This window comes from Euprymna scolopes, chromosome 26 (genome assembly GCF_053919585.1).
Source record: "Euprymna scolopes isolate OS-2025 chromosome 26, ASM5391958v1, whole genome shotgun sequence".
In the NCBI taxonomy this organism is placed as follows: Eukaryota; Metazoa; Mollusca; class Cephalopoda; order Sepiida; family Sepiolidae; genus Euprymna; species Euprymna scolopes.
Genome location: NC_136507.1, coordinates 105,405,707 through 105,630,706, shown reverse-complemented (window position 1 = coordinate 105,630,706; position 225,000 = coordinate 105,405,707). Strand labels below are relative to the sequence as shown.

The 225,000-nt window shown below is 34.4% G+C and overlaps 1 protein-coding gene and 1 pseudogene across 1 annotated transcript; one reads left to right on the top strand and one right to left on the bottom strand.

The window, feature by feature from the left end:
- Positions 1-31,608: 31,608 nt before the first annotated feature.
- On the top strand, positions 31,609-31,825 carry LOC145248500 (U2 spliceosomal RNA; annotated as a pseudogene).
- A 3,307-nt stretch (positions 31,826-35,132) lies between these two features.
- On the bottom strand, positions 35,133-202,260 carry LOC145247850 (von Willebrand factor A domain-containing protein 7-like). The gene is made up of 4 exons (XM_080109472.1): positions 202,257-202,260; positions 104,941-105,170; positions 37,795-37,917; positions 35,133-35,156 (listed from the first exon to the last, which is right to left on the bottom strand). Exons 1-4 carry the CDS (start codon positions 202,258-202,260, stop codon positions 35,133-35,135), a joined length of 381 nt encoding a protein of 126 aa, XP_079965598.1.
- Positions 202,261-225,000: the final 22,740 nt, after the last annotated feature.

Genomic DNA, 225,000 nt, shown 5'->3' with positions numbered 1-225,000 from the left:
AACTTTTCTTATCTACTGTATGATTGGTATATATATATATATATATATATATATATATATATATATATATATATATATATATATATATATATATATATACTAGCAGGCCACCCGGTATTGCCCAGTCGTAAAATACACTTAAATATGATATTTCGTATTTATTATTATATTATATTGGACCCAATACATAGTAATGATTTAAAAAGTTTTTAAAAAATGACTCATGCACCACCACCGCGAATCGAAATTAAAACGTTTAGCTTACGATTTACTTCTTCCTTAGACGTTAATGCCTGAGCTATGAAGACATGTTTGCTGCAAGGCTAAAAATTAAAAGATGAACTAACAGCTACTATGTTATGCATGCATATTTGTAATGCCGTCGTTCGACCTTCACCTTCATTTTTTCTTTCTTGAGCACGGGGTACAATGGGGAAAGAGGTGGCTGGTTATTTTTAATGCATCGAAAACCAAGATTCTAGCTTTACATCATCATCGCTCTGATCCTCATCTGGTATCAATTGAAATGGATGACTCGTCTTGGGAAGACTTTATGTTTTGACAAGCTTCTGGGCTTGACCTTTACTCTTGATCTGAAATGGAACACATGCATCAAATCCGTTGCCAAGGTTGCGGGAAAAATGGTCGGATCTTTCTATAAATCCAGTAGATATCTCACTGCTGATGCAATTCTCTACGTATATAAAAGCCAAGTACGTCTAAGGTTGGAGTACTGTTGCCACATCTGGGTAGGACCTGCTAGAAAGGACATCCTGCCTTGACAGAGTTCAAAATAGACTTTGTTACCTAGTAGGGGATGCCCTTTTCTCTTTCTTGCAACCTCTTTCTCACAGAAGAGATGTTTTTTTTTTTGTTTTTGTTTTTTTTTTACACAGTGATCACCACTTATCAAGGCCCGGAAGCCACTCAGGGATAAGGGTTATTGCAAGTACATTACGTTAGTGTGGAGATTTGATGAAGTGTTTAATTAAGGGGGCGGTTCATTAGGAATTTGTTAACATTGGACTTGAAGACACCCAAGTTGTAGTCCGGAGGGAAGCAGGCAGACGGAACAGAGTTCCACAGGCGTGCAGTTCTAAGAAAGAAGCTTTGTTCATGGAATCCGCGTTTTGATTTAGGCACAGATATAGAGCGGGGGAAATTTTTCACAGTGGATTCGGCTAGACGGGTGTTTTTCGTGAAAGATTGGCGAGGGGGGGGACCAGAGATTGGAGTTCAGACGAGCACCTGCCATGGAAATAACGATAAAACAAGGAAAGGCTCGCAACGTCTCTTCTGTGGGAGAGAGGTTGCAGGGTAGAGAAAAGGGCATCCCCCACTAAGCCACAAAGTCTATTTTGTACTCTGTCAAGGCAGGATAGGCTGTTTTTAGCAGCTCCTGCCCAGATATGGCAACAGTATTCCATCATTGGACGTACTTGGCTTTTATATAGATAGAGAATTGCATCAGTAGTGAGATATCTTCTGGAGCGGTAGAAGGATCCCACCATCTTTCCAGCGACCTTGGCAACAGACTTGATGTACGTGTTCCATTTCAGATCAGGAGTAAAGGTCAAACCCAGAAGCTTGTCAAAACACGGGGCCTCACTCAGACGAGAGCCATCCATCACAATTGATGCCAGCTGGGGATCAGAGCGTTGATGATGTAAGGATAGGAGTTTGGTTTTGGATGCATTAAAGGTAACCAGCCACATCTTCCCCCACTGAACCACGCGCTCGAGATCAGAGGAGAGAGAATCAGAGAGAACTTTGTCATTTACAGCCTTTGATGTGTTGACGTAGATGGTCGTGTTATCAGCATAGATGTCAACGAATGATTTAAGTATGTGTTTAGGGAGGTCATTGATGTAGATCAGGAAGAGAGTTGGGCCCAGGATTGACCCCTGAGGGACTCCAGCATTTATATTGCAGGCTTCCGATTTTTGTTCATCGACCACTACTCTTATGAGCCTATCGGAGAGAAATGATTTAATGATTGAGAAAACATTTCCAGTTATACCGTAGCTGGAAATCTTGTGAAGTAGACCCTTATGCCATACCTTGTCGAAGGCCTTTGATTTGTCAAGAGCAATTGCCCTAGAAAGGAAGCCTTTGTCAAGAGATTCACTAATCCTGTGGGATATAACCGTCAGCACATCTGCGGTAGATCTTGCAGAGCGGAAATCATATTGTGTGTCACTAAGAAGGTTATTCCTGCTGAGGTGGTTGACTATTTCTCTATTTAATATGGATTCCAGCAACTTACTCATTACACACAGGAGACTTATTGGTCTGTACTGAGAGGGAGATGCCTTATCACCTGAATTCTTAAATACAGGGCAAACTGATGAGGTCTTCCAGGGAGTCGGAAAGCACTTCTCCTTAAGGCAGCGCTTAAATAGTTTCGTAAGTATGGGAGCAAGTTCTGGTTGAAGCTTTTTTAACACTATAATTGGGATGCCATCAAGGCCAGTTGCTTTACTGGAATCTAGGTTCTTTATTAGCTTGGCCACCTCATGCACAGATATTTCTATGTTACCTAGCTTGTTCTGTGTTATAGGAGGAAATATGGGGAGTTGATGGTCTTAGTCGCATAGTGTAGAATTAGCTGCAAAGTTCTTTGCAAATAGTGTGGCCTTGTCTGATGTAAACGAGATGACCTCTGGTCCATTGATAATGGTTGGGATAGAACACACACACTTCTGTTCAGGATCCTATTTGTTATTTGCCAAAACTGGTGGGATCCAAGCCGCTGATCAGCTACCTTGGATTTAACAGACTGGGCATATAGCTCTCTTGCATTTTTTATTACTCTTTTACAGTGGTTGCTGGCAGACCTGAAAGCAGCTTTAGTCTCAGTGCATCTATTACGTTGGTAGCTATGGAAAAAGTGATTTCTGTGCGCGATAGCAGCAGCACAATCTGGGGAGAACAATGGCTGGCTGTTAGGTTTTTGTTGGAATTTTTTAGATGGTATGAATTGGTCTATGCCTACAATTAACCATTCGGTCAGATCCGATACTATAGAGGACACTTCCTTTTTAAACATGGAGTGCAGAGGTAAATCAGATATGAATGTACGGAAGCTATCCCAGTCAGCCATAGAGTATCGGTATACAGTACAGTGGAGGGGTATGTCTGGGGGCTTCTTACATTTCGTTTTTATGTTAACTGATACGACGGAGTGGTCGGAGGATCCTAGCAGAGAATGAACGGAACATGAACATAGCTCAGGGGAAGTTGAGAGAAAAAGGTCTAAGAGACTTGCATATTGGACCGGGTGTATCGGGCACACGGGTGGGCTCACGAACAATCTGAGTGAGGTCATAAGCAATGGCAACATCATGACAAAACCTCCCCTTATCATCTGTCTTATTTGAATGGGTCAGCCATTCCACGTTATGGACGTTGAAGTCACCACAGATGTGGATGTTAGCCGAGGGATGTGAAGACAGTATGTGGTCTATTTTCTCAGATATGCTCTTAAAGATAGTAACTCCGCTGTTGTGGGGCCTATAGAGGGCAAATATAGATGCAGTGCAACCCTGAAGCACATATAGGGTAAATTCGGATCTTCTCTAGAGATATCCCTGCCACACGGGAAGCCATCCTTAATGTAGGCACATATTCCATGCCCATGGCGATCTTGGGTGTCAGATTTAGCTGTTAAATTAGAGTATCCGTTAATTATGAACTCATCTAGGGAAGTGGTCGGCCCTATTCCAGTTTCACTGTTGCGTGTCTGTCTCTGCTTTATCGTTATTTTCATGGCACGTGCTCGTCTGAGCTCCAGTCTATGCCCCCCCCTCACCAAACATTCATGAGAAACACTCATCTGGCAGAAAACACTATCAATAATTTCCCCCACTCTTTATCTGTGCCTAAACCTAAACGTAAATTCCATGAACAAAGTTTTTTTCTTAGAACTGCACGCCTGAGAAACTGTCTTTGATTTGCCTGCTTTCCAGCTGACTACAATATGGTTGTCTTCAAGTCCAACGTAAACAAGTTCTTTATGAGCCGTTCTACTAAAGTTAACAAATTTACTGAATTTCCATTACTAATGATTACTATATTGTTCAATTGACTACTTTACACTCTTTAACCCTTATCCTCGAGTGTCCTCTTGGCCTTGATAAGTGGTGATGCCTATGTAAAAAAAAAAAGTTTTTAAGGGGTCAAAAATGGGTCCAAATTGAAAAAAAATTGTTATACATTTTATACATTCATCTTAGTATATATTTAATTTATATTTTAATCAGTTCATATGTGCATCACGTTGGTACAGTGGTAACGTCACCAGCTTTGAATGTTACGGTTTTGCTTTCAGTTTTGATTCTAGCTGATGGTACCTAAATACTTTTTTTTTACTTTTGAAATAATAACTATAAAAATATATATGAAATCTGGACAAATTAAAATATCATATTTAAGCGTATTTTATGGCCGGGCAAAGCCGGGCACCCACCACCACCATCGCTAGTATGAAAATACTGCTGCACGTCGAAATTACGAGTTCCTTTCTTACACTACTACAACAATGATCATATATTATCATGATATTCGAAAACAAGGCTACATCAAAGGGAGGTTACTCTCATATTCTTGTCCAGGTTTGGCCTTTTTTAAAGACAAATTTCACGAATTTGGCCTTTTTTGTAGCAATTTAGCCTTAAAAAATTGCATTTGGCCTTTTTCAAAAGGTAACGTATGGACTAAATAAGTAATAAATAGATGATGTTAATTTTTTTTTTATAAAGATAAAAATAAAAAGAACGTAATTAAAAGTAAATCAAGGACCATAAGTAAAAACAAATGAGGAGGGATGCTCTTAGTAAAAGAATAAGAGTTATCCCCCTTGAGATGAAAATTAACTGATTTTTCCTTTTAGGTGATTAGTTAAGAATCGATCCATATGGCCAATTGTCGGACCAGAAAAAAAGTTTTTTTTGTTTTTTTTTAATAAATCGTTGCAAAGTATGCTACTATATTGTAGTGATGGGATGATTCCAATATTATTTCTGATTCTGATACAATTACTAAATTCCTAATTCCGATACAAGTATCGATTCTGATTCTGATTCTTTATACATTTCTAAATATTTAACTATGGAGCTGTTATTTTTTAACGATTACCCAAAAAACACACGTTAAATGTACAGATATTTTCACAAATGTAACAACACACTTGTAGGGGGATGATCTATTGATTTTATTTTTGCTGGTTGTTTAAAAATCAATAAATATTTATTATTTCGTCATTACTGTCAGCAGTGTAAGGTTTTGCTTTAAACAAAATCAAATAAAAAAAATTAAAAGAATCGTCTTTGGCATCAAAAAATAGCCACAAAATTTTCCGATTCTGATACCCCCAAAAGTTCTGATTTTTCTAATTCCCAATTCCAATTTTGATTACTCGTTTCGACACTACTATATTGCCAATAACAAATGAAAATTAGCTAATCAAAATCAAATATTGTTTTTTCAGTTTAAACGCTATTTAATTCCGACTTTTAAAATCTGATTGACTTAGATTTATGTATTAGATGTAAGTATATTTTTAGATGATTTTAGCTGCAACTCTTTGCTGAGCTTGCTATTTGAATCTACAACTTATTGTCCTTTTATGGGCTGACTGTTTATTGTTGTTTAATTTTAAATGGAACCCCGCAAGCCAACGATATCCTTACAAAAGATAGAGTGTCATACAGCTGGGCTACTTACTACTGCAATATAGTCAATAGCAGAATAACAATTTGAAACATGATGAAAAACACATAACAAATCTGAGAATGATGACATTCAAAGCGTTTACTTAAAAACGAGACGAGTATTAAACCATGGTAAAGAATTTCTACCAGAAGATGCAATTCATAGAAATTTGATGACAAATTAGTTTACAAACGTGGAAATAGTTTTTTAAATGTTGGATCCGCCCTGGACTGGAGTATAATACGAGGGTCATTTCAAAAGTAAAATGCTCCTATTTTTTTTTTCTACTAAAAAAGTTGATGAGCTACGAAGATGGGAGTGATACGATTAAAATGAACGCCTTTTTGTGCTCGAGAATTTATTTTTTCTACATAGTCACCACCATTCTCAATGCATTGTTGCCAGGAATTCAATGACGCATCTCTGCTTCTGACGTACGTCCTGTTAGAAATTAATTCCAATTTAAATTTTCAAATAACAACTACTTTAGCGCTCTTAAAACAACCTTTGTAAAAAAAAGAACAACCAAAGCCAAAATATTGTATATTAATCCTAGTAATTATATATATATATATATATATATATATATATATATATATATATTAGGAATTTAGTAATTGTATCAGAATCAGAAATAATATTGGAATCATTCCATCACTACAATATAGTAACATACTTTGCAACGATTTATTAAAAGAAAACAACTTTTTTCTGGTCCGACAATTGGCCATATGGATCGATTCTTAACTAATCACCTAAAAGGAAAAATCAGTTAAATATATATGTAAGTGAGAATGTGTGTGAGAACACTTTTCAACCTATATACGCAACAATTTTTTTATCCACAAACTTGAAATTTGGTATGTAGGGTATTCAGACATGTGGAAAAGTTTTAAGTCGGGTTTCATCTGGAAAAAAATGCTGCTGAGGCGTCAAAATTGAAAAATTGATACTTTGGAGTCGTCGGATTTTATCTGTTTGTCAACTGTTTCATGAGGTTTGAAAACACTTTTTAAAAAGTGTGGTAAGTTAGTCTAATGGTTATCGTACTTGTCTCACTGTCTTTAGGTTTTGGTTTTGAGCTTAGTTTGAGTATTTTTTAATTACAAGAAGATAACTATAGTTTTTTGGAATTCATTATTGAGATGAGTATTATTTATTAATTTATTTATTGCGGATTATTATTCTCATCTTTATTAGTTGTTGCTTCACGACGTTTCGGCCAACTATTCCTCTTGCCTTCGTCAGGTGGTAACCTCGACGGGAGAGGAACTGTGAATCTCCTTACTGCACCCTCAGCAATTACTGCCATTCATAGTTGTTGTCGTTTCACCACGTTTTTGGCCACATCTCTATCCACTGCGCCACGGACCCCGAAAGGCGATCAAGCTTGGATTTTTTGGTCTTATAAATCCACGTTTTTAGTTATTATCTGATCTTCTGTGGCGCAGTGGATAGAGATGTTGAATCTCTATGGTTCCAGCTGAGAATTGTCTGAAGATAGCGGTTTCAATCCTACCCAAAATCGGCCAGAGGCTTACTTGGCCAAAAACGTGGTGAGACGACAACAACTATGGAAGGTAGTAATTGCTGATCAGGAGATCCAGAGTTCCTATCCGTCGCGGTTACCACCTGACGAAGGCCAGAGGAATAGTTGGGTGAAACGTCGTGCAACAACAACTAAGAAAGATGAAACAACAACTAAGATGAGGATGATAGTTTGCAATAAAAATAAATTAATAAATAAACCTCATCTCAATAATGAATTCCAAATTAATAATATAAATTTGAGTTCTGTTTAAAAGGACCAACGTATAGAATGGTCCATCCAATATGCATGATACGAATCCCATAATCCAATGACCCAATTTGTCCAAACCTAATAACAGATTAACTTACAGATAATTAATGTAACTTGCGTTTTCCTTATTTTGCCCTTTAGTCCGCACATTTCATCAGCAATAGTTCTGACAAAGTGGAAATAATTGCTGCTTTCTGGGTCAAAATCTATTCCATCTAACAATTATCGTTGGCTAGTTTTTGACCTTGAAGTAGTATTTTTTTACACCTGATATGTAGTGGCTTTATACCTTGTCTGTGATGATATTTCCATTAAAAAAAAAAAAACAATAAGATAAAACCTATTAGACACAATAATTGGCATGAGTTTTCTTTCGTTTGAAATTAGAGTATCTATTTGTGACGGTTTATTTGCCCCCTCCCCCACGGCAAGAAGATGTGATACAAGAGTCAGAAAATGGGATTAAAGAGCTAGCACCCACAAGAAGGAAGCACTGTAGCTTGCAAAAAGTGCTTGGGAAGCCCCATCGGTATTCTCCACTAAGAGCGCCCCAGGTGATTAGCAATAAACTAACACCTTTTCAAAGAGAAAAGGCAAAGCCTGGGAAGATGGACCCCCCTAGAACCGCACAAGACTAGCAACCTGCCACAATTAACAGGGTAAAAGCTATTTCAGAAATGACCACGGCACTCACCAAAAGATTGGAAAAAAAAGCTAGATGGCACGTACATCCATATGTTACGAATAGTGTTGAATATAGCTTGGCAAGATCATCCCATGAAGCAGCAACTTTATGGCAACCTACCAGCCATATCTACTAGCATCAGGAAGCAACATCTACAATTTGCCGGTCACTGCCAGAGGATTAAGCAAGAGCTGGTGGGAAATGTATTGCTATGGACTCCACAACACGGGGACACGAGCATAAGACGACCTAGATCCACGTACATCCAGTAAATTGTTATATGATGCCAACTGTGATCCTGAAGATCTGAGGCAGCTGATGGAAAACAGGAACATCTGGAGGGAGAGAGTCGCATTGTTCCAGGCAAGGAGTCCGACCAGATAGAAATAGATAGAAATTACCTAATGCAGTATTTTTTTTTTATTTATAAACTAATGAATCACTCCTGATCGAGGCTAAAAACCACTTGAAGATAAGTATCAATGAAATGAATAGATTTTCAATTGAAAGGTGATGAATATTATGAGAGGATTAAAAATAATGAATCGAATGAATAAAACTAGATTATTTATAAAGACACTGTACAACAAATAATAACATTGGATTTGAAGATGACCATGTTGTAGCCTGCAGCTTAGCAATCCATTGATAACGTGCTTCACATTGGAGAAATCGTTGGAAATTCTATTTAATGAAAAGTACACAGAGGGAAAGCAGAATGTTCTTTACAGCAATGGTGGGAAGGCAAGTTGCTGCTGTGAAAGTTTTACAAAGAGGAACCGGAGATTGAAGCTCAGCCGAGCACTTTTCATGAAATATTCAATAGAGTAGAGACAAACTAGCAACATCTCTTCTGTGGAGAAGAGGTTGTAGAGAACAGAAGAGATCATTTCATACTGAATTGCAAAATCGATTTTGAATGCTGTCAAGGCAACAAAGAATATTCAGACACCAGCCACGGATGGGTCGGGGGTTCCTCATCCCCTAAGCCATTGTGTAGATGACTTGTTTCTTATTGACTACCGTATCATTTTGTTCCTGTGTACAGTTCTAGAAGGTCCACTCTCTCAGGTTTTGCTTTCTCACTCTTACTCTATTTTTTTTTTCTTTCTTCGTTTTGTTGTCATCTGGTTTGTGACATAGTTTATTGTCGTCTGGTTTGTGACATAGTTTATTGTCGTCTGGTTTGTGACATAGTTTATTGCCATCTGGTTTGTGACATAGTTTATTGTCATCTGGTTTGTGACATAGTTCATTGTCGTCTGGTTTGTGACATAGTTTATTGTCGTCTGGTTTGTGACATAGTTCATTGTCGTCTGGTTTGTGACATAGTTTATTGTCGTCTGGTTTGTGACATAGTTTATTGTCATCTGGTTTGTGACATAGTTTATTGTCATCTGGTTTGTGACATAGTTCATTGTCGTCTGGTTTGTGACATAGTTTATTGTCATCTGGTTTGTGACATAGTTTATTGTCGTCTGGTTTGTGACATAGTTCATTGTCGTCTGGTTTGTGACATAGTTTATTGTCATCTGGTTTGTGACATAGTTCATTGTCGTCTGGTTTGTGACATAGTTTATTGTCGTCTGGTTTGTGACATAGTTTATTGTCATCTGGTTTGTGACATAGTTTATTGTCATCTGGTTTGTGACATAGTTCATTGTCGTCTGGTTTGTGACATAGTTTATTGTCGTCTGGTTTGTGACATAGTTTATTGTCATCTGGTTTGTGACATAGTTTATTGTCATCTGGTTTGTGACATAGTTTATTGTCGTCTGGTTTGTGACATAGTTCATTGTCGTCTGGTTTGTGACATAGTTCATTGTCGTCTGGTTTGTGACATAGTTTATTGTCATCTGGTTTGTGACATAGTTTATTGTCATCTGGTTTGTGACATAGTTCATTGTCGTCTGGTTTGTGACATAGTTTATTGTCGTCTGGTTTGTGACATAGTTTATTGTCATCTGGTTTGTGACATAGTTTATTGTCATCTGGTTTGTGACATAGTTCATTGTCGTCTGGTTTGTGACATAGTTTATTGTCGTCTGGTTTGTGACATAGTTTATTGTCATCTGGTTTGTGACATAGTTTATTGTCATCTGGTTTGTGACATAGTTCATTGTCGTCTGGTTTGTGACATAGTTCATTGTCGTCTGGTTTGTGACATAGTTTATTGTCGTCTGGTTTGTGACATAGTTTATTGTCATCTGGTTTGTGACATAGTTTATTGTCATCTGGTTTGTGACATAGTTCATTGTCGTCTGGTTTGTGACATAGTTCATTGTCGTCTGGTTTGTGACATAGTTTATTGTCGTCTGGTTTGTGACATAGTTTATTGTCATCTGGTTTGTGACATAGTTTATTGTCATCTGGTTTGTGACATAGTTCATTGTCGTCTGGTTTGTGACATAGTTTATTGTCGTCTGGTTTGTGACATAGTTCATTGTCGTCTGGTTTGTGACATAGTTTATTGTCGTCTGGTTTGTGACATAGTTTATTGTCATCTGGTTTGTGACATAGTTTATTGTCATCTGGTTTGTGACATAGTTCATTGTCGTCTGGTTTGTGACATAGTTTATTGTCGTCTGGTTTGTGACATAGTTTATTGTCATCTGGTTTGTGACATAGTTTATTGTCATCTGGTTTGTGACATAGTTCATTGTCGTCTGGTTTGTGACATAGTTCATTGTCGTCTGGTTTGTGACATAGTTTATTGTCATCTGGTTTGTGACATAGTTTATTGTCATCTGGTTTGTGACATAGTTCATTGTCGTCTGGTTTGTGACATAGTTCATTGTCGTCTGGTTTGTGACATAGTTTATTGTCATCTGGTTTGTGACATAGTTTATTGTCATCTGGTTTGTGACATAGTTCATTGTCGTCTGGTTTGTGACATAGTTTATTGTCGTCTGGTTTGTGACATAGTTTATTGTCATCTGGTTTGTGACATAGTTTATTGTCATCTGGTTTGTGACATAGTTCATTGTCGTCTGGTTTGTAACATAGTTCATTGTCGTCTGGTTTGTGACATAGTTTATTGTCGTCTGGTTTGTGACATAGTTTATTGTCATCTGGTTTGTGACATAGTTTATTGTCATCTGGTTTGTGACATAGTTCATTGTCGTCTGGTTTGTGACATAGTTTATTGTCGTCTGGTTTGTGACATAGTTCATTGTCGTCTGGTTTGTGACATAGTTCATTGTCGTCTGGTTTGTGACATAGTTTATTGTCATCTGGTTTGTGACATAGTTTATTGTCATCTGGTTTGTGACATAGTTCATTGTCGTCTGGTTTGTGACATAGTTTATTGTCGTCTGGTTTGTGACATAGTTTATTGTCATCTGGTTTGTGACATAGTTTATTGTCATCTGGTTTGTGACATAGTTCATTGTCGTCTGGTTTGTGACATAGTTTATTGTCGTCTGGTTTGTGACATAGTTTATTGTAATCTGGTTTGTGACATAGTTTATTGTCATCTGGTTTGTGACATAGTTCATTGTCGTCTGGTTTGTGACATAGTTCATTGTCGTCTGGTTTGTGACATAGTTTATTGTCATCTGGTTTGTGACATAGTTTATTGTCATCTGGTTTGTGACATAGTTCATTGTCGTCTGGTTTGTGACATAGTTTATTGTCGTCTGGTTTGTGACATAGTTTATTGTCGTCTGGTTTGTGACATAGTTCATTGTCATCTGGTTTGTGACATAGTTCATTGTCGTCTGGTTTGTGACATAGTTCATTGTCGTCTGGTTTGTGACATAGTTTATTGTCGTCTGGTTTGTGACATAGTTTATTGTCATCTGGTTTGTGACATAGTTTATTGTCATCTGGTTTGTGACATAGTTCATTGTCGTCTGGTTTGTGACATAGTTCATTGTCGTCTGGTTTGTGACATAGTTTATTGTCGTCTGGTTTGTGACATAGTTTATTGTCATCTGGTTTGTGACATAGTTTATTGTCATCTGGTTTGTGACATAGTTCATTGTCGTCTGGTTTGTGACATAGTTCATTGTCATCTGGTTTGTGACATAGTTCATTGTCGTCTGGTTTGTGACATAGTTTATTGTCGTCTGGTTTGTGACATAGTTCATTGTCGTCTGGTTTGTGACATAGTTCATTGTCGTCTGGTTTGTGACATAGTTTATTGTCATCTGGTTTGTGACATAGTTCATTGTCATCTGGTTTGTGACATAGTTCATTGTCATCTGGTTTGTGACATAGTTCATTGTTGTCTGGTTTGTGACATAGTTTATTGTCATCTGGTTTGTGACATAGTTCATTGTCGTCTGGTTTGTGACATAGTTTATTGTCATCTGGTTTGTGACATAGTTCATGTTCGTCTGGTTTGTGACATAGTTCATTGTCGTCTGGTTTGTGACATAGTTTATTGTCGTCTGGTTTGTGACATAGTTTATTGTCATCTGGTTTGTGACATAGTTTATTGTCATCTGGTTTGTGACATAGTTCATTGTCGTCTGGTTTGTGACATAGTTCATTGTCGTCTGGTTTGTGACATAGTTTATTGTCGTCTGGTTTGTGACATAGTTTATTGTCATCTGGTTTGTGACATAGTTTATTGTCATCTGGTTTGTGACATAGTTCATTGTCGTCTGGTTTGTGACATAGTTCATTGTCATCTGGTTTGTGACATAGTTCATTGTCGTCTGGTTTGTGACATAGTTTATTGTCGTCTGGTTTGTGACATAGTTTATTGTCATCTGGTTTGTGACATAGTTTATTGTCATCTGGTTTGTGACATAGTTCATTGTCGTCTGGTTTGTGACATAGTTCATTGTCATCTGGTTTGTGACATAGTTCATTGTCGTCTGGTTTGTGACATAGTTCATTGTCGTCTGGTTTGTGACATAGTTTATTGTCGTCTGGTTTGTGACATAGTTTATTGTCATCTGGTTTGTGACATAGTTTATTGTCATCTGGTTTGTGACATAGTTTATTGTCGTCTGGTTTGTGACATAGTTCATTGTCATCTGGTTTGTGACATAGTTCATTGTCGTCTGGTTTGTGACATAGTTTATTGTCGTCTGGTTTGTGACATAGTTTATTGTCATCTGGTTTGTGACATAGTTTATTGTCATCTGGTTTGTGACATAGTTCATTGTCGTCTGGTTTGTGACATAGTTCATTGTCATCTGGTTTGTGACATAGTTCATTGTCGTCTGGTTTGTGACATAGTTTATTGTCGTCTGGTTTGTGACATAGTTTATTGTCATCTGGTTTGTGACATAGTTTATTGTCGTCTGGTTTGTGACATAGTTCATTGTCGTCTGGTTTGTGACATAGTTCATTGTCATCTGGTTTGTGACATAGTTCATTGTCGTCTGGTTTGTGACATAGTTTATTGTCGTCTGGTTTGTGACATAGTTTATTGTCATCTGGTTTGTGACATAGTTTATTGTCATCTGGTTTGTGACATAGTTCATTGTCGTCTGGTTTGTGACATAGTTCATTGTCATCTGGTTTGTGACATAGTTCATTGTCGTCTGGTTTGTGACATAGTTTATTGTCGTCTGGTTTGTGACATAGTTTATTGTCATCTGGTTTGTGACATAGTTTATTGTCATCTGGTTTGTGACATAGTTCATTGTCGTCTGGTTTGTGACATAGTTCATTGTCATCTGGTTTGTGACATAGTTACTTGTCGTCTGGTTTGTGACATAGTTTATTGTCGTCTGGTTTGTGACATAGTTTATTGTCATCTGGTTTGTGACATAGTTTATTGTCATCTGGTTTGTGACATAGTTCATTGTCGTCTGGTTTGTGACATAGTTCATTGTCATCTGGTTTGTGACATAGTTCATTGTCGTCTGGTTTGTGACATAGTTTATTGTCGTCTGGTTTGTGACATAGTTTATTGTCATCTGGTTTGTGACATAGTTTATTGTCATCTGGTTTGTGACATAGTTTATTGTCATCTGGTTTGTGACATAGTTCATTGTCGTCTGGTTTGTGACATAGTTCATTGTCATCTGGTTTGTGACATAGTTCATTGTCGTCTGGTTTGTGACATAGTTTATTGTCGTCTGGTTTGTGACATAGTTTATTGTCATCTGGTTTGTGACATAGTTTATTGTCATCTGGTTTGTGACATAGTTCATTGTCGTCTGGTTTGTGACATAGTTCATTGTCATCTGGTTTGTGACATAGTTCATTGTCGTCTGGTTTGTGACATAGTTTATTGTCGTCTGGTTTGTGACATAGTTTATTGTCATCTGGTTTGTGACATAGTTTATTGTCATCTGGTTTGTGACATAGTTCATTGTCGTCTGGTTTGTGACATAGTTCATTGTCATCTGGTTTGTGACATAGTTCATTGTCGTCTGGTTTGTGACATAGTTTATTGTCGTCTGGTTTGTGACATAGTTTATTGTCATCTGGTTTGTGACATAGTTCATTGTCGTCTGGTTTGTGACATAGTTCATTGTCGTCTGGTTTGTGACATAGTTTATTGTCATCTGGTTTGTGACATAGTTTATTGTCATCTGGTTTGTGACATAGTTCATTGTCGTCTGGTTTGTGACATAGTTCATTGTCATCTGGTTTGTGACATAGTTCATTGTCGTCTGGTTTGTGACATAGTTTATTGTCGTCTGGTTTGTGACATAGTTTATTGTCATCTGGTTTGTGACATAGTTTATTGTCATCTGGTTTGTGACATAGTTCATTGTCGTCTGGTTTGTGACATAGTTCATTGTCATCTGGTTTGTGACATAGTTCATTGTCGTCTGGTTTGTGACATAGTTTATTGTCGTCTGGTTTGTGACATAGTTTATTGTCATCTGGTTTGTGACATAGTTTATTGTCATCTGGTTTGTGACATAGTTCATTGTCGTCTGGTTTGTGACATAGTTCATTGTCGTCTGGTTTGTGACATAGTTTATTGTCGTCTGGTTTGTGACATAGTTTATTGTCATCTGGTTTGTGACATAGTTTATTGTCATCTGGTTTGTGACATAGTTCATTGTCGTCTGGTTTGTGACATAGTTCATTGTCGTCTGGTTTGTGACATAGTTCATTGTCATCTGGTTTGTGACATAGTTCATTGTCGTCTGGTTTGTGACATAGTTTATTGTCGTCTGGTTTGTGACATAGTTTATTGTCATCTGGTTTGTGACATAGTTTATTGTCATCTGGTTTGTGACATAGTTCATTGTCGTCTGGTTTGTGACATAGTTCATTGTCGTCTGGTTTGTGACATAGTTTATTGTCATCTGGTTTGTGACATAGTTTATTGTCATCTGGTTTGTGACATAGTTTATTGTCATCTGGTTTGTGACATAGTTTATTGTCATCTGGTTTGTGACATAGTTTATTGTCATCTGGTTTGTGACATAGTTCATTGTCATCTGGTTTGTGACATAGTTCATTGTCGTCTGGTTTGTGACATAGTTTATTGTCATCTTGTTTGTGACATAGTTTATTGTCATCTGGTTTGTGACATAGTTTATTGTCATCTGGTTTGTGACATAGTTCATTGTCATCTGGTTTGTGACATAGTTCATTGTCGTCTGGTTTGTGACATAGTTTATTGTCGTCTGGTTTGTGACATAGTTTATTGTCATCTGGTTTGTGACATAGTTTATTGTCATCTGGTTTGTGACATAGTTCATTGTCGTCTGGTTTGTGACATAGTTCATTGTCATCTGGTTTGTGACATAGTTCATTGTCGTCTGGTTTGTGACATAGTTTATTGTCGTCTGGTTTGTGACATAGTTTATTGTCATCTGGTTTGTGACATAGTTTATTGTCATCTGGTTTGTGACATAGTTCATTGTCGTCTGGTTTGTGACATAGTTCATTGTCATCTGGTTTGTGACATAGTTCATTGTCGTCTGGTTTGTGACATAGTTTATTGTCGTCTGGTTTGTGACATAGTTTATTGTCATCTGGTTTGTGACATAGTTTATTGTCATCTGGTTTGTGACATAGTTCATTGTCGTCTGGTTTGTGACATAGTTTATTGTCATCTGGTTTGTGACATAGTTCATTGTCGTCTGGTTTGTGACATAGTTTATTGTCGTCTGGTTTGTGACATAGTTTATTGTCATCTGGTTTGTGACATAGTTTATTGTCATCTGGTTTGTGACATAGTTCATTGTCGTCTGGTTTGTGACATAGTTCATTGTCGTCTGGTTTGTGACATAGTTTATTGTCATCTGGTTTGTGACATAGTTTATTGTCATCTGGTTTGTGACATAGTTTATTGTCATCTGGTTTGTGACATAGTTTATTGTCATCTGGTTTGTGACATAGTTTATTGTCATCTGGTTTGTGACATAGTTCATTGTCATCTGGTTTGTGACATAGTTCATTGTCGTCTGGTTTGTGACATAGTTTATTGTCATCTGGTTTGTGACATAGTTTATTGTCATCTGGTTTGTGACATAGTTTATTGTCGTCTGATTTGTGACATAGTTTATTGTCGTCTGATTTGTGACATAGTTTATTGTCATCTGGTTTGTGACATAGTTTATTGTCATCTGGTTTGTGACATAGTTTATTGTCATCTGATTTGTGACATAGTTTATTGTCGTCTGGTTTGTGACATAGTTCATTGTCGTCTGGTTTGTGACATAGTTTATTGTCATCTGGTTTGTGACATAGTTTATTGTCATCTGGTTTGTGACATAGTTCATTGTCGTCTGGTTTGTGACATAGTTTATTGTCATCTGATTTGTGACATAGTTTATTGTCGTCTGGTTTGTGACATAGTTCATTGTCGTCTGGTTTGTGACATAGTTTATTGTCATCTGGTTTGTGACATAGTTTATTGTCGTCTGGTTTGTGACATAGTTTATTGTCGTCTGGTTTGTGACATAGTTTATTGTCGTCTGGTTTGTGACATAGTTCATTGTCGTCTGGTTTGTGACATAGTTTATTGTCATCTGGTTTGTGACATAGTTTATTGTCATCTGGTTTGTGACATAGTTTATTGTCATCTGGTTTGTGACATAGTTCATTGTCGTCTGGTTTGTGACATAGTTTATTGTCGTCTGGTTTGTGACATAGTTTCAAATTCTTTCTTTATGACCATATTTACCAGCAATTTTAGAAAGTTCATTCTCCTAGGCTTTGCCTTCTCCTTTTGAGAAGATGTTTATTTTATTGTTAATCGCCCGGTTTGTGACATGATTTCAAATTATTTCTTTACGGCAATATTTACAAATTCTTTAACAACCAAAACAGCTGATGAATACATATTAAACAAAATATTGAGAGAAAATTTTCATTTGTCAGAAACTATGAAATTTATCAAAAAAGACAATAGAGTCTACACCATTGATATGATCACTTTTTCCAGGTTGATTGGGGAATGTCTCTTGTAGTGTGTAGTTCTAGGAAGTCCACCTTCCCATGCTTTGCCCTCTCCTTTTAAGTAGTGGTTAGTTTATTGCTAATCACATGGGGCGCCCTTACTGGGAAATGCCGACTGCTATGCAGGCCAGTGCTTTTCCTCTACAGCACTGGTTCTTTAATCCCACTTTCCGACTTTTGTGTCACATTATCCCATCATGAGTGGAAAATAAATTTATATTGACAAGCAGCAAAATCCCACCCCTTCACAGTAGAGATCCACAGATGCCAGAAATTCTTCTACTCTAATAGCTAGACTTTGGAATTCCCTTCCATGTCCCTGTTTCCCTGACTGTACTGACATGCAGAAGTTCAAGTGTAATGTGAACAGACATCTTGCTGCTCATCTCCCTATATAATATCCCTGCAATTATGTTCCAGATAATAGTACTCTACATCAAATTGGCACTGTGCCTTGGTTGGAGTGAAAATGCAATTACAAAATATTTATATTGAGTAACATCTTCACAGATTCTTTCAGTTTACGTGTTAAATCGTCTTTCTGTCTTTACTCAGGATTGGACAAATAACCTCAAGGTAAGCTGCACCTGTTAACCAACTCCTTAGTTGTTATGGATCCAATAAAAGGGTTTCGTTGAAAATCCTTATTTGTAATTTGAAGAAATAAATCAAGGTAAAATTATAATGTAATTTGAAGAAATAAATCAAGGTAAAATTATAATGCAATTATAATGTAATTTGAAGAAATAAATCAAGGTAAAATTATAATGCCTGAAAAAGGTACCAGTTGACCTCAGCTGCTTAGATGCACAATTTGTGCTGAGGGAAGTTTTGCCCTGACAATCTGAAGACGAGTCGGAAGTTCTTTGACATCTCAAAAGGCTACACAAGAGTTCACATAAAAAAGCTGCACCCTGGTGACTCTTCCCGCAAGATATAACTATATATTCCCACTTTGCAATTAAAAAGGGATTCAGCACAAAAGTCAATTATTAAATATACATATGGAACTGATAAGATGAAAGCAAACATCTTCCTAGAACCATAAAAAAAATTAGACAAAATATCTTCCTAGAACCATAAAAAAATAGACAAAACATCTTCCTAGAACCATAAAAAAAGGTTTAAAAAAAAAAAAAAGGGGGAGTCAATTACGGTTTATCAATTTGCTATGGTTACCAGATGATGAATTGTTTATCAACTGAAAAAATAGTTTTTGCTTCACAAATGGGTGCTTCTGCAGTATAAGAATACAATCGTTCAATTTTTGAATACATTGATGGGACGATTCCAATATTTCCTCAGACTCCGATGCAATTACCAATTCTGTTTTTAATTCCTGACTCCGATACAACTACCGATTCCGATCTTGATTCTTTTAAAATTTCTAAATATAGAGTTGGTTTTTGTGGGGAGTGGGGCGGATTACTGCAAGGGCACATATAATACGTGGATATATTTTCGCAAATGTTAAAATACATTATTGGAGTGACCTTTAGATTTTAGTTTTATTCGTAGTTAACATCAATAAATATTTCATCATTTCATCATTAATGGAAAATTAAGTTTTGAACAAAAATAAAGAAATAAGAACAATAAAAAGGATCGCGTTTGGTATTGGAAAATAGGCAGTAATTTTTCAGATACTGATTCCAATACTCCAAAATGTTTATATTTTTTTGCTTCCCGATTACGATTAATCGTCTTAACACTAGTACTTGACGCAGTATAATCTGTGATTACATTCTAAGAGCCATGATTAACAGAATTAATCACAGAGAAACTGGTTAAGGTTAGGGTTAAGGTTAGGGTTAAGGTTAGGATTAAGGTTAAGGTTAAGATTAGAATTAAGGTTAGGGTTATGGTTATGGTTAAGGTTAGAGTTAAGGTAAGGGTTAAGGTTAGAGTTAAGGTTAGGGTTAAGGTTAGGGTTAAGGTTAGGGTTAAGATTAGGATTAAGGTTATGGTTATGGTTAGGGTTAAGGTTATAGTTAAGTTTATGGTTAAGATTATGATTAAGGTTAGAGTTAAGGTTATGGTTCAGGTTATGGTTAAGGTTATGGTTAAGTTTCGGGTCAAGGTTATGGTTAAGGTTAGAGTTAAGGTTATGGTTAAGGTTATAGTTAAGGTTATGGTTAAGGTTAGGGTTAAGGTTATGGTTATGGTTAGAGTTAAGTTTATGGTTAAGGTTATAGTTAAGGTTATGGTTAAGGTTAGGGTTAATGAAAGTTGTGCCATTTTTGCTGTATTGGAAAAGGTTTTTTTTTTTTTCTTATGTTTTTTATTTCCTCTTTACCCTCATTTTAATTATTTATTTTAAAAAAATTAATAATTTCCCACAAGCAAAAATAAAAGCGTCATTATCTTTCTAACTAAATTTAAAAGATTAAATGAGTATTTTATAAAATTGTTGTAATCGTTGTAATCGTCCAACCGGTTTACAGAAAAAACACCCATAAGTGCTAAAATGCTGAACGTCTTAAGCTTAATACAAAAAAAAATTAGAAAGGAAAACATTTTAGTTTATTATTAAAAAAATCTAAATATTTATCGTGATTGGAATAAAAAAAAATCATGAAACAACCCAAAACGTTTTGTTTGCTAGCAGTTGTTTGTTATTCAAAAAAAAAAATTATTCATGACACTTACCTTACAATGAGTGTTTTTATTTGAATGTTAATTTTCTAAAAGTTTCATAAAAATTGTCCAATGGTTATTCAAGAATATTGTTTTCATTGGCAACTAATTTTTCATTGGAATTGTTTTCGTTTTACAATTATTTTTCATTGAATTAGCTTTGTACTTATTGAAATAATATATTTTTCACTGAAAAAAATTGGCCGGCATCTATGAAAAAAAAAAAATCACGATTGTTTGGCATCTTCCGGCGTTTTCTATATTCCAATGATAGCACGGTCCTTATAGTGCATAAGTACCAACAAATGCAAGTAAGTGAGTGTGCATTATTGGTCTAATGGATACAATTATGACCTATGAGATCAAGCAGTTAAGCAGGGTTCAAGTGTTATTGGATCTATTAACATTGTTTATGCATTAATAGTATTGCCAGATATGTTGTAAATGTCTAGTGCCTTCTATCTGAACCCCACCTGTGGACCATATAACAGACTTCAAATATATTAACTTTTGCAGAAAGGCAACTCAGAGAAAAGGGGATAGAATAAAACGGACATGTTGAATATTCACAAGTCATTTTAGACATTTTTTTTTGTGGTGTCCACCCTTTCAATTACTATAAAGATCTGTAGAATATGTCTCTCTGCATTAGCACACAAATTATACCTTAGCAGTCAGACTGACGTATATTCACACTCATTATGATGCATGAAAGTAGTTATACATCGGGTTAGGGTTAGGGTTAGGGTCTTATTTGTTGTATTTGTTTTTTATTCAATATATTTCGTTTCCACTAAATACCAAGGTATGTCTTTCTTCTGAACCCTTACTGATCCACAACACATTTTATAATTTTCTTGGTCTGGTTGTCGGGCAAGATACAATTGAAGAAGGTCGAAGGTTACATCGGCCAAAACATTGTGAGAATAACATCTAGAATAAGAAGAGTAATTTCAAATAATCCAAATAAATTCTTGTCTTACCATTTGGGTCCTTCAAGAAAATGGTTGGCTTGGTGCCGCTGACCGAAACAGTAATCGACTGTAGCTTCGGATCTACAGGTATTTTAAAAACGCTTGTTTTGCCGCTTGTGTAATCAATAGACATTACATTTACTTTCCGAGCTTGTACGGCGACCCTCACAAAATTTAACACCTAAAAAAAATAGAAAAAAAGAAACACACACACACAAATTAATAAGAAAAAAAAAACATTCACACAAATTAATAATAAAAAAAAATAAATTAAAAGCAGGCACAATATTTTTATTATCCAATTTGCAAAATAAACCATTTCTATTCTTGTATTATTTGGATTGAGTGGACTATTGTTCTCATCTTGTTTGTTTTTCCAACGTTTGGGCCGATGCAACCTCCGGCCATCTTCAGGTGCAGTCAAACAACCAAGAGGAGAACAATAGTTCAAATAATAATAAAAAAAAAAAAAATTTATCAAGCCTCATCTAAAAAATATACAAAACTCAAACCATTTCTAATTTTTTATCTTCTATTTATATTAGTGATGGGATGATTTCAATATTTTTGGGATTCCGATACAATCATTGATTCAGATAACTCATTATTTTGTTTTGTTTACCGTATGACAATGTCTCTTGTTTTTCTTACATTTTTATTATAAAACTTGCAAATGTTTTTCACTGAAAATATTTCTCTGAATCTGGCTCATCCCAAAAATATCTCGCTCCTTACAAAACACCTTGATAAAAAAAAAAAAAAACTCCAAAACACATTTCTAAAAACTAATGATCACCCCCCCCCCCTTAAACTGTTCTTTGCATTCACATAACTGGTGAACACTCGACGTGATATGGGCGCAAAGCCTTCTGATCTCATCATCATCAACAACCACCACCACCAAAATGGAATTTGTTCATGACACGCTAAAAACAAAACAAAACAAACTTGCGGTCTTTTTTTTTTTTATTTTTTTTTTTACATAGGCGTCACCACTTATCAAGGCCGATAGGCCACTCAAGGATAAGGGTTAAAGAGTGTAGAGTAGTCAAAAGGACAATATAGTAATCAATAGTAATGGGAGTTCTGTAAATTTGTTAACTTAAATGGAACGGCTCATCAGAAACTTGTTCACGTTGGACTTTAAGACAACCATATTATAGACAGCTGGAAAGCAGGAAAACGGAAGACAATTCCACAGGCGTGCAGTTCTAAGAAAGAAGCTTTGATCATGGAATCTATGTTTAGGTTTAGGCACAGATAAAGAGTTGGGGGAATTATTGATAGTGTTTTCAGCTAGACGAGTGTTTCTTGTGAAAGTTTGGCGAGGGGGGACCATAGATTGAAGCTCAGTTGAACACTTTCCATGAAAATAACGATAAAGCAGAGACAAACTCGCAACATCTCTTCTGTGAGATAGAGGTTGCAGCGAAGAGAAAAGGACATCTCCCACCAGGCCACGAAGTCTATTTTGAACCCTATCAAGGCAGGACAAGTCTTTTCTAGCAGCTCCTGCCCATATGTGGCAACAGTATTTCATCCTTGGACGTATCTGGCTCTTATATAGATAGAGAATTGCATCAGCAGTTAGATATCTACTGGATCGATAGAAGGATCCGACCATTTTTCCAGCGGCCTTGGCAACAGATTTGATAACCCAAAGGAACATCTCATTAGAAAAGAAACACACACACACACACACCCTTGTTATCCAATCAGCAAAATAACGGAAAAACTCACCAAAAGGCCAACACACACAAAAAAAATGCAATTTTCTGATATTTTTCAAAGAAAACCAACAAACAGGAGATGAGTCTCTCACATAAGTATTGAGAGCAAAGTGAACCAAATTTCCGACCTAAAATACTGTCCGAAAATTTTGTGTGTTCATATCATGTCGGGGTCACCAGTTGTGGGCATGTGATCTCTCCGCAATACAAGCCGTCGGAATAAGAGATAAAAAGATGTAGAGAAGAGAAATGGTAATAACTACTTTGAATGGGACACACCTATGCCACCTACTCATGCTTACTGAAACGGAAAGTACGAAGTTACACTCTATACCAAGAACCTGACGATAAATGAGCTGGTAAACAGCAAAACAACTCTACACTCCCCCCTGGTCTCCTACGAAGGGGGATTGGCTGAACTACTTCATCTTCATTGGAGCTCTCAGAAGAGGTGTCGGAACCATTGGCCTCAGCGTTAGGACGTACAGTCATACCATCAGGCTGGACTTCTTCATCTTCATCAGAGCTCTCAGAAGGGGTGCCGGAACTATCGGCATAAGCGTTGGAGTTCACAGTTGTATGATCGCGGAGAATAGGACGGATCCACAGATCATCGTTGGACGATTCACCATCACTGCTACTCGCCAACTGGTTCGTATTTAGGGCAGGCCAGATATCCTTCACATTGGTGTGGAGTACCATTGACTAGCACGGCCTGCTCACTGATGATGCCAGTGATTCGCCCTCTTTGAAAGCTGCTGGTGCATTGATTATTGGGAGGCTTCACCCAAACAGTGTCCCCTAACTCATACGTCCCTCGAGTTTCCTGCCGATCAGGCAGACGGGCGTCAATGCCCTTGATGCGCACTCGATAGCAATGGATCGCATTGGTGGGTGTGCTTGTAGCTGTCATCCTTTGGAGTTGCATTGTTTTCTTGCTGCAATCCTCTTCACGCTTCGATGGCACCACTCTGCTATGCCATTGCCACTTGATACATATGCACATCTGTGTCTGAGCTGGATCACCCACTCGTCTATGAAACGTCTGAACGCACCACTGCAGAAGGCTGTGTCATTTTCTGTGAGGATATTTCAGGCGGCCCCCTTTCATAAAATATGGACTCTAATTCACGGATTACACTGGAGGAATCCTGTCTTATTAATGGGCGCCAGATTGCAAACCTTGTCCGTCCACAATCGATCAGGGTGAGGAATGAGGAAGTGCTGTCTGCCGTAGTGGGTTATGTCCATACACAGTCGGCTCCAAGTCACGCTTACTCCCAGCTGACCTTTCTGCCATCTAACTGGGGCGATTGACTGACATGTTTGGCATTCCCTGACTACCGCTTTCACTGCACTTTTGGACACCGACGGATTGGACAACTGCATAGAATAACGTGTCCACTGAGGTGGTGTATCTTCCTGATTTCATCCGCCACCTCAATAGAGGTGGCACATAATGGTACTGGCTCGGCTTTCTTCTTCATAGTGTCATACCATCTCTGTGGCACCCGAGTGAGCCTATCAGCAAGGTTTCAATTTGAAGTGACCAGTACCGCATCCACAAACAGGTTGTACTCTGTTACCAGCTTTTTTACGGTCTCCAACCTCCAAAAATTTGCATGCCAAGGCCCGTTCAGGCAGCCCACCAAACAACACCGTCAATTTCGTCAGCTCAGCCAAATAAACGTCGACAGTTTCACACGGATGCAAGTTTCTTGTCTCAAATTGCACCCAAGCAGTGGCGAGGTCGATAGTGAATGCCTTGTATAATGCCGCCTTGATCCTTTCATAATCCTGTTTTTCCTCAGGACTAAGGTGTTGATATACTGCGAAAGCCCCGCCAGACAGATGTAGAGGAACCACATGTTCAATGTTCTTCACACTAGACAACAGGCAATGTAGTTCCACCTTCTTCACCCAGTCAAGTACCGGAGTCGAGCCGTCGAATTCCGGTATTAATTTAAGGTCTAATTTGTCCCCCATTACGCCGAAATAGCTTGACGTTAAATGGGCTGGTAAACAGCAAAACAAAATAAAATAAATACAATACGCAAAAGTCCAGCTAGAATTCGTCACTGACAATTTTCTATCTCAACTTCCAGCATATCCCTCCCCAATGCCTCTGTCAACAGACATTTTATCAGAAAACTGACTCCATTCCATTTGCATACATGTGCAGTGGAAGATGAGATCCCGTGAGATTCCACGAGACTACACTTTATAAATCCATGGCTTCCATCTTTAATTTCTCTTTCTCTCAGATCCCATCCGAAGGTAAGATGTATGACCGCATGACACACACATACGGGGGCGCTTTCCTCTTTGATTATTATATTCAACTCTACAGAAGCCTACACAGTGCATCATATACAGACAAGCTGCGTAGACTTTGGAAACTACCAAGAAAATTACCTAAAGGAGATATTCAACAAGGTTAATTAAAATAATTTTTCTCTTAAAAAAGAGCAACAAAGATTCCTTTGAAACATTCGTAACATTTAATTTCCATTCAACAGACTACAACAAATGACCTATAAGGAGTTGATGTGCCGTAAAAAAAAATAAATATTAAATTTTATCTCGTTAATCAAAGTGTACTTATGCCAAGTTTCATGAAAATATTAAGGTGTATGGCATAATCCCGTTGACACACCAGTTTATGTTAGATCACTGAAGTTAAGCAATGTTGAGTTTGATGAGTACCAGATGGTGACCATTTTAAAATACCAGGCGCTGTATGTAGGAAGATGTCGACATCTCCCTGTAAGAGCTGCAAAAACCTAACATTATCTTCCCCGACGGTAATATATATCCATGCATTTTGGGACCGCTTGTGAATTTCATACCCCCATGAAATTTCATGGGGAACAAGTTCGACCCACATAGTGTGGGTGCCACTGGTTAATCAAGGTCAAGCTTATGACAGTTATGTTATATGTGAGTAAATGCTAATTCGGTTTTTCTAAGGATCCAGAAGAATAACAGAGATATGATTGGTTGGATTTGTGGTATTTTGACAGCAAAGTTAGTTCTGATTATTTGCTATTTAGACTGAAGTTGCCCCCAAGTGTCATCTGCTTTGTTTTGCAACTGCTTGGTGTGATATGAACGCAGAAAAGGGCCAGGTGGAAGAAGAAATGATTCAGTCAAAAATGAACCCAAGCAATGGCACATCGAAATCAACGTCAACGAGGGAAATGGGGAAATTATTTTATGCCGCCATGACCATTTGATGTAGAAAAAGAAACACAAATCTGAATCGCAGAAAAAGAAGACACGTTAACAATTGCAGCCAGAGCAGAATGCCAGAAAAAATTCTGTATAAGAATAAAAAATGGTTTTATGTTGTTTTTGTTCAATATTATAAAATGATGAATCATTTAGAGTTAAAATTCAGTTAGTATTACACATGTAAAATTGAGAAAAACACAGTTGAAACGTGTCAACATTATGGTGAATAATAAGATGGCAACCGAACCTGACCTTATGTCGTGTGATTTCTCTTATTCATCATAAGGTTGACAAATTTCAAGCATGTATTTTTCAATTTTACATACATAATACTAAACGGATTTTAACTAAAAATGATTCCTCATTTATTGATAATTAAAAAACAACAACATAAAACCATTTTTAATGCTTGTATAGAATTTTTTTTTCGCATTCTTCTCTGGTTGCTTACTAAAACTATTTATTTGGAATATGAGATCAGATAAATAAAAAAAAAAAACAAGGATCACTTCCAACAAAAAATGATAAAAACAAATTAGCAACTAAAGGAGTCAAGATATGTTTCAACGAAAAAAATAATCTTTAAAGACTTTTTCACTAAAATGTCTCACACTTCCACAAAAGAAAATGGCCGTTGAAATACGAAGTTTTGATAAGGAGAAAGCAGCTGGTTTAAGACTTCTTTAAGCCATCAGCAGGGAGCAAGAGGAAGGGAGGAAGTAAACAGGTGTGGGCCATTCTTTGTTTTATTGTAAAGAGAATCCAATTACAAAGTCAGTGTCAGAAAAAAAGGACGAAATCTAATAATTAGACTTTGTCCTTACAAATAAAAAACAAAAAAAGATCCTTGTCCAAAATTCCTCCATATTAACAAAGAAAAATAAAGAAAAATCTGTATGACGTACGTACCTTTGATGGAGAGAAAATATCAATTATAACCCTTTAACAGGGTTATAAGGAAAACAGAACACCGGAATAAGGTAACAACATGTATTACAAAAACATACAAAAAGGTGACTAGTTCGTCTAACCGACAAACGACCTAGAGTGGTTCAGTTCACCGGATATCGACTTCCACCATACAGCTTAGTCTTCCGGTATTTATTGAGCGTGGAATAGTCTATGTGTAGGTAACACAGGTTAGTTCTGCCACAACAATATCGTGCACTAAAAACCACGTAAATTAATTAAGTAGTTTTATTTCCGGCACGGATTCGTACATCATACAGATTTTTCTTTATTTTTGTTTTTATATAAGCAGAATTTCTGAACACACACCAAATAAATAAACAAAAGTTTAAATGTGATGTGAATAAATATCTCGCTGGTCAACTCCTTACACAATATCTCTTGTTAGACACACTCCCAAATAGTAGTCCCTTACATTTCAAGTGACAATATGCCTCGTTTGGTGTGAAAAAGAATTTTTTTTAATTCTTAGAGAAGGATAAATTATTAAACAAAAGAGAGGAAGTAAGAACTAGTTGTAAGCACTATTTCAAACTAATTACCTTCAATGGAGAGAGAAGAGATTTGTTTTTACACAGGCATCACCACATTATCAAGGCCAAGAGGCCACTCGAGGATAAGGGTTAAAGAATGTACAGTAGAAATTGGACAATATAGTAATCATTAGTAATGAAAATTTGGTAAATTTGTTAACTTATATGGAACGGCTCATCAAGAACTTGTTTACGTTAGACTTGAACACAACCATATTGTAGTCAGCCAGAAAGCAGGAAAACGGAAGACAATTCCACAGGCGTGCAGTTCTAAGAAAGAAGCTTTGTTCATGGAATCTACGTTTAGGTTTAGGCACAGATAAAGAGTGGGGGGATTATTGATAGTGTTTTCAGCTAGACGAGTGTTTCTTGTGAAAGCTTGGCGAGGGGGGACCATAGACTGAAACTCAGTCGAATACTGAGATAATATTATTGTGGTTTAAAATATAAGAAAGGGGGAACACGCCAAATTTAAGTTGTGCGAATGTTGTGAAAGTGCTGTCGATTTCATTTCCTTTTTTTTTCTTCTTTTTATATTAAAAGCTACTTCGGCAAGGTCGATTTGCTGCCAAATACTCGACGCATACATCTCTCGGAGTTGTTCTTCTTAACGCAACTAATTCATTCATAGGCAAATTAATTCATACATATGCAAAGTAATTCATTCATATTATATTTTTAGATTACAATTATGATATCCTATGATGGGACCCCAATTATAAACAATAAAAAGTTTTATAATAAAAGAATTGGATTTTGGAATTACGTTGCACAAATTATCCTTAACATCAACAATAATAATTCCATTAAATCAGTAATAAATGTTATCAACTACGGTTAGAAGTTAAAACATAACAAATCATTTTGAAATTCGATGCTTATTTTTTTTTTGATAAATAAAAATAATTCTACATATAATGAAGCACATATTAGAGTGTGTGAGAAAATCTGCGGGAGCCGTAGCATAGCTGGCTAGCAAAAATATTAGCAGCCAGCCATCAAAACACGTATGCAAATTAGCAAGTGTGCGCGAGATTGTGTCACAAGAAAATTAAAAAATACACCAAATGATCAAAGTGCGATTGGAGCAAGATAGACGTATGAAAACTAAAGCGATAAAGCACCGACTAGGCTAGCTCGAGGTGGCAGGGAGAGAGACTTTTAAAAAGCACATGTGCGTGCGAAAAGACTTTGGAAATATAATGAAATGCGTTGTTTTGAAGAACCACTAATAAATGCATTTCATTTGCACTAAAAAAAAATGTGCTGAGTCGGATATATTTTTTTCATTTTCTATTTCCTTTGTTTGTTCCTGTGACGTTACATACGATGCTTTTTACTGTAAAAATATTAGATCTGTTATCCTTACACACATCTTCAGCGTGGTATCTAAATGAAATCTAAATATTATTAACCGTCTCCATTTGACACTTGGAGAGATCAGCCACCACCGGTATTCGTCGTTATGATTCCACAAAAATACAAATTAAAAAAATAACGAAATAAATAATACGTCTATACATCAATAAGGAAGGCCGGAGTAGAGTGGACCAAAAGATGTGATTGATATTGTTTTCATTTATTATTTTAGCATGTTTTCTCAGCTATGAGCAAAATAGCAGCTTGTGTGCAATTAATTGTATATACGATTTATTCATAATAAGTATTGCACTTCAGTATGACGTAACCCAAAAAGGATTGCGAGAAAACAGAAAAACAAAAAAAAACTAAGATCTACTTCTAAGTGAAAATAAACAAAATCATAAATTAATTTAGAAGTCATCTTAAATTTTATCACTAAGATATATGGGATTTTGACTGGTTCGAACGCTAAGTTTACCAAGACACATTTTAGATATGAACATTTTATATTCTTCATTTCTTGTAACTGCAGTGTAAAGCAGATATACATAACGGATGTTCTTCTATAAAATACTTTGTCCAGATAGGAATACTTTTTAAAAAATCTTTTCAAAAAGGAGGAAAAAAATGAGCAATATATGTATACCAGAAAATGAAAGGAATGGAAACAACAAATAGACAATAAATAATTGTTACCAAACGCAACAACATTTAATATTCTCCAGGTTCAACAATGTACAGGTCCAACAATGTAAAGGTTCAACAATGTACGAGGTCAACAATGAACAGGTTCAACAATGTACAAGTTCAACAATTTACAGGTTCAACAATACACAGGTTTAACAATGAACCGGTCAACAATGAACAGGTTCAACAACGTACAAGTTCAACAATGGCCAGGTTCAACAATACATAGGTTCAATAACGTACAGGTTAAACAACGTACAAGTTCAACAATGGCCAGGTTCAACAAAGTACAAGTTCAACAAAGTACAAGTTCAACAAAGTACAGGTTCAACAAAATTCAGGTTCAACAAAGTACAGGTTCAACAATCTACAGGTTCAACAAAGTACAGGTTCAACAATCTACAGGTTCAACAAAGTACAGGTTCAACAAAGTACAGGTGCAACAACGTACAAGTTCAACAATGTACGGGTTCAACAATGTACAGGTTCAACAAAGTACAGGTTCAACAAAGTACAGGTTCAACAATCTACAGGTTCAATTAAGTACAGGTTCAGCAAAGTACAGGTTCAACATTCTACAGGTTCAACAAAGTACAGGTTCAACAATCTACAGGTTCAACAACGTACAGGTTCAACAAAGTACAGGTTCAACAAAGTACAGGTTCAACAATCTACAGGTTCAACAAAGTACAGGTTCAACAACGTACAGGTTCAACAAAGTACAGGTTCAACAAAGTACAGGTTCAACAATCTACAGGTTCAACAAAGTACAGGTTCAACAATCTACAGGTTCAACAACGTACAGGTTCAACAAAGTACAGGTTCAACAAAGTACAGGTTCAACAATCTACAGGTTCAACAAAGTACAGGTTCAATAATCTACAGGTTCAACAACGTACAGGTTCAACAAAGTACAGGTTCAACAAAGTACAGGTTCAACAAAGTACAGGTTCAACAATCTACAGGTTCAACAAAGTCACAACTCTAATAAACTTGATTCCATAAAAAATAAGTGAAGTTTTCAAAAATTAAAAGAAAGGTGGATTCAGTGCATTCAGTCCACAAAAATTTTGCAAAACAGAAATTTGAATTCGAATTTATATTGAAGATGTTATTAAACTAAAACTTATATTTTTACTTATGTGTCCAGACTTTGTACACACCATGTAGAACATGACCCACAGAATTTAGTCAATTATTTCAACGGAAATTGTCTGCTTGTATGTCTGTACAGCTAAAAGTCAGAAACTACGCGAGACCCACTCGCAAAAATGCTATATTCTTTTTAAGTAATGCCTCGTATACAATCTAGGCATGTTTAAAATATACATATTTATCATTTTGGGGTTCAGTAGGAACAGAATAAGTCGGGGAGCGGGGTTCGATATTTCAAGCAATTTTTTACTGTTATTATGACTTTTTTGCTGTTGCCAGAGAAAGCGATAGAGGAGGTGCGTAAGAGAGAGAGAGAGAGAGAGAGAGAGAGAGAGAGCGAGAGAGAGAGAGAGAGAGAGAGAGAAATGGAATTAAGAAAGCGAGAGGAATAATATGAAGGGGGGGGGAGGAAGAGGGCAGAAGAGAGGGAGGTGGAGGAGATAGAACTAAAAAGAAGTTTTAAAAGAGGTCGAAATTTGGGCTGATTTCTAATGTTATTTTGTAGTAAGTCGTCAACTATTTTTTTTATAGTTGCAAAAAAAAAAAAGAGTGGAGTGACAGATAGGTAGAGAGAGAAAGGGAGGGAAAGAAAGGGTGAAAGTAATAGAGAGAGAGAGATGATTGAGAGGAAATGATAGAAAAAGAGAGAAAAGGTGAAAAAGATTAAGACAAAGAGAGATAGATAGATAGATAGATAGATAGATAGAGAGAGAGAGAGAGAGAGAGAGAGAGAGAGAGAGAGAGAGAGAGAGAGAGAGAGAGGGGGGAGACGTTTTAAAAGAAACAAGTTACACATAGACTTTCTTGGCCTTTTGGTCAAGATCAAAGTGTAGTATCTGTTCTTCAGATGCTGCACTTCCATTTCTTGTTCTCTTTCGGTGGAGGAGAAATCCTTCACGACTGAGACAATTTTTATTTTTGTATCTTTTCTCCACGTTAAAAAAACGACCCTGGTGTCTAACTCTGTCCCGTGGGGAGGCATAGTAAATAGGTACACATAGACTTTAACTCTTCTATATAAAAAAAAATGTCTATGATCCCGGACATGATCGGGTAAGCATAGTAGTATGTACTAAAAACAAAGTGAAAAAAAAAGCCTGAAAGTCTAAACAAATTATCTGTAACATTAAGGAGGGTCACTTGAACAAGAAATGCCTTAATCGTGTTAAATTGTCACTCAACTAAACGAAGCAGCAGTATCAGAATTTTTGTAGGAATTTTTGACACCCCTAACACGAAACTGCGAATACAATATAAAAATCTCGTAATTTCTCTGTTAAAAGTGGGTTATTTATTTTCTTTATGGATTATACTTCCAAAATAAACTATTACAGTTGTTTTAAAAGTAATAAAAATATTTTTATTTTTTTTTTTAAACAGTAATGAATTTTCCGAACTCAATATTTTTCAATTTTTAAACTCAATATTTTTAAATTTTTAAATTTTAAAAATCTATCAAAATTTTTCTATTGATTCTATTTTTACGATATTTTCAGGGTCAATGTGAAATTTTATTTTCTTTCCAATAAACCGAATATAATATTTTAGACAAACGTTTTTTTTAAATTCACGCCCCCCCATTTTCACGCCCCCCCATTTTCACGCCCCCCCCCATTTTGAAATGTCTATTAAAAAGTAAATAATGAATTTATGTTTAATAGGTTTATATATCACAAATTGAAGAGAAAAGGTCAATAAATAATATATTCAAATTTAAAACAAAAAAAAAAAAATCAGTTTTTTAGAAATTTACCTGTAAAGTCCGAAGTTTAAAACCTTATTTTATAAGAACACATTTTTTCTTTTTGTCTTTTTTTTTTTTTTTTAATGAAACCTTGGTCCTTGCTCCTTTAATTGAAAAAAAAATTAGGGCTTGAATTACATTTTTCGAGGAGTTATAAGCTTAGAAAGATAGGGGGTCGAATAATTTACGCCTCTCATTTTGAAATGTCTATTAAAAAGTAAATAATTAATTTATGTTTAATAGGTTTATATATCACAAATTGAAGAGAAAAGGTCAATAAATAATATATTCAAATTTAAAACAAAAAAAAAAATCAGTTTTTTAGAAATTTACCTGTAAAGTCCGAAGTTTAAAACCTTTTTAAAAAAAAAAAAACACATTGTTTTGTTTTGTTTTTTTTTTAAATAAAACCTTGGTCCTTACTCCTTTAATTGAAAAAAAAATTAGGGCTTGAATTACATTTTTCGAGGAGTTATAAGCTTGGAAAGATGGGGTGGAATTATTCACTATTTTCACGAAATTTCTGACACTGCTAACGAAGCATATGATTTAAAAAAAGAATTATCAAGAATGCTTGAAGGATGCTTTTCTTTATTAGCGTTAAATACAAGTGTTGGCAACATGAGCAGACATATATTATAACATCCTAATTCCAAATGCCAAATGACCTCTTGTTGTTATAGACACACACACACACACACACACACACACACACACACACACACACACACACACACACAGATATATATATATATATATATATATATATATATATATAATATAAAGACTTCTCATATCTATCTGCGTAAGTATACTTTGATATACATACACACGCACACACACATATATATATATATATATGTACACACACACACACATATATATAGTAATTAAATGTTAAGTAGAAAATCTGAAAAAGTGCTCAATACAATTGTAGAGCAAAAATATAAGGTCTGATGAATTTATCGGTTTGTTAATTCGATTCTGATAGTGGAAACATGTGTAATTAAGCAGATGAAAGCGGTAATATATATATATATATATATATATATATATATATATATATATATATATATATATATATATATATATATACTAGCAAAAGTACCCGTCGTTAACTGAGTTCAAAAACAGCCTACAGAAAATGGACTCTGATTTATGAAAGTATGGTAGGTTACGAAAAGGAAGGGTTGTAAAGAGACAGCTTCGAATTTGGGGATATCAAAACCAAAGAAAAATATGATGAAAGTAAAAATAAAATAGATAAACCCCATAATTTATTATACCATACCTGTTCTCACTGAAACACTTATCACAATATTCTGTGAATCTATATTAAAAAAACTTTGTGACATATTTCCATTCTATGGAGGTCAGGCGCGAACGAACACCCCATTATTTTATTATACCATATTTCTTCAAACTGAAACATAATTATCAAAGTATGCTTACGCAGATAGATACGAAAAGTCTTTATTAAAGTTTGTGCCTATTTCCATTCTATGAAGACCAGGTGCGAACGCAGACCCCACAATTTTATCATACCATCCCTATTTAAGTTAAAACATACTTATCAAAGTATTCTTATGTACATCTATATCAAAAACATTAGAAACGTTTTTTTTTGTTTTTTTTTTTTTACTTTTTAAATCTTTTATTTCCATACTTTGTGGACCAGGTGCGAACGCAGCCCCCACAATTTTAATGAATCATCATTATGCCAGATCAAACATACCCATTCCTGTGTCTCGATACATCTTCTATCATTATATGTGATCAGTTTTCTATAATAGTCAACCATATAGGAGCCTATTCGTGACCAGACACACACACAGATATTCGGCTTTATATTATAGATATATATAATTTAACAATTATTTTAATAACAATTATAGGAAATAATTGTGTCAGCCCCTTTAAGAAACTCGTTTCTTGCTGTTCAGTACTTTCAGTTGAAATAAAAGCCGGTCAATTTAGCTCATATGCGTAGATCATCATATAATAATTAGATTACTCTGACAGGCATTAAGAAACATTTAAAAGTAAATGTTTAAATTTCAACAGTATTTCTCGCGGTTAACGGTGGCCGAGTGGATTAGGTCTTTGCTAATGAAGTCAGAGGTGTATTCTGTTGCCGAGTTCGAATCTATCGACCGGTGTTAATCGTGACACCGTGCACTGATGATTCCCGAAAGGATGAAACACTAGTGTCTGTAGGTATTTAATAATTATTATAGTAAATAAATAAATAAATGAATATATATATATATATATATATATATATATATATATACATATACTTACGTGTATATATATATATATATATATATATATATATATATACTTGTATTCTTACAATTCTTAAAATATAGATTATTGAAGTATATATTATTTAAAAATTCTCCCAATTAATTAAGCTCAATGTAAACGAATTTTAATTTTCAGAGCATATATATCGTTAGTTAACATTTCCAAACCAGGAGATGTATTTAATTCACACTCATAAAGTTTTATTCACGTTTTTACGAGGTACTTCGTACGCGTGTTTCGTTGAATAGCGGAAGCCCACTAAACAACTACTCAAAGGCGGATGTATGTTCCTAAAAAGATGTTGGAAAGATTTTTATATGGAATGAAAACTGATTTGAAGAGGGGGAAACAATCAAAAGAACTGGAGATGTGTAATGACAGTATAAACATAAATAAACAAAAAAATACAGAGAGAGAGAGAGAGAGAGAGAGAGAGAGAGAGAGAGAGGAGATAGAGGGAGAAGGAGAGAAAAAGGGTGAGAGGTGAAAGGAATAAAAATAATACTAGCCCTCCCCCAATTTTTTAGTATCCCCACTCCCCTCCGTAAAGCTTATATATATATATATATATATATATATATATATATATATATATATATATATATATATATATATATATATATATATATATATATATATATATATATATATATATATATATATACACTAAATTATGATCATGGTCCAAGAAATCCAAGTCTCTCGTTCCCCTTTCAACAGTAAGTAGGAGGTTGTTGTCTTTCCAAAATAATAAAAAAAAATATCCGTTAAACGCTTTTAGGATCAAAGATGATATTTTTTCCTTAGAAAATGTATTTACCACCCTTCTTACAACCTAAAAACATATTTATGCTAATATGGCGGAAACACTTGATGATTTTCATATAGAATTCTGAACCCTCCACTACCACACACAACTTCTTGACCTTGACATAACCTTAAAAAAAGCTATTTCAGTGTTTTTTTGTTTTGTTTTGTTTTCTTTTTAAACTATAATATCTAAAACAAAATTTCCACTCACGGAATATCCTATCAACTATTAAATCCCTTCTAATAGATTCATAAATGTAGTTTAGAAGGTTAGAAATCAGAATCTCATGGTATCACCGCTGGGGTCCCTCAACGTTCCATCCTTGGCCCAATTCTCCTTCTAATTTTCATCAATGATCTTCCAAATCACATTCTTAGAACATTCTTATACATCTATGCAGACGACAATACCATCTATGGCAACACTTCAAAGGCCAGCCAGCAATGTCCAAAATCTTTCTGATTCTCTTTTTTCTAAGCTTGAGATGTGGTGCAATGGGGGAAAGGTGGCTGGTTAATTTTAATGCACACAAAATCAAGCTTCTCTCTTTCCATCAGCAACGTCCTGATCCCCTCCAGGCCTCAATTGATATGAATGGTTCGGCATGAGATAACACTTGGCTTTGACAAGCTTCTGGGACTTCACTCCTGATTTTGAATGGAACATGTACAGGGTGGAACAATACATTTGTTGAACTAAAAAACAACACTACACTTTTACTGAAAAAATCAATTCTGGTAACTTGCTTATGTAGTAGAGCTGACATCTATTCAATGTAGTTGCCTTCAGCCTCAATCACTGCTTTGATACAGGTCTGGAACTGGGAGCTTGTTTTTCGACAAGCACTGCGGGAGCTTGATGAATACTCAGCGAATACCTGGCGCATGGCAGCGATCAGGCTTTGGTGTTGTGGGAGGTCATGTTGGCGATGTTATCGATATATGACCAAATAAAGACGTCCAACGGGTTCAGGTCAGAAGAGGAGGGGAGCAGTGAGAGAAGGGTACAACGTTGTAGTACTCCTTTGTATTTTTTTTTTTTTCAAATAACAAAAATACATATGGGTATCGATCCTCTGTTTCGTAAAACATTTTTTCACTAATATTAACAATTAGTACAGATATCCCGAAAAATCGAGTCATAGGAAAGCCTTTAAAAAATATCTTAGTGACCCCAGAAGATTGAACCTTCTTTATGATCTACAGACACATCCTCAAACACACGGTTCGAATTCTTGTAATGCAGAGCCAACCCTCTTTTCCTTAGTAGAGAAAAAGAAGCATATTTTCAACACCCGAAGAAGGTCGCAGGTTGCAGCGACCGAAACGTTGTGCTGATAATACCCAAGATAAGATTAATAGTCCAATTAATCAACATAACACAAGCAAATCACAAACATTCGAAACAGAGACTTACTTTACTTTATTATATAGATAGATACCAAATAATTTAGATAGATAGATAGATAGATATTATGTTGGAAACAATAAATGAATGATTGCACTCCAATTCGAGCAAAGAATGTATCTTTTTTCAATAGGAGTCCATTTACTTTTAGTCGACATGGGCGTCACATTCGTTAGATTAGACGACTTTAGTCGAGTAAATTGACACGGTTGACATCACTATTATACATTTTGCCAACATTATAATCATTGACGACATCATGGTCCTAACCAATGTCATATCCACTGTTGCTGAAGACTCTTTAGTCAAAATATTTTGCAAACAAATACATAGATAAGCAAGAACATAAATCAGTCGTAAGATCGTATACCTCAGCCTGAATGAATTGATGGGCCTTACTTTTCATTGTCTATGAAGTGTTCTGTTGTGTATGAAGTTAAGCCATGGAAACATTGGTAATGCAAAAAAAAAAAACTATTTGATTAAGCTGCAATTTTGCATGTCATAAAAGTGCATCAGAAACATTCCACTAATTTAGAAGAATGGTAAGTTGAAATTCCATGAAAAAATCTTGTAGAATACACCAATAATGCAAGAGACTGCATAAAAAAATGAGGAAACTGTTGTATAAACACGTTACTTCAAAGACACACAAAGAAGAAGTGTTTGTCCATATGGTTGCATGAGAAAGACAGAACAACGCAACAAACCTGATTGACTTGGGATTTCTTTAAAAGGAAAACTTGTCCAGAACTTGTGGAAGCAATTTCTTCATAAGCTCGATAACCCTGATGTGTTACATCACCGCAATCTCCAGTCATCACAAAAACTACCTAAAAAAGAAAAAAGAAATGTATACATTAAAGAGGTATTTTTTTAACGTACTAATATATTACAGCTTATCAAGGCCCAAAGGCCACTCGAGGATAAGACATATTTCATATGGAGTAGTGTGAAATATTTAAGAGAAGAGCGTTTGTAATATACAGCATAATCACATTGACACACTGATTTTTATTAAATCACTGAAGTTAAGCAACGTTGGCTCCAGTCAGAACCAGATGGGTGACCATTTGAGAATACCAGGTATTGCATGTGAGGGAACAGTGATAAATTTTCTGAAAACAAAAAAACATAAAACAAACCTAAAAACCTGAAGATGGTTCTTGTGAGATCACCGAAGTTAAGCACTATTGATCCTAGTTATTACCAGACAGGTGACCAGTCATTGTATGCGCGAGGACAGTGACAGGTTTTCTGTAAAAAGCTCCAAACCTGAAAAATCTTTTTAGCAAGTCGGTAGTACTTGGTGAACAGTAGTCTGAGATGTCGGAAATTTTTCTGTCTCTATGTCTATCCTTGTGGCCATGTCACTAGTAAGGGTGCTGGAGGTAAACGTTTTGTCTGGGCTGATGTTATCCGCCTGATAGTCAGGGACCCGAACCTTGGATTAACCACTGAGGAGGCTGTCCTATCAGCAGGCGCAAAGTACTGGGACTGCTGTATTGCCATTTGGTGAATGGATTCTGGACCATGCAGTAGTCTCTGGTGGAGCCTCTCGATGCCATACTAGTGGGTAATTGTTACGGCTTTACCTTTTCATGTGCTACAAAAAAAAAAAAAAAAATTTCCTGTCTTTTTCTCTCTTACTTTCCCTCTCTATCCTGCTCTAACCAAGTATGCTGACCTGTTCCACAAATCGCAAAACCTCAACATGAAATAACAAATTCCTAATGAACCGCCCCCTTAAGTAAACACTTCATTAAATCTCCACACTAACGTACTGTACTTGCAATAACCCTTATCCCTGAGTGGCTTCCAGGCCTTGATAAGTGGTGACCACCGTGTAAAAAAAAAAAAAAAAAAAAAGTCCTTCAGAATAAACCTACTAACCATGATTACTTAATCAAGCAATTGACAAAAATTTTGTTCTCAAGCATGTGGCGAATCGCTTTGGGGTATGCACATAGACGGATGATTCGTAATGCCAATTCTTCACTATGTTATTCATTAGTCCTCACATTGCTTCAGCAATGTTTCTGGTAAAGGAGGAATAGTTGTTGGTTTCAGAGCTGGTTCTTATTTTGTCATCTGAAGATTTTCAATTCTCTCATAGTATTCATCATAATTCAACTGATTAATCCTTTGTGGTAATATTTTTAGCAAATTAACGAAGGTAAAACCACAAAATTTGGACGATTGCATCTATAACAATAGGTGAAAAGAATGAACCAATCAGAACTCAGAATTACTTCATAAAATATATTGAATCTCTTTGAAATTTTTAGTGATAACTTTCCACCTTGATACGATAAAACCAATAGATTCTGCTGATCATGACTGGATTTAAAGTTTCTCTGGCTGGATCTTTTGCTTCAAACAGCTATTTTTATTATTACGTTTTCTGAAGTTTTGAGATGAGGATTAGTTGTTCGTATTATTTGGATTCTTCGAACTACTGTTCTCATCTTGAGTATTATTTTCACAATGAAACATTGAGAAAATAACACTCAGCTCCTACATCTGTCCCATTGCTACAATGTTGCAGCCCTGTTCCTGTTTTACAAATATTTTGATGAAATGTGTTCTGATGAACTCTTTGCACTTGTGCCCCTCAACGTACATATCCCTGACAAATCTGCAACACTAGACTTTGGAAATCCCTTCCTGTTTTCTGCTTCCCTGACTGTACTGTTGTTGAATTTTTCAGAGATATCTTTCTGTCTTGATACGAGAAAATCAACACTGATCGTGATTGAATAATTTCGTGCTCGGTAAAAATGGCACCGGTAGAAATGGCACCGGTAGAAATGGCACCGGTAAAAATGGCACTGGTAAAAATGGTACCGGTAAAAATGGCACCGGTAAAATTGGCACCGGTAAAAATGGCACAAGTGAATAACTAGGTAAAAATGGCACCAAAAGGTGCTACTGAGGCTATGGGGTCCCAAATTCTAACCTCATTTTGGGTTTTGTAAAAGTTCCTATTTTCTTGCCGTCAACGAGGGCAGAGTTAGACACAAGGTCGATTTTTAATATCCAGCCCCCCCCCAAAAAAAAGGGGCAGCTTTCATCGGAACAAAAGATTACAATTACCTCAGTTTAGAAGCATTGTTTATCTAAAGGTTCTTATTTAATTGCACCCCGCTAGGGCAAAGTTAGACACAAGGTTGGTTTTAAATCTGGGGAATATCCAGCTCCCCAAAAAGGGGCATTTTCGATCGGAACAAAAAATTACAATTACCTCAGTTCAGAAGCATTGTTTATCTAAAGGTTCTTATTTAATTGCACCTCGCAAGGGCAAAGTTAGACACAATGTCGGTTTTTAATCTGGTGACTATCTAGCTCCCCAAAATGGGGTACTTAGGACTGATGAATCGCAACTTATCAAGGATAAAACACACCCGAGGATAAGGGTTAATGTGGAAGTTTTCAATTACACTAAACAAAATGCATCTTTTCTGGACAAGTTGTAGTTGTATTTTTGGGTTCTTTTTTCATAATGAATCGCTAGTTATCAAGAATAAAACACACACGGGGATAAGTTTTTTTTTCCCTAAAACAAAACAAAATAAAAATGATCCAGAAAAGATGCACTTTGTTTAGTGTAATTAAAAGCTCCCTGGTTGACACTTATCCTCGACTGGCAATTATCTTTGATAAAAGAAAAACTAATTTTGGTGCACTCTAAATTTATTTTATCATTGAATGTATTTTATCGTTGATAAGTTGGGCTTTGCCATTTTTTTCTTATTTATCCAAAACTGCTATTATTGAATAAATATTGAACTCTGGAATGTTTCTGTTGAACTCGAGAATCTGCACAGAATTTCTGTCGGAGGTTGCATCGACTGATACGTTAACAAAGTGTAGTATCACTTCTGATGCTACACTCCACCTATTATCTCCCCGTTCAATGAAGAATTAATAAATCCTTTCAGACTGAGACAATTTTAATTTTTGTTCTGATCCAGAGTTCCTCTTGTAGGAGAGCTGGATATTGCCTACATAAAAAAACGACCTTGTGTCTAACTTTGCCCTTTTGGGGAAGCAAGTAAATAGGAATACTCAAGATGAGAATAGTAGTCCAAAGCTGGAATGGGAACAGTAACACAAAATTCTCAAAGCTAAACTGTATCAATGCTGTTAATTATCAAAAATAGTTTTATTGCCTTATTAACAAATTCAACAGACACATAAACTAAAGTGAAAGATAACGCGTGTTGTCGCGTATACGTGCGAAAAGGTTTTATGACCAATTCATTTCACAGTTTCATGCTCACAGTTGAGTAAGAAACCGTTCTGGGGACATTTCTGGGGTCAATCGGTCACTGAGTATATTTCTGACATAAAATTATAAACTGATTCCAATATAAATAACAGTAAAATAGATACTTATACATATTTGACACCCCGAGAGTACAAACAACGTTGAAATAATAACTATTTAGAAAGACATTCTTAACATGGAGGTGGGGTGAACTATTTTGCACTTTCACCTAAAAATTTAATGAAATAAAAGTAACATTATTTTTTTAAGTTCATATTTCTTTCGGTATCAAACATCCATAAGTACAATACGTTCGTTTGTTTACAAAATAAAAAAAAGTTTATTTCCGCACCAAGGGGAGAGGTCATTGAATATTTAGGCTGTGAGCTATAAGACTCAACGCACAAGGAGTACTTAATTTTAAAGTATAAAAATGTATCGAACTATAATTTTAAAGTTTTAATATTTCTTTTTAATGAGTGATTCATAATTGAAAAAAAAATATGCTAAAAACATTTATAGATTGTTTTTAGTATTTTTTTTTTTTTTTTTTTTTTTACATTAAGGTTGTATAAAATGTATCAAAATATAATTTTAATTCATCAATGTAATAATTTAAAAAACATGAAATATTTATGAAGAAACTTCTTTATATTTGAGTTTCATAAAGGGGTCGATAACTCGTCTCCATTGCCGACATGTTGCAATGCAGGAGTTCCATAAAAAAGAAACAACACTAAGTGTACATAAATTACGAGGAACGAATAACATAATGTTGATTTCTGATTTCAATATCAGAAGCCGTCATCAAATGGACTGTTCCTCACTATAATTGTTTATGCCTAAGTTATTTTGTTTGTATTTTTGAAAAATATATAAACTGCTTATTTTTATTTTATTTTTACTTTTAGCATATCTTGCGTTTGGTAGCATTTATTTGTTGTATATTTTACTTTTTCATTTTGTTGTCTATAGTAATAAATGTTCGATAATTCTTATTTTTAAGGCATTTATTAGTATAGACATCGAATCGAATATATGGTAAAGAAACAAATAAATAGAAGTAACTAATTAAAATAAAAGGAACTTGTTTGTAAATAAGGGAGATTTTTTAAATTTATTTCTGCCCAGTGTTCAACTTATAATAGGGGAGAAGAGGTGAATGAATTACCACACAGATGAAAAAAGTTATTTCTGACACCTGTGACGTAATAGCACTTTGGGAAATCTCAAAAACGAGATTCGCATTTAGGATCTATTTAAATTTGACAAACTTCTCATTATTTTCTGTAACACCGGTGACGTCGCAGTACATGACCTAACTTTTGGAAAACTCAAAACGAGGGTAAAATTTGAGACCAGATAAGTCGTCTAGCACCCTTTTTAATTCGACAAATTTCGAACGTTTTCCCATTTTAATATACTGTGAGATATTCATGCATGTTCTCGCTTTGTCATTTTTCTCATTAATCCATTACGTGCCATTTTTACCGGTGCCATTTTTACCTATTTATTCACTTGTGCCATTTTTACCGGTGCCATTTTTACCGGTGCCATTTTTACCAGTGCCATTTTTACCGGTGCCATTTTTACCAGTGCCATTTTTACCGGTGCCATTTTTACCAGTGCCATTTTTACCGGTGCCATTTTTACCAGTGCCATTTTTACCAGTGCCATTTTTACCTAAATTCGAATAATTTACCCCAAACAGCTTATCTGATTGGATTTATGCTGCCATTTGTATATATACTAGCAAGACGCCCGGCATTGCCTGGCCGTAAAATATGCATAAATATCATATTTTAATTCATACAAAAACTGAGATATGTGCATGCGAGTATTACGTTTTTATTTCTAAACAGTTCATTTCTTGTAAGTAAAAAAAAAAAATACTCGGGTTGAGATTGAAACCAAAATCTAAAGACACTGAGTCAAGTAGGAAAGCCATTAGGCCGTTGATCTTTAAAAATGTTTTTTTTTTTTACACGGTAGTCATCACTTATCAAGGCCCGGAAGCCACTCAGGGATAAGGGTTATTGCAAGTACAGTACGTTAGTGTGGAGATTTAATGAAGTGTTTATTAAGGGGGTGGTTCATTAGGAATTTGTTAACATTGGACTTGAAGACATCCAGGTTGTAGTCAGGTGGGAAGCAGGCAGACGGAACAGAGTTCCACAGGCGTGCAGTTCTAAGAAAGAAGCTTTGTTCATGGAATCTACGTTTTGATTTAGGCACAGATAAAGAGTGGGGGAAATTTTTCACAGTGGATTCAGCTAGATGAGTGTTTTTCGTGAAAGATTGGCGAGGGGGGACCAGAGATTGGAGTTCAGACGAGCACCTGCCATGGAAAGAACGATAAAACAAGGATAGGCTCGCAACGTCTCTTCTGTGGGAGACAGGTTGCAGGGTAGAAAAAAGGGCATCCCCTACTAAGCCACAAAGTCTATTTTGTACTCTGTCAAGGCAGGATAGGCTGTTTTTAGCAGCTCCTGCCCAGATATGGCAGAAGTATTCCATCCTTGGACGTACTTGGCTTTTATATAGATAGAGAATTGCATCAGTAGTGAGATATCTTCTGGAGCGGTAGAAGGATCCCACCATCTTTCCAGCGACCTTGGCAACAGACTTGATGTACGTGTTCCATTTCAGGTCAGGAGTAAAGGTCAAGCCCAGAAGCTTGTCAAATCTGTCATGTGAACCATTCATACATGCGTATTCATCGAACAGTGAGCAAACAGACAAAAATCCGATGACCCACACGCACCAATTTTTCAATTTTGACCCCTTAGCAACCCTTTTTTCCAAATGATAAAAAGTTTTCCACATGTTCAAATATCCTATATACCAAATTTCAAGTCTGTAGGTCAAAACTTCGTTGTGTATATAGGTTGAGAAGTATCCTTACACACGCACATTCTTACTTTTATGTAAATATATTTCTACATTTTCCTATTACAAGAATGACTCTACACTGAAGAACTCTTATTCTTGATTTGTTATTTGGACTGGATAAGTGGAGAGTTATTAGTTTAAATTGTTTTTTTCTTATTTTTATTATTGTCTTTTTTTTTAAATCTCCTAAATGACAAATTTTATTTTAAAAAAGATGTTTAACTCCTATGTTAATTGTAGTCCGCCTGCTACTAAATAAATATAAATATTTAATGTTGCTTTTTTATTTTTTATTCCAATTTGTAGCAGCAAATATAAGTCATCTTAGCTTATCTTGCTTCATTCAAGTGGTTTTATATACACTATTAACTTCAAGTATCCAGCTATTTTTATTAGATCCACTAACAAAATGCCAAAGACTTGTGGCCTTAACAACTTGGCCACTTCAACTCTTTTGGAGGCAAATGACTAATTTCGATTCGGCGATAAACGTTGTTTACATCTGTTTTGTTATTTCTCTTTGGCCTGTCACTTAGCCCTTCAAACAATTTATTCACATTCAAAATAACTTTCAACATTTCTCGCAACCATACATAAACAAAAAAAAGATGTTTCTGTATTAATAAACACAACAGCTGTAGGTTTGTCTTGGAACAGCATCACCAATTCTCATTAGGTCTTGACATGACGATTCAAATGCATCCCATAATCTATAAAAAAAAGACTTTTACTTCCTCCCCCTTCCTCTCTTCTTCATCATCATCATCATCATCATCATCATCATCATCATCATCATCATCATCATCATCTATGATAACGTATATTGGACGGCTTTATTGGTTTGTCATGCTTAAGTTTTAAACATAATTTTTCCTTGGTCTGTCGTGCTTAAATTTTAAATAACATGGTCTGTCACGTTTAAGTTTTAAATATCGTTTTACTTGGTCTGTAACGCTTAAATTTAAAATATGATTTTCTTCGGTCTGTCATTATTTAGTTTAAATATATCTTCTTTTGTTTGTCATTCTTAAGTTTTAAATATCGCTCTCTTTGGTCTGTGATGCATAAGTTTAAATATAATTTTTATTGGTTATGCTTAAGTTTAAATATAATTTTTATTGGTTATGCTTAAATTTAAAATGTCATTTATATTGCTAAACAGATCGCTTGGGTGGATCTTCAGATTCGGGTTAGGGTTAGTCGCGTTTAGGATCATGTCGTATAAAGAGTTTGTTGGAAATAATGCTATTCTCAGTAGATTTATGAAGACAATCCATTTCAATATTGAGTGGTGGGGTATATATGGAATAATGATCGCCATATTTGCAGTCTTTTGTTTTATTATGTGACTTTATATGACTTTATATAGTCTGTTGTATTATTATGTGACTTTATATGACTTTATATAGTCTGTTGTTTTATTATGTGACTTTATATGACTTTATATAGTCTGTTGTATTATTATGTGACTTTATATGACTTTATATAGTCTGTTGTATTATTATGTGACTTTATATGACTTTATATAGTCTGTTGTTTTATTATGTGACTTTATATAACTTTATATAGTCTGTTGTATTATTATGTGACTTTATATGACTTTATATAGTCTGTTGTATTATTATGTGACTTTATATGACTTTATATAGTCTGTTGTTTTATTATGTGACTTTATATGACTTTATATAGTCTGTTGTATTATTATGTGACTTTATATGACTTTATATAGTCTGTTGTTTTATTATGTGACTTTATATGACTTTATATAGTCTGTTGTTTTATTATGTGACTTTATATGACTTTATATAGTCTGTTGTTTTATTATGTGACTTTATATGACTTTATATAGTCTGTTGTTTTATTATGTGACTTTATATAACTTTATATAGTCTGTTGTATTATTATGTGACTTTATATGACTTTATATAGTCTGTTGTATTATTATGTGACTTTATATGACTTTATATAGTCTGTTGTTTTATTATGTGACTTTATATGACTTTATATAGTCTGTTGTATTATTATGTGACTTTATATTACTTTATATAGTCTGTTGTATTATTATGTGACTTTATATGACTTTATATAGTCTGTTGTTTTATTATGTGACTTTATATAACTTTATATAGTCTGTTGTATTATTATGTGACTTTATATGATTTTATATAGTCTGTTGTTTTATTATGTGACTTTATATGACTTTATATAGTCTGTTGTATTATTATGTGACTTTATATGACTTTATATAGTCTGTTGTTTTATTATGTGACTTTATATGACTTTATATAGTCTGTTGTATTATTATGTGACTTTATATGACTTTATATAGTCTGTTGTATTATTATGTGACTTTATATGACTTTATATAGTCTGTTGTATTATTATGTGACTTTATATGACTTTATATAGTCTGTTGTTTTATTGTGTGACTTTATATGACTTTATATAGTCTGTTGTATTATTATGTGACTTTATATGATTTTATATAGTCTGTTGTTTTATTATGTGACTTTATATAACTTTATATAGTCTGTTGTTTTATTATGTGACTTTATATGATTTTATATAGTCTGTTGTTTTATTATGTGACTTTATATGACTTTATATAGTCTGTTGTATTATTATGTGACTTTATATGATTTTATATAGTCTTTTGTATCATTATGTGACTTTATATGACTTTATATAGTCTGTTGTATTATTATGTGACTTTATATGACTTTATATAGTCTGTTGTTTTATTATGTGACTTTATATGACTTTATATAGTCTGTTGTATTATTATGTGACTTTATATGACTTTATATAGTCTGTTGTATTATTATGTGACTTTATATGACTTTATATAGTCTGTTGTTTTATTATGTGACTTTATATAACTTTATATAGTCTGTTGTATTATTATGTGACTTTATATGACTTTATATAGTCTGTTGTTTTATTATGTGACTTTATATGACTTTATATAGTCTGTTGTTTTATTATGTGACTTTATATGACTTTATATAGTCTGTTGTATTATTATGTGACTTTATATGACTTTATATAGTCTGTTGTTTTATTATGTGACTTTATATGACTTTATATAGTCTGTTGTTTTATTATGTGACTTTATATAATTTTATATAGTCTGTTGTTTTATTATGTGACTTTATATGGAAAGCATTAAGGTTTAAAAACGAAGATGGGGAAAGAAGGGGATAATAAAAACCGTATATTCCATCTTTGAATGAAACCATTTTTAGATATTGTTATAATAGAACAACCTAGCACCCCTTTAGCAATTTAGCACTAGACATGTTGCTGAGAGAGATGACGACAGAAGGAATATAGAAAAAAAGAGAAAGTTTGACACACAAGCAGAAGAAATGACCCCCCACGCGAGTTATAGGTGGAATCCCATATCATACCTACCTACCTACCCCCTCCCTCCCTCTCTCTCTCTCTCTCTCTCTCTCTCTCTCTCTCCATATATATATATGTATATATATTTACTAGCAAAAGTACCCGTCGTTTACTGGGTTCAAAAACAGCCTACAGAAAATGGACTTTTATTTATGAAAGTATGATGGACGAGTTGTAAAGAGATAGCTTCGAATTTGGGGGTATCAAAACCAAAGCAAAATATGATGAAAGTAAAAATAAAAAACATAAACCCCATAATTTATTATACCATACCTGTTCACACTGAAACACTTATCATAATATTCTTTGAATCTATATTAAAAAAAAACCTTGTTAAACTTTGTGACATATTTCCATTCTATGGAGGTCAGGCGCGAACGAATACCCCATAATTTTATTATACCATATTTCTTCAAACTGAAACATAATTATCAAAGTATACTTACGCAGATAGATATGAAAAGTCTTTATTACAATTTGTGCCTATTTCCATTCCATGGACAGCAGGCGCGAACGCAGACCCCACAATTTTATTATACCATCCCTATTTAAGTTAAAACATACTTATCAAAGTATTATTATGTATATCTATATAAAAAAATCTTGTAAACGATTTTTTTAAATTTTTAAATCTTTTATTTCCACCCTTTGTGGACCACGCGCGAACGTAGACCCCACAATTTTAATGAACAACCGTTCTGCCAGACCAGACCAAACATACCCATTCCTGTGTCTCGAAACATCTTCTATCATTATATATAATCAGTTTTTTAAAATAATCAACCATATAGGAGCCTATTCGTGACCAGACACACACACACACACACAGATTCAGCTTTATATTATATATATATATATATATATATATATATATATATATATATATATATATATACTAGCAGTTCCCCCTGGCTTTGCTCGGGCCCTATGTACTGTTCATAACTTTATGTGCATATGTATATATCAAAAAGTGTGAATATGTACGCTAATGCCTTTCTATATGATAGGCTTCCCCTCTCTCTCTCTCTCTCGCTCTCTCTCTCTCTCTCTCTCTATATATATATATATATATATATAATTTGAGGTTATTGTTTTTCAGAGATTAAATAGCCAATGAAGTTTAACGAGGTTAATACAAGAGTGCTCAATACCGAAGTAGAGCAGGTTATACTCTTTATTTGTTTTTACATAAGCCGTAATATGTTGCTACACAGTCATGAGCATGTTTCAGTCAGCTAGCTACTAGTAACTAGAGTCTTCTTCAGACAATACAGCTTATACGAAAGCAAAGTTTGCAATGAAAATATCAGGTCTTCTTCGTTACAGGGAGTTAAAATCAGGGGGTTCCATTTTTTACAACATCTGATGGAACCTCCTGATTTTAACTCCCTGTGACGGAGAAGACCTGATATTTTCATCGCAAACTTTGCTTTCGTATAAGCTGTATCGTCTGAAGAGGTCTCTTGTTATTATTATTGAACAGTTGACAAACAGACAAAAATCCGATGACTCCCAGGTACCAATTTTTCAATTTTGACCCCATAACAACCTCTTTTCTGGATGAAAACCGATTACAGATATCTGAATACCCTATATACCAAATTTCAAGTCTGTAGATCAAAAACTCGTTAATATATAGGTTGAGAATTGTCCTCACAACCACATTCTCACTTTTATATACATATATATATATATATATATATATATAGATAGATAGATAGATAGATAGATAGATAGATCGAGAGAGAGATAGATAGATAGATAGATAGATGTTATTGCTTGATTAAATAGATATTTTTTCTTTGAAAATTTGGAAATTCAAACGAGAGACGGTTGGTTACATCTTGTGGCAATATGGCTTTTTGATTATTATTGTTTATTGTTTGAGCTTCCCTTTGATGAGAGTCCCCCCCCCACGTCTCTCACATACCCCCACCTCGGGTCCAGTATGTATGGTACCAAATCTTTAGTAATTTTTCATTAAATTGTTTTGTTTTGTTTTGTTTTTTTTCGACATCTTGCTATAATACATCTTTATGAATATTGTTCATTGTTAGTAAAAACAGCATCTAATGGGTGTTCTGCTTTCCTCATGGGAGACAAAACGATGTTAAAACTTCTTCTGGATTCGATAAGGAATCGTATAGCATGCTTCTTTCGTAGTTTTGTACCAAAATATTCTGCCATCTTGAAGTGACACGGCTTGTAAAGTATTAGTTTTTATTGTTTAAGAACCATCTTGAACAAAGCCCCTTTTTACTTGCAGAGTTAGAAACAAGGTTGGAATGTGGGGAGAATCCAGCTTCACAAACTTGGGTTCTTCATTGTTGTAGTGAAATTCAAAATTTGAAATACTGAATTTCAAGTGAAACCAATGGTATCTACTGGATTGTCATGAAAATATCCAAAAATTACGAAAAACGATGAGGTAGAAAATTAATTATTAAAGAAAATAGTTTTCAAAGAAATTACTAATTTTTGCTTACATGATAACGGAAGAGCGCACAGCAGGGGAAGTAATTCATTTTTGGAAGTGTCAAAAACTTAAGCCAATTCAAACTGTGGGTTATTTCGCTTGTATTTACGTCACCTATGACAAAACAAAGATGGCGAAATCATATATTTGTGGAAATCATGGAATACGTGTTTTTTGTAATATTCCAGAAATATTTAACTATTTGTAACATGACAATTAGGTAGATAACATTTGCTTATTGTTGAAATTGACAAAAAGAGTAAGTATAAGGTGGAACGATAAAATTGTCACCCTAGAAAAGACAACATGATTCCATTTTCGTTTGATGAAAATCAGTTTTCTTTTATGTTGCAGACCATCTACTAGTTTGCCAATTGTGTACCAATCCCGATAGGAGCCTTCTATCATGTCTGAAAGTGACACAATGTTCACGAAACAAGATCGAAAATGCATCGCTGTACAACTCATGCTCTCTACTGATCCAAGTTATGACAACAGGACCATTGCCAGCACCCTCAAAATACATCGCTGGATTGGCATGAATAACAGGGATAAGCAGAGGGTTATGAAAACAAAGTTTCCAGCCACGGTTATGCTCTTTGGTGTGGTTTCATCATGCTACCTCACATCTTCAAAGTTGGTTTGAAAGTATACCTGGATGTGCTGAAGAGTGTGGTGATCCCCTGGTGCAATCATGTGGTTGCTGGCAGACCCTGGGTGTGGCAGACCCTGGGTGTGGCAGTAGGACTCTGCACCAGCCCACAAGTCCAAAGAGATCCTGGTTTGGCTTCAGAAAGAGTGCTACGACTTTGTAACCTTATCTCACTGATCCTCCTCCTCCTCCTCCAACCTGAACCCACTGAACTACTTCATTTGGTCATACGTCAAGAACATCACCAACATGACCTCCCACTACACCAAAGCCAACCTAATCACCATCATTCGCTGAGTATTCACCAAACTCCTGCCAGCGCTTGTGGAAAAGGTATGCTTCCAGTTCCAGACCTGTATTGAGGCGGTGATTGAGGCTGAAGGTGGCTACATTGAACAGATATCAGCTCTGCTACGTAATCAAGTTACCTGAATTGATTTTTTCATTTTAAAATAAAGCTGTAGTGTTGTTTTCTTTAGGGCGAAACTTTTATCGTTCCACCCTGTATTTATTTATTTTTTTTAATAAACTCATTTTTTGGGTTTGTTGGATTTCGTTACAATAGCAAAGAAGAACCCAAATTTATCCACTCTGGATTGGGACAAAAATGAAAATTGCCTTAGTCTAGAAGGATTTTTGTCTCACTGACCTAGGATAGAACAAGTAAAAGGTTTAGTAGCATTATGTGTTTTGATCTCCATGAGGGATATAAAAGCGGTTCAGTACTGTTCTGTTTTAGGAATTTATTTTACTTTTTGAAGAAACTATGAGATGAAAATTAGACAAAAATGTCGTCAGCATATCGTGTTTAAAATTTGACTTGGTAATTTTAGCAAAACAATTGCTTTTCTAAAAATTCGACGAAAATATTCACTAACGTAGAACCAACATGGCTGCTCATGGATGTACCTTCAATTTGGTGAGATTGTTACGAAATGTAATAAAAAAAATATAGTCACATTTTTCTTTCCTTACATTTCTTCGAAGTTGGGTTGGTTGTAGCGTCCTTAATTCTCGTATAAAAAAAAATGAACAAATCTTTCAGTTAAAATAGAGTTATCGCCATCAGCCTAATGATGAATTTTAGAAGAGCGTTTTATGATAGATAGTTTGGACGATTAATCAGAATCAGAAAAATCGGAACTTTTGGGGGTAGCAGAATCTGCATCGGATTTTCCGATGCCAAAAACGATTCTTTTAATTGTCTTTTTTTTTTTTTTCTTTAAAACAAAATCTTCCACTGCTGGTATTAATGATAAAATAAGAAATATTTATTGATTTTAAACTAACAGTAAAACTAAACTGTATAGATCATCTTCTACAAGTGTTTTTACGCTTGAGAAAAAATGTTCATATTTAACGTGAGTTTTTAAGGTAATCGGGGAATAGTAACAAGTCTCAATAAAATATTTAGAAATTTATAAAGAATCAGAATCGGGATCGGTAATTGTATCGAAATAAAAAATTCAGTACAGAATCTGTAATTCTATTGGAATTGGGAAAAATACTGGAATCGCTCCATAGATAGATAGATAGATAGATAGATAGATAGATAGATAGATAGATAGAAATACTGCTCTGCTGTTATATTTATTAGAACGCATTGCACGCTAACCAACTTAGTGGAATTCATAACCTCCTGCTGAGACAGACATCCGTTTTTTAAATAGCCAACAAATCTATTCAGTCTCCAGGGAAAAGAACAACAATAAATACAACCACACAGCAAGCTTAGATTAAACACACGATATATTCTCAATTTTAAAAAATACTTTTTCTTTTCTACTGAAGGGACGATTCCAAAACTTTTTCAGATTCCAATACAATTACCGATTCTGTTCTAAATTCCTGATTTTGATACAATTACCGATTCCGATTCTGGTCCTTTTTAAATTTCTAAATATAGAGTTGTTTTTGCGGGGTGGAAAGCCGAACCACCGCAAAAATCCATGCGAGAAAAGAAGAATTAAAGAATCAACCAATGAGAGGCTTCCGACGTCATCATAAAAATATCGAACTTTGGATTCAATTCAGCTCGATGTCAAACCTCTGTCTTGAAACGACTGAATCGTGACTGCATTGATTCTTCGCCGTCATCTTTATTACTAAGAATTACTCAACATTCGAGATCGTAACTGCATTGATTCTTCGCCGATTTGATTTACTGCCGCCATCTTTATTCAACATAATATCTCAACACTTAACAACGGACACACATTTTCGCACTTGTAGGAGGGGGTGATCTATCGATTTCAGTTTTACTGGTAGTTTAAAATCAATAAATATTTATCATTCCATCATTGATAGGAGAAAAATGGAAAATACATTTTTAACAAAACCAAAAGAAATAAAAACAATGAACAGAATCGCTTCGGGCATTGGAAATAAGGCAGTAATTTTTTCTAATTCTGATATCAATTTCGATACCACCAAAATTTCCGATTTTTTTTTTTTTGTTCCAGATTCCGATTCTGATTCCGATTCTGATTCCGATTCGGATTAATCGCCCAACACTAATACTTATGCATTAATTAATTATTTAATGCTTTCTTTCATTTTTCTTCATTAATTCATTTTTTATTGTTCTTCACACTCGTTCACTCTTTCTTTGAATTTATTGTTTCTTGCATTTATTCTTTATTCATTTATTCGTTTCCTTCTTTTTTACATTAATTTTATTGTTTATAAAGTCTTTTTTTCTTTCATCATTTCCTTCATTTATTTTCTTTCCGTGCTTTTTTATTCATTACTTCATCGACTTTTTCTTTTATTCATTCTTCATATTTTATTCATTCTTACTTTTTTTTTTTTATTTTCTTTTTTCATTTATTTTTTCATTCATTGTTTCTGTACTTTTTCCATTAATCTATCTATCTATCTATCTATAAAGGTGAACGTATCTCTGTGTGTGTGTGTGTGTGTGTGTGTGTGTGTGTGTGTGTGTGTGTGTACATTTCCCGACGCAATAATACTGTTGTCAATTTAAATTCACCTTCAACTGGGCACTTTTCTACAGGGGAGGGGGTCGCTTTTTTCGCCGATATTTTTGAAAGTCATTCTCTCCTTTTGATTGTCTAGCCTTAATTTAAACCTACGTCACTTTCGGCTTGGCAGTGGTCGTAACAGCAAAGACGTCAGGTTTTTCCTGGTCTTTTTCTCCTTTGCGGTACGGGTTCGAGCCTGCCTTCCTCCTACCACTATTTTTTTTTTTTTTTGCTCAACATACACCTCCAAACACCCAGGCAACACCGGGCTGAAATTCTAGTATATATATAAAAGTGAACGTGTCTGTGTGTGTGTGTCTGTGTGTGTGTGAGTGTGTGTACATTTCCCTACGCAATAACTCTGTCAATTTAAAATCTGTAGATTTTAAAGTGACAGAGTTATTGCGAAATTTGCATCTACAGGGCACTGAGATTTGGGAAAATCTTTGTAATCCGTTTTTGGACAGAAATTAGGCAATTAAGGAGTCAAAGTTGAACGATTTGACCTTTGAGAACTCTACCAAACTCCTCCGACAATTTTGGGTATAAACACTAGCAATTTTAGATATAGGTTCATTGGACATGGATCTAACTTAATAACTTCATTTGAACCCAAAAAAATAAATGTTAAGAGGTCATAATAGGGGTCAAAGTTTTTAAAAATTGACCGCTTTTTTTTTTTTTTCGCTCAACATACACCTCCAAACACCCGGGCAACGCCGGGCTGAAATGTTAGTCTATCTATAAAAGTGAAAATGTCTCTGTGTATGTGTGTCTGTCTGTGTGTGTAAATTTCCCTATACAATAACTCTATCAATTTTCGGTCTACATACTCGAGATTTGACATAAGGCATATTGAGATTTCGAAAAATTGTTTATATCGGTTTTCGGCCAGAAATTTGCTGTGAAAGGGTCAAAGTTCAACGATTTGACCTTTGAAATCTCTACCAAACTCATCCACCAATTTTGGATCTAAACACTTGAAATTTTAGATATAAGTTCTTTAGACATGGATCAAACTCTATAATTTGATTTGAGCCCAAAACAATAAATGCTAAGGGGTCAAAATTGGGGTCAAAGTTTTTTAAAAAATTGACCTCTGTGGTCTCTACCAAATTACTCAGCCAATTTTTTGTCTAAATATTTGAAATTTTACATAAAGTGTATTCAAACATAGGGCAGGCCTTTTAATTGGTTTTTGGCCGAAATTTTGGCTGCCAAGGGGTCAAAGTTCAAAAGATTTTACATTTGCGGTCTCTAGCAAACTATTCAGCCAATTTTGGATCTAAACATTTAAATTTTACATAAAGGGTACTCAGACATGCAGTAAGATTTTTAATCAGTTTTTGGGCGAATATTTTTTGGCGAGTTAGCGAGGTGGACGAGTGGTAAGAGTTTAGGTTTCTTACCTATGGGGTGCCGATTTCGAATCTCGCTAAATTCAACCCTCTGATGAGTTGTAGACGACGAAACATGTGTCAGTGGATAATTATATATATATATATATATATATATATATATATATATATATATATATATATATATATATATATATATATATAAATGTTGTGTCTGTATCAATAACAACACGAACGCAGAAAGTAAAGGTAAAACAATATATATTAAGACGAAAATATAATACATATTTACAAAGGTGCAGTTGTACTGCAGTTGGAAGATTGACCGGCAGAGGGCGTGTTAAAGTCTTTCATGGAGCAACCGGCACATGCGTCTTGCCTATCCGGCGTTCGAACAAGCTCTCCGGTCTTGCTGACTTGATACCTTTATCTATATCTTGTTCACCCACGTATGCTAATTAGTGGGCGTCTCTACTATATATATATATATATATATATATATATATATATATATATATATATATATATATATATATATATGTATGTATGTATGTATGTATGTATGGGTTAATTATATATGTAGGGTAATTATTTATTTACTTTAAATGTACTCGGTTTGTATATACCAATCGCAATGGATTGAAGAATCCTTTTCATCTCTTCTATCTTCTTCTTCTTCTTTCTTCTTCTTCTTCTTCTTCTTCTTCTTCTTCTTCTTCTTCTTCTATCTTCTATCTTCTTCTATCTATCTTCTATTCTATATAAATAAAATGAACTCATTTTTTCCCTTCTGATTTTGACATTAATAAGATTAAAAATCAAGATATTTCATGCAAATATAATATGCACAAACGGCAGAACAATATCTGAGGTGTGTTATAGGCTTATTATTTCTCAAATTCCTCGATAATCTTAGATTGCTATACTTTTTCTGCTGAGAAGTCACGGCCAAAATCGGTTAAGATCAATGGAAGTGGTAAAATATTTTCTCTCTCAAAAATTCGTCCTCCCCCTGCCACCACTTAACACCGTTTGGGGATCGTTCACAAGGAACAGTTGAGAAGAGAACACCGGTTTGGCTTCGTAGTTCTTTCATGTGAAGTTATTTAAAATCACTAAACAAAGCTGCATTGCTCTGTGGCGTAGTGGTTAGCGTGTTGGACAATTCACATTATATTTTCACGTTCGCGCCGACCTACCGTAGTCGTTTTTTTTTTTTTTCCTAAACAACTGGAATGGACTTTTCTTGGTTGCCGAACTGTTAACGTTGCAGATGTTTTTTTTTTTTTTGTTTTTTTCACACTTTATTTTCCTACTTTTACTCATGACTCAGGGTTTGATCCTTCCTACTTACCTACCATAACATTTTTTAAAACTCCCCCCCGTCCCGGAAACAAACACTCGGGCAACGCCGGGTACCCCCGCTAGTATATAAATATTTTTATAATGAAAAGGATATTTTTTTATATGCATTTTGTAAATTTTGAAAAATGTCCAAGCTCAATGAACGTCTTTTTATTGGGTTCCAGAGCAAAAATAGTGTAGTATAATAATTCTCTAGTTCCAACTATCAAGTTTTCTCAGTTGTTAACCTATTAGTTTTCAAAAAAATATCCATTACGATATTGCGACTATTATTTTCATAAAGTTTCGGTTGATGTAACTTCCGGCCTCTTCATATGTATCTTGTCACACTCCGGAATCTTTCTGTTGAACTCGGAAATCTGTATAGAATTTGTACACGTCCTAAGTAATTCACAGTTGTGTTTTGAGTGTCCTTATGCACCGAGAATTGAACCTTAAGCTTCCAGAAGTGTGTAACTTACAAGTGAATTTTACTTAGTAAATTCATCCGTTAAATCATGAATCTGTGCAGATTCCCGAGTTCGGCAGAAAGACTCCCGAGTTGGACACCTAGAGAAGATCGGAGGTTACATCGACCGAAACATGATGAAAATAACACTCAAGATGAGAATAATACTCTAAATAATCCAAATAATACGAATTGTCAATCTTCATCTCAAAAATTCAGGTGCAACTGCAACACTGAAGATGTATTTCTCAAATATTTCGTTATAATTGGTTCATCGACACAATTGAACACGTATCATTGATGGAAGTTTTGTTCTTAATCATGTGGTAAAGCTCCTCAGGATGAGTATTGCTGCTGTGGTAAGATTAGTATAAAAGTTTTTCCAATTTAAAATTTCATCTTGGAAATTAAAAACTACGTGTTTTCAAAAAATCTTCATTCATAACAAAAATGACATTTGCTCTGTATAACTTGATTCCTGATTGATTAAGTGTTAATGCACTTATAAATGTCTCACTTGTAAAATTCTTTAGGTTTTAATGTGAAATATGAATCTACATAATGTTCAATCTCGTGTTTTTCACTTAAGGCCATTCAAATTGTTTAGTCATATCGAAATAAATGATGATCCGACGGAGTTATCAGAAGAATATGCAGGATGGTGCAAGATTTCTCAACCAAATTCTCGGAGACTTTCTGCCAGAAGTACTGCATGAAGATGAGCATTATCATGATGGAAGATGCCTCTTTTTCTGTTAACTAAACAATGTCGTTTTCGGATCAACATTAGTGAGAATATTGCATAAAAATATGAACGATGCTTTTATAATCCGAAATAAAAAGTTATAAATTAATCACGGTTAGGTAAAATTAAATTTATTATTTTTTAAAATAATCTATTAAATGAATCTCACCTGTCTGTTCAAATGTATGTATGTATGTATGTATGTATGTATGTATGTATGTATGTATGTATGTATGCATGTCTAAAACTTTCGCCAGAAGCGACGGATTTTCACGAAATCAGTATCGTTTTGGAGATCGACCCTTCGGATGACAAATATTGAAAAATTGGCTAAAAACATTAATTCCTTCACACTCAACTGCGCACTTTTATACAGGGAGGAGTCGCTTTTTTCGCCGATATTTTTTAAAGTTATCCCTCTTTTCGATTGCCTAGCCTTAATTTAAACCTTCGCAACTTCCGGTTTGGCGATGGGCGCAACAGCAAAGACGTCACGTTTTTTTTCCACGTTCTTTTCCTCCTTCGCTGTACAGGTTCGAGTCTGCTTGCTTACTACCACTTTTTTTTTTTTTTTGCTCAACACACACCTCCAAACACCCGGGCAACGCCGGGAACCCAGGTTAATAACAATATAAAAAAAATTACAAACGGGCAAAAACTTCTGTACCGACCTGATAAATGAGAGTGTAGGATATTAAAGGACCCTAAACACTGGAAACTTAGGGTCTCCTCTGAATGAATATGGTGGCCCTGAAACGGAGCAACAATAAGTCATTCATGTTTATCTGTTTCTATTTAATTGCCTTAGTTGGCTGATAAGCCTCATCCGAACATAGTCAACCAACCGTGCAACAGATTTTTATAATTACTGCCGGGATATAAAATTAATCTAACATAGATTTATGGGTCCCATCTGATAAGAGTAAGTAGTTTCATTTAAATTTTAAGGGTCCCTAAATATGGATGAGTGAGAATGGTAATGGTTATTTAACAGAAATAGGCTCAGAGACTCTATTTATTTGGTTCACCACGAGGATAAAGTTAGGTTTTTTTTTTTTTTAATGTGAGAAAAATTCAGCTCCTCAAAAAGAAGACAGTTTGGATTGAGACAAAAATATTTAAATTTTCCCAATCTAGAAGGATTTCTCCTCCAACTGACTGTCGATAGAAAAGAAGACGTGTATTAGAACAGATACTATACTTTATTCAAAGAGCCCAAAGACCAAGGAAGTAGGCTCAATGTCAACCTGAGTCAGAGTTTTTTTTTTTTTTTTTTTTTTTTTTTACTCTGATGTTAACAGTTGGATATTTTTTTTATTCAACTTTAAAATCTGCAGTCATGTTTTTTCGGATGACTTCCTGTGTCTTAAATGATGAAACTCGTGTCAGGAATTAGGAATTTTTTTGTTGTTTTTGTTTTTTGAAGGAGATAGAAATTGGGGAATTATTTTAAACAACTTTGGAAGTAGTGACTTGTCTGCTATTTTTTTTTCTTTCTTTCATTTTTTTCTTTTTCTTTCTTTCTTTTTTTTTTTTCTAAACAAATGACTCCTCACCTCTGGTTATGAATTTATGAACGCTGAAGACAAAGTTTTTAGTTTCCGAAACCAACTTTTCTTGAACTTCTTGATAAATACGAAGTTGTAGTGTACACACATGCAGAGAAGCAAATGATCAAACAGATTGAGGAAGCTGAGCTGGTTTGAAATTTGTGTGGGATGAAGCAGGTCGAACATGTGCTTCAGTTTCATCATGACGGGAGGTGCAACCGCTGTCGCTGTCTGCCAGTATTTCGTGAGTGTAGAAATGAAAAAGTGACGTCAAGCATATCAAAAGGAAACTAGTAACGAGATTCGCTACTTTTTCCATTTTGTAACACATGAATTGCTTGTAGCACAGCATCTGCATCCGAGCGAATCAGTTGACATCTTTTTGGTGGCGCTACGGAAGCTGTCGTGTTCATTTTAGCAGAATGAACAACCCTGGTCTGGCATATGTATTTGTAATTTTATAAAAAATCAAAAACAGAAAGCAAAGCTTCATTACGTTTTAGCCAGGATAGCTGAATAGAATTCGGTATGGAAAAGTGCGCACTCCTGATCATGAGAAAACTGGAAGCAACAAAAATTATTGAACTACCGAACGAAACAGAGATATAAATGCTTGGGATACAAATACTTGGGAGTTCCGGAAACAGACACTTTTTTTTTTACAAGGTGGTCACCACTTATCAAGGCCCGGAAGCCACTCAGGGATAATGGTTGTTGCAAGTACAGTACGTTAGTGTGGATATTTATTGAAGTGTTTACTTGAGGTGGCGGTTCATTAGGAATTTGTTTACGTTGAACTTGAAGACATCCAGGTTGTAGTCAGGTGGGAAGCAGGCAGACGGAACAGAGTTCCACATGCGTGCAATTCTAAGAAAGAAGCTTGTTCATGGAATCTACGTTTTGATATACTTAAGATATGAGACGGACAACACACACGCACGTATATAATAATGTCTTTTTTAGTCCCTCACTGTCTCTATCTCGACTCCTTAAACCCCCCCACTCCGTCTACTTTATTCCTACACCCCAAACACAGACCATAGTTCACACTCCTTTTAATCTTGTTTTACATACAACCAATCTCATCTCTTGTCTCTAGTTTTAACAACTTTTACCGAAATCTGATATTAATTCCCGTTGACATTGATGACCTGATATTTTCATTACAAACTTTACTTTCATATAAGCTAGACCGGCTAAAGCGGTCTCCAGTAATTAAAACTAGCTGACCGAAACATACCCATGACTGTGTAGTAACAAATTACTGCTTATGTAAAGACAACTCAAAAGTATAGGCCTTGTCATTGTTACATGTAAAAAATAACATTTTCCAAGATAAAAAAAAAAAAAACGTAGCCAAAACACAATTGTCTTTATTTAAGCGTTTTTACATCTGGAAAAACTTTCTACAACTTTGCAGACTAATTCCGAAAAGAAATGCTTTACACATGTCATTTCAGTCTGTACACTTTAGAAATCAGACAGAAACCCTTTGTTGTTCTATTTACACTAAATCTATTATATAAAATTAAGTCGGTCAAATTTTCGAAAATTTGATAAAGATAAATTTGAATGTGACAAATCGATATTTGATTTTGGCTAGCGGTTTCTTCTGTTTAAACTTTGCGCCATGTTCTTTAGACTTAAAAATGTTGTTTGCTTCAGTTGTTTTCATGAATTTTTTTTTTTTCGGCCACGGATATTATTAAAATGAAAGTATTTATCATTAATGAACAAATAGCACCAACTGCTTACGAGCTTACGAAATAAATAAAATAAAATGTTATATTTGCTTAAAACAAATAATAAACTATCCATTTATTAAAGTTATTTGCTAATTAAATAGAAAGAACAGATATATTCTTAAGATATGCTCATTCAATCGGTTAGAGAAAAATATGCGATTTAAAACTTAAGTTTCATAAACTGGCGGAGCAATCATTAGGCAGAGCTTTTTATAGATACGCTTTCACGAATCTAAAATAACTTCAAACTTAATTGTAACAGACCAAACAGGCCAACCGATGGGCACAGAAGTGTGCAGATATTTTTGGACGCATCAAAATAAAAAATTAATGAACAGCCAACAGTTTTTGTTTTATCATCATTTAATAAGCTTACATGGAATATACAGCGTGAAATATTGCCTTTACTTTTGACGCACTCTACTCTTGACACTGTCCTATTTTTGGCTGGAATAGCCCTGTTTAATTCAGGAATAGTCTATGAATGTTTTGAAAGATATTATCTTTACGATAACTTCACAGTTTAAAATTTAAGTGCAGGTTATAATTCAGTAAATATGAAGCCCATGTAGGATCACGCCTTTTACTGACACGATGAACATCAAAGCATCCCCACTTAATTGAATGGCAATAAATCAAAAACTGTCGGACATTGAATACATGAACATGGACAAGTCAAGTATAGGCTGAAGTTTATCCCTATATATAAAATGAACTCATTTTTCCCCTCTGATTTTGACCTTAATAGGATTAAAAATCAAGACATTTCATGCAAATGTAATATGCACAAACTGCAGCACAATATCCGAGGTGTGTTATAGGCATATTACCTATCCACTTCCTCGATAATCGTAGATTCCTATATCTTTTCTGCTGGGAGTTCCCTGCCAAAATCGGTTAAAATCACTGGAAGTAGTAAAATCTTTTCTCTCTAATTAATGCCTCCTTCCTTCACTACCCATTTACACTGTTCCATGATCGTTCACAAGGGACAGTTATGAACGAACGCCGGTTTCGGTTTTCTGTACTTCGTAGTTGCTTAAAAAAACTGGAATGGAATTTCACCATGCCTTTCCGTTCTATGCTTCCTATTGGGTGAAACGCACCATGGAATTAACCGATACCGACATTCCCACAAACATTAATTCTTATCCCACGTCTACTTTTACGTTGCTTAATTACCAATTTTTTCCCAACATTTATTCACTAAAAACAAAAAAGGATTCTTTCCATTAAACATATAATACATCATTTCCGTTTTATTTCGTTTTGTAGTTGCTTAAAAAAACTGGAATGGAATTTTAACGTTCCTTTTCGTTCTATGCTTTCTACTGGGTGAAACGCACCATGGACTTAATAGAAACGAAGGGTTATTTATGCCATTTTTCTCTTTTTTCGCTTTTTGCTGTTTCTTTGTTTTTGTTTTTCCGACCAAGTTAATCATTTTTTCCCCTTATTTTTGCTTTTTATTTTTCTTTATTTATTCTTTACTTTACTTAACCCCCTTACACACACATGCAACTACACACACACGCAACTACACACACACGCAACTACACACACCTTACACACACACACACACGCAACTACACACACCTTACACACACACGCAACTACACACACCTTACACACACACACAACTACACACACCTTACACACAGACACGCAACTACACACAGCTTACACACACACACGCAACTACACACACCTTACACACACGCAACTACACACACCTTACACACACACACAACTACACACACCTTACACACAGACACGCAACTACACACACCTTACACACACACACGCAACTACACACACCTTACACACACGCAACTACACACACCTTACACACACACACAACTACACACACCTTACACACACACACAACTACACACACCTTACACACACACGCAACTACACACACCTTACACACACACACGCAACTACACACACCTTACACACACACACGCAACTACACACGCCTTACACACACACACGCAACTACACACACACGCAACTACACACACACACACGCAACTACACACACCTTACACACACACACACACGCAACTACACACACCTTACACACACACGCAACTACACACACCTTACACACACACACAACTACACACACCTTACACACAGACACGCAACTACACACAGCTTACACACACACACGCAACTACACACACCTTACACACACGCAACTACACACACCTTACACACACACACAACTACACACACCTTACACACAGACACGCAACTACACACACCTTACACACACACACGCAACTACACACACCTTACACACACGCAACTACACACACCTTACACACACACACAACTACACACACCTTACACACACACACGCAACTACACACACCTTACACACACACGCAACTACACACACCTTACACACACACACGCAACTACACACACCTTACACACACACACGCAACTACACACGCCTTACACACACACACGCAACTACACACACACGCAACTACACACACACACACGCAACTACACACACCTTACACACACACACGCAATTACACACACACCCACGCAACTACACACACCTTACACACCCACGCAACTACACACACACACGCAACTACACACACACGCAACTACACACACCCGTCAAACGCTGGGTACCACCGCTAGTTTCTAATAAATATGATTGGATTTCGAAACGGATTGAAAATTTTATTAACGATTTTAAAAACATCTCAAAAATGGTTATTATATCATCTAACTTTTGACATACGATTTCTGTTAATCTTTGATATTCTAATATCTATTGTATAAATCAGGTCAAAAAGAATGGAAGCGGGGCAAATTGAATGACCGATTCACGCGAGGAGCCATTTTAGGAAGAGTTGAATCGATAACCATGAGTTAAAAAAATAAAAATGTATACGTGATTTGTTGTAAATTGTCAAATCCATTTATTTTTAGGCACATAGAAGAAGAAAAGAAATGATTTTGCAAAAGTTGAAGGAAGAGTTCTTGCTGTGAATGTCTTACAATGCGAAACAAAGAGATCAGAGCTCAGTCGGGCACCTTCAGGAAAGCTTTTATACCTATTGACACTGTTTTATGTTTACGCAACCATCAACGTAGGATGACAATTCCTGCTGGTCAGGAGATTCGAACCCTGCCATGAAGTCACTTTTAACTCCATTTGCTAAGCCTTTACTTCCGGGCCACCAAACAATTGCCACAACTTTGTTGATAGATATTCCTTTTGTTTTTAGGTACATAGAAGAAAGGAAAAGATTTTGCAATAGTCGAAGGATGAGTTCCTGCTGTGAATGTTTTACAATGTGAAACAAAGAGATCAGAGCTAAGTCGAGCACCTTCCATGGAAATAATGATAAAGTAGAGAAAGACTGTCATATTAACATGGCTTAACAAAGTAAATCTTATCAAAAACTTACAATACTGCAATACTGATAAGGTTCTTATGAGATTTTCTTGTAAAAACAAATGATTCTTTTGTGTTTGATTAATTTTAGATTGCGATACAAAATTGTTGCATTTAATCTTGTTTAGACGCACTCGTGTTTTTCAATCATAGGTGTGTCCCTTTTCTTCCATAGATTCTCTTGAATAGTTCTGCTCTTGAGGAGACATCGACTTTAAGACTTCTTTGTCTTTATTGGAGTTCGTATATTAAATCCATTGCTTTTTTTTTTTTTTTTTTTTTTTTTTGCTTCTGTTCTTTCTCTTGTGCTAAACACATTATCACATCTGAGGCTTTTCTGTATATCAACAAATCTACTATCAAACCATTTATGAAGCACTGTTGTCATATTTGGTGAATCTCTGTCCTTTTTGAGAGTTCTTGAAAAATTGCAGAAACGTATCTTTAATTTGATTACCTCCTAACCTTCCTTCTTCACTGCAACCTCTTACAGACGTGATGTTGCTAGTTTCACTCTCTTCTACAAATACTGTTATGACACCAGTCAATCATATTCTTGTGTGGAGGAACCGAATGTATGCATATTCATTATCTGATAAACAATACTCACTGTTCTATAAGATAAGACTATAATCTAGTAAGTCACTTTATTAAACGATGATTCATATTTGTAACTGGTAATATGCTTAAGCTTTAGGCTTTCAGCGTATCTTTCAACGTCTCTTCTAGGTTGCTATACCCGTCCTTATGTATGGCTTACATCAGCCAATCAAATATTCTTGCATGGGGGAATGTATTAATATTCATTATATCAAATAGTATTACTGCCTGTGATGATATTCCCTTTTGTTTATAATGAACTCTTTTAAGTTGGTTTTAATTTCTTATCTTTATTACGTTTGATTATTAAATTAATAAACTCATATTTCGGACAGCTAGAACTCCTATGGTTTCAACCAGAAACTTTGTTGATCTAAAGAGTCGAATCAAGAATCGAATATTAACAAAAAAACACAAGGAAAATTGAAAATAGGTTAAGAAATATATAAAACTGTTTGCTGTATTGTTCATAAACGTGTTCAGGGTCATCCTTTTATGGGCCTAGTGGATGGATGCAATGTTGAGTCTATAAGCAACATTATTCAAGACAATTTTTAAACGGCTACAGGGTGGGTTGTGATCATAATATGGGCTGGCATTGTTGGCAGGTAAGCATGTGAACTGTTGTATTTTAGTCTTAGTAAAAGACTTTCTTAGAGAGTCTTATTAAGAGTGATGTTGAGAGATTGTTCGTTTTATAAAGTGTTCATACTTAGAAGTGTAATGGAAGCTCTTTGAATGTCGAGATAGTGTTGAGACATTGTATAGACAGTCTTAGTGTTTATATTGTGTATGTAAGATGTGTATGTAAAGACATTTTAAACCACATGATATACAATAACAATTTTCACTTTACCTTTTGGTAGAATTACAACACAAAGACGACGTTTATAAAAACACATGATGGGTTTATTTCTTCTCACGACCGGCCGTGGTTTTCTGAGTCAAGAATTCAAAGCTTCACATTCTAAGTTTCAAAAGTGACCGTCTCGCTTCTAGACGTTCGAATCCCATGTCTGCAGACTATCGTCTGTCGTCCTCAAACTCCCTCTCTGTCTCTCCCAGTTCTCTAAAGTTTCTAACTATATCTAGAACTTCCCATTTTCCATGACGTCATACACATGTTAAAACATGTGTCTTCTTTCACGTGCTCTGGACATGCGTGTCCAAAACTTTTTCCTTTGTTTACAAAAGGAATTTTAACCTATATTCCCAATAACCTATATTTCCAATATGTTAAAAACATGTTTATTAAATTATCTTGTAGTTGCATTCTTTCAATTGAATTTTCATAACCAAAATTGACAATGCACATTCTTTTCTTGAAACTATTTTATCTCTAAGCTAAACAATGGTTTGTTTTACATTCCATTTTCTAATTCTCTCTCGTAATCTATTTCTAAGCCTAATTTACGATGTTCGAATTTCGTCTATTCTATTTCATTTTCATTTTAACTAAATCTCTCTATTTTTATACTTACATGAAAAGGGGACATGAAAAGGGGACATGAAAAGGGGACATGAAAAGGGGACAGCCCTTATCATGTAACATTGTGATTCCTTTTAAAGTAGAAAACTAAATAACAACGAACTCTAAAAGTTACTGTGATTTTCTAGAGCAAAATCTCTGTGAACCAAGCTTGATCCAAACATAAATCGTTGATATTCATCCAAAACAATGCATTAAGTCACATTCCAAAACTCACCAAAACATGGTTATATATAAAAAAAAAAAAAAAGGACATGCAGGAGATTTGTAAATTGATTGACCATCCAATAACTGCGACATTAATCCGATTGAAAACACGTGGAGTGCGTTTAAGAGAGGTATTTATTCCAATGGTAGACAAATACAGCTAGAATGAACTCTGTCAATTTGCTGCAAATAACTTATCAGTTGCTACGACAACAAATTGATCAGCAACTAATCGTTAAAAGTTATAAAAAAGAAAAGAAATCAGCATCATTGCAGAAAATGATGCAACACTTTTGAACTTCTGCTAATTTGCATTTTGTTTATTGACCAGAGACTGTTTTGTCGCCTGATGAAGTCTTTTTAGACTGAAACAGTAGATTTATTGTCGCGATTAATTTTGTTTACCTAAATAAATTATATAAAATAATATTTTTCTCTTTTTATTAAGCACTATCAACAACCTCGTGAAATTCAATGGTTTTTACGTTTGGATATTTTAAACATAAAAGAAATATATATATATATATATATATATATATATATATATATATATATATATATATATATATATATATATATATATATATATATATATATATATAATAAAGATGGCAACCTTTAGTAAGCACACAATGTTCTTCATTTTAAACATTATGTCGTCATACTTATTTCTTTCCAAGGAAAGTTCTGTTTTTTCTGATGAGTATATATAAGGAAAAAATTCCATGCATATATTGATTGTTCTACGTAAACAAAACAGTTCTGTAAAAATGTATCGGAGTTTTAAAAAACTTGATTGTTAAAATAAGTAAAACTTTGATCTTGGAATATAGTTATATTATTATTCATTTACATATGTTTATATTTAATGAGCATAGAGCTTCTAAACAAAAAAGGATTGGTGTTTAGAAGCTTAATATATGTTAAATTTCTAATTTTTCTGAAGAGTATATGCACAAAAAGAGACTTGACATAATAATAACCGTTTATTTCTGCGTAACGAAACGGATTCTTAAAAACATTCCGAAATTTTAACATGCTGGAAGAGCTGTTTTGCATGAAAAATAAATATTTGGATTTTGGAATGCAACTATACTTTATATATATATATATATATATATATATATATATATATATATATAAAATAAATTATATAATTAATAAATAAATATTTTGAATATCAATAGATATATATATTTCGTGTTTTTCTAAACTCGTTAGTATAAAATTACATAATTATACCGCTGGTAGGACAATTCAAACCCTAGATCAAAGTACCATGAACCCGGACTTCTTAACATCAGACTGTCGTGACGATCATATTTTAAAAATGAAATGCATGTGTGTGTGCGTGCGCGCGTGCACGCGCGTGTGTATGTGTATAATTATTAAAATGGATAAAATTCGACGAAATGAAGGCGGAGTTTCGCCCGTTTTATGCGTCATTGACCATCTCTCTTGAGAAAGCCCACATAAGCCGGGCGAAACATCGAGCCTGTAGGTCTTTCCGTGTCCATTTTTAATCTCATATATATATATATATATATATATATATATATATATATATATATATATATATATATATATATATATATACTAGTATATATATATACTAGCTGTACCCTGCCACGCGTTGCTGTGGCTCAATTTGGTGTACTGGAAAAATCTAATAAAAAGAGAAAAGGCATTATTCTTATATTCTTAGTACAGCAATCCACTCAAAAAAGTGAAAAAAAAGGCGAAAATGAAAAAAAATGCTACTCTTGCAGAATTTGATCTGGATTCTCGGGAGTTTCTGTCAATCATGGGTAACGCTCGACCAACAATCAGTGGATTAAGCCGAACGTTGCTAAAAAGTTTAAACACTCAATCGATTTTGTTTTTTTGTTTTTTTTAATTTAAAAATGTGAATTTTTAATTAATATTTGGGTGGGTGGGGAGTTGCTATACACAGATTCGAAAAAGTTGTCCAAAAACAAATAAATGAAAGCAAAGGTAAGGTAAGTTACATTTCTACCTAACTGGATAATTTTTTTTTTTAGCGTTTTTATCTAATATAAAATGTTTAATCGGCTCGAAAAACACACAGTATTTATCGATGTATTTGAAAAATACAAATTGTCGCGGACTTTGTTTAATACGTTAAGTTTAAGAAAATAAGTTAAAAACTAAAAAATTATACAAAACAGTGTCAGAAACCCACCGAATGTATGTTACCGTGACATAGGCTGACATATTCGTTGGGTTTCTGACAGTATTTTGTATAGTTTTTTAGTTTTAACTCATTTTCCCAAACTTAACGTAATCAACAGTGTCCGCCACCATTTGTATTTTTCAAATACACTGATAAATACTGTTTATCGAACCGACTAAACGTTACATTAAATAAAAAGGGTTTGTATTACTAAACACAGACACGAAAAAGTTGTCGAAAAATAAATAGGATTTTAGTGTTTTTGTTTAATGTAGAATGTTTAATCAGTTCGAAAACGTGCAGTGTTTATCGGTATATTTGAAAAATGCAAATGGCGATAGACTGTTGAACACGTTAAGTTTGGGAAAATGAGTTAAAACTAAAAAACTACGCAAAATACTCTTAGAAACTCACTCAATATATGTTACCGTGACATAAGCTGACATATATTCGGTGGGGTTTTAACAGTATTGTGTATAGTTTTTTAGTTTTAACACATTTTCCCAAACTAAACGTGTTTAACACAGAGTCTGCCGCCATTTGTAATTTTTAAATATAGCGGTAAACGCTGTGTTTTTAGGAGCCAAATAAACATTTTACATTAAATAAAAACACTAAAAAAATATCCAGTTTGGTAGAAAAGTAACTTATCTTGCCTTTCATAATATTTATTATACAATTGTTTTTTGACAACTTTTTCGAATCTATGTGTACAGTAATACAAAACCCAATAAAAACGCTAAAAATTATCCAGTTAGGTAGAAAAGTAACTTATCTTGCCTTTGAAAACATTTACTTGTTATATATTTGTTTTTGTTGACAACTTTTTTAAATCCGAAGGGGGTATTTTTCTGTCTATTTTTATTTTTGGTACCACGCTATTTTAAAATAGTTTTTTCCAAGTTAAATTTAAATTTCACAATATCTTTTTTTTTGTATTTTTTTCCATTAGGTCCACCCCCACAACTTTCTTTAAAATGACTACATTCCAAGGTTTTCGACTATGCTGAATAAGAAAATCTCATTTAAAATTTGCAGAGGCAATTAGTTTTCGCGATATAAAGACCTGTACTATGCACTATAATTCACTGGCCGCCATGAATAAATACCCCCAACCTCCCCATATTAAGAACGGCTTTTGGAATAAATACCTCTAATAATCATCATTCTCCTCATGTTAAGAACAGATTTCGGAATAAACACCCCCAACCTACCTATGTTAAAAATTGTGGATGTGGACCTAATGTGAAAATTTACCTTTTGTTTTTTTAATAAATTGTTAGTTGAAAGCACAGAATAGTTACAAAACACCATCCTCTCCCCATAGTAAGAATGGCTGAAAAAATAACGGTTTTCTTAGTAGAAACTTTTCTGTATTTCACCTAAGAATTTCTTTAATAAAGAAAAAGCATTCATATTTTCTTATATAAAAACAACTTCTGTCAAAAAAAAAGTGTACTTTCAATTTTGTTAAAAAAAGTTTTTTTGAAAAAAAAACAAAAAAACTTTAACCTAACAATTTACGGTAAAAAAGCAAAAAACAAAACAATCGACTGACGTATACGAATCAGACCTACGAACACACACACACACACACACACGCACACACACACACACACACACACACACACACACACACACACACACACACACACATATATATATATAAACTAAGAACATTAACTGATGACGGATAAAAATTTACATCATTTATTGAATGATCAAATGTTCAAAGACAGCATATATTAAAAGTTATTCCTTATTCCATGGAGTTTCGAAAATGTACACTTTCTCATCAGAGGAAATAAATAATTTATTAGTTAAAAAAAAAACTATCTAGAAGAGTACATATATACCTAGAGAAGATCGGAGATTATATCGGTCGAAACGATAATAACTAATAAGTAACTACTAGTCTCAATAATACCCGCCCTCCCCATAAAAAAAACACAGAACGTATTTTTAACTTGATAGAATAATCTTTTTTTTTTTCAATGAACTCCTACTCTGTTTTTGTTTTTGTTTTTTTGCTTTTGGTTAATGCTACCAAAAATTCACCGATTTTTTAAAAATATATTTTGACCTTTTATTTTTGATTAATATATTTGTTTTGCTCCCAAAATAGAAAAAAAAAAATGGAGTAGAAGACGCTGTTTTTTAGTCTCATTTTTTTTTTTAGTTGACCTTCTGATTATTTGACAGCAACCAGAAAGTCACAAATTAGCAGAAAGTTTTGTTATTTTTATAAATAAACTGTAAAAGCTGAGAAATAATTAGATTCTACATTTAAATAAATATGTTTTCTGGTAATTAGTGCTGATCATTCAAAGGTGCAGAGGAAAAAAAAGTCTTGTAATAATTTATCATCCAAGTCTTTACCTTACCCCTTTACCTATTTACCATGAGATTTGTTATAATTAGACTAACAGGGCTGCCCGGAAATGTCCAGGCATTAAATTCATAGAATTAAATATAGCAGTGTTATGCTGCTTTAACAGCGAGACTTTATATGAGATTTACACGGCACAACAATGGCGTCGCATGATTAATTCATCTTCTGGGCTCATTTCACCGACGTTAAGTTTTTTTCAGATTCGTAATATCTTGTTCTTGTAGATTTTAAATACTCACACGTGCGAGTAGAGCGATACATGAGTTGTCTAAGAAATACCATCGAAAACTATACCTCTCCCTCAAATTTCAACCCGTCCTCAATTATGGTAGAGGCTTATTATGTATATAAGTCAATGGTCTTACTACGATCACACTCGTAGAGTCTAGCATAGTCGTGATTGAAATTATACTTGTAATCAGTAGAGGCTCGTGAATAAAACTGTGGAACTGTAACACCCCCAAATTATTTCTGATCAATACTGTTCAATATTATCGGTAAAAAAAAATAATACGCCCGTTTTTGTTTTTATAATTATTTATTCTTTCTTTTTATGCGTATATTATATAATCCTTGAGTTACATATCAGTAGCAATCTCGAAATTCATGTAAAAATGAAAAAATAAACTTTGTTGGAACTATGCGATTCATAATGACTAGCGGGACCTGTGGAAATTTCACAGGGAACACATTCATATGTAATATATTGATGTTGGCATTCTGTAGATGTTCAGCGTAAATTGAGTTTTTTGTTAAAACTGCAAAGGTATCTATCTAAGCTAGCACGAACACCCGGCAAAGCCCGGTCGTAAAGTATGCTTAAATGTGATAATTTCATTCTTGCAGATTTCGTTTATATTATTATAGAGTTAATGTTCTATCGATTTTTATATATTATAAAGTTGCGATTTAAAAAATTAAAAAAATATATATCCAGATGACTTGGATGCATTAGCTTCAATTAAAACGAAAAAAAATCTTATGAAAATAATATATATATATATATATATATATATATATATATATATATATATATATATATATATATATATATATATATGAACGTATGTGTGTGTGTACGAATAGGCTCCTATATGGTTGACTATTATAGAAAACTAATCACATATAATGATAGAAGATGTATCAAGGCACAGAAATGGGTATGTTTGATCTGGCATAATGAAGATTCATTAAAATTGTGGTGTCTGTGTACAAGCCTGGCCCACAAAGTATGGAAATAAAAAATTTAAAAATTAAAAAAAAACGTTTACAAGTGTTTTTGATATAGATGTAAATAAGAATACTTTGATAAGTATGTTTTAAATAGAGATGGTATAATAAAATTGTGGGGTCTGCGTTCGCGCCTGACCTCCATAGAATGGAAATAGGCACAAACTTTAATAAAGATTTTTCATATCTATCTGCGTAAGTATACTTTGATAATTATGCTTCAGTTTGAAGAAATATGGTATAATAAAATTATGGAGCGTCCGTTCGCGCCTGACCTCCATAGAATGGAAATATGTCACAAAGTTTAACAAGGTTTTTTAATATAGATCCACAAAATATTGTGATAAGTGTTTCAGTGTGAACAGGTATGGTATAATAAATTATAGGGTTTATCTATTTTATATTTACTTTCATCATATTTTGCTTTGGTTTTGATACCTCCAAATTCGAAGCTATCTCTTTACAACCCTTCCTTTTCATAACCTATCATACTTTCATAAATCAGAGTCCATTTTCTGTAGGCTGCTTTTGAACCCAGTCAACGACGGGTACTTTTGCTAGTATATATATATATATATATATATATATATATATATATATATATATATATATATATATATATATATATATATATATATAACTTCAATACGGTATGCACATAAACTCTTATCTTCGAACAGGGCTGTCTCTAATCTTTTGTCTACGTCTATAATATATATATATATATATATATATATATATATATCCTGGACTATGTTATCACCAGAAGAAGAGACATTCAGGATGTCTGCAAGGTTCGTGTGATGAGGGGTGCGGACTGTGGAACGGATCACATGCTTGTTAGAGCCAAGCTGAAACTCCACATTAGGAGGAGATTCCGGTCACAAGGTGCGCAGCCACCCAAAAGACTAGCCACAGGTAAGCTAAAGTCCAAGGCCGTGCAGAAAGAACTACAAGTCGCTCTCGGAAGTGCGGACTACGATGGTTCATGGGAGAAATTTAAGTCGACCGTACACAGTGTCAGCTGTGAAGTACTAGGTGTCGTGAAACAAAAGAATCAAGACTGGTTCGACGAAAATGATGCCATAATCAATGAACTTATAGAGCAAAAAAATAACGCACTCCAGAAAATGCTCGGAGCGCCCAAAAGGGACCGGCCGAGACTAAAGCAGGAGTTCAAGGAAGCGAAAGCATTGCTACAACGCAACATACGAAGCATGAAGAATAAATGGTGGAAGAATATATCCAACCAGGTGCAACTGGCGTTTGATAGCAAAGATGCAAAAACTATGTACCACCTTATCAGACAGGTATTTGGGCCTCAATCCTCAGTGATGGTGCCCCTCAGATCAAAGGATGGGGCGTCGCTAAATAGGAGCCCGGACAAAATCATGCAGCGCTGGACAGAACACTTCAGAGATCTGTTCAACAACCCCTCAACTATTGATGAGGAAGTCATCAGGAATCTGCCACAGCAGGAAATCAGACAAAAGATGCTGGCTCACCCGACTCAACATGATATCAGCAAAGCTATTAGCGAGATAAATACGGGAAAGTCGCCGGGGCTGGACGGCATTCCTGTCGAGATTCTCCGATATGGGGGCAATCAAATTACAGCTGAAGTACACCGATTGATATCCAAGGTCTGGTCTGGGTCTCCTGTACCCCAAGATTGGATCGACGCGATACTAATCCCACTGTATAAGGGAAAAGGACAAAAAGTCCTATGTGGGAACTACAGGGGTATAAGTCTATTGGTGGTAGTCGGTAAGGTATTTGCCAGACTCCTACTAAACAGACTAAATGAATATATTTGCCCCTCAGTACTGCCCGAAGCCCAAAGTGGGTTCAGACCCGGGCGTGGCACAATGGACATGATCTTCTCAGTCCGTCAGATACAGGAAAAATGCAAAGAACAAAGGCTAGCTCTATACCAGGTATTTGTAGATCTGAAAAAAGCCTTCGACACTGTAAACTGAACTGCCCTGTGGATAATATTGGGGAAACATGGATGTCCACCTGGTTTCGTAAATATGATCAGACAACTGCATGAAAACATGAAAGCGCGACTCCAGCTAAACGACACAGTTTCAGAGGGCATTGCCATCGACAACGGGGTTAAACAGGGAGATATTCTAGCTCCAACCTTGTTCTCAATCTATTTCGCAACAACACTCGCGTTCGCATTTAGAAACTGTGAAACGGGAGTGCTCTTTCGATTTCGGACAACGGGCAAGTTATTCAACCTTACTCGTTTCAGGGCCAGATCGAAAACATTTCACTCACTTGTCAGGGAGCTGCTGTATGCTGACGATGTAGACTTCGTCGCACACACGGCAGAAGATATGCAGGGCATCATGGACCGCTTCTCCAGGGCGTGCACTGCCTTTGGCCTCACAATTAGCCTGGAGAAAACCAAGGTAATGTTCACCCCAACTCCAAACAGCCGCTACGAGGAACCGGTCATCTGTGTAAATGGAACGAAACTGGGCACCGTTGATGACTTTGTATATCTTGGCAGTACTATATCGAGCGACGGAACCCTCGATAAGGAAATCTTAGGAAGGATCAATAAGGCAAGTAAGGCCTTTGGTAATCTCGAAAAACGAGTGTGGGCAGATAGAGCCCTGAACTTCAAAACAAAGATAAAGGTATACGAGACTTGTGTACTACCTGTCCTCCAATATGCCTCGGAAACATGGACGACATATCGCTGTCATATCAAGGCTCTGGAAAGATTCCACCAGACATGCCTACGCAGGATATTTAATGTCACCAAACAAGCTCTCTTGTCCGATGAAGAGGTGCTCAAGAAGGCGAGCACATTCAGCATAGAGGCTCGAGTCTTTCGAAACCAGACTCGATGGGCGGGTCACGTAGTGAGAATGGAGGATTATAGGATACCTAAGCAATTGTTCTATGGGGAGCTTGAATGTGGCAAACGACCCAATCACAAACCTTGGAAAAGGTACAAAGATGTAGTTAAGGGAAACCTACGGGCACTTGGCATAGAAATAACAAGGTGGGAAGAGATAGCTGAAGACCGGGAAAGTTGGAGGCGCTACGTCTACGCGGGATGTGAGAATTTTGAGGTTTTGAGAGTTGAGCACGCCACTATAAAGCGAGCCTTACGAAAGCGAGAGGATACAGAGGACTTTGATCTCGACCCCGCGTACTCGTGCGGGATATGCGGCAGGGTGTGCCTGTCAAAGGCAGGCCTCAAGAGTCATGGAACTACACACGCGGGACATGAACTGGGAGCACGGGAGGGAGGGGGGCGGTCACCAACAAGGTTATCCTGCAGAATATGCGGCAAACTGTGCAGGCCGGGTGGGGCTATGTGGAATCATATGCAGACTCACTCACACGCCATCGTATCGTGAGGGTTGGCCGTCTTCTGTAAAGAAGTGGCAGTCACCATATATATATATATAACTATCCCACCATGATGTCGCATTCAAAGCAACGGATAAAGCTGAAATGCTTGCCCAGGGATTTGCGTTAAACCTCACATTGAACTCCACAAATCACTCCCTCCCAAATTTCCCACTACAAATAAAAGCTACTTAATCTGATCATCACCTTTTCTCTCATGTTCTGGATATCATAAAAAACTTGACACCTTCAAAGCATGGGAATTGATCTTATCCATGTTATTGTAATTGCTAAAATGCTTTGCTAAGCTGGCCCATTTCCTCTTCAAATTCCGTAACAATGCATTGCCAAATTCTCTCCAAATTCCATAACAAATGTCTGATAGTTAATGTCTTTGTGACACGAGTGTTCAAGAATTCTAATGAAAGAATTAACTCACAAAATAACCGCTCTATCATTTTCTCCCTCACTCTCCGCTAAAAATCTCCGAATCATTAATCAATCTAATGAAAATGCAAAACTTCTTTCTGTCAGTGTAGTTCTACTGAGGATATCCTATCAGTCAACTCTAAATGAACATGCCATATTCTGGATAAATCGAGATAAGACTATGGCAGTAATGCATGATATATTCAAAGCGTTTGACAAACCTCTTGCATGAATGTGTTCTTACAAGAATTAATTTGTATGGCATTACTAGAAGTATATTTGATATAATCAGATCGTTCTTAGCCGAAAGAAATATCTCGATAGCCGTACAATACGACATCAACACGGGTGTGCCCCAGATGCCAACCCTTGGACTTTTATTATTCCTGCTTTTCATTAAAAACCTCTCTGGTGCAATTGCGTCAGAAATGGGTACATTTGTTGATGTCACAAAGTTCTATTCTCGACATGTGAGCAAAACAAACGCACACATATCCAAGGCAATGGCTGAATCCTTCAAAGATAACCCCCAAAACTGGAATGGAATCAGGAAAAAAACATGGGTGATTATATTTAATGCTACTGAGATAAAACTTCTTTTCTGTAACAATTAGAATAAATCTTTTCAATCACTGATTACGATGGCTAATAGCGAACTAATTGAGAGTAAAAAATTTAAATTCCACAGCCTAACAGTCACAGGCAACATGAATTAGAATAAATATATAGAAGAAACTGCCAAGTCTGCTGCAAAGAAGATAGATTCCTATTTCCATGCTAGAGAACTTCTTACATTTGCTAGTCTAATTTAAAAAACTGACTCTGTCTGTCTATCTGTCTGTCTATCTGTCTGTCTGTCTCTCTGTTTCCATATTTTCAAACTCTATCTCTACCGAAACTAAAAGTCGCAGAGCGGTGCGAGAAGCCTCAAATGATTGGAGTTTTGGGCCCATTCTTTTATGGGTCTTTAGTCGGTTAAAATAGTTTTTAAGGGGTCAAGAATGGGTCAAAATTGAAAAAATCGTTATACATATGACGATGATGATAGCGACGACGATGATGAATATGACGATGATCATCATAATCATCGTCGTCATCACAAAATTGATGATGATGATGATGATGATGATGATGATGATGATGATGATGATGATGATGATGATGATGATGATTCACTAGTTATTAAAGCTAAAATATGTAAACGCCGACCCAGAAAACAGCAATTCTTCCCATTTTGTCAGAAACATTGCTCATGAAACATGTGACGAATAGAGGACAAAAGATGGTAGAAACTTTTTTTATTATTAGTTTGAGTGAGTAGTATGTCAAAATTTCCAATCCTCTCATCGTATTCATCATCATTCAACTGTAAATCTATTCATATTACTAACCTCCATCCTCAAGTGATTTTCTTTTTATAATAGTGACTCATTAGCAAAACAATAGTTCTATCAGTTGATGCGGTTTTCAAGCGGCTTACGATGCTGGCACCGCATGCTGTACACTTTCTGATCAGATTCATTTCTTGTGAGAATTATATTTCAATAAAAGACTGTAAACATTTAATAATGCATAGCACGTTGGAAAGTATGTGTTGAGTTTAAATAACGGTTGATTTGTTGTGATTTTCAAGCAAATTATATAGGTTGAATGCGAACTAATATTGCACGTATCGTTTAAAACTTATTAAAATCAGAAGTTAAATATGTTTAAGAAAGAAGGTTAAATGTTCCTCCAGAGACTTCCTTAAAGAAAAAAGATAAATCTCCCACCCATCTCTAAGGTCCTGGATATGACCTTAAACTATATCCGATGGTGAGGCCTCGGCTTGCGGGCTCTGAGGAGTGTGGAGCCACCCTTTAATTGCCATTGCTGCCAGGTCCACTGACCCGGAGTGGTAGTACCTGTTAGGGTTCCAACTATGGGTTAAATAGAAACTGACTTGCAAAAAACAAATATATTCTATTAAAAAAGATTTCTTCAAAATCACCGGATTCGGCATTAAATAACCTGAAAAGGGTTGATATGCCGTAAAACAAAAACAAGCAAGCAACCAACCAACCCATCCTTAAGGATAATTTGCATAAGTAGGGGATAATTCCTAATCCAATAATTTTGTTTTAAATAAAATATTTGTTTCTAGGTTAGTAATTAAAAAATTGTTGTGAAATCAGTTGATGTGGTTTCCAGGCAGTTTGAGAAGCTAATGGCAAATCATGGCGCCCATGTAAAATCTCACAAAAGATAGTAAAATCTCACACAAGATAGCAAAATCTCACACAAAATGGCAAAATTTCGCACAAAATGGCAAAATATCACACAAAATGGCAAAATTTCACACAAAATGGCAAAATATCACAGAAGATGGCAAAATATCACAGAAGATGGCAAAATTTCAAACAAAATATTAAAACGATTTCATTCCAGTGTCTGCGCTTGATTATAAAAGATTAAAATAAATAAACGGAAACCTACCATAGGAATACTCAACCTGCTGCAGACATTTAACGAAAGAATCATCATTATAATAACGATGATTTTAGTATTAATAACATTTATATGTTGACTCACTTTTGAGGTGGAAGGCCATGTGCCAACGTATTGAGGGAGTTTGTTTTGTCTGGTCATCTTTTGGTGGTCTGTGAATCAAAGGTCTTAGAAATAAGAATCTTTCTATTTTTGAAGAAATTGGAATTGGCAAACAGGAATATTACATTATCTTTTGAGGTGTGCTATGTTGAGTCGGCACATCTAGTTAATGGTAAATTTAATTCATCCACCAGAACAACTTTGCACGATTTGTTTTTTTTACGAAGATTAAAATAAAGGTATAAAGATACTAAACCTTATGTCTAGAATCCTTATTTTGATCAAAAACCATTATATGATTTTCATCATCGAACATATCTTAAAATTAAAGCAGCATCCCAGACTATTTCATATATATATATATATATATATATATATATATATATATATATATATATATATATATATATATATATATATATATATATATATATATATATATATATACTATAGTAATTATTAAATACCTACAGACACTAGTGTTTCATCCTTTCGGGAATCATCAGTGCAGGGTGTCAAAATTAACACCAATCGATAGATTCGAACCCGGCGACAGAAGCCATCCTTGGCTTCATTAGCAAGGACCTAATCCATTCGGCCACCGTTAACCGCGAGAAAATGCTGTTGAAATTTAAACATATATTTTTTTAAATGTTCATTAACGTCTGTCAGAGTTATCTAATCATTATATGATGATCTGCACATAAGAGCTAAATAGACCGACATTTTAATTCAACTGAAAATACTCAACGGTAAGAAACGAGTTTCTCAAAGGTGCTGACATTATATATATATATATATATATATATATATATATATATATATATATATATATATATATATATATGTGTGTGTGTATATATATATATATATATATATATACACATACATATATATATATATATTATGTTGAAAAGAAGGTATTTGCAGAATTTTCAATTTTGATTTCAAATAATGTATTTTGAAATAAGTTTTAGTTATATTAACTTTACATATTCGTTGATATCGCGAGTTGTTTCAGCAGTTTTGTCGGCCTAGCTTTAATTGAAATAAGAAAATTGTGCGAATTTGTTTTTTCCAGCTTGTATTCAACGTTCCGAAAAGAAAAAATAATTGTTTTAAAACGATTGTAATTTAAATGATAGACTAAAAACGGCTTTTTAAAATTATATATAAAGTAAATAACTATTATAACTAAAACTTATTTGAAAATACATTATTTGAAATCAAAATCAAGTGCTGGATATTTTCAGTTTTAACTTCATGTTTCCATAGTTTTAGTTTCCTAGATATAAATTCACTGAAACTCCGACTAATGCTTCTCGATGAATGAACAGAACATGTTTATAGTATGTCTATTTATATAAACATTATTGGCTACATATGTGCATACATATACATACAATAATGTTTGTATAACTAAACATTTTCTCACTCACTCACTCACACACACACACACACACTCTCTCTCTCTCTCTCTCTCTCTCTCTATATATATATATATATATATATATATATATATATATATATATATATGTATGTATGTATGTATGTATGTATGTATGTATATACGGCACAATAACGTTGACACACTGCTTCTCGCCAGATCGCCGAAGTAAAGCAACATTGAGCCTGGACAGTACCAGATGGGGGACCATTTGGGAAGGCTAGGCGCTGTATGTACCGCGCTGAGTCGTAGAAATTTCCAGGTTGGTATGTGGGGGCGTATTAATACTGGGAAGGATGCACCTCCAATCTTCGTTAAGACATGCATCTAGGGGAAGGAAACTCTGATGTAAAAATCTGCAGTCTATTATATTCTCTGCCCTGTAATACCAAAAATGTGGTTGGTTCTACACAAAGCCTTCACCACTATAAACAAATCATCTGAATCGATTTCCGAGCAACTTAGTTGTTGTGGCGGAAACTCATACATTGAAATCGATCGAAGAGTCCAACACACACACACACACACACACACATTATATACTTTATTTCCTCATACTATATACCAATTCTTATTTAAGAAGTGTAATTACAGAACAATATAGTGAATAAATGACAAAAAGTTATATTCCAAAGTTCATGATGTTGACCATCTTATAATTTATTCCTTTGATTCAGTTCACATTTACAATTTTTGACAGCATCTGTTTCGTAACACAAAATCAATCACTTAATTATTATATCAATCAGTAAATCTATCTTGCCTTTAACTCATCAGAAGAAATATCAACAATCAATCCATCAAAAAAAAAAGAAAGAAAGTGCGTTTAGACATAAGAAAAAGATCCGAAAATTGGAAGAGAAACTGTAAATACCTGAAAATTTGTTTACATTACGCCATATATATATGTGTGTGTGTGTGTGTGTGTGTGTGTACATACACACACACACACACACACACAAACACACACACACATATATATATATATATATATATATGGTCTGAAATAAAAAATAAATAAAATATTGACTGAAGAATCTGTCTGGGAGCTTTTAATATAAATAGCAATTTTGCTTGCATATTATTTTGTTAAATCCAAATGAGATTCTGACAGATGGAGAAAAACAAATCAAATATCAAACCAGAGAAATGGTTTTATTTGCTTAAGCCAGAAAAATGTGATAAAAACCCACTCAACATCCCGCCAAGAAAAAAAATTGAAATCAGAAACATTTGGAAAGAAGTGTAAATTTGTAAATTGAAGAAAGGAAAATAGTTTTTCCTCCAAAAAAAAAAAAAAATTATTCTGCTTCAAAGAATCTACAAAACTTCGTTATTAAAAGACGAGAAATTTTGGCTTTATCTAAAAATGGGTTGCGTTGCTCTTGTGATTTTTTTTTTATTCACGTGAAAGATTCTATAAGTTCGGCTTGGTTAGAACTTATGATTCTTCCGATATTGGGTTCTGCCAGTCGGCGGCGGTGGAGGCGAGGCGGAGGTGGATAATCTTTGTCGTGTGCGTTTCCCAATCATTGCAATGGACAAACACGGCAGGATTTTTATTTTAAAATATGTATTTCTTTATTAATTCTTTTATGATACGTTTTGCTCCGGATATCCCGGAAACAGCCAAATAGTGAGAAAGAGAGGGAACGATAGATAGATAGATAGATGATGATTTGATTGATTGCAACGTCTTGTCAGACGAGTGCCACTCCCTCAGTCACTGAAAGTCCCGAAGCCCGAAGATAACCTTTTTCTTTCTTTTAGTCCTGTCAGCGAATTCCCATGCTTAAGCAGACATGACATTGAAGACGGTCCTTGGCATACATACATATATATACATATACACACATACATACACATACATACAAATACATACCCATGAACATACACACATACATACATACATACATACACACATACACATAACACATACATACAAACATATACAAGCATTGATTGAGATTGTCCTAACAAACCGTTCACCTGACGAAGGCCGGAGGGCAAAACGGCCGAAACGTTGTGACAATAACAACCAAGATGAGGAAGTCAGTCCGACAATCTCAATCAATGAAAACAACTCATCTCAAAAATACAGACAATTACTATATACAAGCATATACATACACACATGCACACACATATACATACATATGCATACACATGTATACAAGCATATACAAATACATACACACATATACATACATATTCACATACATATATATACATGTATGCACATATACACACATGCACATAAGGTTACCTACATATATATGCACTTATACGCATACATATATATGCATATATATATACATACATACACACAAATACATACAAACACACATAAACATATATACACAAAAAATAAATAAATAAAAATACATACACGCATACATATATACATACATATACAAATAGATATATATACACATACGTACACTAGTACATATATTAACATACATACATACATACATACATACATACATAATACATACATACACATATGCATATATAGAATGATGGCAGATCAATTATTACATGCTTCCAGCATTTCAGGGCTACACGCGTGGCAATTTTTCCATCGCCACGGGCAATTTTTTATAGACAAATGCCTGAGGAAGTATCTATACAAATACAATGTTACAGAGTTTTAGCTTTGTACAACAGCTAAGTCCCTCTCTCTCTCTCTCTCTCTCTCTCTCTCTCTCTCTCTCTCTCTCTCTCTCTCTCTCTCTGTTCAAAATGTTGAGCTCCAGCAACAAGCATGAGCAAGATAGCCAGCAACAAGTCAAACTGCAGACCAGCTTAATGCGGGTACTGGTCTCCCGCTTTATGTTTTTTTTTGTTTTTTCTTTGTTTGTTTTTTTTTAATCAGAGATTTGCTTCACCCAAAGGGGTTGCCATAACAAGGCTTTGGGGAGTCCTCTCCACCCCACACATACATCGAAATAAACATCTACACGTACACATACAAGCATGCATACAAACAGATGCACGGAAACATACATATGCAAGAACACACACAAACACACATGACAACATGCACATACACACATGCATGTATACATACACGCATGTACATACATATGCACATACACGTACACATACACTTACATGTAGAATATACATGAAGGGGGCATTCATGATGACGATGATGATGGTTGTTACGAATAAGTGAATTCAACATGAGTAAAAGAGTAAAACAATCCAAAATACACAGCAAGAGACGTTCGCTTCGCCGCTAGTACAGCTTTTAAATTGAACATGCGATCATAACGGCACAAATCCTCAACGTTCATTACGACGATGATGATGGTTAGATAGATAGATAGATAGATAGATAGATAGATAGATACATACATACATACTCCTATAAACTTGGTGTTTTTGTGTATTGATATACATATAAAAAAAAAACTTTTTTCTATTTATTTAAAACTAGCCTGGGTGCCCGGCATTGCCCGGGTGTTTGGAGGTGTCTGATAAGCAAAAAAAAAAAAAAAAAAAAAAAGTTGTGCTACATAGGCAGGCTCGAACCCGCACCGCGCAGGAGGAAAAGAATGTGAAAAAAAAACGTGACGTCTTTGCCGTTGCGTCCATCGCCAAACCGAAAGTGATGAAGGTTTAAATGAAGGCTAGTCAACTGAAAAGAGGGGGTGACTTTCGAAAGTATTCGTGAAAAAAGCGACCCCTCCCTTTAGAAAAGTGCCGAGTTGAGGGTGAAGGAATTAATGTTTTTAGACAATTTTTCGATATTTGTTGTCCGAAGGGTCGAGCTTCAAAACGATACCGATCTCGTGAAAATCCATTGCCTTCGAAAGTTTTAGGCAGACATCCATCCATCCATACATACATACATACATACATACATACATACATACATACATACATTTAAACAGGTTTATATAATAGAAGAAAATATAACTTTGTTATATATGAGTCGTGGAATTGCATTCACTAGCAAAAGATATAGCTAATTTGCATATTTTTTAAACATTCATTTTAATTAATTCTGTATTAGTTGTTTCGGTTTTTTGATGGAATGATCATTTTTAGTTAACTATTACGTGTAATTATATTCATGCAGATATTCTACATGATTTATACTTGCATAATATTTGCGTAAAAAGGTTATAGTAAACACAAACCTCTTTCTATGTATATATTTGTTTAAAAAATGTTGCTTACCAAACTCCTCTGCCAGTTTTTGGTCTACAGACATGAAACTTAATATATAGGGTATTCGAACCCATGCAAACTTTTATATTTGGGTTTTAGCCGGGGAAAATCGGTATAAAAGTGTGAAAAAAAAATGGAATTTGCCAGGTAAAGGTCAAACGACAGCATTGCGAATATGCTTGCGTAACGTAATCGCTATTGGTTCATGTTTTAATTTTTAGTCTTGCAGCGAACATGCCTTCGTAACTCAGGTATTAAAGCCAAAGGAAAAAAATAAATCGTCAGCTAAACGTTTTGGTTTCGATTCTCGGTAGTGGCGTACGAGTTTGTTTTTTTTTGTTTGTTTTTTTTAACTTATAAAATCATTACTATATATTGGGTCCAATATAAAATAATAATAAATACGAAATCAGCATTAATCAAAATATCATATTTAAGTGTATTTTACGATCGGACAATGCGGGGCGGCCTGTATATATATATATATATATATATATATATATATATATATAAGGAGTCACCTCTTATCGAGGCCCGGACACCACTCGAGGATAAGTGTTAATGTGTGTACGGTAGTTAATGGGGCAATGTCGTAGTAATCGTGAGTGGAAATTTGGTAAATTGGATTACTTAATGAAACGGCTCATCAAGAACTTGTTTACGTTGGACTTGAAGACGACCATATTGTAGTCAGCTAGAAAGTAGGGAAACGGAAGAGAGTTCCACAGACGGGCAGTTCTAAGAAAGAAGCTGTGTTCATGAAATCCACGTTTAGGTTTAGGAAAAGAGTGAGGGAAATCATATATATATATATATATATATATATATATATATATATATATATATATATATATATATATATATATAGTCTTGGAAGTTTTTAACAAAAAAAAAAATTTTTATCATTCGTTAGAAAACCATCTAGTCAGTAAGTCATTTAATCACCTGCAATCACTGCATCAACTCGCTCTCGAATTTACTATAATACCAATAATTTATTTTTCAAGGGATCATCAGTTGTTTACCATGAAACACTGTTTCGGGGATTTAATATATTTAATATATATATATATATATATATATATATATATATATATATATATATATATATATATATATATATATATTATTTGTGTATTTTGTACGTGTCTTAGGGTTACCAATCTGATCCCTTGATCTCCCCTACCTTTCTTCTGACCGGATTTCAGTTATGTTTCTCTGCCCTTCTCTGTTATATTCGCCTTTTCGCTTTTGCTTTCTGCCTGATTAAAGATACGTGACATGCAACTTATTGAAAATAGCCAAAGAGTAAGAAAAAAGCGAGAAAGGGAGGGGGTCTTCCCTATTTGTGATATTTTAGTGTCTAAACGATTGCAACTACTTTAATCGTTTGCTCTCTAGGATTGTCTGCGCCCTTTTCTCGTGTCTCTAACATCTTTCGGCGTGTGCATACTTAGTAAGGCCTATTTTTTTAAATTAAAAAACTAAAACGTTCAAGAACTACGAAGACGAAAGTTATATCATTAAAACCAGCGATTTTCTGTACTCCAGAATTCATTCTCCTACATGGTCACCACCATTATCAATGCACTTCTGCCAGCCTCTTTTGATGACTCGGCCGTAAAAGTCTGCAGCAAGCTTTGTCACTTACATCTCTGCCAACCTAATATATATTAAATAATAATATATATTAGATAATAATAATATAATAATATAATAATATATATTAAAATTAAAGATGCAATTACTCTTCCGATTTTTTTCGTATTTTTGTCATCATGCAAATATTCATTTTTTATTTTATTTTAAAGTTGATGAGTTACTATTCTTCTGATGAGTCAGGGCGGAAAAGATTAAAAAATTGACATGATAATTATATGAATGGTTCTGCGCTACGAAACAGATGCTTCTAGAATTGAAAATTTTAACATGCTGAAAGAAATAAGCGGGAAGATGGACAGCATATATAGACTTTTTATTATATATATATATATATATATATATATATATATATATATATATATATATATATATATATATAAAGTTTAGTGATTAAAGTTAAATTCTGAAAATCAAAATATAAACACATATATTCAAGTTAAGAATTTATTGTTCGACACAATGAATATATAGAGGGGAGTTATGTTTATTTCCTTAATCCACGGATTTTTCAATAATGGCTCATATCATCAGAGGAAATGAAATGCGGTTAGCAAAATGTTCAGCCGTAAATAAACACGTATTTTGCTTTTCAGCACATATATTGAAAATGATATTTGAACGGTGAATAATAGTTATAGGAAAAGGAATTTCATACAAACTTGTATTACCTCAATGTAATATCTAACAGGATATTTCACTTGATCTTTAATCTGTGACTTATCTCGATTTTATATATATATATATATATATATATATATATATGTATATATATATATATATATATATATATATATATATATATATATATATATATATACGAGCAAACAATTAATAAAACATGTTAAAAAAACACTTTGAAATGAGTTAAAAACATATTTAATCTGAAAAGGAAACACTAGATAAGTGGATAGTCCTTAATCCCCGGAGTTTCGAAGAAATACTTTCCTTCTCATAAGAGGGCAGGAATTAGCAAAATGCAGGATCGGATGTTGCATGCAAAAGTATTTGATGAAACAACAAGTAAGTCAAAGATCTTACTTGAAAACAAAAAAAAAGTGAAGCAGAGGGAATATGGTGAAGAAAAAGGTGATTACACATGAATGGAGATATATATATATATATGAATGGATATATATACATATATATATATATATATATATGAATGGATATATATATATATATATATATATATATATATATATATATATATATATGTATGTATGTATGTATGTATGTATTCTTCCATCAGTTTCACGAAACAATTAATTGTCCGAAATCCACACAAATGATTTACTTATAGTGATGAAGGCTTTGTGTAAATCGATCCACACATTTTGCAACCAATCTTACTTTCAGTCGACACAATTTAACGCAGGCAGTAGACATCAACTTCCACATCGAAGTTTTGCTTTCTCTTAGATGCATGCCTTAACGAAGACACACACACACACACACATACACACACACACACACACATATTAACACATGATTCACCCACATATATACAGATACTGCAATAAATATAATATTTACATTGCCAAATGTTCGAATCTGTCATGCAAAATAAAACAATCACATAATCACTTATTAGTAATGGCGGTCGCTTTCTTCTTGCATCTCCCTTTTCTCTCCAAAATTTCCTCTCCCTTTCACAATCTGACATCTTGATAAATCGCATTAAGTAACAACAAAGCAAGCTTCATGTCAAAGAGCCGACCATTTCTGGAACGATGATCTTGGCAGAAAGTCAAACAAGGACACAAAAAAAAAACATGTGTGCAGATATCTTGTAAATATATGTGGGAATGTGATATGATGTGTTGATGTAGAATAAAATTGAAAAAGAAATAAAGGCAAAATATAAGACAAATGTTCACATGAAACTTATATAGTAATGGTCGTTTTGGTTAGGGTTAGGGTTAGGGGTTAAAGGTATCAGAACGTGACATTGAACCGAAGTTATGCAAATCACGTGACTTCCGATGAAACCTCTCTCACTCATTTTGTGGAGTAGACCTTTATGCCATACCCTATCAAAGGCCTTTGATATGTCAAGAGCAATTGCCCTAGAAAGGAAGCCTCCGTCGATAGTTCCATGAGATACAACTGTTAGCACATCTGCTGTAGATATAGCACTTTCGATGAAACCTTTCTCCTCGCTTTAAAGGAGGACAGACATATTTTTACATGCTATCCCCAAAGCAGAGACGTGCACATGACTGAGGACTGATGTCGTGAAATCTCTCTCTCTCTCTCTCTCTCTCTCTATATATATATATATATATATATATATATATATATATATATATATATATATATATATATCACACATATACACACACACGCACACACACACACACAAACTCTCTGTCCATCTGTCTGTTTGTCTATCTGTCTCTCTCTCTCTTTCTATCTGTCTGTATATATATATATATATATATATATATATATATATATATAGTAGAAATGGTAATTAATAAAAACTGAAGAAAGTGCTCACTACTGTTGTAGAGCAAATATGCGTTTTATTTTTTATTACCGTATCTTTCTGTTGTTACATTTTTGTTTCAGCTACCCGGCCGTTTTTTTTTTGGGGGGGGGGCGTCTGTAGCTTCCTTAGACTTTTACAGAAACTTTCTGCAAAAGTCTGAAGAAGCTACAGACGGCCAAAATAAAACGGCCTGGTAGCTGAAACAATAATGTAACTTAACAGAAAGATACGGTAATAAAAAATAAAACGCTATATATATGAATAATAAATTATAATAAACTAAACAATAAGTGTCGGCGTAATTTTATTCGATGAAAGTATATTTAACCCTTTACTGCCAAATTGTACTTTTAAGTCGCCTTTCAAAAAAGCAACATTTCTTACTCTCATGGCTTGTCATCCCAACTGGTCTTCAAAGTACAGGTTTATGCATGAATCAACAAGTGAATGAGGGGTTTGCATGCTTTCCATGATTAAAAAATTTATTGCATAACAAAAATTCTGGCGGTCAGAGGTTAAAAAAACGATTGTGTTGATTGAAGTTTGATTTTTAAATATTCGTTTGTAACGTGCAAGAATTGCGTGTTACAAACAAGATTTTGTTTTAGAAATATATCATGCTGTTACTTAACGAGTGTGCTGTTTTAATGGAAACGTGTCACCGTGAAGGTCAAAGGTGCCCAGAAAAGAAGCCAACGAAATAACATGACTTCCAGACGGGGATTTTCTGTCTCTTTGGTGAGTGAGACTTCAAGCAGAAAAGATGTGTCAGGGTGCTGTCCCCAAATGAAGCAAATGTCAAATTTATTCAGTCTGAAATTAATTCGAAAACATATATAATAAAAATGCTTATCAGAAATGAGTACTGGTCCAGATCCTGACACAATTTTGCAAGATTCCAAAGTCTAAGATTTTATTCAACTGATCAATAATTTTTAAAAATAAAACGTTCCGTAAAGTCAAAAAAGATTGTTAATCATTATTGAAATATGCCTACATTTTCACAGGCCTATATATATATATATATATATATATATATATATATATATATATATATATATATATATATAGTAATTTATAAAATATATATGTCGATTAAGCTACACTGAATATTCCACGTTTCATCCACTCTAGGACTCCTCAGGACTATATATATAGTACTCTAGGACTCTTCAGGCATAAGCCTGAAGAGTCCTAGAGTGGATGAAACGTGGAATATTCAGTGTAGCTTAATCGACATATATATTTTATAAATTACTAACTAGCTCTACCTACGTATTAAGCACTTTTGAAGTAAATACTTCAAGTTTACGCATAAATCTATACTTTCGTATATTAATTTTATGTGAGTAAATTAAGTAGTCATATATATATATATATATATATATATATATATATATATATATATATATATATATATGACATGAGATAAAAGAATAGACACCCATAGAAACAGTTTATTTCAATAAAGATATAATTTATAGAACAAAATCAAAAATAAATGGCCAAATATTTAATAACTAATACTTGGTTAACATTTCCTTTGCTTTTTTAATGCTAGGACCTTTTTAGGCATGGTGTTGTCTAGTTGACGAATATCTTGCAGAATTTCTTGCCATGTCTGACGCAATAATGCTGAAAGTTCAGACTTATAAGATGGATTCCTTTTGTTTTTGCATACTTTGTGAACCAGACGCGGACGCAGACCCCACAATTTTAATGAACCACCGTTCTGCCAGACCAAACCTATCCATCCCTGTGTCTCGATACATCTTCTATCATTATATGTGATCAGTTTTTTAAAATAGTCAATCATATAGGAGCCTATTCGTTCGTGACCACACACACACACACACACACATTCAGCTTGAGATATATATATATATATATATATATATATATATATATATATATATATATATATATATATATATATAAGTGAACGGGTCCGTGTGTTTGTCTGTCTGTCTGTGTACATTTCCCTACGGAATAACTCTTTCAATTTTTAGTCTACAGACTCGAAATTTGATATACAGAGTACTGAGATTTGGGAACATCTTTGTGATCGGTTTTCAGCCAGAAATTTGGTTGTTAAGGCGTCAAAGTTCAACGATTTGACCTTTGAGAACTCTGCCAAATTCCTCCGACAATTTGGGGTCTAAACACTTGACATTTTAGATATAGGTTCCTTGGACATGGATCTAAACGTAATAACTTGATTTGAGCCAAAACAATAAATTTTAAGGGGTCATAATAGGGTCAAAATTAAAAAAATTGACCTTTTTTTTGTTTTTGTTTTTGTTTTTTGCTCAGCATACACCTCCAAAAACCAGGGTAAGACCGTGCCGAAATGCTAGTATATCTATAAAAGTGAACGTGTCTGTGTGTCTGTCTATGTGTCTGTCTGTGTTTCCCTACGTAATAATTCTGTCAATTTTCAGTCTACAGACTCGAAATTTGATATACAGGTTACTGAGATTTGGGAAAATCTTTGTAATCCGTTTTTGGCCAGAAATTTGGCTGTTAAAGGGTCAAAGTTCAACGATTAAACCTTTAGGAACTCTACCAAACTCTTCAGACAATTTTGGGCCTAAACACTTGAAATTTTAGATATAGGTTCCTTGGACATGGATCTAACTTAATAATTTGATTTGAGCCCAAAACAATAAATTTTAAGGGGTCATAATACTGGTAAAATGAAAAAAAATGGACCGTTTTTGATTTTTTTTTTTTTTTTATCAGCATACATCTCCAAACACCCGGGTAACGCCAGGCACCCATGCTAGTATATATTGTGCCCGTGTGTCTGTCTGTCTGTCTGTCTGTGTGTCTGTGTAAATAATAAGGTGAAAAGGTATAGCAAACATATATATGAGTATTTTAACCATAGTTCCTGATTTCAAAAGGCGAAAAATTAAAAGATACATCTGCCTTACTTTTAATGCTAGGTTTATTTATGGTGTTTTGACAAGCTTCTGGGTTTGACCTTTACTCTTGATCTGAAATGGAACACATACATCAAGTCTGTTGCCAAGGTCGCTGGAAAGATGGTGGGATCCTTCTACCGCTCCAGAAGATATCTCACTACTGATGCAATTCTCTATCTATATAAAAGTCAAGTACGTCCAAGGATGGAATACTGTTGCCATATCTGGGCAGGAGCTGCCAAAAACAGCCTATCATGCCTTGACAGAGTACAAAATAGACTTCGTGGCTTAGTGGGGTATGCCCTTTTCTCTACCCTGCAACCCCTCTCTCACAGAAGAGACGTTGCGAGCCTATCCTTGTTTTATCGTTATTTTCATGGCAGGTGCTCGTCTGAACTCCAATCCCTGGTCCCCCCTCGCCAATCTTTCACGAAAAAACACCCGTCTAGCTGAATCCACTGTGAAAAATTTCCCCCACTCTATATCTGTGCCTAAATCAAAACGCGGATTCTATGAACAAAACTTCTTTCTTAGAACTGCACGCCTGTGGAACTCTGTTCCGTCTGCCTGCTTCCCTCCGAACTACAACTTGGATGTCTTCAAGTCTAATGTTAACAAATTCCTAATGAACCGCCCCCTTAAGTAAACACTCCATAAAATCTCCACACTAACGTAATGTACTTGCAATAACCCTTATCCCTGAGTGGCTTCCGGGCTTTGATAAGTGGTGATCACTGTGTAAAAAAAAAAAAAAAAAAAAATGGTGTCTTTTAAATTTAATAAAAACCCTTCAAAATTTGCTGACGAGGAGACCTTGCTTATTAAAAAACTATATGTAATAATTATTGTCCGTAACTTGATGTCTACCACAATAAAAAGCAATGTTTTCCGAAACGATCGTACAGATAATTGATTTTGTTTTTGTTCCTTCTTATGAAACGGATTTTTAATTTAATTATAATTTGATTTTTAAATTTTAAATTATCAATCACATTACTTAATATTGAATTACCTCTAGGATATTTACCTATCGAGCTTATTATATATCTAAATTACAACGAGCACTTTCTCTTTCCTGTATTTTAATTAAACTAGTAATTTCACTGTTACATTGAAATACAATCAGCTCTTTAGACTATTGTTCTAATCTCCTTTAAATTATATATATATATATATATATATATATATATATATTTAAATATATATATATATATATATATATATATATATATATTTAAATATATATATATATATATATATATATATATATATATAGGGAGAGAGAGAGAGAGAGAGAGAGAGAGAGAGAGAGAGAGCAATTAAGTTTCATCATAAGAAATTGTCAGGCTAATATATATATGTGCGTGTGTGTGTGTGTGTGTGTGTGTGTGTGTGTGTGTGTGTGTGTGTGTGTGTGTGTGTGTGTGTGTGTGGTTCTTCAAATTTTATGGGAAATGAATTGTGAGAATTAGAGCTCAACAAATATAGTTTGCTTTTTATTCCGAACATTTAGATTTGCCTGAGTGATAGGCAGGGGCAATAATATTTTATTAAACGAAGAAAAAAAATTCAAAAGTATATTTTATGTGTGATGCTCAAAAAATGGGTTAAGTGGCAATCTCAAAAATCTATCTCTACTTTCAACATAAGAAGCTGCCATTTTTTTTATACTTAAGCTCTTCAAGTTTTCCTTTTTCCTGGAAGATTCTCCAAGATTATGCATCTTTAAGTTTTTTAAGCTTCCATTGTACCAAAGTTGCAATTCTTCGAGCAAACAAGAACAGATATTTTTCAGATGTGTCCATAAATCTTTTTTTTTTATTTTGCTTTGTAAATGCTGTTTCTGACTTAAACGTGACAGTCTGACGAAAATTCGATTTCAAACTTAAGCTTGCTAACTTGGCAAAAATGCTATTTCAAGGATAGTATGTTAGACCAAAGCAAATGTTATTTCAAACTTAAGCATGACAAGCAATAATCCTATTTCAAAATTAAGCGCGACAGACTAATAAAAATGCTGTTAATGAATGTATGCTAGACCAAAAACAAAAATGCTTGTTCAAACTTAAGCATTACAAACTGACAAGAAAGCTTTTTAAGACTTAAGCATTATTGATTATTGAAAATGTTATTTTGGTCTTAAATATTACAGACCAAAGGAAATTCTATTTTACACAAAAGCATGACAAACGAACAAAAATTTCAAACCAATGTAAATGATTGAAAATTCTATTTCACACGTGTCACAATATTTCACACGTGTCGCAATATTTCACACGTGTCGCAATATGTTCCCGAATTTTGGAGATAAGGATTGATTATTCAAATACCAAGTACTTTATCCACTACGCCACGGACTCATGGCCTAGTGGATAAAGTACTTGGTAAAATTCAGTTGTAAATTACACTTTTCTGGAGGTTGAAGGTTCAATCCTCAGTGTGAACAACCCTCAAAATACAACTTAAGACTTGTACAAAGCACGTTGCCCCTGTGGATTAAATAAAAGGTTCGGCTCAAAAGTCGGCACAGATCTCCGTGTTTAATAAAAAAAAATTCCTGAAATCAACAAAATAGATCCGAAAAAGCTTGGTGGTTACATCGACTGAAACGTTGTGAAAATAATAATTAAAATGAGAACAGTAGTCCTGTTAGAGAATGGATCGAGAGAGAGAGAGAGAGAGAGAGAGAGAGAGAGAGAGAGAGAGGAAGGTGGTAAATTATATTGTAGACACGTTGACCGGAAGTCAGGATCAGCTGATCGGATTGCATGTGAGTCACGTGATCAGGTTAGCTGAATCGAGGAGATTTGGTTTGGACTTAGAAGGTGACGGACGGCTTCACAGACGTCTCCTCCCTTTCACTGGGGGGGACGCTGACGTGTGTAGAAATGAGACCAAGAGAAACCACGTAAGCCAGAGATTCACTTTCCATCCTTCTGCAAGACATCTGGAAAGTGAATAAACTATAAAACCAATTCATCGTTTTGGAGTGATTGAATCTTTGTCCAACAAGTACCAGTCTCCCTCCAAGACACGAGATGAATCCAGATAGACCAACATCCGACGCAGGAAGGTATGTCTTAAAATACATGTATCACACACACACACATGCACAAAACGGCCTATGAACATATCATTTAATAGACTAACCACTAGACAATCACACGACGTTCACCCTGATTAGATACAACAACATGACAGTCCGAATAATCCAAATGATACGAATAATCAATCCTCATCGAGAAAATGTAACCTCCGACCTTCTTCAGGTGTACCTTGTTGAATTCAGGAATCTTTCTGTCGAACTCGGTAATCTGCATGAATTCTTGAACAAAACCCTTTATTTAATTAACGTGAGTAGCATGCTCTTGTTCCGTCAGCCATGACTGGGTACAAGTCCTAAGTAATTCGAAATTGTATTTTCAGGTCAGCCATATTGAGGACTGAACCTTCAATCTTCAGAATAAGGTCACTTTTCCAACTGAATTATAATCACTGCATCATATGTCCTTGTGTCAAGAACCAGTAGCGCAGTGGTTAGAGTACTTGGAGAAGTTCAAGATATTCTTGAAGAAGGTCAAAGGTTACCAATCGACGAAAATGCTGTGTGAATGGCACTCAGTAACATTAGGCCGAATAATACAAATAATAAGAATAAGTTTGATGACAAATTGACTATGAAATTAATGAAAATGTTATTTCAAACTTATTTACGGACACGTGGCGTAATGGATAAAGTACTAGGTGTTAGTCAGATCTAAGTGACAATCTTTTGCAAGCTGAAGGTTCGATCCTCAGTGCAGGCGATATTAAGAATATAACTGCGAATTACTATAGATTTCTACTCAATCATGGCTGACAGAATAAGAGCAAGCTACTCCCATGGATCAAATAAAGAGTTTCGTTCAAAATTCCCTGTAGATTCCCGAGTTCAACAGAAAGATTCCTGAGTTCCACAAGATATACATGAAGAAGGTCGGAGGTTACATAGGCCGAAACGTTGTACAGATAACGCAAGATGAGAACAGTAGTCTGAATAATTCAAATAATACAAACAAAAGATTAGTTTAAATGTAAAGCGATTAACAGTCTATAAAGATATGGTTTGGCGCTTCTAAAGTAAGATTCATCAATACATGTAGTGACGTGTAGTGATGAGGATGCAATTTGAGTGCGACAGATAGAGCAGCAAGCAGACAAAGCTCCTCATAGAGAGACGTGGACGCACCCAGAAAATGTCTCTAAAGAAGAACATTTTATTCTTGCTCCCCCCCCCTATTTGTTTCGGGTCTTTTTTATTTGTTTTAGTATTTTTCTACCCCTGTTGAAATTATATATAAAAAATGTTTCTTTTTCTTTTGAGACCTTTCCACTTGGAAGACTTATGGCTGATACATAAAATATCTGGATGTTTTTATTGAATAGCATATGGTGAGCATTAAAACGGGATGAACGTAAAAATTCACCGCGTACTTTTGCATAAGAACAAAATGACAAATTAATCTTGTTTTTTTTTTTTTCTTGGCTTTTTATATTTGCAAAGTCTTTGCAGCCTGTTTTTGGTTTAACACTTTACAGTACTCATCACCTGATTACTTTTCAAATACCCATTATATACATATGATGATGATGATTGCAACATCTTGTCAAACGAGTGCCACTCCCTCAGACACTTAAAGTCCATGAGCCCAAATGCCTGAGGGAGTATCTATATAAAGATGATGTTACAGAGTCTTAGCTTTGTACGACAGCTAAGTCTCTCTCTCGGTTCCAAATGTTGAGATCCGGCAACAAGCAAGAGCAAGATAGCCAGCAACAAATTAAACTGCAGACCAGCTTAATGCGTGTACTAGTCTCCCGCTTTATGGTTTTTTAAATCAGAGATTTGCTTCTCCTAGAAAGGTTGCCTTCACCACGGCTTACAGGAACCTTTTCCACCCCATATATATATATATATATATATATATATATATATATATATATATATATATATATATATATTGTATAATATATACAGGAATTTACATTTATATCGGTAGTCGGTACCGACGGTTTTAAGCCCGGTAGTTGAGGACTGCTCTTAATGTCCGCCTCAGGCTCTCTTCAGCCGACTCTCATCTGTCTTTAACCGGAACCGGAACTCTATATCCCGAGGCGGACATTAAGAGCAATCCTCAACTACCGGGCTTAAAACCATCGGTACCGACTACCGATATAAATTTAAATTCCTGTATATATTATACAAAAAAAACATATTGCTCTTATTTCGAGAAAGGTTTTTTCCCTAATAATAGAGCACTGTATGGGATTTCTTTTTCTACAAAAAAGTACAAGGATATATATATATATATATATATATATATATATATATATATATATATATATATATATATATATATATATATATACTACCATTTCACACCGGCGTTGCCCGAGTGTTTGGAGGTGTATGTTGAGCAACAAAAAAAAGTGGCAGTAGGAAGGCAGGCTCGAACCCGTACTGTGAAGGAAGAAAAGAGCGGGGAAAAAACGTCTTTGCTGTTACGAAAACTGTCAAACCGGAAGTGACGTAGGTTTAAATTAAGGCTAGACAATCAAAAAGAGTGGATAACTTTCGAAAATATCGGCGGAAAAAGCGACTTCTCCCTGTAGAAAAGGGCCCAGTTGAGAGGGAAGAAATTAATGTTTTCAGCCAATTTTTCGGTATTTGTCATCTGAAGGATTGGGCTTCAAAACGATACTGATCTTGTGAAAATTCGTCGCCTCTGTCGAAAGTTTTAGGCAGGCATGCAAATATACATACATTTATGTATTGATAGCGCAAATTTTCGAGCCAAACCGATTAAAAAGTTTACTCTATCTCTGAATAACCGTTATGTCAAATTTCAAATGTTTAGACCAGAAATTGTCTGAGTAATTTGGTAGAAACCGCAGAGGTCAAACTTTTATTAACTTTGACCCCTATTACGACCCCCCTTAGCATTTATTGTTTTGGGCTTAAATCAAGTTATTAAGTAAGCTCCATGTTCAAGGAACCTATATCTAAAATTTCAAGTGTTTAGACTCCAAATTGTCGGAGGAGTTTGGTAGAGTTCTCAAAGGTCAAATCGTTGAACTTTGACCCCTTAACAACCAAATTTCTGGCCGAAAACGGATTACAAAGATTTTCCCAAATCTCAGTACCCTGTATATCAGATTTTGAGTCTGTAGATTAATAATTGACAACGATATTGTGTTTGGGTCGAAAATTTGAGCTACCAATATATAAATGTATGTATTATGTTTCCATGTCTGCCTAAAACTTTCAATAGAGGCGGCGGATTTCCACAAGATCAGTATCGTTTTTAAGTTCGACCTTTCAGACGACAACGAAAAATTTGTTAAAAACATTAATTTATTCACTTTTCTACAGGGAGGGGTCGCTTTTTTCACCAATATTGTCGAAAGTCATCCCCTCTTTTCGATTGTCTACCCTTAATTTAAACCTACGTCATTTCCGGTTTGGCGCTAGTCATAACAGCAAAGACGTCACGTTTTTTTCACGTTCTTTTCTTCCTTCGCGGTACGAGTTTGAGCCTGCCTTCCTACTACCACTTTTTTCTTTGCACCCCCCGAAACACGCTGAAATGCTAATATATATATATATATATATATATATATATATATATATATATATATATATATATATATATATATGTTAATATTTGGTTTACAGAGAGAAAAATATATACTCAAAATGAATATATATCTCATTTGCTTAGGCATGTATTTTTTTTCTTTAAGTCTCATTTTTCCTACATTATTTCACATTATTTTATTTTTATTCTATCTATCTATACATATATATATATATATACATGTGTGTGTGTGTGGGTGTGTGGGTGTGTGTATGTGTGTGTATGCATTTGTACATTTATATATGTATATATGTATACGCGTACAATTATAATTTTTGTATTAATTCATTACCCCATTGTATTCCTATCCCCCAATTTACTTCTTTCCAAATTTAAAATTAATCAACCAGAATTATATTTCTGTCTGAGTCACATTGACCCTTACTGACCCATATTTATTTGTTCTAAAAATAGATTCAGAAAGATGACTCTCTACCTGCTCTTCCCCCTTTCTCTTACTCCCCTCTCCTTTTGATTTTTTAATAATCTCATTTAAAAGCCCCAGTTTAACACTCTCCATTTTGCTTCTTTTTCACTTCTCCACGACCTGATGCTTTTTCTTGAAGTTCTGTTTTACCCTGGACATTTATATTTATATTCATATTTCTGTTTCCTTATGGATTACCATTGGATTTCCAATAAATCCATTTCGCACTTTCCTTCACTGGATTTTACCGTCTTTCCTGTTGGATTTTTATCATATCCTTTTTCTCCCCTTCTCGCGTTTCTGGCTTTCCCAATCTCTTTGAATCCCTAAAAACTGTCTAAAAACTGTTAATATGACTTTTTTGATGCAAGTATGATAAATTTCATATTATGTTTTCCTGTGATGCGTTGACTTGTAAAATTTATTGTATATTCTGCAAACCTCTTCTCTTCGATGAGGAGTATTGCATTCTTCGAAACTCCATGTAAAAAGGAAGTCCTCAAAATATTTATTTTCATGAAATTACAAGCAAGAATCTAAACTTCGTTTTAAAACAGTATTGCACATATGAAACACAAAAACATATTACGAGCTTAAAAAACTTATTTTGGTATAAAAGTTCAGATTTTTTGATAGATTTTTATTATTTTGATTTTTCTATTTTCTATTTCCCCCTGCCTCTCAAAATGCTGCTCCCTGGCATGTGCCGCCCAGGGTGGACCTCACCTACCGTCCCTGCCTTTGCTACGTCATTGACTTCATTTATTTTAAATCCAGCTATATATAGGCATAGGCAATGGAAATTTGACCTGAATTCATTCTTAATATTATGAAACGGGACAAAAAAAAGGATAAAATAAAATAAAATGAATTAAAATCACTAAATACAGAATGTTTTATGGAATCGCTCCAGCCAAGATGATGTAAGGAGCTAAAAATACGACTACATGGAGCTAAAAATATTGCTACATGGATCTAAAAATATTACTACATGGAGCTAAAGAATACTACTACATGGAGCTAAAAATATTACTACAAGCAGCTAAAAATACTACTGCATTGAGCTAGAAAATTCCACTACATGGAGCTAAAAATACTACTACATGGAGCGACAAATACTACTACGTGGAGCTAAAAATACTATTACATGGAGCTAAAAATGTTACTACATGGAGCTAAAAATGCTACTACATCGAGCTAAAACTGCTAGCACAACGAGCTAAAATACTACTACATGGAACTAAAAAATAAAAATACTACTACATGGAAGTAACAAAATACTACTACATGGAACTAAAAATATTATTGCATGAAACTAAAAAATACTATTACATGGAGTTAAAAATACTATTACATAGAGCTAAAAATACTACTTCATGGAGCTAAAAGATACTGCTACAACGAGCTAAAATATTATTACATAGAGCTTAAAATACTACTACATGGAACTAAAAATATTACTACATGGAGTTAAAAAATACTACTACATGAATCTAAAAAATACTAATACATGGAGCTAAAATACTACTGCATGAAACTAAAAACACTACTACATTGAGCTTAAAATACTATTAGATCGTCCTAAAATATACTACTACATGGAGCTAAAAATACTGCTATATGGAGCTAAAAAATACTACTACATGGGGCTTAAAAATACTATTACTTCGAGCTCAAAATACTACTACATGGAGCTAAAAATACTACTACATAAAACTAAACATACTACTACATCGAGCTAAAAATACTACTGTAACAGAGCGCCTATGTAAATATCAGCAGCAAGTGAAGGGTGGATGGCAAGCGATTGTATTAGCAGCAGGAGTAGCTTTTGAACACGTATGCAAATTGGCAAGTGTGATTGGGCTTACGTCTGAAGAAAAAGAAAGAAAACGACACCATGTGGTCGAGGAGAAACAAAGTCGGCATTGAAGGAGATGAATGTGTAAAGTGAAGGCGAGAATGGGCTGGCTGTGGTCAGTGTGCGGTCGGAAGAAAGAGGAAAACTACCAGTTAAATGGACGTGTGGCAACAAGAGACTTTTTAAATGCTGTCAGGAGAGTAACACTTTTGTTTAAAAAGAAAAAATGGCGACCCGGATTTATTTATTTACTTTGTTTGTTTGTCCCTGCGACATTACACTACTACAAGAAGCTAAAATATACTTCTTTAAGATCAAAAACTTGCCGACGTTAAGTGTCAGATGGAATAGATTATGATTCAGAAAACAGCAATTCTTCCCTCTTTGTCAGAAATATCGCTCATGAAATGTGAGAATTAAAGAACAAAATAAAGGAAACGGAAGTTACGAGGTTGTCGAAAATAAACGCAATATCCAATTTTCTACTCTTGATTAAAATCGCCCCCCCCCCCTAAAAAAAAGCGTTCGATATGCCATAAATCAGACAAACGAAACATAACTGAGTAAATGTGTAAAAATGCTGAATGGTTGAAATTCAGTCGGAAATATGAAACTATTTTCTTTAGAATCAAATCAGAAACGATTTTTTTTAATGTTTTTATCTTTTAATGTTAATGTTATCTTTTTATTCAGGAAACACTTAAAACCCCATTTAAAAACTGCTTATCTGTTTTTCCTGCGAGAAATGAGTTAGTAAAAGTTTCTTGTCTTTTGCAAATAAAAAAATAAAAGAATACAAGACTTAAATTTAAACGTGACAGAAGAATAGAATTGCTATCTCAAACTTAAGCGTGACAGACCAATAAAATTATTTTTTACACTTAAGCGTAACAAACCAATAAATTAATTTGTTAAACTTAAGTGTGACAAATCAATAAAATTAATACAGTAGAACCCCGGGATACGGCACTAAAAATTAGTAACAAAATACAGTACAGTATATAATACACTTGTATATAATTAAATAACATTATAAATAACACCGTACGGCGGGGTAAATACCGTAACCAGGGGCTGGAAAATATCGTATTCTACATCGTAACCTTAAAACGTATCCTAGGGCCACTGTATCCCGGGGTTCTATTGTATTTCAAACTTAAGCGGGAGAAACCGATAAAATTAATATTTTAGACTTAAGTACAATAGACTAATAGAATTTATTTTTTACACTTAAGCGTGACACACCATTAAATATTTATTTTGCTCTAAAGTGTGACAGATTAATAAATTAGTTTTTACACTTCAGCGTGACACGCCATTAAACAATGTTTTTACACTTAAGCGTGACACGCCATTAAACACTGTTTTTACACTTAAGCGTGACACGCCATTAAATAATTTTTTGTACTTAAGTGTGACAGACCAATAAATCATTTTTAAACTTAAGTGTGATAGACCGATAAAGTTAATGTTTCAAACTTAAGCATGATAGATTAAAATGAATTTCATAAATCTAGACAGTTGGTCAGAGAGAAAGCTACAATTTTTAAGGTGGTGGATCATCGCTAGATTGATTAATGATTCAATGATTTTAGTGAAAAGCAGGGAGAGACTTATCGGGCGATGATTTTAAGGGTCAGTTCTTTCGCCAGTGGATTTTGACTGAATGACGTAGGAGGTGTCTTCAATAAGTTTCCAAACTTTTTTGGTAAAGGCATTTAAAATTGTAGACTCTTGAAAATTCAGTATGTTATTGCTATACATCTTATGAGATGACTGACCAATTTTTATGATTTCAGGTTCAAATGACCAGTTACACCAGGAATTGGAATACACCCTACTAAAGCCTGATTGTCACAGCTGGTGAATTTCAAAAATGCAATCTGGATGTGAAGACACTTTAGAAGAACGATATGCAATAAAATTATGTTTTAGACTTGGAAAAAATGCCACGGAAACGTATGGAATGCTTCAGACTGCTTTTGGACTATCCTGCATGAATTGCGCATCAGTTTTTGTGTGGCATAAGAAATTCAAGAAAAGCAGAGTCAGTTCTTTCTTTCTAGTATCACAGAAGCAATTTTTCATCTATCAAGGAAGAAAGATTCTGTCATTTGTTAAACAGTTTGGAAATAATAAAGACCGAGCGTTTGTTGATAGCAAAAATAAGAGCAGACTACCAACAACGTGTCAACAAGACTACACTTTGACTTTGATTTTGACTTTGACTTTGGCATATAAATGTTTGAGGTCCAAGTTTTGGACCTGTTCATCGTTCCAAGGGAAAAATTTCCTAGACAACTTTATGGCATGCGTGGCACAGAAACCCAGGAATTTGCACTTCCATTTAGGAGGATGGACAATATAAACTCGGCAGCAATCTCTAATGGGCGTCAAGTCTGCTTTTGAATGCGTTTATCGTTTGTGCTTGTCCAACTGCATCTGTGAGATTATTCCATGTGTTGACAATCCTCTGTGAGAAGATCCCTTTGCGGACATCTAGCCTACAGTGTTTTTTTACGATTTTGAGGCTGTTTCCCCTGGTTGCACTATTTTTGGCGATCTGAAAAGACGGCTTTCTTGTATCATAGATCCCATGGATGTACTTGTCAAGATCGATCATGTCACCACGATTTCTCCGATGCTCAAGAGTGGGCAGTGTCAGGGTTCTCAATCTTTCAGAATATGGCTTGTCCTTCAGTGATGCCAGCAGCTTGGTTGCTCGGCGCTGTACGTCTTCCAGATCACTGCATAAGGTCTTATGGTGCGGCTGCCAGACAGAGTGGCAATACTCCAAGATAGGACGCACAAGGCTCTTGTAGCGTTAAGCACCCAGCTTTTGTATCTCTGGGTTTGAAATGGTTTTAGATCTTAACTTAGCGATATTCTTATAATAACTTTTTGATATTTAGTTGGGGGGGGGGGGGGTTACGGCATATCAACCCTTTATATTTTATACCGAATACAGTGATTTTGGAAAAAAAAAACTTTTATGCTTCAAGTTCTTTATATCTTCAAATATTTATTTATGATGTTTGGTTTATTTGTTTTGTTTTATGGCATATCAACCCTTTTCCGGTCATCTAATGCCGAATATAGTGATTTGGGGGGGGGGGAACAATTGTTATGCTTCAAATATGTATTCATGTTGTTCCTGTTGACAGCACAATGGCGGCTGCTTAGAATGGCGAAAAGAATTGTTTGACTGTAACGCCATACCTTTCAGTTGTTGCTACTGAAGTTTCTAACAGTAAACCTACACATATAGTTGTACATGCATAAACACACACACACATCAATATATATATATATATATATATATATATATATATATATATATTAACAATACACACAGCCGATGCTATTTTAATGCCATTGTACATAATCGGAGCTGCTGCCGTTTCCTTCGGTGAACACCACACACATACATGCACATACCTACATCAATGTACGTAGTAAACAATTTTCTATTTCTGAAGATAATGACATGCGCCTTGGTGTTTCAGCAGATAGTCTTTTGGCATCATCGAGTGGGGTCCTCAATCCCTATTCAGGAATACCAGCCTCTGCCGACTGTGTACAGAAAGGAGGATGGTGTACTGGGTCTGCGACCTTTTGGCGCTGCTTTCTGCATCACCTCCTGTCCTCGAACATCAGGTTTCTATTCTCCTCTCCCTATTCCCTGCTGTATAGCACTTCACCAGGCGCCACGGTCCTCTGCCAGCTGCTCCCAGCTGCCCTGGTTGATGCCCGTCAGTTTCAGGTTGCGTTTGTATATGTCCTTGTAACGGAGAGCCGGGCGACATTTGTTGCTAGCTCGCCATACAATGTACATACATGCAAAGAAACTATCTACCAACAAATGGATAAGCCGAACATGCGGGATCCCCCTCCACGAGTAAAAAATGTACTTTCACCAGGACTAATGTTTGTGTAAATTCTTTTTTTTTAATCTAAGGCGTGCTTATTAAGAAAATTGCAAAAAAAATGAACGAGTGAATATACCTCCTATGGGGACAGCCAGAGTTATCCCGGAAAATCTGTTCTGGCGAAAAATTTACTTTTACCATGACTAATGTTTGTGCAACATTTTTTTTTTTTTTAAATCCAAGGCGTGGTTATTGTGGAAAGTGCAAACAAACGAATTACAAATTTCCAATACTAACATACTGTACACGCAATAAACCTTATCCCCGAGTGGCTTCCGGGCCTTGATAAGTGGTGACTACCTTGTAAGAAAAAAATTACAAAGTCCAATCCTTCCTTTATTGAGGGACCCAAAAACAAATCAAGTTGTTTTGTTTTATTTCTTTTTTTTTTTAATAAATAAATAGTTTATTTTAAAAATTCTTACCTGGCTTTGTTTGTTTTGAATTAAAGACAAAACTTCCTCAGTCAAATAATAATCTTTAGATCGCGCATCCGTGAAGACGTATATGAAGGAATGGGGTAAACATTCTTCTAACGCTCTTTTGATGGCCCCAATGCTCATCTCGGGACAGTCTCCACCACCCTGAGGATAAAGTTCTCGCAGTTCGTTCTGAAATTTATCTGGATCTGTTGTTGAAACGACAGGACCCACATCTGAAAAATGAAACAAACAAAAAGTTTTTATTTCTGTGTTAAATGGAGAAAGGAAAAGAATGTCTTAAAGATATGGAGTTGTGATTGGTTGACTACAGAACAATGATTGGTCGATCAAGAAAAATACAAAGCAGTGATTGGTCGATCAAGAAAAATACAAAGCAGTGATTGGTCGATCAAGAAAAATACAGAGCAGTGATTGGTCGAGCGAGAAAGATACAAAGCAGTGATTGGTCGAGCGAGAAAGATACAGAGCAGTGATTGGTCGAGCGAGAAAGATACAAAGCAGTGATTGGTAAATCAAGAAAGATACAAAGCAGTGATTGGTCGAGCGAGAAAGATACAAAGCAGTGATTGGTCGAGCGAGAAAGATACAAAGCAATGCAGCCTCCCAACAGAGATTAGAGAATTCCTGTAATGATTTGGTCCCCGTTGATGGCAGTGTAATGCTGGTTTTGTGCAGTTCTAGGAGGTCCACTTTCTCAGGCGTTTCCTTCTCTCTTTGAGAAGGGGTACGTTTATCGCTAATGGCCGTAGGCGCCCTTGCTGAGGAATGCCGACCGCACTGCTCAGTCACTTTTTGTAGGTCAGTGTGCCTCTCCCCAATCCCACTTTTTGACCCCAGTGTCATAATTCTTGTAGTGGGAGGGCATTAAATACCTTTAGTAGAGCGAGAAAAAACAGACCAGTGATTGGTTGAGTATATTTCAATACAGTTATCTTGTCGATATGTTTATAGTTCCTGGTTTCTATAGCCAGACGTATTTCTATCCATACATAATGTTTTTATTCTAAGATGCGCAAGTTCTTTTCACTTAGTGAATTTGAATTTCATTATATTTTATACATATGTTCGGCAACAAACAAAAATATTATATTTTGTTTTTTAATTAAAGTAAGGAACAAGTTCTAATCAATTGTGACGTCACTAAAGAGTTGTTATAATAAATAGAAATAACTTATAATCAAAATTATGGTAAGAAAAAACAATTCTTGCTGTAAATGTCTTACAAGAATGAATCAGAGATTGGAGCTCATTCGAGAACCTTCTATGGAAATAATGATAGTAAAAGTGAGAGAAAGAGAGAGAGAGAGAGAGAGAGAGAGAGAGAGAGAGAGAGTTGCAACGTCTCTTCTGTAAGAAAGCGGTTTTGTACTTTGTCAAGCAGGAAAGGTATCCGAGTAAAACCTCCTCAGGCAGGTAAGAGTCAAAAGTATCAGATTCTTATATAGGTAGATAATTACCAGGTACTTTCTGGAGCGATAGAATGATGCAACCATTTTTTTCCTGTGACCTTAGCAATAGAGTGGATATGTAATGTTATTAGGCAGCATGTGGATTTTAAACCCAGGTCGTCTGTAGACAGATTCGAAGTCAAAAGAACAAAGAATTTAGGAAAGAAATTAGCAAAGCGGACAAAATTCCTTGTCCATGACGTCACTAGGTCGAACTTCGAGAAAGCTGTGAGGGTTAATTTTTTTTTCTTTTTACATGGGGGTCACCACTTATCAAGGCCCGGAGGCCACTCAGGGATAAGGGTTATTGCGTATACAGTAATCAATAAGATAGTATTGTAGTAATCATTAGTATTGGAGATTTGATAGAGTGTCTTACTTAAGGGGGCGGTTTGTCAGGAGTTTGTTTATGTTGGACTTGAAGACGTCCAAGTTGTAGTCAGGTGGAAAACAGGCAAACGGAAGAGAGTTCCACAATCGTGCACTTCTGGGAAAGAAGCTCTGCTCATGGAATCTACGTTTGGATTTAGGCACAGATAAAGAGTGGGGAAAATTATTGACAGTAGTTTCAGCCAGACGGGTGTTTCTCATGAAAGATTGGCGAGGGGGGACGAGAGATTGGAGCTCAGACGAGCACTTGCCATGGAAATAACGATAAAACAAAGACAGGCTCGCAACGTCCCTTCTGTGGGAGAAAGGCTACAGGGAAGAGAAAAGGGCATCCCCACCAAACCACGAAGTCTATTTTGTACTCTGTCAGGGCAGGATAGGCTGTTTTTAGCAGCTCCTGCTCAGATGTGGTAGCAGTACTCCATAAGTTCTTGATGAATGGAGGGATTCATGGAGAAGAAAAGAGAAAGAGAAGAGAAAGAGAGAGGGGGGGAGCCGGTGTACCTCAACTGCGCAGGTCCGAGACATGTTTGTCCATTTGTAAGTCATTTTAACTTAGAAATAAGTATTCTTTTTATGACCGAATAAAAAAAATGCCTGGCTCATTCTTTACAAAAGGAAAGGAACCGAACAGACAATCTGAGTTGTCTCCTTACACGCGACACGTACATTAAACAGTTAATTGATAAAGATCGCGGCCATAGAAGAATATTCTAAAAAAAAAATAAAAATAAAAAAAAACTTAGATATTAAAATTAGTTCTTTGTTGTTTTCGTTAAATATTTTTAATTTATGCTATCTAGAAAACCTAAACAATATCAAAAACGCCTTCAGCGACTTCATCATTGCCAGAACGCAAGATTTTTACGTTACTGGCATAAATACACTTGTTTTGCGTTGGCAAAAGTGTGTTCATTTTAATTGTGCTATTTCGATCAATAATTTTTTGTTTTAGCCGAGATATGTTTATCTTAATTTAAAAGTTAAAAACCGCAAGAACTTTCTTGTCAACATGATATATGAATAAAACTGTAAATATATGTATGTGTGTGTTTATGTGTGTGAAAATATTTAACCGATAAACTCTTAAACTATTGGTCACATAACACTAAAATTAACAGGAAATAGTAATCATACACTAAGAATGGTTTATAATGAGTAAAATCTTTGTTTGGATGAATAACTCGTACAGAAATATGTCGACAAGTAGAAATGCAAAATGTCTATTTCAACTTACCGACATATTTATATTAGTTTTAAGCATGCGCAAATTCAATCATAGCTACACATAGTTTAATTTTAAATATTTCTTATCTACATGTCGATAGTTCAAACGGTAGGAAACGCGGCTGGGAGCGTTAAATGTTTTGGTTTCGATTCTAGCTGATAGTACCCAAGTCTTTTGACATCTGCAATCAGTATGATATATATATATATATATATATATATATATATATATATATATATATATATATATATATATATATGAATAAAAATATATTTAAGCGTATTTTACGTACCGATAGTTATTATTAAAAATTTTTGTTTTTTTACATTTTCACCCCAAACAAGGCACATTACCACTTTGATGTAGGGGCTACTATCAGGGACCTAGCTACAGGGGTACTATGTAGGGAGTTGGGCAGCAAGATCTCTGTTTCCGTTACACTTGAACTTCTGCATGTCAGTACAGTTGGGGAAGCAGAGACCCGGAAGGGAATTTCAAAGTCTAGCAGTTCTGAGGCAAAAACTACTGGAGTAGAAAGCTCTCTTACATCTAGGGATCTCTACTGTGTAGGGGTGGGATTTAGCCGCTTGTCCAGGTTTGTCGGGAATATTTACGTCGAGGAGGGGGGTACAAGTGCTTGCAGTGTGGCCATTTTGTTTTGCTCGGCTTATTTCACATTTTTACGTTCGATTCTCTCAATTTGACATGCATAATACTAACTGGATTTTAATGGAAACGATTCCTTATTTAGTAATTTATAACGAAAACAACAACATCAAACTATTTTTAATGCTTAAAGAGATTTTTTTGTGTGTTTATTAAACATTATCCAGGTTTGATTCAGATGAAAACGCTCCAGATATCCATCATCCATTGTAAATCAGAAGTGTCATTTTCACAACATTTCGGTTGATGTAACCTCCGATCTTCTTCAGGTGTATCTTGTCAGACTCGGGAATGTTTCTGTCGAACTCACAAATGCTTCTGTCGAACTCGGGAAATTGGACGGAATTTAAAACGGAACCCTTTATTTACTTCACGGGAGAAGCATGCTTTTGTGCCATCAGCTTGCAACCTCTTTCGCACAGAAGATACGTTGCAAGCCTGTCTCTGCTCTATCGTTATTTTTTATGGCAGGTACTCGACTGAACTCCAATCTATAGTCTCCCCCTTGCCAAACTTTCACAAAAACATTCAACTAGCTACAAACACTATAAACGATTTCTCCCACTCTCTATCTGTGCCTAAATCTAAGCACAGATTCCATGAATAAAACTTCTTTCCTAGAACTATGGAACACTGTTCCGCTGTCCTGCTTCTCAGTTGAATACAACATAGTAGCCTTCAAATCCAACATAAACAAGTTCTTGTTGAGCCGTCCCCATAAATAATCAAATTCTACTTAACTTGCACCATTAACAATTGCTACACTACTACCTTACATTCATTAAGCCTTATCCTCGAGTGGCCTTTGGGCCTTAATAAGTGGTGACTCTCAAGGGGAAAAAAGGTCCTAAGTAAATCGCAATTGTATTTTTTCAGTCATTTACATTATGAATTGAACCTTCAACCTGCAGGAAAATATAACTTTTACAATTGATTTTCCCAATTGATAATCACAGCGTCACAGGTCTTGCAGAAAGTTCGAGTAAGAATTTTGAGAACCTTAAACCTATTTTTTATTTTTAGTCACTATTTATTATTACTATATATATATATATATATATATATATATATATATATATATATATATATATATATATATATATATACACACTATTTATTGTTGTTATTATTATTATATATATACATTTATGTGTGTGTGTGTGTGCGTGTGTGTGTGTGTGGACCTCTATCCAGTTATGGCTGACGGAACGAGAGCATGCTACCCCCGTGAAGTAAATAAAGAGTTTCGTTCGAAATTCTGTCTAAATTTCCGAGTTGGACAGAAATATTCCAGAGTTCAACAAGATACCCCTGAAGAAGGTCGGAGGTTAGATTGACCGAAACGTTCTTACATTGTGAATACGAGACGTGTACAAAAAGCCACGCTCTCAGAACAAACTATCACGTTTCTGAATTTTTGAGATGAGGATTGTATATTCGTAGTATTTGGATTCTTCGGACTATTGTTCTCATCTTGAGTGTGATCACACTCAAGATGAAAACAATAGTCCGAAGAATCCAAATACTACGAATATACAATCCTCATCTCAAAAATTCAGAAACGTGATAGTTTGTTCTGAGAGCGTAGCTTTCTGTACACGTCTCGTATTCCCAATGTAAGAATAGTATTTCCTTTGCAAATGCATTTTGCTTCCTTTCTTTTTTTGAATCTTGTCTAATTAGCAGTGAATGCATTTACAGGTTAATGAGTACATCGTTTAGCCTGCACCCGACATCCTTTCTCAGGTGCGAGATATTTCGCAAAGAGTTTCTAATTGATGTTATTACGAATACCGTTTGCAAAGCACTTGTAATCAGATTATATTATCACTTTTAATTAACGCTGCTGCCAAAGCGGCACCATTACCGCTGATATTTTTACTTAGTCTTGTTCTAGTTGAAATATTACACACACGATGACGATCGTATTTGAGCCTAAAGCTTTAGAAGATTGGCTTCATGGTGATAACCAAATGCTTTGGTTTGTTTGTTTTATAGCACATCAACACTTTTAGCTTATGTAATAGTTGCGTCTGTTTCACAACATATCAAACGATATTAGTTTATTTAATGTCTGTCAGCCCCTTTAAGAAACTCATTTCTTATCGTTGAGCACTTTCACTTGAAATAAAAAGTCGGTCAATTTAGCTCCTATGTGCAGATCATCATATAATGATTAGATCACTATGACAGACGGGAAAAAACTTTTTTTTTTTAAATAAATGTTTAAATTTAAACAGTATTTCTCGCGGTTAACGGTGGCCGCATGGAGTAGGTCCTTGCTATGAAGCCAGAGTTGGCTTTTGTTGCCGGGTTCGGATCTATCGACCGGTGTTAATCATGACATCCTGCACTGATAATTCCGGAAAGGATGAAACACTAGTGTCTGTAGGTATTTAATAATGATTATAGTAAATAATTATATATATATATATATATATATATATATATATATATATATATATATATATATATATATATATATATAAAATGAACTCATTTTTCCTCTCTGATTTTGACCTTAATATGGTTAAAAATCAAGACATTTCATGCAAATGTAATATCCACAAACTGCAGCACAATATCTGAGGTGTGTTATAGTCCTATTACCTATCCAATTCCTCGATAATCGTAGATTCTATATTCTATCTGCTGAAAGTTCACGGCCGAAATCGGTTAAGATCAATGGAAGTGGTAAAATCTTTTCTCTCTAATAAATTCCTCCTTCGCCCGCCATCACTTAACACCGTTGCAGGATCGTCCACAAGAGACAGTTACGAAGGAACACCGGTTTGGGGTTTCTTTACTTCGTAGTTGCTTAAAAAAACTGGAATGGAATTTTAATTCTACTGGGTGAAACGCACAATGGAGTTAACCGAATCGAAGGGTTATTTATGCCACTTTTTTTTCGCTTCATTTCGGTTTGTAGTTGATTAAAAAAACTGGAATCGACTGGGTGAAATGAACCATGGAGTTAACTGAATCAAAGGGTTATTTATGCCATTTTTTTTTCGATTTTCGTTGTGTTTTTTTTGTTTGTTTTTTTTTCCGAACACGTCCATCATTTTTTTCCCTGATTTACGCTTTCTGTTTTTCCAATTTCTTTTTTAAAGAAGTTTTACGTTTGTTCGCTGTTTTTGGGCTAGGAGGGTTGATTTTGCCGATTTTTAAAGAAGTTTAACACTATTTTTATTTTTATTTTTATATTTATTTTTATTTTTATTTTTATTTTTATTTTTATTTTTATATTTATTTTTATATCTAAACATTTATTTATTTATTCTTTACTTTACCCTCCCTTACAAACACACCTCCAAAAAAAAAACAAAAAAAAACGGGCAACGCCGGGTACCCCTGCTAGTATATATATAAAGAATAATTATCATTTAATTATAATTATCAAACACCTTTAAAAATACTTAAGCCTCGGCACTATAAACTCAGAGGCAGTCTAGTAGCGTTTCCTATCGTTCGAACACTATGGATTGTCTAATGTCCGCACTCAAATTGATTGTTTATTAATTCTTAATTCCCTTCATTCCCGTCACAATTGTTTAGTGGCCCGGATGTAGATGCTTAGCAAACGGAGTAAAAAATGGCTTTATGGCAGGATTCCAATCTCCCGATCAGCAGAAATTGCCATCCTACACTGATGATTGCATAATAATGAAGCACTAGCACGTGTAGGTATAAAAGAATAGTAATTATATATAAACGAACAATAATCAAAACTGTTTGAAGATGTCTACATTGAATTTAAAGGCTACCATGTTGTATTCAACCAGGAAGCAGGACAGTAGAACAGCGTTCCACAGGTGAGCAGTTCTAGGAAAAAAGCTTTGTTCACGGAATCTGCGTTTAGATTTAGGCACGAGTGAGAGTAATCGTTTATAGTGGTTGTAGCTATTCGAATGTTTTTATGAAAGTTTTTCAAGGGGGGGGGACCATAGATTGGAGTTCAGTCGATCGCTCTACCTGCCATGAAAATAACAGGATATTAATATATCATATGCATATATATGAGGAGTGTTTAATCAGTAATGCTTCTGACTCACTTCCAGTTGTCTGATCCAGCTAAAATTTTGCATGTGCAATGATTTATATCTCTATGGATTATGTGGCAAATTACAGCTTTGAACTAATAGTGGTTTCTGATTTATAAGTGTTTGAATGGAGTTAGGTGTGAAATGGATGCTGTTGAGTGTCGTGCAGTGATCAAGCTTTTGTATTTGAAAGGAGAATTTTGATGAAATGAAGGAAACGTATGGTTATTTTTGTGCCACCATATGACCTTGTAAAATGCTAGAATTGGGAATTCAAATATGGCTGGAAATCTGTGGAAACAACTCCCAGACCTGGTCGCCCTTCCTTCGGCCATTTCTGAAACATCTATCAATCAAGTTGAGGCTGCCATTTTGGAAGATCAACATCTGACTATTTTTTTAAATAGCTCGAGATTAATACAAGGTTGGCGGAAGCTATCATTCATAACCATTTCCATATGACTAAGGTGTCTGTCAGATGGATTCCCAGATTGCTGACATCTTTCCAGAAGTGAGAATGTGTTGAGTGCTCAAGGATAAATTTGGAGATGTGCCAAAAAAGATGAGTTTCTGGCGAAAGAACTGACCCATTAAATTATTACCCCATTAGCCTTCTCCTGCTTTTCGCCAAAATATTTGAGTCCTTAGTTAATCAACCTCTAGTCAATCACCTTACAGCTGCTAAACTCCTGACCGACAATCAATATGGCTTTAGGCAAGCCCGTTTTACAGCAGATATCCTAACTGTAATCTCTGAACGTATATACCGTTCACTGGACAAAACAGGAGAGGGTAGAGCGGTAGCCCGCAATATATCTAAGGCTTTTGACAGGGTATGGCACGATGGTCTTCCAAGGAAAATTAGATCATATGATATCACTGGAAGAATACATGATGGAATTAGATACTTCTTAAGTAAGAGAAAAATCCAAGTTGTCCTCGACGGTTGTACATCTAAACAATATGACATAAATGCGGGAATACCTCAGGGGTCTATCCTTGGACCTTTATTATTCCTGATATTCATAAATGACCTCCCTGATAAAATTGTTTATGAGATGGGTATATTTGCTGATGACACCACTCTCTATAACAGGCACGAGGGGAAAACAAATGAACACATATCTAAGGAAATGGCAGAGACACTAGAGGATGACCTCCAATTTGTAGTGGAATGTGGACAAAAATGGATGGTCGCATTTAATGCTGCCAAGACTAAGCTTGTTTCCTTCAATAACTACAAGAAACCTTCACTACCACCAATAGCGATGGCCAAGAACATATTACCCAAAAGTACTTCCTTTAAACTCCTCAGCCTAACGTTTATAGGGAACATGAACTGGAATAGATACATTGAGAGCATTGCCAAGGATGCTGCAAAAAAGGTGGGCTCTCTCTACCGTGCTAGAAAACTGCATATGCCTGAAAGTATCCTGTACCTCTTTAAGGCCACCATTCGCCCATATACTGTTTTCACATTTGGGCTGGTGCATCTGCTGCTTGTCAGGGTTCAAAAGAGAGTCACCAACCTGATAGACTGTCATCTAAACTTCAGCCTCTGTCCCACTGATGAAACGTTGCATCCCTCTGCCTGTTCTACAAATACTTTAATGGTGAATGCTTTGACGAACTACAAACACTTGTACCCCCTCAACGTGAATACCCCTAACAAACCCGATAAGCAGCTAAATCGAACCCCTTTACAGTAGAGATCCCTAGGTGTAAGAAATCCTTCTACTCCAATAGTTTCTTTCCCAGAACTGCTGGGCTTTGGAACTCTCTTCCGGGATTCTGCTTTCCCAACTGTACTTACTGACACGCAGAAGTTCAAGTGTAATGTGAACAAACATCTTGCTTCCCATCTCCTTTCATAATACCCCTGCAACTTATGTCCCCGATAGTAGCCCCCTACTTCAAAGTGGCACTGTGCCTTGTTTGGGGGGGGGGTTGAATAATAAAAAAATATATATAGTGTGAAACCATAGGTCTATCTCTGAGATCCAGGACGAAAACCCAGTTAATGTAGTGAAAACACTTGGACTCACCACCTCTAAAATAGAGAAGTGTTCTGAAACCAAGGTAGAGTAGTGAGGAAAAATTTCTTGAAAAAGGGCACCACAATCCACAAAGAGTCTAATATGCTTCACATTTGCAAAAATTTAAAGAAGCTATCAAAATCAAAGGAGATGGGGCAAAATCAGCCAAATAATACTACTCCAAAGGGTAGCGGAACATCACTACTGTCAAAGGAAAAGTAAAGCGCCTCCTGTGGGAGACCCTTGGGCAAGGTCGGGAACCCACTCCCCCCCCCGATCAGGGTAACGTGAGGTCATGGAGAATAGGTGACTGATGTAATACGGAAGCCAACTATACAATACATATATAGTAGTTGAGTAAAATATTTACGATTGATCAAACACTTTTCAACTAACTTTGCTAAAATATATATATAGTAATCTGCGAGCACATGTTTCGTGGTACTACTGCTAGTCAGTGTAGCTTGATTGTTCGAGGATTCAAACCTCAGACCATATGTGCTACAGTCGAGAGCGTTAACCGTTACACCACAAGATTCTAGATGACTTTACGTGTTATTTTTATCGCTGTTAAACTTATGTTGATGTTCTCGACTATAGTACATATAGTTTGAGATTCGAATCTTAGGACAGCCAAGCTACGCTGACGAGCGGTAGTACCGCGAAACACGTGTTCGTAGATTACTGGTACACATGCTGTAACATAATACATAAATAAATAAATAAATAATATTTGCGTATTTGTTTACGTCCAAAAAATGTAAGGAAAAATATTTTCTTAGATTTCCAATGTTGGAGACGCTAATAACCGTATTATCATCTAAAAAAATCAACAAAAAAATCAACGTGTGTGTGTATATATATATATATATATATATATATATATATATATATATATATATATAATATAAAGCTGAATGTGTGTGTGTGTGTGTGTGTGTGTGTGTGTGTGTGTGTGTGTGTGTGTGTGTGTGTGTGTGTGGTCACGAATAGGCTCCTGTACGGTTGACTATTTTAAAAGACTGATTACATATGATGATAGAAGATGTATCGAGACACAGGAATGGGTATGTTTGATCTGGCAGAACGGTGGTTCATTAAAATTGTGGGGTCTGCATTCGCGCCTAGTCCACAAAGTATGGAAATAAAAAATTAAAAAATTAAAAAAAAAAACGTTTACAAATGTTTTTGATATAGATGTACATAAGAATACTTTGATAAGTATATTTTACCTTAAATAGGGATGTTATAATAAAATTGTTGGGTCTGCGTTCGCGCCTGGACTCCATAGAATGGGAATAGGCACAAACTTTAATAAAGACTTTTCATATCAATCTGCGTAAGTATACTTTGATAATTATGTTTCAGTTTGAAGAAATATGGTATAATAAAATTATGGGGTGTTCGTTCGCACCTGACCTCCATAGAATGGAAATATGTTACAAAGTTTAACAAGGTTTATTAAAACCGATCACAAAGATTTTCCCAAATCTCAGTACTCTGTATATCAAATTTCGAGTCTGTAGACTAAAAATTGAAAGAGTTATTCCGTAGGGAAATGTACACAGACAGATAGACAGACACACGGACCCGTTCACTTATATATATATATATATATATATATATATATATATATATATATTATCATTTAAGATAAAATAATAATTGAAAAAATACTTTTGTATAATTTGTGAAAAAAAAAAACAGTAAAAGAACGACTCTCTCTAGCAAGATAAACAAATGTTAACGAACTTCATCTGAATTGCGTTTTGCAACTTACCGCTTCTTACCCAGAATTATCCAAATCAGTTTGCCGTTTTACAAGATGGGGCTAGGGCTGGGTATAGAAGAGGGAATGGGGTAGAAGGAAGGTCAGCAGACAACAGACCGAACGCATTTCACAAAGAGAGAGAGGAAGGGGGGATACAGCGGAAATGCATATAATGGTTGGCAGCGAAAAGGTATTTCCAAAAGAGTCTGGGTATTTTACTCGGCACTTTTTTTTTTCTCAGCCTTATCACCGACTTGGCAAAAGTTTACCATCAAAGATTCGAGATTAAAAAAAAAAAAGAAAAAAAAGTAACACAAATGTGACTTTATCAGTTCCCAAAGAGAATGTTACCATTCTTGAGTCTTTGAGTTCTTTTCAAAAATCTGGAAAACTGGTTCCGGGTGATAAGCACCCGCGTTCAGTGCCAAGTTTTTTCTCTATTCTTGCCGAGCTTCCATCTTGAACGGAAGATAATTAAAGACTCGGATTACTTTGTGCCATTTTTATTTTGTCTGTCTGTTTGGAATCAAATGACAAAATATCGGAACAATAAAAAGCCGATTCTTAGGCTAATCTAAGTCTTGTAGAACATCACGATTTCTGGCGCGGCATGAAGCAGTTTGCCGATTCCACTTGGTCATGTCATTTATCTCCGCCTCTCCTTAAAATTGTCCCAGTCTAATAATACTAAATAAGCAGTGAAAATCTCTTATTATATAAAATCTGAGTAAGTCAGCATTTACATAGAGCACAGTCAAGTTAATACACTGGCTCCCGTTAGATTACCAAAAGTTAAGCAACTTTGAGCCCGGCCAGTACCAGAGAGATGCCTATTAGGGAATACCAAGTGCTGGATGTAGGAGGACGCCAATACCTCCGTACAAGAACTACAAAAAAAAACTAACGTCATCATTTCCCCTAACCTGGATATGCATGCAACTTAGAACCGCTAATGAATTTCAGATTCTGATGAAACTTCCTCCTTCAAAGGAAGCCGGTTCAAGCCACTTAGTGTGAGTGCCGCTGTACACATATAAATCAAAGTTTGTTTCCTCTGTAGAGTTTTCCTTTCAATATAATTAAACGTTAAGCGATTTCATGTTTGTACGTACGTTATCGCCTTTCACACACTTTTAAAAAATGCGATTATCCAATTTTGATGGTTGATTAATTTGGTGTAGCTAAGGTAAACTCTATGCGTGTCCATGCAAAATCTCAGAAACTAAACACGATACACTGGCAAAAATTACATATTACAATTCAGTATGATCCCGGCCAAGCTTTGGTAAAACTACTGGTGGAAGGATTCCCGATTCCGATACAATTACTGATTTTGATTTTAATTTTTAAATTCTTTTTAAATCTCTAAATATTTAGTTATAGAATTTTTTTTTTTTTTTAGTTTTCAGATTATCGTAAAAGGCCAGGTCATGTGTGTGTATATCATCACATAAAGATATCCTTGCGGGAGATGATCTAGAGATTCTAGTTTTACTTCAAAATTTCAAAAATATCAGTTTTACTATTAGTACCAACAATGGAAAATTAAGTTTTAAAAAATTGATAGAATCGTTTTGGGCATCGGAAAATAGGCACAAAGTTTTCCAATTTCAACACCGATTCTGATTCGAGATTTCGATTAATCGTCCCAACAAAACATATCAAATCATGGATTACATAGAAAAATGTGAGCATGAAATGTATTATGGTTAAGATTAAGCTTAGAAAAATAAAAGGACTAGATGTTAAAACTGGAAAAGAAAAGGACAAGATATTCTAGTAAAAAATATAATAAATTTATAACTTAAAATATTGCAGCATTAAATACTTTTATATATAAATTCTTAATTGTGCAATATTTTCTTTCTAGTTTTAAATCTTAACTATATTTCTTTTCATGCTCGCAGTTTTCTATGTAATCCATGATTTTTCCAGACTTAGCTTTGAAATAATTTTTTTCTTTGTTCATTATTATACGCATTGTCAACAATCCATAAAAAAAATTATTACCAACTGACTAAATAAAAATCAAACGCATAATTAAGTAAATAGAAAGAGGGACAAAAAAAGAGAGAAACAGAGTTAACAGGAGACGTCGTAAGCAAAAGATTATCAGCCCTAGCACGGCAAAGAGCATCACTTTTGGTAACTCTCTCTATATTACTCAAATAAGATGACATGCGAGCGACGGAGGATTTTTTTTACATGGAGATCACCACTTATCAAGGCCCGGAAGCCACTCGGGAATAAGATGTTATTGCGTGTACAGTAATCAATGGGATAGTATCGTAGTAAATCGTTAGTATTGGAGATTTGATAAAATGTCTTACTCAAGGGGGCGGTTCATCAGGAATTTGTTTATGTTGGACTTGAAGACATCCAGGTTGTAGTCAGGTGGGAAGCAGGCAGACGGAACAGAGTTCCACAGGCGTGCACTTCTAAAAAAGAAGCTTTGTTCATGGAATCTACGTTTTGATTTCGGCATGGATAAAGGGTGGGGAAAATTATTGACAGTGGTTTCAGCTGGACGGGTGCTTATTGTGAAAGATTGGCGAGGGGGGATCAGAAATTGGAGCTCAGACGAGCACTTCCCATGGAAGTAACGATAAAACAAAGACAAGCTCGCAACGTCTCTTCTGTGGGAGAGAGGTTGCAGGGAAGAGAAAAGGACATCCTTTACTAAGCCACGAAGTCTATTTTGTACTCTGTCAAGGCAGGATAGGCTGTTTTTAGCAGCTCCTTCCCAGATATGGCAGCAGTACTCCATCATTGGACGTACTTGTCTTTTATATAGATAGAGAATTGCATCAGTGGTAAGATATCTTCTGGAGCGGTAGAAGGATCCCACCATTTTCCTAGCGACCTTGGCAACAGACTTGATGTACGTGTTCCATTTCAGATCAGGAGTAAAGGTCAACCCCAAATTTAGAAGTAAACAAAAGGTTGATATAGAATTAAAGATACTTATTATTTATAGTTTGCACAAAAAGAAATATTTTTTTTTAATTTTCTTATCATTTTGTTTTAGATTGGGATGGGCTATCCTACCGGATGCCAGATATTCACCCGCTATCTTATAAATTCCAACTGTAAAAAAAAACAAAAAGAAATAAAATAAAAATTTAAAAAATACGGATTATTTGGATTGTTCAGTGTAATCTTCACAACGTTTAGTGCAGATTTCTGATTTTCGACCTAAATATTCTCAAGTTTGACAAGATACGTCTAAAAAAAAGGTCGGAGGTTACATCGACTGAAACGTTGTGTGAAAACAATACTCAAGATGAGAACAATAGTTTGAATATCCCAAATAATACGAATTACCAATCCCCATCTTAAAAATTCCAGAACATAACTCCTTCTCGTAATTCTGTTTTTATTTATTTTTACCCTGCAATAGCTTCTTTCTTTTTTTTTCGAAATACAAAATGTTTTTTTATTTATTTATTGTAGGAGAGCAATTTGTGTCCCCTGGGATAAATTCAAAAGAAATAAGATCTTGTAACTTCAAAAAGAATCCTTGGGATTAGGAGATGACTTTTTTTTCTCCCCGATGCCTCCCCCACATCTTAGATGGTGGGGTGGGGGTTCATGTCTATTATCCACCATTCTTCTTCAGCATGTTGTAGAACATAAAATATCCTTCCGCCAAACAACTTGTCATTGTAACTCGGCGCAATAGATAAGACCAGTGCTTTTCAACCTTTTCGCTGGAGCGGAACACCATGGAAGCATTCCTCTGCCTCACGGAACTCCTATGCAATAATTTACTTGTCTTATGCAACGGTTTAAAAAATAAAATGAAACGAAAATGCTCTTACGATGTTTAGTGTGATTATTGTGATGTTGACTGTATAATAATCTAATATATAAACGGCTATATGTCTGTCTGTCTGTTTGACTTTCTGTCTGTCTCCATATTTTCAAACTCTATCTCCTCCGAGACTAAAAGTTACAGAGCGGCGCTAGGGGGCTTAAACGATTAGATCTTTTTTTACAGGCCGTTCTTTTATGGGTCTTTAGTCGATTAAACTTGTTTTAAGGGGTCAAAATTGAAAACATCGTTATACATTTTGAAGATTCATCTTAGTTTATTTTTTTATTTTTAATCAGTTCATATGCGTATCACGTTGGTACAGTGGTAACGTCACCAGCTTTGAATTCTACAGTTTTGCTTTCGGTTTCGATTATAGCTAATGGTACCCAAATACTTTTTATTATTATTATTTTTATTATTATTATTATTATTATTATTATTTTTTTTTTTTTTTTTTTTTTTTTTTTTTTTTAACTTTTGAAATCACGACTCTGCAAAATGTATACAAAATGTGGACAAATTAAAATATCATATTTAAGCGTATTTTACGCCCGGGCAAAGCCAGGCGCTCCCCCCCCTCACCTGCTAGTAAGAATCTAGAAAGCAAACCTAATAGTGGCAAGAAAATTTTTTAAAATGTAATGAATTTAATCATGTAAAATTTAATATATTTAAACAATAAATTTGTAAAAACATATAAAAATAAAATAGATTTTCAAAATTGAATTTAACGTTTTGTTTATTTGTTCCTTGTTCGAATTTAGAAATTGCAGAACCTCTGGATTGTACTATCAGAACCCTAACGTTCCGCGAAATCCTGGCTAAAAAGCACTGGATTAGACTCATCCAGTTTTTTTTTTTTTTTTTTTTTTTTTTTCATGCGCTCTCAAAGAATTCTCTCGCCAGTTCCAGTCGGTTAATTGGGAACAAACAGGAGTCTGCATTTCATCAAAAGAAATGCGTACCAATCTATAGATTTCTTGTCTTTTTTTTTTTAATTAGTTGACTGTCACGCAGAAAAAGAAAATGGGGTCAATCTGAGTGTTTTAACTTCCATTGATATCTGACCCAGTTCTAACTTGACTGAACAATTGCGCAACACAGAATTTTGACGGTTGCGTAGATCGCAAGCCATCCAAGCATCCTGTTTATTAGCGAAAAACTACAGGGACGCTCGGCGTAGCCCGGCCGTAAAGTACGCTTAAATATGATATTTTAATTCTTGCAGATTTCGTATATATTATGATAGAGTTAATGTTCTTTCGATTTTTATATATTATAAAGTTGCGATATCAAAAAAAGAAAAACAAATGTGTCCATAGGACTTGGGTGCATCAGCTTAAATCGAAACGAAACCAAAACTTATGAAGAATTCTTGGTAAAATTATTCATTACAAGAAATGGAAGTCCATAACAATTAAACGACAGTCACTCGGATGAGAACAGTTGTCCAAATAATCCAAATTAGCAATTTTCATCTCTAAAGATTCAGAAACGATGTTTTGTTTCTTTCGCAGTTGATGAAAAAAATTGAATTTGAAAAAAAAAAAAAAAAAAACAGAACTAGTAAACGATTCTAATGAAACTTGATTGAAACGTAAATTGACAAAGACGAAAATAAAATCCCAGCAAGACAGCTTCGTTTGACTTTGATGAAACACACAATTGGGAAGATGGCGATGATAAATAAACGCCAGAGAAATGCAGAGATGCGACACATGATTACACGGCCATTTTGACTGCGTCCTCCTTCCTTTCTCTTCCTCACTTTTTGATTCATAAACTTCCTTCAGCCATCTTTCAAGTTTTTTTAGATGGGTTTTTGAGAGTGTCGAACAGATGTTTAGCTTTGTCACCTTTATTAATTACACATGCATTGCTTTCTCCTCCCTTGTCACCCCTCTCTCTTCTTGCTATTCTCTTTTAATCCTCCTCTCACTTTTCATCTCTTTTTACACGTCTCCTTTTCCTTCTACCATCGTTGCACCTACCACTTTTTCGTTTGCATCTACCGCTTCTTTCTACTCTCTGTTCATGTCTCTTTCTTCTTCTCTAATCCCATCTCTTACTTCCTTATAATCACTCTCTCTCTCTCTCTCTCTCTCTCTCTCTCTCTCTCTCTCTCTCTCTCTCTCTCTCTCTATTTATTTGCGTCTCTCTTTCCTCCATCTCTCCTGTTCGCATCTACCTACCGGGCGAGCTTTTTAATTTCAGTACGTAACTTATACAGTGTTATGTTTGACGTTCATCTTCGTTGCCAACTGTTATGTTTGCAGGTTGAACCAAATAACGTATAAGGCAATACAAATGAAGACTCAACAAACAACGGTAGATCAATAAGAAGTGTATTAGGAAAAATATATTCACAGTATATTTACATAATGGTTGTCAGGTAAGAGAGTCTTGGCTGGAGAACATATCTGCTCTCGGCTCGGCCTTCGGTGGCTTCTGGTTAACACACTCTCACACTAACCGAGTCTTGCTATTTATTTGTAATATTATCCACATATGTAAATGAGTGGGTGCCACCACAACATACAGCGTGACGCCCAAAGGTTGTTTTTCGACCATATTCTCTCGAGCGCTATAAAGGTGGTTGCAGGAGGGTTAGGGTTAGGATTAGTTTAATTGGCAATACAGGTGGGTGCAGGAGGGTTGGGGCGAATTATTTTTATTTTATTTTGTAATTTCAATTTTCTCTTTGCATAGTTTATTTATTTATTTTCTAGTTAATTATTAAATACTGTTAGTATATTTGTGCCGGTATTAAATGAGACCCGGTTCAAAAAGGGCTGTCGTTTTCTTTTTTTTTTTTTTTGTTTTTTATAAGTGTGGCTTCTAGTAATTTTAGCCGTCGTGTGCAGTTGTTAAGGTATCTGATTTTAGTATTTTAGTTAGGATATTTCTAATGTCGGGCGACTGTAGTTTTTTTTTTATCGTGGGATGTTAGATGTTGTTTTATGGCACTATTGTCAGCTAAATGATAGGTTAGTCGTCGGGAGAGTGTTGTTGTTGTTGTATGGCCTATGTATGCGTTGTATGAAGTTTTAGAGTGGGTTCGGAGACATTCTTCGAGGAGGGCAAATAAATTCATACACTACATTAGTTTGGCTTAGTGTGGTGTTAGTGTTGTTATTGTTTATGATTATTAAATTGGAAGTTTATATATATATATATATATATATATATATATATATATATATATATATATATATATTAGTATGACCGAACAACAACCTTTGTGCGTCATTCTGTATAAGTTACCTACTGAAATTAAAAAGATCCCCCCGGAAAATTCAAAAATTATCCATTAGGATCGGAAAAAAGAATAACTCCATCGTGTTCAATCAGATGTGTCTGAATATATATATATATATATATATATATATATATATATATATATATATATATATATATATAGAGAGAGAGAGAGAGAGAGAGAGAGAGAGAGACAGAGACAGAGACAGACAGACAGACAGACAGACAGACAGACAGACAGACAGAGAGCATGCACCTAGGAGAAAGAAATGTCTGATGAAAAACCTTAGGTCTGTCGTTCGTGCTGTCTATGGCGAATTATTGTTGCTACACAAGCCTTCACCACTATAGCCAAAGCTTTGTGAGTTTCTGGCAACAAAGAAAATTGTTTCATAATATATATATATATATATATATATATATATATATATATATATATATATATATATATATATATATATATATATATATAACTGTACAGGAGTTCAGAAAAACATGATGAGCGCCTAACCTTATTTACCATTAACTGGTCCGCCTTATGTTAGGTTGAAACCGACGGTACAAATGTTTTTCTGACTGTCTGTACAGTTTTAAATAATCTCATATATTGTAATTTTTTCTTATAAACGAACATGTTGATGGAATTCTTTCCCAGAAACAGTAAACAATATATATATATATATATATATATATATATATATATATATATATATATATATATATAACTTTCATCTTAACATGATTGTTATAACTTTCATCTTAAAATGATTGTCATAATATCCATCTTAAAATGATTGTCATAACTTTCATATTAACATGATTGTTATTACTTTCATCTTAACATAACTGTCATTACGCTTATCTGAACATGATATCAAAACTTTCATCTTAACATGATTGTCATAACGCTCATCTGAACATGATATCAACACTTTCATCTTAATATGATTGTTATGACTTTAATTTTAACATAATTGTCATACTTTCATCTTAACATGATTGTCTTAACTTTCATTTTATCACGATTGTCTTAACTTTCATCCTTATTTGATTGTCTTAACTTTCATCCTTATTTGATTGTCTTAACTTTCATCCTTATTTGATTGTCTTAACTTTCATCCTTATTTGATTGTCTTAACTTTCGTCTTAACTTGATCGTTATGACTTTCATCTTAACATGATTGTCATAACTTTCATCTTAAGATGATTGTCATAACTTTCATTCTAATTCCAAACTTCATATACTTGCCAATGTTGTTATAATTTTCATCTTAACATGATTGTCATAACTTTTATCTTAACATGATTGTCATAATTTTTATCTTAACATGATTGTCACAATTTTTTTTATGTTAACATTGTTTTCATAATTTTTATCTTAACATGATTGCCATAATCTTTATCTCAAAATGATTGTCATAATTTTCATCTTAACATGATTGTCATAACTTTCGTCTTGACATGATTGCCATAATTTTTATCTTAACATGATTGCCATAATTTTTATCTTAACATGATTGTCATAATTTTTATCTTAACATGATTGTCATAACTTTCGTCTTAACATGATTGTCATAATCCATGTTATCTTGATCCAAAACTTGACATTTGTTTCTGCACTTCACGTACTTGCCAATCTTGAACATTTTTGTTAGCATCTGACGTAAGCACATTTGGTATATTTCGTCTTCATCAGATAAGATGGTTCTGTCAAAAATAAACAAAATAATACTGTCAGAATTGCGGACTCGATTCGCTGACATATTCTTTCAAATATAAAACAATACAATCAACAACAATGATGTTGAGTATTACTTAGCAACAATATATTTTCAAGGTTAAGGTATTATTTTAGAGGTTACTTTAATTACCATGTGATATGATATGACGAAATAATGGTTTCCAACATTATAGTTACATTCTAATATCCGAATATTTATTTTTCATGCAAAACAACTCCCCCAGCATATTACAATTTCGGTACGTTTTCTTTTTTTACAGATCAGTTTCGCTATGCAGAAATAAACAAACAGTTATTATTATGTCAATACTGTCTCTTTTCGTGTATATCCTCTTCAGAATTTTTCTAATTCTTGGCTTAGGTAGAAAAAATGATCAACAATATAATGCTCCAAGAAGAAAACAAATTTATAGAAAACTCAACATATGTGTGTGTGTGTGTGTGTGTGTGTGTGTGTGTGTGTGTGTGTGTGTGTGTGTGTGTGTGTGTGTGTGTGTGTGTGAAAATTGTTCCAAAAGTAATGATTCCTATTTTTCTTATTCCACCCGAATGGATCAGAGAGGATTGCAAATAGCATTGTTATGATGACTAAACTTATGCATTCACGACCTGAAAATTTAATCTCTCGGTTGCAGATAATGACTGTGTGAAACTATCAGACAGCAACGCCTGTCATGGACGCACCTCAGAAGCAGAGATGCGTCACTGAATTCCTGACAAAGGTGCATTGAGAATGGTGGTGACTATGTAAAAAAAACAATTCTGGAGCACAAAGGGTTGCTCCTTTTAATGGTACTAGTCCCGTCTTCGTAGCCCTTCCACTTGATTTTCCTAATTAGTTCTATCGGATCTTAGATAGATAGATAGATAGATAGATAGATAGATAGATAAGAATGAGGAGATGAAGAAAGGGTAAAAGGAAAAGGAAGCAGAGGAGGATGGTGATGAGAAAGAGAGGGGGATGTGGTGGTTTCTCTAATTAGTTCCATTTGGTCTTAATTAGACCACCATGTAAGGGTAGATGAAAAGATAGAAGTGGGTGTGGCGGCGGAGAGCAGACTCTCCTTTGACAAAACTGGAAACGTGACCTCCGACCCATCTTTGTGGGGCGCTATTTAAACAATCCATGACTCTATCTTGGCCCTCTGAACATAAAAATCTCCTGAATAATTTAAGCATCGGCTAATGAGGGTAAAAATTAATCTTCAAACGGACTTGGATGATGAATGTCGGTGCATCGTCTGCCTTGAAAGAATTTACTATTTTGTTATTTCCTTTCGAGTAAGGTATTTAGTCTGTAAATCAACCATACAAGCATTCGTAATGTCTGGTCGGCTAGCCCGTCGGCTGGTTTCATACGAGCCGAGGAGGGGGGGGGGTATGTCCTTGGCATCGTTCAGGCAAAGAGCACCTGCCTTTCCTTTCGATTTTTTTTATTCTTTTCCTCCTCAGGATTCAAAAATAGTCTCAAATCTAATGCCTCCCATTGTCAGCCAAGCTTCAACCTCTGTCCCATCGTCGCAATGTCACAGCTCTTTGCGTCTTTTACAAGTACTTTAATGAAATGTGCTCTGATGCACTTGTACCGCTCTCGACATACAGACTCCCGACTAGCCTGACAAGCAGCTAAATCCCACCCCTTCACAGTTGCAGTCTATAAATGCCAGAAGCCTTATACTCTAATGGGTTTTTTTTCCTTGGACTGCTAGACTTTGGAGTTTCCTCGCTGTTTCCTACTTTCCTGACTGACACGCAAGAGTTTAAATGTAACTCCCCACAGTCCTGTGTAAGATACGATCCCAAATAGTAGCGCCTTCCGTTTCAAGTGGCAACGTGGCTTGTTTGGGGTGAAAAAAGAATAAGAAAAGAAAAGCTATATTCCCACTTGAACGTAATGGACTACTATTTGCGACCGCATCTACAGAAGCACTATGCAGGAAGTCGAGCAGCGAGATGTCTGTTAACATTACATTTAAACTTCTGCATGTCAGTATAGTCAGAGAAGCAGGAACCTGGAAGGAAATTCCAACTCACAAACAACTGACAGCAAACAAATTTAATTTTTTTTTCTTTTTATGCTTTATTTATTTTTTTTTTTCGTTGTAATCTGTCCAAATCAATGAAAAGTATTTAGTTGTTTATTCTTTTATATCAATACGATGTTATATATATATATCAATACGATGTTATATATATATATCAATACGATGTTATATATATATATCAATACGATGTTATTAATATCAATACGATGTTATCTATATATCAATACGATGTTATATATATCAATACGATGTTATTAATATCAATACGATGTTATATATATATCAATACGATGTTATATATATATCAATACGATGTTATATATATATCAATACGATGTTATTAATATCAATACGATGTTATATATATATCAATACGATGTTATATATATATATCAATACGATGTTATATATATATCAATACGATGTTATATATATATCAATACGATGTTATATATATATATATATATATATATATATATATATCAATACGATGTTATCTATATATCAATACGATAGCGTGTGTATTATTTCGTGTGTCACGCTTACATCTTTTTTCTTCTGAGTGACTGTCGTATAATTGTTACTAATCTGGGTGCCCGGCATTGCCCGGGTGTTTGGAGGTGTGTGTTGAGAAAAAAAAGAGTGGTAGTATGCAGGCAGGCTCGAACCCGTACCGTGAAGGAGGGAAAAAAACGTTAAAAAAAAACTGACGTCTTTGCTGTTGCGCCCATCGCCAAACCGGAAGTGGTGTAGGTTTAAATTAAGGCTAGTCATTCAAAAAGAGGGGATGACTTTCGAAAATATCGGCGAAAAAGCGACCCCTCCCTGTAGAAAAGTGCTCAGTTGAGAGTGAAGGAATTAATGTTTTTAGACAATTTTTCGATATTTGTCGTCCGAAGGATCGAGCTTCAAAACTGTATCGATATTGTGAAAATCTGATGCATCAGTCGAAAGTTTTAGCAGACAAACATACATACATACATACATACATACATACATACATACATTTAAACAGACAGGTGAGATTTATATTATAGATGACCTTCCATTTCTTGTAATAAATAATTTTACCAAGAATTCTTCATAAGTTTTGGTTTCGGTTACGATTATAACTGGAGTTATATACATATATTATTCAAACACTAAGTGGCAGTTTTAGTAATTTAGAGCTGCTTTAAAGCTTCACCGCTCACTCATTTTCCGACCAAATTTCCAACAATTATTACAGATAACCTTTTCAGCTACACTGAAAATTTTTTTTCAATTTTCGTTCAGTTAAACAAAAGTTATGATGAATTTTCTTGTGTTTAAAATCGTAAAAATACGTAAGGAGGTGAGCGACGCTTTTTATGACTGGTTTCCATAGCAACCACGTCACTTCAGTGACTACTGTTGCTACTAAGCATGAAAGGGAGACAATTGGAAGATTTTATTGAAAGCAGACGAGTGCCGTACATTGTTATTACATATGTGTTTATGAGGGCAAAAAATAAGACTGAAATTAAACAAAGGACAAGTGAATTTATTGGATGCTTAGAAAAATCATGGATTTCAATAGAAAAATGCGAACATGAAAACTAATACGGTTAAGCTTAAACATGGAAAAGTAAAGGACTAGTCGTTAAAACTGGAAAAGAAAAGGACAATATATTCTAGTAAAAAATATAATAAATTTATAACTTATTGCAGCGTTAAGAATTTTTTTAATTCAATTTATAACATTATATAATCAATTCTTGCCAGAACGCCTTCTACTCTAATCGCTTATTTCCTCAAACTGCTAGACTTTGTAATTCTCTCCTTGTTTCCTGCTCCCCTGACTATACCAATATGCAGACGATAAAATGTAATGTGAACACTTATTTTGCTGCTCAACACCCCACAGTTCTCTGTCAGACATGATCCCAAATAGTACGTTCCAAGTGGCAATATGCCTATTTGGGGTGATCAAGAGTAAAAAGAAATTAGATGATGATGATGATGATGATGATGATGATGATGATGATGATGATGATGATGATGACGACGACGACGACGACGACAACAAGAAGAAGAACAACAACAACAACAAAATAATAATGATGATGATGATGATGATGATGATGATGATGATGATGATGATGACGACGACGACGACAAGAAGAAGAAGAAGAAGAACAACAACAACAACAACAACAACAACAAAATAATAATGATGATGATGATGATGATGATGATGATGATGATGATGATGATGATGATGACGACGACGACGACGACAACAAGAAGAAGAAGAAGAACAACAACAACAACAACAACAAAATAATGATGATGATGATGATGATGATGATGATGATGATGATGATGATGATAATCCTGGTGTGAGAATGGCTGATGGCTTTTCAAGATTAATTTAATTTGGGCCCCCAGGGCTAAAATAAGAGTTGGGAGAGGATATCTTGAAGAATTTGATCCTAACCTGAAGGAAAATGAAAGCTTTTTTCCGATGTTCTTAATTCAGCTCGTGGAAAGAATATACCAGATAACCGTGGCCCCTTTTCTGGGTCTTTATTGGTTTTTCTTTATTGTTTTTTCTTTATTGGTTTTTCTTTATTGGTTTTTCTTTATTGTTTTTTCTTTATTGGTTTTTCTTTATTGGTTTTTCTTTATTGGTTTTTCTTTATTGGTTTTTCTTTATTGTTTTTTCTTTATTGGTTTTTCTTTATTGGTTTTTCTTCCCTTTCCCACTGTTCTCATGTGTCGTTGTATTATGGGGTTTGTCAAGCAATAAACAAAAAAAAACAAAAAAAAACGACAAAAATAAGTAAAAATGTTTGCTGTTTATTTGTTTTATGTTTTGTATTTAATCGTTTTAGCGTTCTTTTATTTATTTTTTTTTTTTTCTTTTACGACAACTTGTCGTCTTGATATCCAAAAAAAGACAAATTGACTTAAATTGGAAAATTATGAGACCAAAGTTTTAAAAAAAAACAAGGAAACTATTTTCTTTGTTTTGGCACTTAAGACGTTCAGAAAAATAATGACAAGGATCTTCATTTATTTATTTTTTATTTTATTTTGTTTTTGTTTGTTTTTGTTTTTGCTGAACAATGTAAATTATTCTTTATTATACACGGTGGAACGAAAAAGTGTCACCCTAAAGAAAACAATGTCAGATAATATCAGGATTAAAAGTGTTTATCTATCTATCTATCTATCTATCTATCTATCTATTTATCTATCTATCTGGGCACGTCCTTGTTATTCATGGTAATCCAGCGATGTATTTTGAGGATGCTGGCAATGGTTCTGTTGCCATAACTTGGATCGGTAGAGAGCATGCGTTTTACACCGGCGCATCTCCGATCTTGCTCATTGAACAGTCTGTTACTTTCAGACGTGATAGAAGGCTCCTATCGCTCTTGAGATTTTTTTTTACATGGTAATCACCACTTATCAAGGCCCGGAAGCCACTCGGGGATAAGGGTTATTGCGTGTACAGTAATCAATGGGATGATATCGTAGTAATCGTTAGTAATGGAGATTTGATAAAGTGTCTTACTTAAGGGGGCGGGTTATCAGGAATTTGTTTATGTTGGACTTGGAGACATCCCAGTTGTTATTCTTTGTTATACACGGTGGAACGACTGGTCATCTAGTAGATGATTTGTGACAAATAAAAAAATAAAAAAAGCTGGTTTTCATCAAACGGAAATTGAATCATGTCGTCTTTTCTAGGGAGACAATTTTATCGTTCCACCCAGTACATAATATAATTGGCATAAAGATTGCAGACAGTTCTTTCTACAGATTTTTGGAAAAAGGCTTTACTTTTCTTTCTCCCATAAAATAATTCTCATTTTGCCCACCCCTCCTATTCTAAAAAGAAAAAAAGAAGAAAAAAGAAGAAGAAAAGCCCTCTTTGAATGGCCAAGACGATTTTCTTTGACCAATTAGCAGACGCCCTATTTTGTCGAACTGAATGCAAAAAACTCTTATGATTCCTTTTTTCTTTCTTTTTTTTTTCGAATGGTTGCATTCCATGCAACAAGTAATCAAGCCTTTCCTCCTTAATTCGAATGCAACTGTATCTGAACATTCTAAAGGCCGTCTATTTTCTTGGACGTAAAAGAAAACTTGTTTTATTACAGTTGGAGTTCTAAAGCCGCAAACACAATTAGTTTTGAAATGACTTTTTATTATTGTTTAATTTAATAATTCAATGTATGTCTCAGCCTTGTGTATCTTTTGCGCCCCTTTTTCGACATTATCAAACTTTGGCAAGTTAGATCTGAACCACTCCCTAGCTAAACCATTTTAATTCCTTTCACAGGTTTCTTTGAAAGAACATGGAGTGTCAGATTTGTCATTAAAATCTGTTTTAAAATAAAATCGTATAAAACTGGTTCGACACAAAAAAAAAAAAAGGTTATTAGTTTCATTGTTTAGACAAAGATTGGAACAATGTAAAAAGTATCCTCAACATTGTAGAAAGTATAAAACAAAAGATTGTGGAAAACATTAGCTTCGTATTATTCGAACTACTGTTCTCATCTTGAGTGTTATTTTCGCAACGTTTTGGCCAATGTAACTTTCGACCATTCTTCAGGTGTATCTTGTCGAACTCGGGAATCTTTCTTTGGAACTTGATAATCTGCACGGAATTTCGAACGGGACCCTTTATTTAATTCATTGGGGCAGCATGTTTTTGTTCCGTCAGCCATGTGGATTAAATAAAGGGTATTGTTTGAAATTCCCTGCAGATTCTCAAGTTTAATAGAAAGATTCTCGGGTTCGACAAAATACATCTGAAGAAGGACGCGGGTTACATTGGCCGATATGTGACGAACATAACACTCAAAATGAGAACACTAGTCTGAAAAATGCGATTTATCAATCCTCGTCTCAAAAATTGAGGCACATGAATCTATCAAGCATTTGTGTGTTTGTATGATTTCACTTGTTCGAAGCAGCAGCAGCAACGAGTTATTTTTAATACATTTTCATATTATAACATCTTTCATTAGTTTCAGAATTTTTTTTTATTTTATTTTAATTCAATAAATGTTCAGATAATTAATGTTTTATTTTGTGTTATTAAGATTTTCTTGAATTATAATTTTATTCAATAACTGTTCATTGAATTAATGTTTTAGTTTATGTTATAAGAATTTTATTGATTTTATTTTCATTCAATAAATATTCAAATAATGTTTTATTTGAGGTTATTGTATTATTTTAGTGTACTTTCGTTTTCTCAAAAGAAATAAACATGAATTTCATATAATGACAACTTTTAGTTGTGTTATTAGAATTTTATTAATTTTATTTTTATTCAAGAAATGTTCATTGATTTAGTTTTGTTTTGTGTTATTAAATTTTATTAATTTTTATTTGAGATCAATAAATTTTCAAATAATTAATGTTTTATTTTGTGTTTTTTAAATTTTATTAATTTTATTTTAATTAACCAAACTTTAAGATAATTAATATTTTATTTTGTATTATTAAATTTTATTAATTTTTATTTTAGATCAATAAATGTTCAGGTTGTTAATGTTTTATTTTGTGTTTTTAGAATTTTCATTTAATTTGAATTAACCAAATTTTCAGATAATTAATGTTTTATTTTGTGTTATTAGAATCTTATTAATTTTATTTTAATTAACAAAATTTTCAGATAATTAATATCTTATTTTGTGTTATTAAATTTTATTAATTTTATTTTAGATCGATGAATCTTCAGGCTAATGTTTTATTTTGTGTTTTTAGAATTTTATTAATTTTATTTTAATTAACCAAATTTTCAGATAATTAATATTTTATTTTGTGTTATTGTATCATTTTAGTGTACTTGTTTTATTTCGAACCAAAAATTACGCAAAACTTTTAAATTTTCGAATATGGTCTTCTTGAGTTGTCTCCCCCTCAAAGGAATTATTCAAAAATGAAAACAAAAAACAATAAAAAAAAAAATAACAGCAATACACAATTACTAAAAACTTTTTATTTCGGTTCATAAGTCTGCCATTATTAACCAATAGAGCATTACAATTGTCAACCAAGTATCAGACTGTATATAAGAATACGTCGACACTGTTCTACAAGAATTTTGCATTCCTTTGACACTTCCTCCTTTGGACGAACTCGATTGAACCTGTTGTGTAGCGGGTACATATTGAAAGAGATGACGGGTTCATATCGGAGGCACGTATAACGGGAATGATAACAGTGATAACGACGATGATGACAATAATGAGGGGAAGACATTTATAACAGTCCTTTGTACATCATGACGACTGTGATGATTATCCTAGAGGACTTCATATTAATAATATTATATGATGCAACAGTTCTTAACACATATAGAGGGGAGGAGATACATTACTGTTGACGAAGAAGGCACATTACTTGTAAGAGGGTTATACAAGAGTGCGTTTATAGATGAATATATAAAACACATTTACCTTTTTGGTTGTAAAGACGACACGAAGACAACACTTACAAAATATAGATGATATTCCTCAACCGGCCGATTGGTGATGTCAGGAATTCAAGCCTTTTCGACTACATCGTCTACTCTCCTCCCTTCGCCTCTAAGGGGCTCCAAGACTCCAACTGACTATCACTGTGGGTGATCTTCTCTCATCCTCTGATTCTCCAACTGACTGCCTAACTAACTTCGAACCCTAATTCAATATATTGAGAAATCTCCTTTGTTTATGACGTCAGAAGTGTGATTCCCAACGTGACTAAATTTCACGTGGATTTACATATGTCTGTCCAACACACTTTTGGCAAACAAACAACTCCCAATTTTAATTGTTTAATATCTAACCTATTTTTAAACAATTTTTAACTCGCATTGTCCATTCTTTTAACTGACATAGTTAATATCCAGTTGTTCTAAAAGAATGAACAATCGACTCTTTTTCCGACATAAATAATATTTAGTTATTTCTAATAGAATTAACAATCGACTGAAGTTCTAACATTCCATTATCTATTATCTTTAGCACTTGACTACAGGGTTCGATTCTAACCTTTTCCTAATATCATTTTCACTTATCTAGTCTGCCTTCTTACTTAGATAAGAAGGGGACATCCCTTCTTATCTAACAAACGCACCTTAGGTTGCATACATATTTCTACTCATATTTCTATTATCGGGACCTATGGAAATTCCACAGGGGGGTTCATTCATATGCAATATATTGATGGTGACATTCTGTAGATGTTCAGTATAAATGGAGAGCTCTGATATTATTGTAGCTCTTTTGCTAAAACTGCAAAAGTATTTATCTAAGCTAGTAGAAACGACCGGCGTAGCCCAATCGTAAAGTAAGCTTAAATATGATATTTTAATTGTTGCAGATTTTGAATATATTATTATAGATTTAATGTTCTAGCGATTTTAAAATATTATAAAGTTGCGATTTCAAAAATAAAAAAATATATATCCATTAGATTGAATCAAAACCGAAACCTAAGCTTATATATATATATATATATATATATATATATATATATATATATATATATATATATATATATATATATATAGTAATCCACATACAGGACTATTTCGCTGTATCACAGCTCATCAGTGCAGCTAGACAGGCAACTACCTCAAGCCTGGATGAAAACCTGACCGCCCGTACAACAGTCAAGACTTCTAACCATTACGCTAATTGGTTGCTACTGTGCAGGCTGTGAATTAACGATGTTTTGACATCGTCCGAAATACCTAAGCTCGATTTGTTTACACAAAGAGCATCGCTTAATACGCTAATGGTAATTCGTGTATCACTTCCCAATATGCTCAACTCAAGATAAGGAGCACTTCCCAATATGCTCAACTCAAAGATAATATATATATATATATATATATATATATATATATATATATATATATATATATATATATATTGAAAGAGTTAATTCTAAAGGTCCAATATATTTTAAATCAATTAACCAATGGCAATGTACATATATCAATAAGAATTTAAGCCACGTAAATTGACTCAAATATTAAGCAAAATGATTAACATTTCTGTAATCGAGCATTCATATATATATATATATATATACCTATATATATATATATACATATATATACACATACATATATATACATACATATATATATACATGCATATATATATATACATGCATATATATATACATGCATATATATATACATGCATATATATATGCATGTATATATATATGCATGTATATATATATGCATGTATATATATATGCATGTATATATATATGCATGTATATATATATGCATGTATATATATATGCATGTATATATATATGCATGTATATATATATATATATATATATATATATATATATATATATATATATATATATATATATATATATATATACTGGCAAAACCAAAAAAACAACAAGAAGGAATAACTTCATATTTGTATTTTTTTTTCGGATATTACAATTGTTTCGACATAAATCAGACAATTTAAAATTTTATATCATTTAAAAATTTTCGTATTTACATCTCATCATTTGAATACAAAATTCGTATCTTGACATTTTTTTTTTTTTTTTCATTAAAAACTAAATCGGGCGGTGAATTACCGCCCCCTCGTGTATTACCATCTGTGTTGAAGAAATTTATATAAGCCCTATTTTCGTATAATTGTTATAAAATACCACGAGAATATTTAAATTTGGACTATTTGGAAACCGGACAAGAACTTTGGATTAAATTAGATTTATGGTTTATTACTTTTAATTTATTATTTTTATTGTGTCCTTTATTGATGAATCTCAAGTAATTTTATTATAATTCAACTTTTACTCAAAATTTAGAACTGTCGCATGGAAAGTTTCGTATGTTTTGTATTCCTCGGTTATTTTAATGTAAAACTATTTAATACTGCAATGCTGTTTATTTTTTTTTTTCCTACATTAAAATAAATAAACTACGGCAATATAATGTAAAATAAATAAAATAAAATGACTCTATAATCTTTATTGATATCTTAGGATATTAACGAATAATTATTTTTGTAACAATATTTCCATCGATGGAATATTAAACAAAAGTATCTCAGGGGGAGTAACTGAATATATATATATATATATATATATATATATATATATATATATATATATATATATATATATATATATATATATATATATATATATATATAGAGAGAGAGAGAGAGAGAGAGAGAGAGAGAGAGAGAGTTCCTTCAGCTATAATCAAAACCGAAGCCAAAACTTATGAAGAGTTCTCGGTAAAAAAAAAAAATAGATGCCTTAAATTCCATCAGCTTTAATCGAAACCGAAACCAAAACTTATGAAGAATTCTTGGTAAAATTATTTGTTACAAGAAATGGAAGTCCATAACAATTTAATGACAGTCACTCGGATGTAATCGTGACACACAAAATAAATAACACACACGCTATCCTATTAAAATATAGATTATATTGTTATACTTCTTCGTTTGTTTTTTAATTGTTGCAAAATCTAAAGGTGACATAGGGCAGTTTGAATTTATGCCAAAGACATCGGAATGGTGTGAAGTATTAAAAATGGAGCTACCCAGATTTTAAATATGTGCCAATTTTAGTGGATAGACCACCTGGGGTTGAACAATAGTTCAGAAAGATACAAGAAGAGAAAATTGCAATTATTTATGCTAGAATAAATACACGCCCAAAAGGGTGTTTTAATTCATTATCCTTCGTATCAAAGCCGTCTGTTTTACAAGAAGAGATTGGACAAGAACGAAAGAAAAACCAAGTTTAAAAGAGGGAAGAAAGAAGAAAAGATTGTTCTAAGTTGCGTCCATTCAATCTGTTCTTAAGATGTGACTATTTAATCTGCACGTTTAATGATGAGATTCCGTTTCAAATTTAATCGTGACTACGTAACTTACGCATTGTTCCCTATTTTTTCGCTAAACCCCTTTCTTAATTACTTATCTTTCAACGATTTGGTTGTTTGGTTTTACGGCATATCAACCCTTTCCCAGTAATTTTGGTAAAAGTTTTTATGCTCCAAATTATTTATATTTAGGAATATTATTCATGGCAAAGCTTTACGGTGCAAGTGAAACATTCGCATTTGCGAGTGATTTTACAAAGTGACGACTAGAAAAAATAAAACGTTTATCTTTTGGCGATTTGTGTTGTTTTGTTTGTTTGTTTTTTTTTGCTTTTTTTTGCTTTTTTTTTTTTGTTTTGTTTTTTTGTTTGTTTGTTTTTTGTTTTGTTTTGTTTTCACGGACAATACTCCAAAGCGTATTGCTGAGTGAAAATGTCTTTTCAACCTTTTTTTTTTTTTTTTTTTTTTTTTTTAAATAAAACTAGCAAAGTCAAATTTACACAATAAAAGCTTTGTTTATATTACTTGTATTGGTCGGACTATTGTTCTCATGTTGAGTGTTATTTGTGCAACGTTTCGGTCGGATTGTCCTTCGGCCGTCTTCAGGCATGTTGGTTGTTGTTTTGGAAAAAAAAAATTGAAAAGTTACTGGCTCCATAGATATTTTCGTATTCTTTGAGTTAGTCTATTTTATGGTTTTATTTTCGAATTTTGTGTTGCCCCCCCCCTTTGTCAACCAAATTTTTCACAAATAAAAGGTTTAATAGAACACTCATTTTAACGAAAGCTGTTTTTAAAAACATCTGAAAAAAATTTAATGTCTCAATATAAAATTCAGTTCATATTTAGAATTACACTTATTTTTGTTTAAATACATAAACATTTTTATCACATAAGTACTTGTCACAGAACGAAAATGTCGTATTCCAAAAATCAGGTGCATTTGGCTAGTAACTTTTCTATTTGACTAGTAAACGAAAATATTTAGTTGCCAAAGGGTCAACTAAAGATAAAATTTTTCGTAAAGCCTTACATGGTGTTTACTTTATTTATTTTGTTTTACAGCATATCAATTTTTTTTTTCGGGTTATTTAATGCCGAATCCAGTAATTTTGGGAAAAGTTTTAATGCTTTAACTTGTTTGCTTTGGGTATTTTGTAGAGGAAAATTGTTTGTTTTTGTTTTTGATTTTGAAGACCATGATTGAGTTTTGCAAAGAGAAGGGAAAAATAGTAACGTATTATTGAAATATTATCAACTTTGCTCATTGAACTTTCTTTCTAATATGAAAACAAATGAGAATCAACCTTTATTAACAACTTTTAATGAAATATAATTTGTATAATTGTGTGGAAAATTTTTGGTTACGATTTTCAGGCCCTTAAAACAGCCTTAAATTATCGACTCGTACTTTTGTCGATATCACAGCTAGAGGACCCTCCTTGTTTTACAAAAGCTCTAAAATAATCACGAACATTCTGTTTTTTTATCTCTTGATGCAAACTTTCATTTTTAAACAAAAAATATATTTTTTTATGAACTTTAAATTCATTATTTTGCTTGTTTCTCGTTTTCTCATATTTAATTATAAAGATTAAAAAAAATCTTTTCCACTGAAAATATTTCTCTGAAACCAGTTCCTCCCAAAATAGCTCGCCAAAATTCAAACCCCTAAAAGAAACCCTAAAAAATTGGTAACTCCCTCAAATTAGGCCCCCCCCTCCCACATCAATGCTTCGTGCATATAGGATCATGAAGCCAGTAACTTCAGACAGCTTGATCTGGTATCACCAGATTTCTTTCAACAATTGATCAAACAAAATAATAGATTTTCATGTCGTTTCTTTTTAATCGGGATGTTGTGAAGTTTAATTGAATTATTTTGCTCACGACATTAATTTATTAGAATTCTTTAAAAATTAACGTGAATTATCGCCGACAGCCGATAATTAAATCTTCTGTCTTTTCTTCAGTTTTACTTCATCTACCAGATAACTTCACGTTTGTGTGTACTTGTATTCGTTTAAGTGTGTGTGTGTGTGTGTGTGTGTGTGTGTGTGTGTGTGTGCACGCGCATTTATGTGTGTATATATGTGTAGAACTGGCATAGAACTGGCATTTGATTATACATAAACAGACTAATCCAAAAACAAAATTCAGTGAACCTTGTTTCAACACTTGATTTTGTTACATATTTGTCAGACTGTGCAAGTCAGCTGCTGTCCTAAAATGTCACCTTCTGGCCCAAGGAGGTAGTTTGGATATCACTGACAATTCATACAATAACTAGAGTGGGGATGGTGATGAACATTGAGATGGTTAGCTTCTGTCAAGACGAAACAATTGTCATTAGTTTTATGTAAAGTATGCTATGTGGACTAATGCTAGGTGCTGTTGTCGAAGTTTCTGATGCATTTCATCCATTTGTTGACAGTACTTTTCCCCCGTAATGGTTTCACATGTATTCAAAAATTTATAATAGATGAAACCGGTCGCAGACCACCAAACAATCAGTATGACCTCTCCGCGCAAGTCTGTCTTCGTGAAGTGTTGTGAAGCTTCATCGGCGTTTAACCACTGAGCTGAGCGTCGCCGGTTGTTGTAAAAGACCTATTTTTCATCACACGTCACAACCTGGTCGAGAAATGGGTCGTTCTTATTGCGGAAAAGAAGGGAAGATGACACTTCATAACGACATTTCTTTTAGTTGTTTAATTCGTAAGGTACCCATTTACCAAGATGTTTTTTGTTTTTCTAATCTCTATTAAATGATTATAAATCGTCGTATACGTTACGTCTAATTCAGAAGCAAGTTCTCGGACAAGTGTGCGTGGATTGGCTTTGACTAAGGCTTTTAATCGATCGTTGTCAATATCCAATGACCGGCCACCACGCTCATACGCTTAAAGACTCTCGTCGCCGCCACGAAATTTCTTAACCCACTATTGTGCTGTGCGTTTAGTAGTGGTTCCTGGGCCAAGCGCTTCATTGATATCATGAACTATTTCAGCAGCTTCTTGGCCTAGCTTGAATTGAAATAAGAAAATTGTGCGAATTTGCTTTTTTCCATCTTGTATTCAAGTTCTAAAAAGAAGAGATAATTGATTTTTTTTACACGGTGGTCACCACTTATCAAGGCCCGGAAGCCACTCAGGGATAAGGGTTAATTCCAAGTACAGTACGTTAGTGTGGAGATTTGATGAAGTGTTTACTTAAGGGGGCGGTTCATTAGGAATTTGTTAACGTTGGACTTGAAGACATTCAAGTTGTAGTCAGGTGGGAAGCAGGCTGACGGAACAGAGTTTTAAAACGATTGCAATTTAAACGATTGAATAGAGCGAAATACACTCTTTAAAATGATATATAAAGTAAAGCTATTATAACGAAAACTTGTTTGAAAATATATCATTTGAAATCAAAATTAAAAATTCCGCAAGAACTTTCTTCTTAACCTTATATCTCTGTTTGAAAAACAACCTTGTTTCCAACTCTGTCCAACAGGAACAATAAAAGTTGATACATACTTATGTTGCATCGCTCCTACTTTTGTTCTTGTGCCATACATGCGTATTCACCATCTTAAATTGGCATCAATGTGCACAAACATGATTCGGTGTAAATTACCAGGCAGTTCAGAGCTTTATTAAAATCTTGGCTAGGAAAGATATCACCATGAACTGTGGTATCGCCATTAGTATCCATCTCAAACTGCATTCACCGTACCCAGGCCGAGGAGAGCGAGAGAAAGAGAGAGAAAGAGAGAAAGAGAGAGAAAGATAAAGAGAGAGAGAGAAAGAAAGAGATAGAGAGAGGAAGAGAGAGAAAGAGAGCGAGAGGGTGCTTTACGGCATTTGAGACGTCCTCTTTCATTCAATTCTAGTTGATTAAAGAGATTCCGTCAATCTCCCCGTTCCTACTGATGACGTCACTACCATATGAAACCTAACCGTTTCATGTCCCTCAGTATTTCTATTCTCCTTAAAGGAGAATAGAAAGTGAACCTTCGGTTTATTTTCGGCAGTCTCGTAACTCTCGCTTCCCTTATTTAATTCTTTAGTCCTCATAATCCATGATCAATGTTTCTGGCAAAGGGGGGGGGTATGCTTTCTGTGCTGGAAATGATCCATCCAACACTTATGTTGGATAGTTTTTTACTTTGAAATGTTTTTTTCTTTTATCTTTCTCACCACAAACAAGACATATTACGATTTGGGATCATGTCTAGCGAAAGGTTGTGAGAAATTGCGAGATCTTTGTTCACATTACATTTAAACTTCTGCAGGTTAGTGCAATTAGGAAATCAGGAAACTGGGGAATAATTCCAAAGTCTAGCAGTTCAAGGGAAGAAACTGTTAGAGTAGAGGGATTTCCGGTATCTATAGATATCTATAGTGAAGGGGTGGGAGTTTGCGGGCTGATTTAATCACCATATTTGTCGTAAGTCCGAGTACTTTTCAATTCTTCTGGGCTCCTCGCCAGGGATAGATTAATCTAACTGGTTTGGAACAATTTAAATAATTGTTTTTCTTTTTAATAACGTATATATTTATTTCATTGGTTAATTGTATTTAATAACTTGGCAAACATTTCAGGACGTTACTACTATTGGTAAATATGGTAATTACATCAGCCAGTTCCTGCCAGAATTGAAGACAGTTGGAAAGGATCAAAAATAAGATTAATAGACCAAAAACATATATTTTATTTAATGAAATATGCTTAAGAGAAAAAATACTGCATCTCTCTCTCTCTCTCTCTCTCTCTCTCTCTCTCTCTCTCTCTCTCTCTCTCTCTCTGTATATATATATATATAACATAAAGCTAAATGTCTGTGTGTGTATGTGCGTGCGTGTGTGTGTCTGGTCACGAATAGGTTCCTATATGGTTGACTATTTTTAAAAACTGATTACATATAATGATAGAAGATATATCGAGACACAGGAATGGGTATGTTTGATCAGGCAGAACGGTGGTTCATTAAAATTGTGGGGTCTGCGTTCGCGCCTGGTCCACAAAGTATGGAAATAAAAAATTTAAAAATTAAAAAAAAAAAACGTTTACAAATGTTTTTGATATAGATGTACATAAGAATACTTTGATAAGTATGTTTTAACTAAAATAGGGATGGTATAATAAAATTGTGGGGTCTGCGTTCGCGCCTAGCTCCCATAGAATGGAAATAGGCACAAACTTTAATAAAGACTTTTCATATTTATCTGTGTAAGTATACTTTGATAATTATCTTTCAGTTTGAATAAATATGGTATAATAAAATTATGGAGTGTTCGTCCGCGTCTGACCTCTATAGAATGGAAATATGTCACAAAGTTTAACAAGGTTTTTTAATATAGATCCACAGAATATTGTGATAAGTGTTTCAGTGTGAACAGGTATGGTATAATAAATTATGCGGTTTATCTATTTTATTTTTACTTTCATCATATTTTGCTTTGGTTTTGATACCCCCAAATTCGAAGCTATCTCTTTACAACCCCTCCTTTTCATAACCTATCATACCTTAATAAATCAGAGTCTATTTTCTGTAGGCTGCTTTTGAACCCAGTCAACGACAGGTACTTTTGCTAGTATATATATATATATATATATATATATATATATATATATATATATATATATATATATATATATATATAGGGGGCGGAGTTAGAAAAATAAGATCGATTCCTTAAGAGGAAACTTATCGGGATAATGCAAAGCTCAACAAATTGCTTTGGAACTTATATAGAATATGAAAAAACAAAAGATTTTTAATGACAATATAAAATATATACTAATAATGCATATAGATTTATTCGTTTATTCATAAAGATGCTACATCAGTTAGGGGTGTAAGATTAATAAAACTTTTTATACCATGGTATTTCGAAGCCTTATGCTTCTCATCAGAAGAGGAAAAAATATGCTAGGTAACGTAATAGGGGTGCGATATCTAGCGATATCTAGATTAGGAGCGAAATAATTGTGCGTAAGATGAAAATGGTAATATATTGAAACTGTTGGGGGGGGATGCTTCGAAATACTATGGTCAAAATACTTTTGCTTGTCTTACACCCCTTATTGAATAAATTAATAAATCTGTATACATTTATTTTTATATTGTCATTTTTTTCTTCATATTCATATTCTATATAGTTTTTTATTGACATTTTCTTTTTTCTCATATTCATATTCTGTATAATCCTAAATATTATTTTATTATTTATAATATAATATTATAATATATATAGTTATAAAATTTATTTATATTTATTATATTTATTATTTATTATATTATTTATTATTTATATTATTATTAAACTAATTTATTTATATTTATTATTTATAATATAATATTATTTATATTTATTTATATTTAATTTATTTATATTTATTAATTTATAATATAATATTATTTATTATATTATATAATATTATAGCATTATTTTATTATTTATATTATTTATATTGTCATTTCTTTCTTCATATTCATATTCTATATAATTTTTTATTGACACTTTCTTTTTTCTCATATTCATATTCTGTATAATCCTAAATTGTCCTGAGAATTATTATTCTTTACTTGTTTAGTCACTTATCTCATTCTGACTTATTTCTCACATCTGGTGATAAGTAAACTGTAGCGAGAATATTTCCCGCGAAAACAAAACAAAAAGAAAGACATTTTCATTGCTGCCATAGAAAATATCTTATTTTACCATCTTTTTTTTTAATCTTACATCATTCATCATAACGAAATGTACGCACGAGTTCTTTTTATTTGTTTATTTTTCTTATTTGTTTATTTATGTATTGTTTCTTTGAAAGAAGGGAGGGGCGTGTTGAGAATATCTTTGTTTTATGAGAGTTCATCTTTTTTTTTTTTGTTATAATAGACCTTTCAAAATAATGATGATGACTGCTGATAGTGTCAGCAAGTTTGGTTTTCCTTCCCTCTCACGAATTAAAATCCTAACAAAAATAGTTACGAAAATACAATTAGTATTTATTACTCGTTTATAAATTACAAGAAAACAATATAAAAACAAAATGTACTGTAGTGTTAACGCGTTATAAAATTAGAATATTAGCTATTATATTTTTGTATATATTTTGCATTTGCGAGAATTTTGTGGTTGTCTCACGTTTTTATATACTCACCTTCTATTAAGTTTTAGTTAGCCAATCAGCTTTCTAGTATCCACCGCGCCCTTCCTAATCAGCCAATGAGCAGCCACTTACAGGACTAAGGCCCATTTGACCTCCGATTGACCCGTTCGTTTGTGTGTGCTATTTAGTGTAGATATCTAGTGTCTTGACCTGTTTTAAATCTAGGTTAATTTTTTTAAATGTTAGTTTATGTATATATATATATATATATATATATATATATATATGTGTGTGTGTGTGTGTGTGTGTGTGTGTGTGTGTGTGTGTCTTGACCTGTTTTAAATCTAGGTTAATTTTTTTTAATGTTAGTTTATATATATATATGTGTGTATATATATATATATATATATGTGTGTGTGTGCATGTGTGTGTGTGATAGTTTATGTAGTTAATCGCCATATATATCTTATAACTTACTAACTAGCTCTACCTTCGTATTGAGCACTGTTGAAGTAAATACTTAAAGTTGACGCATAAATTTATACTTTCGTATTTTAATTTTATGTGGGTAAACGAAGTAATTATACTTAGCTCCTGAAACAGTTGAGCACTCTCAAAAGAATTTATTTCACCACATTAAAAATAGATTTGGAAAGGGTTAATTTCGAAACATCGCTAAAAACATCCCCACATCTAGCAAATTATTATTAAATTAATTCAAAAAAACAGATGAACTAATACGCCGAATGCGATGGCGAGCAAATTTCTTCCTTAAAAATGCAAACGTAAACAAAAAAGAATCCTATGGTTTTAAAACCCTATAAAATGCGAAAGCAGTAGACCTTTTGATAAACTTGGAAAATAACCTTTTAAATGTAATTAAAAACTTAGAATTCCACAATCAACCTAACAATTTCCAACGGAAACTACACAAAATCGTTAGAAACATAAACAACTCTAATAAAATCTTTGTAAAAGCAGATAAAACTAGAAACTTTTATAAAATAGACAAACAAGAATATAACAAACTAATCACAGAAAAAAAACTGGATACAAACGAATGCGAATACATAAATATAATAAATACTGAAAGTAAACAAATTACCGATAAATTAAAAATTAGCGATAAAGTTGGCAAATTGAAACCTAGAGAGGCATACATTCTGCTCAAAGACCACAAATGTGACTTAAATAATAATCCCAGCACCCGCTTGATAAATCCAACTAAACCAGAAATAGTTAGAATTAGCAAAGCCATACTTTCTAGAGTAAACAAACAAAACAAACAAGACCTGGAATTAAACCAATGGCAAATACTGCGTAAGCAATCACTTGGTTTAAAAATATAGAAAACAAAAATAAATGTACGTTTATACAGTTCGACATCATAGACTTCTATCTGTCGATATCCGAAGAACTTTTCAACATTAACCTAGAATTTGCCGAGGCATACACTGATATATATTCGGAAGAAATCAACATCATTAAAAAATGTAGAAAATCAGTTCTAATAAATAACAATAACCAATGGATAAAAACTAAAATGACAAATTCGTTTGATTTGGCGATGGGTGCCCTGGATTCTGCATTGGCATCAGATCTTGTGTGATTATTCATTCTATATACCCTCACAAGCATATTTGATAATACGGATATCGGCCTCTATAAAGATGATGGACTAGCTATAATAAAAGACTCCAACAAAGTCAAGGGAGATAACTTTAAGAAAATCATACACAAAGAAATGAAAAAATTAGGCCTAAAAGTAGACGTATTAGCTAACATAAAAATAACAAACTTCCTGGACGTCACGTTAAATTTAGATAAAAACACATATGATCCTACTTAAAAGATAACGCTAATCCAATATACGTAAACCCTAAGTCCAATAACCCACCATCAATTATAAAACAGATTCCTAACTCGATCGTAAGTAGACTCAGAAATAATTCAAGCGATGAAAATGCATTTAACAGGTCAACCAATATCTATGAAACATCCCTAAAAAATAGTGGATACAAAAATATTGATATCAAATATAAGCAACAAAACACCAATAACTATAATAAAATTAAAAATAGAAGAAAAAGAAATTTAATCTGGTATACGGCGCCATACAATCAAATGTTAAAAATAAAACTTAGCAAGAAATTTCTAGATCTTGTCGAAAAGCACTTTCCCGCAACCAACCCCTTACACAAAATTTTCAATAAAAGTTATCTAAAGTTATCCTACAGTTGCTGCGAAAATTTAGAGATGATAATTAAAGCTCATAATAACAAAATATTAAATAAAAGCAATGAAAACAACAACAAAATAAACAATAAAAAGGAAATCAACATCATTAAAAAATGTAGAAAATCAGTTCTAATAAATAACATTAATGTTATGTAATTATGTTTTATAATTGAATTGGTTATATATTATATAATTGATATAATAATTAAGTGATTGATTTTGCGCAATAAAACAAATACTGTCAAGAATTATATAAGTCAATTGATTTAAAGGAATAAATTATAAGATGGTCAACATCATAAATTTTGGAATATAACTTTTTGTCATTTATTCTATATATTGCTCTGTAATCACATTGAGCTTCTTATATAAGGATTGATTATAATAAGAAAATATATTTCTACAGATATATATATATATATATATATATATACATATATATATATAGCCGCACTGATGAGCTGTGAAACAGCGAAACAGTACTGTATGTGGATGACTATAATGCTCCTCATCTTGAGTTGAGCATATTGAGAAGTGATACACGAATTACCATTAGCGTATAAGCGATGCTGTTTGTGTAAACAAATCGAGCAGAGGTATTTCAGACGTTAAACTCATGACTCACACAGCAGCCGCCGATAGCATAGTGGTTAGGAGCCTTGACTGTCGTACAGGCAGTACGGTTTCAATCCTGGCTTGAGGTAGTTGCCTGTCTAGCCGCACTGGTGAGCTGTGAAACAGCAAAACAGTACTGTATGTGGATGACTATATATATATATATATATATATATATATATATATATATATATAAAGGAAGAGAGATGAAGTTATGAAAATATATATGACAATTAAGGTAAGCTACACAGACTTTTTCGTGTTTCATCCTTGTGAGAACTCGTCAGGCTAATGCATGTTATCGTGTGTTTTCCTATATACACATGGTATTAAGTTTTCTATTTTACCAATCAGATTCTTTGTTATTCTCCTCCCATTTTCAACATCCAATGGTCCAGTTTTATCAAACAAAAGTTAAGTTGAATTGTAATTCACCTCTCTCTTGGTTTATTTTTGGATAGGAGTGAGCCATCTTTCTCTTTTTAACCTGGGCGTGCTTATGCTTATATATGTCTGCTTATATTTTTGTTTCTATGCTAGGTATTATATTAGTTCAGTTTGCTTATATATATATATATATATATATATATATATATATATATATATATATATATATATATATAGTATAAATCAGCTTTGTATAAAAAATTTAAAATAAACAATACAGTTTCAATTCTTGAACAAACAAAAAAACTAAATATAACCATCGCAGGCTTAGCACCTGCATAATCCCACTTCTAAGAAGTTCATAATTACAAAAGAAAATTCAACTATATAAGGATAAAAAAAAACAAGAAAAAAGGAAGCCTTAACTAAACTTGTTAAATAAAGATAGACGTACGACTTACATAAGCCTAATTCTCAAACGTTTACAATTATGAAGGAGAATTCAAATATACAAGGATGACAGAAAGAAACCCTTAACAAAAATTTTTTTTAATTGAAATTAAATAAAGAAAACGGGGATCCTCAGCTGCTTACCATATAGCTGTTTCTGAGATTTAAAAACAGGAAAGCTGTAAAATGTGAAAATTACCACTTCTCCAATAGCAAAATGTAAATACAATATAGTTGCTATTTATACTAATATAATATATATATATATATATATATATATATATATATATATATATATATATATATATATATATAATATTAATAATATAATAAAAATAAAAAATATTAATAATATAATAAAAATAAAAAATATAAAATATTAATAATATAATAAAAATAAAAAATATAAAATATTAATAATATATATAAGTAAATTTAATAATAAAATCACAAGATCTATTCTACAACATGTTAACTAGCATATAAATGCTATGAGAATATATATATATATTTTAGTTTTGGTACGTTTTGGTTTTGATACGTTTTGATTTTGGTACGTTTTGGTTTGCATCCTTGTAACATAGTGTAACATATAAGCACGTGGAAAAGTATCAGCAGCAGCAAAGGATTGCTGGTTTGCGAAGAGGTTAGCAACAGCAGTTACTGGAAATAGCGGATATGCAAATTAGGAAGTGTGTGTGTGAAAAGAAGAAGGAAAAAAGAAGAGAAAAATATACCACATGCTCGGGGCAGAAGCAAATTGACGTCGAAGAGAATGGGCGTGTAAAGTCGAGAACAAGAATGGGCCAGCTGTGGCGGGAATGCGGTCAGAAAAGCAAGAGACTTTTTAAGTGGTGTCGAAACGGAAGAGCGATGGTAACAAAAACTTTTGTTAAAAAAATGCCCGAATTTTTATTTCTTTCTTTCCTCGTGTTTAATGTTGAATACAAGTGTATATTTTCATATAGAAAGATTTTTAATATATATATATATATATATATATATATATATATATATATATATATATATATATATATATATATATATATATGAACGTGATTAATCTCTAGGGTATTCGGCCATGGCGCTGTTTTATTTTAATCGTTTTTCCACTTTTTTCTCCCCGTAAATTGAATAATATATCAGCCTCTAAAATTCATCACCATACGATTGCTGTTGCTCCCGGTCTCTGTTTTAGATTTTATCACTAAGGAAAACAAATTACTAAAAAATAAATCCCTCGATTGCAATTTTGATGAGTGAGGGCGAAACATGTCAATTGACTCGTTTTGATTTTTTTCCTCTATTTCCCTACTTTTATTTTTTAGTCGCTATCCATTTTCCTTTTCTCCTTGGTCTTTTTATTTTTAATATAAAATGAATTCCGAAAGAATACGTCTTCCCTTCATGATTGCCTTAATAAAGTTTTGTACCCCAATAAAATTATGAAATATTTAAAGACACGGTACAACCCAAGTTTAATTAAAAAATTAAACAACATCATTTTAATTAAAAGTAAAATAAGATCAACGCAAGAACAAAAAACATTCTTACGTTCTTGCGTAAATAATAATGTTTGTCCCTCGTTTATTTTATCTAAGATTTAAAAAAAAAAGCAAGATTACATCCTTGGCATACGATTGACAAAGCGTTTATCCTGAATCATTCGGATAAATTAGCATTTGATCTGGAAAGATTCAGGAGTAGATGCATGCAATGATGGATGGAAATAGTGGACATATTATCTTTTTGCGATAAAATTCGTTTCCTATCTTCTTGGAAACTGTCCCCAGTTGAACTTCTCGTACTCGATCATGGGTTGGAATTTTGCATTCTACCAAGTAATACAAAACGAGAAGAAATATTCTCTGCGTTTAAAGTTTTAGGCTCTCAGATAGCTAAACTTTAACCGGTGTCCGTGAATAAATTAAGGGACTTAAAAGCAAGTTTAAACAACATTGCCCACAGTTACGCTAGTACACCAGTATCCCATTCAGAGTTTAAATAGCGTAATACACACCTTCACGTCATTAAAACTCTACGTAAAAATAGATCTCTCGTGATAACTAGACCCGATAAAGAGTCTGGGGTAGTCATAATGAATCATGAGGAATACGTCAACAAAATGTCACATATATTAAGCGATAGTGACAAATTTGTTAAATTAGGCCCTGTTGACACCCATGATTCCACGAGTACTCTGGAATCTAAATTCCAGAAAAAATGAGTTAAATGGGTATTTCCATTTTACTTTCTTCTGAGGTAGCTAGTGAGATTAGACCGTCGGGCTCTATCCGTCCAAGATTATATGGCCTACCCAAAACACACAAAGCGGATATTCCTTGAATACCCATTCTATCTATGGTAGAGTCCTCACAACAGAACGTTGCAAAATGGATATTCAATATTATTCAGCCAGTATCAAATTATTATAGTAAATACTGTCTGAAAGATTCATTTCATTTCGCTGACTACATGCAAAAATCAACGAGTACAAATACATTTATGTGTTCGTATGATATCAGCAATTCATTTACTTGCGACCCAGTTTTAGAAACGATAGATATTTGTGCTGACTTTTTATATCGCAGCCAAAGTCCAACACCTTCCGTTCCTGAACACGTATTTGTTGAACTAATTAAATTTGCCGTTACATCCGTTGAATTTAGCTTTAATGATGTAATGTACAGGCAAATTGATGGTGTGTCGATAGGTTCCGTGTTGGGACCTACATTGGCCAACATTTTTGTAGGATTCCATGAGGAAAAATTAATGTCAGGACCCATAAAACAATTGGTCCATTTTAGATATGTAGAGGACACGTTTTACCTATTTGATAGTAATTCGGAGGCAAACAAATTTTTCTCGTTACTAAACAGTATGCATCCGGCGTTAAAGTATACGTATGAAAGCGAAGATAATTCTGCCCTGGCGTTTCTCGATGTTTTGGTAACGAAAACTCCATCTAGTTACGTTACATCGATTTATCGCAAAGAACATTCACTGGGTTGTATACACGCAGGGATTCATTCTGATCTAACAAGCGCAAATATAATTTAATCTGGACATTAACACATCGTGCCCTAATGATCTGCTCGCCAGAAAAATTGGATGAGGAATTAAATACAATTACAGATGCTTTGTCCAATAATGGGTATCCTTTATATGTAATTGAAACCACCATTAAAAGGAATAAAGCAGATTTTTTTTACGAACAAAACCCAATATGGTGGATAAATGTCCGGTTTATATTCGATTGCCGTGGTTGGGGAAAGTAAGTGAAAAATTCACCAAACAAATTAGTTCAACTGTTGAAGGATGTTATTTTGCTTCAAATGTTCAGGTTGTATATAATACAAAACCATTAATGGCTTCCAATGAAAAAGATGTTCTACCCTCTCATCATATTAGTAATGTCATTTATTCATTTAAATGTGGTTGCGGTGCCGACTACGTAGGTCGTCTTTAAAATTGGTAAGTCGTATACAACAACATGTACCGAGCAAAATCAGGAATGGAACATTCCTACCTACCGACGCTGTAAACAACACATATGGATCCGCTATAACGGAACACTTTATTAAATACCGGGATTGTGCAATGAACTTCAGCATCGACTCTTTCTCTGTATTGAGTCGAGCTCACTCCGTATATCATCTAAAAGTCTTGGAGACTGTTAACGTTCGCCTTAGAAAGCCTTCCCTTCGTAAGCAAAATGGCTGCTTGTTGGGTTTGAACGTGATCAGCCTCTAAAATTCATCCCCATACGATTGCTTTTGCTCCCGTCTTTTTTTTTTTTTAGATTTTATCATTAAGCAAAACAAATTACTAAAAAATAAATCCCTCGATTCCAATTTTGATGAGTGAGGGCGAAACATGTCAATTGACTCGTTTTGATCCCCCCTTTATTTCCCTACTTTTATTTTTTAGTCGCTATCCATTTTCCTTTTCTCCTCGGTCTTTTTTTTTTAATATAAAATGAATTCCCGTCATAATTGCCTTAATAAAGTTTCGTACCCCCCAGAAAATCATGAAATATATACATATATATATATATATATATATATATATATATATATATATATAGAGAGAGAGAGAGAGAGAGAGAGAGAGAGAGAGAGAGAGAGAGAGAGAGGAACAAACCGTGTTATGTGTTAATCAACGTTTCGTCTTTATTTCAAGACTTCCTTTGGATGAATGAAATTAAGAAACAAAAACACCAGTACAAAATATTTGAAAATGTTTCATGTTCAAAGTATGACGCTATTCTATTTCAGAAACGGGAAAAGACGTTGAAAATTCAAAAAAGCTGAGGGGCTTCCGCTGTTAAAGAGGGAGATTTTTAATAAGGTCATATAGTCGTTAATATATTTTTAAATAGAACAGCGTCATACTTTGCCCATGAAACATTTTCAAATATTTTGTACTGGTGTTTTTGTTTCTTAATCTCATTCATTCAGAGGAAGTCTCGAAATAAAGACGAAACGTTGATGAACAAATAACACGGTTTGTTCCTTTTTATTTCTCTATTTTGTCGGAATACTATTTCCATTATTTTCATCATCATCATATATATATATATATATATATATATATATATAGTGTATATAAATTTTTATATAAATATATATATATATATATATGTATATTATATACCTATATATATTTATATATGTGTATATATATATTATATATATATATATACTTTTAATATTTTATCACTTGACTCTTCACTGAGAGCAGACACTCATTATGTTCATCTGAAAAGTACGTTTATTGAGTATATAAGTAAACTATTGTTTCAGCCCGTACTGATGTATATGTCATATACTGTATATTTGTTTTTTATATACAAAAAACAACAAAAGTAACTTTTTATTTAATATATATATATATATATATATATATATATATATATATATATGGGGGGGGGTTAGAACATTAGTCTAAAGAGCAGAGTGTATTTTAATGTGATAGTAAAATTACTAATTTAATTAAAATACAAGAAAAGAACAGTGCTCGTTATCAATCACATTACTATATATATATATATATATATATATATATATATATATATATATATATATATATATATATATATATATATTAGACTACCCGTGACCCGTTGGGTCAGTATGTTATATTAGGTATGGAATTCATGTATGAGCGTGACACTTGTGACGTAAAGAAAATATGTTTCTTTTTGACATAACAGAAACATTTCTATGAAAGTATATTAAAATGAAAAATCACGGACGGATCACTCAAACATGAAAAAAGAATCCTTCCTATTTGTGTAAAGTTACCTATTTTTCCGAATAATCGCTCAAAATCGAAAATTAAATATAATTTTCCTACGAATCGAACGCCGACGAAAATCATTTAGCAGCAAAAACGCACATGAACCTACCGATGAGAAATATAAGAATGAAAAACCTATATTGGAATCCTTCAACCAAGTTATAGAAACTTAAAATCTAAAAAAAAAAAATAATAATTAATAAAACCTGAAGCGCAAAAATAAAACCTGAATAAATAAAATAAAACTAATATTGAAACAGATTAGTAAATGTGTCAACAAATCCACCGTTCTCACACAACTATTTTGTATCTAGAAATGTAAACAAAAAATAAAAAAAGAAGGAAGGAAGGAAGGAAAAGGGATGGATAGTAGTAGTAGTAGTAGTAGTAGTAGTAGTAGTAGTAGTAGTAGTAGTAGTAGTAGTAGTAGTAGTCGTAGTCGTCGTCGTCTTGGCTTTATTACAATTGTTCTTATGTTCGTCAACGGGTTAATGTTGTTTAGTTGTAAAAAAATAGCGACAGTATGGTTGTAATAAAGAATAGTTGCAAAACACACCCACTCTTCCCATGTTAAATAATAATTTCAAAATAATAACGTTAATATATCAGTGCACAGGTCAAAATCTGCAAAAGAAGCGATTAGTGTTTATTTGTTTACGTTGTTATGGGTTAATGTTTATGCGCGCATGCGCAACCGGATGTTGTAAACCAGAACGTGGGTTACATCACTCGTTACAAGGTCATTTGAGTTTTATAATTATATATATATACTTTATATGTATATATATATATATACTTTGTATGTATATATATATATGTATACATTTTATTTGTTTTATATAAGCATTAATATGTCGCTACACATTCATGAGCATGTTTCAGTCAGCCAGTTTCAAGTAACTAGAGACCTCTAAAGGTGATATAGTTACTTGTAACTGGCTGACCGAAACATACTCATAACTAAACAAATGATTAGTAAGACTAAACTTTTGTTATGAGCAATATTGTCTGAAGGGGTCGCTAGTTTCTTGTAACTGGCTGACCGAAACACGCTCATAAATGTGTAGCGATATATTAATGCTTATATAAAACAAATAAATAGTATATCTTGCCCTACTTCGGTATTAACCTCATTAAAACTTCATTGATTGCTTTTCCACTGGAAAATATTAACTTAAAATTATATATATCTTCTATAATATAAAGCTGAACGTCTGTGTGTGTCTGGTCACGAATATGGTTGACTATTATAGAAAACTGATCACATATAATGATAGAAGATTATCGAGATACAGGAATGGGTATGTTTGATCTCGCATAATGATTATTCATTAAAATTGCGGTGTCTGCGTACGCGCCTGGTCCACAAAGTATGGAAATAAAAAAATTAAAAATTTAAAAAAAAACGTTTACAAGTGTTTTTGATATAGATGTACATAATAATACTTTGATAAGTATGTTTCAACTTAAATTGGGATGGTATAATAAAATTGTGAGGTCTGTGTTCGCGCCTGGCCTCCATAGAATGGAAATAGGCACAAACTTTAATAAAGACTTTTCATATTTATCTGCGTAAGTATACTTTGATAATTATGTTTCAGTTTGAAGAAATATGGCATAATAAAATTATGGAGTGTTCGTTCATGCCTGACCTCCATAGAATGGAAATATGTCACAAAGTTTAACAAGGTTTTTTAATATAGATCCACAGAATATTATAATATTATGATAAGTGTTTCAGTGTGAACAGGTATGGTATAATAAATTATGGGGTTTATCTATTTTATTTTTACTTTCATCATATTTTGCTGACCTCTCGCCGGCACTTGTGGAAAATGCATGGTCCCAGTTCTGGACCCTATCGAGCCGGTGACTGAGGCTGAAGGTCGCTACATTAAATAGATGTCAACTCTACTATATAATCAAGTTACTTGAATAGATTTTTGTTCAGTAAAAGTTTTAAAATAAAGCTGTAGTTGTGTTTTTTTTTATCATTCCACTCTGTGAAGAGAGACGTGATTCCACCCAAGCCCCAGATACTCCCTACCAACTTAGTCACAGTGTTATTAATCTCTGTTGGCCAGTGACCATAAAGCCCAAATTGAGAATCTACTAAAGTCGGCTCCAAGACAATTTTGTGAACATAAAAAAAGGAAGATCTCTTGTGCTAAAAGAGACGATCAAAGACAGATGTTTTGGGTCAGTATCATTCCTAGCAGTACAAAGCACTTACGTTTTTTATCAATGTTTTTATAATAATTTATAGGGCCAATAATAGAGTGCACAGCAAGAGGCCATATTTCGAGTTAATGAGAAAGAAAAGTCTTTATCGAGTAATAGTCTCCATTATTCAAAAACTAATAAGATTTCTTAGTTCAGCTTGCTAAAAACCAGCAGATCATTATTAGTTTATTTAACGATTCCGATACAATTAACTATTCCGATTCTTCATAAATCTCTAAATATTTTACTATAAAATTGATATTTTTCTGATTATCGTAAAAACGAATGTTAAATGTGTATATATTTTCTCAAATATGACAACCACACTTTGAGATGGGGGGGGTCTATAGATTTTAGTTTTACTGGTAGTTTAAAATCATTAAATATTTATTATTTCGTTATTACCACCAGCAGTGGAAGATTTTATTAACAAAATCAGATGGAAAAAAAATAATAAAAGGAATCGTTTTTGGCATCGGAAAATAAGCAAACATTTTTCCTGATTCCGATACCAATTTAGATACCCCAAAAATTTCCGATTTTCCCGATTCCAATTAATCGTCCCAATACAAACTGAGACACATCAACATATTATAAACGATTCGTGTATCTTTGTTTTACGGCATATCGATCCTTTTTGGCACTTATTTAGTATTTAAAACACAACATTGTAAATGTTTGTCTGTTTTGCAACAAAACATATTTTTGGACATTTTTTTTATTTACATGGAAGTTACCGCTTATCAAAGTTCGAATGCCACTCGAGGATAAGGGTTAATGAGTGTCAGGTGGTCAGTGAGATAACACCATGATGATCAGCAGTGGTGGAAATTATGTAGAATTTGATTATTTAAGATGGATCACCAAGAACGTTTTACATTGGACTTGAAAACGATCATGTTATAGTCAGCTGGAAAGAAGACCTGCATTACAGAGTTCCACAGGGATGCAGTTTTAGAAACTAAACAGTTTATTTATTTGCGGACTGTTATCCTCAACTTCATAGTTGTTGTTTCACCACGTTTCAGCCAACTAATCCTCTGGCCTTCTTCAGGTGGTTAACTGTGATTGATGGAGGCGTTGAATCTCTGCAGTTCCAGGTGAGCATTTCCTGAAGATAGCAGTTTCAATCCTACTCAAAGCAGGCCAGAGGATTAGTTGGCCAAAACGTGGTGAGATGACAACAACTATGGAAGGCAGTAATTACTAAGGATACAGTTAAGAGACTCAGCATTCCTATCACGTCACAGATAAGAAGACCAGAGGAATAATTGGTCAAAACCTGATGAAACAACAACTACGTGGATAACAGTCTTCAAATAAAAAAAAAATATACCAATAAAAAAAATAATATATGAAAGAAACTTTGTTCATGGAATTTGCATTTAACTTTAGACACAGGTAGGGAGTAGGGAAAATTGCTGACAACTGCTGTAGCTAAACGAGTGTTTGTTGTGAACGTTTTGTAGAGAGAGGAGGAGGGGGGAGTCATAGATTGAAGCTCAGTTGAGCCATGACGCTCGTTCCAAAAGTAAGGCCTCCTATTTTTTGAACTCAAAAACTAAAACGTTGAAGAGCTATGAAGACGGAAGTGGTACTATTAAAACGAGCGAACATTTGTGCTCCAGAATTTATTTTTCTACATAGTCACCACCATTATCAATGCACTTTTTGACAGCCGCTTTTGATACCTCAATTGAGCAGGCTTTGTGACTCAAAACTTGAGAGAAAGAGGGATAAATAAAGACCAGGTCAGAGATAGGTTATTTTGGAAGTCAATTTTAATGTATGCCAGAATGTAAAACAAACACTAAACTGATGATGATGATGATGATGATGATGATGATGATGATGGTGGTGGTGGTGGTGGTGGTGGTGGTGGTGGTGGTGGTGGTGGTGGTGGTGGTGGTGGTGGTGGTGGTGGTGGTGGTGATTAGGATGATGATGATGATGCCTAGACGCAATGAAGAGCTATGATACAATGAAACAGTTTGTAGATGTAGAGAGAGAGAGAAAAAGAGAGAAAAGGTTGAAAAAATATATATAACATTATTTATATCGTTTTCAAGTATTCAAGATCAACCATTATTAGGTATACGATCGTTTCCAAGACGATTAGGAAGTTTTTGTTTGTTTTTTACTTTTTCATTCCAATATATCTTTTATTCAGTGCCTGTTACTTCATTTTTACTCTACTCGTCTGTTCCAGTCCTTTGTTGAAAAGCTTCTTTGATTCTAAATTAATTAATGTCTTGCAATTATATATATATATATATATATATATATATATATATATATATATATATATATATATATATATATATGATGGAATCTCCTGTCGATTTCGATGTATGAGCTTTCGCCACAACAACTAAGTTGATCTGAAATTCACACAGATGATTTGTTTATAGTGGTGAAGGCTTTGTGTAGAACCAACCACACTTTTTGGTATTATCGCGAACCTTTATCAGTTCAGACGTTAACTGCAGGTTTTACAGACTGGAGGCGCATCTCTCCAAGTGAAAAAAAAATATATATGTAAAAAACAAATTTTTTTTTAAATATATATATATATATATATATATATATATATATATATATATATATATATATATATATACTTGTCTGTCCGTGTGTGTGTGTGTGTGTGTGTGTGTGTGTGTGTGTGTGTGTGTGTGTGTGTGTGTGTGTGTGTGTGTGTGTGTGTGTGTGAAGAACGGTTTCTACCAAACTACTCTACAGGTTTGAAACTTAATATATAGGGGGATTTGGACCTGTGAGCTACTAAGATGGTAAAAATTGAAAATTTTAACTTGTAGGTGTAAATCGACTTAAAGTGCTCCTCTACCCATGCGCAAATATACATTTATACATTTAAATTATTTAATTAAGAAAAATTTTTATGTTCATGTCGACCTAGCTCAGATGGTAGCGAATAATGCTGGAGAATATAAATATTTTGGTCTCGATTCTAACTGACGGTACCAACAGTCATTTTTATTTTTAACTTTTGAAGTCTCTACTATATATTAGGTACAATGTAATAATCAATAGAGAATTTGGTTTTATAATAAATACGAAATCTGCATTAATTAAAATATCATATTTTACGATCAGGCAACGCCAAGTAGCTTGCTAGTATATTATACTGTTATATTCTGTCTAAAAACTGTTAAATGACTTTTTTGATGCAAATATGATAAATTTTATATTGTCTGTTTCCTGTGATGCATTAACCTGCAAAATTTATTGTATATTTTGAAAACCTCTTCCCTTTGATGAGAAGAATTACTCTCTTCGAAACTCCATGGAATAAAGTTTTTCTTGTTCCATTTGTACTCCTTGGCGAATAATTAAATTTTTGTATACTTTCCTTATAGGTTTATAATTTTTTTTTGAAAATTTGAATTAATTTTCAATATCAAGATTTTTATTTAATATATATATATATATATATATATATATATATATATATATATATATATATATTAAATAAATATATATATATATATTAAATAAATATATATATATATATATATATATATATATATATATATATATATATATATATATATATATATATATACTAGCAAAAGTACCCGTCGTTGACTGGGTTCAAAAACAGCCTACAGAAAATGGACTCTGATTTATTTGAGAAAGTATGATAGGTTATGAAAAGGAAGGGTTGTAATGAGATAGCTTCGAATTTGGGAGTATCGAAACCAAAGCAAAATATGATGAAAGTAAAAATAAAATAGATAAACCCCATAATTTATTATACCATACCTGTTCACACTGAAACACTTATCACAATATTCTGTGGATCTATATTAAAAAATCTTGTTAAACTTTGTGACATATTTCCATTTTATGAAGGTCAGGCACGGACGAACACCCCATAATTTTATTATACCATATTTCTTCAAACTGAAACATAATTATCAAAGTATACTTACGCAGATAGATATGAAAAGTCTTTATTAAAGTTTGTGCCTATTTCCATTCTTTGGAGACCAGGCACAAACGCAGACCTCACAATTTTATTATACTATCCCTATTTAAGTTAAAACATACTTATCAAAGTATTATTATGTACATCTATATCAAAAACACTTGTAAACATTTTTTTTTTTAATTTTTAATTTTTTTATTTTCCTACTTTGTGAACCAGGCGCGTACGTAGACCCCACAATTCTAATGAATCATCATTATGCGAGATCAAACATACCCATTCCTGTGTCTCGATACATCTTCTATCATTATATGTGATCAGTTTTCTAAAATAGTCAACCATATAGGAGCCTATTCGTGACCAGACACACACACAGACGTTCAGCTTTATATTATATATATATATATATATATATATATATATATATATATATATATATATGCTAGCATTTCGGCCCGGCGTTGCCCGGGTGTTTGGAGGTGTATGCTTAACAAAAAAATAAAAATAAACGGTCAATTTTTTTTAACTTTGACCCCTATTATGACCCCTTAAAATTTATTGTTTGGGGCTCAAATCGAGTTATTAAGTTAAATCCATGTCCAATGAACCTATATCTAAAATTTCAAATGTTTAGATCCCAAATTGTTGGAGGAGTTTGGTAAAGTTTTCAAAGGTTAAATCTTTGAACTTTGACCTCTTACCAATTAAATTTCTGGCCAAAAACCGATCACAAACATTTTCCCAAATCTCAGTATCCTGTATATCAAATTTCGAGACTGTAGACTGAAAATTGACAGAGTTACTGCGTAGGGAAATGTACACAGACAAACACACAGACACGTTCACTTTTATAGATATACTAGCATTTCGGCCCGGCGTTGCCTGGGTGCTTGGAGGTGTATGTTTAGCAAAAAAAAAAAAAAAAAACGGTCAATTTTTTTTAACTTTGACCCCTATTATGACCCCTTAAAATTTGGGCCCAAATTGAGTTATTAAGTTAGATCCATGTCCAACGAACCTATATCTAAAATTTCAAGCGTTTAAACGCCAAATTGTCGGAGGAGTTTGGTAGAGTTCTCAAAGGTCAAATCGTTGAACTTTGACCCCTTAACAGCAAACTTTCTGGCCGAAAACCGATCACATCGATTTTCTCAAATCTCAGTAACCAATATATCAAATTTCGAGTCTGTAGACTTTAAATTGACAGAGTTATTGCGTATGGAAATGTACACACACACACACACACACACACTTTCAGTTTTATATATATATATATATATATATATATATATATATATATCATACAACATGTGAAAGCATGTGCAATACCCTGCTCTCATAAGCTGTCAACCAGAGTGATAACACAGTTTCGGTGGCCCAAGACAGGACTGCCACTTCTGGTGCCACCAGTGTTGTATAGCCGGGTGTTCATATTGGAGAGAGACGGGGACATGTGTAATGATTTTTGTTTGTTTTTGTTTATTTACATGGGAATCACCACTTATCAAGGCCCCTAAGCCACTCGGGGATAAGGGTTATTTTGTGTACAATAATCAATGGGATAATATTGTAGTAATAGTTGGTATTGGAGATTTGATAAAACGTCTTACTTAAGGGGGCGATTAATCAGGGTACATGTGATACAAGATACACGATGATGAGAGAGAGAAGACATACAGTTCTGTGATGTTTCTTCTGAACATAGCGGCTGAGAGAGGGGGTGATCAGTTATTATAACACAGGAGGGGGAGGATAATCATTGCTCATGATGGGGAGGGAGATACATTACTTAAGATGGGTTATACTACGTTCATTAAAGATGATTACACATTACCTTCAATTTGGTAGAATGATGATACGAAAACGGCAGTTACAAAAATATGAGATGTTCTTTTATTCCATTTGACCGGTCGAAATGATAATGACGTCCAGGAATTCAAAGTCGACTACGTGATTAAAGGTTTTCCCTTCGCTTCTAAAGGGACCCTCCTCTGACTGCCTTTGCTGATTGCTCTCTCTGCCTGACTGCCCTGACTCCTTCTTCTTTGACCGAACTAGCTCCTATATTGAGAATTAATTTCTGCCATGACGTCATACATGTGTCTGACCTACGAGGCCTAAACATGCGTGGTTCGGCACATGTTTCAAAACCATTTTTGCAGACAAAGAATTCTCATTCCTATTTTTTTCCTAACCTATTTTTCCACATATTTAAATTGCATTGTTCATTATTTTCTAGCTGACCTTATTTTAATTCAGTTTTCATAAAAAGAACTGAATAATCAAAATTCCTTTTACAACAACATATCTAAACTATTTTATGTGAAACTGAACAATGCTAAATTCCATTTCTAAACCTTGCTTACAAGGTTCGAATCTCGGTCTATCCTAATCTCATTTTCACTTATCTAGTGTTTTTCTTACAAGAAAAGGGGAACCTTTCTTGTAACACCAGCAGCTATGAGAACTTAGAGCTATGAAAACTTATATATATATATATATATATGTAATGGGCGGAAGTCTCTCGAGAGCTCTTTCAGCTATCATCTCATCAGGAGAAAATAGATAGCATAAAAATAATACTATGTCGAAAGTAAAGAGTTCTGATGGGGAACTATTGAATGTGCCAAAAATTACGAGGAAACTAAAATAAAGTTTATTAACGTTTAAAAAACGATTAAAATAATGGCACAACGAGGGAAAAAAACGGGAGAAAAGATTCACAGTTCCCCAAAGAGAAGCAATGTGTTAGATGTTTCCGAAGAAGGTTTCCACACCGCAATAGAGACAGACTCCAAAATCTTTAAATGGTTTCTGGAGTCCGCTCTATGTAGCACCTCGAACCATTCAATTTTATATCTGTCAGCACAGCACGGGTTGTCAACCAAATGCTGGCCAATAGCAGAGTCCAAGGCTGCAGGAGAGAGACTACCAGACCCCATCCTCCTTTGTCTGATCTTCGATGGAACATGTTGGTTTATACGAGTCAAAAGATGCAAGAGCTCCCGAGAGACTTCCGCCCATTATATTTAAAACTTTATTTAAATTCTGTACCTTTAAACATTCATTTAAATATATATATATATATATATATATATATATATATATATATATATATATATATATATATATATACGAATTATTGACAGTGTGCTTCTACATCACTTTTACTAACATCCTTGCTTTTTTAAAATAAACTGAAATAACAGCAGTCTTTCTCTGCTTACCCCAGCATTGTTTCTATTCATCTTGGACGTCTCATTACCACTATACTCAATCATGACAGATTAGTGGATGTGCGGTTGGTGATTGTGCAACCATTGCTTTTTTATAGAACTCATTGACCAAAAACTTTTACATGGCGGTATCGTCTTCTATCAAGACTGAAAAAGGAGGCCTTCTATACACTGAAACACTTATTTTCTTTGATGTAAATTGTATCGGATGTTTTAGAAACAATTATTGTGCAGGTCAACCTAATTGAGTCTAAGAATTGAATATCAAATTTACAACTCGAGTAAATTGCATTAACGAAATAAATGGAGTCTTCACCAGAGAAGGAAGGGGGGGAGGTAACCAGATAAAAATAGAGACAATGGTTTGACTCTTGAACTACTACTTTTTTTATTATACTGTTATGAGTACTTTGCTGTACCCAAGGGTAAAAATCTTTATTTCGGAAAGGGCCATACCTCCCAACCCACCTCTAAAATACAGCTTATATTATCATTTGGGGGCACAAAATCTTCTACTTCAAATTCTCAACTCACAAAGAAAAGAAAAAAGTCAACATTAAACACGATTGTAATGAGGAAACCACTTTTATTTTTAGGGGTGTGGATTTTTTGTTTGTTTAACATTTTTTTAGGATTATTACATTATTTTTCTCAATAGTTGAGCCTATGGGAGCCTAACAAAATAAATTGATGATGAAGCAAAAACTAGATACACTTCTAACAAACATTTAAGGCACAACAAAAATAAAATAAGATCTTATTATAATGGAGGTTCTGTGTCTGTAACTAAATTTTAGTTACATAATTTTAGTCAAATAATGACAATTTGGTTAGCTAAATAAGATGAAAACGGATAATCTCGAAATTTAACGAAGAAACTTAATTTTTTATGCTGATACAATCTCACAAATGACAAAGTTATTTATAATATAAATCTCACCTGTCTGTTTAAATGTATGTATGTATGTATGTATGTATGTATGTATGTATGTATGTATGTATGTGTGTATGTGTACCTAAAACTGTCGACAGAGGCGACGGATTTTCACAAGATCAGTATCGTTTTGAAGCTCCACCCTTCGGGCGACAAATATCAAAAATTTGGCCAGAAAACATTAATTCCTTCACCCTCAACTGGACACTTTTCTACAGGGTGGGGGTCGCTTTTTTCACCGATATTTTCGAAAGTCATCCCCTCTTTTCGATTGACTAGCCTTAATTTAAACCTTCGTCACTTCCGGTTTGGCAAAGGATGCAACAGCAAAGACGTCACTTTTTTTCATGTTCTTTTCCTCCTTTTTGGTACAGTTTCAAGCCTGCTTGCCTACTACCACTTTTTTTTTTTTTTTTTTTTTTTTTTTGCTCAACACACACTTCCAAACACCCGGGAAACACCGGGCACCCAAACTAGTTTAATCATAAAAAACGAAGCTAAGAGACTTGAATCTTTCAAAGAAATCACCAGAGTTTCTGGCATCAAGGTTGATAAAAAGGAAGACTTGTTGCAAGAAATAACTTTTTTATTGAAACAAAGTTTATTACCATCTTTGTTTACTGAAGAAAATAACTTAGTTTAACTTAGTTAACTTAACTTAGTTTTCTACAAAAACAAGTTATAGAAAAATTAGAAAAAATATCTTGACAAATGAGACGATTTCTCAATCATATTCTGATTTTTCTCCTGAAATTTGGAGAACTATTGTAGAGCAATAAGTAATAAGTAGTAAAACTATGGACACATCAAACCGGAAGTGGTTTGTTATATTTATGATGAATATTTCTTCCATGGAAAACAGAATGAAAATTGATTGATGATTTAGTAACAAATATTTCATCTGACATATTTAGAAATGAAAGGACAAATCACGGACACCTCACATAATATACAAATAATATTGCAAAGAAGGATTGAGATGATGGTTGCTAAGATCACTGGAAAAATAGTTGAATTACTCTACCACTCCAGTAGGTATCTCACTGCTAACGCAATCCTCTATCTGTATAAGAGCCAGGTACGCCCTAAAATGGAGTACTGTTGCTACATCAGGACAGGAGTTGCTCAGCGTGTCCTATCTAACCTTGAATTCAAAACCAGCTTCGAAACCTAGTAGGTGATGCCCTTTTCTCTTTCCTGCAACCTCTTTCTAATAGAAGAAACGTTGCGAGCCTGTTTCTGCTTTATCCTTATTTTCATGGCAAGTGCTCGTCTGAGCTCCAATCTATGGTTTCCCTCTTTCCAAACTTTCACAAAAAAACACTCCATTAGCCACAACCACTATCTATGATTTCCCCCACTCTCTATCTGTGCCTAAATCTAAATGCAGAGTCCATGAACAAAGCTTCTTTTCTAGAACTACTCACCTGTGGAACGCTGTTTTGTTGGCCTGCTTCCCGGTTGAACACAACATGGTAGCCTTCAAACCGAATATAAACAATTTCTTGTTGAGTCATCCCCATAAATAATCAAATTTTACCCAATTTACACCATTAATGATTACTACACTACCACCTTATATTCATTAACCATTATCCTTGAGTGGCTTTCGGGCTTTGATAAGTGGTGACTCGCAATTAAAAAAAAAGGTTTCACAGAGAGCAGAACAACCATTATACTGATTATTTTGTTGTGTTAATTTGAAACGTGTAAATCGTACGAATAGAAATTTGATATTCAGATCTACCATCTGCTAGAAGACCAACACCACATAATAGCAATTTGGTCGCTAGCTTTTTTCTTGTGGATATTATGGAACTGGATGTGTATTATTATTGCACATTCTACCAATATGACATTCTACCAATATGACATTCTACCAATATGTGAAACAAGATTGAGACAAATTGGGTTACTGAAGCACCAATAATTTGTGTAGATTTGGAAATTGTGAAATTTCGATTTGATTTTCCTTTGTGCTTGTGGAACAGCAGGGATAAAATAAGCGCAGCATTTGGTTTTGGAGATTGTTGAAATCATATTGCCACCTCTGCATATCAAATTGGAACTGATCAAACAAACAGTTAAAGACAGAAAATTGTTTTTATTATGTATGCAAAACCTTTTGGGGCTTAAGCAGTGAACAGTTTAAAGTTGGGATATTTGGTGAACCTAAGATAAGGACATCCGTTGAGTAGAGATTGAACATTCGTGAATTCAATAACCGATATCGAATCTTTTGCTTAGAAATCATTGTTGAATGTTGTTCAAAATTTTTTGGAAACCACAAAGCTGTTAACTATGAATACACAATCTATGAAGAATTAGTGGACACGGAGCTCAACTCGTATCATTTGAGTTATTCGTTCTTATCTTGAGTGTTATTTGCACAATGTATCAGACGATGTAACCTCCAGTCTTCTTCAGATGTATCTTGTCAGACTAAGAAATCTTTCTGCCGAACACGACTCAATGAAACAACACATATGCTGGCCGACAATCATCTGCTAAACAGACCTAGTATGAAATTAAATACAACATGAGAACCAATAATTATAAATAATATATATATATATATATATATATATATATATATATATATATATATATATATATATATATATAATACAACATGGGAACCAATAATTATAAATTATATATATATATATATATATATATATATATATATATATACGAGCAAACAGTTAATAAAACATGTTAAAAAAAACTTTGAAATGAGTTAAAAACATATTTAATCTGAAAAGGAAACACTAGATAAGTGGATAGTCCTTAATCCGCGGAGTTTCGAAGAAACACTTTCCTTCTCATCAGAGGGTAGGAATTAGCAAAATGCGGGATCGGATTTTGCATGCAAAAGTATTTGATGAAACAAGTAAGTCAAAGATATAATTGAATTTCCATTTGCACAATATATATATAGTCATCTGTATTAAATAATGATAAGTAGTGAGATTGTACTTCTAAAAACAAAAATAAGTTTAAGGTTCCCAAAATTCATACTAGATTGCCTGCAAGAACTTGTCAAATTCAGTTTTAAGTTACACTATTGCGGAGGTTGAAGATTTAATCCTCAGTGCAGGGAACACTCAAAATACAATTCTGAATTAGGACTTCTATCCAGTCATGGCTGACAGAACTCGCCATTGTATTTTTCGGTCACTTACACTGAGAATTGAACCTTACACCTTCAGGAGAATATCATTTTTACAATTAAATTTTCCAAGTACTCTAATCACTGCACCACAAATTACTAAGGACCTCTATCCAGTCATGGCTGACGCAACAAGAACATGCTACCCCCGTGAAGTAAATAAAGGGTTCCACTCGAAATTCTGTACAAATTCCTGAGTTCAACAGAAACATTCCCGAGTTCGACAAGATACACCTGAAGAAGGTCAAAGGTTACATTGACTGAAACGTTGTGAAAATCACACTCAAGATAAGAATCCAAATAATACGAATAACCAATCCTCATCTCAAAAAATTCACAAACGTCATAAAAATTTTCTTATGGAATTGTTTTTTTATGCTTCTTTACTGCAACAAGTTTGATTTTTTTTTTTTTGACAAAAGATTTCGCATTTTCTGGTTTTGACACAATTGAACACAATTGTTCCGCCAAGAAACATGATCCTGATGTATGATCTATGATAAATTATGGGTCATGTTTATTGTTGGAAAGAGGCTGTTAGTTGATTCCACTGCATACAAAAGAAAGTGCGAGATTTTATCTTTTTAATTGTAGAAAATAGAAATTTATACAGTTCAAATTTCATGAAAAGACATTGCAAAAATAAGATAATTCCGTTTCCGATACACCAACAATCTGATGATATGATGAGAAAAATGAACCGTAGTTTTGAATTCATCGTATTCAAATTATCAAAAATCAAGCTTCCTGACAATATGTTGTGGTGCGTCTGTCCTATGAACCCTTTTATCTATATATCTATGAAAGTGAGAATGTGAGGACACTTCTCAACCTATATACTCAATGAATTTTTGATTGGCAGACTTGAAATTTGGTATATAGAATATTCAGACACGTGGAAAACTTTTTGATTCGTTTTCATCCAAAAAAAGGACTTCTAAGGATCAAAATTGAAAAATTGGTACATGGGGTTGTCGGATTTTTATCTGTTTGTCACCTGTTTAACGAATGCGCATGCATGAATCGTTCACATGACAGATTCCATATGTTAAGAATAAGTACGTTTGAAAACACTTTTTTAAGACGTGTCAAGCTGTCCTAATGGTTATCGTACTTGACTCACTGTCTTTTTGGTTTCGATCTCAGCTCGAGTATTTTTTTTTCTTTTTCACTTACAAGAAGTGAACTGTTTAGAGAAAGCATAATCCTCAAATGCACGTGTCTCAGTTTCTGCATGAATTAAAGTATAATATTCATGTGTATTTTACAATCAGGCAACGCCGGGCGGCCTGCTAGTTTAGTATAAAGTCCAGCACGCAAGTTATACACAAGTCATGTGTACTTAGCAGTCGGACTGACGTATAACCATACTCTTTATTTGTTGTATTTACTTTTCTGTTCAACATATTTTGTTTCCACTAAACACTGAGTTGTGTTTTTCTTCCCGACAATTACAGAAGCACAACACACTAAAAATATATGTTGAGCAATCATCATCATCATCATCATCATCATCATCATCATCATCATCATCATCATCATCTTAATCGGTCGATAAAAGATGAATTAAAGAAAATACTTTCGCTTTTATTCATTTCAATTATTGTCATATATTCATAGTAATATTACTGTTATTATTCGATGTACACCCTGAGAAGAAAATCGTAGCATGAGTGTCGTGTTTATTCGCTTAAGGGGGGGGGAAGCTAAAATGGCGACGTCGCTTTTGTATTTGACGATCACGTGTGAGTAACGCAAACTCGATGCAAATTAGTTTATGCAAGATGCATAGAAGAAGAGATACAATGAACGAACAGCGAGTTGAAAGACGGCGTGTTATGCGAATGGACATGTTTATCAAGATTATTGAAACTGCCTTAAAAGATCACAACTTTAAAACTTCATTGAAATCAATTTTCAAACTAGAAAACCTTTACTGACAAATTTCATTTTCAAGTCACCTTTCAAAAAAAAAAACAATATTTCTTACTCTTATGGCTTGTCAGCCCAACTGGTCTTCAAAGTACTTGTTTATGCATGGTTCAACAAGTGAATGAGTGTGTAAGTTGCATGCTAACTTCTGTCACGTGTGAGTTTCATGATTAAAAATTTATTTATTGCATAAAAAACTCTGGCGGTAAAGGTTTACTAAAAGTGAATTCTGTTGTCATTTTTTTACAAGGGAATCACCACTTATCAAGGCCCAAAAGCCACTCGAGATAAGAGTTAAAGAGTGGATGGTAGTCATCAGGACAACAGTGTAGTAATCGTTAGTGCTGAAAATTCGGTATAATTTGATTATTCGCAACAAAAACTTGTTTACATTGGACTTGTAGACGACCATGCTGTAGTCAGCCAGAAAGCAGGCCGGCAGAACAGAATTACATAGGTGGGCAGTTCTAGAAAAGAAACTTTGTTCATATAAACGTGTGCTTAGATTTAGGCACAGATAAAGAGTGGGGAAAATTGTTGATAGTGATTGTAGATAGCGGAATATTTTTGTGAAAGTTTTTGATAAGAGGAGACCATAAATTAGAGCTCAGAAGAGCACTTGCCACAAAAATAATAATATAGCAGAGACAGACACGCAACATCTCTTCTGTGGGAAAGAGGCTGCAGAGAAGAGAAAAGGGCATCCCCTACTATTTTGAAGTATTGCTACAAATGGTAGTGTCGTCTGCATATGATCTAAGAATGTGATTTGGGAGATCATTGATGAAGATCAAGAAGAGAGTTGGGCCCAGAGATGTCAACTTTGATACTATCAGCTTCTGATTTCTGTCCATCGACGACTACTCTTATAAACCTATCAAAGGGAAATGATTTAATAATTATATATTAGATGTACCTCTTACCCGTTGGGTCATAAACACTTTCACTATTTATTCTACTTTGATTTCCTTCAAAATTCATAAATTGTGACGTCATATCTGCTAAGACAAGGTTTCCCAAAGAGGGGTTCCGGAAGCCCTTTCTTAAAGAGGACCAAATGCTTTATATGCAAAAATCCAAAAATCCAATGCAGACATTTAATCATTGATCTGTTTTACTGGAAACAGATATGATACATGACTACAGGTGTGAAGAGTTTCAGGATTAAAATAAAAAAAATCAATTAACAAAAAATGCAATAATCTTTGATTAATCAAAACAAAAAAAAAATGGTTGTAAAGATTAGTTAGTGTTAAAATTTGAAATAATGTTTTTCATATTTATTTTAGAAATTATCTTGTTTGTGCTCCATGAAAAAAACATTGCCCTTCTCAGGGACTATATGGTGTCCTGAAGTTTGGGAAACCCTGCTCTGATGAACTAATATTACTTGCGATTCCTCGTACATACATGTACCCCCCCAAAAAAACAATAACCCGCTAAGCAGCAAAATCCCAACCCTTTTCTGTTATGATCTCTAGATGCCGATGAACCTTTTACTCTAATAGCTTCTTTAGAATAGACTTTAAAATTCCTCCTTGTTTTGCTGAAATGTAAAAATTTAAATGTAATGTAAACAGGTTCTACATTCAGAAGAACGGGACTTCGCATCAATAAGCGTGCGCTCCTAACCAACTACCTGCCCCACACAGCCAACGAAATTATCTCGGGTTGCGTTACCTACGAAGAAGCAATCGATGTACTGGATGCTACATACATAAAACCCAAAAATTAAATATTTTCTAGACACCTACTTGCGATTCGCCGACAAGAAGCAGGCGAAACACTGGACCATTTCCTTAAGAGCCTTCGGACACAGCAAAGATTGCAACTTCTGTCCAATGACAGCATTAGTCCTAATACCAACAAATTGTGGACGTTTTCATTAACGGCTTACGTAAATGCTCAAGTAAGATAACGTATTCTTGAAAACAGGACCCTTACACTTAGAACAGCTTACGAGCAAGCCTATTCCGTTGAATGTGCTATACAGCAGTCTAGTTCTTACTTACAGCCAGACACAGTGGGCTCTGCGCTAAACGCACCTGTTCTTACTGCCCCCCCCCCTCATAATGATAGTCTGACGAAGTTTTAAGAACAGTCGGTCACTGCCGCTTTCAAAAAGGGCACCTGCTATTTTTGTGGCTTATCTAAACACCTACGAGTTTCATACCCTGCCAGAAATACTCGTTGTTATAAATGTAGAAAACTTGGTCATTCTTCAAAAATCCGATGTAAAGTCACTCGTCAAAATACATCTGTAACTTTAGCCGCCACTCCAGACTATCTTTCAAAAACTATTGCAAAAGTAAAAAATTAACGGGAGACCTGCGAATAGTTTGCTCGATACTGGAAGCTCAGAAAATTTTATTAAAGAATGCTTGGTGAAAACCAACGAACTGTATTTCGTCCCCGCCCCCAGAAAAGTAAAAATGGTTATTGTTTAGTGGACTTACTAGTTAATGACGTCTCCTATAAAACCACTAAATTATCTCTAATAAAAAAAAAACATTTGTTGCGAAATAATACTGAGACACGATTTTTTCGCAGATTGAAATTCCGTTTAGCGGTTCAAGGCCCATATTAAAAATTTGTGGATTGGCAACAGCAAAAATCCTGTACCCGTGGCTTTTCGAAAATCTAACTGAAACCTGCAAAACCATAGCATTGAAAAGCAGACGTTTTTCTAACAATAAAAAAATTATTGACTCTGAGATAAAACGAGTAGAGACGTTTCCTCTGTCTTATCAAGCCGTAAATGCATTCGAGGGACTGGAAAAAGATATTGCGAAATCAGCAATTACAGCAATAGACCAGAATATTCCTCTGGTTGTTGAGACGGATACGTCAGACTGTGATATTGCTGCTTCTTTGAGACAAGCTAATTGTCCTGTAGCCTTTTTGTTTCAAGGACCCTCTCATGGGCTGAACAACAACACCCCGCAATTGAAAAGGAAGCTTACGCCATAGTCGAAGCATTACGAAAATGGCGGCACTACTTGATCGGACACCACTTTAAACTTATTACTGACCAAAAATCAGTTGCTTTTATGTTTAACCCTGACTACAAGAAAAATAAAAGATGAGAAAATAGTGAGGTGGAGAATTGAACTATCGTGTTTCTCTTTCCGGGTCAGCTACTGACCCGGCAGAGAGAACTTATCAGCTGATACACTGTCGAGAGTATGCTGCACGGCATGAAGTGAAGACGACCTCCGAGCGCTACATAACAATCTCTGTCACCCGGGCATTACTCGGTGGAGGAGATAAAAAGAATTACAAATTCCTGTCGAACGTGTGTGGAAATAAAACCTCAATTTTATTAACCCAGAATTGGCGTTTTAATAAAAGCAACACAACCGTTTGAAAGACTAAATCTTGATATTAAAGGACAGTTACTAGAACCGATAGATATTAACTGTTGTCGACAAATATTCACGGTATCCTTTTGCCTTCCCTTGCTCAGACATATCGGCTACTGCAATTATAAAATTATTCGCTGTCTTTGGAGTCTCTGCCTATATACATTCGGACTGAAGGGCTTCTTTCATGTCAAAGCAGCTCCAACAATTTCTACAGGAATGTGGAGTAGCCATAAGCCAGACAACTCTCTACAACCCTAAGGGTAACGGCATTATTTGGAAGACAGTTCAATTGGCTGCATCAAATAACGGATGTTTGATTGATAATTGGAAAAATCTCCTTCCTGTTACATTATACGCCATAAGATCCCTATTGCGTACCGCCACAAATGCTCCTGACACGACGTCTAAGGGTCTAAGGACACTGTCTCCTTGGGACTTCATCAGACACTTTGGATGGGCCAACGCCTGGATTCCTGACAAATCAAGGACTAGCACTGAAAAAACGTATTCATCCAGGGACTGATTCTGATGTGGAACGGTCTCCTCCTCTGAGAAAGAAACATTTCAGAGGAAGGTATTTTAGGGCCCACAGACAGACTGAAGAGCCTAACTGTTTAAGTGTTCCGACCCTGAATCATGTGTGTGTGTGTGTGTGTGTGTGTGTGTGTGTGTGTGTGTGTGTGCATGTACGTGTGTATGGCATAATCACGTTAACACAGATGCTCATCAGATCACCAAAGTTAAGCAACGCTGAACCTGGCTAGTACCAGATGGGTGGCCATTTGGGAAACTCTAGGCACTATATGTACTTTCCGCTTATCTTGACATTGTTTTCAGTCGTTCTGAACCCCCACTTGCTATTTAACAACGCTGACTCAGAGGAGATGTGGTTTGGAATTGCGCAACTCTTGCCACAAAAATTCCACACACAGGCATCCTTACAGTGGGTATCTATAGTCTTTCAAGCCTGAAAGAAGCTACTATATATATATATATATATATATATATATATATATATATATATATATATATATATATATATATATATAGTAGAAATGGTAATTAATAAAAACCTGAAGAAAGTGCTCAATACTGTTGTAGAGAAAATATGCATTTTATTTTTTATTACTGTATTTTTCTGTTAAGTTACATTATTGTTTCAGCTACGCGGCCGTTTTTTTTTTTTCATTTCTGTAAAAGTCTGAGGAAGCTACAGACGGGCAAAAAAAACGGCCGGGTAGCTGAAACAATAATGTAACTTAACAGAAAAATACGGTAATAAAAAATAAAACGTATATATATATATATATATATATATATATATATATATATATATATATATATATATATATATATATATATATATAATGGGATAATGGGTTAAGAAATTCCAACGAGAGAAAGATGTATATTTAAATGAGGGGGGTCACCAAAAATGTGTATTTTTTTAACATTATTTTATGATTCCGTGTTTTGGTTTTTCACTGAAACTTATGTATAGATCATTGTAATAATGTTTTTTTAAATCATTGAAATCGTTTTTAACGCGTTTCAGACGTTCTGTGAAGCGTCCTCTTCAGAAAGTATTTAAAATGTAAAATATTTAGAATATACTCTAAAGAGGACGCTTCACAGAAAGTCTGAAGCGCGTTAAAAACTATGTCAATGATTTAAAAACATTATTACAATGATCTAAACATAATTTTTAATGAAAACCAAAACACGGAATAATAAAATAATGTTAAAAAATACACATTGTTGGTGACTCCCCTCATTTATATATATATATATATATATATATATATATATAGTGGTTTTTGTTTTGATTTTTTAAACGATAGTAATGTTTATGTCTCCGCCTCGGAGTACCGGTGTTTTTCTTAGAAAGTCACCCAATTTTATTTGGACGTATTATTTATTTATTTATTATTTTTAAAAACAGTAATCTACGGACACGCGTGTTTCGGAGCCCTACTCCTCTTCAGCGTAGCTTGACTGTTGGTAGGATTCGAACCTTATGTATTTCAGTCCAGCGCCCTAATCCACTGCGCTATGTTCCCATAGACAATTTACTGCTTCGTTTTTATCGTTCATCTGTTTAAGTGGTTTTTGTTTTGATTTTTTAAACGATAGTAATGTTTATGTCTCCGCCTCGGAGAACCGGTGTTTTTCTTAGAAAGTCGCCCATTTTTATTTGGACGTATTATTTATTTATTTATTTATTATTTTTTAAAACAGTAATCTATATATATATATATATATATATATATATATATATATATATATATATATATATATATATATATATATATAGATTCTATCGTTTTGTCAGCTGTGAAGCGGTAGAAATCTAAGTAATCTGCGATTGTATTTGGAGTGTTGGAGTGTTTCTCGCACTAAGTTGAACCTTCAAGTAAATTTTACCAAGTAATTTAACCTCTATGTCATGGACCCTTGCGAACTATTTATCTATTCACGTCACATGATTTCCTCATCCAATACAAGCCTAAAATGTAGACGAATTATAATTCCATTTAACCTGTCAATAGCAACTAAAAATTAAGATATACATCTGCATTACACGGATGGCACTATTTTTTTTGTGCGTATTATTAAACTGTTGCCAGTAGTGCTTTTCGGCCTGAAAAGTTTCAACCTGATTCAAAAGTGCCAATAAGTCGATCAAGTTCATTTACTTCATTCCATTGAAATTGTTTATCAATTTAAAAATTAAATCTATAATATATAATTTATTAATTAAATCTATAATATATGATTTATATAATTTTGTTGACCCTTCAACATCAGACATAAAAAGATTAAAACTATATTTTTTTACAGTGATAATTTTACTTAATTCAAAAAATGTTTCTGAAAAAAAAAAATCCAATGTTGCTTTAATTCGAAAAACGTTTCATTCAAATTATTAAATTGTTTGAAAAAAATTCAATTTTACTTTAATTCAAAAAATGTTTAGGGGTTGGGGGATTTTCAATGTTGCTTTAATTAAAAAATTGTTTCATTAAAATTATATTTCCTTATGCAGACTTTTCAACAAATGTTTTTACAATTTTATTTTGATGCATTTTTATACGATGAATGTTTTCGTTTTTGAATTTTTTTGTGTCTGGAAAAAAAAATCTTGTTTGTTATTTGCCATGTTATTGGACTAAGAAGCAATTGGAGTTATCGAGCCCTAACAATGGTGCCGTCCGTGTAATGCCGAAGTGCTTATACATGCTTCCCATCGTGCAGTTTTCAATTTAATCTCCCCCACTCCAACCCACTAAGAATTTAACCCTTTCTTGCCGTGATAGCGGTAGTTACAACATGGTAGACTGAGAGGTACCTGACCAATCCAGAGCTCGCATGACAATCCGGGTGATCCAATTTACTTGTTTCCCCACGAGAATAAAGTAAGAAATAAGGACGTTTTTAATATGGCTTAATCTCAGCTTCCCAATATGGTGGACTAGATTGGAACAAAAATTTTAATTGTCTCAGTCTAGAAGAATTTCTCTTTCATTGGCCGACGACAGAACAGATACCACATTTTGATCCCAGCCCAAGACCCATAAATCTGTCACCCTCTGGTCATCTCCACAAGTGGCAAACAATGACGCGTTAAACACGGAACCACAAATCCATGGATTGAGGATAACAACATTGCTGCTGTGCATGTGAAAACACCATTCCTTTGTGTGTTCTTGGCCCAACCTTCCCCGACTTCGTATGTAACCATGCCTGTCTGCTCTGGAAGCCAAGAGTAAAAACGTAAATCTTGCAATTATAACGAATTGCTATTGTTATTTCAATTTCGAAGAACATTTCTAATATTAAATATAAACATCGAATCGCTACATCTTGTTTTTTATATTATTCATTTAAATATCGCAATAAAATGTTACATTGGTCGGTAGGTTATGCTTAAGTTTGAAATAGCATTTCCTTGGTATGTAGATTTGTCATGTTTAGATTTAAAATAATATTAGGTCTGTCATACTTAGCTTTGAAACAATATTTTCGTATTTCAGTGACGCTTAAAGTTGAAATAGAACTTTTGTTGTCCTAACTTTAATGCTAACCCTAACTTTGAAACATTATCTTTTGTTGTTAAATGCACAGATTAAATGGACGCATTTTAAGAATTATTCAATTCTTACTTTATATAATACCCAGGCAACACCGGGTAACCTTGCTGGCATGGTATACATTTTAGTTTTATGAAATCAATAAAAAAAATATCACGCACTCCTTACCATATGGAAAGATGTAGTACTTCCTTAAGGCAATATTTAGCTTTGACTATTATTGACTTCTGGAAAATTCCCTGATGAATAAAAGATCCTTGTTGTTCTGTATGTCTACCATAACCCATATTTTTTCCAGATTCTAAGAATCCCGAATCTCGAATCTTTCCAGATTAATGATTTTCCCAGACAAAATTCATATGTGAATACAAGACTGATGATTTCAGATCACCAACCCCAACCCTAACATTAACCCCAACCCGATATTTCTAAGTACTTCTCTGAAGTCATATTATTTTTCATGACCCGTTTTACTGTAATTTATTAGCTTCTTTATAAATTGCTATTGACATCGGCTACGAACATTTTTGTTATTCAGGATTTTTACACTGCAAATACTGGATAAACCGATGCCTCTGTTCAGTCTCAAAAGACAAAGGATACTCCCTTGGCCTTTTGGCCAAGATCAAAGTGTAGTATCTGTTCCGGCAGATGCTGCAAGCTATGACTAGCAAAGACCAGCTATGACTAGCAAAGACCAGATGTGGGGGCAACCCCACATGCCTGACCTTTAACCAGCTCCCATTTCCCACCTCTCGGGAGCTGGTCCCCTTTTTCCCTTCCCCCTCCCTTCACTCCTCACATTAAAAATCGGCCTTGTGCCTAATTTGCTCGGTGGGGGAGCAAATAAATACCATCTGTTCCGGCAGATACTGCAAGCTATGACTAGCTAGGACTAGCTATGACTAGCAAAGACCAGATGTGGGGGCAACCCCACATGCCTGACCTTTAACCAGCTCCCATTTCCCACCTCTCGGGAGCTGGTCCCCTTTTTCCCTTCCCCCTCCCTTCACTCCTCACATTAAAAATCGGCCTTGTGCCTAATTTGCTCGGTGGGGGAGCAAATAAATACCATCTGTTCCGGCAGATACTGCAAGCAAAGACCAGATGTGGGGGCAACCCCACATACCTGACCTTTAACCAGCTCCCATTTCCCCCCTCTCGGGAGCTGGTCCCCTTTTTCCCTCCCCCTCCCTTCACTCCTCACATTAAAAATTGGCCTTGTCCCTAATTTGCTCGGTGGGGGAGCAAATAAATACCATCTGTTCCGGCAGATACTGCAAGCTATGACTAGCTATGACTAGCTATGACTAGCAAAGACCAGATGTGGGGGCAACCCCACATGCCTGACCATTAACCAGCTCCCATTTCCCACCTCTCGGGAGCTGGTCCCCTTTTTCCCTTCCCCCTCCCTTCACTCCTCACATTAAAAATCGGCCTTGTGCCTAATTTGCTCGGTGGGGGAGCAAATAAATACCATCTGTTCTTCAGATGCTGCACTTCCATTTCTCGTTCTCTTTCAGTGGAGGAGAAATCCTTCACGACTGAGACAATTTTTATTTTTGTACCTTTTCTCCACGTTAAAAAACGACCCTGGTGTCTAACTCTGTCCCGTGGGGAGAATTTGTAAACAGGTACCCCCTGTAGGGGCAGCTGTGTGTGTAATTGGGAGGCAATGGTTGTGAAATCCCCAACCACACCTCTCCTGAATCGGCACAGTTTGAGTCCAGTGGCAAGGAGAAGACCAGGACGACTGGAAACAATGCCGAGATAAGCTGAGAGTGCATACAGCACCTGGTCAGTACCAAATGGTCACCCATTTGGTACTGACCAGGTTCAACGTTGCTTAACTTTGGTGATCCAGCAGGAACCCGTATGTCAACGTGATTGTGTCGTATTTGATAAACCAAAGATTTGCCTAAGCTTGATTTTGCTATGTTTTACAAGAATGTCTTTATGTTTTGAACACTTTTCGAGATGAAAATTAATAATTTGGATTATTAGACTAATATTCTCATCTTGGATGTTATTCTAGCAATGCTTTGATTGATGTAACCTTTGACCTTCTACAGATGCATCTTATCCAAATCGAGAATCTATGCAAAATTTCTATACACAGTGCAATGGATAAAAGTGTTAAGTTATAATCAGTTCTAAGTGACAATCTTTTGGGGATTAAACATTTAATATTCACTACAAACGATTCTAAGAATAGAATAACCCGGTCATAACTGATGGAACAAGAATAATCTACCCACATGTATTAAATAAAGGGTTTAGTTTGAAATTTCGTATAGATTTACGAATTTGACATAGATTCCCGAGTTTGACATAAAGATTCCTGAGTTTTAAAAGATGCACCCAAAGGAGGAAAGAGGTTACATCTGATAAAATGTTGTGAGAATCACATCTAACATAAGTATGATTTATTTTTGTAAACGAAGAGAGATTAACCCATTAAGTTCCAGAGTATCTAATTTTTTTTTTCTATTGAGTGGAAACTTTGTATAAGGACAAAAAAAAATAGTTTAGAATACACAAAGTGAATAAAAAAAGTTATTTTTTTATTTAGAAAACAAAATATTGACTTTCTTATAAATAGGTCACTTGGTACATGTGATGTATGTTACACCATTAACGATTACTACACTACCACCTTACATTCATTAACCCTTATCCTCGATTGGCCTTCGGGCCTTGATAAGTGGTTAATCTCAAGTAAAAAAAAAAAGGAAAGAGTAAACGAAATTAGTTGCTTTGGTAGTTGGAAGAAAAGATTGGTTGAGTTAAGCACTTGAAGCAAAAGTGGCATAGCTTCATTTGATAGTCTAAGCATCTTGGATGAAACTGATTTCTTTTTTTTTTTTTCAAACCAATGCTTTATAGATAACTTCGTAAAAGCTGCTAGATTCGACCATTTTTTCTTCTTTTTTTTTTTTTTTTTTTTTTTTTTTTGCCTGCATGTACTTGGTCGATCAATCTGTTTATTGGCGTTTTTTTTTTTTTTTTTTTTTTTTTTTTTTTTACACAGTGATCACCACTTATCAAGGCCCGGAAGCCACTCGGGGATAAGGGTTATTGCAAGTACATTACGTTAGTGTGGAGATTTGATGGAGTGTTTACTTAAGGGAGCGGTTCATTAGGAATTTGTTAACATTAGACTTGAAGACATCCAAGTTGTAGTCCGGAGGGAAGCAGGCAGACGGAACAGAGTTCAACAGGCGTGCAGTTCTAAGAAAGAAGCTTTGTTCATGGAATCCGCGTTTTGATTTAGGCACAGATATAGAGTGGGGGAAATTTTTCACAGTGGATTCAGCTAGACGGGTGTTTTTCGTGAAAGATTGGCAAGGGGGGACCAGGGATTGGAGTTCAGACGAGCACCTGCCATGAAAATAACGATAAAACAAGGATAGGCTCGCAACGTCTCTTCTGTGAGAGAGGGGTTGCAGGGTACAGAAAAGGGCATCCCCCACTAAGCCACGAAGTCTATTTTGTACTCTGTCAAGGCATGATAGGCTGTTTTTGGCAGCTCCTGCCCAGATATGGTAACAGTATTCCATCCTTGGACGTACTTGGCTTTTATATAGATAGAGAATTGCATAAGTAGTGAGATATCTTCTGGAGCGGTAGAAGGATCCCACCATCTTTCCAGCGACCTTGGCAACAGACTTGATGTACGTGTTCCATTTCAGATCAGGAGTACAGGTCAAACCCAGAAGCTTGTCAAAACACGGGGCCTCACCCAGACGAGAGCCATCCATCACAATTGATGCCAGCTGGGGATCAGAGCGTTGATGATGTAAGGATAGGAGTTTGGTTTTGGATGCATTAAAGGTAACTAGCCACATCTTCCCCCACTGAACCACTCGCTCGAGATCAGAGGAGAGAGAATCAGAGAGAACTTTGTCATTTACAGCCTTTGATGTGTTGCTGTAGATGGTCGTGTCATCAGCATAGATGTCAACGAATGATTTAAGTATGTGTTTAGGGAGGTCATTGATGTAGATCAGGAAGAGAGTTGGGCCCAGGATTGACCCCTGAGGGACCCCAGCATTTATATTGCAGGCCTCCGATTTTTGTCCATCTACCACTACTCTTATAAGCCTATCGGAGAGAAATGATTTAATGATTGAGAAAACATTTCCAGTTATACCGTAGCTGGAAATCTTGTGAAGTAGACCCTTATGCCATACCTTGTCAAAGGCCTTTGATATGTCAAGAGCAATTGCCCTAGAAAGGAAGCCTTTGTCAAGAGATTCACTAATCCTGTGGGATATAACCGTCAGCACATCTGCGGTAGATCTTGCAGAGCGGAAACCATATTGTGTGTCACTAAGAAGGTTATTCCTGCTGAGGTGGTCGACTATTTCTCTATTTAATATTGATTCCAGCAACTTACTCATAACACAGAGGAGATTTATTGGTCTGTACTGAGAGGGAGATGACTTATCACCTGAATTCTTAAATACAGAGCAAACTGATGAGGTCTTCCAGGGAGTCGGAAAACACTTCTCCTTAAGGCAGCGCTTAAATAGTTTCGTAAGTATGGGAGCAAGTTCTGGTTGAAGCTTTTTTAACACTATAATTGGGATGCCATCAGGGCCAGTTGCTTTACTGGAATCTAGGTTTTTTATTAGCTTGGCGACCTCATGCACGGATATTTTTATGTTACCTAGCTTGGTCTGTGTTATAGGAGGAAATATGGGGAGTTGATGGCCTTCGTCGCATAGGGTAGAATTAGCTGCAAAGTTCTTGGCAAATAGTTTGGCCTTGTCTGACGCTGACGAGATGACCTCTGGTCCATTGATAATGGTTGGGATAGAACGCACACTTCTGTTCAGGATCCTATTTGTTATTTGCCAAAACTGGTGAGAACCAAGCCGCTGATCAGCTACCTTGGATTTAACAGACTGGGCATATAGCTCTCTTGCATTTTTTATTACTCTTTTACAGTGGTTGCTGGCAGTCCTGAAAGCAGCTTTAGTCTCAGTGCATCTATTACGTTGGTAGCTATGGAAAAAGTGATTTCTGTGCGCGATAGCAGCAGCACATTCTGGGGAGAACCATGGCTGGCTTTTAGGTTTTTGTTGGAATTTTTTAGATGGTATGAATTGGTCAATGCCTACAATTAACCATTCGGTCAGATCTGATACTATAGAGGACACTTCCTTTTTAAACATGGAGTGCAGAGGTAAATCAGATATGAATGTACGGAAGCTATCCCAGTCAGCCATAGAGTATCGGTATACAGTACAGTGGAGGGGTACTCTGGGGGCTTCTTACATTTCGTTTTTATCTTAACTGATACGACGGAGTGGTCGGAGGATCCTAGAGGAGAATGAACGGTACATGAACATAGCTCAGGGGAAGTTGAGAGAAAAAGGTCTAAGAGGCTTGCATATTGATTGGGTGTATCGGGCTCACGGGTGGGTTCGCGAACTATCTGAATGAGGTCATAAGCAATGGCAAAATCATGACAAAACCTCCCCTCATCATCTGTCTTATTTGAATGGGTCAGCCATTCCACGTTATGGACGTTGAAGTCACCACAGATGTGGATGTTAGCCGAGGGATGTGAAGACAGTATGTGGTCTATTTTCTCAGATATGCTCTTAAAGATAGTAACTCCGCTGTTGTGGGGCCTATAGAGGGCAAATATAAATGCAGTGGTGTTAGCAAGTGCAACCCTGAAGCACATATAGGGTAAATTAGGATCTTCTCTAGAGATATCCCTGCCACATGGGAAGCCATCCTTAATGTAGGCACATATTCCATGCCCATGGCGATCTTGGGGGTCAGATTTAGCTGTTAAATTGGAGTATCCATTAATTATGAACTCATCTAGGGAAGTGGTCGGCCCTATTCCAGTTTCACTTAGAAATAATATGTCCGGTTTCGTCTCCTGTAATTGGGTTTCAACCTCTGGAAGGTTGGAACGTAGACCCCTGATATTGGAGAAGGAGACCTGGTAGTAGGGGTCTACGCTGGAAGATGGGGTTCTAGGTTTAATCGAGTTTTTATTCTGGAGATATTTCATGTTGAGGTTTTGGGATTTGTGGAATAGGTCGGCATACTTGGTTAGAGCAGTACAGAGAGGGAAAGTAAGAGAGAAAAAGACAGGAAAATTTTTTTATTTGTAGCACACGAAAAGGTAAAGCCGTAACAATTACCCACTAGTATGGCATCGAGAGGCCCCACCAGAGACTACTGCATGGTCCAGATCCACTCACCAAATGGCAATACAGCAGTCCCAGTACTTTGCGCCTGCTGATAGGACAGCCTCCTTAGTGGTTATTCCAAGGTTCGGGTCCCTGACTATCAGGCGGATAGCGTCAGCCCAGACAAAACGTTTACCTCTAGCACCCTTACTAGTGACATGGCCACAAGGACAGACAGAGACAGAAGAATTTCCGACATCTCAGACTACTGGTCACCAAGTAGTACCGACCTTTAAGCAGCTTTTTCTTCACCCTTTGTCAGAAAAATCACTCATTGAATGAGGATTGAATGACAAAATAGGAGAAGCGAGAGTTACTGGAGCTGCCGATAACACATCTACTGTATTATCTACTCTCCATTAAAAAAAAAAAAAAGGGAGGGGTGGGGAAGAAGGGGAATGGGTACAAGTGACTTATTTATATCCAAGTAGTAAGTCCGGTGCGAAGTTAATAATTCATGACACTTCTGGTGATAATCTCCCCTCCCATATTAATGGGTGGAACTTTGTCGTTATCTATCTAGTTTGAATCATTACAGTTTCATCTTATAATTAATAAAAATCCAATAATTAACTATTATCAATTTGCAAAGTCTGCTAAATATTAATTTACATTAGAGTTTAAATAATTATTCAAGGTTTTAATTTAGGAGGTTCGTTTTCATGAGTGACTGTTTCTTTGCACTGTATTATATTTCGAATGTACTTGAACATAAGACTAACTATATAAGATAGTATGATTCGCCAGCATGAAGAAAGTATTTCCAATACAGGCAAGCTTGCAGTAATAGTATATATTAAGTATACTACTTAAATAAAGTCCTAAGTTTATCTACTCTAGAGAATAATTTCCGGCATTTTTTTTTTTTCGTTAGTTGCCGGCATTTTGATTGTTTGTTTTCATCGTTCACCTTTGAAGCAGGAGGGGGGGGACGGATAAGACGGAATACAGACAAAAAGACAGGAGAAATACAGACAAAATACATAAAACACGAAAAGTAAATTTAAAACTATGTAACAAAACATTTAGGATTAGTTTAGAAAAAAAAATAAAAAAAATAAAAATACTTAACGTTTTTGCACTAGAGATTCCGCCAGCGGTTTTTTTTATCAACTGTTAGCTAGCATATGGCTTACTAGAGGGACAGGAGATTTCTATTTCCGGATGACTTGGTCGAGTGCCTATCTATAGAATAAAAGTCGTAACGTTTCTATGTGTAAACAATATCTAATTTACATTTTTTTTGTTGTTAAAAAAAAAAAAAAATATTCTAGCTTTTTTTTATGAAGTCCTAAGTTTATCTACTCTAGAGAATAATTTCCGGTATTTTTTTTTTTTTTTTCGTTAGTTGCCGGCATTTTGATTGTTTGTTTTCATCGTTCACCTTTGAAGCAGGAGGGGGGGACGGATAAGACGGAATACAGACAAAAAGACAGGAGAAATACAGACAAAATACATAAAACACGAAAAGTAAATTTAAAACTATGTAACAAAACATTTAGGATTAGTTTAGAAAAAAAAAAATAAATAAATAAAAATACTTAACGTTTTTGCACTAGAGATTCCGCCAGCAGTTTTTTTTATCAACTGTTAGCTAGCATATGGCTTACTAGAGTGACAGGAGATTTCTATTTCCGGATGACTTGGTCGAGTGCCTATCTATAGAATAAAAGTCGTAACGTTTCTATGTGTAAACAATATCTAATTTACATTTTTTTTTTTGTTAAAAAAAAAAAAAAAAATATTCTAGCTTTTTTTTTATGAAGTCCTAAGTTTATCTACTCTAGAGAATAATTTCCGGCATTTTTTTTTTTTTTTTTTTTCGTTAGTTGCCGGCAATTTGATTGTTTGTTTTCATCGTTCACCTTTGAAGCAGGAGGGGGGGGACGGATAAGACGGAATACATACAAAAAGACAGGAGAAATACAGACAAAATACATAAAACACGAAAAGTAAATTTAAAACTATGTAACAAAACATTTAGGATTAGTTTAGAAAAAAAATAAAAATAAAAAAAAATAAAAATACTTAACGTTTTTGCGCTAGAGATTCCGCCAGCGGTTTTTTTATCAACTGTTAGCTAGCATATGGCTTACTAGCGCACTCCAATCGATTTTCCATCTTCTAGTTAATAACAACGCGGATAAGTAATTATTTTATTTAACTCTTTTCCATTGTGGGATTCATTAGATTGTTTTTCTGGAACAAACTGGATTCGAACTTGGCACACACAGGTTTTCAATCCCTGCCATCAACTACCATCACCATCAGCATCACCATCGAACAGCTAGTTATATCATTTGGAAAATAATACTGACAACCCATTTACACAGCATAATCATGTTGACATATCGATTCCCACTGGATAACTGAAGTTAAGCAACATTGAACCTGGTCAGTAATAAATGTGTGACCATTTGGGACTTCCAGGTGTTGTAAGTGCTCTCCATTGTTTCCAGGCGTCCTGGACTTTTCTTTCACACTGGACTCAAACAGTGCCGATTCAGGAGAGATGTGGTTGGAGATTGCGCAACCCTTGCCTCACAATTACATGCGCAGCTGCCCTTACAGGGGGTATCCTTTGTCTTTCAAGACTGAACGGAGGCATCGATTGATAACCCAGTATCACAAGGATTCTTCATGCCAAATTTTATGTAGTTCTGGGTACTTATGCAGTATAAGGATCATATTATCGTTGGAATCGTCCATACATTTTACAGAACTTTTGTGATTTTTTTTCCGCACAAATGTTGGACTATTTTTTTCAATAAAAAATATATTATTTCTGTCAGTATAAAGCTAATGCAATGGAAAAAAATTATTAAAAAATGGAAACAATTTCAATGGATAATTTTTACGAAACTTATAAAAAATTAAAATTTGAATATTAAAAACAATCATAGTAAGGTAAGTTTCATGAATAATAATTTGTTTTTTTGAATAACAAACAACTGATAGCAAGCAATTTTTATAACGTTTTTTTTTTCTTTTTATGAGTTTTTAACAATATTTTTTTGTTCAAATCAAGAAAATATTTTGATTTTTGTTTTCTTTATGATTAAGGCGTTTAGCATTTCACCACCTATCAGCGTTTTCCTTATACTGTAAATGTACCCAATTCTGTTAAGTAGTTTCGGAGCCTATAAGAGACCAATCGATAGACGGACAAGAAACGCTCTATTATAATATAAATTTATTTGTTAATCAAAACCGTTTTGTTTCATTTTTTTTTCTGTTAACATTAATGAAACAAAGAATATTAACATTAATGAAACAAAGAATACTCCAAAAATGTAAACGTTGTAATATTTTTGGTTTGTTCCAATTAGTTCATGTAGCTTTTTAGAGTATTTTCGCTAACTGGGTGTTGTCTGCGTCTATGAATATAGCATTTTTTTATGTCAGTCGAAGCAAAAAAAAATAAATAAATACGTACGTTACAGGATAAACATTCTTGGCATTTGATTTCCTTTTCGCATTTCCTGTACGAAATATAATTATTTCAATATTGGTAAGTACAACTCTTTTAGGCCGATGTGATACTTAGCGAAAAATAAACTAGTATAGTAAGTTATGAAAAGATTCTTATGGCAATTAAGCTACATACAGGCTTCCGCATTTCATCCCCATAGAAAATCATCAGACTAAAAATTCATAAAATTTATACACACACACACACACACACACACACACACACACACACACAAAGAAAGATATCAGGGGAACGAATGCCAACAAAAATCATCATCATGAACGGTGCTCAACCAACAAACAGCAGCAACGGTTAACGTCCGTTTTGCATCAAGCGTCATGTGTCGACTTTCAAACTAACCTATCTCTGACCAGATCTTTATTTATCCCTCTTTCTCAAAATCCATCTTTACCATTTCTCCCGTGTTTTCTTTCTTCTTTTTTTGCCTTCCCCCTTTCAACTGGCCCTACTACCTCAACTGTTCTACACCTACAAATATAAGGAATCTTCCTGTTCTGCACACATATCCTTATACTGTCCACATTCAATCGTCCTCTGAGGTCATCAGATCTATTTGTCTAAGACTCGCATTACATAACCATCATATTTTTCTCATATAATTTCTATTCATGCAACGCATGTCTTCAACCCACACTGGCTACGTTTTACTTCCATCCGTCATCACATAGTGTACACATATATCGTAGACTCTTCTCTTCATGTAATGCATAACCTCAACGATAATGATGTGCCACTCTGAGAAAATCAAAACAAAGTCGTTTAGTTCCTTGACCTCTGAGAGTCAGTTGACTCAGTAAAAATAGCCCCAATAAACGAGGCTCTGTTATGATTTTAGAAGCTTGTTCAGAAACAGACCAGATTGCACTTTGTTCAACCTATTTGAAGGTTGTGCCAAAAAGAGACCTACTCGTTTCTGAATTTCTCACCACACATGGAAAAGTACTAAATATTATGACAATAACTCCCTCTATCGCTAAAATCAATCATATAAAAAGAGAGATAACTCTAGTTCAAACATTGTTTTCGTTCAACTTTTCCAAGCATTAACAATGAATATAAGTAGAAATAAATGGCTGTCTTTTCAACAATGATCGTATTATAAAATCAGCAGTGAAATAAGTCTATCATGAATGCACTGAGTTAGTGGCAATGGTGCTTTAACCTTGAACACGATGAGTGAGTCCAAGGTCATTGTTTGATGAAGACTTTCTTGATTGTGCGGCTGTTCTTTTATGCACTAGTGCTTTTGACGTGCAATGAGGAAAGGAAACGTGCTCCAGTGGTAAAAGGCAATCTAATTAAAACATACACTACATGACTTTAGTAATATATACATATATATGTATGTGTGTGTGTGTGTGTGTGTGTGTGTTTATGTGTTTATGTGAAATATATATATATATGTATATATCTACATACATATATATATATGTGTGTGTGTGTGTGTGTGTGTAGTCATCCACATACAGTACTGTTTCGCAGTTGCACAGCTCATCAGTGCGGCTAGACAGGCAACTTCCACAAGCCAGGATGGAAACGTGTATATATATATATATATATATATATATATATATATAGCGTGTTAGAATGCGATGAAAAGAAATCAGATTAAGTGCTCGATCGCGAATGTCACAGCTAAAATACAAATATTTATTTAGAAACTATACTTACACATTCCAAAGACGAACCATCGGTTTCATTGTATTGAACCAGTAATCTGTAGTTGGTATGAATTTAACACAAATCATCAGTGTCAATGGAAAGAGGAAAACAAAATGGAAAATGTTTATTTTTCCGTTTTATTTTTCTCTTTCCATCGACACTGATGATTTGTATTAAATTCATATCAACCACAGATTACTGGTTCAATGCAATGAAACCGATGGTTCGTCTTTGGAATATGTAAAGAAGTTTAACTGTTTATCTTTTATAAACAATATGGCTAACGTTATGTTATGCTTGAAACCGACGGCACCAACGTTTTTCTGACTTTCTGTACAGTTTTAAATAAAGAAGAGACGTGTCGAGCCTGTCCTTGTTTTATAGTTATTTTCATGGCAGGTGCTCGTCTGAACTCCAATCCCTGGTGCCCCCTCGCCAATCTTTCACGAAAAACACCCGTCTAGCTGAATCCACTGTGAAAAATTTCCCCCACTCTATATCTGTTCCTAAATCAAAATGCGGATTCCATGAACAAAGCTTCTTTCTTAGAACTGCACGCCTGTGGAACTCTGTTCCGTCTGCCTGCTTCCCTCCGGACTACAACTTGGAAGTCTTCAAGTCCAATGTTAACAAATTCCTAATGAACCGCCCCCCTAATTAAACACTTCATCAAATCTCCACACTAACGTAATGTACTTGCAATAACCCTTATCCCTGAGTGGCTTCCTGGCCTTGATAAGTGGTGATCACTGTGTAAAAAAAAAAAATAAATAAATAAATAAATATTAAGCTCTTATATTGAAATTTTTTTTTTTTGTAATCGAGCATTTTGATGGAATTATTTCCCAAAAACACTGAACAAATATGTATGTGTGTGTGTGTGCGTGTGTGTCTGTGTGTGTGTGTCTGTGTGTGTGTTTATGGGAAAAATATGCTTATTCAATTATATTTCACCCTATATTTATATATATTTATGATCCTTTTATTTATGAAGCTCTACGCATATTAAATATAACTACAGAGCATATAAAAATGAATGACAAAAAGTCTATATTTCAAATTCCAAGATGTTGCTTATCTTACCATTTATTTCTTTCAGCATATTAAAATTCTTGATAGCACCTGTTTCACAGCGTATAAACAATCATATAATTATTATGTCAATTTTTTAACATTTTCCACCCTGACTCATCAAACTTTAAAAGAAAATCAAAAGAATACAATCATGATTAAATCCGAAAAAAAATCTAGAGAGTAGTTGCAATTGTGTTTTATGATATTTACGGCATCTTTGATTTTTATTTTTAAAAAAATGTGTAAATCTACAAAAAATAAATTCAAAAAACACTTATTGTAGTGATTATAGGCAGTCAATATATAAAATGCTCTGTCTCCATATTTTCAAACTCTATCTCCTCCGAAACTAAAAGTTTTAGAGCGGCGCTAAGGGCCTCAAATGATTGGATTTTTTTTATAGACCGTTCTTTTATGGATCCTTGACCAATTAAAATAGTTTTTAAAGGTTAAAAAATTGGTCAGAATTAAAAAAAATCGTTGTACATCTTTGTTGTAGACCCGTGCTAGGGGTCACAAATGAAAGAAACCACAAGTAGTGTAAAGTGTATAAAACATATGTATTTATCATAAAGAATACAGGAGCAACTAAAGTGGTATGAGAGGAACAAAGTAAGTTAATCGAGAACCACATCACTCTATCTAAAAACATATAAGATATTAACTGATATATATTCGAGAGTCAAAATAATGAAAAGAATATTCTGTCATAACCCTAATAAAAATATATACGAAATTTGGACGAATTAAAATATCATATTTAAGCGTATTTTACGACCGGGCAACTCCTCACCCCGCCCGCTGGTGTAATATATATTTTGTATTTCTGACATTGCGATATTTATGTGAGCCAAGCACCATTTAATGCACCTGTATTCCACAGATTTGCAAATTACGAAATGAGGGAACCACTTCAGAACTTCAAAAAACCGAGCAACAATTATAAGGAAATTAAAAGCAAATAAATGTTTGGCACCTGAGGCAATAATTGCATTAAAGGTGAACATCACTCAAAAAAAAAAAAAACGTTCACGGCTTCTTTTTATTACCCTTTTTAAACATTGTACTTTTTTTTATTGGTGATGAAAGAACCGAATTGGAAGGAGTTGATCGTTGAAGTCAGACAAGTACTTCATACTTAAAAACAGATTGGCTTGACTATGAGGTGTTTGTATGAAATTTAAAAATACTTCTTTTTTTTTCACCCACCCCCCAAACAAGGCGTATTACCAGTTGGACGTAAAGGGTTAATATTTGGGATCGTGCCTAACGGAGTATTGTGAGGGGGAGGGAGTTCAGTAGCGAGATGTCTGTTCACATCGCATTTAAACTTCTGCATGTCAGTACAGTTGGGGAAGCAGGAAACAGAGAGAGAATTCCAAAGTCTAGCTTTACGAGGGGAGGAACTATTAGAGTAGAAGGTTTTCTGGCATCTAGTGACCTCAGCAGTGAAGAGGTGGGATTTTACTGCTTGCCAGGTGTTCCAAGTTCGAATCCATTTCGTTCCACAGAAACACTTTCACTTGGGAACGTTGGCAACCTTCACCTAGTCTATTCCGTAAGTGTCTGATATCCTTCTAGAAAGAATTCTTAATAGAAAAATATCAAGGAAACGAATGCCAACAAAAATCATGAACGATGTTCAAACATTCGCTTTGCATCATGTGTCATGTGTCGGAGGGCTTTTAAAAATCGACTTTCAAACTAATCTATCTCTGGCTAGGTCTTTATTTATCTCTCTTTCTCAAAATCCATCTTTACTACTTCTCCCGTGTTTTTTTTTTTTTTTGCCTTCCGCCTCTCAACTGACCCTACTACCTCAGCTGCCCTGCATCTACAAATGAAAGTAATTTTCCTGTTCTGCACACATCTCCTTATACTGTCCACATTCAATCATCCTCTGAGGTTATCAGATCTATCTGTCTAAGACTTGCATTACATATCCATCATATTTGTTTTCATATAATTTCTATCCATGCAATGCATGTCTTCAACCCGCTTTTACTTTCAAACGTCATCACACAGTGTATGTAGACTCTTCTCTTCGTCAAAAGTGATAACACTCTGCTGGTTAGTAATGACAGAAGTTCTCACATCTTACTCCATTGCAATCACACCAGCACCTGCTTATCTCTGGCCAGGTCTCTATCTATTCCCCGTTATCATTTTATCCCATGTTTTTCTTGACTTCACTCTGCCAATTGACCCTGCTACCTCAACTATTTTGCATGTACTAACCTGAGTATTGACAGCCATTCTTTCAATGTGACCAAGCCAATAAAGTCTCCTGTTTTGCACATGTTTCTCTTTATTGTTCAACCTTTCATCAACCTTTCATGTTAACGTTTTTCTAATTATAAAATGATTCGTTTCAAATTGTCAGTTTTATTGAGATTGCGACAGTCATAAGCATGGTGGAGGGGAGACTATGATTGTAAGAACGTGAAGATCATAAGAATGTTAAAATAATGATTTCTGATTGAAAAAAGGAGAAGATCATATATATTAGTGATGGAATGATTCGAATAGTTTTCCTGATTCCGATACAATTACTGATTCCAATTCTTTTTAACTTTTCAAATATACAGTTGTTTTTTTTTTTGTTGTTGTTTTTTTAGGACGGGAGATAGGATTACAAAAAAAATTACATGTAATATGAGCACATATTTTCGCACACATAAAAATACACTAGTGGGGGAGGAAGCAATAAATTTTAGTTTTCCTGGTATTTTAAAATCAATGAATATTTATCATTTTATTTTAAAATCAATGAATATTTATCATTTTATTTTAAAATTAATGAATATTTATCATTTTATTTTAAAATCAATGAATATTTATCATTTTATCATTAATACGAGCAATGAGAAATAAAGTTTTAAAGAAAAACGAACAATTTAAACAATAAAAAGAATCGTTTTTTAGCATCGAAAAATAGGCACAAATTTTTCTGATTTCAATACCAATTCCAATACCCTGAAAAGTTCCGATTTTTTTTATTCCTGATTTCAAGTAATAGTCCCAACACTAATATCTAGAGTTTGAGAAAGTTAAGAATGAAGCAATAAAATCTTAAGACTAGGAGAATAATATTGAAATTCTAAAGCAAGAGTTGGCAACCTACGACCCGCAGGCCAGATACAGCTTGCAAATGCATTTTGACTGGCCTGTGAGCCTATCAGTGACTCTATTTTTAACATGAAGACGAGGCATTTGAATTCAACAAAAGGCCTGCTGTTATCTCTTTCTAATCCGTCCAGTGGAATTTGAATACTTTGACTGCAAACCCCCCCCCCCAAAAAAAAAACGCACAATTAAAACTGAATCACCCTCCATTTCTGCGTAAACATAGCACATGAACTGAGATTCAATTTCACCGACCGATCCGCAACAAACATTAAAAGGACTATGTTGGCTTTAGTTAGCTTTCTATTTCCTGTCTTATGAACGTGTGGATGTTACCGCTTGTATATGTACGTAAGAGTATATACTTGCAACAATTTGTACTCATATGTATGTGTATATGTGTTTCAGTTTTTGCTTGTGTGTGTGTGGTTCGTTTCTTTTCAATAACAGTTTCAAACATACATGTCATAATTTCATCCATTTCATTTCGGTTGACTTTTTTTATGATTATTCAATGTTTATTTTAATTATTGTTCTAAATATTTAGGATGGCATATGTAATTTTGCTTATGTTTTCATTAATGACCTTCGTCCAGATTGTGGCCCGTAATTGTAACATGATCCAGCCTGCGAGGTCGAATGAGTTGCTGATTCCTGTTCGAAAGAATGAACAGGTAATATTTAAGGACTGAAATAAAAAACCAAGCGAAGATGGATTCTGGCCTCATTGTGCAACCAATGGAAACAACCAAACATCGATTTTGAATCCCACGCCATATATCCAAGTTTTTTTCATACTTCAAAGCTGGAAGTCATTTTAAATCAGTAGAGTTCAAAGGAGATGAATATGATGTTAGCCTCCTCCCTCTTTTCGCCCAAAATATGTGTCCATAGTAAAGCTCTAGCCCACCACCTTACAGTTGCTAAACTTCTGTCCGACCAACAATATGGATTTAGGCAAGCTCATTCTCCTGCAGATATTCTAACTGTAATCTCTGAATGTATTTTTAAGGAAAGAGAAAGAGGAGGGCAGTAATCCTAGATATATCTAAGGCTTTTGACAGGGTATGGCATGATGGTCTTCTCATGAAAATCAGATCCTATAGCATTATTGGACAAATACTTAACATAGTTAAATCCTTCTTAAGTAAGAGAAAAATTATGGTTGTCCTCGATAGTCAAGCGTCAAAACAATATGATATAAATGTGGGTGTACCTCAGGAGTTGATGCTTGGACCTTTATTATTCCTGATATTCATAAATGACCTAAAAATAAAATAGTCTAAGAGATGGATATATTTGCTGATGACACCATACTCTATAACAGCCACAAGGGGAAAACAAATGAACACATACCTAAAACAATAACGGAAACCCTAGGAGAAGACCTCCAGTCCGTAGTGGAATGGGGTCAAAAATGGATAGTAACACTCAATGCTGCCAAGACTAAGCTCGTTTCCTTCAATAATTACAAGAAACCATCTCTCCCACCAATAGCAATGGTCAAAAACATATTACCTGAAAATAATTCTTTCAAACTCCTCGACTTAACGTTCACAGGAAACATGAGTTGGAACAGATACATCGAGAGCATTGCCAAGACAATAAGAAGGTGAAGATGGTGGGCTCTCTCTACCATGCTAGAAAGTTACTTACGCCTGAAAGTACCTCTACAAGGCCACCATTAGCTCATGTATGGAGTATTGTTGTCATATTTATGCTGGTGCATGTGCTACTAGTCTCTCGCTCCTGGACAGGGTTCAAAAGAGAGTTGTCAACCTGATAGGTCCTGAACTGTCATCTAAGCGTCACGCTCTGTCCCATTGATAGAATGTAGCATCCCTCTGCATGTCTAACAAGTATTTTAATAGTGGATGCTCTGGCGAACTACAAGCCCCTTTATCCCCTCAACGTAAATACCCCCGACACACCCGACAAGCAGCAAAATCTCACCCCTACACAGTAGAGATGCCTAGAAAGTTTTCTATTCTAATAGTTTCTTCCCCAGAATTGCTAGACTTTGGAACTCCTTTAGAGGTTCCTGCTTCCCCAACTGTACTGACTTGCAGAAGTTCAAGCATAATGCGAACAGACATCTTGCTGCTCAACTCCCTACATAGTGTCCCTTCCACATATCCCTGGTAGTTGCTTCCTATATCAAAGTGGCATTATGTCTTGTTTGGGGTGAAAATGTAATAAAAAAATTACTCTGAGCCAACCTAAAGTTATTATCTCTATCACAAAAAAACTTGAATTTACATTTGAACAAGAGATTAAGCATTTTTTAGTATAGACAATAAACCGAAAAAGTGATAAGAAAACAGCAAACATATAACAAATAAATGTTGCCAAAGGCAAGATAAGTTCTTTGTAATTTAACTTATTTTAAAGCTTTTGTTTAATTAGAATTAAATCACAAAAAAAAAAAACACATTTTAAAAAATTAGGTATACAAATAGAGCCGAGTTGCTAAGTTAGAACGACAACAAGATGGCTGTCATCTTTGGAGTCTCGATAATTGCTTAAAAATAAAAAAAATATTAAACAAAATACTAATAGAGATCCACCCAATAAATGAAACCGTAACATTTACTGGGTGTGTTTCTATCAGGATTTTGTTACATTTTCTATTTTTGAGCGATTATCGAGAGCCCAAAGATGTGACCCTCTCACGTCGACCATCTTATCATCGTTTTAACTTAGCAAATCGACAATACTTGTGTTTAAAAAAGAAAAACATTTTAAAATAAGTTAAATCATTAAAAAAAAACTAATCTAGGTAGGTAGAAGAGTAACTTATCTGGTCTTTGATGAGATTTATTTCTTATATATTTGTTTCTTAACCACTTTTTCGGTTTGTTGCTTCTACTAATAAATGCCCGGATTTTCTTCCTAAGATCTCAAACGCTTTGAGTAAATAAATAAGAGTTTCCTTCTCACTGGAAGCGAATTGAAATACAAAGTCGTTCATGAACGAACGAAAAGGATGAAGCGAAAGGAAAGATGGAGACATTTCCCCAGACACAAAATGGCCGACGTTGCTTAATTGCTTACAAGCAGATTCCCATCCCACTGGAATGAAAGCAGATGGAAAAAGAAATCGAGACATTTTCTTTTCTCTTATTAAAACAATCATTTTTACAGTCTGTTTTACCATCTGCTTTTATGAAAGGTAAATGAACCGATAGAATTCAATCGTTTTTTGTTTGTTTGTTTTTTATTATTATAAAAATAGCCAACGAAAGCAAGCAGGTTAATATTAGTAATTTGTCTTTTAGAAGGTCCTTGCTTTTATTAGCGATTTTCTATCGATCAACATTTGTACGTTTTTATATTCTGTGCATTTATGCAGCATTTTTTCATTTAAGCAAACCATTGTTAAAATAATAGAAAGTTTCTACTTAATTATATCTTTTTTTCTACTTTTCTTGTGAGCTTTTTTTTTTTTTTTGAAAATTAGAAATAAAAAGACTGGATCTTTCTGTTATTTTTAACACACACGCACGCGCGCATATATATATATATATATATATATATATATATATATATATATATATATATATATATATATATTTACACAGTGATCACCACTTATCAAGGCCCGGAAGCCACTCAGGGATAAGGGTTATTGCAAGTACATTACGTTAGTGTGGAGATTTGATGAAGTCTTTACTTAGGGGGGCGGTTCATTAGGAATTTGTTAATGTTGGACTTGAAGACATCCAAGTTGTAGTCCGGTGGGAAGCAGGCAGACGGAACAGAGTTCCACATGCGTGCAGTTCTAAGAAAGAAGCTTTGTTCATGGAATCCACATTTTGATTTAGGCACAGATATAGAGTGGATTCAGCTAGACGGGTGTTTTTCGTGAAAGATTGGTGAGGGGGGACCAGAGATTGGAGTTCAGACGAGCACCTGCCATGGAAATAACGATAAAACAAGGATAGGCTCGCAACGTCTCTTCTGTGGGAGAGAGGTTGCAGGGTAGAGAAAAGGGCATCCATCCCCCACTAAGCCACAAAGTCTATTTTGTACTCTGTCAAGGCAGGATAGGCTGTTTTTGGCAGCTCCTGCCCAGATATGGCAACAGTATTCCATCTTTGGACGTACTTGGTTTTTATATAGATAGAGAATTGCATCAGTAGTGAGATATCTTCTGGAGCAGTAGAAGGATCCCACCATCTTTCCAGCGACCTTGGCAACAGACTTGATGTACGTGTTCCATTTCAGATCAGGAGTAAAGGTCAAACCCAGAAGCTTGTCAAAACACGGGGCCTCACCCAGGCGAGAGCCATCCATCACAATTGATGCCAGATGGGGATCAGAGCGTTGATGATGTAAGGATAGGAGTTTGGTTTTGGATGCATTAAAGGTAACCAGCCACATCTTCCCGCACTGAATATATATATATATATATATATATATATATATATATATATATATATATATATGTTTTAATTTTTTTACCGTTTAAAATAAAGAAATAGATAAATAAAACACATATTTGCTCTGCAATAGTATTGAGCACTCTCTTCAGGTTTTTACTAATTACTAGTTTTACAATATATATATATATATATATATATATATATATATGGATAGAATAGTTTTGCACCAATTTTATATAATCCTGTCTTGTTCTAATTTTCATTCTAGAAAAAGTACAAAGATTAAGGCTTAAGTTTAAGGAGTCCTACGAGGATATTGCAAATCAAAGAATCTTGCTTAAGTGATGGCTAATGACTAGGGCTACGACAACAGAATATTCTTTCCATTCTTTTGACTCTCGAGTATATATCAGACACAGGTAGACACAGTTAATCAACCAAGAACCACATCTCTCGATATAAAAGCATATAAGATATCAAGGGATACACACTCGAGAGTCAAAACAATGAAAAGAATATGCTGTTGTCACAGCCTTATAAATGACCAACTGAAGAAACTTGATATTTGGAACTTGGAAAATTATTATATTACACTTATATATATATATATATATATATATATATATATATACATAATATAAAGCTGAACGTGTCCTAGCCCTACTGATGACTATGGATCAAATTTAATGCAAATTTTAAATATAAAACTTTCAAATATAAGGTTGTGCTTGTATTATACCCCCTAAAATCCTTTGAAATTCTTCAAAGAAAGCGAAATTTATGGAATATTTATTAATTTATGTCTAATGTTTGGTAAAATTTCACAAAATTCAAAGCTATCTTAATTTTCACAAAGGGTTTCCTCTCTTGCATAAAACAAGAGAAGAACGAGGTGAGAAACTCTAACACTAACCTTAACACTAACCCTAACACTAACCCTAACCACTGCCACCGACTAAGTGTCAATTTTTTACCAGTTTTTAATTCAGTTTTGTTGTTGTTGTAGAAAGGCTTACAAATTTCATTCACAAAGAAAAACTGCAAAACTTAGGATTAACTACTTTACTAGCAAAAAGACTAAAGATGATTAAAATGAAATTTTCAAAATAATATTTTTTTCTAATTATAATCAAAATTGAAATTACTATTTAAATATTTCCTACTGAGAGACATCGCTATTCACTGAGCTGTCTATTATTTATGAGAAAACAAGCAGTTTCTTTCAGCGAGAAGATTACAAGCAATCCAGTGAGGTTGAAAAGATTACACAGTTAGATAATCGAAGAAACCAATAACTTCTAACTGAACTCATTGTCAATCATCCTTAACCTGCTTCACTTTGAAAATAATATTGACATTTGCCAGTGATATACTTTTAAAGTTAAGTAGTATTTGACACTATAAAAAAAATAGTTAAATACGAGAGGGGTATATAATACGTAAATATTACTAAATAGAACTCTGTGGAACTCTGTTCCATCTGCCTGCTTCCCACCTGACTACAACTTGGATGTCTTCAAGTCCAACGTTAACAAATTCCTAATGAACCGCCCCCTTAAGTAAACACTTCATCAAATCTCCACACTAACGTACTGTACTTGCAATAACCCTTATCCCTGAGTGGCTTCCGGGCCTTGATAAGTGGTTACCACCGTGTAAAAAAAAAAATAGAAATAATAAATAATGAATAAACATGTTTCGATGTGTACTGACTTAAAGACTGCCTTAGACCTGATGACCTCAGAGGACGATTAAATCTAAACAGTATAGGTATTATATGGTTGTGGAACAGAGGCGAAATTAGTTGGGGGGTTTTTATCTATATATCGATCTAGCTATATATCTATTAGTGTTGGGACGATTAATTGGAATCGGAATTGGGGATTGGAAAAATCGAAACTTTTGGTGGCATTGGAATCGGTATTGGAATCAGAAAAATGTGTGTCTATTTTCCGATGCTCAAAACGATTCCTTTATTTATCTCTTTTTTTATTTGATTTTGTTTGAAACAAAATCTTCCACTGCTGGTAGAAATAATAAAATAATGAACATTTATTAATTTTAACCTACCGATAAAGCTAAAAGCTATAAATCACCCCCACAAGTTTTTATGTTTCAAAAAAAAAATCGGCATCGGTAATTGTATCGGAATCGGGAAATATATTGGAATCGGTCTATCACTAATATCTATCTTTGCATCTGTTTATCTATCTATCTATCTATCGATCGATCTATCTATCTAATTGGAGGTAAACAAGAGATGAGATGTGAAGCTATGTTTTGATAAAAGTTATCAAAACATATTGAGGTGTAAAATGGACAAGTTGCACCAGAAGAGATTTGACCAGCTCATCGGAAGTACGTGTCTTTCTGTCATGTGTTCTGGTTAGCTGAGAAAATAGATGAGTTGGAAAGAGGACGTCAAACAGAGTGGGCGGTTTAACAGGTCATCCCTCCTCTTCACCGGGGAGGGAGCTGACGTGTCTCAGAATGGAGACTGGAATTAACCACCCAAGCAAAGATCGTCGATCACTCCTCTCCTGGACCTAATGCCTGGGAATGAAATAAACTATATAAAAATACACAGCATCTTCGTTTATCTGTTGAAACGTCTTCATTTACACAGAATACTTCTCCCCAAATTGGCTGAATATCTTCCAAAGCCTGAAAACCAGGTATGTTGTTAAATAAATGTGTTTATGTAATTATGTCTGACACACATGCATGCAACACACTTAGACGATCACGGAACATAAACAAACTGTAAAAGTAACAAATGGTTCAGATACTATAGACATTTAGTAACACGACACACAAAAACACGATAAATATGTATGAGCTCCTTCCATAATGTAACGTAGAAGGATGTGTGCAAAACAGGAGACTTTGTTGGTATGACCACGCTAAAAGAATGGATGAGAGTTCTTGCATTAGTAGATGTAGAACAGTTGAGATAGCAAGGTCAGTTCACAGCAGAAGGCCAAGGAATACATGGTAGGAAAATGATAAGGATGGACTTGAAAGAAAGAGGGATAAATAAAGATCTGGCCAGAGATAGCTTAGCCAGGAAGTCAATTTATAAATGCGGTCCAACACATGCCAGCATATAAAATCGACGTTAAACTGAATATGAAGATGTGTTAATGACATAATGGATGGAAGAAAAATATATGCAAGTCCGAATCAAACATTGACATCTTGTAATTTTTTTATATTCTAATTCACTCCGAACAAGACATATTACCACTTGGACGTAAAAGGCTATTATTTGAGATTGTATCTAATAGAGACTGTGGGGAGTTGAGCAGCGAGATGTTTGTTCACATTACATTTAAATTTCTGCATGTCAGTACAGTCAAGGAAACAAGGAAGGAATTCCAAGGACTAGCAGTTCAAAGGAAGAAGCTCTAAGAGTAGAAGGCTTTCCAGCATCTAGGGGCCTCTATAATAGAGGGGTGGGATTTTGCTGCTAGACTGATTAGTCGGGGGGGGGTATGTACATCAAGATGGTACAAGTACTACGAGTTCATCAGAGCCCATTCCATTAAAGTACTTATAAAAAAGGCACAGGGATGCAACATTATGGTGATGGGACAGGCGTTGGGGTTTGGTTGATGGTCCGGAACCTATTAGATTTGAAAATCTTTTTTGAATCCTGCTTTACATGGAGAGACAAGTAGTAGCTGCACCAGCTAAGAACAGTTTGATTGGTTTGACTTTGAAAATCCAACTGACTTAATTGTATAGGGTAGATAACTATTATTCCTTCAACTAAGTTTTCAATATAATTAGAAAAGAAACGTTGGAGCCATGTATCGTTTATTCTAGCAAATCTATCCTTAAAAGGAACCAGTCATTTCTCTTTCTGACATTAAAGGAGACTTGCACATTTGACTCTAATAGGAAGGTATTTACTTTCTTTTGTTGATCTGTTTTTTTGGAATGAATGGAATATACGAAATCTTATGAGGACAGTTTATGACAAGTATTTGTTAACATTAGATTTGAAGACGACCATGTTGTAGTTTGCAGCCAAGACTAAGCTTGTTTCCTTCAATAACTACAAGAAACCTTCTCTACCACCAATAGCAATGGCCAAGAACACATTGCCTGAAAGTACTTCTTTTAAACTCCTCGGCCTAACGTTTACAGGGAATATGAACTGGAATAGATACATTGAGAGCATTGCCAAGGCTGCTGCAAGGAAGGTTGGCTCCCTCTACCGTGCTAGAAAACTACTTACGCCTGCCAGTATCCTATACCTCTATAAGGCAACCATTCGCCCATGTATGGAGTACTGTTGTCACATCTGGGCTGGTGCATCTGCTGCTTGTCTCTCACTCCTGGACAGGGTTCAAAAAAGAGTCGCAAACCTGATAGGTCCTGAACTGTCATCTAGGCTTCAACCTCTGTCCCATCGACGAGATGTTGCATCCCTCTGCCTGTTTTACAAATACTTTAATGGTGAATGCTCTGACGAACTGCAAACACTTGTACCTCCCCGACGTAACTACCCCCGACAAACCCGACAAGCTACTAAGTCTCATCCCTTTACAGTGGAGATCCCTAGGTGCAAGAAAGCCTTTTACTCCAATAGTTTCTTCCCCAGAACTGCGGGTCTTTGGAACTCCCTTCCGGGATTCTGCTTTCCCAACTGCAATGATATGCAGAAGTTCAAGTGTAATGTTAACAAACATCTTTCTACTCTTCTCCCTTCATAATGACCCCGCTAATTAATTCCCTAATAGTAGCCCCCTGCTTCAAAGTGGCACTGTGCCTTGTTTGGGGTGAAAATTGAATTAAAAAAAAAAAAAAAAAAAAGCAGTCTTGAGGTTCCACAAATGGAAAGCCTTTAAAAAGAAACTCTGTTAATGGAATTTCCGTCTGACGATAGGCTCATAGAGAAAGTAAAGAAAGTTTTTATTTTTCTGTTGTGGTAGGAGGACAAGTTTTTGCTGTAAATGTCTGACAAAGAAAAACAAGAGATTGGAGCTCAGTCGAGCACCATCTATGGAAATAACGATAAAACAGATTTTAAAATTATTATTAAAAGTATTAACATTTCACTCAATAAGTTGACAGTTTGGATGATCTTGGGTTTCTAGTTTTTCTTGAAAGCTCAGTTTGATATGGAAAATACAACACATTCTATGCACTTAGTGCCACCAGTTGTACTAAAGAAATATAATTCGATGAAAATTAAGATTTTCTGACCGCTGGAACAGTTGAACCATGAAACTCTGATTAGCTTTTTGTACGTTATCTCAGGTTAGTAAAAAAAAAATTGATGGTTTATAAAATGCTCATTCTAAACACTTGCAATTTAATTTATAAATATTGGTATAACTTAAAACATATCACCATGATTAATTTACAACTTTTTCTTTCAGATTATTAAAGCACCGTCTATATTTTTTCTGCAATATTCTCATCCGTGTTGACCCGAAAACGGCCCTCCTTAATCAACAGTCATCTTCCATCATGATAATGCTCGATCTCACACAAAACTACAGACGAAAAATATCCCAAGAGAATTTGGTTAAAAATATCTTGCCCCATCCTTCATATTCTCTTGATCTAGCTCCCTCGGATTATCACTTATTTCAAGGATTACAAAACCATTAAGTTGGACGTAAGTTAACATCACAAGAGAAGATCGAACATGAGTTAAATTCATATTTCACATCAAGCCTAAATAATTTTTAAACAAAGCATTTATAAGCTCGTTGACAGATAGAATCAAATTTTAGAGAGCAAAGATGGTTATTGTTATGAATAAAAAAAAAAGTTTAAAAAATACAGTTTTTCCATTTTCAAGATTAAATTTTTATAACTTTTGCACCGGTCTAATATATTACTGCAAAATAGCACCAGCGTTAGTATAGATAGTGTTGTTTATGTTGGGAAAAGATGTCAGCCGATGGAGTCAGACTCTGCAACTCTGTCAGACTTGTTTTTTAGTCTTGACAGAAAGAGCTTATCTAATGAACAAGAAATATACCACCATTCTCAATACATTTCCCAAGGAATTCACTGACGCATCTCTGCTTTTCACAGACGTCCATGACAGGAGCTGCTTTCTTAGAGTCTCCCACCGTCAATATTTGCAACAGAGAGATGAAACTTTCAGATCATGAATGCATAAGCTCAATCGTCATAACAATGCAATTTGCAATCCCTCTGATCAATTTGGGCGGAATAAAAAATAGGAGGTATTACTTTTGGAATATCTCTCATATACATTGTTGGTTGTCTATCAGAGCCAATGATGACGCCTAGAGGCACATAGTCTTGAGTGGGGACACTGGAAGTCAGTTATTATCACTGTTGAGGTTGCTCTTTGATGTCTCTATCTGGCAGCAGTGAGATTCTAGCATCAAGCTTCTTTGAAGTTGGCAGCAGCTTTGTGAACTGAGCCTTTTGAGCTGTCCATGGCATATTCCTGCAGGTCTTTCTGTTTGATGTGGCACCACTGAAGATTGGCTTTGACCGTGTTTCTATACCGCAGTTTTGGTCAGCCTTTTTGCCAGCCTGGAGCACACCAAAGATCAGGTGGCACAGCATCTGACATTCTTCCATTCGAATTACGTTTCCAGCCCATCGAAGTTGGTGCTCAAGACAAGATAGAGCTCTTTCATCATCTACCAGTAAACAATAGAAAACTTTCTTTTTTTTATAGAGAAGATTATTGCTTTTTACACTAAATGGAAACAATTATTCGTCATATTCCTCACATGGTGATTAAAGTAACCTCCGAAATTATACCCCATCAATTATACCGTATAACTCGTTGCATCTAGAAAAATTATGTTCATTCTTAATCTTGAAAATATATTGTTGCTAAGTAATACTCAACATCATTGTTGTTGATTGTATTGTTTTATATTTGAAAGAATATGTCAGCGAATCGAGTCCGCAATTCTGACAGTATTATTTTATTTATTCTTGACAGAACCATCTTATCTGATGAAGACGAAATATACCAAATGTGCTTACGTCAGATGCTAACAAAAATGTTCAAGATTGGCAAGTACGTGAAGTGTAGAAACAAATGTCAAGTTTTGGATCAAGATAACATGGATTATGACAATCATGTTAAGACGAAAGTTATGACAATCATGATAAGATAAAAATTATGGCAATCATGTCAAGACGAAAGTTATGACAATCATGTTAAGATAAAAATTATGACAATCATGTTAAGATAAAAATTATGGCAATCATGTTAAGATAAAAATTATGGCAATCATGTCAAGACGAAAGTTATGACAATCATGTTAAGATGAAAATTATGACAATCATGTTAAGACGAAAGTTATGACAATTATGTTAAGATGAAAGTTACAATTATGTTAAGATGAAAGTTACAATCATGTTAAGATGAAAATTATGACAACATTGGCAAGTATATGAAGTTTGGAGTTAGAATGAAAGTTATGAAAATCATGTTAAGATGAAAGTTATGACAATCATCTTAAGATAAAAATTATAGCAATCATGTCAAGACGAAAGTTATGACAATTATGTTTTTTTTGTTTTGTTTTTTTTACAAGGTGACCACCAATTATCAAGGCCCGGAAGCCACTCAGGGATAAGGGTTATTGTAAGTACAGTACGTTAGTGTGGAGATTTAATAAAGTGTCTACTTAAGGGGCGGTTCATCAGGAACTTGTTTATGTTGGACTTGAAGACATCCAGGTTGTAGTAAGGTGGGAAGCAGGCAGACGGAACAGAGTTCCACAGGCGTGCAGTTCTAAGAAAGAAGCTTTGTTCATGGAATCTACGTTTTGATTTAGGCATAGATAAAGAGTGGGGAAAGTTTTTGACAGTGGATTCAGCTGGACGGGTGTTTTTCGTAAAAGATTGACGAGGGGGGGACCAGAGATTGGAGCTCAGACGAGCACCTGCCATGGAAATAACGATAAAACAAGGATATGACAATAATTAAATGGTGACATGAAATTATATACTATATTACTCTTAGTCTGTCTCTCCATCCCACTTTTTAGGGTGGGGATCTACTGACTGATCTAGATAGATTTTAAACATGACGGATGAAATCAATTTATAAAGTGCAAAGGTCATTATTGTAATGAATTTTAAAAACAAAAACATTTTTTCGTTTTCAAGATGTAACTTCAAATCGACAAAAACAGTTTGAAATGTACGAATCATTTGCAAATTTGGGAATTAAATATTTTTGCAAATTAGTGATATTTTTCTCAACAAATTTAAATCATTCAAAGAAGAGGTTGGAAAACAACATATTTGTTCAAGTCATCGCCATTATCATCATCATCACCGTCATCATCGTCATCATTATTATCATCGTCATCATCATCGTAGTCAGAATCATCATCATTATCGTAGTTGTCATCATGATCATCATTTAAACGTCTATTTTATTTTACTTGTTGGATAACAGGGGCTCACAGTGTAAAGAAAATGTAAATAAGCTAGCTAATATTATTATCTAGTTATTATTATTATATTATCTAATATATAAAAGGCTATACGTCTATCTGTCTGTCTGTCTTCATATTTTCAAACTCTATCTCTTCCGCAACTAAAAGTTGCAGACTGTCTCTAGGGGTCTCAAATTATTGGATTTTTTATGGACCGTTCTTTTACGAGTCTTTAGCTGGTCAAAATTGTTTTAAGGAGACAAAAATGGGTCAAAATTTAAAAAAATCGTTATACATTTTGCACATTCATCTTAGTTTATTTTGAATTTTTAATCTGTTCATATGCCTGTCACGTTGGTAGAGTGGTAACGTCACCAGCTTTGAATGTTCTGATTTCTAGCTAATGGCACCCAAAATACTTTATTTTTACTTTTGAAATCACGATTCTATAATAACATATACAAAATCCGGAAAATTAAAATATCATATTTAAGCGTATTTTACATTCGGGCAAAGCCACTCCCCCCACTAATATATATATATATATATATATATATATATATATATATATATAATTATTTCCACAGCCCAAAGAATGCCACAGCCCACAAGAGCCATGCCAACCAACAAACCGGAAGTCTAAGACTCGAGTCACGCCCTCATTTGGGCTCATCAGTCAGACATATCGGCACCCGGGATTTGAAACCCAACTGAGCAAACGTCCCTCACACAAAAAATCCTATTGGCTGACATGGCTCTTTTTTTCTTCTTTTTTTTTTTTTTTACACAGTGATCACGACTTATCAAGGCCCGGAAGCCACTCAGGGATAAAGGTTATTGCAAGTACATTACGTTAGTGTGGAGATTTGATGAAGTGTTTACTTAAGGGGGCGGTTCATTAGGAATTTGTTAACATTGGACTTGAAGACATCCAAGTTGTAGTCCAGTGGGAAGCAGGCAGATGGAACAGAGTTCCACAGGCGTGCAGTTCTAAGAAAGAAGCTTTGTTCATGGAATCCACATTTTGATTTAGGCACAGATATAGAGTGGGGGAAATTTTTCACAGTGGATTCAGCTAGACGGGTGTTTTTCGTGAAAGATTGGCGAGGGGGGACCAGAGATTGGAGTTCAGACGAGCACCTGCCATGAAAATAACGATAAAACAAGGATAGGCTCGCAACGTCTCTTCTGTGGGAGAGAGGTTGCAGGGTAGAGAAAAGGGCATCCCCCACTAAGCCAAGAAGTCTATTTTGTACTCTGTCAAGGCAGGATAGGCTGTTTTTAGCAGCTCCTGCCCAGATATGGCAACAGTATTCCATCCTTGGACGTACTTGGCTTTTATATAAATAGAGAATTGCATCAGTAGTAGTAGATATCTTCTGGAGCGGTAGAAGGATCCCACCATCTTTCCAGCAACCTTGGCAACAGACTTGATGTACGTGTTCCATTTCAGATCAGGAGTAAAGGTCAAACCCAGATGCTTGTCAAAACACAGGGCCTCACCCAGATGAGAGCCATCCATCACAATTGATGCCAGATGGGGATCAGAGCGTTGATGATGTAAGGATAGGAGTTTGGTTTTGGGTGCATTAAAGGTAATCAGCCACATCTTACCCCACTGAACCACGCGAGGAGAGAGAATCAGAGAGAACTTTGTCATTTACAGCCTTTGATGTGTTGCTGTAGATGGTCGTGTCATCAGCATAGATGTCAATGAATGATTTAAGTATGTGTTTAGGGAGGTCATTGATGTAGATCAGGAAGAGAGTTGGGCCCAGGATTGATCCCTGAGGGACTCCAGCATTTATATTGCAGGCCATCTACAACTACTCTTGTGGGCTTCAACGTTCTTTGGACTGTGGAAATAATGATATATAATCTCTCACATTCTGAATATATATATATATATATATATATATATATATATATATATATATATATATATATAGAGAGAGAGAGAGAGAGAGAGAGAGAGAGAGAGAGAGAGAGAAAGATGTTATTTAATTCAACCACTCTGACGAGTTGTAAACGACGAAACATGTGTCAGTGGATAATTATATTTTAAAAACAATATATATATATATATATATATATATATATATATATATATATAATAAAAACAATATGTGTGTGTGTGTGTGTGTGTGTGTGTGTGTGTGTGTGTGTGTGTGTGTGTGTGTGCGTGTGTGTAATTATGTGTCATATCTGAGTTTCCACCATTTTGATTTCAAGATGGCTGCTACAATCCGCTATGAAAAAATATTTGCTGTTTAAGATGATTTCTTTTAATAACAGTTTGTGAGTGCATATAATTTACTATGCAAATAAAATTAAAACATTTGGGGGCGTTTTTCACCAAAATGGGATATTCTCTTTCATTCATTGCATAGTTAATTACATTATACTTATTAATATTGTACTTGATGGAAATCGTCATAGTCCTACGAGATGATATCAAATTTCCTGAATTAGTCAATTGGGTTATTAACACAAAAGTGTGCCCTTTCCAATCAAATGACAGTCTTCTTGTATTCAAAATGGCGGAAAATTGATCATCAATTTAAACATGGCACCAAGTTTGTTATGTTTCGTTTTTTTCTTTTTTTTTTCTTTTTTGTTTTGTTTTTTTGTTTTTTGGGGAGGGGGGGGTCGCAATATCTGAAGTCCAAATCTCTGGACGTGAAGGAGCACATAAGATTAAATTCAGCTTTTAGAGTAAAATTGGAGCATGTTTCAATTATTTTAAGAACTTCTATCCATGCAAAATAAAACAATTTTAAATCATAACTTCAGTTGTATCAACTGTACTTTCACACAGTTTTTACCATAAATAATATTTTGTTAAATGGTATCCGTTTTTATTGATTTGAAAAATATTTAACAGACAATTATTTTACGGTAAAAACACAACAAATATTGTTTTTAAAAAAATTAAATTGTGATAATTATAAATAAATAAGAGACATGTTCGTTCTATTCATTTAATAATAGTTAACTGACAATGAAATTATTTTTATGGAAAAGTCATAAAGATTGATATTAATATCCGATTTTAGACAGGGCGTCCATGATATAGTTAATCAGACAAACTTTTTGAAACCGGAAGTCGCAACCCGGATTGACGGTTTCAACAACCAACCAACCAAGTTGATCTGAGTATTATAATTAAATAGATAACAGTAAATGATGCAGATCAATGTGGAAAGCACCGTCGAATTTCTTTGGGATTCTGTTAATTATATCGCTGATATCTATAGAACTTTTTTCTTATTGATCCTCCAATATATTGTCTTATCCAAAATTGATTGGGAAACAGAAAACTGTAAAATCAACCTACCTTGATAGATAGATAGATAGATAAATTGAGAGAGGGAGAGAGAGAGAGAGTAGGTAGATAGATAGAGAATGATGATAGAGAAAGAAGAGAGCAAAACTCTGTGTGTGTGTGTGTGTGTGTGTGTGTGTGTGTGTGTGTGTGTGTGTGTGTGTGTGTGTGTGTGGTGTTTAGGTATCACTTTATATACAGTAACGTCCAAAACTAAGGGACAAAATATTTAAACATAATATTTGTTAGAAATAACAACTGTGGAAAGCTGAAATTTTGACAACGTCCCTAATTTTTATAATTCTTTTTCTATCCTTTGCAAATGATTCAAATTTTAGTATGGATGATAACGGTTACCAGTTCTCAAAATTTCAGCTTTTCACAGTCATTATTTCTAACAAATATTAGGTTTTAAAATGTTGTCCCTTAGTTTTGGACGCTATTGTATATATATATATATATATATATATATATATATATATATATATATATATATATATATAGACTTATATGTAATATACTGAGTTCGTGTAATTCAGTAAATTTTCATATATATATATATATATATATATATATATATATATATATATATATATATAGGTTTTAAGCCAAAAATGGCTTAAGCTACAAAATTATCACATTTCATAATTGAGCATTAATATACTGTGTGTGCAAAATTAAGACTTCAAGACAAGTTGTTGATGGCAACAAAAAGTGTATTTCATTTTATGTTACAATTGTTTCAATGTCTAGTTCGACAATTTCAAGCATTATATCGTTTGAAAATTTTCAAAAACCAGCATTTCTTCAGACTTTATGAATAAACACACTTTAGGCAATGTAGCATTTTTTGAATAGAAAGAAAAAAAGGCGGGGGGGGGGGGATCCCTAACGGGAAAAGCATGCGAGAAACATTTACCTTCGTTGTATATATGTATATATATATACATATATATATATATATATATATATATATATATATATATATATATATATATGAGGTTTTTTTTCTGAAGAGCGAAATAAATAAATAAAAAATGACATAATAATTACATGAGTGATTCTGTGATACGAAATAGGTGCTTTTTTTTTTACATAGGCATCACCACATTATCAAGGCCAAGAGGCCACTCAAGGATAAGGGTTAAAGAGTGTACAGTAGAAATTGGACAATATAGTAATCATTAGTAATGAAAGTTTGGTAAATTTGATAACTTATATGGAACGGCTCATCAAGAACTTATTTACGTTAGACTTGAAGACAACCATATTGTAGTCAGCCGGAAAGCAGGAAAACGAAAGACAATTCCACAGGCGTGCAGTTCTAAGAAAGAAGCTTTGTTCATGGAATCTACGTTTAGGTTTAGGCACAGATAAAGAGTGGGGGGAATTATTGATAGTGTTTACAGCTAGACGAGTGTTTCTTGTGAAAATTTGGCGAGGGGGGACCATAGATTGAAGCTCAGTCGAACACTTTCCATGCAAATAACGATACATCAGAGACAAACTCGCAACATCTCTTCTGTGAGATAGAGGTTGCAAGGAGGAGAAAAGGACATCTCCTACGAGGCTACGAAGTCTATTTTGAACTCTATCAAGGCAGGACAAGTCCTTTCTAGCAGCTCCTGCCCAGATGTGGCAACAGTACTCCATCCTTGGACGTACCTGACTCTTATATAGATAGAGAATAGAATCAGCAGTGAGATATTTACCGGATCGATAGAAAGATCCCACCATTTTTCCAGCGGCCTTGGCAACAGATTTGATGTACGTGTTCCATTTAAGATCAGGAGTAATGGTCAAGCCCAGAAGCTTGTCAAAACTTGAGGCCTCCTGAAGACGAGAGCCATTCATTTCAATTGATGCCAGATGTGGATTAGAATGTTGATGATGTAAAGAGAGAAGCTTGGTTTTAGATGCATTAAAAGTAACCAGCCACTCCTTTCCCCATTGTACTACGTGCTCAAGATCAGAGGAGAGAGAATTGGAGAGAACTTGGTCGTTTACTGTCTTAGATGTGCTACCATAAATGGTAGTGTCGTCAGCATAAATGTCTACAAATGATGTAAGGATGTGATTTGGAAGATAATTAATGTAGATCAGGAAAAGAGTTGGGCCCAGGATGGACCCCTGAGGGACACCGGCATTAATACTGTGAGCTTCTGATTTTTGCCCCTCAACTACTACTCTTATGAACCTATCAGAAAGAAATGATTTAATAATTGAGAAGACTTTTCCAGCTATACCATAGCTAGCGATCTTATGAAATAAACTTTTATGCCATACCCTATCAAAGGCTTTAGATATGTCAAGAGCAATTGCCCTAGAAAGGTGCTAATAAGAATCGTACTTAAAGAAATAAAAGGTAAGATGGTCAGCATCTTTGAAATTTGGAATATAGATTTCGTTATTTATGATGGATTCTCCCGTCGATTTCGATGTATGAGCTTCCGCCACAACAAGTGTTCTTATTTTTAATTCCATTTTCACCTCAAACAAGGCACAGTGCCATTTTGATGTAGGGGGCAGCTATCGGGGACATAAGTTGAAAAGGATACTATGTAGGGAGTTGAACAGCAAGATGTCTGTTCACATTACACTTGAACTTTTGCATGTCAGTACAGTTGGGAAAGCAGGAACCCAGAAGGGAGTTCCAAAGTCTTGCAGTTCTGGGGAAGAAACTGTTAGAGTAGAAGGCTTTCTCATATCTAGGGATCTCTAGTGTAGGGGTGGGATTTTGCTGCTTGTCGGGTTTGTTGTGGGTATTTATGTCGAGAAGGTACAAGGGTTTGTAGTTCATCAGAGCATCCACCATTAAAATACTTGTAAAACAGGCAGAGGGATGCAACATTTCGTCGATGGAACAGAGGTTGAAGCCGAGATGACAGTTCAGGACTTATCAGGTTGGCGACTCTCTTTTGAACACTGTCCAGGAGCGTGAGACTAGTAGCAGATGCACCAGCCAAAATGTAACAACAATACTCCATACATGGGCGAATGGTGGTCTTGTAGAGGTACAGGGTACTTTCAGGCGTAAGTAACTTTCTAGCACGGTAGAGAGAGCCCACCTTCATCGCAGCGGCCCTGGTAATGCTTTCAATGTATCTGTTCCAACTCATGTTCCCTGTGAACGTTAAGCCGAGAAGTTTGAAAGAAGTACTTTCAGGTAATGTATCTTTAACCATTGCTGTTTGTGGTTGAGAAGGTTTCTTGTAATTATTGAAGAAAACAAGCTTAGTCTTGGACGCATTGAATGTGACCATCCATTTTTGTTCTCATTCCACTACAGATTGTTATAGAGCATGCTGTCATCAGCAAATATACCCATCTCAGAGACAATTTCATCAGGGAGGTAATTTATGAATATTAGGAATAATAAAGGTTCAAGCATCAATTCCTGAGATACACCTACATTTATATCATATTGTTTAGATGTGCGGCCGTCGAGGACAACTTGGATTCTTCTCTTATTTAAGAAGGATTTAATTATGTTAAGTATTTGTCCAGTGATTCTGTATGATCTGATTTTCCTGAGAAAACCATCATGCCATACCCTGTTAAAAGCTTTAGATATATCTAGAGCTACCTTCCCCTGTTTTGTCCAGTGTATGGTATATATGTTCAGAGATTACAGTTAGGATATCTGCTGTAGAACAGGCTTGCCTTAATCCATATAGTTGGTCGGTCAGAAGTTTAGCAGCTGTAAGGTGATGGACTAGAGCTTGGTTAATTATGAATTCAACTATTTTGAAAAAAAGTAGGAGGAGATTAATGGGGTGATAATTTAATGGGTCAGTTCATTCGCCAGAATTCTTGTAAACTGGTACCACAGAAGCAGTTTCCCAGCAGTCAGGAAAGCAAGATTCGTTTAGGCATTTGTTGTAAAGTTTGGAGAGAACTGGAGCAACCTCAGCGGAGCATTTTTTAATAGCACAGCCGGGATGAGATCGGGTCTATATGCTTTTGAAATGTTTAGGTTTTTTATGATATCATGCACCTGACGAGGGGTGATTTTCAAATCATCTAGTGTGGCATCTGTCTGCAAAGGAAAGTCAAGGAGGGAGTGGTTTGCTGGGTCCAATGTGGAGTTTGAGGCAAACCGACTGGCAAGCATGTTAGCTTTCTCGGTTGGTGTGCAAGCAACCTCACGATTGTTGGATAGTGGGGAAATAATGGGGGTTAATTACTGTTGTAAGTTTTCCAGAAATCACGGGTTCCTAATTTCTGAGCTTTGATGCGTTTTCTGGTGGTTTCGGTATATTCTCTCTTAGCTGTCACCATTTCTTTCTTAACGTTACTTCTAGTGTCTATAAACTTTTGTCTTTTTGTACTGGACTTATGTTGATTAAATCTGCGGTATGCATGTTGCCTCTAAGCAATGGCAGCTGCACAAGTAGAAGTAAACTCTTGGGAAGAGTGGGGTTTGCTATAGAATTTCCACGTGGGAATATGTGCTCGGAAATCCACACGGATGATTTATTAATAGTGATGAAGGCCTTGTGTAGAACTAACCACGCTTTTTGGGATTACTGTTAACTTTTGTTGGTGCAGATGACTGCTACAGAACAGAGTATACAGGTTTTTACATCAGCGTTACCTTTTCCTAGATGTCTTAATGAAGACTGGGGGTACATTTCTCCCAGTGAATTAAAGCGCCCAAAGATACCAACCTAGAAATTTCTACAACTCGGCACGGTACATACAGTGCCTAGCCTTCCCAAATGGTCACCCATCTGGTACTGGTCAGGCTCAACGTTGCTTAACTTCAGTTATCGGGCAAAAACTGGTGTGTCAACGTGTTATATATCTATATATATATATATATATATATATATATATATATATATATATATATAGATAGATAGATAGAGAGAGAGAGAGAGATAAAGATGAAGTGAGAGAAAAAGAGAGACAGTGGAGTAGAGTGAGAGGGAGGAGGAAAAGGAAGAGACAAGAGTGAAGAGGGGAAAGAGACGTATAGCTAGATAGATAGAAAGGAAAAAAAAGAGAGAGAAAAAGAAGGTTTATCGGAAAGTCTTTTTTAATTTCTAATTATTTATTCATGTCGGATATTGTCAAAATACAAGGAAGGTTTTTGCCCACGGTTCCATGCTCAGCCATCTGCTAGCATTTTCTGCAAGACTAAAGTCCTTAAAATAGCAATAGGGGACGTCTGCAGGATCACAAATTCCTCTTCTCGCACGACACCGCCCCTGCTGCTCTGCACACCACAATTTGGCAGCAATTCGAAAATCTCCATCAGCACAGCAGTGGTGTTTTCTTCATCCTCTTCTTCCCAGACAGGCAGCTGCTGTTTCTGTTAGCAGAATTTCGCATTCGTCTGATGTCATCCTTATGACTTTATAAAAACGTATTTATTATGAATCTGGGAGTGGCTAACAGAAATTGACCGGATTCTTTAAGAAATTTAGGGAAAGTACAAGACAGTAAAGGAAAATATGAGCCTGTTTTTATTGGCAGGAACCATCAAATGCTTTATGGATTTCTTGGATACGGAAAATCCCTGTAGAATCAAAATATGATATTTGGGCCAGCTTATTCTCTGGACTTTGATTGGCTGTTGTTTGTGTGTAATCAATATTCGACTGCTTTGATTGGTCTTCTTCTTCACGAAAATCTTTGAGTCACAAATCAATAAAGCGCTAGTCCACAATTTCATAAATGGAAGCAGCCTGTTAGCCCTACACGGTAATGTTCAAGTGAGGGTGTCACAAACAAAACACCCACTTCGAATTTGTCATGATCCAACATGGAAGTAGTAAGACTCAGAAAACTGTCATGAGAACGCTCATGTCAGTGTAGAATCTGGTCTCACCAGAGAAAGGTGCTTTTATTATCAAACAGTAATAAAACAAGGACTGTTGGACATGCATGATTCAAACTTGGTGGACAAGTCAGTGATAGACTGAAGTTTAATTGTATTAAATATAATTTAATTGTATCAAATATGGTTGGATTGCAGAAAGGGGTGTGAATTTTATTAACAATGGGTGGCACTTGGGGTGAGGTAGAACCCCCTTCTCTACTGACCAGACTTAATGTTGCTTAACATCGGTGATCTCTCAAGAATCGGTGTATCAGCAAGATTTGACAGCAAACATATAGAAACCAGCATGATTACACAAACACAGCTGGTCATTTTCTTTCTTTTTTTCCAGGGAAAGTATGGGTTCACGCCTTTCCTAGAATAACAAGCTATTAGCATGGAAGGGAACAAAAGTTCAACTTGATTTGCTGAATCTACAGTTTGATTGGATAAGCATTTTTCACTTGAAGCGACTAATAATTAGATCATAATTGAAACTAATGAATTAATTCATTCATAATCAACTTGAGCTCATCCTCAATTCGCCCAATTGACAACCAAACATGTTGAACGTTGAATCTCGGGAAGTAGAACAAATTATTAAGGTCAAGGTATACTCTCTCTCTCTCTCTCTCTCTCTCTCTCTCTCTATATATATATATATATATATATATATATATATATATATATATATATATATATATTTCACTATTTCATTTAATCATATAAATTTATATAAGAAGACATAATTTTATGCGTGAATTTTCAGTATTTACTGCAACAGTGCTCAATACATAGGTAGAGCTAGGTAAACCTGACGAATTCTCACAAGGATAAAACGCAGAATATTCTGTGTAGCTTAAATTGCCATATATATTTTCATAACTTACTATATATATATATATATATATATATATATATATATATATATATATATATATATATATATAGTTTAGTAGAAATGGTAATTAATAAAAACCTGAAGAAAGTGTAACTAAACAGAAAAAAAACGGTAATAAAAAAATAAAACGTATATATATATATATATATATATATATATATATATATATATATATATATATGAATCCAGGTTAATATTTTCCAGAGGTGAAGCAACCAGTGAAGTTTTAACGAGATTAATACAAGTGTGTTCAATACATAAGCATTAATAAGTATGTTACATAAGCATTAATATTTGCCTACACATTCATGAGCTTGTTTCGGTCAGCCAATTACAAGTAACTAGTATCCTCTTCAGGCGATATTGCTAAACTATGAACTGATACTTTCCCTGGAAAAAGAAAGAAAATGACCGGCTGTATTTGTGCTTTCATGCTAGTTCTACGTATTTGCAGTCAAATCTTGTTGATTCTTGACAATATCGCCTAAATAGGTCTTTAGTTCTTTGTAATTCGGTGACTGAAAAAATGATATAAAAAAAGGTATTTATCCCACTTCATAAACGCACTATATATTTCGAATTTGAATGTTTATGTTTATCTTTAAAGCAGTCATCTTAGGAAAGTCTTTAAAAAATAATGCGGGAACGTTAATGAATATATAAATCACTAGCACACCGCCCAGCGTTGCCCGGTCGTAAAATTTGCATAAATTTGAGTTGCACCAAAAGAAGGTCATGCTGACTTTGGTGGACTTCGACCGGTCTCATCAATTTTTTTAATGCAGACGAAACCATTATGGCGATAAAGTACTGTCAACAAATGGATGAAATACATCAGAAACTTCAGCAACAACACCCAGCATTAGTCAACAGAAAAGGCTCAATTTTCCTCCACGACAATGCCCGATCACGCGTTGCTAAACCAACACTGCAGAAGTTGAACGAATTGGGCAACGAAACTCTGCCTTATCCGCCATATTCTCCAGACCTCTCACCTACCGACTACCTCTTTTTCAAGCAACTTTTTGTATGAGAAATGTTTCAAAACCCTAAGCGATATCCAAAACGTCTTCATCGCCACCAGAATGCAAGATTTTTACGTGACCAGCAAACATTTGTTTTGCGTTGGCAAAAGTGTGTTGATTCTGATGGTGCTTGTTTCAATCAATAAATATTTTGTTTGAGCCAAAATGTATGTTCATCAGAATATAAAAGTTTAAAACCGCAACAATTTTCTTGTCAACCTGATATATATACTTACATGGTTTTTTTTACTACGAGGTTATTTGTATCTTTACGGATTTTTTATTAGAATAATTTTTATTTTTTAAACACCTTCACCCCAAACAAAGCACATTGTCACCTAGACATAAGGGGCTACTAATTTGAATCAGGCCTAAGAAAGATTAATTTGTTGGTTTACGTTGCATTTAAACTTCTGCATATCAGTACAGTTTGAGAAGCAGGTAGCAGGAAAGAATTCCAAAGTCTAGCCATTCTAGGGAAGAAGCTATTAGAGTAAGAGGCTTTCTGACATTTAGTGACCTCAAGAGTGAAGGGGTGTGATTTTGTTGCTAAGTTGGTTTGTCGGGGATATGTACATGGTGGCCTAGTAGAGGTACAGGATACTCTCACGTGTTAGTAGTTTTCTAGCACGATAGAGGGAACCCACCTTCTTTGCAGCCGTCTTTGCAATGTCCTCAATGTATTTTTCCAGTTCATATTGCCTGTGAATGTAATATTTATAGTAATCTAGTAAGCCACTTTAATGAATGGTTGTTCATAGTTGTAATATGCTCAAGCGTGAGGCTTTCCGTGTATCTTTCAACGTCGCTAACTGGCTGCAATTCATTGCATTAAAGACTTACACTTCAAACCATGTTTCTTTAATATTAAAAATCAGTAGAGTATTTTTTACTGTTTCCTGTCAAATGTATGCTGACCACTCTTTCAACATCATCATGATCATCATCATCGTTGTTGTCGTCGTCGTCATCATCGTCATGGTCGTCGTCGTCATCATCATCGTGGTCGTCATCGTCATCATCATCGTCGTCAGTCTAACATTAAATTAACATTTTAAATAAACCAAATAAAAGTCTTCGTATGTATATTTGTGAGAGATGTTTAAACGTATTGGACTTTTATTTTTATGCACTTTCCGCTTCTTGTCATCGTTGCTATTTCATCTAGTGGCTGTTGGTCATCTAGTTGCTGTTTAACTAAAATAAATAAAACGTTTCATGTGAGAAAGACACAGGGAAACATCCGCTGAGTCTGCTAAGTTTTCTTTAAGATGTTATTATTAATATATTAATAGATGCAGGGACCTTAACCCGCTTCTTTTCTCAAGAGTTATCGAACTCTTTAGTAACGATGTTTATTTTCTACATAAGGATATCAGAAGGAGCGATCTCAGAGCAAGGCGACCTGGATCCTTGAGAGATGAGAGTTATGAGAAATAAAGAGTCCTGTCAAACCCTAACTACTATGTGTTGTGTTTTCTTCCAGCATTATGAGCCAGGTTTAAAATTTATTTGGAGAGAATTTACTCCGGAGAGAGAGAGACAGAGAGAGACAGAGAGACAGAGACAGAGAGACCAATGTTACTGTAGTTAATTGTTTACTTTTTAACTTAAAAAATGAATGATTCAGACGGATAGATATTGAAGTAACATTCGCTTTAGATTGTTCTACATTATTGGTCGTGTCTTGTCTGCGTGGCTTCCCAAGGAGACTGATTCGAAACTCATTTGTCATATCCTTATATCGTTCGACTCCTGCTTTGTCTACGGCATTTAACTTCTACTCATACCTTGTCATACATTTTTCATTCAAATCTGGCAACGATTCTGTTTTACATATATAGGTTATCATCATGCACTCAACGTGACCCTTGACAAAGTTCACACTAGTTAACTTGATCACTACTGACGTAGGGTTTCTACTATGTGATACTGTTTCTGTTTTTTCTTTTTTTTTGTTACTCCAAATTGCAAAAATATGACAATGCATGTACCGGGTGGAACAATGAAATTGTCACCCTGGAAAAAACGACATGATTCCATTTCCGTTTGATAAAAACCGTTTTTTTTTTTGTTGTTGTTGTTGTTGCAGACCATCTACTTGTTGGCCAGTTATGTACAAATCCCAAGAACAATCAGAGCCTTCTATCATGTCTGAAAGTGACATAATCTTCAACAAGCAAGATCGGAGATGAGCTGCTATACAACTCACTCCAAGTTATGACAACAGGACCAAAACCAGCCTGATAGCCATAATCCGCCAAGTATTCGCTAAGCTCCCACCGGCGTTTGTGGAAAATGCATGCTCCCAGTTCTGGAGCTATATATCGAGGTGGTGATTGAGGCTGAAGGCGATTACATTGAATGAATGTCAGCTCTACTATATGATCAAGTTACCTGAATTGATTTTTTCAATAAAAGTTTTAAAATAAAGCTGTAATATCGTTTTCTTTAGGTTTACAACTTCATCGTTCCATTCTGTATAATACCAAAATCATGTTTTGTTTGTTTTTTCTGCAGAGAATATGAACCATACTGTATTTCTGTTTAAACCAAATTCCAATAAAACTCCACAGGTGCTAGCTGAAAAGTGCCCGGAGGTATTTTGGCAAGTGTAATATATAATTAGCATGTGAAATCATTTAATTATATATAATTACTATATAATTATAAAGATAATATCGTTTAATTATATATATATATATATATATATATATATATATATATATATATATATATATATATATATATATATATATGATGGATAATTACATATAATTATAAGGATATCATCATTTATGTACGATACTAGTAGACATATCTGGGAAAGAAGGGTTTCTTTCAGATCAAGTTTGAAATAGCATTTTACCTGGCCTGTTATGTTTTTTTTTTGTTTTGTTTTGTTTTTTTTTACTATTAATTCACCCACATAAGGGGCTACTATTTGAGACCAAATTTACAGATATACTATGTAGGGAGATGAGCATCAAGATATCTGTTTGCATAACATTAAATTTCTGCATATCAGTACAGTCAGGGAAGCAGGGATTCGGGGTGGAGGGGATTCCAAAGTCTAACAGTCTAAAAGAAGAAACTATTTATATAGAAAGCTATCCAGCATCTTGAGATCTCTAAAGTGAAGGGGTGGGATTATTCTGCTTGTCAAGTTAGTCGCGGGTATTTACATCAAGGAGGATACAAGTGCTTTAAGTTCGTCGGAGCACATTCCATTGAAATACTTGTAAAACAGGCACAGGGATGCAACATTTCGATAGTGGGACAGAGGTTGGAGTATTAGGTTGACAACTCTTTTTTTAACTCTTTATAGAAGAGAGAAACCAATGACAAATGCACCATTCCAGATGTGACAACAATACTCCTTGCATGGGCGAATAGTGTAGAGGTACAGGATACTTTGAGGCGTGAGTAACCGTCAAGTATAGTAGAGAGAGCGCACCTTCTTCGCAGCAGTCTTGGCAATAATCTCAGTATATTTGTTCTAATTTATGTTGCCTGCGAATGTTAAGCCGAGGAGCGCAACGAAGTAATTTCAGGTAATGTATCATTAACTATAATAATCAGTGGTTGAGAAGGTTTCTTGTAATTATTAAAGGAAAGAAGTTTAGTCTTAGCAGCATTGAATAGTACTATCCATTTACGTCCCCATTCCTCTACAGACTGGAGGTTTACCTTAGATATGTGTTCATTCATTTTCCTTTCCCTATGGTGTCATCAGCAAATATACCCATCTCAGAGACAATTTCATCAGGGAGGTCACTTATGAATATAAGGAATAATAAAGGTCCAATGATCAACCCCTGAGGCACAACTTATCTAAGAAAGATTTGATTACATTATTCATCCAATAATTCCATAGGATTTAATTTTCATGAGAAGACCATTGTATCAGACCTTGCCAAAGGCCTTAGATATATCAAGCCTCTTCTGTTTTATGCAGTGTATGATATATATATGTTGAGAGATTACAGTTAGGATATCTGCAGTAGAACGAGCTTGCCTAAATTCATACTGTTGGTTATTAAAGAAGTTTAGTATCTTTGAGATGATGAACTAATGCTTGATTGATTAAGGATTCAAATATTTTAGTGAACAGAGGAAGGAGGCTAATGGAGCAATAATTAAGTAGGTCAATTCTTTCATCAGAATTCTTATAAACTCATACCACAGAAGCAAATTTCCAGCAGTCAGGAAAGCAAGATTTGCTAAGCATTTGTTGGAGAGAACTGGGGCAACCACAGCAAAATATTTTTTTACTAGTATAGTAGGGATGAAATCAAGCCTACATACCTTTGAAGTGTCTAATTTTTTTATGACATCACAAACAGGGGAGGGGTGATGTTCAGATTATCGAATGTGGCTTCTTTCTGCAAAGGGAAATTTAGGAAGGAGTGGTTTGTTGGGTCTGAAATGGAGTTAGATGCAGATTAGTCTTCACCGTTTCAGTAGAAACAACCTGAAGGTTGTTGGATAATGAGGAAATTGTTGATTGCCCATTATTTACTATTATTTACTGAATTGTTATAATTTTTCATCCTGATTTCTGCGTCTCAATGTGTCTTCTGGTGGTTTCGGTTAGGGTTAGGGTTAGGGGTAGGTTAGGGTTAGGGTTAGGTTAGGGTTAGGGTTAGGGTTAGGGTTAGGTTAGGGTTAAGGTTAGGGTTAGGTTAGGGTTAGGGTTAGGTATGCCTTCTCTTGGTTGCAGCTATTTAACACCTACAATTATTTCTCACTTTTATATGTTTTTTCCAATTTGTGCTTGACTGGTGTCAAATTATTCTGCAGAATGCTTGCTGCCCTTGAGCAATGGCAGCTGCACAAGAAGAACTGAACCATTAGGAAGAATGGGGTTTGCTATAGAACTTTGAACCTTTCAATAACATCATTTGCATATTGTTCTGCAGAAAGAGAAAAGATACTACTCTATGGAACTTCCCTGATGTGATCCCTGATGGCTTCCCAGTTTTCCTTCTTCTCGTTTTGAGAAATTACTCTTCAACTTGAGGTCGAGAGTTTAGGGTGATGTCTATCATTATTAAAATATGATCAGCATTCCCAAGTGGGCAATGGGGCTTTGCTATACAATTCTCTGTAACTGTGGTACTAAACAGATTTAGAAGTGAGGTTTGCTGACACTGTCGATCTGGAAGACGGGTCGAGAACCTGGCTGTCTGTAACATGAAATGGGATATAAAAAAAATTATGTGTGATGCTACCAGCTGTGTTCAAATAAGTAGAGAAACCAAACCAAACTGTGGTGGACATTAAAGTCACCAAATACATGTACTTGGGCGCTAATATCTAGAAAGAATGCTGCATTTATGCTGCCAAAGACGTGGTTAATTAGGGTAGAGTCCTGGGTCGAGGGAGAACGGTAAAGAAAATACAATTAACTAATGCTATGATGTTGTAAGTTTAGTTTAAAACACATGAAGGCCTGGTCATTTGCTTGAACTGTTTAACTGTTTAAATAACATTTTGAAGAAGCATTTTTGCTTAGTCTGTTATTTAGTTTGAACCAAAGGCTACAGTCTGGGTTAGTAACCACTACGCCATTTCCATATCCGGAAGTAGTAACGAAACAACATTCAGAAGTGAACGTTTAGTAAAAAATAGTATATTAATATAAAAAAGAAACCATTTCAAATATTCAGATAAAGGTTATTGAGTTTAAATAAATTACATTTACAGCTGTTTTTATTAGGTTAAATTGTCTACTATTTGCAAATAGCAAAAGCTAATTGAAATAGGCGGAGTAGCGGTGGGAGGAAGTATTATTATTATAATTAATATTACTATTATTATTTACTTCGGTAACATTTGGGATTTTATTTATCAAAGTTAGTATTTCCGGATACTGATTTGGATAACTTAAAAACAAGTATCCTTACTTTGATTGTTGTAATATTTATTATTTTGTCTATTTATTTATTTGAATGTCGGATGAAATGACATGATTCGTTCCAAAAGTAAAGCCTCTTTCTTTTTTTAAATAAAAAAGTTGAAAAGCTACACAGACGGGAAAGGTACCATTAAAACGAGCGACATATTTTTTTTGTTTTTGTTTTTTGGTTCTAGCATTCATTTTTCTACAAGGTCACAACCGTTCTCTTTTGCCAGGAATTAAATGACGCATCTCTGCTTCTGATGCACATCCAAGACAGAGGTACCTTTCTTAGAGTCTCTTTCCATCAATATCAGCAACAGAAAGATGAAACTTTCAGGTCATGAATGCATAAGTGTAGTCATCATAACAATGCAATTTGCAATCCCCTCTGATCCATTCGAGCGAAATAAAACAAAATCGCATCTCGTATAATCGATAAATAATTATTAGGAACCATAATTTCGTTTTTAAGAGTAGCGAATTTAAATATGCTATGATTATTTATTTAAATATGCTATGATTGTTTATTTATTCAAATATGTCATGATTGTTTATTTATTTATTTATTTAAATATGCCATGATTGTTTATTTATTTATTTATTTATTTAAATATGCTATGATTGTTTATTTATTTAAATATGCTATGATTGTTTATTTATTTAAATATACCATGATTGTTTATTTATTTAAATATGCCATGATTGTTTATTTATTTATTTAAATATGCTATGATTGTTTATTTATTTAAATATGCCATGATTGTTTATTTATTTAAATATGCCATGATTATTTATTTATTTATTTAAATATGCCATGATTGTTTATTTATTTAAATATATCATGATTGTTTATTTATTTAAATATGCTATGATTGTTTATTTATTTAAATATGCTATGATTGTTTATTTATTTAAATATACCATGATTGTTTATTTATTTAAATATGCTATGATTGTTTATTTATTTAAATATGTCATGATTGTTTATTTATTTAAATATGTCATGATTGTTTATTTATTTAAATATATCATGATTGTTTATTTATTTAAATATGCTATGATTGTTTATTTATTTAAATATGCTATGATTGTTTATTTATTTAAATATACCATGATTGTTTATTTATTTAAATATGCCATGATTGTTTATTTATTTAAATATGCTATGATTGTTTATTTATTTAAATATGCTATGATTGTTTATTTATTTAAATATGCCATGATTGTTTATTTATTTAAATATACCATGATTGTTTATTTATTTAAATATGCCATGATTGTTTATTTATTTAAATATGCTATGATTGTTTATTTATTTAAATATGCTATGATTGTTTATTTATTTAAATATGCCATGATTGTTTATTTATTTAAATATGCCATGATTGTTTATTTATTTAAATATGCCATGATTGTTTATTTATTTATTTAAATATACCATGATTGTTTATTTATTTAAATATGCCATGATTGTTTATTTATTTAAATATACCATGATTGTTTATTTATTTAAATATGCTATGATTGTTTATTTATTTAAATATGCTATGATTGTTTATTTATTTAAATATACCATGATTGTTTATTTATTTAAATATGCCATGATTGTTTATTTATTTAAATATGCTATGATTATTTATTTATTTAAATATGCTATGATTATTTATTTATTTAAATATGCCATGATTGTTTATTTATTTAAATATACCATGATTGTTTATTTATTTAAATATGCTATGATTGTTTATTTATTTAAATATGCTATGATTGTTTATTTATTTAAATATGCCATGATTGTTTATTTATTTAAATATGCCATGATTGTTTATTTATTTAAATATGCTATGATTGTTTATTTATTTAAATATACCATGATTGTTTATTTATTTAAATATGTCATGATTGTTTATTTATTTAAATATGCTATGATTGTTTATTTATTTAAATATGCTATGATTGTTTATTTATTTAAATATTCCATGATTGTTTATTTATTTAAATATACCATGATTGTTTATTTATTTAAATATACCATGATTGTTTATTTATTTAAATATGCCATGATTGTTTATTTATTTAAATATACCATGATTGTTTATTTATTTAAATATGCTATGATTGTTTATTTATTTAAATATGCTATGATTTTTTATTTATTTAAATATGCCATGATTGTTTATTTATTTAAATATACCATGATTGTTTATTTATTTAAATATGCTATGATTGTTTATTTATTTAAATATGCTATGATTGTTTATTTATTTAAATATGCCATGATTGTTTATTTATTTAAATATACCATGATTGTTTATTTATTTAAATATGCTATGATTGTTTATTTATTTAAATATACCATGATTGTTTATTTATTTAAATATGCCATGATTGTTTATTTATTTAAATATGCTATGATTGTTTATTTATTTAAATATGCCATGATTGTTTATTTATTTAAATATACCATGATTGTTTATTTATTTAAATATGCCATGATTGTTTATTTATTTCCATGGTGTCAGGCTGCTACTTGTTTCTCACTCCTTGACAGGGTTCAAAAGAGAGTCACCAACCTCATGGGTCCTGAATTGTCATCTAGGCTTCAGCCTCTGTCCCATCAACGAAATGTTGCATCCCTCTGCCTGTTCTACAAGTACTTTAATGGTGAATGTTCTGAGGAACTACAAGCACTTGTACCCCGTCGACGTGAATACTCCTGACAAACCCCACAAGCAGCTTAATCCCACCCCTTCACAGTAGAGATCCCTACGTATAATAAAGTCTTCTACTCCAATAGTTTCTTCCCCAGAACTGCTAGACTTTGGAACTCCCTTCCGGGATTCTGCTTTCCCAACTGTACTGACATGCAGAAGCTCAAGTTTAATATGAACAGACATCTTGCTACTCATCTCCCTTCATAATACCCCTGCAACTTGTGTCCCCGATAGCAGCCCCCTACTTCCAAGTTGCAGTTTAGCATTTAATCTGAACTGAATTGCATTATACACAAGCAGCACGTATCAATTCATCAAAAGAAAATAAAATGTATTTGGCCATAATTACAAAACCCGAAAATTGGAAGAAAAGTTGTAATTACATTTTTTTTTTAAATCTTATTACTTGAAAATGCAAAATGGCGTAATGATGGGTTGATAGGTGCTTTTTCTCCTGATGAGTTAAGGGTAAAATAGATTCATTGAGTGATATAATAATAAAATGAATGCTTTTGTGCTACGAAACAGTTGCTGTCAAGAACTATGCATGTCAACGTGCTTAAAGGAATAAATTGTGTCAACATCATGAAACTTGGAATATGGACTTTTGTTATTTATTTGTTATATGCTCTGTAATTACATTGAGCTTCATAATATAAAAGATTGGTATAAATAAAAGG

Coding starts and splice junctions, on each gene's coding strand:
- LOC145247850 (XM_080109472.1), bottom strand. Junction 37,918..104,940: donor TTCAAAACAAACAAAGCCAG/GTAAGAATTTTT, acceptor TTTCTTTTTTAG/GTAGTTTTTGTGATGACTGG. Junction 35,157..37,794: donor AGAAATCCCAAGTCAATCAG/GTTTGTTGCGTT, acceptor ACATCTTTTTAG/GAACATACATCCGCCTTTGA.